Source organism: Vipera ursinii (assembly GCF_947247035.1).
Source record: "Vipera ursinii genome assembly, chromosome: 2".
Taxonomy (NCBI): domain Eukaryota; kingdom Metazoa; phylum Chordata; class Lepidosauria; order Squamata; family Viperidae; genus Vipera; species Vipera ursinii.
In genome coordinates, this window is record NC_139513.1 from 154643130 (window position 1) to 154931487 (window position 288358).

Consider the following 288358-nt stretch of genomic DNA (forward strand, 5'->3'; position numbering starts at 1 on the left):
CAGCCACACCTTACAGAGCTGTTTGACACATTTTTATATCCTATCTCCTACGCAGATTCCCCCCTCCCCTATCGCACCCAACACCCCTTCCCTAATCATCCAATAAACTATCGGGACCACCTAAAACCACTGTCCTTCCCATGTTCCAGGAAGCCCCTTTGTCCATAACCTATCTTTCACCATCTAATTTTCTATTACCACAGTCCGTCTCCTATAGTTGTTTCGATATTTCCTCTTACAATTTGTAACTTCTGCTTTTCACATTTGTACTTGTCAATACTTAGATAAAATATTAATTCTGATCTTCAGTTGGCTTCTGCTTCAACCTTTTAGACTCATTAGAAATTTCTGAATAATACTTTTATTCCTTTTACTTCTAACGACTGTGAAAGAATAGGAGTTTCCTCTGCAGGTTTTTTAACAGAGAAAGCTACTGGAGCTCAGGAGGTGTGACCCCCTAGTGTGAGAGAGCATTAGATGAGGACTGAACAGTTCTCTCTGGAAATCTGTGGAAGTTATAGATCTGTTGTCTGCCTAGAGGAAGGGAAGTATACTGCTTCTTTTCATTTGTCTCCAATTTGGATACGTAGTATAAGCTCCAATGTCTGCAATGGAAGTCAAATCTAAAGAACTCTGGATTACCCTGAAACCTTGCACCCTTCCGGGAAATTGAGACATTATAAAACCAAACTATGGTATCCAATATTTTTTGACAATGAAGATTTCAAGCATCGGTCATATTTCCCCCCTCCCTCCCCAATAATAACTAATAAGAAACTTAAAATAAAAAAGTTCCATAGATGTTCAAGAGAACAAGAGAAGCTGGTTTTTAAACCATGTTACATCCTGGTCCATTTAGTTTTGTTGCTGTTTCTCTACCTGGAGTGATAATAGTTATCTAATAAAGCTGCAAGTGCTTCAGATTTGATTCCAAAAAGGGACTTCAGAGCACAAACACAGCAACCCTTTAAAGCAGCTATGTCTTTTGCTAGAGTCCTTTACAGCTACCTGATGGTCCCAGAAAAAGAATGGCCTGTTTTAAGAACAGGTGCAATGTTGCAGATAGATACTATGTGTGTGTCCCTTTGACCTCTGAAGTACCTTTTTCAATTGGATTCAAAGTCCTGAACATTCTTCTATCCAGGATTTCAGGCAGGCTTTTTTGCTTGAAGGGGCTGTGAAGAGAACCTGAATCCTTAACCTTGTAGAATTGGTTATTACAATTTGTAAATACTTTAATTTTAGAATATGGAGCTGAAGGCTCTTGCTCAATATCCCAGGAGCAGTGTATGAAGGAAATAAGGCATTTGTGAGAATGAAGGCTTATCAATTGGTTTAATGCTGAACAGAAGGTAGCACGAAGATTTGTGATATCTCTTGGGTATGGATAACTACTGTATATAAGGGGTGCTTGTGTTGTTAGAGATGTGTTGGTTTAGGTAGTTGAGTGTACATATATTTTTCTATGTAGAGGATGCTGGGGTTTTGGTTGAGAACCCCAATGAATTGCAGTAATGTCAGGTTGCTCATATGATGCAAAGAGAACATGGATCTGAAATTAATAGAGAAATGATCGAGGTAGTTATGTCTGATAGGGAAAACGGAGAGAAAACTAGAACTTAATACTTTGAAAGAATGTTTACCAAAGATGGGAAAATGGATAGAGAAGTATTAAAATGTGTAAATATGGTGGGAAGGTCTGTTGCGAGGATTGCTGTGAGAATTAAAGGAAGCAAAAATGACTGTGCTTTGCCTATTTTGTTATATGAAAACAAGAGTTCAGTAAGTTAGGAGAAATAAAAAGGAAATTAAACCTAGTGGTACTTATAGGTGCACGTGGTAAATCAAACAGAGCGAGGAATGACTGGATGTAAATGTGAATGACCGCTATGAATGAATGAAGCCTGGAGGTGGTTTGGTCATCCATTCACGTAGGGCAAATGAATGAGAATTGAACTGCAAATCGAATATATTCTTGACTAGATCAAGAAAAGGGAAAGTTAGGATTGGATGGAGCTGATGACACTCTGAAAAAGAGAGAAGTGAGAAGTCTAAAGTATGGAAGGCAATAGACGGAGCAAGGTATGAAAGCAAGAAAATGGGTTGCCAAGATAGAAAATATGGAGAAATATAACAGATAATGTTGGCAGGAAGTAGGATTAGGGTTAGGTATTTTTCTTTTTCATAGTAAGCCTTTAATTTCTTTGTTATACTATTATTTCTTTTTATGTGCTCCATATTTCAACAGGAAATAGAGGGACAATATGGTACATATGTTTATAAAATACGTTGCCCGGGGTATACACTGAGGGTAGAGAAGGTAAAATATAGAGCACCATTATGATATCAAGATACTTAGTTCTTAAAACATAGGATTAGATTTCCTCTAGTCTCACTTACCCAGTGGTGAAAGGGTAAGTTTGGGAGAAAAAAATTGGCTATGATTAAAACACTTCTGTCCCTGAAACTTAGTGAAATTCAGCCACAATGCTGAATAACTGCCTGTTCAGAGGTGGTGTCTGTTCTGTTTTCTCTTGCAGCTATACTCCTCTCCACACCTGTTTGCTAACACCCATCCAGACCTGGACAAATTGGGGTTGATTCAATCTAATCAACTCACTTACCCAATATAAGGTGCCTCTATTATTCTGTCAGGGCATAAAAAGCTTCCTGTTTCTCATTGCCTGCATCTGCCTCTGATTACAAGGAAATTTCAAGAAGCTAAAAAACCACAGTAGGTGTCTGATAAGGTTTATCTGGTGTGACAAGTTGTAGTCCTACAAACTTCGGTTAATAGCTTGTCAAATCTTTGTTTTCAACCCTTAATTCATGCCCAGACTTTCTACAAAAGGGTGGCCCAGTTGGGGATGCTTCCTTCACCCTTCTTTAATCAGAAGTGTGAAAGGATTAAGCAGTAACAATAACAAGAAGATCAGGCTGCAAAACCTGGTGGAAAATGTAGCGTTTTTCCCCCAGAAAGATTTATTTTTCAAAGACTGCAGCCAGAAAATTGTCATGAAATAACAATTGAGAAAATAATTCCTATTCCATAGCCTTTGGGTGTGTGACTTGTTTTGTCGTTGTTGTTTTGTTTTGTTAAAAAAAGGAGGGTCCTGAGAAGTTTTGCTCCCGAGCTCAATTTAAGCTTCACCCTGGGGTTGGGAAGAGTTTATGAAACAGACTTCATTCTTTTGCTGAAGCAATGAGCCCTTTTGATCCTCATTCATTTATTTATTTTTAAAATATATACACAAAACACAGAGAAGAATCTGAAAGGCTGACCCTTGTGTCTGTAGTTTGAGGGCAATTCCCAAGAACCTTTCATTTCTTCCTGTTTTCATGCAACCCCTTCCTTCCTCCTGTTTTTAAGATTTTCACAGCCATGATAAAGGGACACATACCAAAGGATCTTGCCTGCTTGCCCAGATTGTTGGCCCCTGAATAAGATAGGGCAGACAGTTCAATAGGTTTAACATTGGAGAAATGAGAGCAAGCAGGGAAGATGTGAAAAGCAGGGTCCTGCAAATCTTAATGGAAAAGTCCTGAAGGGTATGAGTGCCCCCTTGAGGTATACGTTTATATGACACCTCCTACTTTAAGTCTTCTCTTCTGGTCACTGTTCAGTTGTTTTCCTGGCTTAACTATGGTCACCATATAGGCAACCAGGCAGCTGTAGATTTAGAATTAAATTGAGAGGGAAGGGGGATGGAAAACTTGCTTATTGCTTCCCCTTTAAACTTTTGGCCCATGAATTGTCCGGTTATTTATTCTGTGGGGAAAAACAGACATGCCACATGACGGCACCTGTCTCCTTTCCTCCTTTATATGGCAGCCCCTGGGCAGGGCTCCAGTTTCCGATCAAGATCTTCAGTTACACATTCCAATCAGGGTTACAGCTTCTGGCTGGACTGTTTCTACTAGGCAAGACGAAGCAGGTGGCATGCCAAAAATAAATGCAGCCAAGAAAGGAGGGAAGGAGCCTATACCAGCCTTCTGCAGTCATGGTTTCTCCCACAAAGTAGGCTTCAACTCCCAGAATTCCCAGAGTAGCCATAGAAATTAGGTATTCTGGGAAATGAAGTCAATACATATGATGGATATCAAGACTGGGGAAAGCTGCTGGACGCTATAGCCTCCAAAATTCCCATCCAGCAGTTATCCCTGTTAGTTGAGGATTCTGGAACTTGTAGTCCAAACACATCCAGGCAGAAGAAGATTGGTGAAGATGGCTCTAAGGATTACAGCATGCTCAAATCCAACCCACCAAAGCTAATACATAAGCTATTGAAAATCCTTTGCTTTGCGAAGCCTCATATATCAAAAGTAATAATGCCGCTTAGGGGGGGCGAAAGCCCTAATAAGCAGGCATATACATAGAATGAAGGCTATTGCTAAGCACATTGATTTGTGCTTAGATTGTAAGCCGCCCTGAGTCTTCGGAGAAGGGCGGCATATAAATGGGATTTAAAAAAAAGTATGAAGACTGTATCCAGGACTATGCATATTTTTATCACCAAAAAATCAAACTCTTTTAACAAAGCAAAAGTTTTGTAGGTGAACTTATGTCAACTTCTACATTTGTTTACTGCTTTTGCATATTTTATTTTTGGAATTAAGCATATTACAGATCCATCATATGACATTCTTGTTCAGCCTCATTTCCATTTGAGGTTTTAATAAACAATGATCAGAATTCTCAGCAGGTTGCATTCTACTCTAGACACCAAATTTTTCTGCTTGTACAGTGCATTGACTCAAACACACACACACACACACACACACACACACACACACACAGAGAGAGAGAGAGAGAGAGAGAGAGAGAGAGAGAGAGAGAGAGAGAGAGAGAGAACATTTCTTTGAAAATTCCTATAGGAGGCACAAGTCTCTGAACAGATGTTTCAAATCCATATCCAAAACACTGATTTTTTTCATCTATCCTTACTCTATTATTATGTTGTAATCCTTCAAATCCAAAGAGATAAGAAACAATATGGTATAGATATTTTGCATTAATTATAGAGTGGTAGACAGAAGTATCCTCAATTTGTATTCCTTGGTCAACTTAATTCCATCTTAGCTGTCAGTTTCCTGATTACCCACTGATGCAATTCTAAATGGCTCTAGACAGACAGCTGGAGATATATAGTCAAAAACGTTTCGTATTCTTCTACATTATTTCTTCTTTTGCTTAAAATCATCTTATTTGTGCAAACACTTCCTGTACATATATCCTAAGAAGTGCAAATTATTCCTATATCCTAACTTTTTCTTCTCTTTGTCCTTTGTCTCTGAAATCCTTGGACGAAGTAGAAATGTAACAGATACACAGCCAGCTGCCCCGAAAATAAAAATATACAGATTTCCAGTGCAGCAGGAGACTGATGGAAAACACTTTCGTTAACAGACCAGGTAGCTAGTAATACTTTGCTGTGGTAGATGCCCTGTCCTGCCTTGCCAACTCAAAAGTGAATTGTGAAGTAGTATGGAAGGAAAAGAAAAGAGATTGCTCATTAGCCTCAGATAATACCTAAATTATCTGAAATGTATTAATACTAATGACAGCTGTAGAACCCTTCTGCCTTGTTCTTTAGACTTTAACATGAAATGATCAACCATTAATCCCTAGTGTGATATTTTAGGTATATATTTAGGTCAGCAGCCCCAACCATTGTGGCTTGGCAGCCCGGCGGGAGGAGGGGGGAGAGGGGAACCGGTCCGCATGCACAGCAGGCCAGTATGCATGCATGCTGCTTGACTTGTGCGGGCCAGCATGCACATGCATGTGTGCGCAGCTCAACTTGCACAAGTTGAGCTGTGAGCTTGTGTACATGTGCCCTGGCCCACTACTCCTGCAACTCAAGCTGTGTGCATGTGCACCAGCCCATCATTCACACAGCCCGGTTCCAAATAGGCCACGGCCCGATAGTAGGGGATCCCTGATTTAGCTGACTTCCTTTTTTTTCTTCTGAGACACATTAGGAATTTTTTTGTTCTCGCTAAGCAATCTTTTCTTATTAATGAAGATATTTCAAGCTTCCCTATTGAGATGCAGTTAGTTCATGTTTCCATAAACATGGGATTATAGGAGTTTGGGTCTGCACCACCTGGGCCCAGAAGTAGCAAATCCAGAAATCCAGGTCCAAAACATTATTACTCATTTTTACAATTCTCTATTTGGAAACACATCAGGGCTGGCTCAAATTACAAGCTGTGTAGTAGCTGAATAGAGTAGACTAGCTCCCAAAACTATAACACCTAATTGTAGAGTAACAATGATGGTGGGGCTGGGTTAAAAGGAAAAAAGTTGGTACCATTTGGGCAGGAAAGCAAATTAATAAGTAGTATTTTGTGGATGCGTTAGCTTCATCTGGGAGACATTGGATGAACCATGAAATACAAGGAAAGCATAAAACAAAAGTAATGTGGCTGCAAAATCAGAAGAGAGAGAGAGAGAGAGAGAGAAATAGAAATAGAAATCAAAATCAGAAAACAAATCACACATATTAAATTGGTAGTTGTGCAGTCTGCAATAAATACAGAGGCATAGAAATCACAAGGGAAACTGCAGATATAGGGCCCTGGGATGAGAACACTAAAATGAGAAACAGGCAGCACTGCTACCTTAGCAACATCCTGCTGATTTACAGGAGATATGAAACCGCATGCAGTTATACATGCAGATACCCAAATGCATATAAAAACCAAGTATGATGTAAAGGGGGTTGATAGCAAGATTTAGGAAACATGAGCACAAATTTATTGAGCTTGACTTTTTGTGAACGCAAGTTTGAATGCGTCGGTGTACAAGGAATTCCTAGCATATGAGAATTGTGCACAAGAGCATGTACGAATTACTCTGCAAGGTATGAACAGGCAGAGTAAAACTGAGAGGATAAAGTAAAGAGCTGTAGCTATCATGAACTGAATATACATACTATTCCGGACACTAATATGCATCACTTGATAGGTATCTAGCTATAATTCCTTGGCTATTGACCATGTTGTCTTTATGATAGTCCAATTGTAATCCAAAATGCCTGGAAAGCAACCAATCCGCTGTCCTGATTTATAGGGTCTCCTGAATAATTGCCTCCAGTGATCTGAGAAAGGAGAAAAAGAGCTTTTTCTCCTGTCCCTTATGAGACAGAGTGTTCAGTAAGGCAGCTTCAAACGTTAAAAATACAACCTAATGAAACGTTGCTTTCACGTCTCCCCCTTTACTAAAGATTTGTCTGTTCCACATGAATTTTGAGTTTAGACCTCTTTCCATTTTGCATCAAAATCCTGGGAGCAAGATACAGATCAGTCAGTGGCCTTTTGATAACCAAGCAGTTTCCCCACTTTACTGAGCACCAGCTTTTAGGAATTTTGCATGCTCATATCATATAAACAAACAAAGACACGGCAGCAGAAATGCTGCTTAAAATAAGAATATGTAGCACATCAGATCTCTTTCATAACTAGAGGCAGAAGAGGATATAGAAGGGGACAATGCAAAATAATAGTGACAAAGAAGTCTGGATAGTGGATATTGCAGTACCTGGAAATGGCAGAAGAGAAGAGAAAGAACTAGAGGAAAATCACAAAATATAAAGACCTGTAAATATATGTAGAACAACTTTGGCAAAAGAAAGCAAAGATAGTAACAATAATAACAGGTGCCTTGGGCGTAATTCCAAAACATCTGGAGCACCAGTTGAATGTCATCAACATCGACAAAATCACCATCAATTGCAAAAGGCAGACATACATTGCAACAATACCCTTAATATTTTTTTAACAATTACCTCTGCCTGTCCCAGGTCCTTGGGAAAGATGCAATAGATGGACAAAAACGCAAAATGCAATCTAAACATCTGGCTACTGTGTGACCAACCCTAATTTCACAATAGAAGGAAAGTGGTGGAAGAGGACGAGAGCCAGTTTGGTGCACTGGTTAAAGCAGGGGTCTTCCAACTTGGCCCTTTTATGACTTGTGGACTTCAACTCCCAGAATTCCTTAGGCAGCGTGCCTGGCTGAAGAATTCTGGGAGTTGAAGTCCACAAGTCATAAAAGGGCCAAGTTTGAGGATCCCTGGGTTAAAGCATCAGGCTAGGTACCAGGAGGCTGTAAATTCTAGTCCCACTTTAGGCATGAAGCCAGCTGAGTGACCTTGGGCCAGTGATTCTCTTTCCACCCTAGGAAGCAGGCAAGGACAAGTTACTTCTGAAAAACCTTGCCAAGTAAAATGCAGGGACTAGTCCAGGCAGTTGCAAGGAATCAACAATAATTTGAAGGCACCAAAAAAAAAATGGAAGAGGATAACAAGAGTCATATAAGTATCAGTTCAATTTAAAAGGGAGCAGAACAATTTCATAGCCTCCCAGCAACTGACAGCAAATACAGAAACTCAGGAGTCCTTGGAGGTTTCTGAGCTTGGTTGTTTTCTTGCAGATGTTTCATTACCCAAACTAGGTAACATCATCAGTGCTACAACTGATGATGTTATCTAGTTTGGGTAATGAAATATCTGCAAAAAAACAAAAACAAAACAAGCTCAGAGGAGGCCTCATTTCAAGCCTGAGCTACCAATATTCTCCTCTATTAATCCAGAAACTCGCTGCTTTATATCAGCACAGATAGACAAGTGAGCGATAGAAAAGGGTAACAGATATTAGCAAAACATAATTGAATCTAAGCCATCCAAGTAAACTAGGAGCCAGGCTCCCCCTCTGCCAGCAAAGGGACAGTCATATCCTGAAGTAAATTCATTCACATGTTAGTTCAACCTAACAGTAACTCATTGTCAATTCGGTCAATCAGTCTGTCCAATCACTACTTTCCTTGCAGACAAGAAGTAGAGCAGCTTTGGCCGCATCCCTCCATGACACGATCATAAAGGGACAATGGCTGAGCCTGTTCTGGAATCTGCCAGCAGCAAACTGCAGAGTTCAAGAGAAGCACGGAGTCCTCTCCGGTGGCAGAAAGATATGCTTCTTGGCCTTGAATCCTGGCTCACTAATACAGGCCTTCCTCGTGTGATGTCTTAGTTCTTGGACCGCAGACCTGCAGAACGCAGCTTCCTAGCAGAGAAGCTGGTTGGCAGCTGGTAATGAACACTTAAACACTCTGGCCTTGGTTATGAAACACTTGTGAATTGCCAGAGTTGGAACTCAGATCTCCTGCAAGAAGTCCACGGGAAAGAGCCCCACTTTGCGGCCAGTGTAGACTTTGACATACCCATTCAGCTCCTCTCCTTTCTGCACCACAATCTATAAATGGATAAGAGAAGTTAGATGAGACAGAATCCCCAAGTAGATTGCCATTTTTCCAGGAAGGAGTTCTTGTAAAATTTATGTGGAGTGAAGGAGAAAGGGAGGGGTGGGGGGGTGGAAGCCACTAGTAAGTAGCACATGACCAGACGTTAGAGAAAACTTACAATTGCTAAGGGGCTGAATGTTATTTAGATGAAGTGTTAAAAAAAATGTTGGGTTTTATAACGATCGTGTACCTCACATTCCCCAGATACTCAGTATAAATCTAAGAGTGATTAGAGTGCCTTAAACTGTTCTGCTCCTAGCTCTTGCTTATGTGATAATTATCAGAAAACAAAAAACCCACTCCTCCATTTCAGAAAGAATTGGCAGGAAAAAAGAGAAGCTATTACTGCATTGTAACATTTGTTTACTTAACTTTCAAATTGTCTGCCAGAAAGCATGGGATATAAGACCAATTTGTGGGGAAATATGTGGCAATTTTCCAGTGAATGGGATCTTTCAGCTCAGGGTGGAAACATTACTAAAGTTAGCATTGTTTTGGCTGTTCAGAATAGTGTGTGTGTGTGTGTGTGTGTGGGCATTTATTTATGTCTGAATGAAATACTTCAAAGAAACGTACCTGATCCTTTTTTAAGGTAATCTGACCAATTTCTTTGTTGCCCACAAAGGACCTCATGACCTTATGCACACGTTCTCCTGCACGCACTCGGATAATGAAGTTTGGTGGAAAGTATCCAATTTTATCTCCAAGCTCCCCAATTTTCTTCCCCTAGGAGGTTCATGCATGAAGTTACTTTATGAAGAAATAACCTGCCCCCCCCAATTTCCCAATTCTATCACCATGAAATAAGACAGGAGTAACACGAGTGGGGGGGTTTTGTTCCAAAAAATCAGAGAGGAAAATTGGCAATTTGCAGTGATTCTCTCCTTCAACATATAAATACACTTTTGCTCTTTAAAAAAGGAGGAAGAGGCAAATAACGAATATTTTGGAACATTAGCTCTTGCCAACAAGATATATTTTAATTATCCTCATCCCTCAAAACTGACATCAATAACCTTGCAAGCTGCTCATTAAGCCATTTTCAGGACAGTAAGTAACTTACATGTTCTAAATGGGGGACATTGAAAAATATTGTGAGGGGAAATGAATTAATTTTTAAAAAGAAAATATTTCAAAAGGAAAAATACAAAATTAATGTTAATAATATCTTGGAATCCTTTCATGAAAATGTAGAGTTCTTAACATTGTAATTCATAACATTTTATTGACAGAGGATGGATTCATGTATTTGGTGGTGCAGTAGGCAGCCTATTGAGGGTCAGAGACTGGACTAAACATTTTTTTTAAGTGGGGGAGGGCATATGATTTAGATCAGGGGTCTTCAAACTTGGCCCTTTTATGAATTGTGGATTTCAACTCCCAGAATTCCTCAGCCAGGCTTGAAGTCCACAAGACATAATAGGGCCAAATTTGAAGACCCCTGATTTAGATAATAGTACAAAGGAGGTGGAAATAGGATCTTCTGAGGTCCCCCCCCCCCGCCCTTTGCTTGGGCACCTTCGTGATATTATTTAATTTTTAACCCTTCCCTGACTGCAGCTGCCAAAAACTAATTGTAGAGTTTCGTACAATGTTGAAGCAGGACACACCCAAACATTTGTAGCAGAGTTCCCAAACAAACTCTTTCTCCCCCCCCACTCCAACTTACCCTATTCCCAACCCTTAGGAAGAAACTACCACAGAAAGTCCTGGATTTCACATGTTTGTGTCATGATTCTATTTTTTAAAATGCTTGTTCTTAATTATGTGCTAATATACAACCCCCCTGGTCGTTAATTGGTTGCCCACCTCTCGTTTTCACTCAGTAACTGATTTTTTGGGAGGAGGGGAGCAATCCTTTTTCCGCCAAGTTTAGTTAAGTCATGCAAATGTGTCTCAAGTCACACTGAAGGAAGACTCCAGCTGGGATGCCATAGCATAGTAAAAGCTGTAACAGAGGAAATCCCAAATATTTTGCTTGTGGCTAACCACTGATATTTAAAAACCTGAGAATTTAAAGATCAAGAACTTTCTTCAGAATGAATAGGCTTAGTCCTGAAAGAGAAACTTACCCGCCACCATTCTTCATTGGAGTCATCAACAATTGCAATTTTGTCCCCAGGGCTGAAAGAGAACAAGGGCCCAAAGATGAAAATACTGTTGTGAATCAGAGCTGCTGAACAACATGAGTGCTCACCGAGATTCTGGCATTTAATCCTTTCTTTCGCAGTTCTGAATATCTGACCAAGATGGCAACCTCACCCCCACCCCTGCGATACTTCCTTGATGGTTCTACCACAAATTCATCAAGGTAATGTGGTACAAAGTCTTAGCTGAGCACCAGAACCTCCATCCAGCAGCCTGACAAACACTCTGTTCTTTTTTCTCCATCTTGCAACCATTGGTAGGATTCTATATTTATTGTTGCCTGTACCTACATTTACATACAGGGTAACCCTTTTTATTTGTCTCCCAGCCCTTTTCCACAAAACAACATAAGGAAGCTGCCATGTGAAAGCAGTTTGGCATAAGATGCAGGCACTAAATTAAGAGGGATATAGCAATGAGGGCTTTGGAATTCCTGAATAAGGAAACTTCCTTCAAGACAAATTATGTCTTGATGTTTTATTTGAGTTCTCAGCATTCTCACATTATTCTTTACATTAATGTAAAACCAGCTCAGCGAAGCTTTGAGTTCCAAATCTCTTGTTATCAATGACTTATTCAGAGACTGTCTTCATATGTTACATTTTAGCTCCATGCCCCATAGGTTACAAATTCCATATATTACTCCAGAGGTTACTCCTCGGTCTCTGAAGCCCGGAGGCTGCGCTCCCTTCTACTGACATGACTTTAACAAAATATATCAGAAACTCAGCCTAGACACTTCTGTGTTGGGATTTGTTTCTATAAAGCAGTGGTTTAACAACTGAGGTTGGTGATGTTCTAATCAATAATAACAAGACAATTTTGCTACTCACTGGAAATCCAAGTCATCCTTCTCCAAGGCTTTGAAGCGATAAAGTGCAATAAAGTAGTGAGACTGTGGGAACCCAGTTTGCTGCTTCTTACTCTGTTCAAAAGAGGAAAAAAAGTAAAGTCCATTCAAGTCAAACATGACTTTTGGTGACTGGAAGTGGCAGCTATAGCCTTCAGGAATGGATCTTGGATTTCCAGGCTAATTTGTAGCCTTGGGCTTCCCAAAAAACTTACGTATAGGTAATAACTGGGGTAATCCTGTCATGCTAGGGTCAACGATAGAAGAGAATATGTGTAGCTCAGGGTTGAACTGTGGGCTCCTTGATGCTCTCTGAGCTTTGTGATTTTCTTGCAGACGTTTCATTACCAAACTAGGTAATACTAGTTATCTAATTTGGGTAAAGCATTGACGATATTACCTAGTTTATTTTGCTCTCAGGTACTCATGTTCTTGTTCTTTAATGCTGGCAAAACACAAGCTCTTTCTATAGATATCCTCTATAAAATTAGTCTCAGGATGGGCAAGGAATCAAAACAGATTGTTCATAGGTGTATAAATAAATGTCTTTATCTGACCAGGAGTATCCAAAGTGAATTTAATCCACCTCTTGGAAAGCAGGGTACCAAGCAAGATCTTAGGGCTGACCCGTTCAAAATGTTGTTGCTATCGAACCTTACACCTCAACAGACAATAGGTCTTTCTGCGGACTGAGGCGAGGCTTTCTAATCCTTGTTATCTGGCACAAGTAGTAACAAAGCCATCCCCTTCCATTATACATTATACATAAACATGGAGGTAATCAGAGAGTAGACTTTCTGAAATCTATTCTGTTCATATGCTCAAAATGTATTGTATGTCAACTTCTTTAAGTGTAGACGGATGATTAGTGGACTCTGATTGCTGGGAATCTGAAGCCTTAGGAAAGAAAGCAAGCACCCAGGGAGTTTGTGCTTACTTGCTCAATCTCAAGAGACTGAGTTCCAACCTTGAGATTCTGACCTTGAGATAATACATATACATGAGTTGAGTGGCTTGTCTATGTACCATTTTCCTATTTTTTCCCCACCATGCAGCCCTTTCTACTAATGTGAATTGTGTAGGAACAAAGAAAATGCAGGGGGGGGAAAAACCAGCATGCGACCATTTGAATAATCAGAGCAGCAGGTGAAGAAAAGTGACTTGCAACAGCATCACAAACTTGTAGGACAGGGGCCTTCAAACTTGGCCCTTTTATGACTTGTAGACTTCAACTCCCAGAATTCCTCAGCCAGCATGCCTGCCTGAGGAATTCTGGGAGTTGAAGTCCACAAGTCATAAAAGGGCCAAGTTTGAAGGCCCCTGTTGTAGGATTTGGAGACAAGAAAGCATGTAGTCATGGTGTGCAATCTGGAAACAGGCAAGCACGTTCTCTCCCTCTTCCCCTCTCCCATGCAAGAGTAAGAGGCAAGCACCTTGTCATCCGGGGTATTCTTCTCTGCTTTCTGTCTTTCTGGATTTCCTGGAATCAAAACAAACAAGCAAGCAAACAAAATCTACATTCAGATGGGATGAAATATGGAGGAAAGCAGAATTCAGACAGGTTCCCTTCTCCCAGGGCATTGAAAATAAAATCCCACCATTTTCCTAGGTTTTTTCCCCCCTCTAGGCCTAAAAAGGAAGTTATTCATAAATTAACACCCACCCTCCATCTCTGCTTTTCCTGTATTAGTCTGCCTGGCTTTCCCTGCTCATAGCAGTCACAACTTTAGCTGTTCTTTTGTATGGGTGTGAGAGCTTGATTCATTGCATTCATTTCAGTGTTATATTTGCATTTTCTAGTTAAAATATAAAGCTTGGCCAACAGGCAGCACCTAGGTTGGGGTAGGCAACCTTGGCTCTTTTATGACTCCTGGACTTCAACTCCCAGAATTCCTGAGCCAGCCACCCTGAGGGGAAAGGGAGAGGTTTCCAAGCTGAGCAAGGCTAGCTCAGGAATTCTGGGAGTTGAAGTCCAGGAGTCATAAAAGAGCCATGGTTGCCTACCCCTGACCTAGGTGAACTTCACTCAAAAACGTAAGCAGAATCACACCTGGCTACAGTTGAGCAACATCTGGAGAGCTATCAGTTGCCTCTCCTGAGATGGCACATGGCAAAAGGTTTGAATTTGTGGGCACCAGGGTTTCCTTTCTTTTCAGCGATCTTCTTGCTTCTTTTGCACTTTGTTTATTTGAACAACATTTGCTTTACAAATATTTGGACTCTGGATCCCAAAGACAATAGATTTTCTGAAGCCTGTTAACACTTACCTCCCTCTGGTTTGTCACTTTCTGGTTTGGGGGCTTCTGTTTCTTCTTCCATCATGGCAGCCAAAGGCTAAAATGTAGGAAGGAAAATATATCAGGAAATATTTATTTGACAATATTTATATGCCACCTCAATCAATAAACTTAGGGCGGTGCACAAATTAAATACAATACTGACCAACTCCTATCCTTTACCTACACTAAACTTCAAACCTGAGACTAGATGATTGCCTAGGCCAGGGGTAGGCAACCTCGGCTCTTTTATAACTCATGGACTTCAATTCCCAGAATTCCTGACTTAGTATAGCTGACTCAGGAATTCTGGGAGTTGAAGTCCATGAGTCATAAAAGAGCCTCAGGAATTCTGGGAGTTGAAGTCCATGAGTCATAAAAGAGCCAAGGTTGCCTACCTACCCCTGGCCTAGGGGCACAGGCCTAATAGAAATGAGTGGTTTTGAACATCTTCTGAAGTCACAGAAAGGTAGAACCCAAGGTTATCTATAGAAGCAATTTATTCCATAGTGCAGAGGTACTATGGAAAAGGTCTGCCATAGGATGCACATCCTTTGTTTCTGAATACAATGATACAAGTTCAATGGTACGGTAGAAGGCAGAGTTCCCAGCGTCAAGAGATTCTGGATGGCAGATTAGTGCCTTGTAACATGAACTTAAGGAGAGGAATCATTGAATATTTTAAGTACTTTAAATGAAGGTGATGAAAATATAGCCCTCCAGATTTCACTGGGGCTAAGACTCACAACACTCCCAGCCAATATGAGTAATGGAGAGTTGTAGTCTAGATTATCTATCTGGAATGCTACATGTTGCCAATGTTAACTTTAGAATTACTTCTATCTTCATCCATTATTCCAGCTCGGATAGCCTCTTATGCACCACCCTTTTATGTTGTGATGTTTTGTCACACTGGCATCCTACATTTTTTTTGTTATCCTGCCCTTTCTTGCGCTCCTTGTTTGCCATGATGACACCTGACCGTAGGGTATCGAAGACAGGATCATTTCGGCTAGCTGTGAAATGAACACAAAAAAGTTATAAAGGTTACAAAGGTGTTTCTGAGGATGGGTGACCAAGAGTTAAAGTTCTACTGGATGGCTGACTTACCACCTGAGAGTTGTTGGGCACTGTACAACGGAGAGCTGTAAGCACGGCGGAAACCTGGAGGCTGAAGAGTAAAGATTATACACAGTCAAGAACATTGGAAAAAAGGGACCTATTTTTCTCCCAAATGATGGAGCTTGGTGACAGAGGCAGCTATTATCCTTGAAAAGAATCTCTAGCCTTAGTCTAATGCTTGTTTTATAAATAACACCATGCAGCAAACATTTTCATAAGATGCAAAAAGAATTCTTCTGCTGATTTATCAAAAATGCCAACGCTCCCAAAGCTTTGGCAATAGCCTCTAAAGCCTTTCCCAAACTTGACACTTTATTATTATAGTTTTCAGGGTGATGGAAATGGGAAGTCATTAAATGCATGGAATATTAATTCATTGTGTGTATTCAGTATAGTTTAATTTTTTTTCCCTTTTCTAGGACAAAAATTATACCTACTTCTAGTCAATTTAAGCAGAGTAGCCCTGGGTATTTTATTCTTTTAGACTTAAGAGTTGCACTTGAAAAAGATTTCTGCAATATGGAGACTACAGTATTGGGAAATCCCAAATTAGAAAGAGAAGAGCCCTGATTGCAGCTGTTTTTTTGCATTTCAATATTCAGGAATTATTGATCAGACCTGCTAAAGAGAAACTAATTGACTGGCTTCACCCACATGACCTGTGCTGTTGTTCTAAGCTAAGAGTGTCTCAGCTATGTTTGTTCTCATTTATGTCATCTGATTCACTGTGATCCCTGACTGGCTAAGGTCACAGAAAAAAATGGCACCTCAAAGCCCAAATGACTGCCTATAATACTAGGAAAAAAGGGGGTGGGAAAGCTATTTTCTGGTGGACCATTTGGTCTCCTCCAAATACGTGAAAAATGTTCATAGCTGAACGTTTAGTATAAAACTATTTATAGAGAATATGTTACTAGCAGCTTCAGCTTTTAATTATACAAAAATACTATGTAATTTGTTAGCTTACCCACTGCTCTCCTCCAGTTCAGCAGTTAGGGAATTGTGGCTTCAATCTATCAAAAGCAATGCACTGAATCTACACCAAGAATTAGAATCCATTTTTCAAAAGTATAAAGTCCATTGTAGGGCCAATAAGTGTACTTTTTCTCCCACAAGAATAATTTCCAATTGAAAAATAATGTAATCCTTATATACACTGTAATGACTGCACATTTCTACTTTTTATTCTGGCATATGGAGAAGCAATGACATACATCTATTTGAGATAGTCACTTCCAGAGATCGATATTCAGATTGTGCATTATTTTATCCGTGTAGAACAAGTGTAGCAAACTAGCTCTTAAATCAAGGTGCACTACTTAAAATTCTTGCAGCACCGTAGATCCCAGGGTTGATTTGGATCAGGTTCCAACAACAACACCGGATACAAATGCAAGAAAAAAAATGATGCAAGATAAAATTGACAGCTCTTTCATGTAATCTTTTAGAGACTTCAAGGCAAGCAGAGCTGATGAGTAAGGTTACAATGTACAAATTGATCCATTAATGCCACCACATGCAAAACTACTGCGGAGGAGAGAAGCTATGTTCTTGGCTCTTAACCAGGTTTGTTGTTTCTCACCTACAAGCAACAGAGAGGCAGTATGATATAGCAGTTAAGGTATCAGGTAAGGGACCATGAGGTCTAGTCCTGCCTTAGGCATGAAGCCAGTTGGGTGATATTGGGCCAATCCTTCTCTCTCGGCCTTAGGGAAGAAGCAAGAGCTAACCACTTCTGAAACTTTGCCAATAAAACTGCAGGGACTTCCCTAGGCAGTTGCCAGGAATCACAACAGAAACACAGACACACACTCACACACACCATAGCAGTGAGGAAACAGCAATCTGCTCCCCAGGGTCAAGTTTTGGGAATGATTTCCTGGCATATTTACCAGGCACAGCCATTGATATCAACTCTTCAGAGACTCAGTCATGTCCAGTAATAATTAGAGACTTCACAAATAGAGGATGGCTGAATAAAATGCCTTATTGCAGGTAGAGCTGCAGAACCCAGGAATCAAACCCCATGTCTAAGTGCATATCTAAATTCCAGGGTTAAATTTTAGGAGTTTCCTTCTCACTTCGTCTAGTCCACAGATTGTTGGCCATCCTTTTCACAACCTTGAGCGCTTGGAGACACAAGTTCCATGCTCAGGTAACAATTCTATCTGGCTTGAGATCTATTGGTTTCTGTCATTCCGTTTTCCTAAATACAAACTTCATGGGAAGCAACTGGCTCCGACTCAACCCAGGCAGGACAGAGTGGCTATGAGATTTTGGCCCCCTAGAGCCCCCCACCCCACCCCAGAGTACCATCTTTAACTCTGGACGGGGTGGCAATTTTCTAAACTGAATTGATGTGAAATCTGGGGGCCTCCTGGATTCATAGCTTCGGCTTGAAGAGCAGGTGGCAGCAGTGGCTAGAGGGGCTTTTGCAATGAGTTGTCCAGTGCACCAATTGTACCCTTTCCTGGATCAGGAGGCCATGCTCATAGTTACTCATGCTTTGGTCAGCTCCCAGAAACTTCCAACTGGTGCAGGACGTGGCAATGCACAGGGTGATGGGTGCCCCTCGGTTTGTCCATGAAACACCTCTGTTGCGTGAGCTTTGCTGGCTTCCAAATACTTTCTGGGTGCCAATCAAGGTGCTAGTCATCACCTTTAAAGCCCTATATGGCACAGGGCCAGATTAACTGAAAGACCGCCTTTCTCTAAACTCATCGACTTGTCTTACCAAATCAGATAAAGAGTAGGCATGCTCCTAATCCCTTCCCTTAAATATTGCCATCTGTTTCTTTTTTCTATTTTTATTATTAGTTATAATATATATATATATATATATATATATATATATATATATATATATATATATATATATATATATATATATATATATATATATATATATATATATGTTTTAAATGTTAACTATTTAGATTACCTTGCTAGGCCCCAAACATGGGGCAAATCTTTATTTCCTGTTTTCAGCCTATCTTGAAGGCTATCGAACAGGCAGTAGTCACACCGGACAATTCATATATTTGTGTAAATTACTAACAAAGAATTAAAGGGAAACTGAGATGCATTTCTGACTCCTTAGTCGTCCTCAGCCAGGGTATGGCTGGCTGAGGACGACTAAGGAGTCAGAAATGCATCTCAGTTTCCCTTTAATTCTTTGTTAGTAATTTACACACACACATTATATATATATAATTATATATATATATATATTATATATATATATATATATTATATATATATATATATACATTATATATATATATATATATATATTATATATATATATATATATATAATACGGTATTATTATTGTATTAGTATAAGTTGGATACTTTTAGATTGTTGGTAATTATGTTATAGGCGGGTTAAAGTGTATTATGTATTTGGTCATTTATGTAGTTGGTTAATGTTAGTTAGATTAGGATTATTATATATTTGTAACCCTGTAATCAGCTTTGGGAAGTGGGGAAGGGGGAGGGGGGTTTAGGGGTGGGTTGGGGATGGGATAATATTGTAACTTTTATAAAACTTTTCAATAAAAAAAATATTGCCATCTGATGGGAGCTTGGAAGTACGCCTTCTCCATGGCAGCCCCTGCCAATGGAACACTCTTACCCCTTTAATTTGGCAGGCTTCTATCCTCCTACCCCAGGGGTCTTCAAACTTGGCCCTTTTATGACTTCTGGACTTCAACTCCCAGAATGCCTCAGCCAGTGTGCCTGGCTGAGGAATTCTGGGAGTTCAAGTCCACAAGTCATAAAAGGGCCAAGTTTGAAGACCCCTGTCCTACCCTTCCGTAAAGCACTGAATACTTGATTTTTCCCACAAGCATCCTGATAAGACGAGGTGAATGAATATTGGAAATTTGACTTGGCATCATTTTTGTTTTTGTTTTTAATGCACTGAGTTCTTACAGTCTTAATATGGTTTTTTATGTTTTCATTTTTGATTGGGAATTGTCCAAAGTTTTTTATAAGATAGGTCATCATATCAGTGTTTTAAATAAATTAATTCTTTTAAGTTTCTTACTGGTAGCCATCCTATAGACTTCATGGTATAGAATAGATTTTGTTTAATCATCAAATACTGATGGACCCCAAACCAAATTAAATGGCTTTGTTTCCTCATTCCTTTAAAAAAACTCTCTTGCAATATTCTCAGTTTTGCTAATTAAAATGGATTAACCTCAGCTACATATACCTGATCCCAACCTGGATCCAATGGTAATAACACAAAAAACCCAATTTCAGCTAATTATATTCTAGCTGTGCTCACCCAGTGAGCCTGAAAAAGACAGGTTCTTGAGCATACCGCTTTTGTTACACTTTGATTAAAAAAATACTGAAGAACTCCTTCTGTTTTCAAAGCAGCATGCCTTTCTGGGGAAATAAAAAGGTTATCACCTTCTATACCTCAGTATCTTCTACATGTCTAATGGAGCAAGCAAAGAACCAAATCTGCAGGCTGCCATATCAAATCATGTTATGGATAGCAATTGGCAGAGGGCAATTACGTTCTGGGCATTGGGGCCCAGAAAAAGGCACTTACTATTTTGCCAAAGCAGCGCTGAAATTCCACGTAACTTTGGCAGTGATGATGGATGTGAGTTTTGCAGTTCTTGCATTTCAAGCCATATTTGTTGTTGACTGCAAGGAAAGAAAAGGAATCAGTGGTATTATGGAGTAAGGTGTTTGCGCACACACACACACACACACACACACACACACACACACTAGATAACACCACAGCATGTCTTCTAATTGAGCCAGACAGAAGCCATTTAAAAACACTCAAAGAAGCCATTTGTCTCCCAGATGGAGGTGAAATTACTTTCAGGAAAGTGTAGGATGAAACATCAGCATTCCCTAAATATGCTTCCTTTTGGCATTTTAAAATGTTCTGCCAAAAACCACAAGGGTAAAATTTGTGTTTGTTCAGTTCTATCAGAAATGTAGCTTGGCGAATCATTTTGGCAACAAAGGATTTCTAGGGTTTTAGCTTGAGAGGTCTTCCTGCTCCCCACCATGTCTTGGCCTCCTGGATAGAAAGGAGCCTCAACTTATAACCACAATTGAGCCCAAAATTTCTGTTGTTAAGTGAGACATTTGTTAAGTGAATTTGGCCTCATGTTACAACCTTTCTTGCCACAGTTGTTAAGAGGATCACTGCAGTTGTTAAGTTAGTGATAGGATTATTAAGTGACTCTGGCTTCCCCCACTGACTTTGCTTGTCAGAAGGTTGCAAAAGGGGATCATGTGACACTGGGGCACTGCAACCATCGTAAATATGAATCAGTTGCCAAGCTGTCTGAATTTCAATTATGTGATCATGGGGATGCTCCAACTGTCCTAAGTGTGAAAAACGTTTAGTAACTTTGAACAGTTACTAAACGAACAATTGTAAGTCAAGGATTACCTGTAGAAGGCCCACATGGTTGACCTATGGCCTGGCTTGAGCAAATAAGATCTTTCAAGTATAGTGCTATAATCCCCACCATCTCCACACAAGCTATGGATAACAAATGTTTCATACATTTATGGATTATACTATTGTTTATATCAGAGGTCCCCAATCTTTTGGGCACCAGGGACCGGTTCCGTGGAGAGGGGTTTTTCCGCGGACCAGAGGTGGGTGGTTTTGTGTGCTGCCTGCATCCCGCGGATGAGGCTTTGCTTGTTTGTCTGGAGCGGCTGCTGGCACACCGCAGCCCGGTACTGGTCCACAGACCAGGGGTTGGGAACCCCTGGTTTATACCAACCTGGGGAGTGCTGGTATAATATATTTCCATTTGTTCCTTGACTTTGATTCCTTGGATCTCTTTCCTGGCTCCTGATTCTCAGTTTCTGACTCATTTCTGACAGCCAACTTCTCTTCTACCCTGACAAACTCATTTCTCTTTTACGTGTGGCGGGGAGGACTGACATGTGATTGCCTCCATGACAAATAGTTTGGCTCTAAGATCATCAGCACTTGCTCAGCAAAAGGAAGTAGGTTTGTTATAGAGGAAAAAGCAGCCTGTGTTACTTTTTAAAATGGACTAATGGAATGCATACATCCTGACAATGTTTTGAAAGATACCTTTTTTTTTTACAAAAAGTTAAAAAAAACAGAGATATCATCAGGTGTACTTCCCCCCCCCCTTTGGCTTGGCTTGAGATGCACCTCTATGGGCAACCAACCTGGAGGTCAAGACAGTGGGTGATTAAAAAGGCCGCTGCTTTCAGAACTGAACAGCAGATAAGAATTCAGGGATGAAGTGGGGCAAATATATCATAAAGCAAGTGAACCTACTTGTGTACTTGCATCAGAAATAACGGCAGAAGTGCCTGATTGCATTGTTTGCACAAGGACATCATGATGCACCTGACATCACCTGTAACTATGGATGCCTATGAGTACATTCTGCCATTCTTTCTAGAATGTTCTCCCACCGTTCATAGTTTGCTATGAAAGAGTGCTAGGGATTTTCCGAATATCAGCATGGCTGCAAGAGATATAATTACCAACATTAAACTATTAAACAACAACCATGCACGATGCGTGTGAGCATGCACCATTCTCTGTTTCAACAGTTAGCTGATCATTTTGCCACTAGACATAAAGCACAATCTGTATCTTCTCCTCCCTCCACTTGAGTAACTGCTCCAAACTATCTGCCTGCTGGGACTATTTGCCTTTCAGTATATTCCCACCATCCCATTTTTGCGACTTTTTTTCAGGCATCATTCATGCATCTTTAATAACTGCATGGCATATAGAAACTCACGGACAATCATGCGGGCACAGACATCACAAAACTTAGGCTTCTTGAAGTAGTGATCCTTGAATTTGTGAGGTTTATCGTTAACTGGTTTTTCCGGCTCAGGTGGAGGCTCAGGCTCTTCCTCCTCCTCCTCCACTTCCTCATAGTAGTAGATGGGTCCCCCCGAATGGCTGACCAGCTCCCCGTTGGCTTGCGGCTCCTCTGTGGTAGGCTCCTCCTCCATGGGCTTGCGTTGGAAAAACTGCTTTAGCTTCTGCAACTGAGGGTCCAGGTTGGGATGGGGTAGAATGGGTGGGTGGGGCGGACAAACGGCATTCAATAGATGCCAACAAAGAACCTTGGCAACCAGTGGAGTTGGCATGCACACACACTCCCAACTTGTCTAGCCCCAAAAGGCAAGGGAGTGGAAGAGGGGTTCAGGGTGAAAACAGGGAGACAAAAACCCCAATTCCTGCTCGTGGGAGGAAAACCTCAAAGAAAATGCAAGCAAAGGTCCAGTGTAAAGATAAAGAAGAAGCAGCATTGCAACATGCATGGAGACGCCACCACAATGCTCATAAATTGCACGTAGCGGCCTTCTATTTACGTAGAAACTAATGGTTAACAAGCTGTAGGCATGTAGTGGTGTGTAGTGTAGTAGTAGTAGTCACCACCTTCCTATCCTTCTGCAAGATCCTGGAGACATGGATTCTGCCAATTGGCTGGGGAGCAAATGGGGCAGTTCCGCATTGGAGTTGGCTGCTAGATTGACGGCAGACTCCACCTCTCCCCACTTGTCCTCTGCTCTCCACCCATCCATCTTTTTCAAATATCGTATTGATGTATTTATTCTCATTGTGTCCCTTTGTCATTGTTTGCTCTGTTGGTCTATTATTTTATTTTTGCTTTGTTCACACAGCTTTTCATTTTTCTTTCTTTTTACTATGGTAAGCTGTCTAAAGTAGTCCCAAGGCGAGATATGTGGCAAATAAATTTAACAGATAAGTAAATAAATAAAAATAGTCCTAGATGGGGAACAGCATGCCATGTGGAGTTTTCCACTTGATGGCACTTCAAGCAGGACTGGCAACCAAATAAAGATTTGTAAGTTAGATATTTTTTTCAGTCAAACAATCAACTATTGATAACCTACAATATAGTTACTTTCAAGTCTTTACCTATATCACCCCAGTAAGTCATGAAAACCTTACAGAATCATTTATTGATTAAGCCACCCAATTCCTAAATGATTCTGAGTCACTCACAACTAGAACCTAACATACTAAAAAAAACACAGCTAATCAGAAGAGCAATACACAAAAATGCTCACTTTATACTCATGCTGCATATTAAGGAAGAGTTGTTGAAAACAGACTTTAACTAGAGATTTCCAGACTTGGCAGGGGTCAGACTCTTAACTTTAATGGACTATAACATTCTAGCTTTGTAATTAATTTAAGAAAACTATTCCCTGATTACAGAAATGTATTTTGTTTCCACTTTTCATTATACCTTAGCACAATCAAACTAACCTTTTACTCCCAGGCCTATGGCTTAAACTGACCCACATTGATTAATCATTGGGAGGTTGTGCTTGCTAATCTATTCTATTGGCAAAGCTTTCATAATATACTTTGAGCCTAATGCTGCATGTAGCTACACACTATCTCAACAGTTGAACTGCTAGGGAAGGGCATTTGTCACCTTTGATGAGAATGTAAAAGCTTGTTTTGCTTAACATAATCCACAGGATACACACAATGCCCATTTCACGTTAGCTATTTACATCCCACTTCCAAGATGTATATATTAATAGCGGAAGTCAACTATCCACAGCATTAATTGGTTGATCCATCAGATCATCTGGAACAATATCAGTGTCAGTAATCCATCCTCCTGCTTTGTCCACTAGACCAGGTTTTATTAGAGAGATGTCCATGACTTACATATTTTTAATGGAATACATAACACATACACGGTACAGGTAATCCTTTACTTACAACCGTTCATTTAGTGACTGTTTAAAGTTACAACGGCACTGGAAAAAAAAGTGATTTATGACCATTTTTTACACTTAAGACCATTACAGCATCCCCATGGTCATGGGATCAAAATTCAGATGCTTAGCAACTGACTCATATTTATGACCATTGCAGTGTCCCAGGGGGGTCACGTTATCCCCTTTTGCGACCTTCTGACAAACAAAGTCAACACTTGCAGTGATTTTACTTAACAACTGTGGCAAGAAATTTGTAAAAACGGGGGACAAAATATCTCGCTTAGTAACAGAAATTTTGGGCTCAGTGATGGTCGTAAGTCGAGGAGTACCTGTATAGACTGGGAAAATACTAAGAAAGGCAGACAGTCTGACTGAGGAAAGAGGGTAAGCTTCTGAATAATTATTCAGTTCATTATGTTCTGTACAGAGGCAGCGAGTCGGGGAGCTGGCTCACCCCACCTGAGAAAGCAAACTGCAGTAAGTCCTCATTGCAGCACACATTTGTACTGTGTGTACCCTTACTGTGCTACCAATCTCTAAACTATTGGTACAGTAACTTATTTCCACAAGGGCGATGGTCATCTTGACCCTGAGCACAACGATCTGTATAAGATCTGAGGCAGGAGGATGGTTTACTGGCTCAGATGTTGCTTTTACACTGAGCTGGGCAGTCAAAGCAGCAGAAAAGAGAGGATTCCTGGGAAAGGAACAAGTTGAAAATCCAAGAGTCATCAAGGAGAAAGCAATGGATGACATGCAGCCCATCTCCTAAGGTGAAGGGCTGATAATATACACCTCAGGGGAAAAGCAACAAATCATTTGCCCGCATGCATTTATTTATTCACATTCAGGGTCTCCTGAGATCCTGAGATCGGGCAATTTAATGAAATGTGGAAATTCTTGCAGCATTGATGCTCTTGCAGCAGGCTTCCGGCAACAGAGAACATACGATTACCCAACACACAACACTCTGGGCTCTATCCAGCATTTTTCAGAACAAAATATTAAGAGTATAGATTCTGTACAAAGCAAATAGCTTTCTGTATGCCTGAGTGCTGTTCCCATCTGTGCTACTCTGCAGGTTGTCCTAACTGGAATGGACGGACTTCATTCCTGTATTCTCTCTTTCAAAGTTTCCATATGGTTAAGAACTGCACCTCTTGCCAATGCTCACTTCCATTTCAGCCCTCAATTCCTCTGTCTAGGAAACTCTGGACAAACGTATTGCAAAACAAGAAGATTCAACTTTCCTCTGCTAAAAGTCTATTTCTTAGGGGAGATTTCCGGCAGTGTATGCATAGCACATTGAGCCATGCTGTGTTTAGCCGCTGAATAAATAGCAAAAGGCTGGGTTTGCAAATCTTACTAAGTCAGAAACCAACCAAATACATTTTGGTTTAGTGAAATGTATGAATTGGGTCACAGATTTGCCTTCAGCCCTTTCCACTTCAGGTCTGACTGCTTATATAACTTCAAATTCAGGTTTCCAAAGTCCTACTAATTTGATCTTCTAACTGAAGTCTGCAGGAAAAGGGCCTGTAAGTCAATCAATCAATCAGAATAGAGTTGGAAGGCCTTCTAGTCCAGGGGTAGGCAACCTTGGCTCTTTTATGACTCGTGGACTTCAACTCCCAGAATTCCTAAGCCAGCCATGCTGGCTCAGGAATCCTGGGAGTTGAAGTCCACGAGTCATAACAGAGCCAAGGTTGCCTACCCCTGTTCTAGTCCAACCCCCTGTTCAAGCAGGAGACCCTATACAAATGCCTTCAGTTCCACTCTCACCCAATATGGTCAGTGGCAATTGCCCTATACCAGGGGTAGGCAACCTTGGCTCTTTTATGACCCGTGGACTTCAACTCCCAGAATTCCTGAGCCAGACAAGTTGAAGTCCATGAGTCATAAAAGAGCCAAGGTTGCCTACTCCTGCCCTATACCGTCATAATAGCTTGTGATATTTTGAGCTTACCAACCTGTTACCAGGGAAATGACAGCTTTTACCATAACCAAAGACCCAAGGCATGTAATGAGAATGAGTTACACCAGGGGTCTTCAAACTTGGCCCTTTTATGACTTGTGGACTTCAACTCCCAGAATTCCTCAGCCAGCGTGTCTGGCTGAGGAATTCTGGGAGTTGAAGTCCACAAGTCATAAAAGGGCCAAGTTTGAAGACCCCTAAGTTACACTATCTATTCATCACAGTTATTGCTCAATGAACAGAGTGACAAAGAGAGAATCTCAGTCCCTTGTACAAATCTGACTCATCCAATTAATTCACTAGTTGGGCATTGGACAAACCATTTTTAGCTTTTACCAACCCTTACCTGAAATAAAGGTATCAGAATAATGGTCTGACTTAAAGGACTTATTTTAAGCATTGTGGGGGATGCGCATGAAACACTTTCTCAGAATTACTTATGAATATTATGGATACAGGTGTCAAATATGTGGTCTAGTGGTTAAAGTATCAGGCTAGAAAATAGGAGAGTGGGAATTCTAGTCCTGCCTGAGGCATGAAAGCTAGCTGGGCGACTTTAGGTCAGTCACTCTCTCTCAGCCCAACCCATCTCACACGGTTGTTGATGTGGGAAAAATAGGAGAAAGAGAATATTAGGTATCTTCCCCACCTTGAGTTACTTATAAAAATAATAAAGGCAAGGAAAAAAGATCTTTAAAAAAACAGAGAGAAAGGCAAAAAGTTTAGTTTGCCAAAGATACTTCTAGTAGAAGCCCACATTTTATAGACTTGACTCTTAATTATTTTCAATTCATAGTCCCGTTGTTGAATAAATGTTTTATTATTATCAATTGGGGAACAGTTCTATAAAGTGGAATATTGTTGCTCCGATTCCATTGATGCGGAATGCAGATTAAAATTACCCTGTTGCCAAAAACTGCATTGTGATGTCGCTATCTGAAATCAGGATCTTTTTTTTACAAGTATCTAAGATCTGCTATAGACCAGTGAAAGCGCTTTAAGTTATTTTGCCACTGTGAGTTTGGCATCTTAATTAAGTAAATGGACAAAACACTAAATTACTATTTAACCTAGCAAAATAAAATGTCACTGGATAGTTGGAAGACCTATCAGGATATGACTGATGGGGACAAAAGCACGAGTAACAGAAGCAGCTTTTCAATTTGGAGAAAGGCAGAGTTCGGACCTATGAGTTTAGCTGGATTAGAAGCAGTTGGTGGAGTTACACTCAATTTTAGACCTGCATCCTGACTTGCTGGGTTTCTGTTTATTATTTTAAATACAGGAGCTGAACAGGATGCACAGGTAAGAATATAAATTAATCACCAATTACAATGGGTCATAGGCTTATTTGATAATACCATAGGTTTATTAGTGGATCCGTAATCAGTTAATAGTGGCTTCATATATTACATGCCTCACTGACAAGAATCTGTGCATCCACATATAACGACTCACTTTTCTAGTGTTTGTACTTCCATGCTAATGTCCAGAACTCACAGAAAGAAATCATGCCTTTATCCAAAAGCTAGCTCATCTTTCCACATGAAATTCCTCTTAGATAAGCTTGCTAAACGTCTTTGTAATACCAAAACTTATCCATTCTCTGCAGTTTTCAGGAATTCCATGAACCTTTAAAAGATTGCAGTAATTATGCAGCTTAAATATTTTTGAATGCTTCACTGGGACAGTTATCCCCCAGTACAGAAATCTGATCTCCTTTTTGCAAAGTTCCACGATGCTGTGCAGTTTTCAATCAGGTTGCAATTTCATTCCTAGGTGTAATTTTGCCACTTAAATAGGATTTGGAAGTATGCTTCTTGAACAGCAGGTTTTCATATGTATCCACAATCCCCCCTTTTTTAAAAAAAGCAAAGGGAATCCTAAAGTTTCTACTGGCAACTTCAATTTCAAAACAATACCTGTACTTGGATTTGAAAGACCACCATATAGAAGTGGGGCAAACATTTGCTCTAGTCCTAGAGATAGGGTTAGATCTGATGAGTTACTAGATGACAATAATTTTTTGATGGCAAGAAGATTTTGAAAATGAAACCAATTATCTTGATAGGAGTGGATTTTTCCCCACTGAAGATCTTCCAGCTGGAGAGGAACTTAGGATAAAGCTTTGGCTTTATTAAATTATTTTAGGAGCCTGATAATGGGGTCTTCAAAACCTTCTTCGATTGAACTAAACTATTAATTTACCCCCATGAATGTTTTTATTTGGTACGGTGGGGTTATATCAGAGTTTGTGTTCTCATAAGCAAGGTGGTGTGGAAGAATTGTGCTTTGCATAGAAGATAAGAAAAATCCTTAGAGTGTCTGTGCTGCTACATCATTCCATTATAGATTGCTCTGTCAGGTGCCTTCCCTTTTACCTCTACTTGAAAATTATGAATGACATTATTAATGCATCATTAACAACTTCTTCTTCATAGCATATTGACCTCTGTTCAAGAAAATACATTCTCAAAAATCCCATTGGGCAAGCCTTATGCTGGACCACAGAAGAAAGAACTTTGCTAAATTTGAGGCTGGACAAGTGGGACCAATGGCAGCAACTTTAGCCTTTGGCAGAAATAATGTTAAGGTAGCTTCTCCAGTGATGAAACACAATGGATTAATTGAAAGAAATGTGTTCCTGGTGAACACCATAGATGTGGTTTAGGATAGGCCATGGGTAGGCAACCTTGGCTCTTTTACAACTCGTGGACTTCAACTCCCAGAATTCATGAGTTGTCCTGAGCTGTGCTGACTCAGGAATTCTGGGAGTTGAAGTCCACAAGTCATAAAAGAGCCAAGGTTGCCTACCCCTGGGATAGGCTATGGCCTTACTCCAAAGGATGGGATTGGTTGCAGCCATCATGGCCAAAGGCTGTCATTAAAAGGTTCTGGCATCATTGGACTTTCTGAATAGCCATATCTCTCCAGAGCAGATTTTCAACCTTGTGCCTTCCAAATATACTTAGACTACAACTTCCAGACCTCAACCAATAATTCAAAATATCCAGAGGACAGGAGGTTGGAAAAGACTCCAGAAAGACCCTATGGCTGATTGTGGAGGAATTAGGAGATAGGATTTGCACCCTTACCCTCTGAAAATAACCCATAAGACTTACCCCTTCTGGAGATTTCCCCCTTATAGACGTGGGTGAAGCTGATGGCTCAAGAATCTCTTTTTCTGTCATACTGCACACACACAAAAAGAGAACACATGCAAAGATAAAATACAAACATAGAAGAAAAGTCGGTATTTTATCTGGTTGGATTGTGATGCTAGTTCAAAGTATATATCCAATATTTTTGATATACTGGCAATAGCAGTCTATAATTCCTCACCGTGAGGAAATGAATGCTTAAATGTCAAAATTACAGGCCTGTTTGAAAATGCACATTGGATTTAAACCTAACTCAGGTTTGTCCCCAGAATGCAATTCAGCATCAACGCCTAACCATAGACCTAAAAAAACACCTATAAAAATAGTTTTGAACACATAGAGAATAGCTTTCATTCCAATAATTATTGCCCTCTTTTAACTGATACAATAGAGACGATACAGAATTCATCAGACCAAAAGGGAATTTAATAAGACGTCAAATAATAAGACATCAAATCTATATAATCATGAGCATTTTGTTGCATCATTTTAAATGCAAACGGGAATGGGAAAACAAATTACCACTGCCTATGGACAATTACTGCCTTATTAATAACATTTTCCTTTTGACAGCAGAGCAAAATGCCACCCCAGCTCAGTTATATCAATTTTATTTTTCATTATTTCAAAAGCCTTATTCCCAATACCACTTTTGAAGCTGAATGCAGAGTTACTGGATCCACACATATTTAGCCTTCCAAATAACTTCTTCACTGCATCTATTATCTATTATCTTTAATAAAGCAGTCTGCCACAGTTCTGTCCAAAATAAATGCCTTGTCTCTTAATTTTATGGAGAAGTTCTAAAGTATGAGCAATATAGGCTTATGAATGGAGAGAAAATCTTACTCTATGTTGAGTAATCAATAAGGTATTCACAAACGATTAAGGGTCATTTCCCAACTAGTGATTCATAATATTATTTAGAGTCAGTCGACCATCAACATGCCAGAATAATAGCAGCAACAATAGGCTTTGTATCATTTCATTGATAGATGACCTATTAAGATGCTATAAGTCATTACTGGGTAAGAGAATTTCAGTTCTATTCCCTTTAGGATGAAGTGACATGATCATCTCTACTTGGCCCAGGAGTATTCACTCTGACTGGTTTTCTTGTCCCCAATAGGAAATGATGGGGTGAACTAGAGATCCATTACATGCAGAATATCTGTTCTCTCCATAAGCTCCAGTTCCTCCTCTTTCACTGGAGAAATTAAGCCATTTTTGGAAAGGAAATATGTAAAAAAAAAAGATTGAGATTGGTTGGAATATCTCTGGCAGCAAATATGACAGTATCTTGTTGAGCTTTAAGAAGTTTATGATGACATAAACTTTACTGCAACTATAGCCTACTTCATTTAATGCATGGAGGATTACCTTGAGATAGGAATATAAAGGCATCCATCTGGCTGCCTTTTTATGCATGACCAGCTGTTCCCCATATTAACTTATGGCTATGAGGTTGTGTTTTTTTTAAAGAGACTTAAGATCCTGTCGTGAAACCCAATAGTTGATACACAATTTAGCAGCTATCAATTGGGAACCATTTTCCATGAATAGAATGCAGAGGGAGGATGGCAACATTTGAAATGCTGGCCTCCCTGCCTGCTACGGTACCGAGGGAAGTCATGATATGAGAATGAACATTCTTTCCAGGCTCAGCTAGCAAATTAAGGAGAGAGAAAGCTAAATCTTTTTTTTTTTCCTTAATACACTAACCAAATGTAAACTACCGAATGCTCCAAAAGCTTTCCTTTAGCCTCCAGAGCTTCTATAAAATCTAGTACAAAATTTAAATTGCTAACGAGACAAAAGGGAAGCATTATTAAAAGCACGAGGAGTTAACCATTGCAATGGTATTTAGCTAACTATGGAAATTAAATCAAACTTACTTTCCATCTTTGTATGGCCAAACACTAGAACTTTTTGGAGTCTAATTTCTGCCCAGCTTGCCACTCAAAGGCCAAGATATCTCTTGGCATGCCCCAAAAGGTCATATTTCTCTGACAAACCTTTGTGTGCACAGTGTTGGAATGCTCCTCTTTAAAAGTCAATTGCAATTCTAAATCTTCAACCTAACTCTGTTACTTGCAGAAAACAGGATCCAAACCAATCTAGTAAGCAGAGATGGGCAGTAAAATATTTTTGAAATGAAAGACTAGTTTTCAGAGCTTATTGATTCTGATTTGTTGAGATAAGTGGTTTTACTCAAATGGAAAGGGGGGCAATTTATTCAAGCGGTATTTCTCAATTTGTTTTGCAAATTAGAGCAGCCCATTCAGGCTTTCAATCCTGCAAGCCCATTGTGAAAAGTCTGACTAATTCTGGCCAGGGTTTCCTCCCCCAGAAGAACAAAAACATGTCTTGCATGTATCTAGCAAGGAATGAAGAATTCAACTTTTTGATACTTTTAGAAAAACACGAAGGACCACAGCTTAGAACAGTGGCTCCCAACCTTTTCTATGCTCCGCACCCCTAGAACGCTTCTGATGTTTTCTCGCACCCTTTACAAAAGTTCAAAATAACGGCAACGAATTATGCATACTGTATACACTATAATTTTGAAAACCCAAGTTCTCTCACCCCCTGGAATATCGTCTCGCACCCCCAGTTGGGAACCCCTGGCTTAGAGCATTGCTGGAAAGATATCCGGCAGTCTTCTTTTCTATATCAAAGTGCTGGAAGCCAACAACATCCAGAAGCTCCACCTGATGAATTGTTTGGCTGGGAATTATGGAAAGTGCAGTCCCAACATATTTGGAATGTGCCAGGTTAGAGGGAAAAAAACTGTCCTAGGCACATAGTATTTTAAGGACATAGCAACTAAAAGTCTTCAGCTTAGCTCGAATCTGGAAAGGACGTCAGTCTTTTGCGGCAGGTCAGAACAAGGGACATTGCAAGGATTACAGGAATGCTGTACTTCATCGTTGTAGGGCATAATAATCACATTTGGAAAGCCTGCCATTTTCCCTCTGGCCCTTCTTATTCCAAACTAAACCAAGGTTGAAATTACTTTTAATTTCTCTTTCATGCTTTCCCTCGGGACAACTCAGTTGTCTTTTATTTTCCAAGGTTATCTCTCCATTCCCCTAAATGAAGTGAACTTTGCTCTTCCTTTTTCCAGCCCTCCCCTTTTGGAAATTCCTCAGGGCTGACATGTAAGGGAATTCTCTGCATTGGGATCCCCTGTTCGTGTCATAGGATTCCTAAAATTTTAGAACAATCCAAGAAGCCCTACAGGACAGGTTCGCCCTAGAAGCACACAAGCACCTCAATAGGATATATGAAGTCTAGTAGTAGTGACAGGAAAATCTCCTTGGCATACAATCTGTTTCTTTCCCACACTCACTTTTCACTGTGCACAAAGACACAGGAGGAAAAAAAAAGCACTGGGCACTAGCTGTGGGTAAATAGCACCAAGCTTAGGTTTTAGCTTAAAACCCATTAGAAATAAGTGGAAACCAACTATAAAATTGAATATATATGATTCAATCAAAGTAAATGCTATATTCAAATTAGACACAGTCCTTGTCAAAACTGATTGAAGCCTGGCTTGTAAAAAAATGACTGAAATTGGTACCGCTTTCAGGCTGAGTCAGTCTTTCGAAAATCCATCACCATCGATCCTCTTTGCAAATAGGATGTTTTGTTCCAACCAAGGAACAACCTCAGAGCTTTATTTTTTCCATTTTACTATATATCAGGAGAAAAGCAAATGCAATCATTTCCTTTCACGGGATTTAGAGCAAATATTAGTTCTGTGTTGTGCTATCATACAGTGTTTGCATTCCACTGCTAAGTACAGGATGGGAAAAAGCCAAATACTATTTAGAGAATTGGCTCTTTCTTCCCCCACCCCCCAGGAAGGATGTATTTTCAGCCAATCTCTCAGGTTGTACATAGACCCCCCTAATTACCACTTATCTAGGAACTTTGCCAGTTAGTACAGATTAGTTATCACTGATTAATTATTCAGAGATGCTACTGTAAGTTCAGCTGGTAAAATGGCAGACTATGGCATGGATGAAAAAGAGATGACAATTCAAGTTACACTTTGTGAATACACGCCTATTTTAAAAATCCATTCTAAAGAGCGTTTTCTAACTAACTGCAAAAATCATAACACAAAGGACACATTTCTGTTATAGATTTATGCTGGAAATAAGTGCCATGGCTCCTTTTGCTAAGAATCTTAGGAACTGTAGTTTGATTAGATTCCTGAGAAAGCATGCTAAAACACCCTTAAATCTATAATGAAATCTCCACAAAGGACTTCCAGGATGGAGTTTATGGGATCAAGTACGGCAGCCAAAATTCAAAGATAAAGCTCTTTTATTTCCCTGCCCTACTGCTCTTCCTAAAGGCAAATATGGAAAGGAGCAATTCATTATGATTAAAGAAAATCAAAGGAAATATCAATTCTTGAAAAGCAGTTGTATCTCATACCAGACCAGAAATAAGTTATTCTGCAGTTAGTGCCAGGTAAAAATCAGATTAGATACAGCACTGAAAGAGTAGAAGCTAACTGTTTCTTGTATATCAGCTAGGAATCTCTGTGTCTTGTTTCTAGGCAATTAGAGACACATTTATTTATTTATTTATTTATTTATTTATTTATTTATTTATTTATTTATTTATTTATTATTCCAATCTATTTTGATTACCCAGGAAAAAGGAAAGGGTAATTTGTACACACTCAAGAGGTTATCTACTCTTAGTATTCCTGTAGGCCATGATTGTCTGACCTTTTGGCTTGCCTGGGCTGCATTGAATAAAGAATTGTCTTGGGCCAAATATAGAATAGAGTTAAGTTATATAAATAACAAACTTCCTTTATTTTTTTAATAATTTTTTATTATCGTCTGGGGCCACATTACTAACTGTCCAGGGCCACATGCAGTCATGGGTCACAGGCTGAATTTAGGCCTTGTCACACATCCGACTTGAAATATTTGAATTAATACTAAGGGCAAAGACCACAGAATTCCCTTCCCCCCACCCCGCCCTCTGGAAATACATCTGGCCACCTAGTTTCCCACCATATCCCAAAGGGCTATTGCTTATCAGTACCGGGAGTGAGCCCCATTATCAAACAAGGAGGGGGAAAATGCCTTTTTTTTGCTTTCCTCTGATCCTCACATTATCACCTCAACTTTTATGACAAGGTTAGGGAATGGCCAATCCCAAGCCCAGCTCATGCCTGCCATCAGCCATGTTAGTGCAGCTTCTCAGTGGGAAAACACTGGGGCTTTCCAATGCATCTCTGTACCTCCAGAATTTCTGATTGCTCCCAAATGGACAGAAAGCCGTCTGCAATGGCCTTGGCAGCCCAGCCTTTCCCCAAATTCTTATGGCTTTTGTCATGTCTTGCTGAACATCCACTCAGACATTGCCATAAGTTCCAATCAAGGGCTGTACGGAGAATGAACCTGCCTGCAGCACTGACGGTCCAAATTCTGCTCAGAATTTAGCTTCTCCCCTTTCCATTCTGGACCCGTGGTGTCCCCCACAGTAAATCGTTGCTCACATTTCAAGCTAGGAAGCAGGCCCTTTTATCTTGCCTCCTGGAAGCTGCAAAGGGCCACAGATTGAAACCTCAACCCCGTTCCTTCTCAGAATGAGACTTGTTGAGCTGGTAACAGGTGCCAAAACCTATCTCTGCAGAATTGAAACATCTGGAAAAAACAGTCTGGCAAAAATGAAGTTTTAGGCCAGAAGCTCAAATTACAAGTTACGGTATACAAGGATCCCACAATATTCCCTGGTTTACAGGCGGTCATAAAATGCCTTGCTTCTGTTGTGATACCAGCCCCTCTCCAGATCCTCTAGAATTCAGCCATTTTTGACCTCCATAAATTGGACAGATACACATACAAATACACGTCTCAAATACAGAAAGCTTAAAGAAGGAGAAACAAGAAGCCACACTTTCACGGATGGCGCTTTATTCTCTAGCTCTGCAAGTCTCAGAATAAAAAAAGATTAACTTTGTATCTCTGGAAAAAAAGAATAACTTATAAAGAATGAAACTAGAAAGGGGAGGGGAGGGGGAAATACTTACTTTCTAAAAGAAAGGGGGTACTCCTGTTAGTGGTATCTTTCCCAAACGGTCCCAAACTCAGCTCTCTTCTCCCCAACAGATCGTTTACAGATCTGCCAAAGATAAATTCAATTTTCCTTTTGGGGCTCAAGATGCAAACGCTTCGGTTGTTCCCAGCCGCAGTGACAGGGCAAGAAAGGAACGAACAGCTGCCCTCCATGGGCAGGGCTGACACAGAGAAATCTGAGCCTGAATTTGGATATGAGTTGCGGGCCAAAAACAGGGCCAAAGGAGGCAGTAGCCGATCAGATCCGCCCAGCCCTTGGAAGACCTGGAAGGGCTGAGATTTGCCCCCAAACGGCCCGGAGATGGGTTGCGTTGCCCAAGAGGAGAAACAAATTCTGACTGTTTAGTGCTGCAAAAGTTTGCACCCATCAGGATGTCTCCAGTTGAGACTTCTCATCGGTGTAGGTTGCTTGCTGAAAGTTAGATAAAACATGGGCTTGATTTTTCATCTCCCCCTCTCTGGACTGCAGAATTTCTCATACAAGCACCTAGCAGCAACATTATAACGTTATAAAATCCACCCCACTTCTCACCCCCCCACTTCCCATATCTTCTGAACTGCCCGTTTCCAAACTGGAAATAAAACCTCTTTCTTTTTTTCTTTTAGCCAAGTTGCCTCTTTAGATGTTGGATCCAAGGTGTGACAGCAGAAATCCCAGCTTCTCTTGAAAAGCAATACGATTTGGTTAGCCAATGCAGTTTCATGGATAAGTGATCGACTGGCCAAGAGGAGAGCTGGGTTCTAGTCCACCCTTGGCCACCAAAGCTCACTGGATGATTTTTGGCCAGTTATTCAGCCTTCACCTACCTCCAAGGATGCTTGTTGCGAGGGAAATGGAAATGGAAGGAAGTAGTACTTCCATTGTTTATCCAGTGGATAAGCAATAAATAAATAAATAAAAGTACAGTCAAGCTCCTTTACAGGGTTGTTGTTAAAAGAGAAAGTACTAAATACACTCCTTCAAGCTGAATAAAAGGTAGAATATAAATCGAAATCAATAAATAAAAAAGACCAGAGGACTGAGATACAATTTTTCTCCAACAAGCTTGGCCTATTGTACATGCCTGACATTTCAAGTTGTGTTCAAATCTCAGAAAATGAATGGTGTCCATAAGAAGCCTATAGCAGAAAAAGTAGTTATTCACTTCAGAGATGGACTAGCAGTCGTTGCAGCTGAAATCAAATAAATCTGGAAAGTCCTAGCTTTCGCAAGGCTGGCCTCTCAGTGGGTTCATTAATGTAACACATCAAGACTAAAGCTTATTGTTTTGTAAAGTACCACACAGATTGCTATTTACAGCACAAATGGGAGATTTAATACAATAATGGGGCAATGCTGCAAACAGTTAGCCACTTTTTTTTGCCATTTGGACGAGGGCTAATTCTCCTTTGCCAATTCCAGGATTCACACTAGTTTCAGGGAATTTCCAAACTCATAATGGTAGGAAATAGTTGGCAGTGCCAGTGAATTTTTTTTCTTTTTCTGGTCACTAAAAAAACGGACCTAACAAGGAACAAAACCTTGTTTCCCCAGCTAGAAGGTGGGGCTTAAGACTTCTTCCTGTTACTTTATTTGCATGCCACTCAGAGTCACTTTCGTGAAATCAGTGGCTATGTACCTTGTGTGAACAAACAAGCAACTATTTCTTGTTGGTACTGTTAATGTGGAGTGTTTTTCCACCCCTGCAATTAGTTGTGAGTCTCTTTCTGAAGGATCCTTGTTCTGATTTTGGCTGGATTAGTGACAGTCATAAAATACCAATAGGAATAGGTATTAGGAAAAATGAGAAGAATAGTAATACTACTATTAATGCTACCATGGTTAAATATCTTCAGGCATAGACAGTGCTGTGGGAATTATGTATTTAGCGGAGTGAAGGGATAGGGGAAAAAAACTGTGTCTAATTGTTTTGGCATGCAATGCTCTGTAGCAACATCCTGAGGGGAGAATTTAAAAGTTTATGTCCAGTATGTGAGGGGTCTGTAGGTATTTGCGCATCCCTCTGCAGTATACATGTCCTCAGTGGAAGGCAGGCTGGTTACAATTGTTTTTTTTTCTGCATAACTATCTATCCGTTGACATCTGTGCCTGTCCTGTTCGGTTGCTGTACCAAAGCAGACAGTTATAGAAGTACTAATGACAGACTCAACAATTCCTCTGCAAAACTGTATCAGCAGATCCTTGGGCAGTTTGAGTTTTCTGAGTTGACGCAGGAAGAACATTCTTTGTTATGCCTTTTTAATGACGATTCTAATGTTATTTATTTTATTTAAAATATGTATACAGCTGCCCATCTTCTAACTAACTCTGGACAACTTCCAATCAGAAATTATATAACATATAACATCATATTATAAAACTAAACACATTACAGCATTAAAACAAAAAAGAAAGACTTAGTGCTAAGACAAACTTCTAATGTGCAATTAATTCACTCTTATCCCAGTGCCTGGGGGGAAAAGCCAAATCTTCAAAACTTGCTAATGAGGGTAGAAGCCTTTCGAATTTCAGAGGACAAAGTGTTCCACAGGGCAGGAGCTGCTATGGAAAAGGCATGTTTCCCACTCTTATCAGATGTTATAATACTGCTTCTTAATTCTGCTAACAGTTCTCTGAAATTCTTTATGGTCCTTCCTGAGATGTTTCTGTCTCGTCTTTGACTTCTCCAATTGACAACTTCCACCAATTTTTCTGACATCCTGTTTGCTTTCTTCCATTTCTTGGTCTTCGGCAGTCTTTTTTCACATTTGTCCCTTTTTTATTTCATTCCACAGTTCCTTTGGTTCCTTTCAGTTAGGCTTAAGACATTAAAGGAATTCCTGATGTTCTTGAAATGGTAGGTATAAGCTCAAGATCATGTAGTGGAAACTGGCAGGCTTTTTCCTTCCTCCTGTATTTGGCTTGCAATGAAGAGTTTGTCATTTGCTCCAGAGTCGGCCTCTGACCGCATATATGCTGCTATAACAGAAGGAAGGAACTTCTACCTCTTGTACCAATGATTTAACCAAACTGATTTCTGTGTACCTTCTGATGGTGTCCATGTACATGGCATCATTTGGGTTGTTGGAAGACTATGTTGGCAACAAACAAATTCACTGGACTGACAGACATTGATAAGCCGTTTTGCTTCATTTTGGTTACCTAAGCCATACAATCCAACTACATCTTCTTCCTTAATAGTTCCAGTTTTGGCATTCCAATCTTAGATCATAAACTTGAATAAACATTCTGTTAAAAGAATGTCTATGAAGTCTTAATTTTTATTAGGTCATTTACTGCATTTTGCCCAAACACTGTCCTTGTTAGATCTTTCCTTTGAATACAACACTGCTATGATGTCTGAGTAATAAATGGCATCAAAATTGATACAAACATGAACATCCAACAACTGAAAGTTGTGCTTGACAGAGTGGCATGGAGACCGCTTGCCTATAAAGTCACCAAGAGTTGGACGTGACTGGTTAAAACAACAATAAACAGCATAATCCTCAGACTGAGTGTCCAATTTGTCCTTTTTGATTTGCCGATGCCTAAGATGTCAACATGTGGTAACCCTATTAATCTTTCATTGTGATGAACTTTCCCGTTCTTATTTCTGACATTTCATGTTTGTGTGATTCTGTCTTTGCCGCTTCAGATGTTCTTTCCCTGCATAACATCAGCAATTAGTTGCCCCCAGGACAATTAATTAAGCCATGTCACATACATCTTTAGTATCAGAAACATCCTTAGCTGTTCTTCAATAGCATTTTGAGTGTCATCCAACCTGGGGAACCCATCATCTGGCACATTGTTATTCATTTTAATTTTGTCTTTTATGTGGTTTTCTTGGTAAAATAGATTCATAGTGCTTACTCCCAAGCACTATGAAATTATGCCCTTGGTGTCACTAAAATAATTTCATCTCCATTTCCAGCATGTTCTGATATTGCTGCTGCAATGTCAATGTGCTGAAATGTAAATGCCTTGCTTTTAGTTGAGCAGGTGAGATGATCTTCAGACTTTGGGTGACCCTATCGGATGTATATGTAGTTGACATCTACCCTCAGCATTCTTCCTTCACTCTTCCCTCTGATGAATACACCTTCCATGATGAAGTAGCACAGCAGACTTGAGGGGGCCACCTTAATGAATTCACTAATAACCAAGTGAAAGAAATTCCTCATGCACTAAGATTCTGAATTGTACTGGTATTTACTAGCATACATCTAAAATTGTTGTAATTCTTACCTTTCTTGATTTTGCCCACTTGTATGGGATTTGATATTACTTTTGAGGACATGTACATTCTGAGTGCGCTGTAAATTACAACTTTTGAATGTGTTGTATACTACTAATGGCCAACTCGAAGGCTGAGTTGACGTCTTGCACCAAATCAAGGATGAACAATCCATAGGCCATTTCTGTTAAGACAACACTCCAAAGTGTCAATTCTCAAGAGAACATTTCCTCCTAATAATGTAAAGGACAAAATAAATGCACAAAACCTTTCCACTCTACCCATTTAGTCTACTAAGTTTGTACAAATGGTCAACTATTTTGGGCTCCCCCATTCTGTGTCACAAGATTCCACCTGCAAAGTCCTTTGTTACGTTTTTCAATAAGTGTTTAACCATGGCTTGTTCATTAATCCGTAATGGAACCAAACAAGTTATGTTAAAAGTTGTTTGATTATGTGTACTATATATAATTCTAAAGTTTTCTGGAATACAATACAGGTAGTCCTCAACTTATGATCACAATTGAGCCCAAAATCTATCTAGCTAAGTGAAACATTTGTTAAATGAGTTTTGCTTCATTTTATGACTTTTCTTGCCAGTCATTAAGTGAATCATTGCAGTTGTTAAGTTAGTAGCATGGCTGTTATGTGATCTTGGCTTCCCCATTGAATTTGCTTGTCAGAAAGTCACCCAAGGTGATCACATGACCCCGGGACACTGCAACCGTCATAAATATACACCAGTTACCAAGCATCTGAATTTTGATCACATGACCATGGGATGCTGAACAGTTGTAAGTGTGAAAAATGGTCAGACTTCCGGTTTTTGCATCTGCAGCACATGGCCATGTGAAAGCGGTCCTCCGCTCCCCATCGCTAGTTTCTTCCTGCTTGGGGGACCCTAGATGGGTACGAAGTTGCCCCGGAGAGATGACTGTGAAGGAGGGACACCCCGTCGATCATGAAGTGAAGGCAATTGCTTCGTTTGATCCGGGGAAAGCCCTCCGAACCCGACAGGAGAAAGGCTAGTGTGAGATCAGCATCTAGTGCAAGCTGCTTGCAGCCGAAGTCCCAGAGCACGAATCTAAACATCGGTGAACAGTGTGCTTGGAATTGGTGACAGTACTGATCTTCTTTCTTCTATCTACTACTTAAGAGCCTTGGTGGAGCAGTGGGCTAATGCCTCCTTAAGTAACACCAGCTGCCTGCAATTAGTGCAGGTTCACATCCCACCAGGCTCAAGGTTGACTCAGCCCTCCATCCTTCCGAGGTAGGTAAAATGAGGACCCAGATTGTTGGGGGCAATTAAGCTGACTTTGTAATAATGCCGCTTGAGGTGTGTGTGAAAGCCCTAATAAGCAGGCATATACATAGAATGAAGGCTACTGCTAAGCTTGTAAGCCGCCCTGAGTCTTCGGAGAAGGGCGGGATATAAATGGAATTAAATAAATAGAAATAAATAAATAAATCCTTGAAAAGATCCCCAAAGCAAGTAAACCTCCAGAAGTGAAGGGATGGGACTATATCCCCATTCCCTTACAGATGGGAGCAGCAAATTAACATAAAAGGTGGAAAGAGATATACTAAAATTTGATTTAAAATATTTCAGTCTTGACAAATCTAGGAACTAAAAAACTGTCAAGATTATACCCTAAAAAAATTCTGATGGAATTATAAAAAATATATAATAAAAATAACTTTTTGATTGAAAGAAAAACTGAAAAAAGAAATAACTCCTGACATCTAATGGAGAATCAGAGAATACAACACTAAGGACCCAGAAATTGGCAGAATGCCCAGAAAAAAAAGAAAAAGTTGTTCCTTTGAATTGCAAATAACCTTGAAGACAGCTGGGAACAGAGGAAGAGCCAGCTATAAAATTAAAAAGTGTTTGAAAGAAAAAAAACCCCAGCTGAACTGTTGCTCAAACCTAAGAACTGTTTATGGAAAGAAAGAAAAAAAAACCTTGGCTTGTTGGCTAATCTCTTAGAGGAGAATTTGCAGGAAGGATTTAAAGTGGCTTAATATACTGAATCTGTAATTTTGACTGACTGATAAATTGACTTTTGAATGAAAACATTGATGAAAGATTATTTGAAGGGGGGAGACAACATGGATATCACATATGTATCAAAAAATGACAGGGTGCCACATTCAATATTTTCTCCTGAAGGACTTAGCCTGGAAAATCAAGGGCCTCCAGAAGCAATACTTCCAGGCAAGATAAATACTTTTCCGGAGGAAATATATGTAATGTTAGGACAAATACAAATGACAATAGTTTCAAACCACGACGAAATTCGAAACAACTTTGAGGATTTAAATAAGCATATTTCCAATCTAAACCTACAATTAAAAAATACCCAGGAAATAACAGCAAAGGAACAAACAAATCAGACAGCAGATTACAAACTAGAAGAGTATGATCAAATTGATGAAATAACAAAGGAAAAGAATTACAATTTGACACAAACAGGAAAAAATCTACAAGGTTCTGATACAACAAGAAAAATGGAATTATTAGGAGAACTATTAAAGTTTGGGGGACAGAAAGAATTTATCTTTCTTACTTCATCTTTTGTATTCCCAACAACATTTATAAAAATACAGGAACTGTTGGGTAAGCGGTTTACATCAACTTGGAAAATTACTTGGCAAAAGAAGATCAGAGATAGATACAAGAGATTTGACTTGCCCTACCAGATGGACTATTACGTGAATAAACATGTTTGAATATGGCTAAAACAGAGAATTTCAAACAAAAGGGGCCTTATAACAAGAAGGATAATGAGATTTAAGTAATATAGTATGCTTTATAACATATTACAAAATGTTAAAATAGTAGGTTGATGTACCTTTTATTAATATATAAGTAAAATATAAACTGATTAAAAAGAATGTTATATATAGATACTATAAGAGAGATAAAAAGTATAGAATTTTTATAATGAATGACATAAAATATTGGGATGATGTACCTAAATAGGAAAATTAAGACAGTGAGTTGACTAATATGAAGAAATTATGACTGATAAGAATTGGATTGAATATAAGAGAATCCAAGCGAACAAAAATTATAAAAATAGGATGTATGCTGAACTAATGAGATGATGGTTATGAGAATAATATAAGCTGAAAAAAATGTTATATATATAATTATTATTCGTATAAATATAAAAAATGCCTATACCTAATCATTTATATATTGAAATTATTAAGAATTATATTTTGGCTAAGATTGAAGAAGGAAAACACAAATGGGAGAAGGGAAGATCAAAGAAATGTATTATTAATTATATTAATTATGGAATTATCAAATTTCATCATTATTGACTGTTAATTATTATTGTCCTTTTTTTTCTTGTTAAAATATAAACCAAGACAACATGCTGTACTTCAGGCACTGGAGACTGTTACAGTTAAAAACCAATAAAATATCTATAAAATGGTCATTTCACTTTTTTCACTGCTGTTGTAACTTTGAACAGTCACTAAATGAACTGTTGTTAAGTAGAGGACTATCTGTATAGTCTCCTGAACTGAACATAACCATTACAGAATTCTTTTAACCCGATACTTGATTGATACTGAAATATCATTTACCTGGAAATAAACTGCAACAGTTTTGCTTGCGTTAAGTGATGGATTCCATTCCTCCCATGAATTTTGAAAGAGAAGAAAATTATTCAGCCAAGATCTAGGTCTTTTACAATCCTACACAAAAGCTACCACACACAGAAACCAATTGAGAATCCTTATTACTGTAGCTCTTCGACGATACTGGATTTATGTACTGTAATTTCTAAACTGAGAAGATTCTGAACGTGAGGCTTGCTTGGATGTCAGTCTTGAAATTCTGTATCCTCTAATCCTAGGTATGAAATGGCGGTGGAGAACCAAAGAGCTTCAAAACAATTCTTCTTTAGCACCTCTTCACTTATTCAGCTTCCTTCCTTCACACTGAAAAATTTCATGCAATTATTAAACCACAAGCAATTTTTCGGTTTGTCAGAATAAAATTCTTTGTTAAAACAACTTTATTTCCTAATGTTTCATACTCGCCAAGAAGTTTTACATTAAAAAAAAATCCAATTCAGAGGTGTTATTAACTAATTAAGGATAACAGATTAACTCTTTAGAATGCTATTGAGAAAAAAATAACTTTTCTTCTTGCCTTTTTGTTATACAGCACCCAGTCACCTTGACATATCCTCCACCAAGGTACTGTAATCACAAATCCCATAATTCTTCCTCTGACTAGCCAGGCTGAGAATTCTGGGATTCGTAGTTCCAGCACGACTGAGTTGGAAAAGGCTTCTGGAAGGTTTTACCACTTGACCAGTGCTTCCTTTTACAGTAGGCAATTGGAAATTAGACAACATAAAAATCAGAGCTAGGATACATGTTATCATTGAAAAGGCCTGGCCGATGCCACGTTCTCCCCAATTGCATAATATTCAGGCCATTTTGCCGCTAAAATGCAAATAGCAGCAAAATAGCCTAAATATTATACAATTGGGGAGAACTTGGCATAGGTCAGGCCTTTCCAATGATAGCATGTATCATCATTCTGATTTTATAGCTTCCTTCTATAAATGGAACAGTGTTAAAATAATGGACCGTAAAAATCGATCATCTTTTAGCAGTCACCAAATTACGAAATCAAACAATAATTGTATAACTAAATATCAGAAGCAAAACATCTACAACATGTCTGGGTATTCACATTTGAAGATCATGGGAAAATTTTCTGATTAGAGTAAATTCCAACTGAAAGTAAATGATTGATGCAAATCTAAAATTGTAATTTATTGCACTGTAATGTATTTGGCTAAAATTTTCATCTAACGCTCTGGGGGCAAAATACAGTGGATATTTAAATCTAACATAACTAAAATAGGACCCAAAGGGAGTGTTGATTTAGTGCTACACAAACACACAGAAAATGAGCTTTACACACATCTCTGCTGCTGTGGGCTAAGGAGGGGTGGGGAACTAGTTTTACAAGTACCTTATTTTTTCACGTAATACAAACTAGGATTTTATATTGTAAACAACATGTAAAAACTCTATTATCTTGTTGTGTCCCTTTTGTATGCAAATTTTCTGTTTGTAATTCTTCTGAATTAAAGTGCAGTAAGGAGGAGCATAGATTCGAACTACCTGTTTCTCAGGTATCCAAGAGTTCAGTGCCAACTTATTACATTTATTTTATTATTATTTATTTAATTTGCATCCCACCTTATGATTTTTACAAATAACTCAAGGTGGCGAACATATCCAAACGCATCTTCCTTCTCTTCCTATTTTCCCCAGAACAGCAACCTTGTGAGGTGGTTTAGGCTGAGAGAGAGTGAGTTACTGGCTCAAAGTCACCCAGCTGGCTTTCATGGCTAAGGTGGGACTTGAACTCATGGTCTCCTGGTTTTCTAGCCTGGTGGCTTAACCACTAGACAAAACCGGCTGTATAACTCAAACTGGCTCTGGCTTAAGGTTATAGCTAACCTTACATTCTGCCCTCCCTTACACACCCCCCACCCCCAAAAGGTCATATACAATATTCCAGGTCTGCCTCCTAATTTTATATGCCTGGGATGGAAAAAAAATGGTCACTGCTACTTGCTTGTGATGGGTTTCCCAACATTCAGTTTGCAAAAGAGAGGTAGGCAGGAAACAGCTTTAAAGTGACAGACGATTCTTTTATATTTAAAAACCAAATAATAATATTAATAATAATAAACCCAGATTAAATAAAATGTACAGTGAATATACCCAGCCAACATCTGTATGTGCAATTAAATACGGCTCCATACCGCGGCACAACGCTGAACAAAACAATATACACGTGTTCCGGAGAAAGGGGGGGGGGGCAAAGGGGACATGTTCCTCCACACAAAAATAATATATATATAAAAAAACAGAACCTCCCCCCCCCCAACAAAACAAAAACAAAACAAATCAATGTCTCTTCTCTTCATTTTGTCCATATAAATAGCTCCAGGAAATTACCCCCTCTACCACCCAAATTAAAAAAAGGAAAAAAGAAAAAGGGGGAGGTGCATGTGGAACTAAAGGAGGCTGGTCAAGGGGCCGTGGGGGGGGAGGAGAGGCTGGAGAGGCCAGTCCAATGTGCTTGTTGCCCCCCTCCCACCCCTCTGTCTGTTCCTATTGGGAGCTGGCACGCTCCAGCACACGCAGGTCGTAGTTCTTTTTGGCCATACGCAACTTGAAGCAGTTAAAAGAGTTGTTGAGATGCAGGGATGCGTTTTGGGCTGCCAAAGGACTGGGGAAGACGGCCACGATGGTGTATAAGGCAGCGAGGTCAGAATGCCTGCCGTTCTCTGCAGTCCCATGGTTACTGTCGCCCCCGCCCCCAGGACGCCCCTGAGTTTCTTTGAGCCACTGGATTTTGGCACCAGACATGGCTAACTGGGTGAAGAGCTTGTCGGCCTCGGTACGTGTGATCCCTTCAGGCAGGTCGGTAACTTCCAAGATACGGCCCAACACTGTTGGAAGAGGCAGCCGGAGCAAAGAGGAAAGGAAGAGAAATATGGTTAGTATCCTCCTCTGGGGGCGGGGAAAAACAAACAAACAAAAAAGCAAGAGGCCGAACAAAACGAGAGGCGATTTCAGCTTTCGTTAAGTTACTAACTTTCTAGATCTCTACCTCTCCCAGGCCAACAGTGTCCCAGGACTGAATTCATTTTGTCTTTTAGAGCTTTTGCCTACTGGCCTTGGAAAGACAACCTAAGGACCATGGGAAGGTTAGTTTTAAAAGTCCCACTTTGTTGAAAGCGAAAGGGTAACTTCACCAGTTATTACCTCCTTTGAGACAATGAACACCTGTGCCTTAAGTCAAGCAAGCAAGGCGGAGGATCTCCTTTGCTACATTAGTACAGTAGAGCCTGTTTAAATGAAACACTTTTTCCCCCTCAGCGTGTAGGATGCCAAATCTCCACATATCAAATTGCTTTCGTCAGGCTTTGGTTATATCGGTGACTCAGTCCCTCAGCAACGTCTGCAAAACGCTACACCAACCCTCCCTCTTTTGGGAAACTATTCTAGCATCTCAGCCAGTTCCTCTCCATCTGTTTCATCATATTAAGACATTAGGAGGGATAACCAACTGTGGAAAAACGCAAAAATGTAATGAGGGGTTGTTGGTTTTTTTTTGCTTGTTTTGTTTGTTTTCAGAAAGGAGACAAAATCATATCAGTTCTATCTGAAGGAATGGGATCCAATGCAGAAAGTTGATTTATAATCAGATCCAGCTGGGTGCTGATTGGTACCTATTTGCCAGGACACTAAACATACCGTGAATGTGTTCTAGGCAGCCAGCTGATCGTATAGTTAGAATCGTGTGGGACAGGCAATCAGGCTTAGAGAAGATAATACTGCTAACTTCACGTACGATCCATATAAAACAACGTCAGCACTGATGCTTTCAGTTTTTATTAGCACCGTTTTGTCTATTGCCTTCAAACACTTTGACGGCAACGTTGCAAAGCAGATCGCAAATGGAAAGAGACCTATTCAAACCATCACTCATCTTAATCAGATGCAGTATGTTACGTACTGCGGCAGAGATGCCTAATCTGAGGCCAGAGAACGACCTGTGACCCCAAAATAACTTGGGTATCATTTCTGGAGACCCATCATCACCAGGTTATTATCTAATTATCCATTAAAATCCTACTTAAAAGGAAAAACGCATGAAAAACACCTGCCCTCGTCTTCAAAGACATTCTGAAACCTCCGTGAGTTGACAGGACCAAAGAGCCCGCATAAGATGGCACGTGCACCCTTAAAAAGCCCATCATCAATGTAACTGCTCTCTTCCCTCCCCCCACCCCAGAAGATCTATGTGCCAATGGCCTGATTTAATCTGGTTGTCTTTTTTTTTTTGAGATTCTCGTGGATACATTCTTGTACTCTGTGCACTGCATTCCCTTTTGGGGGGAGATTTCAGAGAGGGTTTACAAATGCAGGAAGAGGCGGGAGTGGACCGGTCAACACAGGCACTCAGATCTCTTGGGTGTATTTGGTTGCAACAGAATATTGAAATTTGCTGGCTTGAGACCTGTTGCTGGGTGACTGGCCAAATGGAGCCCTGGTAGCCTCTGTGACTCAGCATCCTTGCTGAGAGATGCCTGGTGCATGCTATTAATTATCAATCAATTACTTTATTGATTATCCCCTGGGCCATATCAAGGTGCAGAGAGTTCCAAACACACGTTAGACCAAAATGCAGTAGAAACAATTTAAAATGGAATTGGTTAAAATATAATTTAAAATAAATAAAACAAAATAAAATTCGATTTAAAATGAAATTGGGATAAAATACATTTTTAAAAAATGAAATTAGAATCAAATACAACAATTTAATATCTTCCAGATAGATAAAAATAGGATAAAATTACATTTCACTATCACGGTGCATGCTACCTTTTCAGCACCAGGCAGAGAGGTCTATAGCTTATGGGCCTCTTCATCTATCGTTCTGTTAACTGTAAATTCAATGCCGTAATAATGTTTGTAAGTATCTAATTGTGGCTTTTTGTTTTATTGTATGCTTTAATCATCGTTCTATCATTTAAATTACAAGTGTACGTAGCAAAATCTGGTTTTTGAAGGGCACTACACAAAGAATTTACAAAAACAAAAGAAAAAAACTGAAAAGAAAAATATCTTCCAAAGAATGTATTACAGGTAGCCCTTGACTTATGACAGCAATTGAGCCTCAAATTTCTGCTGCTAAGTGAGACATTTGTTAAGTGAGTTGTGCCTCATTTTACGACCTTTCTTGTCACTGTTGTTAAATTGGTAATATGGTTGTTTAGTGAAACTGGCTTCCCTATTGACTTTGCTTGTCAGAAGGTCACAAAAGATGATCACATGACCCCGGGACACTGTAACCGTCATAACTATGAATCAGTTGCTAAGCATCCAAATTTTGATCACGTGACCATGGGGATCCTGCAACAGTTATAAATATTGAAAATAGTCATAAATCATTTTTTCCAGTGCTGTTGTAGCTTCGGTCACTAAACGAACTGTTGTAAGTTGAGGACTACCTGTATTACAAAGGTAAATCACAGTGTTATAGATTAGCGGGGAAAAAGATGATGGGAAAATACTGAGATTTAAAAATATATACAGGCTATATAAATGTGACAGCTTCCTAAACAATTCTGGGGAATGCAGTTTGGGGGGGATGCTTCTAACCACTCCACTTTAAATACAATTCTGCCAATGCATTCACAAGAGAATGATTGATGCAAAACATTTGTAACATCCCTCCCCTCACCCAAAAAAACCCTTTCCTTATAGATGGTTCATTAAAAAAAATATCGTATCAAGTTGGAAATTAGTATCAGAGGATGACTGTGTGCATGTGCATCTTGATCTCTACCCAATCTATATTTATCCATATCCCTAAGTAAAAGACTCTGCTGGGAAAAGGTGACATAAACAGAAAAGGAAGTTTCCCTAAAGTCAGCTTGACATACAATGAGTCATTTTTCACAAGGGTTCTGTGCTCAGGACATTAGTCTCACAGTCCCCTGGCAGTATATCTGAATGTTGTGTGTATGGGAGCATCACACCAGTTCCAGTTTCCAGTTAGTAGGAGTGCTGGATCCTGGCAGGGAGGATTTGTTGCTAATATTACACAGGTATGTAACAAATATAGCCCCAAACAATTTTTCCATTGGAGAGTGCAAACAGAGTGGCTTAAAGGAACAGCTCTAGTTTGTTTATGGGGGCAATTTCAGCACCCATCCTCAACGATTGACATGGGAACTTTTTTTTTTGCTACTTAGACTGCCTTGCACAAATCAAATTTGCTTGCTATTTCCCAAAAATGGACAAGACTCCTGAACAGTTAGTTTCACACAGCCAACTTCCTGAAAGTCCGCATTATTACTTTTTTTTTAAAGGCATCTGCAGAGGAAAAATGAGCGGGCTGTGTCTATAAACCCCGTACTGACAACGAGAGAAAAGACAAGCGTGTAAGAGGCTGACTCTATCAGGCCTGTATTTTTTTGGAAGCTTGAAGAAATAGTGGCACTATGCTGGGAGCACTGAGGGATGCCAATGTAGTAGATTTTGCTATTTGCTGTTGCTGTCAGGCAAATCCATTAGGACTCACCCAGAAAAGGGCACCTGGGACATTGGTTGAGGTGAGAGGCCCAACCAAAATTATGAGTTCCACCGGAATGGATCAGACATCCTGCAGCACACCTCCATCTTCAGATGCAAAGTGTAGTACAGGTACTCCTTGACTTACAGCTAGAATTGAGCCCAAACTTTTTCAAGTGCCGTTGTAACTTCGAACAGCCACTATACAAACTGTTATAAGACAAGGACTACACCTCCATAAAAAAACCAGTTTACCGTTACTGAACTCAAAGGCATGATCAATCATGAGTTTGGAGTCCAAGCTCTGGTGAAAGTAAGACAACAGATCTTCACAACCAAATGGCACTAGCACCTTGGCAAGAGGACAAGCCTACATCAATTTGATCCTCTCGCGTCAAATTAAACCTGGCCAGGCTGGCTAGGAATTCCTGGAGTTGGGATGTTCTAGTTCCAGAAGGCTACTATAATGGGACTGGGGAGCTGTCACTTGCCTACATCACTTGTCCCAAGATCTGTGGATGCTGACTTGAGAGCTTGCTTCTTACTTCGGTTGCCATGCTTCATGCCTGTCTGTGCCTGTGATGGAAGAGAAAAACAGTAGTAAAGTAGATACACAAATATGCTACCCTTCACATTTTTATGCTGGAATTTATTCCAGTAGCTGGTGCTACATCCTGGAAAGTTTAATCTCACGTGTTCTATCCAATGGGCCAGTCCCAACTAGGTCTGAAAAGGAGCGATCTTGCTAAATGAAATTTAGCAGGCTTGGAACTGAACGGGGAGATTTTGCATCGTGCACACTTTGAGTCTCACTATTGAAGAAGGTGAATTTTAAAGGACAACCATGGCGTTACTGAGCAATCAACACGGTCATCAGCAATAAACAAATGCAGCCAATTACAAAGCAGATCTATGGAATGTTTTCACCTGTGTTTATTTAACATCTACATTCTGTGTTATTCACTTATTTCTTCAACACGAAGTGAGTCCTTGGAATACTGGTCCCTGTTCTGACAGAGTCAGACCTATCATGTTTTTGTTCTCTTCTAAGTACACCAGGAGTTTTAACAGCATGTGAGGGCCAGGGGAGAGAATGCTTTCACCCATTTGCCAGAACGCATACTATACTCAGCAGCCATTTCTCTTTATCTTTTGGACTAGCAGGAATAGGCAGTCACATGTCCATATTAAAATATTGGGCCGCAACTACCTAGGTGTTTTTTTTGTTTTTCTTTTCTTTTTTGTGCAATGTCTACCGGGCAATGAGGAACCCAGAACAATTCTTGGAAGCAAAGATAACAGAGGATGATTGCTTGCTGCTGCTTCCTATTTTTGAAACTGCTTCCTATTTTTGAACAGTGGAAAGAACCTTAAGAGGATTCTGTTGGGAAAAATTGGTTGATAGCAGTAGCAGCACTTAAGGCTTATATACTGCTTCACAATGCTTTACAGCATTCTAAGCAGTTTACAGATTCAGCAAATTTCCCCCCCCCCCACCAATCTGGGTCCTCATTTTACCGACCTTGGAAGGATGGAAGGCTGAGTCAACCATGAGCTGGTGAGAATCAAACTGCTGGCAGTTGGCAGAATTAGCCTGCAATACTGCATTCTAACCACCATGCGCCACCATGGCTCATCTCATGTCAAGAAGGTCTCTAGCTAATCTCTTGAAGGGAAAAAGACCCCCTCAAATTTTGACCACTCAGCTGAGAAATGCTTCCTTGAAGCCTTGAGCTCTGCCTCCTCTCACCTGGTGTGCGGTATAGCTGGACTGGTTGTGCAAGAGAGGTGGGGGGCAAATGGAGAGATTGTACTGCAGCGGCTGGCCCAGCAAGGAATAGCGCCCGTCACCTGGGGGAAAAAAGAGAGACCAAGAAAAGTTAACTGATGGCCCCTGACTCTCTTTTTGTATCATAAATAAAGACGGGGGAGGACACAGAGAGTATAATAATCAAATGTGGACAATCTTTTCTAAGTGAAATTTAGTGTTCTCATGATATTCCGGCTGTTTATAACTATGCATGTGACTGGGGACTGGCAGTGTCTGTTGGGCATATCGGTATGATCTTAATAATTCTTCTCTTCTTTAGTAAGAGGAATCTTCACCTGTCTATAAATCAACGGGCAAGTGGTTGAAAACGTACCTATTGACAGGTAAAATGCCTGTGTTCTTAGGCAAAGATTCAGCTAGAAGTATTTAAACTGCATTAATTGGAAGCTCCAAGTATATCAGAATATTGGGATTGTTTAGCATCACGGTAGAATTTATTTATTTATTTATTTATTTGTTACATTTATATACCGCCCTTTCCCTGAGGACTCAGGGCGGTTTACAGGGAATTAAAAAATCCAACATACAAAAGTTAAAAACCAAATTAAAAAAATATTAAATTGACCCTGTACTCTTAAAAACCCCAATTAAAAATTTTCTCCTCAGCTCAAAGAGCCAGGTCTTCAGGCCCCGGCGGAATGATCGGAGGTCGGGGGCAGTCCTCAGCTCCACCGGCAGCTGGTTCCAGAGGGCAGGCGCTCCCACTGAGAAGGCCCTATCCCTGGGTGTCACCCGCCGGCAATCTCTCACCGGCGGAACCCTGAGCAGACCCTCCCTGTGGGAGCGCACTGGGCGAAGGGCGTTTGATGCCGGCAGCAGGTGTTCCCTCAAATAACCCGGACCCAGGCCATGTAGGGAACTGCTCTATGGTTTTCTAAAGGTTGGGCGTTGTAATTTTCAGTGAAATTACCTTAATCAGAAACTGTAAAAGGTGCTACTGCTACTGACAAATTGGTGAATAGGATACCAAGCAAGAAGGGAAGACCAAAATTGCTCATAGGGAATTGCCCTTTATTCTAATGCAAACAGAATGACTAATCTTCATTTTGATAAATTTATTGTGATAGACTACCCACTACCTTTGTTACCTTGTGCTGGGCCCACAGGCCGGGGGAACTGCGTGAGCACCGGAAGAGGACTGAGACCTGTGCACACACTGTTGAGGCTGGTAACAGGTGATGGTGTAGGGGACTGCGTGGGGGATGTGATAGGGCTATTCAGCTGGGTGCTGCTGGCCTAGAAGCAGGGGGAGGGAAAATCAAAAGGCTAGTCACAGGCTTGCATTAGCACAACTACTGACAATCCATTTTTTTTCTCTCTCTCTCTATTCCACCGGGCCCCTTCCCCATCATCCTACCTGAGCACTGGTGTCTGGATTATAGATGTCACCAGGCTTCTGACTTCGCTGGTCTAAACTGTAGTACTTGCAGTGGTTCCATTGCACCATGGATGAATTCTGAGGAGGTTGGGGGCCATTGGGCACATTGAGTTGCATGACCACAACACCAGGCCCTGCCGGAGATACCCCTAAGAAGAGAAGGTGGGGTGGGGGAAACGATCGGATCATTATGGACATCGTGTCAAGCGTCAACCTTCCTTGGTCTCTTTTCCAGCCTCTTCTCCTTGGAGAGGATGTGGTCACGAGAGAAGCTTCACAGGAACTGATTTTTAACAGAGGCAATTCCTGGCTTATGGCACCAGGACCGCTTGAGCAAGTCAACTTTCGTACAGTTTGCCTGTCATATTTGCATATGCATAAAATGGCAGTTGCCTTTCTGTATGTATGCAAAGACTATCGAGCTTTTTTTTTGCAAGTGCTAATATGGTGGCCCGTGTTTTATGTTCCTTGTACACATGTAAACTCATGTAAATTGGCTTAACCCAGAGACTACTTGTACTAGCATTTCATCATCTTATTAATGTACGTGGCCGTTTATGTTTCAGAGAACCACATAAGCAGTAAAATAAATTAATTGAAATAAATTGCACCTCAGAAATCTTATTAAATAAATGTTAAAAGCATGTGGGGGGGGAAGAAAAGCAACAAGTTCTAAAAGGTCTAAAAGTGAGGCATAGTGTATGATTAGACACATTAAATGAAGAACACAATCATGGACAGAAATATTCTGATTTACAAGCCTTATTATTATTGCTACTATTACTTTCATTGTACCCTTTCTCCTGGAGTCCAAAGTAGAATTAAAAGCTTTCATAAAATGATGTTTTAGAAAATCATTTCATTCAGAACAATGAGCAATAAACCAGACTGGTCAACTGCCACAGACTAATCTTCCTTAACCTGGTGTGCCCCCCTCTGGTACACGCTGGGACTGCAACTCCCAACATTTTCAAAATACTAGTTAAATTTGTCGATTGCAGATTCTCAGTCATCCAGTAGAGTTGTCTGGAAGTTGAGTCATGGCAACTGGATTTCTTTTCTTTTCTTTTTGCTTGAAATGTTTCATTGCTTATCCAAGTAGCTTCTTCAGCCTGAGCAAGCTGGTTAGGGAGACCCCCATATATGTCCTCCAGGGTGGTTTCATTTCTCACCTAATCTTAATAGGCCGATAAAGAAACATTTCAAACTGGAAAACTGCCACGATTCAACTTCCAGAAGACTAATTAAACTGGAAGAGCCATAAAACATCTGAACAGTGCTAGGCTCGGAAGAGTACACAGGTAAGGTTAGACAGAAATGTGCTATGCCTGTTTTGGCTCTAGAGCTTGGGGTAGGCAACCTTGGCTCTTTTATGACTCATGGACTTAAACTCCCAGAATTCCTGAGACAGCCAGGACACCACTTTAATCAACACTCATTTCAAAGATGAGAAAAGAGGAAGAAAGACAGGGACTCAGCACTGGATATAGAAAAGTTTCTAGATCAGTCATGACAAGCCTAGGACATGCACGTTAAAGGACACACCATCACATTTTGAGTGACATGTCAGCATTCACCAACACTCAACAAATATTCTCGAAAGTATGTCCTGTTCTTTGGGCAATTTTCGGAGGCTGTGGAGGCCTTGCCGGAATGGGGGGTGCTCTCACGTGGCCTTTAGACCTTAGTGTGATAGGATTATACTCAGGCTCCAAGAGAAAAATGTGTGAGAGTGGGGCTTGCTTTGAGGCGATTTTTGGAGACTGCAGAGGCTGCGTGAGAGTGGAGTATAGGCCAGGGGTAGGCAACCTTGGCTCTTTTATGACTCGTGGTCTTCAACTGAGAATTCTGGGAGTTGAAGTCCATGAGTCATAAAAGAGCCAAGGTTGCCTACCCCTGGAGTAGGCTTTTGTCTCAAAGGTTTTTTTTCCTCAAAAGGCAATTGGACAGTTTTTTCCTTGAGGAAGAAAAAAAAACATTTCACTTCTCATCCAAGTCCAATTGCCTTTTGAATAAAACATCTTTGAGGCAACTATGACCTGGATGACTGGGAATCTCCACAGACAAATAGGCTTTGTGTGGCCTCTGGACCCTGTCAGAAATTGCCCCAAAGGACCATGCTTTCGTACAGCCTCCGAAAATTGCCAGAAGACAGCTTTCAGAGGCTGCAGAAGAGCATTTGAAAACAAAGAACAACCACCTGAAGGTAAGCAGTAGATCCTGGGGATCACACACAATTGGAGTGCATTTTTTAAAAAAATAAATGAGTGCGTAAAAATTTGTTTCTCTTTTGTTTGAGGGGTGGGTGGGTGTTTGACATGCCAATTAGGCATTTTCTGAATATTTGGACATTCTGAGCCCAAAAGCTTCCCATCACTGTTCCAGGTGATTTTGATGCAGAGTTTCTGTCTCTAGGCAGTCCTGCTCAATGAAGCTGCTTCCCAGGGCCAGAAGAATTCTAAGTACAGTACATTAAATTAAACTGGAAACTCACTTAAAAAAAGTAAAAATAATTGCCCAAGATGGGTGACGGGAGCAACTTTATCTCCCCCAGGATTCAAACTTCAGCTTCTTTTTCCAGATTCTTTAACAAGAAACAGAGGACACATATCCATTCACATGTGCAGAGAGGGTAAAGGATCTGAAATTGCCTAACTTTCAAGGCTGATTCTCATATACAAGGAAAAAAGCACACAGGGAGGAGAACAACTGGGCTTTCACAAACAGCTCTTGTTTTGTAGGCTTTGGGTAAGCTTTTGACATTGATTATCTTACTGATGGAATATAACATTCAGACTGGCCATTTGGGGCATATGGTGGATCTGCAGCTTTGGGGTCGTGAAACTGGCTCCAGCCAAGAGTGTGAAGATGCTCACTCTCTGTGTGCCTGGGAATGGGGAAAGTGCACTTGACCTAGAAACCTCATTTAACTGCAATGACTTTGAAAACATACACACACACACACACACACACACACACACACACACACACGGGAGGCAGAGAAGAAAACAGCTGGGGGTAAGGTACAGGGATAAAACCAGATGGGCCCCATTCAGCAGAGAAATTACAGCTGCTCAACAGAAGCAGAAATGATGATCTTCTCAGACCCACCCGCTTCAGTGCCACAGTGAGAAAAATGATTGCTAAGTTAAAATCTTCCTCTGCTGTCAAACACAAGGAAGATCAAAAGGACAAAATGCTACACTTAATATTAATTTACAACCCTAGGAACGATTCCGAGGTGCTGTTTCTGCTTGCTGCCAGAGACAAGACTTTACTCTTTATTTATTATTGAAAACCTGTAATTACAATTGACCTTATTAGATTTGGCAGAGGACCACGATGACCGAAAATGTCTTCTGAAAAAGACCCCACCAAGGACACAATTAATAGAGGCCCATTGTGATGCCCGCTTGGCCACCCAGGATTGTATCAGCCACTATTCAGAAAGTAAGATGAGTCTATTAAGCAGAGACTTCCGGAGCAAGGAATTAATTTTCCTTCCATCTTTGGGGTTTTATTTGAAGGAGTGCCTGTTTCCCATAGTTTGTCCCTGGCCAGTATGAGCCAACCGAATGGGAGTGTTCTAGATGGGTTCCCTCAATTAAACAATTTCAGGACCCAGGAAGCACGCCTGTGGTGACTGGAATGAGAGAGTCTTCTAGAAATGTGTATGGCTCCCTCCCTATAAAGCCCTACATGGCATGGGTCCGGATTACCTATGGCAGCACCTGCTGCCGGCGTCAACTTCCCTCCGTCCAGTGCGCTCCCACAGAGAGGGCCTCCTCAGGGTGCCTCCGATCAAAGAATGTCGATTGGTGGCCCCCAGGGGAAGGGCGTTCTCTGTGGGCGTGCCAGACCTGTGGAACCGCCTTCCGGTTGAGCTCCAGATGGCCCCCGACCTGCGCTCCTTCCGGTGTGATTTAAAAACTTATCTATTTGAACAATCTGGCCTGGTCTGATGGGTTTGGGGTTGGATTTAAATAAGTTCTTAACACATTTTTAGTACTGTATTCTTGGGCATAATTATTTAATTCTTTTAATCTCTTTTTTAACTTTTGTATTTACATTTTGATATTTATTGCCCTGTACACCGCCCTGAGTCCTTCAGGAGAAGGGCGGTATAAAAATTAAATAAATAAATAAATAAATAAATAAATAAATAAATAAATGAATGAATGAATGAATGAATGAATGAATGAATGAATGAATGAATGGTGCTCCAGAGAGCCTTAAAGACCTGGTGTTCTCCCAAGCTTGGGTAGATGTGGTTAGATGTGGTTAGATGTGCTTTACATAATCTGCATGTTTTGGTTGTCTGGACTTTCCATCTTCATTCCCTTCACCGTATTTTCATTTATCTCACTGTATTATCATCTTATTTCTTTACATTGTGAGCAGCCAACATTTGGCTTGGGGTTGGGCTCCATGGAAATAAACCAAATATTGGGGAATCCGGACGATTGTCTGAAAGCTTATCCGGGGTGCCAAATTGGTGTTAAAAAGCTTTCTAATCCTAGCTGTACTTCAAGACATCTTGATAAAATTATATTTGACTCCCAAGGGGAGCATGCTCTAAATTGAGCCTCTAGGTTACGAGATTCAAGATCTCTCCAGGCACAATATGGAGGTCAAGGTAGCTCCTTCCATTGTTGGGCCACAGGTGACTTCTATCAACCTAGCTCCAATAGGTTTTACAGGAGGCAGGTATATTGTATGCAAATCAATCACTGTCTCCCAGGTTTCCAGTTTCCATTTTTAAAGTATCCGGTCTTACCTGAATACTGTTGTTGCATCTGGGGTGGGCTGCAAGGAGAAGGGGACTGGGGCATTTGGTACTGCTCTGTACCTGGAGGCTGCAAGAAGCCAACAGAAGGGCTTAGAAAGAGAGGGAGAGAGAAAAGAGATCAATTAGAGCAGGTGACCATCATGATGGAGATAATACCGTATTTCTACTGAGAGAGGACCATTCCTAAGGCTCATTTTGCTCAGTGATTTTCACCAGTCTAACGCTATTTGGTTGATTTCAATTAAGGGGATGCTTATTCAGTGCTTCAGAAAATAGGAACAATATACACACAGCATTTCCTCTTTCTCTGGTTGCTAGTATTGGGTTTATGACAGAGGGGTCTATCAATATAGTTCAAAGTTAGCCAAGTGAAAAGAGGTAGCCAACCAATCTGCTGAGCACAAAGGCCAAGGCTAAAATTTGATCTTCAGATGATTCAACCAAGTAAATCCTGACTGGGATTTATGCTAATTCTGAGCAGCTTGTGCATTTTCAGGACACAAATACTAGCAATCTTTTAAGATTAAAGATGCTTCTAAAAAAAATCAAGGAGGGCCAGAGCAGGATGCTTTTGCTCTGTACTTAAGAGGAGCCAAAAGAGAAAGTTGGTAATCTCTGCTGCTTAAAACTAGAATTTGCTGAAATGAAAAATTGTGTACAACTACAATAAATATGCCAAAATAAATAATATTGCTTCACAGAAGCTTCCAAGCTTGATAGTTTTGTGAGAACTGTAAACAATCCTCTCCTGACCTCTTTTTAGATGGCCTTTCAGTTATAATTCATCATTGGGTTGAACTGTATACAGTACATTACTTTGGAAATTTCTTTTTAAACGGAAGTATATAGCCTACGAAAACTTCTAGTATATGCCCAAAAATTTACTCTGGCCTTGCACTTTACTGTAATTCCGGAAAATTTTTCTCTCTCTGCTTTTCTTTCTCTGTGTCCCTCTCCTTCCCTCCTCCTCCTCCTCCTCCCGCCCCCCACACTTTGCTGGACTAGAATGTGGGAGACTGTGAGTTCAAATCCTTCCTAAAGCACGGAAGTGGCCTAGTCACTCTCTCTCAACCCAAATCATTTCACGGGGGTGGTTATTGTGAGAGAAGTAGTAGGTTGGATCGTTACGTACGCAACCCCCAATTACACAAAATAAAGGCAAGGTATAAATCTGGTAAACAAATAAATAAAACCAGTTCCTTTTTTTTAAATAAAAGTCATGAACCTGAATTCTGGTAATAAAATTCTCAAACTAATTTGCATCGCCTAAAATGAGTAAAGCCCCTTCCATTAATCTAATGCATACCAAGGTGGTTTTTTGTTGGGTTTTTTTTAAAGAAATAAAAAAGGCTGATCTATCAAGGGGATTCTTTGGGGGGGGTAGAATAAAGATCCTGAACGTAAGGGGGTTAAGTAGAAATTTGGCTCCTGCTCATACCTGGTGCCATTCTGCTGGGTTGGGGGGATAACACTGTAATAGACCGGCATCCCTCCGGCCTGGAGCCCTCCTTGCACAGACTGGTTGGCTGGTACCAGCACGGGCTGCTGGAAGGGTTGATGGACTACGCCTTGAGACTCATTCGCCACCGGCACCTGCTTGGGATATTAAAAGGCAGAAAGGTTGGGAATGAAGGCGAATATACGGGTCCCAGGATAATATTGCGTGATCCAATCTGGGTCAATCACCGGGAACCAAGGTTTTGTCTTCCAAGCCTTTGGACACATGCTGGAGTCTCATCTTCCCATTCTCCCATCCCATTCTTCAGAATATAGGCTCCAGCATGACTCCAGATAAAGCTCAGACGGCAAAACCTTGGGTCCCGGCGGCCGACCCAGATTGGATCCTGCAGGAAAGAGTACATGATCTTGGAGGAAATGACAAAAGGCCTTGAAAGGAGACCTGAGTATAGACCAAGAGCAGGGGAAAATATCAGGATCCTTTCTCCTTGGGGTAGAACAGGGGTCCCCAACCCGTAGTCTGCAGACCAGTACCAAGCCACGGCATGCCAGCAACCGGTCCGCAGAAACAAGCACAGCCCCGTCTGTGGAATGCAGGTGGCACACAAAACCACACACTCTCCGGTCCGCAGAAAAACCTCTCTCCACGGAACCGGACCCTGGTGCCCAAAAGGTTGGGGACCACTGGGCTAGAAGACCTCCAAGGTCCCTCCAACTCTGTTATTCTTATTCCTCTCCAATATCAGACTCTATATAGCCTCTACATTTGTGATTTGGCAGGAATTATTCTGTGGTTGTTTTGTAAAAGAGACCTTATGGGGCAAAAGCGCACTATACTCAACATGAGACTACAAACTCATCTGCCATCCCGCTCTTCCACATTCTCTTTTTCAGGTCTTGTGAGCTCTTATTTTTTCAAGTCTTATCCGGGAACAAACTCCAATTTATGAAAACTCAGCCTATCAATGCCTTATTTGCTGCCTTAAAAATACAACTCTTCTCCAATAACTACTGCACTTCTCAGGAATCACTGACTGTAGAAATGGCAGTGAGCAAGTGAAATGAACCAGGTGAAAAAATTATGTTGGGTAGCATGGGGTTCTAAGTTGAAAACTCAGGTTTGGGGAGGCATGCATTAAAACCGAGGGCTCGGTTTTTGTTGCCCTCTGTTGCCCTTGACTGCAGTTTATTTGAATATTTCTGACCCATGCAAAATTCACTTTACAGATAGAGAAGGGCTCTCAAACAACAGTCCATTCAAACAAAAATGCTGAATCATTTGCAAACTGTGTATGCATACTTCATGTAGTTGGAGGTTGGGAAGAAGAAGCTGTTAGCCACTGGGATAGTCTCAGTGTAAGATTGTCTCTATTTACATTTGCCAGCAGCAGTGTTTTTTGTTTTATTCTTTCAGATCTGTTCTCTTTCACTCCCTAGCTCCTATTTGAAGTTACGATGGATCCCAAAAAGGATTTGAAGTTGTCCCCCCTCCCCCAGTCACATGACTGCATTTTGGGCACCCAACAACTGATCCATATTAATGACCATTTGCAGCACCCTGCAGTCATGTGACTTCAATTTACAACATTTTTGCCAGAACCCAGTGCTTGCTTCCTGTTTTCCAGCAAAATCAACCCACAGAGAACAATGGGTTCACTTTAATGACCATGGCATTTGCTTAAAGGCTGCCACAAACAAAGGTCCTAAAATTGGGTGTGGTCACATGGTAATCCATTTTACAACTGTCACAACTTATGACTGAAATTACAGGCTTAATTATGATAATAATTCGAGGATTACTTGCATTGTGAATTTTGCATGAAATAACCTACCTGAATGGGTTAGTTAAGTTTCGGATTCCTCAAAAAAAAAATTATACCAACCATGCTAAGTGTTTTACAGCTTTCCAGCGCAAAAATAAGCCCAAAAAATAAGCACACATTCAAAATGAGCAGGAGGCGTAAAGTTTAGAAAAACTATAAAATATATATAAACATGATATGTACAGTTTCATTCGGCTCTGGGGAACATCAACAACTCTTAACTTGGGAGATCAGAAGAGAGAGAAGACTAAGACATGGCCAGAGCTAGGCTGGATCGCATGCCTCACACAGCCAATGCTGCGTCTTAATCAAAAACAGTTGTCATTGGCTGGTTTGTTGCTATGGCTATTCCAGTTCATAAAACGTCTTACACAGTGACAAACTGAAGGTTTCCAAGCCATGTAGAGACTTATGTCGCATCCACTTCTTACATACCAGATCCCCAGTTCTGTAACAGCAGAATTGTGACTTCCCTTCCCCCCACTTGCCATCTTTGGCACCACTTACTTGATATGAAGGCAATGGAGTGTACTGGACCATCAGGCCTTGCATCTGACTGCCCATGTTTCCTCGTTGGCTATTCAGGAGGCTCTGGTTTTGGGGCTGCTGCACTCCCATCATGCCTTGCATCTGGCTACTCATGCTACTGCGCTGGCTGCTGAGGAGACTCTGACCCTGCGGTTGCTGCACTCCCATCATGCCTTGGTATGTCTGCTGCTGATTGGACAGGATTGGCTGTAATCCTGCATTGTAATAAGAGAGGAAAGATTATGACACCACAGCTGGGACCCAGAGGTGGGGTATCTCTGTTCTGTGTTCAAGCCAGCCAGTCAGCAATGGGGCACATTTACCCTTTCAGATGGGATGGGGAAACCCTTGGGAGTCTGCTCCTGAAATTTTTTTTCTCTCTCTCTCTCTCTCCAAATGGAAGAAGAGCTATCCTGAACATAATTTTATCTGCCTTGGCCACCTCCGTAGAAAGGTATAATATCTTCTTTTTTTCTTCTTCAGCGCCCTTCTTAAGAATATGTAGGAAAATTGACTTATGTGTGGATGGTGTGGCCAATTTTCTCTGACCGGTGAACTGCACTATTGTAATATGATTTTCAGAACTGATCAAACATTTCGGAATTTAAGCAGGTTGAAAGCCAAAGAAGCTCAGCTAATACGAGAACCAAACTGCACATTGGCTAAACGCAACAGCTGCTAACATTGCAACTGTTGTGGGCTTGCCTCCCCACTTCTCTAAAACATCTAGGACAGGGGTAGGCAACCTCGGCTCTTTTATGAATCATGGACTTCAACTCCCAGAATTCCTGAGCCAGCCAAGCTGGCTCAGGAATTCTGGGAGTTGAAGTCCATGAGTCATAAAAAAGCCTTTGCACTGCGTGGGGTCGTGACATTCTACCATTTCTCCACATCTTACTACAGCCGACATGGAGGGAAAAAACCCATGAGTTACTAACTCAGGAATGGGCACCGTAGCTCATATGTGCTACTCCCCCATCCCTCACATCTTATGATCATATTGCTAAAATACAGCAATAAACTAGTTAAATTTTTCATAGCATTTTTTCCCCAACTCACCCTTCTCACTGCTACTCAGCTCATCCCCACCCCCACCCCAAAAAGCCTGAAACGGAATCAGCCTGACTCCTTCTGCTGGCATCACCATTTTTCTGCAGCCGCCCCCTGCAATCCCTTGCAAAGTTTAAACAGCTGACAGTAGCCTTTAACCACTCAAATGTTGCCTACGGCTTGCAGAGGACTTTCTCAACATGTAGCTGCCATGTTAAGCAGGTTTTATGGAAACTTAAGCTGGTATCTTTTCTAGTCCAGCATCTATCCAGTTTTGCTAGGTTCACCCCACTGAAGACACTGTACCTGTGCCTTCTTCGCAGCAAGAGATTCAAAATTCTGCAGCAGCAGCAGCAGCTTGCCCTTATAGCCTTTAAAGCCAGCTTTCTATAGATTTCAACTCATCCGCCTAAACAGATCCCCCTTGCTTTCTCAACTCTAGTTGACTAGTTTCTCCAAATTATTGATTTTCAATAAGCGCAGCCCTTCAGAGGCTTGAGTTTTTCAAATGCATGGAAATTCCTTAGAAGGCAAGAGCTTAAGGCATATGCAACCTGCTCATGCCTTACAGCTGAGGTAAACTTGCCCTCACAAAGATCTTCAATGCCTCTAGGATTCAAGCCCTATAAATAGGATGACTTCTTTGGGTTCCAAGAAAGGGCAAGATGGCTTAGCTCTCCCTGGCAACACTGAATAAGGATCCTCTCTCTCTCTCTCCCTCTCCCTCTCCCTCTCTCTCTCTCTCTCTCTCACACACACACACACACACACAGCCTTCTCTGCATGAAGGCTGCTCATCTGGAGACTTACCAGGCTGTTGGGACTGTTGAGGCAGCTGTTGGCTACGCTGGGGGCTGTAAGCCACCGGATGCGAGAGCGGCCGGTACTGCTGGCTGGAGTTTGGGTACTGCCCAGGAGGGTAGTAAGAAACCTGAATCTGTCAGAAGGATAAAGGATGTTGTCAGAGAAGAAAAACAAAGGACAAGAGGCTTCCCGGCAAGTCCAAGACAGGGGCTTCAGCTCTCAGACAGAGGCAGTTAGCATCAAGAGGTCTTCACTGTTAGCTTTGTTAGTAAGTGTGGTTGCGTTACACGTAATGATGGCACATTACTAAGAGTGGGTCCGGAGGACAGGACAGAAAGAAAGAAAGCAAACAAGCTTCGGTGAGGGAAAGCCAGTCTCTCACTGCAACCTCCTGAAAGAAAACTCAGTCTTAACCCTGACAACAGAAACAAAGTGTTTCCACGCATACGTACAGATATTCCTCGACCTACGACCTTTAATTTGAGCCTGGCAATTACGGTTGTAAGTCATGACAGCCGTAAAGTGGGTCATCACATAACTGAATGCAATTTTATGTTTGTTTGTTTGTTTGTTTGTTTGTTCGTTCGTTCATTCATTCATTCATTCATTCATTCATTCATTCATTCATTTGCAGCAGCAGCAGAAGCCATAAAGTGAATGTAGCGGTCATAAAGTGAAGTTTGTGATGAGGGTGTTTTTCCCCCCCAGAAACCAGAAGTAAATGTGTTTCCAGACAAAATGAATAAATAATCGTAAATTGCAGTTATGTGACCACAAGGTACTGCAAAATGACTGTAAATGCAGATCAGTGCTAAGCACCCAAACTCCAGTCACAAGATTGCATGTGGGGGTGTGGGGGGTGTAGGGGAGATGTTGTAACTTTGGAACAGGTCATAAGTAGCTTTAGGGGAGGGTCTGTTGGGGGGGGGGAACAGTTGTTAGTTGAGGACTACCTGTATTCAAAAGATTATTAGCTAAATGTCAGTGGAGATTCTCAGTCATCCAGGTCATGGTTGTCCCAAAGGTGGTTTTTCAAGAGGCAACGGGACTTTCTTGTTTTTCTTCAGGTCTGAAGAAGAAGCTGAAGAAGCTTCTTGGTTGAGAAGCGAAACGTCTTTAAAGAAAAACAAGAAAGTCCATCTGGGGCTAATAACGGGACTCATTATTACTTTTTTTAAAAGTAATTTTTACTAGAGACTTTTTTTTGCAAAGTGAAAACAGTAAGATTGCATCATTGCTCCCTTCTTTTCATCTTCTACATTTTCTAATCATCAAACCCAAAGATTACAAGTTCATTGTTTTCAGGGGGGGGAAAAATCCGTAAAGGATTTGTAGTCATTGACAAATGTGGTTATGGTCTTTTCTCTGATTAAAAAGTCATTTTGGCCCTCTCTGCAAATTAGGTCCTCATCAATCATTCCTCCCTACAGGCATTTTGGAATTTTTCCATCTTTTTTGTACATAATCATCTTACTGCAGTTACTGTGTAACTATAATTATTACTTCTTCATGCTAAGCACCATTATTGCAAGATCGCATGATGCTATTTTATATTTATCTTTCAATAAAATATTAAAATGGCCCCAAATAGGACCAGATTATGTTTATTCTTGCTTGCGCTCTCACAGCTTTAGGTAAGACCACAGAATCTTGCACGGTTTTAGTGAACTCATAAGATCACATTTGATACTTCATGTTTTTAATTTCATTTTTAAAAATTATTGAAGTTTGGCAAGTGCCACCTGTAATCTGCCAAGATCTATATTGCAATCGTCAACATGGATGGCATTTTGAAAAGATACAAAAATAGTAAGCTATGGACGTAGACAGTGTAACTGGAAATGTTTAAATAGGGGTGTAATTTTCTTATCCCCTTCATGGATTACTGCCTTGTCGTGGCGAAGGGGCTTGCGTAATTCAATGAAGCTATGAGCTATGCCGTGCAGGGCCACCCAAGACGGACAGGTCATAGCAGAGAGTTCTGACAAAACGTGATCCACTGGAGAAGGAAATGGCAACCCACTCCAGTATCTTTGCCATGAAAACCCTATGGACAGTACCAAAAGGCAAAACGATATGATGCTGGAAGATGAGCCCCTCAGGTCGGAAGGCGTCCAATATGCTACTGGGGAAGAGCAGAGGGCTAGTACTAGTAGCGGCAGAAAGAATGAAGCGACTGGGCCAAAGCCGAAAGGACGCTCAGCTGTGGATGTGTCTGGTGGTGAAAGGAAAGTCCGATGCTGTAAAGATTTTTTCTCCATAGGAACCTGGAATGTAAGATCCATGAATCAAGGAAAGCTGGACGTGGTCAAACAAGAGATGACAAGACTGAACATCGACATCTTAGGTATCAGCGAACTAAAATGGACAGGAATGGGTGAATTTAATTCAGATGACCATCAGGTATACTACTGTGGGCAAGAATCCCTCAGAAGAAATGGAGTAGCCTTCATAGTCAATAAAAGAGTAGGAAAATCAATACTGGGATACAATCCTCAAAATGACAGAATGATCTCAGTTCGAATCCAAGGGAAACCATTCAATATCACAGTAGTCCAAGTCTATGCCCCAACCACCAGTGCTGAAGAGGATGAAATTGACCGGTTCTATGAAGCCCTACAGCACCTTATAGAAGTAACACCAAAAAATGATGTCCTTATCATCATGGGGGATTGGAATGCTAAAGTAGGAAGCCAAAAGATAACTGGAATAACAGGCAAGTTTGGCCTTGGAGTACAAAATGAAGCAGGGCACAGGCTGATAGAATTTTGTCAAGAGAATACGATGGTCATAGCAAACACTCTTTTCCAACAACCCAAGAGACGGCTCTACACATGGACATCACCAGACAGTCAACACAGAAATCAGATTGACTATATGCTCTGCAGCCAAAGATGGAGAAGCTCTATACAGTCGGTAAAAACAAGACCAGGAGCTGACTGTGGCTCAGACCATGAGCTTCTCCTTGCAAAGTTTAGGCTTAAACTGAAGAAAGTAGGGAAAAGCACTAGGCCACTCAGGTATGAATTAAATCATATCCCTGTTGAATATACAGTAGAGGTGACAAATAGATTTAAGGAATTAGATCTGATAGACAGAGTGCCTGAAGAACTATGGACAGAGGTTCGCGACATTGTACAACAGGTAGCAACCAAAACCATCCCAAAGAAAAAGAAATGCAAGAAAGCAAAATGGCTGTCTGAGGAAGCTTTGCAAATAGCTGAGGAAAGGAGGAAAGCGAAAGGCAAGGGAGAAAAACATAGATATGCCCAATTGAATGCAGAATTCCAGAGAATAGCTAGAAGAGATAAGAATGCCTTCTTAAATGAACAGTGCAAAGAAATAGAAGAAAACAATAGAATAGGGAGGACCAGAGATCTTTTCAAGAAAATTGGAGAGATGAAGGGAACATTCCATGCAAAAATGGGCATGATAAAGGACCAAAATGGCAGGGACCTAACAGAGGCAGAAGAGATTAAGAAGAGGTGGCAAAATTACACAGAAGAACTATACAAGAATGAGCTTAACGTCCCAGATAATCACAATGAGGTGGTCACTGACCTCGAGCCAGACATCCTAGAATGTGAAGTGAAGTGGGCCTTAGAAAAGCTGAGCAACAACAAAGCTAGTGGAGGTGACAGTATTCCAGCTGAGCTATTCAAAATCTTAAAAGACAGTGCAGTAAAAGTGCTACACTCAATTTGCCAGCAAATTTGGAAAACTCAACAGTGGCCACAGGATTGGAAAAGATCAGTTTACATTCCAATTCCAAAGAAAGGCAGTGCCAAAGAATGTTCAAACTATCGCACCATTGCACTCATTTCTCATGCTAGTAAAGTCATGCTTAAAATCCTACAAGCTAGACTTCAGCAGTATGTGGATCGAGAACTACCAGAAGTACAGGCAGGATTTCGAAGAGGCAGAGGAACTAGAGATCAAATTGCCAACATACGCTGGATCATGGAGAAAGCTAGGGAGTTCCAGAAAAACATCTACTTTTGCTTCATTGACTATGCTAAAGCCTTTGATTGTGTGGATCATAACAAACTATGGCAAGTTCTTAAAGAGATGGGAGTACCAGACCATCTTATTTGTCTCTTGAGAAACCTATATGCGGGTCAAGAAGCAACAGTGAGAACTGGACACGGAACCACTGATTGGTTTAAAATTGGGAAAGGAGTCCGGCAAGGCTGTATACTGTCGCCCTGCCTATTTAACTTATATGCAGAGCACATCATGAGAAAGGCAGGGCTAGATGAATCAAAAGTTGGAATTAAGATTGCCGGAAGAAATATCAACAACCTAAGATACGCAGATGATACCACTCTAATGGCAGAAAGTGAAGAAGAACTAAAGAGCCTCTTGTTGCGGGTGAAGAAGGAGAGTGCAAAACTTGGGTTGAAACTTAACATTAAGAAAACCAAGATCATGGCATCTGGCCCTCTCAATTCCTGGCAAATAGATGGGGAAGAAATGGAGGTAGTGACAGATTTTGTTTTCCTGGGCTCCAAGATCACTGCAGATGGGGACTGTAGCCAAGAAATTAAAAGACGCTTGCTCCTGGGAAGGAAAGCCATGGCAAATCTAGACAGCACACTAAAAAGCAGAGACATCACCCTGTCAACAAAAGTGCGTATAGTCAAGGCTATGGTCTTCCCAGTTGCAATGTATGGCAGTGAAAGTTGGACCATAAGAAAGGCTGAGCGCCAAAGAATTGAGGCCTTTGAACTGTGGTGCTGGAGAAGACTCCTGCGAGTCCCTTGGACTGCAAGGTGATCAAACCGGTCAGTCCTAGAGGAGATCAATCCTGACTGCTCTTTAGAAGGCCAGATCCTGAAGCTAAAACTCAAATACTTTGGCCACCTAATGAGAAGGAAGGACTCACTGGAGAAGAGCCTAATGCTGGGAAAGATCGAGGGCAATAGAAGAAGGGGACGACAGAGAATGAGGTGGCTGGATGGAGTCACTGAAGCAGTAGGCGTGAGCTTAAATGGACTCCAGAAGATGGTGGAAGACAGGAAGGCCTGGAGGAACGTTGTCCATAGGGTCGCGATGAGTCGGACACGACTTCGCAGCTAACAACAACAATTTTCTTATGGAGTGGCTCTGGATCTTGTTTAATGTGGCTAGCTAGGTGAAGGCTGCATCTGTTCCTCATAACTGGAAGAAGGTCACTGTTGTTCTCTTATACAAATGGAAATAATATACAATAAGGTTATAATATAGAGGGGAGGGATTGTTTCTTATGCTGGGGAAGATTATCAGTTGAATTCTGATTGAAAAGAAAGGAGAGGTTTACAGTAAGTAAAACTTGGGAAGTGCAGTGCAACTTTAAGCCCAGAAGGAGGATGTGGTCATGCTCTGGGTGGTCTCATTAGTGAAGCAATGTCAGTAGAATGCACGCTTTCTCTATAATGGTGTCTCTTTTGCAGAACAGTTTCCCTAGAAATAGGGTATGGACAGACCAAACCCTGTTGGTCTTTCAGAGGCCTGTGAAAACCTGAGTCTTCCAAGCACTGATATTAACAACAACAACAACAATAATGATGATGATGATGATGATGAAGTAGTAGTAGTAGTAGTAGTAGGAAGGGATCTTGGAGGTCATCTAGTCCAACCCCCTGCTCAGGCAGGAAACCCTATACCATTTCAGACAAGTGGCTGGCCAGTCTCTTCTTAAAAACTTCCAGTGTTGGAGCATTCACCACTTCTGGAGGTAGGTTGTTCCACTGGTTAGTTGTTCTAACTGTCAGGAAGTTTCTCCTGACAGTTACAACAATTAACCAGTGGAACAACCTGCCTCCAGAAGTGGTAAATGCTCCGACACTGGAAGTTGATATGGATGGAGTTCTGGTGCGGTTTGATGAGCTGATAATGTGATTTTAGGGGCCTCAATCAGCTTCTTTTGAACTGAACTCACTTATTTGCAGTTTGTCTTTCTTTCTTTGTCTTTCACCTCTCAAGATGGTGAATACCTAGTACTCCTTCCACCTCCATTTTCCCCACAACAACCCTGTGAAGTGCATTGGGCTAAGAGAGTGTGACTGGCCCAAAGTCACCCAGCTGGCTTTCAAGTCTCACGCAGGACTAGAACTCATGGTCTTCAGTTTCTAGCCTGGTGCTTTAAACACAAGACCAAACTGACTCTCAGTCTGAATTTTTAATTCAACATGTATGGTTATATTTTAAGGGGCGTGATGGCTCAGCGGTTAAAGACGCTGACAGTCCAGGACTTCCAGGCCTGCGCAGCAGCTCAGCAGTCAAGGGGTTCGGGACTCCGTGCCGTTCGGCTGAGTTTTTTCCTGTTGTTGTTGTCAGTTGCGAAGTCGTGTCCGACCCATCACGACCCTATGGACAACGTTCCTCCAGGCCTTCCTGTCCTCTACTATCTTCTGGAGTCCATTTAGGCCAGGGGTGTCAAACTCAATTTCATTGAGGGCCGCATCAGCATCGCGGTTGCCCTCAAGGGGCCGTGTGGGTGTGCCCTACTGGGTGGGCATGGCTAGAGTGCGTATGGCCTACTGGGTGGGCATGGCCAGCTCTACATTGTTCACATCAAGGGTGCCTATGGGGGCCTGGGCAGGAGTGGGACAGATCTGAGGGTCTCTGGCAGAAGGAGGGTCTCTGGGCCAGGGCCTAGGCAGTGGGGGCCGTTCCCTCACTGTTTCCAGGATGGCTTCATGGGTCACATGAAACCATTTTGCGGGCCGGCCTCCGGGCCTTGTGTTTGACATGTCTGATTTAGGCTCACGCCTACTGCTTCAGTGACTCCATCCAGCCACCTCATTCTCTGTCGTCCCCTTCTTCTATTGCCCTCAATCTTTCCCAGCATTAGGCTCTTCTCCAGTGAGTCCTTCCTTCTCATTAGGTGGCCAAAGTATTTGAGTTTTAGCTTCAGGATCTGGCCTTCTAAAGAGCAGTTAGGGTTGATCTCCTCTAGGACAGACCGGTTTGAATGCTTTGCGGTCCAAGGGACTTGCAGGAGTCTTCTCAGCACCATAGTTCAAAGGCCTCAATTCTTTGGTGCTCAGCCTTTCTTATGGTCCAACTTTCACAGCCATACATTGCAACTGGGAAGACCATAGCCTTGACTATACGTACTTTTGTTGTCTGCTTTTTAGTGTGCTGTCTAGATTTGCCATAGCTTTCCTCCCCAGGAGCAAGCGTCTTTTAATTTCTTGGCTGCAGTTCCCATCTGCGGTGATCTTGGAGCCCAAGAAAATAAAATCTGTCACTACCTCCAATTCTTCCCCATCTATTTGCCATGAATTGAGAGGGCCGGATGCCATGATCTTGGTTTTCTTAATGTTGAGTTTCAAGCCCACTTTTGCACTCTCCTTCTTCACCCGCATCAAGAGGCTCTTTAGTTCCTCTTCACTTTCTGCCATTAGAGTGGTATCATCTGCATATCTTAGGTTGTTATTTCTCCCGGCAATCTTAATTCCAACTTTTGATTCATCTAGCCCTGCCTTTCTCATGATGTGCTCTGCATATAAGTTAAATAAGCAGGGCGACAGAATACAGCCTTCCTGTACTCCTTTCCCAATTTTGAACCAATCCGTGGTTCCGTGTCCAGTTCTCACTGTTGCTTCTTGACCCGCATATAGGTTTCTAAAGAGACAAATAAGCGTCTGGTACTCCCATCTCTTCCAAGAACTTGCCACAGTTTGTTGTGATCCACACAATCAAATGCTTTAGCATAATCAATGAAGCAGAAGTAGATGTTTTCTGGAACTCCCTAGCTTTCTCGATGATGCAGCGTATGTTAGTAATTTGATCTCTAGTTCCTTTGCCTCTTTGAAATCCTGCCTGTACTTAATTAATTTAATTTAATTTAATAACATTTATATACCGCCCTTCTCCCTGAGGACTCAGGGCGGTTCACAGGGCAGAATAAAATACCAAATACAAACATTAAAAACAGATTAAACAGTTGCCCTAGTTAAAACAATAAGAGTACAATTCTAAAAACCCCAAGATAAAATTAAGAGACCAAAGATAAAACAACCCCACCGGTCCCCATCAGGCTAGGCCAGCTTGTACAAACAAAAACGTCTTGAGATCGCGACGAAAGGAGCGAAGATCGGGCGCCATCCGGAGCTCTACCGGTAGCTGATTCCACAGCTCCGGAGCGCCCACAGAGAAGGATCTCCCCCTGGGGGCCACCAATCGACATTCTCTGACCGGTGGCACCCTGAGGAGGCCCTCTCTGTGGGAACGCACAGGGCGCAGGGAGCTTGATGCCGGCAGCAGATGTTCCCTAAGGTACTCCGGCCCCATGCCATGGAGGGCTTTAAACACCGTTACCAGTACCTTGAATCTCACCCGGAAGACAACTGGCAACCAATGCAGCTCACGGAGCAGAGGTGTAATGTGGGAGTATCGGGAGACTCCCAACACAACTCTCGCGGCTGCATTCTGTACCAGTTGGAGCCTCCGGGTGGTCCTCAAGGGCAGCCCCATGTAGAGAGCGTTGCAGTAGTCCAGACGAGAGGACACGAGCGCATGAGTGACCGTGCACAAATCATCCCGGCTAAGATAGGGCCGCAACTGGCGCACCAGGCGAACCTGGGCGAAGGCCCCCCTAGTCACAGCTCCTATATGGTCTTCCAAAGTGAGCCATGAATCTAGGAGGACTCCCAAGTTGCGAGCCCTATCTACGGGGGGTAATAGTTCACCCCCCATAGCCAGAGGTGGAATATCCGAATAGACCCGGGATGAAGGTATGCAAAGCCACTCAGTCTTGTCGGGGTTGAGTTGAAGTCTGTTCCTCCCCATCCAGACCCGAACCGCCTCCAGGCAACGGGACATCACGTTGAGGGCATCACTGGGGTGGTTTGGGGTCGAAAAGAAAAGTTGGGTATCATCAGCGTACTGATGATACCCAACTCCAAAGCCACGAATGATCTCACCCAGCGGTTTCATATAGATGTTGAACAGGAGAGGCGAGAGGACCGACCCCTGAGGAACTCCACAAATGAGAGACCTCGCGGTCGACCTCTGCCCCCCTGCCAACACCGACTGCGAACGTCCCAGGAGATAGGAGGAGAACCACTGTAAGACTGTGCCTCCCACTCCCAGTCCCCTGAGACGCCGCAGCAAGATACCATGGTCGATGGTATCGAAAGCCGCCGAGAGGTCTAATAGGACTAGAACAGAGGAATATCCCCTGTCCCGAGCCCTCCAGAGATCATTCACCAGCGCGACCAATGCCGTCTCCGTGCTGTGCCCGGGCCTGAAACCCGATTGGTACGGGTCTAGATAATCCGCTTCATCCAGGACCAGAGGGAGCTGATGCGCCACCACACTCTCAACAACCTTCGCAAGAAAGCGAAGGTTGGAGACAGGACGAAAGTTGTTCAATACAGTTAGGTCCAAGGCAGGCTTCTTGAGGAGAGGCCTCACCACCGCCTCCTTCAAGACGGCGGGGAAGATACCCTCACTCAAAGAAGCCGATATAACTGCCTGGAACCAGCTGCGTGTCCTCTCCCGGGCTGCATAGACCAGCCAGGAAGGGCACGGGTCCAATAAACATGTGGTGGTGCTCAGCCTCCCCATGATCCTGTCCACTTCCTCCGGAGTCACAGAATCAAACTCCTCCCAGGTGATATCGACAAGACCGCCCGTGTCCTGATTGTCAGACTCTGCCCAGTCAGAGTCCAGACCGGTCCGAATCCGAGTGATTTTGTCCGACAGATGTTGGTTAAACTCCTCGGCACGGCCCTGCAAGGGATCCTCCCTCACCTCCTGATTTAGGAGGGAGCGAGTCACCCTAAACAGGGCAGCCGGGCGATTATCTGCGGACGCGATAAGGGTGGCGAAGTGGTTAGACCTCGCCTCCCTCATCGCAGCGAGATAAGACCTAATGTAGGCTCTTAGTCGCAATCGGTCGGGTTCGGATCGGCTGGACCTCCAACCGCTCTCTAGGCCCCGTCTCCGACGCTTCATCTCCCGGAGCTCCGCAGAGAACCATGGAGCTCGACGGGATCTGCACCGGGTCAGGGGCCGCAGGGGTACAACTCGGTCAAGAGCCTCAGTGGCCGTCCTTTCCCAGGCTTCCACTAAGGCATCTGCCGAGCTGTGAGCAAGGGAGGCAGGTGGGGACCCCAGCGCCGCCTGGAACCTCTGGGGATCCATTAAGCGTCTGGGGCGGTACCATTTAATTGGTTCCAAACACCCACGGCGGGGGGTGGCAAAACGGAAGACCAGCCGCAGGAGATGATGATCGGTCCATGACAGGGGCATAATAATTGGAGAGCCCCCACCAAGATCATCTAACCACCGTCCAGACAAGAAAACTAGGTCAAGGGTGTGGCCTCCTTCATGAGTCGGTCCCAAAATTACTTGCGTCAGGTCCATGGCCGTCATGGAAGCCATGAACTCCCGAGCCAACTCAGATGATCCTCCCAGCGATGGTAGGTTGAAGTCCCCCAAAACTATGAGTTTCGGGAACTCAACCACCAGCCCAGAGAGGACATCGAGCAGCTCAGGCAGGGCTGCTGATGCATGACTAGGCGAAAGGTACACCAGCAGCAAGCCCAACTGCGCACCAGGGCCGCATCTCAAAAAGAGAGACTCACACCCGACTATCTGGGGAACAGTGGCCTCCCGTGGACACAAGGTCTCCCTCATAACAACAGCCACTCCCCCACCCCTACCCTGAGCCCGAGGCCGGTGCAGCACCCGGAAACCTGGTGGGCAAAGATCAACCAGAGGAATGCCGCCCTCTGGGCCCAACCAAGTTTCCGTGATGCAAGCCAGGTCCGCCTGCTCGCCCTCGACCAAGTCACGGACGAGAGGAGCCTTGTTAGCGACCGACCTGGCATTCAAGTACACCAGCCGGAGCTCAGGAGGCTGCACATCCTCACTCCCGGGACCTCGGGGCGGAACCAGAGGGTCGGAGTGCCTCACCGCTTGTAGGCAGCGGAGAGGCCTTCCCTGAGACCGATACGGCCCTCTGTTCCTACACCTGCTGCCATTCCCTATCGTCGTGGGAATGGGTAGTCCCACGACTGGTCCTGGAGCCCCAGAAGCAGCCGACCCCCGCTCCTCCCGCCCGCGATCCGCCTCAGCACTAGCCTGAACAGAGGTAGTTGGACTGCCCCCCTCGTCCAAACAACCAGAAAAAGAACCCTCCCTCCTCCCTAACCCCCGAAAAATTTTTGACAAAAAGCAAACCAAGGACCTCTTATTAGGTTTACGTCGGAGGCCCATAACCGTGCCCAGCCATCTCTCAGGATCCCAATAAATGGGCCCTTCCTCGAGATTGTACTCGGCTGGAAAGGCGGGCCGCCTCCAGGAAGGGGGAGCACCCCTGAGGGCGAGCAAGTCCGTAGAGGAGTACCTAAGACAAGGCATAAAAGCAGTCCAGATATAGGCAGTCCATGGTCAATTAATTTAAGGAGGGACCAAACAGAGAGCAAATAGGTGTCCCGAGCCTCCACCCAGCCACTGCCACTCAGCTGGGTGCCACCCCAGGACAGGCCAACCACCGTCCTCTCACGACAGTTGGAGAGCCTATTCCTGGGGGAATGGTCCGAAACATCCATCCTGGGTACAGCATGTCCCCTAGAGCTCTCACCTCTAGGGGCAGCAGATGAAAATTCAAGCCACCCTCTCACTGTGGCCAGTACCCAGGGAACTCTGAATCCTTTGGGGACGATATGTGAATGGCAATAAACAACAGTCCGAAGGCAGGGATGAGATAGTATATCAAAGTCTGCACTACTAAATGGCCAAATCCTCCACTGCTCTGCCCTTCGAGAAGATTGAACATGGCCAGTTCTGCAGTCATTGGGGTCTTCCAAATTATCTAGTTCTTTTAGGTCCACAAATCCAATGGCACCAGCCAAAGTCACAACTGGTGCCACGGAAAGCATAGGTCTTTCAAAGGACCACTGGGCTCCACTGGGATCCACCGGAATTAACCGGCTAGCCCAGGAACCTTCGAGGCCACCAACAGCAGTGAAAATACCAGGCCATCTAGAAAGAGTAAAGCAAGCAGAGGAAGAGACAGGTTGAGTGCAGCGTCGCCGCTGAGCCGCCAAGGCCGCTGCCACCACCGGAGCGATGCTGCAGACGCCGCCGCCATTACTGCCGCCGCCAGGACGCTGATGGAACCGAGAGTAATCCAGCCCTTCCCGCCGCCGATTGAAAACGGGCCAAAAAGGCTCAGGCGGGAACGGGCAAACGGTCAGGCAGACAACCCAGCAGTCGATGGAAAGAAAGGCCTGGAGCGGCCCCGGAGCAACGCCGCTGCCGCCGCCGTCACCGCCACCATCGAGACGAGCCAAGAACGCCGCCGCCGCCACAGCCGAGGGAGACCAAGCCGACCACAGAAGCGGCCCGAACGGCCCGAAGCGCCCCCGCCGAGACCGCCAGCAGCCAGGGACCATCCGAGGACGACAGCTCCGCCACCGCCGAGGACGCCGCTGCCGAAAACCGCCGGCTGCCGAAACTACCAGGTACCGCGAAAACGGCCCGGAAAACGCCCGAGGCAGCGGGAAGGCGCCGCCACCATCCAGTCCGAGAAAGCAGCAGAGCCGGCAGCAAAACAGCAGTCCAGCAACCTTCACCCTTCAGCTGCCAAATCATTGCCCTCACTATCCCCCCAACCCAGAGGGTGTAAACACCCCTGGGGGGCTCCTAGGACGCCTATTTTCTGAGACTTGCAGAGCTCACCCTAACAGATCCGCCTGCACGTCCGCCATCTTAATCAACATATCAACATCTGGTAGTTCTCGATCCACGTACTGCTGGAGTCTAGCTTGTAGGATTTTAAGCATAACTTTACTAGCACATGAAATGAATGCAATGGTGGGAAAGTTTGAACATTCTTTGGCACTGCCTTTCTTTAGAATTGGAATGAAAACTGACCTTTTCCAATCCTGGGGCCAGTGTTGAGTTTTCCGAATTTGCTGGCAAATTAAGTGTAGCACTTTTACTGCATCGTCTTTTAAGATTTTGAATAGCTCAGCTGGAATACTGTCACCTCCACTAGCTTTGTTGTTGCTCAGATTTCCTAAGGCCCATTTCACTTCACATTCTAGGATGTCTGGCTCAAGGTCAGTGACCACCCCATCGTGGTTATCAGGGACATTAAGCTCGTTCTTGTATAGTTCTTCTGTGTAATTTTGCCACCTTAATCTCTTCTGCCTCTGTTAGGTCCCTGCCATTTTGGTCCTTTATCATGCCCATCTTTGCATGAAACATTCCCTTCATCTCTCCAATTTTCTTGAAGAGATCTCTGGTCTTCCCTATTCTATTGTTTTCTTCTATTTCTTTGCACAGTTCATTTAAGGGGGCATTCTTATCTCTTCTAGCTATTCTATGGAATTCTGCACTCAGTTGGGTGTATCTTTCTTTTTCTCCCTTGCCTTTTGCTTCCCTTCTTTCCTCAGCTATTTGCAAAGCTTCCTCAGACAGCCATTTTGCTTTCTTGCATTTCCTTTTCTTTGGGATGGATTTAGTTGCTACCTCTTGTACAATGTTGCGAACCTCCGTCCATAGTTCTTCAGGCACTCTTGTCTTATCAGTTCTAATTCCTTAAATCTATTTGTCACCTCTATTGTATATTCATCAGGGATATGATTTAGTTCATACATGAGTAGTTTAGTGTTTTTCCCTACTTTCTTCAATTTAAGCCTAAATTTTGCAACGAGAAGCTCATAGTCTGAGCCACAGTCAGCTCCTGGTCTTGTTTTTACTGACTGTATAGAGCTTCTCCATCTTTGGCTGCAGAGCACATAGTCAATCTGATTTCTATCTTGACTGTCTGGTGATGTCCATGTGCAGAGCCGTCTCTTGGGTTGTTGGTGTTAGAGATTAAACTTGATTTGGGTGACAATATTATATAATGGAGTAAAAGCACCTTTAAGGAGTTAAACGGCCTAAAGGTGTGGCTGTAATTATTCCACATAAAAGAGAGTTAGATGTTACACATAGTTGCTCTTGCTCTTGTATATGTGTTTGATGTTAGTGTTTGGATACCTCTTGTTCTCTTGTTTGCTAACTTGATATTTATTCTCTCAAGAATCAACTGCTTGCTACAGTGTATATTGTTTTTGATATTGGTAAGCAGCTTTTGTATTTTGATACTATGTTTTTATGGACTGACTTTTATGTGCATGATACTGGATTGATATTTGGACTATTTCTTACTGTGTTTCTTTTTGTTGTCTGAGTAAAAATAAGTTATAAAACTCATGTTAGTGCATTACTGTTTGCTTAAGAGTCCCAGTACAACTTCCACTGTGTATTAATAATACTCTGTTAAACAAACCATTTTTTCAACAACATATTCAACAATGGTTATGGGCCCAGATCCAGTGTGGTGCTGAGGACAGGCACAGTATTGTATTTATATTTCCTAACTGAGTTTTCAAATTCAGACAATGGCACAAGGACTATTCAATCCATTTTGCATTACCCGGCTTAATGGGTCAAACTACGTATCCTGGTCTACACAATGTAGTTTGCTATTACAAAATCAAGGTCTTTGGAAAATAGTCCATAATCCTCCTGATGTAACTGCCTGGGATCCAACTAATGAAGAGGATAACAAGAAGATTGTAGACTTCAATAAAGACAATGATAAGGCTTTATCTATCATTGGGCTAACATTAGGAGACCAACAGCTAGTCCATGTGCGTGGAGAAGAATCTGCTGCTAAATGTTGGGCTAAGTTGAAAAAGATTTTTGTTCGGGACAGTGTTGGTGCTCATATAAATCTTACCAGAAAGCTATTTAAAGCTAGACTGGAAAAGAATGGCGATATGTTAGCTCACCTTAACTTTATAAAAGCAACTTTGTTGGAACTGCAAGAAAAAGAACTTATTTTCTCAGAGCTTCACCAGGTTTACATCATTTTATCATCATTGGATGAGAGCTACGATGCCTTTGTATCGTCCTTGGAGGTTTTGTCCAAAGAAGACCTAACTGTTTCTTCAATAACTGGAAGGTTGTTGGAAGAATCAAGATGTCGTATGGAGAGAAAACAGTTGAGAGAGCCATTGCAACAAGAAATAAAGAAGACTGAATCTGCTTATATTTTAAGGAAATGCTTTAATTGTGGGTTAAAGGGACATATTGCTAAGTTTTGTCAGAATAGTAATTGTCAGAGAAAGGAAAGCCATAGAAAGAATAAAAAGCTGATTAATGTAGCTGTAGCTAATAGAACTACTAATAACCACAATTGGTGGGTGGTAGATAGTGGAGCTACACACTGTATTTCAAAAATAAAAAGGGATTTTGATAATATAAGGTCTAGTAAAAAATATATTTCTATGGCTAATGGCTGGAGAGTCAAGGTCTCTGGAGAGGGTAAGGTTTACTGTTCATTTTTAAAACAAAATTTGGAAATGCTATATGTTCCCAGATGTGATTATAATCTATTATCAGTTAAGGCATTATTGGAAGCAGGTTTTAAAGTTACTTTCCAAGAGGAGGAATGTCTTATTCAAAAGAATGAAGTGAACTTAATAGCTAAGATGAAAGACGGTTTGTTTGTAATTAGCAATGATCCTATAATAATGGCTACTACTTGTACAAATCAAAAACCACATGATGAATGTATTCATTTATTACATAGAAGATTGGGTCATGTGAATTTTAATACACTAAAAAGAACTGTAGCTTTGTCTAATGGGTTTAAGTTAAAGGCTTGTAAGAAATATCTACAGTGTAACGTATGTGGTAGAGAAAAGAGCAGGGCAGCACCAGCTAATAGGTTAGATGGATTTAAAACCACAACTCCATTAGAACTGGTATTTATGGATTTGATAGGTCCTATGAAACCCAGTTTAGGGGGTGCTTGCTACATATTAAATATTCTAGACCATTATAGCAGATATGGGTTCTGTTATCTCCTTACGTCAAAAACTGAAACTATACAAACAATATCTAATTGGCTCAAGTTTGTACAAAGGAAAACTCAGTTAAATGTAAAAACCATAATAACAGACAATGGAACTGAGTTTGTTAATAAACAGTTTAATGAGCTGTTAGTTTCAGAGGGAATAGAGCATAGACGTACAGCTCCTTATAGACCTCAGCATAATGCATTTGTTGAACGGAGGGGCCAAACATTGCAAGCTATGATTAGATCTATGATTGAAGATTCTGGTTTACCTGATAGCTTATGGGGAGAAGCAGCAAAATGTGCTAATCATATTTTAAACAATGTGGTTAGTTCAGCTACAGGTAAAATTCCTTATACCTTATGGTATAAGAGAAAACCAAATCTTAGTTATATTCACACATTTGGGACACCTGCTTGGGTACATATTCCAAGTTCAATAAGAAATAAAGGAGAACATAGAGCTAAACAATTATTTTTTGTTGGCTATGAGTTAAACCATAAGTCTTATCGGTTCTGGGAGAAAGGTACTAAAAACATTTATTGTAGTTCTAGCGCTGTTTTTCAAGAACAGTCAGGCTGGGAAAGACGACAGCCTGATCGTTTTGAGGCAGGTTTAATTTGTCAAATAGACATTGAACCTTCTAATGTTGAAGAAATAAAAATGTATCCTGAGAATGAAAGAAAGAATTGGAAAGTAGCTATGGATAAAGAAATAAAGTCTTTGCAAGATCTTAATGTTTATCAAGAGGTTAAAATACCTAAAACAGAAAAGTTAATTGGATGTAAATGGGTTTTTAAACTGAAAGAAAGTGTTACAGGAGAGGTAATACATAAAGCAAGATTAGTTGCTCAAGGATTTGCACAGAATAATAGTGATTATGATGTAGTATTTTCCCCAACATTAAGAGCTTCCACTCTTAGGGCTGCTTTAGTTTGGGCAGCAAATAAGAATTATAGTATAAAACATGTAGATATTGAAACTGCTTATTTGCATGCAACATTAAACCATGATATATATATATAAGTTCCATCAGGAATAGAAAGTAAGGTAGGGTACTGTTGGAAACTGAATAAGAGTTTGTATGGTTTAAAACAGTCAGGTTATGAGTGGAATAGATGTTTAGTAAAAGAGTTAAATAGTTTGGGATTTAAAGCTAGTATTGCAGATCCTTGTTTATTTATAAAACAGCAAAATAGTGAATTATCATTGTTATTATTATTCACTGATGATATTGCTATTATAGCAAAAGATGAAACGGAAACTGAAAGAATAATTTCAGGGTTAAAAAGAAAATTTAGAGTAAAAGATCTAGGAGCTATTAGTCATTATCTAGGGCTGGATATTGTCAGGACTAGTAAAGGATTTAAACTGTCTCAAGCTAAGAAAATTAATGGTTTGCTGAAACGTTATAATATGGAAAACTGTAAACCAGTAAAAACACCTATGGTTCAAGGTTTTGAGAGTTCAGCAGATAACAGCAATGTCTTTGATAAAAAGATATATCAATCATTAATAGGCAGCTTGATGTATTTATGTAATTGGTCAAGACCTGACATAGCATTTACAGTTAATCATTTAGCTAGATATTGTGAGAATCCTACAACCAGATGTTGGCAAGGTGCGAAAAGAGTTTTAAGATACTTGAAGCACACCATACATTATTCTTTATATCTAGAGCCAACAAAGGAATTAGAACTAAAAGCATTTGCAGATGCTAGTTTTGCATCTGATACTGTAACCAGGAAATCCACTTCAGGATTGGTTGTATTATTGGGAAACGCTTTAGTAGGATGGAGGTCTAACAGACAGAAGCATATAAGCTTATCAACAACTGAATCCGAATTTTCTTGTCTATCTTTATTATGTACTGAGCTATTGGTATGGAAACAATTATTGTTTGATATGGGTTTAAATTGTAATGAACCAATAAAAGTGTATGAAGACAATCAAGCAGCTATAAAATTAGCAACTAATGCTGCAGTGAAAACTAGATCAAAACATACGGATCTACGGTATCTAAATGTCAGACAATGTGTTAAAGATAATTTGATTAAACTGGAATATTGTGCAACTGAAGATAATATTGCTGACCAGTTTACTAAAGCTCAGGGTGCTATAAAGCATAAATCTGTTTGTGATATGTGTAATTTGAGATTGTAAAAATATATGTATAATATGCCACCCAAAAGGGGAGATTGTTAGAGATTAAACTTGATTTGGGTGACAATATTATATAATGGAGTAAAAGCACCTTTAAGGAGTTAAACGGCCTAAGGGTGTGGCTGTAATTATTCCACATAAAAGAGAGTTAGATGTTACACATAGTTGCTCTTGCTCTTGTATATGTGTTTGATGTTAGTGTTTGGATACCTCTTGTTCTCTTGTTTGCTAACTTGATATTTATTCTCTCAAGAATCAACTGCTTGCTACAGTGTATATTGTTTTTGATATTGGTAAGCAGCTTTTGTATTTTGATACTATGTTTTTATGGACTGACTTTTATGTGCATGATACTGGATTGATATTTGGACTATTTCTTACTGTGTTTCTTTTTGTTGTCTGAGTAAAAATAAGTTATAAAACTCATGTTAGTGCATTACTGTTTGCTTAAGAGTCCCAGTACAACTTCCACTGTGTATTAATAATACTCTGTTAAACAAACCATTTTTTCAACAACATATTCTAACAGTTGGAAAAGTGTTTGCTATGACCATTGTATTCTCTTGACAAAATTCTATCAGCCTGTGCCTTGCTTCATTTTGTACTCCAAGGCCAAACTTGCCTGTTATTCCACTTATCTTTTGGCTTCCTACTTTAGCATTCCAATCCCCCATGATAATAAGGACATCACTTTTTGGTATTGATGCTATAAGGTGCTATAGGGCTTCATAGAATCAGTAAATTTCATCCTCTTCAGCACCAGTGGTTGGGGCACAGACTTGGACTACTGTGATATTGAATGCTTTTCCTTGGATTCACACTGAGATTATTCTGTCATTTTGGGGATTGTATCCCAGTATTGCTTTTCCTACTCTTTTATTGATTATCAAGGGTACTCCATTTCTTCTGAGGGATTCTTGCCCACAGTAATATACCTGATGATCTGCTGAGTTAAATTCACCCATTTCTGTCCATTTTAGTTCTTCCTGTTAGGGGACCCTAAATGGGCCAGAAGCCACCCCGAAGAGGCGGTAAAGAAGGAAGTAAGTCCTGGGGACCTCTGAGAGATGGCAGTCGACCCGATTGGGCCAGGAGAAGCCTTCCAGAACCAACAGGAGAAAGGCTAGCCTAATTTCAGAGTCTAGCCCAAGCTGCAAGCAACCGAAGTCAAAAGCACTATTTTAAGCTGATTGTAAACAGCACATTTGAATCTGGGTAAGAACATCGATTTTCTCTATCCTACTTATCAACTTTCCTGAAGAAAAAAAATCCCAAGAAGCAAAAAACCTCCAAAAGTAAAGGAGGGGGATTTTTGCCCCACCCTTTTACTAACGGAAGCAGCGAATTAAAGCTTTTATGGAGGACCAAAATGTATTGAAATGAAATGAAATGACTATAAAACCTGAATTTGGATAAGTTTGAAATTACTGAATGGTTATGATTCTCATTTTAAAGGCAATTTGTTCATTTTGAAAAATAAACCAGTGCTGACATCTAATGGTGGATGAAGACTACGACAGCTATGGCTTTCATGCAGGACTTGGCAAAAACTGGAAAAAACTAATCCCTACTTGTGACCTTCAAAGCTCTAACAATAGAGAACAGCTGTGGAAAAAAAGAAAACAAACTGGGCTTCAGACAAAGTGAGACTTACAAACTTCAGGGAACAAAAGAAAAACTTTTTTGAACTTTCTGGATTACAAGTATCTATTTAACTCTGACCTCAAAGCTATTTGCAGAGAAAAGAAAATTATTGGTCATCATGAAAATCAGAGATTTATAGAAAGAATCTATCAAGAAAAATAAATACTTTTCAAGAGGAGACACATGGTAAGTTGCAACTAATTCAAATAACAATGATTTCAAACCATAAAGAAATCCAAAATAACTTTGAAAATATAAACCCATTCATCTCCAATTTAACTTTATAACAAAAAAAAAACCAGGAAACAACAGAGAAGGAACAGATAAAACAGACAACTGAATACAAATTTGAGGATAGAGACTTAAAGATGGAACCTAACAAAACAAAGAAGTATGATTTAACCCAAGTGGAAAAAATTTACAAGAAATACTGGATTTGGAAAAGACAACTTATACTTTACACCACAAAACAAATTTGAGGATAAGAAAAAAGATTGGACAAAATGGACTGCCAGGAAAAACACTAAAATTGGAGAGACAAAAAAATGATAAGAAAAGCAGAGAGGAAAAGATTTTCAACAAAAATGAATGGGCAAATGCCTCTCACAAAGATATTGTACTTGACTTACCTTTTATATCTACAGTAACACCTACAAGAATATGGAAAGATTCTTTGATTCAGCAGAACATATTAAGAAAGATACTGGGCAAAAGAAAAAGGCTAAAATTGAAAATTAAGAAAATAGACGATGGGGCCTATCAGAGAGAATATTTAAAAAAGAAACGCCTGTTCGAATATGGTTAAAGAAATAGAAAAATTTTAGATGTGAATTTTACTTTAAAAGGGAAGGGCCCCTTAAGTAACGTAGCATCTTCTTTTTCTTCTTCTTTTTTTATTTTATTTCTTGATATGAATAATATAAGAGTTGGAATGGCTTATATAAAGGAAATGCTTTAGTTATGTAAAGGTGATTGACTTTAACAAATTTACAATGGATTAAAAAATGTTTTGAGTAAGAGTTAAAAGACTAGAGGACTAGATTTATTAAATGGAATGTTTAAAGATTAAATATATTTTTAATTATGATAAAAAGAACAAAAAAACTTTGGAAATAAATATGTATTAGTGTATAGGAAATAGGGATTTTAAGTAGCACACTATCTTTTTATTTTTATTTTATTCTTATTCTTTTTTTCTTTATTTAGTCTTATTTATTCCTTAAGAAAGGTAAAGGTATTGGGTTGGCTTACATGAGAAAAAATACTTAAATATTTAAATGTAATTAACTTTGAGAAAATCTTAAACCAGTAAGAATGTTTTGAACATTGTGGGAAAAACAACTGTAAACAAGAACTGTAAACAGGATCTATGATGAGACAACCAGAATGACTAGATAGAAAAGGAGTATTATATTGATGTGATTATTATCTGTAGAAATAATAGAAAATGTTTATACTCAATTGTCATTCATTAAAACAACAATAATTCTATTAACTTAAGGTTGGTAAAAGAGAACTTTATGGGAAAAAGAGGAAATCAAGTAAAGTTGTTATGCGGATTATAGATTATAGAAATCAACTGTTAGTGAATGTTTCTTAAATGTAAACCCAGACAACACAGTTTACCAAATATTAAGGTGCTTATGTTAAAGAATTAATAAAACATATTTTTTTAAAAAAAACAAAGACGCTGATAGCCCGTGTTCGAGACCCAACTCTGCACAACTGGGTGAGCTCCCATTATTTGTCTCAGTTCTTGCCCACCTAGCAGTTCGAAAACATGCAAATGCCAAGTAGATTAATAGGTACCACTTCAGTGGGAAGGTTCCATCTTGGAACCTTTGGAAGGTTCCATCCATCAATTCAAAGATTGAATCTTTGTCATATAGCCACACTGACCACGTGACCACAGAAAATACCTTCGGACAATGCTGGCTCCCTTGGCCAAGAAACAGAGATAAGCACTGTGCCACAGAGTTGGACAAGACTGACAAGAAAACCTTTACCTTTAGCTGTATTTAATTTATGTTCAACATGCACAATTACTTGGGTAGAAGAGCAACTAAATAAATAAAGACATAAATTTTGCTCTCTATCAAGTCACGGAAATATTTGTACATTTGTTGATTTAAAGGAAGTATATCATAAAAGTAAGTAGGCATGAATTATGGAATGTTTCCAATAAGGATAGTTTTAAATGAGAGAGGAGTGGCATTCAATGGAAGTAAAGTATTCCTAAAGAATAAATACAACCAGTTCTTATCTGGCATAGGTTTATGCAACACAAATTTGCTCATACATGATTGATGAATAGGGGAATGATGTCTACATAGCAAAAATATGTTTGCTTATGCATAATTTTTCTGGGTTTCAATTCTGAGCTAGCCAGAAATGGCAGACGAATGTGGGAAGAAATGTTCAGTTAAATGCAGTGCCTTGCTGCTTTATTTATTGCCCACTCAAGTCAGTTACTATGCGTATGCTACTCTATTAGTGTCTATTGTGCTTCTCTCCTCATTTTGGGGTGTTTTTGCTGCTTAAGTGTCCTCCTCCCCTTTCCCAAAATGAGTAACCTAAAGTGCCAAAGAAATGTGCTGATGATAAGATTTCAAATAAAGAAAGAAAAAGATTTGTTTTTCAAATGAAGAAAAGATTGAGATTCTCAGGGGATTGGGAGTGGGAGGCACAGTTCTTCAGTGGTTCTCCTCCTATCTCCTGGGACGCTCGCAGTCGGTGTTGGCAGGGGGGCAGAGATCGGCCCCTAGGTCTCTCGTTTGTGGAGTTCCTCAGGGGTCGGTTCTCTCACCTCTCCTGTTCAACATCTACATGAAACCGCTGGGTGAGATCATTCGTGGTTTTGGAGTTGGGTATCATCAATATGCTGATGATACCCAACTTTTTATTTCGACCCCAAACCACCCCAGTGATGCCCTCGCTGTGATGTCCCGTTGCCTGGAGGCGGTTCGGGTCTGGATGGGGAGGAACAGACTTCAACTCAACCCTGACAAGACTGAGTGGCTGTACATTCCGGAATCCCGGGACATTCAAAATGTTCCATCCCTTTCTATGGGGGGTGAGCTGTTACCCCCCGTGGATAGGACTCGCAACTTGGGAGTCCTCCTAGATTCACGACTTACCCTGGAAGATCATGTAGTAGCCGTGACTAGGGGGGCTTTCGCCCAGGTTCGCCTGGTGCGCCAGTTGCGGCCCTATCTGGACCGGGATGCCCTGTGTACGGTCACTCATGCGCTCGTGACCTCTCGCCTAGACTACTGTAATGCTCTCTACATGGGGCTTCCCTTGAAGACCACTCGGAGGCTCCAACTGGTACAGAATGCGGCCGCGAGAGTTGTCTTGGGAGTTTCCCGGTACTCCCATGTTACACCTTTGCTCCGCGAGCTGCATTGGTTACCAGTTGTCTTCCGGGTGAGGTTCAAGGTCTTGGTTATGATCTTTAAGTCCTTACATGGCATGGGTCCGGGATACCTCGAGGACCACCTGCTGCCGGCGTCAACTCCCCTCCGCCCTGTGCGTGCCCACAGAGAGGGCCTCCTCAGGGTGCCTCCAGTCAGGGAATGTCGACTGGTGGCCCCCAGGGGGAGGGCCTTCTCTGTGGGTGCCCTGGCACTATGGAACCAACTGCCGGTTGAGCTCCGGATGGCATCGGACCTCCGATCCTTCCGTCGCGGGTTGAAGACCCATTTGTTTGAGTTAGCTGGTCTGGCCTGAAGGGGTATTGGGGTTTTTAATTGGTTTTTATTTCACTATTGTTATATTTTAATTTGGGCATGGTTTAATTTTCTTTTAATTTTTGTATACTTATTTATATATGCCCTGTGAACCGCCCTGAGTCCCTTAGGGAGAAGGGCGGTATAGAAATTAAATAAAATAAATAAATAAAATAAAATAAGTTTTGATAGGAATAAAAGAATATATGATATTATACATTCTACTGGCCCACACGAGACAAGTTTTACAGCTAATTGGAAAAAGTGCTAAGAAAGTATTAGGATAATGAAGGTGTTTGAATTCTTAAGTGCTCGGCCTCTACAATCTACTTTTCTTTCTAGCAGCCCTGCTATTTGTAGCATATTAGGGTTTCTAGGATCACAACTATTGTGACAAGGATTTTATAACGCTTAATGAATAGTTCATCACCAAACAAGGATGTGTAATGATACTTTAATGTACAGTATCTATGGCTAAGAAGTGCTTACGCTAAAATTACAGTAAAAACTGTTTATGACAAACTTACATTCAGGATGGGCTAATTAAAGACATGAACTTGACATGGATTGAGAATGTGTTTGCTTGTTTGTGCCTTTGAGTCAGTGCTGGCATCTGGCAACTGCAGTTTTCTAGGCAAGGGTTTTAGAAATGGCTTGCTCTTGCCTCCTTCCTAAAGCTGAGAAAGAGTGACTCACCCAAGGTCACCCAGCTGGCTTTGTGACTAAGATGGAACTAGAATTCAGTCTCCTGATTTTTAGCCTGGTACCTTAACAAAAAATGGGGGACAGATTATATGATGCAGTGAAAAGTAGGGATCTAAAAATTCATGTAGTAAAGAACAAAGAGAATTGAATTTGTAAGAGAAAGTAGGACAAACAAGTTGAAGTTATACATTAATAGCAAAAAAACCTAGAGCAAACAAATGAAATGTTGTCTTTCAGAGGTATGTTTACTGAAGATGGAAAAATGGGTAACAGAAATGCAAATGCTGACAGAAAAGGTAGTAGGTAGCATGTGATCTGTTGCAATGAGTGAATATTTATTTTAAAAAAGTCAAAATGGCTCTTATATAAGAGTGTCTTTGTGTCATTGTTGTATGCAAGTGAGAGGTAGGAAACATATAAGTTGAATGTAATGAGAATGGGCTACTAAAGAAACGTATGGTAAAACAAGAGGACCTAGGGGTCAAGAATGGATGGATTAATTTAACGTAGACTGAATACAATTAGTAACCGATGTGAAAGACTGGTGATGTGAGTAGTCATGTAGAAAAAACTAATGAGGATCGAATTACAAATCAGATCTAAGATCTAAGAGTGATTGGGCTGAGGGGAAGGAAAGGTCCAGGAAAAGCACAGTTGGATGGAGTTAATAAGAGGCTCAAAAAAGGAACTGGTTAAAAAGTACAAAATGTAATGTATAAAGTCATGTATAGTTGTGGCAAGGAGCGAGGATTGTCTACAAGTCTAGAAAAGTATGGAGTGATACAGTGAATGGTTTGCGGAATTTTCATCAACATAGATGTAACTGTGTTTCCTTCTCTTTTTTAAACACTTATCTTAATTCCTTTTAAGACTCCTTAAAAGGGATTCCTTCCCTTCCCCCTTCCCCTTCCCTTCCCTTAATTCCTTTTGCTTACTATTTTTACTGTTTTTGTACTTTGCATCATACTGCTATCCTAACAGGGAGCAGTATGATGGTTTAATATGTAAATTTTACTACCCTCAAGGTTTATCGTGAATTGAGAGCATACCGTTCTAATCTGTCTTATGACGATCTTACATGAATCCTCTTACGATTGCCTTGGATCAATTTGTTTGGGGAAAAAGTAGTTCTGTTATGTTCCTCTTCCATTATGTTAAGCATTTTGTGTAATAGCTTTTTAACTTTTAAACAGGTGACCCTAGTGCACATTGTCCCTTGAACATGATTCCCCCCAAACACATAGTGGTTTCTCCCAATTTTTCATTCCAGGTCAATAGGTGGAAGCTACGACTCGCCCTCTGTGCTATAATGGAATGTATACTGGTGGGCTACATACCATTCTGCTCTATCATAAGAAAACCATAGCAGAAGAGAGTCTGACTGAAGCGCTACCCCTACACCCAGTGCTGCTACTTACTTGCTGGGGAGGCTGCATATAGCTCTGGGGTTGGAGGATCTGCTGGGCGGGTGCCGTGTGCCCTGAGGCAGAGTAGTTGGAGGCAGTGATGGGCTGTCCTGGGGAAGCCATGATGAATCCTGTCTGCTGAGGATGCTGGGACATGATTGGCTGCTGGAACATGGCAGAGGATGGATCAGGTGCTTCAGTGGAACCTTGGCGGCTGAGGCTGATCTGTCCAAAAGGGTTACTGAGCTCATCAGCCTGTGGCCACACAAAGGAGAAAGAAAAATTTAAGTAGAAAAACTGGGCCCAGGAGGGTCTCCGTTAGCATGCAGAGTGCAAGCACCAACCGCCAGCACAGTGAAAACAGCATCAAGGCACCAGCAAAGCACACCAGTTAACAAGAATAAAGGTAAGGTAAAGGTTCCCCCGCACATGCGTGCTAGTCGTTTCCGACTCTAGGGGCCGGTGCTCATCTCCGTTTCAAAGCCGAAGAGCCAGCGCTTGTCCGAGGACGTCTCCATGGTCATGTGGCCGGCATAACTAGATGCCAAAGGCGCACGGAAAGCTGTTACCTTCCCACCGTAGTGGTCCCTATTTTTCTACTTGCATTTTTATGTGCTTTCGAACTGCTAGGTTGGCAGAAGCTGGGAAGAGTAACAGGTGCTCACTCTGTTACGCGGCACTCGGGATTCGACCTGCCAAACTGCTGACCTTCTGATCAACAAGCTCAGCGTCCTAACCCACTGAGCCACATGCTCTGTGTCCAACCCAGAAATGTTCAAAGAAGACTAACTGATTACTTGGGCATTCCTAAAATATGCAATACATTTTAAGCATTTGTTAAAAAAAAAAGTGGGATATCTAGATATCATCTGCCTGAGTAAGATTTTGGAAACAGCACAATCGTCTTGGTATGTTCTTTTTAAGTAGTCTCTGTGATTGTAAATTAGCACTAGGCAAGCAAAGTCAGGCTCGTGGAGTTACTATTAGCAGGAGCACTTCTGTCTTTCCTGCTGAAAATTGTGGTGAAGAAAAGCAGAGCCACCAATTTCCAGTGACAAATAACAGCATTTGTTTCTCTCTAGTTTCCCAACAAGTTTCTCTGTAAACTGCTTACTAATCTAGAAGTCCTAGTGAACTACTATTGCCGCTCAGTAATATTATCAGAGTCTGTGTTTGGGAGGGGCAGGATAGAGAGAGGAAATAGAAATGCAACTTTGGCCTCTGTTGTGCTTGTATCTCTCCAACTGATGAACAATGATTGTCTTTACAATTCTCTTATTTCTCAAGTCTTAAGATCGGCTATAGCCAGGGAAAAAGCATCAGAAAAAAAAGCTTCTTTTGAAATGGGGGTAGTGGAGCAAGATTATTCAGCCATCCCTCCTTTTAGTAGTATGAAGCTTCTGTCATACACAATCTGCCTCAGAAATGGAGCATATGAAAAACTGTTGCCTATTATAATAAGCAAAGCAAGAGAAAAGCAAAGGTCACCCGTTTTGCACAATCTCATCAGGAAGACAGGAGAAATGAGCGCCACCTGGTGACTGAAATGACCAGGTTCTAGCAAAATACAGCACAAGGAAGGTATCTCGGATACACAGGTAACTGCTTCACCATTAGCATGTCTGTCACTAAGGAGTTTGGCATCTAAGATGAAGACCTGCTAAAAAGGAACTTAATTCAGACACAGAATTGAGCAGCATCCTGTAAAGAGCCTACCCCAAGCTTCAGTTCAAATGATTCCCCAGTTTATTTTCAGGCTCTTTTCTATGTTCCTTTCAGTGCAAGATCTTGTTCCCTCCCTCCCACCCCCAGCAAACTGACTTTTGAACTTATGCCATCACATCACATCACACTTGAGAGGTGGCATTGAGGGCAGTTTCTGAATATACCCTGGGTGACAAATAAAGGTATTTATTGCAGATAGACTTGGGAAACCATTTTCAGCTTTTTACAGGGCAATCCTGCAAAGGTTAACTCATAAAACCCAAGTTAAAGCTAACATACTTTAGAAGAAGAGGAGTCTGTTCAACAGTGAGCTGAGAATCCTTGTCTCAGATGGAAAAACAAACAAACTCCCCCCACACACACACAACATCTAAACATGTTATCTTTACAGTCTCACTCATCACCTATTCCCCTATTTTTTACAACAGAAACTGGCACATAAGAAATCTACAGCTCTTTAGAGCTGGTCCCTTCATTTCTCTAACAAAAGACAGACATAGCATTCACTCTTATAATCCTATGCAGGAGCTGGGATGGAGAGGCAATGAAAAACAGGGAAAGGATGAAAAGGTGGACTCTGGTCATCTGCCATCTTGGATGTTATAGGCACTCCTCAAAAGGCAAGCAATATCCAGAGTCCGTCAGAGTTGGGCAGTTATAAGAAATTTAAATAACCAAACTCCTCTTTTTTATCAGTATAGAAAAACACAGCTGGTTTGAGAATTACACCTTACTTTCAAAGCTGTGATAGCATGGTATAGAAAATGGTTAAGTTATTTGGTACTAAGGTATCAGCGCTCAAATTCTCAACGAACCATGGAGCTCCTTGTGTAAATCCCTCCTTTCCCTGCAACCTACATCTCAAGATTACTGCTGTGGAAATAAAGTTGGGGGGGGAGATCCCATTTGTGGCACCTTGCGCTTTCAAAGGAAAGATGGGATATGCAATAGATGCAATAAAGAACGGCAATTAAAATGACCGCCACCACAATAACATCCTTTCGTAGGTAACATCTGGATCTCATCCAACAATGTAACAAGCTCATTCCTGTTGTGTTATAATATAAACAATTGCTGTACTTTGAAAATATTTTAAAGCAGTGGTCCCCAGCCTTTCTGGCTTAGTGGCTCAACGGGGTGGGGGGGATAGGGAATGGTTCTCGGTGTGGCAGACATGTGCGTGAGCGCAAGCACCCACCACTTGAACAAGTGGAGCTGCGTACACACATGCTCACTCGCCACTTGTGCAGTCTGGTTCCCGGGACCCGTCTTAAAGTAAAGCCAGAGACAGTGGTGGTAGTGTGCAATAGCGTAATAAGGTGCGGGAAAGACCTGGGGAGAACAGGCCAAGTAATGCTGCCAAGGGAACAGTGCAAATAAGAGACCACTTAAGTCTCCAGCTAGATAATTGGGCGGGCAAGAGGCTGAGAGAGATCTTTCCTAGTTTCTCATGCATTAAAGCAGACATGTCATGTGACGTCGCGCGACGTATCGGGGGTTTTTCCCCATTGCTGGCAAATGGGATGGGCGCCATTTCCTCGTGATGCGTCTGGCCCACGGGCCGGCAGTTTGACACCCCACCCCCACCCCACTCCCCGCATTCAAGGAAATGGAGAAGGGGAAGGGAATTATGCTTTCTGACTTACAAGTTTCTGTTAATATAGTTTTACAATAAAGCAGAAATAGCTCAAACGGTTGCATTTCCTGGTCTGTTCTACCTAGTAAGGCTGACAAATAGCTCAGTGCTGCGTTACAAGAGAAAAAAAAATCCCATGTATTATACTTTTATTGCCTTTAAAAGGACTCCCCAAAGCCGTTGGTAAGATCAGCTTGGGTGCATGATACACATGTGGATAAGCAAAGCAGAAATATACGCAGAGAGAAAAGACAGCAAGATATAGGGTTTTTAATACCATGTTGTACTGCTGGGGTGGAGAGACTGGCAGGAGGACTTGGGGACAGGAGCTTGGAGAGTACTGAACTGGCTGCGGAGAGGACTGCAACGCTGGGACCGGCTAAGAGATGAGCAGGAAGGGAAAAGAGAGGGGAGAAGGGGAAGAAAGAGGCATGAGAAAAGGGAGGGGAAAAAGGGGAGGAAAAAAGGTAGAAGGAGGTTAGTAACTGTATATACATACAGATAAGCAATTTAAAAGCTCCACCAGTGATTGAGTTCTTCCCTTACCCCCTCCCCATCTATTTTAAAGAGGGGAAAAAAGAGAGAGAAAGAAATGGGTGCTCTGGAAAATATTTGGTCAGAGGGAAAGGACAGGAGGAATTGCATGGTCTTGGATCTCTGGGGAAACCGAGATATATACATATGTATTTTACCCTAGCATTTCCCCGCAAGGCATATCTATATATCTATATGTGTGTCTGAGTCTGTGTCTGTCTGTCTGTCTGTCTGTGTGTGTGTGTGTGTGTGTGTGTGTGTGTTTGTGTGTGTGTGTATCCCAGCAGAAGCAAGTGTGCATACATCCAGCCAGCCTCGTAAAAAAGAATGAGCTGGACAACCAGGTCTTGAGCACACTGCAGAGTACAGGTAGCAAACTTCTCCACCTACATCTTAGACCACCTTGCCGATTCTTTGCTGAGGAAAAAAGCAGTAGTTTCAACTCCAATCGGAACAACGGTTTATCCACTTCTACATGGGAATTTTTTTACACAATCCGCAATTCTACGCTGCCCACTAGGCTGGAGCACATCCATTGAAAGCAACTCAGAATAAAGGCAAGCTTACTTATTCAAAACGCTTCCTCTGTTTTTCTCATAGTCAGAGAGCAAAAGGGGATAAATATCATTGGATGGTCTAGACTAGGGATGCAGTTAAGTAAGGGGAATAAAACGGGAGTAAATAGTTGGTAAGTTATTTTGTGGATGTATCCATAGGCTTTTAGGAAAATATCAAAAGTCTGTACATTCTAACAAGTCAGGAAAGTAAGGGCCCATCCCAACCTGGGCATCCTCCAGGTGGATGTACTTCAGTTTCCAAAACTGTCAGCACCAGCAACGCTGGCTGGAGGATTTAACAAGATGAAGTCAATACTTCCAAATATTGCTCAGGTCAGGGAAAGCTGAACCCCTCCTATAGGTTTTAAAAAATTATATTGCTTTGGGTTCTTTTTTCTACTTGGAAACATGAAGGACTAAAAACCAGAACAAAGGAAGTTCCCTTTTCACACAATAAGACACAAATACAAAATATGCTTTCTGAGAACGTGCTATTACCTGGGGTGGAACACTGGAGGTCTTTAACAAATAAAGATGACTAACTTTAACAAATAAGGGTGATGAACTGAGTCCGATTTCATCAATAAGATTATAAAGTTTAAAGATTAAAAGGCAATATTGGCTATAAGTGAAAACACATTAATATACAACTTACACTTTATGCCTCCCCATCCCATTTCTAGCTTTATATACCATATCATGCTTAATGAAGTTATTGAAAACTTGCTCACTTTATGCTTGCCTTAATATAAAATGGAATTTCCAAATGTATTATTGTTTCTTCAGTCTGATAGGAATGCTTATATCTCTTTCCCCCTTTAAAAGGAATCTAAATCCAAATGACAGAATCCTTCTGTTTTTCTAATCATAGGTTCTATTCTATATTATAGTTATGTACAAGATTATAACATAGTAAATATTTATGCATTCGTGTATTTATTTATATCCTGCCTTTATAAATAACTTAAGAGTGATGAATGTACTAATACCCCTTCCTCCTATTTTCCCACAACCCTGTGAGGGTTGGGCTAAGAGAGAATGACTGGCCCAATCTTACTCAGCTGGCTTTCATGCCCAAATACATAACATCATCTGTCTTAGTGAGTGTGGGGTTTGCTCTGTTTATATACAGTAACTTCCCCTGCAAGTGTGTGTGTGTGCGCGCGCACACGTGCGCATGTGCGTATCTGGTGTTTGTGTTTCTCTTTTCTTTGGTAGTTTTTTGATTAGTGTATAGTTTTCTACTCTTTTGTTTGCTTGATTGTTTTGTATTGTATTGTTTTCTGCTTTGTCTGGTGTTAATTCCTACTTATCTGGATGTTGGCTGCTGATGCATTCTGATATTTTGGTTTCCTTATTAGCTTTTTTACTGTCACTTTTGATTGGTGTGTAAACATGGTTTATCTCTATCTGTTTATTGATGGCTGATCTGTCAGAGCGCCAAGCTTCTAGGAATTTGCTAGTGTTTTTCGTAGGATATTCACAGCTGGTTGAGTCTGTCTATGTGTCATAAAAAATTAAGAAGCTTCCATCGTATCTTTTGAGTTGGTGGTGTTGGTGTTCATGAATGCTAGTCTTCTGCCTGTTTGTCTAACATAGTGTTGGAGTCCTTATACAAGGGGTCAGCAAACTGAAACAGTGAAAGAGCCACTCGGAACCGGTTCCCTCACAAAAGGAAAAACTGGGAGCCGCAAAAAAATGTGTGCGCATGAGCGTAACAGGGTTTGACTGAAGAGTGGAGCCAAGGCGAGATATGCACCTACCCTGCATATTTGAATTGATTGGTTGAACTTTTTTAGTCCCACTTTTTTTTTTAGGACTGCACATGGCAGAGGACTGGGAGCCGCAGGAGATGGCTGAAAGAGCTGCATGCGGCTCCGGAGCCGCGGGTTGCAGACCTGTGCCTTATACTCTTCTCTTCTTGGGCTACTGGATCATTTGGTTAACTTAAAATATTCTGAAGTGCTTTAGTTGATTTGTGTGCTATGATGATAATGTGTGGTGTAACAGTCTGTTGGTTGTTTCTGAGATGTTTTCGATGCATGAGTGTATTATCCTTTTTTTAAGTTTGTGTTGGTTGTGCATTGAGTGGTCAATTTTTTGATGAAGCTGCATGGATTCTTTTGCTAGCTGTGGTTCTAGGGATGTAAAGGGTGCTATGACCTCAACTGAAACAATGACCTCATTTTCTTCTATTATTGGGTCTTTGATTTTCTGAAGGCAGGGTAGTGGGAAGACAGAATATCTCTGTGAGAGATACAAGCTTCTTTTAAAGTTTTTAGCTGTATTGTATGTTGGAGTCCCTGGCAGTGACACAACTGGACGAAGATGTATATTGGGACTTGAGGCTTCCACAGAGGTTTGGGACGATGGGTCCACTACTTTTCATCTGACCTGTCTTGATTGGGTCATTAAGGCTTCTCTTGATCAGGCTGCCTAGTTGTCTAGTTTCTGCACTGGATTGGCGTTCACTGGGAAGCAGTAGGAGTCAAGGGGCAAAGGTCAAAGAGAGAACCATCTTCACAGTACCTGATGTATGCCTCTTTAGTAGAAGCACTCAGGGCTATGACTCCTAAGCTGGAAGAATGGCTCAAACACATTCCAGGAACAACATCAAAGCTAATAAAGGAGAATATTTGTAGCTCAGGGTTGAAATGAGGGGTCCTTGAGGCTCTCTGAGCTTGGTTGTTTTCTTGCAGATGTCTCATTACCCACATTGGTAACATCATCAGTGCACGTGCTAGCACGTGATGAGCCAAAGTGCTTTTTTCCAAAGGCAACTGGACTTTGTTTTTCCTTGAAGGCATTTTGCTTCTCATCCAAGAAGCTTCTTCAGTTCTGACTGAATGGTGGTGAATGGAAGGAGTTATATTCCTTGCAGGCATCTGGTCGTTAGGACTCTCTTTGAGAGTCATTGAGGCCACTTGGAAGTTTATCTGTGCACTCAGGTCACCTGAATAGTGCAAATGGGTATGGAACCTTCTTGGACCTGCTGAAAGGACCGTGTTGTAAACAGGAGATAGGTGGTGTCGAATCCCTCCCCTTCTGTTGAGAGAGGGCTGTTCCGTTTTAACACAGACGGCCTCCTTCACCTCTCTTTCGAACCAGTAGTCCTCTCTGTCCGGAATGTGGACTTGTGCGGAATATGGCTGTCTTCACAAGAGTGACCTTTGTCTTTCAAATGCAGATGGATTGCTGAATCTTCTCTTGATCGGTTTGTTCCTTCCATTCCTCACCATTCAGTCAGAACGGAAGAAGCTTCTTGAATTGAAAGCGAAACGTCTTCAAGGAAAAAACAAAGAAAGTCCAGTTGCCTTTGGAAAAAGCACCTTTGGGGACAACCCTGACCTGGATGACTGAGAATCTCCACAGACATTTAGCACTGATGATATTACCTAATTTGTGTAATGAAATCTCTGCAAGAAAACAACCAAACTCAGAGAGCAGCAAGGACCCCTCTCAACACCAGAGCTGTGCAAAACAACATTTAGAAGAATGTAGTGCAAGGTCTGCGCAGAAGCCTTAAATGCCAAGGCCTCTGATAGAGCACCCGAGATTCAGGAAAACACATTAACACCATTTATGGGGTAAGAAAGAAAATGTAGGATAAAATATAGTAACGGTAACTTACATCCAGTGAAAAAGAGACCTTTGGACTACAATTCTTCATCTAGAGTAGAACCAGATATGTATTCATAATTCAAATGGTCCCCACCCTATTTGCATTTTGAAGGACCTTGAAGACTTGGCTCCTCATGCAGCCTTTGGCAAGGACGACTGATGCCCCTTTCCTTTTTTTTAAATTGTTTCCCATTCGAGTTTGTTTCCTTTGCCATGTCTGTTTATTTTTTCCTTACTGGTTTTATATTTTTTCTATTGTTCCTTATTTTAAAATGTTTTGAATCACCCAGAATCGCTGGGAGCCAGGTGCCATATGCCTGTTTATCAGCATCTTCATCTGGACCAAACTATTAAGTATATACCTAGGTCCTGCAAATCATATATACCCTCCAATAAGTCATGTGTTGTTTTTGCCCAGCAAAATAAACTCAGCAGGGTGAGGTATCAGGGCAGGAGTCATCCATGATACATGATTAAACTTGACACTCTTGATCTGGTTTGAAGCTGACACACTTATCAGCACCTTTTTAGAGTAGCTGCACATGCATGTAGCTGCGTGACCTTAAGAAATGTAAGTGGTACCCAACAAGAGGCAACCAAGGAGGAAGTATGAGCACGCTCCGTAACACAAACCCATATTTTTTTTACCATGCAAGCTCAGGAAAGGAAGTGCTGGCAGATGCAGTCTGTATACCCCTGCCTGATCCGAATCACCTTTTTCCGCTTCAGACCTTATCTCCGGCACATCCCTAGTGAAGAATCTAAAGAATTAAGGCGCCCATTCTTCATATTTCTATTGATGCATCCTGAAAATTTCCTTGAGGGAGTAAGTTGAGGACATCATTCTACCCTGCATTTGACTATATCTTGTAGGATCCAATTGAGAAATAGAAAGAAAAAAACCCCGAACACGGTTTGAAGAGGGAGGTAAATGCAGAATGTGTACACCTCTGCTCTGTCCCTACCAATATAGACTCTGGAGCACTACAGTCATATCTAGAAAAATCTCCTACTCAAATGTTTGTGGGTCACCTCAAAATAAATGTGACAGGAAGCCAGGCATGTACCCACTTTTGTACTACAATCAAACCAGAAGGCGGACAGTCTAAGGAGACTAATTTGTGCACAAGGTCATGAACATTATTCAAGCTTCATATAAACATTTCTGAGTGCTCCGCTGGTTACCAACTTCCTCAGGAAGGAGCCACGAGGAAGAGCTCACCACACAGTGGTAACATTGAATAATGACTCACCTGTGATATGATGTGATTAGTCATTGCTGGCTGCTGCTGCGGTGTGGGTGGAAGTGGCTGCGGCTGCAGTTGCTGAGCGGCACATGGCAAGAGGCTTCGGCCAGGCTGCGCAGAGGAGACTTGGCTGCAGGCTTCAGGAGTACTTAGAGAGAGACCTTTATTTTTTAAAAAAATGGAGCGGGTAAGGTGTGAAAAAAGAATCTGCTTTTTTTTTCTTCCTGTAAGAAGTGCTGCCGGGGCTCAACAGTGCCTGGAAAAAAACACAGGATTCCAAACCCTAGACCAGGGGTAGGCAACCTTGGCTCTTTTATGACTCGTGGACTTCAATTCCCAGAATTCCTGAGCCAGCATGGCTCAGCTTGAAAACCTCTCCCTTTTCCCTCAGCATGGATGGCTCAGGAATTCTGGGAGTTGAAGTCCACGAGTCATAAAAGAGCCAGGGTTGCCTACCGCTGCCCTAGACTGTATGCAGAAATACATCCCTTAGTGCTCTCTGAGCTTGCTTGTTTTCTTGCAGACGTTTCATTACCCAAACTAGCTAAGATCATCCGTGCTAGTATCTCTAGCATGGATAATATTACCTAATTTGGGTAATGAAACACCTGTAAGAAAAAAAAGCAGAGCACCAAGGACCCCTCATTTCGACACTAAGCTACAAATAGTCTCCTTTATTGGTAGAAATGTGTCTGAATATACTCAATTTCTACTCAAACCTTCCTGTGATTAGTTTACCTGGTTCAGATCTGAGCTGAGATATTCTATGGATTGATGCTCAGCCTTAGCTTATCGAAACCTTTGTGAAAAGTTCACGTTGTTTTACTGATTTCTATACATTCTTCTGAGTATCTCTGATAGATCCATAGCAAGTTCATGAAGAAAAAAACAAACCTAGAATTGTGCAATATTCTATCACTGAAACATCTGTTTGGGGTGTACCAGAAATGATCTGATCATGAAACAGCCTCTTGTAAAGTTGAAATACTTCTGGTCTTTTGATCTATTGACTATAATAAATTTTATTACCACTACACTTGACATGTTGAAGATAGAATGGGATGCTCCAAGGACAGAATGTTTTAACCTTGAAATGATTAAAAATAACATCCTGCATAATCCTATTTCACACTGAAAAGACTACTGTGAATGAATCAAATCAACAAATCATATTTCACAATACAATAATATAACAAAGCAATGCTGAATGAGGACCACATTTCTAGCTTCCTTAGAAATCTTTAAAAGTATTTGGAGTTTGGGGTTTTTTTTTGAGCTTCTCTCTCTCTTTCACACACACAAACACACACACAGAGCGACAGAGAGAGAGAGAGAGAGAGAGAGAGAGAGAGAGAGAGAGAGACAGACAGACAGACAGACAGACAGACAGACAGACAGACACACGGTCTCAACTATTCCCCTACCACTATATTTAAAAACTGTTCTCTTGGTAACAATATCTTTACTTCAAAAGTAGACATTTCCAGTTAGGAAGAAATGGCTTCCAAATAAATGTAATCCAGAAGATGAAAAACAACATGTGGGCAAGCCATTCCTATGTATACAATACATTCCACTCAAAGAAGTTGGTAAAATTAGAAATATTTTATACTGAGTGCAAAGATGATGCTTTATTGGGTACTAGCCATAATTATTTTCATATATTCACACAGTTCTAGATTTGCATCAGCTTCACCTAGTATTGCACTCTGTCTCCATGTCCTTTAAAAATGTATTAACTGTATTACACACTTACTTCAAGTAGCATAGGTATTTTTAAGGCAAAAGCTCCCTGGCACCTAAGCAAGGTGCATTTTCCACCTTTTTTAACACAAAACACAAAAGCATAGCTTTAAGCCACTGGAGAACAAGGGGGAGATAAAGTAAAATATGCACCAGGATATAATTTCATGTATGTATGAAAATAATTTTTATCTGACTTCTGGTTTGCCATTGCGGCCACTGCAGACGCTAGAAGATGAGCTCCATCTTCCATGTCCAATTTTGTTCCACTTGGGGACCCTGGAAAGGGTCGAAAGTCGCCCTATAGGGGCGACAAGCAAGGAGGGGACACCCGCTTGATTGTGGGAGGGCGGCAGCCCTTCTGCTTGATCCAGGGCAGCCCTCCAAACCAAGGGAGGAAAGACTGGCCATAGCAATATGGCTCATCACTAAGCTGCAGACAGCCGAAGTCAACTTACCATCAAACACTTCTAAAGCAACGTGGATGAAACTGGGTGAGATCTGATCTTCTCTTTAAGATCTTAAGTATTTTCTTTTCCTGTAAAAGCTGCCCAAAGTATCTTTTCCCCCTCTGAGAAGAGAGGGAAGGGAATTTCTACTCCACCCTCAAAGAACAGTAGCCACTGACTACCCAGGGGAGTTAAAGCACTAAAAGAACAGTTTTAATCTAATTGGATTTATATGTTTCTGAAACTTGGGGACCAAAAGTTTTATTTTTACTGAATACTTTTGTTTTTATCTATAAAAAAAGAAATAAAACTGGAAAAAAGGATTATAAAAATTTTGGACTTAAAATTTTTTAAACAGCATTGGTGACATCGTGTGGCGAAGTTTGGTATTACAACTTGTTATTGCCTAAACAGCTTGAAGCCCCAGACTTCAGATAAAACTCTTTCAACCTTGATAGATACCACCTGTGAGAAACTCAGGTGTAAAGAGAATTTCTGGGCGGCATAATTGGCCTGCTTAAACTATGAATGTAAACCTTTACTGACTTTCAGAGCTATATGTGGGGAATTGCTTTCCTATTTCTTTATCTGCGAAACATTTATTATTACACAAGATGATGGAATACCTTGGACTATAAAATCATACTTGACAAATGACTTCTACTATAAAGACCAGCTATAATAAGTGAAATAGAGGTCCCATACCTAGTTATAAAAGTTATTTTTAATGTCTGATTTTAAAGTCCTCAACACACTATTAAAAGAATATGGATGAAGACCAGGAAAAGATCCTTTCCATGTTGAAAGCAATACATGGAACCATTCTTTCAGTTTGTGACAAAATAAGAAGCAACATAAAAGAACAAGATGCCAGCTTAGATATACAAACCCAAATTTTGACTACAACCAAAGAACTAACAATGCAGAAGATAATAGAAGAAGTGGAACAATCAAACAATAAGACAGGACAATTGACCAACAAATACAGTTAATGGAAAATCCAGAAAAGGGAGTGACAACACTGAAAATGGAAAAGATTTTCTATATAAATCAGAAGGAATTTGAGGAGAAAGAAGACAAACAGATTGAATGGAAGATAAACATATCAGGACAATCATGGGGAATTGGAATAATAGGGAGACGATTTAATGAACAAATGGGCTAGCCCAGGGATAGGCAACCTTGGCTCTTTTATGACTCATGGACTTCAACTCCCAGAATTCCTGAGCCAGCCATTCTAGGAGTTGAAGTCAATGAGTCATAAAAGAGCCAAGATTGCCTACCCCTGGGCTAGCCCTTCCAAAAAAAATGGCAACTAAATGGTCTCTCTTATTTCAAATAATATATATAATAATAGAGGGAAATCTATTTGATGATTTAAAAGCACTGACCCGGAAGGTTAGTTGGCAAAGGAAGAAAGCCAAAATAAGGCTGAAGAAAATTGGGGTTTTGATTTATTAGAGGGGATTTCATATTAGTGATTAGAGGGTTAAAGGGAGAAGATGAGATAAGAGGGATTTTGGTCATTTAATTTATAATATTTGGAAATTAGTTGAAAATAAGGATTGTATTTGTTTAATATTTAAAAATTAGATCCAAAAGAAAAAAATTATGAATATGTTTATTGATTAACTCAGACAATATATATAATGATTTTGATTTATTGAAGGGGATACTGTATTATTAATTAGATGATTTAATATTGTGGGAAATAGATAACTTTTAGAAAATAGAACAAGACTATACTCAAATAGATGTGTATTTTGAATATTAGATTCTGTTATGAATTGAGATAAGGGAAACTTTGGTTACCTAAAGCCTGGAAATTATAAATATCAAATGTTAAATTTGAATATTGATGGGAAACTAAAAATTGGGGAAAAATCAATAACAGGACATTGATTGTCTATAAAGATTGAATGTAAAAGTAATTAAGATATATATAAGCTAAAAATTTATTGATAAATGTAATAATGAAGTTTTTACTTAGTTGATATAATAAGAACTGTATTAGCTAAAATATATTAAGGGAAAAAGAGAGGAAATAGTTGATGTTGTAACTTGAGATTTGTATTAAAGATTTTTGTATGTTATTGAACTATTGATTAACCCTGCCATCACGTTGCTTTTTAAATACTTAAATGTAAAATTAGAAAACGAATAAAATATTATTAAAATAATAATAATTATTTTTATCTTCAGTGATGTTTCAATAGGTCAAATGCATTAATTCACAATACAATCACACTACAAAAAAGCAGATTCAGACCACGTTTCCCACTATATTATACATCATAAGTGACTTATTACAGGAGGCCTTCAAGTTACAATGGCAATGGGGACCAGAATTTCTGTCGCTAAGCGATGCAGTTGTAAAGCTCAATATCACCACTGCATTGCTTATCGACAGCAATCCCGGCACACCCTGTTGTCCCCATTAACCAACTCCCAAGGGCCATTAGCTGAGAACCTATCCTAATTCAAACCATTCCCGTCTTGACCCTTCCCTATCTCCACCACCACCATCCGAGCCTCAGTACTTTTAAGTTAAAGGACTTGCCTCCCCTTCAATTCCCTCCAACAACCTATTCCCCCCCTCCCCAATTGCAATCCTTCTGGCTACCCTGCACAGCACCAGAACTATGCACCTTTTGGGCTCCTTGTTGCATTGCAACTCAGGGGCTTCTTGTTGTGCCATGCTCTGGAGTGGCAAGAAGCCCCTGAACTGCACTGCAGCGCAAGGCTCCAGTTGACTCGAGAAGCCCCAGCTGCCCCTATCCAGCCCGGCATCACGGCTATCCTAGGAAACCCCAGCCACTCCAGCCCAGAGGCATGGAACAAAAGCCACAGCTACAGCCAACTTTGACACCCTAAATTCTGTGGCTCTTGCCACCCTGCACTCCACCCCCCCACCCCCACCCTTGTTGACCTTTGCTGCTGTTTGCTCCCACTGCTGATGTGGTATGACTCACCTGGTCCTTCACGAAGCAGCTGATGGCCATCTCAGGCCTTCTTCTAAAGGTCTCGCAAAAAACCTGCCACACGTAATCTTGGGAAGAAAGCCTAGTGAAGGATCAGGTTGAGCATGCTTTGCTCAGCAGTGGGAGCAAGAAAAGGACAAAGGTCAGTGTGGGCAAGAGAGCACAGGGTGGCAGGGGCTATGGAGTGGAGGGACCAAAATTGCAGAGATTTGGGGTGGGGTGGGGGGACACAGGCAGATGGAGGAATTGAAGTGCCTCTGGAGTCATAAGTTTGGGCCGGCTACCAAGTGCCCAAATTTTGATTACATGACTGTGGGGGTTCTGCAATGGCTGTAACGAAGCCTGAGTAATATGTACCATTCATTCAATGCCGCTGTAACTTTGAAATGTCACTGAATCAATGGTGGTAACTCGAGGACTACCTGTATACGTAACCTAGTTTAATCTACTGTGCTAAAATCTTAATGGCTTTTTGCAAATGTGATGCAAAACGTGAAGCTCCAGTATACAGATGGTTTACTGGGATGCAGAAAGATGCCTTGGTGTTTATTTCTTCAAGCCAGAAATGTTAACTATCTTCAATTTAATAAAACAAGGTTTTTAAATTTCTAACGCCTATCCAGGAAACCAAATAAACTTGGGATAACTACAGATCTTTCATCACCTATGAAGTGACCAGTAAATTTTCAGTTTAAAAGCCGGGGGAAATTAAGTCTCCTAGAACATTGGTTCTGCCTGCAACCAAGATATGGTAGTGCCATCCCAAATGCGATTATTAACTATCTATGACAAAGCAGTGAGGAAGCCCAAATCTAGACAGCAGGCCTCAAGGATAAAGTTGGATTCCAAATCTTATACAATCAAATGGAATATTAGCCTGTCGGAGGGGGGGAAAACAGGTGATCTGATTATTATCACCCTATTCTGTATCCCTTTCTCTGGGTTAATTCTAAGGTGAGTCCCTTTTTTTAAATCTCTGTGAAACTTAATACTCTAAACAAAATCCCCTCCCATCCGAAAACCTCTTTCTTTTCCCTGCTTCCAAAGTTCTGTTTCTGACTGTAATGGTATGACCATAATTACAGTGGCATTTGAGCAACAGTAGGCACTAACTACTTTTTACTCCCACAGACATTCTTGCAAGGACAGAATTATCATCACCACTTCCCCTGATGAATGCAAAGGATTCAGGAAATATATTACATTTATTTACTTTTTGTTAAAGCCAACAACCGACACCACGCAGATCTCAAATCCACCACACGCTGGACCTTCTTGGATATGATTGCTCTGCTTTATAATAGCACTGTATGGTACACACATTAGGAATTCACCTGTACAATCCAAGTGCTCCGGGGACCAAGCACGACTCCACTTCTTTTGTTTTGTCACAGAAAATCACTGAATAATTAAAGGGCTGATCCACATGCGATAGAGAATGTACATTTTTCCTAGGCGTTTCTGAGACTCACAGACAACTCTCTATAAGACTCATGTGGTATATGAGTCTTATGCTATTTGTGCATTGTGATTTAAACTGCACGGGAAATAAATAGTCCAAAACAACTGTGTATGAAGCTGCTTTAGTCTTCCCATTTGTTATGTGTCATATTTAGCTAACTATTCAGGTTAACCACCAAAAGATGCTGTTATGACCTCTTATGACACGACATAGCATGTTCTTACCAATAAATTACTTTCTTTCACTCTAAGTGGTCCCTATTCTACTCACATATGACATATGAAATTGAAAAAAACAACAGAACAGAACACAGTGTTAAAATAAATGGTAAATGGAAAGGTAACTCGACATTTTGCTTTATATTTTATCCATATTGCTAGTATTTGGTCTTTGGATTCCTGTTTGCCTCTTCCTATTAGAAAAGATTCTACATAAATGATAAAATGAAAATGTCAAAGTACCAGCCCCTTCCAAAAGACGGTGCTGTATTTGCTGAAAATAAGTGGTCTTAAGGAACAGTTGCTATGCAAAAAGAAATTAAAATGAAGATGATTTATGTTGCAAGAAAATTCAACCAAGCCCACCATCTAGTCTTCTTTAAAAGCATACGAAGGATTCACTTGACACAGTCTCTGGTTAAAATATTTATGTCTGAAGGACAGAGAGAAAGAGAACCGAGCTTTACTTGTTGGCGTAAGAAAACCATGAGTTTGCATGTAGTTATGCCATGTAGTTATTTACAAGAATCTACATAATTCTTCTCTTGTAAGTTTCTTAGGGGTTGCTCCTAAGGAACGAAGCATTTTTTTCACATATTTGCATACCCAACATCATCAAGAATCTGAATAATCAACCAGGGAGGGATAGCTGGACAATGACATAAATAGTTCTTTCCAGTTCTATGACTGAAAGAAACACAATCTCCTCGATTATCAATCCAGGGAGCTTGCAAATGATTTTTTTTAATCTACATCCTACTGACTGATGGGAATTGTAGTCCAAAACATCTGAGGTTTACTGGTTGAGAGGTACCCGAGGGGCCAGGAGAAAGAATTGGTAGCAGAGAAGAAGTTCTGCAGTACTAGTACCAAACAAGGGAAATGCTGGCAATGAAGAGGCTTGAAGAAAGGGGAACATAATCAGAAACAGGACCAGACTTTCAATCTCCTGAAACCCTGTTGGGTCTGAAATGCCAACCCAGACACAAAAATCTCCTTTTTGCTGCTAATTATGCACTCAAACTCCTACGTAAAGGAGTAGGCACCATCATCCAAATTGTATTTGGTATCACTCAGGTCTGTGTCTATTATGCTACGACGCCAAAATAAGTCCGGCATGAAGGGAAATCCAAGCTGTGTGATCAAAATACGGCACATCCAATACATTTAATTATACATCTTTTTGATAATAGTTTACAAAATAGTACTTTTGTGAGGGCAGAAATAACTACTTGCTTAAAGCCACCCCATGAATTTGCATTTGAGACTTCCTATCCCACAGCTCCTGCTTTCGGTCACATTCCCACACAAGGTCTTGGTGTTTTTAAGAACTTTTCATTACATAATATGTTCGTATACCAGCTGCTATGTAGCACTCCTCCACCAGTCTCTCTTCCCAGGGGAACAATGTGACAGAGAATAATGGAAGGAGGAAAGTTATTTGTGGGACAAAGATAGGCGAGCAATTAAAAGTAACCAATGGAGATACAACTAACAGACCAACATAAAAAGGAGCAGCATTTATTCTGCATTTTTATTACAGTTTTTGTACAAATGAGATAAAAGAAATAAAAATTCTGAGAATATGCATCACTAAATCACCCAGCAACACAGCCTATTTTTGGTGCTTTAGTTGTGAACCACACTTACTGCACGCCTGCCTTGATGCTTTCTTCTGTGACTTAAAAAGCTATGCACATGGTTAAAAAATTGGTGTCAAATAGCTAGATGCCAAAGGCAAAACAAAAAATGTCAGCATTCTTTGATGCAAAGACCAACTTTTCATGCATCTGCGCAACCAGATGGGTGACAGGATTTTTCTCCAACACCATGATGACTATGAAGGCAGGGGATCATGTTCGTAAACAAGTATGCTAAAAGGAAAACATGGTAAAAGAAATAAACAAAGGCATATCAGTGCCCGCCCTTGAAGTAAACAGGCTGAGTAGATGATGGTTAAATATGAGTCATCCCTAGTGCTGTAGAGAGCAACAGTGAGAGAGGAGACACAATGTTACTTAATGCCACCCTCTGTATTGACACATCCCTATTTCTGAGGGTAGAAGGATGGATTAGTACATCTGTAAATGCATCGCCCACCCCCCCCCATAAATTAAGTATGCTACATAATACTGCGGAGCGATGGATGAGAATCTTGGAAGTGCATGTTCTTTCACCTGGATGGGAAAGAAGTAACAATATGCTAACTTACCCATAGAAACAACAAGTACCAACGCAGATGCTGATGACTGTACAATAGCACTGAAGGTACTTCTCCAGGCACCACTTCTCCTTCAGAAGCGTATTTAATGTTACTAACATTTCCCAACCTGCTACCTTGCTGATGTTTCAGATTACAGGCTCGTCTCTATTACTGACATGCTAGGTAGGTGAAATCTCATTTTCTAGTCTTGTTTACCTGACCTAAGAGATGTAAAGTTCATCTTTTCAACTATTTTTCAAGAGCCACCATCATTTTGGGTTGCATATATATGGAAACTTATGATCTGTTTCTAGCTGGGAATGATTTAGAATTTTTACTGAATAACACACCAATTAAAACAGATAAGAAATCTCAGAATGAAATTACAGAATTCTGAATGCTGATTTTTTTTATCCAAGAGAACTAGATGAGGCTTATATTCTGCACATTGTTCTCATTGATGGTTATCATGTAACAGGTCTTTGTGGTTGTCTCCAGCCATCAACACTGAAGCCTGCACCAGACTGGTATGGTATGACCGATAAACAGCTCAAGGGGAAAAACGAAGACTAAGCATTATCACTGTGGGTTGCTTTTCAATCTGAACATTTTTTAAAGCTGACACAGCACTAAAAAGGGCCTTCATAAAATCCAACGTATAGGGCTCAGAAATAAAATCTCATCATGTTTAAAGCAGTTCTAATTGGATTAAAAAGACAGAAGGTATTTTGTCAATAAGGCCCAGTGTTGTAGTTGAGATCCAGACCCAGGTGATACTTAAAAGAGACTGACTTTTTCTCAACATCTCAGTCATCTTTGGAATGGGACAAAAACCTCGATAACCAGCTCGTTTCTTGTTGCCGGCTCCGTTTCTCACAGCTGACATGGCTGCTATCTAGCGCAAACGTTTCAGGGAGGTTTCTAGCTGCCTCCTCTTCAGGTCTTTTGACTTCTATGGTGTTAAGCAATGCTAATGCATGAGACGCAGGCTATGACCCGCTGGAAGGGGGACACAGAGGATTACCCCAAGATATAGTCATCACAAACTTAGAACCTCTTGTTTTACTCAAAGAAGGGCAAAGAAAGAGTTACCTGGCCTGGTAGTCCTGTTGGCGCCATTCCCTTTGCCAATGCCACCAATGCTGTCTCCTCGGGTCAAGATAGAAATGCCACTGAAGCTGCTGGCTTTGGTGACCGGAGGCCGCAGATTGCGCGTCGAGCCATCAGAGTCTGTGCTACTCCACGGCCGGGGCTCCATGGATTTCATCTCGCTCTCTGTGCTGCTCTGGCGGCTGCCCGAAGCCCGGCTGAGCCCGTCTCGGTTACCCCTGTGGCAGGGATGGCAATGGTTAATGTCACTGTGGGACCAGAAGAAGGCACAGCCTGTCTAAACATTCAAGGTGTCATGTTTTGGCACTGGAACAGCAGACAAATGAGCACAAGTAGCTACACTGAAAAGGGCCAGCTGAAAAGCTACTGGCCTTCAAACAGACTTCACCTGTAGGCCGATGGGGCTTTCACAGGCTGCCCCTGGAGGAGTAGGCAGAATGGTCAGCATCACAATGGATGGGTGACAATCTAAGTCAAAACTGCCCTGCACAGCAAGTGCTCTGACCAAAAAGGCAGGATGAGTTCAAGCAGGCCTGTGCTCTGACACCAGAATTTGGATGTCCCTCCTAACTCAGGGAGCCAGGTGTTTCCAGCAGTCAGTTTAATTTAAGCAGTGCAAGTTTTGGGGTGAGCAAACTGTGGCATGGACATCACGAAACCTTTTTGTGCTAGAGTGTGATTGGAATGTTTCCTCACGTTGCAGTTCTACCTGCAACTCGCTCCTTACAAACAACTGTCAAAAAAATACCTCAGAGCTGAAAACATAGAATCTGCACACGACATCACTAAAGAAGAGCAAGTCGGTGAGAACGGGAAGAAAGTGTGAAAATACTGGCAGTCTCAGTTCGTATGTGAGAAGGTACAAATGAAAAACAAGACTGTCCCCTAAATTCTAGGACAGCATTAGATAGGTTAATGAGAAGAAGTTTATTAAAATTACAGGGAGTTATATAACAATAAGGACAGCATAAATGCTTACGGCTCCAAAAATACAGTTTAAAAGCATTTCCCCAAGGAAAACAATTCAGAAGTAAGTGGGGAAGCGTAATCCATGTATTTAACATTGAAAGTCATCTTGGAAAACATTAATTGGCTGAAAGGACATTTATAGGTTTGGTACTGCTTGTCCAGACTGAGATTGTATTAGAATTTGCATAGCTTGAAATTGACACACATATATAGCCAACACCATGATGTATCGCAAAGCTTTACACAGGTCTTTTTGCTTCAAACCTCACGTTTACAATCCCTGGCAATAGAAGCTAATTGTTTTTAAATACCAAATGCCGATTAAATACAACTCTATCAACAAACTACTGGTACTGGCATATAGTCCTTCAGGCAGCAGGCATGCTTTAGATAAGAGTGCATTGAGAAAAAGGCCCAGTACCCAATGCTTGAAAAAGAGAAAAGGGAAGGATTTAGTGACCCGGTAGGTATAAAATGTATATCTCTTTGCAGAGATGCTCTTTAGGTGTGGCTATCTTAAATCTTTGGTCTTCAGTTTACTCCTATAATGCTTTGTTTTTAAACTGTTAAGTTTAAAAAGATTTGATCTTGTTGCACCTGAAAGAGCTTTTGAAGGATGCTCATTCAAACTGCACTGAGTTTAGAGACAAACAGTTGCATAGACACGATCTTCCTTCCTCTCTTCTTTCTCTCTAGGTGGATATCTTATTATTGAAGGTGATCAATTGCAGGATAAATTCTCCCAGCTTATTTGTACCCACAGCCTACTGAACTCCATGTGTTCAAACACGTTTCACATTAAACTTGCAGTTGAATATAACAACGGTAGCCCAGATATTTAGCTACTGCAAGGTGGCTAAGTTTCAAACTTGGGCAAGGGACTTCAGCCAGATGTAGAGATAACACTAGGCTGTCTTTCAGTCCAAAAGAAACCTCCCACCCCCCACCCCCCCAAAAAATCCATACTTGCCAAGTTGAAAAGAGTAAGCAATTCTGAGTTTTGGTATTTTGCTTTCTCAATTCCCCCATCATATGTCAAGATTGGAAATATTGGGAACAGATGGCTTTGGTTGGTCAATATTAAAATGAGTCAGACTTTGAAAAAAACGATTTCAACTACCTGAAAGGATTGAGTGGAAAAATGGACCCTAAATCTATTGTGGCAAATTGAAAAGTTAGTCTTATCATTACAGATATTGGCAATGGAGACTATTCCGATCAATCTCGGTGGAATATGTAATGTATAGATCTCTACGATATAGCCTGTACTTGCTGAACAATGGGAAGTTTTCAAACTAAGGAAGTGAGCACAGAACTTTATCACAGTGGAAAAAAATGGGGTGGGGGGAGATAGCCGTAGTCATTGCCAATGGCTTACAAATAATGTTGAGTCAGTAAGTATTTTAATTTCTCCATTATCATCAGAACAGGACAGAAAAATGCATCTATGGAAGAGATTAAACAACATACTCTATAGCAGGGGTGTCAAACTTAATTTCACTGAGGGACGCATCAGCATTGCGGTTGCCCTCAGGGGGCCGGGTGGGTGTGGCCAGGGTGGGCGTGGCCTACTGTGTGGGCATGGCTAGAGTGCGTGTGGCCTACTGGGTGGGCATGGCCAGCTCTACATCGTTCGCATCAAGGGTGCCTATGGGGACCTGCGCAGGAGTGGGACAGATCTGAGGGTCTCTGGCAGAAGGAGGGTCTATGGGCCAGGGCCAAGGCAGAGGGGGCCGTTCCCTCACTGTTTCCAGGATGGCTTCGCGGGCCACATGAAACCACTTCACGGGCCGGATCCGGCCCCCAGGCCTTGTGTTTGACATGTCTGCTCTATAGTCTATAACCTGAATTCATGTTACTGAAACTACCTTATTCTGAGATATGTAGACAACCTTGAAGCCTGCTTTGGACAGAATAAACCAGGGATTTATTTTATATAGACAGCATAGGAGGGAAAGTTGAAGGGTACTGTTGATCAGTAGTGTTCAGTCCATGATGGCTTGTCCAGAAGAACTTTCACACAGGATGTATCAAGAGACCTCACTTTTATCTTACTATCACTGCTTACTAGCCAATTCTAACTCATATTACTTCTTTATATAGGAACAGATACAAGCTTCCGAGAACAACGGCCTCCATGCTGAGTGTCCCCCAACAACTTCAAATTCTTAATCGCATTTTACCACATTAGATCTTTGGGATAATTTGTTGAAACCTAACCAGAACAAAACCACCTATAGGTCAGAAGTTCATCCGTAGACATGGCAGCTTCCTTTCATCTTGCCACATGAAAGGAAGCTGCCATGCCTACCGATGAATTTCTTATCTATAGGTGGTTTTGCTCTGGTTAGGTTTCAACAAATTATCCCAAAGATCTAATAACTGATCCTAATAAAAGTTCTGGGAAGCAGATGAGGCGGCCTCATAAGGCAACTGAGCTTTGTGGCTGTTATTAAAGGTAACAGAACCGAAGACAGATACAGATGTGGGACACAATGCCTGAGAACAAATTTCTGTATGAATCCCACTGAAGCAAGCAGCAGCTATACAAGAATAATAACTCCAGTTCAACTCTGACAGGTATAGCTTGGTCTCCAATGCTCATAATTTGCTACTTAGGCCTTGAGCAAATATTATATTTTTTTCATCACAAAGCAAAAGCACTTATATCATGCCATGCAGACTGCTCTTATTAAAGTATACCACTGCAGTCCACACAATGTACCTGCTTGTTTTCCCAGGGTAACAACAGCAACATCAATAGATGAGTTACATGCCAAAGGTAACCATGGAAAAAGAGTAACACAAGAGAGGAGTGAAGAATTCCTTGATCCTGTTCCCATTTGCACATTTACTTCAAGAAAGTAGAAAATTATTACATAAGGGTTTGGCATCACAGTTTAGGATTTGCAAGGTTCCTTTCTCTTATATTGTTAACAAGGAACTTTAGAAAAGGTCATTAGGATTTGATCTTCATTTGGTATCTTCATTATGCAAATTTATCCAATAATTATCAGTCTTTAGACTGGACATTTTTCCAAAGCTTTAGATTCTATTCAAGCTTAGGAATCATGTAGGTATTATAGTTTATAAGAAATTACAAGCAAGGTATTTCTTTGCAAAGTCAGCAGTTTCAAGTCCAATTGATTTAAAATGTCCAAATATGCTACGCGCTGTTTTTGTGGCGCTGAGCCCCCCCCCTTCGAATTAGCGGCATTTGACATCTGCCGTCTGCCGACCTGCCGGCCTCATGATGGCGCCTGGACGTCTGCCTTGCTTCTTTTCATCTGCTGCTGGCTGAGCTGATTTCATGCTGTTGCTGGCCGAGGCGACTTTGTGGATTGGGGGTTTTTCAAAACAGCTGCTGGGCGCTGCTTTTTGTGGCGCTGAGCCCCCCCTCCGGAATAGCGGCTTGTTGATTCAATCGAGCGGCGCTGAGAACTGAGAACTGCCTGCCGAACTGCAGAGCTCTATTATGGCACCGAGCGCTGCTTCGCTGTGAAGCTCGGGACGTCTGCCTGTTTTTATCTGCTTGCGGGCTGAGGTGACTTTGGGGATTGGGGGATCTTTGAAACGGCTCCTGGGCGCTACTTTTCGTGACGCTGAGCCTCCCCCCCCCCCGAGCTAGCGGCCTGTTGATCTGAATGAGCAGCGCTGACAATCCCTGCTGACCTGTTGAGCTCTGTTATGGTGTCAAGCACCGCTACAGCGCCGTGAAGCCCAGGACGCCTCACCTGCCTTCTTTCCTCTGCCTGTTCGCCATGGATACCCTCTGCTTGTCGGAGGGGCAGCGGCGACGACCCCACCGGTCGGAGATCCTTTTACGACCATCTGCTGGCTGACACCGTTTTTTGGCGGCGAGGAGCCTCCTTCTTCTCCCGGATGGTGGTTGCAGATTGTGGGCCTGGTCATCGGCCTCGGCGGACATGTTAGTGAATTCCAGGACTTAACATAGCTGCTGGGATCACCTCTCTCCGCCGTTGAAGGATGGTTTGGACTGGTGGATGGACATTGGGGAGAGAATGTTTTGTTCTCCCCCCCCCGAGACTGGCGGTGCGGGCTGGCGTTGTGAGGATCGACAGAGGCCTGGCCTGCCTGTTCCTTACTTCTTTTGTTGACAGGCAGGCACTACGGCTAGCTCCATACCTGATGGGAATTAAGATCTCCCTATGGATAATCCAGTGTGGACGGGACCGAACCGTGGTGGGAGGACGGTTTTGGACTGGTCAGCGACCACCTCACTGGTGTGGGAGACCAGTTGGGGTCGGCCTGGCTTAGGACTCCCCTTTTCTCTCTCTGCTCCAGTTAGACTCCTCAGCCGGAGTGAGAGGACGGCTGAGGTTGTCCCTTGGAATTCCATCTCAGGTGAGAGCTGAGATGGCTTTGCAGATTGAGAGATATGCCCACTGGACCTCTTCTTTTTCCATCTTTGTACCATCAACGAACAATCCTTTGGCCATATTTACAACATCGGCCCCAAGAGACTATTCGAGCGCTATATGATCCATCGTTATTCCAAAGCGGACTTGTATGCCCTTAGGGCGGTTCCTGCCTCATGGGCGCGACCTGTCGCCTGTCTCCATACTCCCCTTAATGACGGGCCCAAGCTTTTGGACTCCGAAAGGTGGTTGGGCTTGGATAGGGGCCTCGAGTTAAGACGCGTTAAGAGGCCCCTGATCAGATTTTTAGCCGGTTATTTTAAGAGGTTAGGGAGGGGGAGGGAGGGGTGGGGTGGGGAGGGAACCTGTAACCGGCACTCAGTCTGGACCTGTTAGAGGTCCTGACGGGACGGGGTCGGTGGCTGCTGGCGCTGGGAATGTGGGGGTGGGGCATCGAATCCCCACGGCGATAGGGTATGGCAGCAGGTGTTTGCGCGGAGGGTCATATCAACATCTGGGATCGCGCCCCCGCTATCTTCGAGCGGTGGCGCGCTCCGACCCTCCGGTTAGCACCCTCTTACCCGGGGATGAGGATGATCACGCCCCTGAGCTCAGGCTGGTCTATTTTAATGCTAGATCCGTAGTTAATAAAGCTCCCCTCATCCGTGATCGGATCGAGGAGGAATGTGCGGATCTAGCGTGCATCACGGAAACTTGGCTGGGCTCGGAGGGAGGGGTGCCTCTCACCGAGTTATGCCCGCCGGGTTTCCGGGTGCTGCACCAGCCACGGGCTCAGGGTAGGGGTGGTGGGGTGGCAGTGGTTATTCGGGAGACTTTGTGTCCCCGGGAGGCCACCATTGTCCAGATGGCCGGGAGTGAGTCCCTCCTCTTGAGGTGTGGTCCTCGGGTTCAGTTGGGCTTGTTGCTTACATACCTGGCGCCCAGCTGTGTGGCAACAGCCCTGCCCGAGCTGCTCAACACCCTCTCAGGGTTGGCGGTGGAGTTCCCCAGGCTTATAGTCCTGGGTGACTTCAACCTGCCTTCACTGGGAGGGTCGTCGGAGTTAGCTCGGGAGTTCATGGCTACCATGACAGCCATGGGCCTGACCCAGGTTATTGAGGGCCCGACTCATGAGGGGGGTCACACTCTCGACCTGGTGTTCCTGTCTGGACAGTGGTTGGATGATCTGGGAGGGGGTTCTCCATCCATCACCCCTCTGTCATGGTCAGATCATCACCTCCTGAGGCTGGTTTTCCGTCATGCCATCCCCCGCCGCTGGGCGGCGGAGCCGACCAGGTGGTTCCGCCCCAGGCGCCTAATGGACCCAGATCGGTTCCAGAGGGCGCTTGGGCCTATACCTATCACCCTTACCCACAGCCCAGTCGATGCCCTGGTGGAGGCCTGGGAAACGGCAGCCACCAGGGCACTCGACTGCGTTGTACCCATGCGACCCCTGACCCGACGCAGATCCTGTTGGGCCCCATGGTTCTCTGTGGAGCTCCGGGAGATGAAGCGCCGGAGACGAGGTCTAGAGAGCGGTTGGAGATCCAGCCGATCCGAATCCGACCGATTGCAGTTAAGAACCTTTATAAGGTCTTATCTTGCGGCGATAAGGACGGCGAAGTCTAACTACTTTGCCGCCCTTATCGCGTCCGCAGATAATCGCCCGGCCGCCCTGTTTAGGGTGACTCGCTCCCTCCTTAATCAGGAGGTGAGAGAGGATCCCTTGCAGGGACGAGCCGAGGAGTTTAGTCATCATCTGGTGGACAAAATCGCTCGGATCCGGACCGGCTTGGACTCTGACTGGGCAGAGTCTAATGTGGAGGAATCAGGCGGTCTTGAGCACGTTATCTGGAATGAGTTCGACCCTGTTTCCCCTGATGATGTGGACAGGATCATGGGGAGACTGAGCACCACCACCTGTTTGTTGGATCCGTGCCCCTCCTGGCTAGCTTATGCGGCTCGGGAAGGAACACGAGGCTGGTTCCATGCAGTAATAACTGCTTCCTTGAAGGAGGGTGTCTTTCCTGCCGCCTTGAAGGAGGCGGTGGTGAGACCCCTTCTCAAGAAGCCTGCTTTGGACCCGGCTGTTTTAAACAACTACCGTCCAGTCTCCAACCTTCGCTTTCTGGCGAAGGTTGTTGAGAGCGTGGTGGCGCATCAGCTCCCTCTGTTCCTGGAGGAAACTGATTATCTGGACCCGTACCAATCGGGCTTCAGGCCCGGACACAGCACGGAGACGGCATTGGTCGCGCTGGTGAATGATCTCTGGAGGGCTAGGGACAGGGGTTGCTCCTCTGTCCTGGTCCTATTAGATCTCTCAGCGGCGTTCGATACCATCGACCATGGTATCCTACTGCGGCGTCTCAGGGGGTTGGGAGTGGGAGGCACCGTTCTACGGTGGTTCTCCTCCTACCTCCAGGGCCGCTCGCAGTCGGTGTTGACAGGAGGGCAGAGATCCGCCCCGAGGTCTCTCATTTGTGGAGTTCCTCAGGGGTCGGTTCTCTCGCCTCTCCTGTTCAACATCTATATGAGGCCGCTGGGCGAAATCATTCGTGGTTTTGGGGTGGGGTATCATCAGTACGCTGATGATACCCAACTTTTTCTTTCCACCCCGAACCAACCCAGTGATGCCCTCTCCGTGATGTCCCGGTGCCTGGAGGCAGTTCGGGTCTGGATGGGGAGAAACAGGCTTCGTCTCAATCCCGCCAAGACTGAGTGGCTGTGCATATCGGCATCTCGGGTTAACCAAGTTATTCCATCCTTAATGATGGGGGGTGAGGTGTTACCCCCCGTCGATAGGGCTCGCAACTTGGGCGTCCTCCTGGATTCACGGCTCAATTTCGAAGACCATATAGGAGCCGTGACCAGGGGGGCTTTTGCTCAGGTTCGCCTGGTGCGCCAGTTGCGTCCCTATCTGGACCGAGACGCCCTATGCACAGTTACTCACGCGCTTGTGACCTCCCGTCTGGACTACTGTAACGCTCTCTACATGGGGATGCCCTTGAAGACCACTCGGAGGCTTCAACTGGTGCAGAATGCGGCCGCGCGAGTTGTAATGGGGGTTTCCCGATACTCCCATGTAACACCTCTACTCCGTGAGCTGCATTGGCTTCTGGTTGCCCTCCGGGTGAAATTCAAGGTGCTGGTTATCACCTATAAAGCCCTACATGGCCTGGGTCCGGGATATCTGAGGGAACACCTGCTGCCGGCATCAAACGCCCTTCACCCAGTGCGCTCCCACAGGGAGGGTCTGCTCAGGGTCCCGCCGGTAAGAGATTGCCGGCGGGTGACACCCAGGGATAGGGCCTTCTCGGTGGGAGCGCCTGCCCTCTGGAACCAGCTGCCGGTGGAGCTGAGAACTGCCCCCGACCTCCGATCATTCCGCCGGGGCCTGAAGACCTGGCTCTTCGAGCTCTCGGGCCCAGACTGAGGAGAAATTTTTAATTTGGGGTTCTTTTTAATTGAGTACAGGGTCAATTTAATATTTTTTTAATTTGGTTCTTAATTTTTGTATTTTGGATTTTTAATTCCCTGTAAACCGCCCTGAGTCCTCAGGGAATAGGGCGGTATATAAATATAACTAAATAAATAAATAAATAAATAAATATTTGGTGAATCTCTGTGGTATGGTACAAAGAACTCCAATTACTACTGGCGTTATAGTTGATTTTTTTCCTTCCAAATTTCAAATTACAAATCTGTCGTTTTTCCATCTGATTTTTATCATTTACGTCCTAATATTTTTACATCTATGAACATCAGTTTCTTCCCCAATAGCAGTAATGGCTGGTTTTCCAGTTGTCTGTTGGTCTGTATTTTACAACTCAAGATTCTGACATCCTCATTTTTTTTTCACACATGTGGTGCCAAGTAGCTTTTTTTTAACAGTAAAGCCATGTTTTCCACATAGATTTCAAAGTATAATTTTTGTAGCAATTTCATGGCTTTGATAATACACTCTGGGCAACTTTACTGCAGCAACTAATGAGATGATCTACATGTTCATCTTTAATGATAATAATAAGTTGGAAGGGACCTTGGAGGTCATCTAGTCCAACCCCCTGCTCAGGCAGGAAACCCTATACCATTTCAGACAAATGGCTGGCCAGTCTCTTCTTGAAAACTTCCAGTGTTGGAGCATTCACCACTTCTGGAGGCAGGTTGTTCCACCGATTAATTGTTCTAACTGTCAGGAAGTTTCTCCTTAGTTCTAGGTTGCTTCTCTCCTTGACTAGTTTCCATCTGTTGCTTCTTGTCCTGCTTTCAGGCACTTTGGAGAATAGCTTGGCTTCCTCTTCTTTGTGGCAGCCCCTGAGATATTGGAACACTGCTATCATGTCCCCCCTCACCCTTCTCTTCATTAAACTACACATACCCAATTCCAGCAACCATTCCCTATATGTTTTAGCCTCCAGTCCCCCAATCATCTTTGTTGCTCTTCTCTGTACTCTTTCTAGAGTCTCAACATCTTTTTTACATCGTGGTGACCAAAACTGGATGCAGTATTCCAGGTGTGGCCTTACCAAGGCATTGTAAAGTGGTATTAGTACTTCACGCGATCTTGATTCTATCCCTCTGTTAATGCATCCTAGCACTGTGTTGGCTTTTTTGGCAGCTGCAGCACACAGCTGGCTCATATTTAAGTGATTGTCCACTAGGACTCCGAGATCTCTCTCACAGTTACTACTATTGAGCAAGGTACCACCTATACTATACCTGTGGCATTTGATTTTTCCTGCCTAAATGTAGAACCTTACTTTTTTCACCACTGAATTTCATTTTGTTAGATAATTTAATTTAATTTAATTTATTAATATTTCTATACCGCCCTTCTCCCGGAGGACTCAGGGCGGTGTACAGGGCAAGAATAAAACACAGAAATTTACAAAAATTAAAAGATAATTAAATACATGCCCGATTAAAATACAATTGATACATAGTAAAAACCCCAATTAAAATGATAAAAAACCCCACCAATCCCCCCTCAGGCTAGGCCGGCTTGCTCGAACAAGTATGTTTTCAGATCGCGGCGAAAGGAGCGCAGATCGGGCGCCGTCCGGAGCTCAACCGGTAACTGGTTCCATAGCTCCGGGGCGCCCACAGAGAAGGATCTCCCCCTGGGGGCCACCAGACGGCATTCTCTGACCGGTGGCACCCTGAGGAGGCCCTCTCTGTGGGAACTGGCAGCAGATGTTCCCTGAGGTACTCCGGCCCCATGCCATGGAGGGCTTTGAACACCATTACTAGCACCTTGAATCTCACCCGGAAGACAACTGGCAACCAATGCAGCTCACGGAGCAGAGGAGTCACATGGGAGTATCGGGAAACTCCCAACACAACTCTCGCGGCTGCATTCTGTACCAGTTGGAGCCTCCGGGTGGTCCTCAAGGGAAGCCCCATGTAGAGAGCGTTGCAGTAGTCTAGGCGAGAGGTCACGAGCGCGTGAGTGACCGTGCATAAATCATCCCGGCTTAGATAGGGCCGCAACTGGCGCACCAGGCGAACCTGGGTAATAATTCACCCCCCATAGAAAGAGATGGAATATCCGAATAGACCCGGGATGAAGGTATGCAAAGCCACTCGGTCTTGTCGGGGTTGAGTTGAAGTCTGTTCCTCCCCATCCAGACCCGAACCGCCTCCAGGCAACGGGACATCACGTTGAGGGCATCACTGGGGTGGTTTGGGGTAGAAAGAAAAAGCTGGGTATCATCAGCGTACTGATGATACCCAACTCCAAAGCCACGAATGATCTCACCCAGCGGTTTCATATAGATGTTGAACAGGAGAGGCGAGAGGACCGACCCCTGAGGAACTCCACAAACGAGAGACCTCGCGGTCGACCTCTGCCCCCCTGTCAACACCGACTGCGAGCGTCCCTGGAGATAGGAGGAGAACCACTGAAGGACCGTGCCTCCCACTCCCAATCCCCTGAGACGCCGCAGCAGGATACCATGGTCGATGGTATCGAAAGCCGCTGAGAGGTCTAATAGGACTAGAACAGAGGAATGACCCCTGTCCCGAGCCCTCCAGAGATCATTCACCAGCGCGACCAATGCCGTCTCCGTGCTGTGCCCGGGCCTGAAACCCGATTGGTACGGGTCTAGATAATCCGCTTCATCCAGGACCAAAGGGAGCTGATGCGCCACCACACTCTCAACAACCTTCGCAAGAAAGCGAAGGTTGGAGACCGGACGAAAGTTGTTCAATACAGCTGGGTCCAAGGCAGGCTTCTTGAGGAGGGGCCTCACCACCGCCTCTTTCAAGACGGCAGGGAAGCTACCCTCACTCAAAGAAGCTGATATAACTGCAGATAGCGCCCAGTGTTCGAGTCTGTCCAGATCCTCCTGTATCTTAAGCCTATCTTCTGGAGTATTGGCTATTCCTGCCAGCTTGGTGTCATCTGCAAATTTGATCAGTTCCCCATCTATCCCCTCATCCAAATCGTTGATGAAGATGTTGAAGAGCACTGGACCCAGAACAGAGCCCTGGGGCCCCCCACTACACACTTCCTTCCATGTAGATGCAGTTCCATTGAGAACCACACGCTGAGTACGGCCTGTCAGCCAGCTACGAATCCATCTGGTGGTGATGCTATCTAACCCACATTTTTCTATCTTATCAAGTAGTAGGTTGTGATCTACTGTATCAAATGCCTTACTGAAGTCCAAGTAAATTATATCTACAGCATTCCTTTGGTTCACTAATTTTGTCACTTGGTCAAAGAATGCAATAAGATTTGTCTGGCATGATCTGTTTTGGACAAACCCCATGTTGGCTTTTAGTGATAACTTTGTTTGCATCAGGGTGTTCACTGATTTGTTGTTTGATTATCTTTTCTAGAATCTTCCCAGGTATTGATGTCAGGCTGATAGGTCTGTAATTTCCTGGATCCATTTTTTCCCTTTTTTGAAGATGGGAACTACATCAGCTCTCTTCCAGTCCTCTGGTAGTTCCCCAGTGCTCCAGGATCTTTGAAAAATATAGTTCAGTGGTTCTGAGATCACGTCTGCCAGTTCCTTGAGAACCTTGGGGTGTAATCCATCTGGTCCTGGTGATTTGAACTCATCTAGGCTGGACAGGTGCTCACTTACCATTTTCTTGCCTATCTTAACTTGCGTTTCTATTCTGTTTTTTATGGCACTGGTTTTGGTAGGTTGGACTGTTTTTTTACCTTTGATCTTACGTAGTTTGTATTTGCTGAAGTTTAAAATATGTCCAATTTTGACTTTGATGATTCATAGCCTGTTGCCATGGTGGTTCTTCTGTGCTTTTTCTTTTAAAGAATTCCAGCTTTTAGCTGTAGCCAAGACAAATATTGAAGTGATTCCCCTTCAATATCATGTATCTACTGAACATGAAGAAATTTAGATTTTCAGGCATTAGTTTTCAGTGCTTCCTTTTTGTAATCTTTTTATTTTTTATTCTTTGGGGGGGGGGAGGTTGTGCTGCTGCTGCTGTTGCTATCCTCAACCTACACTTGAGTTATTTTAATGAAGTGGCTGAAGGGAGCCACCTGAGACTGAATTTTAGCAAAATAGACCTTGTTATTGACAAGTGAATTTTTTACTGAAAAGGTTATAAATTTGTAATATATCTGTGTGTATGTGTATGTATTCTGCTTTCATTTTCATAGTTTGAAAGGTGTTTCTTCACCCAATATTATCAGTAGAAGCTCCACTGACCTTTGCCTCTTTGCTTTGGCTAGTAAGCAGACTCTAAAACTTCAAAGACTCTAAAATTATAATCATACATATTTACCCAAGCTATTTTGCAAAGGTTCTGTCCTGAGCATCAGATGATTCCAGGGCAGAGGGCCTTTTCAGTAATGGCATCCTGACAAATATCAAGCCCTGGGACTATCCCTGTCAACTTGGGGTGTCAGGAGAAGACAGCTGGGTTCCTTAAGTAAGTTACAGGAATCTGGATTGCTGGGTTTTTTAAGCCATGTAGTAGATTTTCCTAGTTTAGTTTCAAGATTTCTAAATGTGTGCTGCTTTTTGAATGCATGGCTTCGTGTCTTATTTTATATTTACTTTCTACACTTGTCCAATGTAAGCTGCTACAAATCTTTGTACTCGTGGACAACATATAGACTCTGAGATATGGATCCCACCATTGCCAAAGCACTTCTGAGCATAATAGGAGTGGTCTGTGAGAGTACAGAGAAAGTTCAAGAATCCCCCATTAGTCTGTCCCTTCACTTGTTTGAAGAAAGGACTGCTTTTATAATGCATTCCTGGATTCAAGAAAAAATACCATTGTTGACTATTATTATTGTTGTTGTTATTTTAAAAGCATAACTAAGCTATAGTGAGAGGTAGACTTAACTTTCTCCCTCTTCATTGCAAAGGTCCTTTACAAAGGATTGTTCAGCTCAACTACACGGCTGGCATATAATAACTACTCCATCCCTTTGAAGAGAAAGGTTAGAGATAGGCATAGAGCTAAAGTTCAAAGCTTAATCCCAGGCATATTCTCCATGCTGGGCTGAGAAAGACTCAGGGTCTGAACCATCAGTGAATTCCTGTGAGACACAGCCAGTGGTCTAGAGGTCTCTGAATCAATGATCTTATCTTGGTAGCTTCCTGTGCTGAGCAATATGAACTTTTATTTTGAGAGAACGAAAGACAGCTTAAAATTTGAGCCTGTGCTTTTCATGACACCCACTTCATCATATAAGGTTAAATAGAAAAAAACCCAGCTGAATTACAAGATACAAAATTACATCTTGTAGAAGCCTCAATAGATAGTGGAAGCAGCTGCATAAAGACTGGAGTGTTTCTCCCTTTTTCCATCCATTTCCACCATCCTAACTCTTTGAAGGGCTTCAACCCGAAGCTTACTTACTTGGAAGTCAGCTGCATGGGAACAGAATTTACTTCCTAAGTCAGGGGTAGGCAACCTCGGCTCTTTTATGACTCACGGACTTCAACTCCCAGAATTCCTGAGCCAGCATGGCTCAGTTTGGAAATCTCTCCCTTTCCCCTCAGCACGGCTGGCTCAGGAATTCTGGGAGTTGAAGTCCACGAGTCATAAAAGAGCCAAGGTTGCCTACCCCTGTCCTAAGCAAATGCTCTCAACCCCCACCTCCCAGCAGTGAAAAGTCTCTAAGCACCCTTTTCTATCTTATTGTGGGAGAAGAAAAAACAGAAAGTGATGTTGCAAAAGAGATGACAACTCGAAGGACTCGACAAACAGCCATGCATGGTGCGAACTTGCTCTGCAAGACAAATGTATGCAAGAAATCACACAGAGGTACCTAAAGATCTGTCGCCTTTTGTGAGAGCTAGAAGAAAAGCCTTCTTTGGCGAGTCTGTTGATTAACATCAGAGAAAAGCATTGTTATGGATTTTCAGGATCCTCGAGAAAGACTGAAGATCAGAAGGAAGCGTGCGCAAGCTTTACTCACCTGCTTTCATTCAGGAATCCATTTTGGCCCGACTAACCGTCAAGTGGAGCCGCACAATTTGAAACAGAAATGGAAAGAAATCTCATTAGACAATGATTACGGCAGGCTGAAATCGAGACGTATATGAACATCTCCGCAAAGCCCTGTCAAAACTTTTTTATGGCTATAACAATCAGGCAGAAGATCTATAATGGAAAAAAAAGCATGCTCATTGGACCTTACACAAGCTCCAGAAGAATTTGGGAGGCTAAGATGGTCATTTCGAACTCTTTATGTTCTCATCAGTTAGTCATACCCTTTATCTGAGATTCGAACCCGGGCTGATTATATATCAGGCAGTGTTTTAACCTCCTGAGCCACGGGTTCCTTCTCTCTTATATTAGCTGGAAGGCAAGGCAAATGTATGTTTAAGTATTTGTCAAGGCTTTTTGAATGATATATAAACTGCCTGATATATAATCAGCCCGGGTTCGAATCTCAGATAAAGGGTATGACTAACTGATGAGAACATAAAGAGTTCGAAATGATCATCTTAGCCTCCCAAATTCTTTATTAGCAATTTGAATAATTTGCACAAATAATGAGCTGTCATAAGTTGACTAGTTCCTGTGGATAAGCCCTGAGCCGGGCCAAAACAGGAATGAAAGAGTTAATTAGCAAGGTCCATTCAAAAAGCCTTGACAAATACTTAAACATATATATGTGTGTGTGTGTGTGTGTGTGTGTGTGTGTGTGTGTGTGTGTGTATGTATGTATGTATATATATATATATATGTATATATATGTATATGTATATACATATACATACACACAAACGTAGTCCTCAGTTTGCAAAAGATCATTTAACGACCGTTCAAAGTTACAACAGCACTGAAAAAAGGTAACTTATGACTGTTTTCCACGCTTATGACAGTTGCAGCATCCCCGTGGTCACATGATCAAAAAACAGACGTTTGGCAACTGGCTCCTTATTTAGGACATTTGTGCAGTGTCCCAGGGTCGTGAGATCACTTTTTGCAAACTCCTGACGAGCCAAGTCAATGGGGGAGCCAAGACCATGTTACTAACTTAACAACTGAAGGGATTCACCTAGCAACTGTGACAAGAAAGGTCGTAAAATGGGGCAAAACCCACTTGACAACAGACTCAGTTTGCAACAGAAATGTCGGGATCAATTGTGGCCATACGTTGAGGACTACCTATACAACTATGAAGAAATTTGGTGGAAGTCCTCTAACGGTGCCTGTGAACCCATTTTGAATTTTCAGTATTTGATTAAACACAAATCAACTTATGGATACACAGAATATTGAATATCTTCTGGGTCCCGTGAAAATGTATCCACGCTTACCTCCCGTGCAAATATGCGCTCCCTAACCCTCTGGTATTCCTCTTCTCGTTCTTCTATGGATTTGCTCCTTCGTCCATCTTGCAGTGGGATCCTAATCTAATGACAAATAGAACTTTGTTCACTCACAGCCTTACTCTGTGCCCAACCCAGCAGTAAATCTTATGCATACAATCAGCAGTTACTTTTAAGCTGGTTGAGAGCACAACACACTGCGTAGATTTTTCTGGGTAAATTAGTTTGCTTTGAAAATATTTCTAGGTTATAGCAAGCAAATTTTTTAAAGCCCTTGATCACAATACTCACGACAAACAAAAGCTAACCATTATTTTGCTTTCAATCATCATAGTTTTGCATGTATAAAACCAAGTCCCTGCAGTCCACGTAACTGGTAGTCTGCCATGCACATGACCTCACCTCTGAATTTATAACACAATATCGAAATCTAAGTATCCTGTTGCAAGCTATCCTTTTGTGTTAAAAGGAATAACAATTTAGGATGTTCCCTTCTTCGCTTTCTAGTTCATCAGAATCAAAATAACCTCACAGAATAAAAAGAGGTTCTTAACTCTCGGGTTCAACAATTGAAGCTAGACCTTACTGTTCTCTAATTCAATGAAAATATAAGACCATAAAAAGAGCCCCACTGGATCAAGTCCAGCGCCCACCTTTCCACCATTCTTCGTCACCCAGTGGCCAAGTAGGTACACTCTGGAAGCTCATAGATTGCATAGATTTTTCACTGTTATTTCATTGATCTTGGTCACTTCAGTTGATTATTTGCAAATGGTATTTAAGGGATACTGCCTGTGATTTCAGAAGTAGTAAAGAGTGGTCACTGATGTGCCAAGTAGTTGCCAGGCCCTCTAAACTGGTGAGCTACGATTCATCTCCAGTGCCCCCAAATTCCACTAATGACTACGTTGCATCTTCTATTTGTCCCGAATCCGTCCACATTTAGCTTAAATGACTCGCCCCACAGGTTCTAATGCAATAAGGAAAAGGCATGGATTGCATGTAGGTCCATACAAACTCTGGATTCTGTAACTAACACTTTGCACGTTGAGTTGAATTTGTGACTTTGCAATACATTCCAGCTCTTCTCGGAGCGCCCCATAAACCCTTTAAAAAAAAATACGATTCTGAAAACTAAATCACCAAAAGCCTCTTCACCAGCCTTCCTGCAATTTCTTAAAACTCCCAGTCAATATATCCAAATCTCTATCGCGCTACTAGGAATGACAGGTTGTTGTCCCATCGCTGCCGGAAGGCATCAGATTAGAGAAGGCTGCTTTCCATGCAAATATGATTTTGACTGAATGATATAAAGCATCTTGTGGGAACTTAACCAAGTAAAAAAAATACTGCAAACAAGCAGCGTCAGTAAGCAAGCCCAAGTGATGAAAGCCAATAAAAATGATGGCTGTGCTTCATTAATTATGGAATGCAATCACGTAAAGTTATATATCTGGCCTCTCCTACCTGATTATCATCTCGATCAATGCTGGCATCGTCTCGCTTGAGGATAAACCTCTGTGGAAAATCCGTGTTCTTCTCATCTTTGATGTGTTCAGAGAACCTCTGCTCAGGACTGCGGAAGAAGACCCAAGCCAATTTTTAGCAGATGAGATGGTGAAGCGGTCAGGATGTAAAAGAAGTAAAAGATGTATTCACATGCCCAACACATCAATGCGCCTATGAGGAGGTATTAGGGTGGAAAAAATCAGTGTTCTTCTCATCTTTGGCCAAGGGCTATCTGAACAGCATGTAACTTCTTTGAAGGTTTGCCCAGGAAATGACTTTTTTTCTTCTGATCACGGAGAATGCTGAATGTAATGAATTATATGATGAATATTCGGCCTAATGAAGTGTATACAGTCCATCTGAGTGCACGGGTGCATGGAAATGCAGAGTACACTAGGTGGATTAAAACAAGAATGTCCCCAACAAAGTGTTCAGAGGATCTCTGCTCAGGGCTGCGGGGAAGACCTAAGCCAATTTTTAACAGATGAGATGGTGAAGCAGTCAGGATACAAAGGAAGTAAAAGATTTATTCACGTGCCCAATACCCCAAAGCGCCTACGAGGAGATACTAGGTTCACAACTGGCATATGCCAGATTTCTGCCAAGCTATCCTCTCCATTCCCCAAGAGGCTTCCCTTCAGACCACTTTTGGTCTATCCTTAATACTGGTCTACCTATGCTTTCCAGATCAGCTCAAAATTTATCTAGGTAAAGCTTTATACTTGCAGCAGAATTGCAGCCAAGTTTACCAAGCTTTGTCCCAATAAGAAGCTTTGGGGAGCCTCAGAAATTGTTTGTCTCAGTGAAACCAGAGAAAATTTCCTAAATCATGTTTGGCACCGAGGTGCTATTCTGATAAAAAATAATACATAGTGGGATATACTATTCTTTTCTTTCAAGCTACGTGCACAGGAACTGGATCCTCTAGCCTAAAAATCCCACCGAAGATGCATTTTCACCTTTGTTGCTGTTGTTGCTGTTTCTGCAAAGCAACCTACCCAGCAAATCAACACAGAATCTTCTTTACTGCTTTAAATGAGGAATTTCAATTTGAAAACCTGTACAGAATTTGGAATTATTCAAAAATAACTCAAGCTGTTTCTCTATTTTTATTTTTTTTGTGGAGGTGGGGGGGGGGGAGAGGCAGAAGAGCTTGGATTCATTTCCGGTCCAACCTGTGTCAAGAGAAACTAATCCACCTTCCACACTGTGTTCTCACACTTGGCTTTTGTTCCCTGCCTCCTCCTCAGCCCTGGGGTACATATAACCTTAATGGCTGCCAAGAAAGCCCAGTGTCAAAATGGTGTCTTTTTGAAGGAATTCTAAACTTGTGGCCAGTAAATGCTGAAATTAAAAACAACAACAAAACAAAATCTCACGCTGGTAGGCCCTTCACATGGCACTTTTAAAGTGCTACCTAACATTAGTGCCAACATAATTACAGGAGCGCTCTGGGAAACTCCAGCACACCCTGTAAAAAACATAGAGGAAAAATCCATCTCCTGTGTCCTGCTCAAGAGGAAGGAAGAAAATAGGGGGAAAAGTCATAGCATTTGAGGTGCTTTTCTTCCATCAATGGGAAAAGCTACAAGAATGGGGAAAAAGGGTTGTGATGAGGAAAGGAGTGATGTGTCTTTTTGGACACGTGGGCTGTGTGTTTGATAAGACGTTTCCAAGCAACTGGAGGGCACCATGCTGCCTGTCGCAATTTTAGGAGAAGGGCAATCAGAACAGGTTGTCACAAAGAGCTTTGACTGATATATCCCACTGCTGTCATTAATCAACTAGGCAAAGCAAGGGAAGGAAAGACAAAAATAATCTCAAGGTTGCTGTAAGCAGTCTGCACAAGAAGCAGTAAATTATGATGGTCCTAATGGTATCTTATAACTTTATAATTTTAGGATTAGCTAGTTAGAAAGAGCTCTGACTATTTCAAAGAGCAACAGAAACGTTAAAGGACTAGGAAAGTAATTTATTTCCCAGTAACCCTTTCCTAGCTGAAATGCATTCTTGCCTTACATTCTTGTGTTGCCAGTCTTGTTGATAATCACGGCTTTCCCCGTTTGGTCTACGTTGTGGTCCATGCCAAAATAGGCAGCCACCCGATGTAGAAGCATTCTGTGGTATGAGGTCATTTGAGGAAACTTCTTGAACTGATTGCTGACCACAGCAAGGGCGAAGGGGAAAGAGGAGAAAGAATAAGACAATAAAAAATTAAAGCCACGAAACATTACACTGCTTCAATTAAAAGTGTCGCCTCAGAATAACTTATACTGAAGTTGTTTGCTAAAAGCAAACTAGGTACAGAACGAAAAATGCAAACTCCCAATTGGCATGCCCTTACATGAGATGCCCTAGGCCTATGAAATGAAATGAAACAAAATGTTAGCTGGAAAAGAGAGAGACTGACTCTGAACAATAACAGATTCTACAGGTGGTCCCCAATGGACATAAGCACTTTCTAAAATGTAGCCATCTGCAGAGAACATCCTGATATATGGTATAAGGGAAAAGGGCATTTAAGGAAAAGAATAACCTGTGGACATTTGTTTTTGACATCTTCAGCATCTCTTGATAAGTCTAAATCAAAACTAAACATTTTTTGTCAACACAGTCTCCTTTTCTGTTGCAGCTGAAAACCCAGCAACCAGAAAAACCTAGTACAGTGTGACAAGAACAAGAATCAGTAATTAACTTTTACCATTGAAAATGCTATTTTATTATTTTCTCGACAGACTTAGCCTGGGAAGGTCGCATTAATGGTTTCCATTTTTTTACTTGAAAACAAAACAGTAAACATATATACATATACACACACATATATATATACTGCTCAAAAAAATAAAGGGAACACTTAAACAACACAATGTACTGTACTTAATAGTAGGATGTCTTATCTTCTGTTCCCTTTATTTTTTGAGCAGTATATATATATGTGTATATATATGTATGTGTGTATGTATGTATGTATGTTTGTGTATATGTGTGTGTGTAGTGTATGTATATATATGTATATGTATATATATATATGTGTATATGTATGTGTATGTGTGTGTGTATATATATACACACACACACACACACACACATACATATATACACATACATACATACATATACACATACATACAGTTGCAAGAAAAAGTATGTGAACCCTTTGGGATTACATGGAGTTTTGCATGAACTGGCCATAAAATGCACTCTAAATGTCATGTAAGTCACAATAGAAAAACACAGTCTGCTTAAAATAATACTACACAAACATTAGCTGTTGTCATGTTTTAATTGAACATAAGATGGAAACATTCACAGTGCAGGGTGGAAAAAGTATGTGAACCCCTAGCCTAATGACTTCTCCAAGAGCTAATTGGAGCCAGGAGTGAGCCAACCTTGACTCCAACCAGTGTGATGATATTGGATGTGTTGCTGACAGCTGTCCTGCCCTTTAAAAACACACACCTGTTTTGGGTTTACTGGTCTCAAGAAGCACTGTCTGATGTGAACCATGCCTCGCAGAAAAGAGCTCTCAGAAGACCTACGATTAAGAATTGTTGACTTGCATGAAGCTGGAAAGGGTTACAAAAGTATCTCCAAAAGCCTTGATGTTCATGTGTCCACGGTAAGACAGACTGTCTACAAATGGAGAAAGTTTACCACTGTTGCTACTCTCCCTAGGCATGGTTGTCCTGTAAAAATGACTGCAAGAGCACAGCGCATAATGCTTAATGAGGTAAAGAAGAATCCTAGAGTGTCAGCTAAAGACCTACATAAATCTCTGGCACATGGTAACATTTTTGTTGACACATCTACAATAAGGAAAACATTAAACAAGAATGGAGTACATGGGAGGACACCACAGAGGAAGCCATTGCTGTCCAAAAAAAAATATTGCAGCACGTTTGAAGTTTGCAAAAGAGCACCTGGATGTTCCACAGCATTACTGGGAAAATATACTGTGGACAGATGAAACCAAAATTGAGTTGTTTGGGAAAAACACACAACACTATGTGTGGAGAAAAAAAGGCACAGCACACCAACATCAAAACCTCATCCCCACTGTAAAACATGGCGGAGGGAGCATCATGGTTTGGGGCTGCTTTGCTGCCTCAGGGTCTGGACGGATTGTTGTCATTGATGGGAAAATGAATTCCAGAGTTTATCAGGACATTTTGTAGGAAAACGTATGACCATCTGTCCGCCCACTGAAGCTCCGCAGAGGATGGGTGATACAACAGGACAATGACCCAAAGCATACAAGTAATTCAACAAAACAATGGCTTCAACAGAACAGAATATGCCTTCTGGAGTGGCCCAGTCAGAGTCCTGACCTCAACCCGATTGAAATGCTGTGGCATGACCTTAAGAGAGCGATTCACACCAGACATCCCAAGAATATTGCTACATTGAAACAATTTTGTGAAGAGGAGTGGTCCAAAATTACTCCAGATCGTTGTGCAGCTCTGATCTGCAACTACAGGAAACGTTTGGTTGAGGTTATTGCTGCCAAAGGAGGGTCAACCAGTTATTAAGTCCAAAGGTTCACATACTTTTTCCACCCTGCACTGTGAATGTTTCCATCTTATGTTCAATTAAAACATGACAACAGCTAATGTTTGTGTAGTATTATTTTAAACAGACTGTGTTTTTCTATTGTTGTGACTTATATGACATTTAGAGCGCATTTTATGGCCAATTCATGCAAAACTCCACGTAATCCCAAAGGGTTCACATACTTTTTCTTGCAACTGTATATATATATATATATATATATATAGGTACGTGGTGGCTCAGTGGGTTAGGACGCTGAGCTTGTCGATCAGAAGGTTGGCAGTTTGGCGGGTCGAATCCCGAGTGCCATGTAACAGAATGAGCGCCTGTTACTCATCCCAGCTTCTGCTAACCTAGCAGTTCGAAAGCACGTAAAAAAAATGCAAGTAGAAAAATAGGGACCACTACGGTGGGAAGGTAACAGCGTTTCGTGCGCCTTTGGCATCTAGTCATGCCGGCCACACGACCACGGAGACGTCCTCGGACAAGCGCTGACTCTTTGGCTTTGAAATGGAGATGAGCACAATGTTAATATTATATGCACATATCTCTATGTAGTAAGCCACTCAAAGTCACTTGGCATCAACGGACATATAAATACTGAGGGAAATAAACCTAAAACATGAATCATATTATAGCTCTTGCTTGAATCTTGGTATATTCTGCCCCAAACAAACAGTTGTCAGGGTAGGATAGTTGAGTGTATAAATTATTTTATTTTATGATCAGAATAATCCTGGAATTAGATTAGGCCAATTACAACGACCCAGTAACAGTGATCCCTGATAATCAAAGCTGCAAATTGATAAGTCTCCAATCAGACCTGTTCATATTACAGTACTTTTAACCTGCTGAATTTGTGATTTTCAGCTAATCCTAAGACATTGGCTGGGCATTATGTGATTACATTATATATATAACACACACACACACACACACACACACACACTGATTATAGGCCACTGAGGCTTAGCAAACATGTTTATTATAGACTTGAAGATAGCTTTATTATAAAGGGTTGGAAAGTTCTTTGACAAATAAATGAATAGCTGCACAGTCAATTGAAGATGTTTCTACCGCTGGAGAAGATAATGATAAGCCGACTTTGTTTTTATATCAACTTTTTACTACGTTGAATTCAGAGAAAACTGTACAAGCTGCAATTTGTGCAGAAGTGCTCACAGGTGTGGCAATGAGGGTACTGTGTGAAAAAGGTAAAATGCTGCCCATAAAAAAGGCATGGCTTTTGACTGCACAGAGGGTACTGCCCCTTCAGCTTGGTTGACATCCCCCTGCCCCAAGGGATGCCCTGAAATTTTGCACTGCAGCAGCTTGTGCATTCAATTATGACTGGAAGGCCCAGGCGGAAATCCCTATTTAGCTGTAATGCCTTCTGCATAATTGAGAACATTTCCAAAGATAAAAACTGGGGTGGGGGGGAAGGAGGGGAGGGAGAAGAATTTTGAAACCTATGCTAAGCTGCTTGGAGAAAGAGAAAATGAAAAAAAATAAAATACCAAAATGGCTTTATATTTTTATGCTGCTGGTTCAATTACGAACCAGAGAATTGTATAACTGGGAATAACATTTACTACATTCAGAGACATTATTATGAATCCAGATGCAGCGTTTAAAGAGTTATTTGTAAAAATACTAAACGAATAAACAAATGGAGAACACGGAAACTCCATAGTTGCTCTATATCAGTCCTTAATAGAAAAACCGGACCGGGTCGTACATGCAAATGTACTAACTTTTAATCTGTTGAGGAAAAGAAAGGAAGGAAACAGAGCGCCTGCATTTTCATCCAATGGAAGACTTTCATCTCAAGACAAGAAAGCTTGTGGTCGCTACAGTTACCCTTACTCGTAAATCAACCCACATTACTTACTTGTTATCATTAATAAATTCCAGGATCTCCTGTTCTAATTTTAGCAGCATCATCCTATCCCTGTCAAAGAAAATCGGGGAGAAGTAAAGCAAAACGTTCAGTGCAGGAAATAAAAGTCTCTTTGAAAAATCTGCAGATTTATGTCCTCCTCTTATTCTAATATTAAGCTAAAAGCTCAAGGTAATTCAACAACAAAGGCGCTGTTACCTGTTCTGCACTGACAGATGCAAAACAGGTGTAGCAAGTTAAAAGCAGTACTTTTTTGTTCAGGCAAATTCGTTTCTGCATAGAGGACTTAGAAACACTGTAACCCACAGGCTCTCATACAATTTCTATTATTAAAGAGAAACACTATATCAAAACATGGCTACTGTGAGACATTCAGTTTTGATGCTGTTTATTAATGACATAGAAGAAGCCCAGCAGAACTATTTAAGGGAGGATTTTTAGAATTATCACTGTTCTTTGGAACTGTGTAACTCATATCCATTTCCCCCTTTCTGTTCTTCCATAGTATATAAGATACGCTAGTTTACAAATGTAGCATAGTAGGATATCAATGAATCTATTTTAATAAAAGCCTGTGCTGCAAGATAATTGGCATAGCCAGTGGTTCAAGCTTTAGAGAAAGATTAAGACCAAGCTTAAAGACCCATTGGAACCATGAAGCTTACTTAATAACTCTAGGCCAGTCATGTTTTCTCTATCCAACCCACTTACACTTCTGGAGAAACCGCCAAATGTAAATGAGCAAGGAAATAAGTAGCAACACACTTGCATCATTAATGATTCAGCTTTCCATAATTTCCTAAAGCATCAGATGAATGATGTAACAAAGCTAAGATTACAGTCCAGTAACAACATGAGTAGGAAACCTGTAAACATCATGTTACGCTAAGAAAAGCGTAATGAGATTTTATTCATTATTATGTATTTCAGATAATCTACAGACAGGATCAACTTACCCTACCAAATGTTGTCCCATTACATCGGACTGCATGGCTACGCAGACGCTGGGGTAAGTTCTTGCAAATATTCTGATCTCCATTAATGGTAAATTGGTAATGGTAAAGGAAAGGAAGATACTAATGAAGTCATAGACCAGGGGTAGGCAACCTTGGCTCTTTTATGACTCGTGGACTTCAACTTCCAGAATTCCTGAGCCAGCATGGCTCAGTTTGGAAACCTCTCCCTTTCCCCTCAGCATGGCTGGCTCAGGAATTCTGGGAGTTGAAGTCCACGAGTCATAAAAGAGCCAAGGTTGCCTACCTCTGTCATAGACCAATCAGCATTAGTCTAAGAACTATTATCATGATTCCTTGGAGCACTGTTACCAAGACCCTGGCCCTTAGCCAAAGCCCAATGCCTTCCAACTCCAGATCTCACTGTTGCCGTGTCAAGCTCAAGACTTTCCAGGGCAAGATAAGCATGTAAGTGCTTGGGAGTAGCAAGACTAAGTAAACTGAGAGGACGCTCTAGTCTAAATTATATGTAATTCATGTTCTCGATACTTACATCATTCCATGATTTCAGGAGGGCATGGAAGGCTGCTTAGCTGCTCCATCCTACCCTTAGCAGACACATACCAACACAGGCATGCTAGATTTCTGGCAGCTAACACTATCCTTGGTTATATACAAGCCTCTTATTTTTAATTCTGCATGCAGTTGCAGGATCCAAAACAAGACCACTCCTGAACCTACCTTGGATTTTTCTTCAGTGTATTTACTAAAAATTCATGTAAATCTATTCCAGTGGAGTCTGTGTATTCCTGGCTGGAATCTATAACAGATAATAGAAGCAGACTCAAGAAACGACCTACTTATAGAAGAGAAAAAAGGAAAAAGGGAGGGAGGGAGGGTGGAAGGAAGGGAGGGAGGAAGGGTGGAAGGAAGGAAGGAAGGAAGGAAGGAAGGAAGGAAGGAAGGAAGGAAGGAAGGAAGGAAGGAAGGAAAGGAGGGAGGGAGGATGGATCTGGCATTCAAGCACTTTAATGCAGATAATGGAATGGACATAATTTTAGTACAATCTTTTCCATCCATTTGGATACTCAAATGTTGCACTATAATTCCCTTTTGTCAAAATACTGCTCAGAATAAGAGTAAACAATGGGAGCTATAGTCCAACTCATGTAAAGTTATAGCTGAGAGCCTATGATGTATTTTCTGACAGATATTACAAGCACTTTACTCCACACTCCAAACCTCTGCCTTTAAATTCAACTTTAAACCATTAGGATAAATTGGAGAGTTTAAATTAAATTAAAATTTTAAATTTTAAATATTTCAATATGACTATTTTCTTTACTAGTCGTTCCACCAAAATGGAAGGGCTTTCACCTTGTGTAGCTCCTAAAAGATGAATATATAAATCCAGACTACAGAAAGACAAGGGCTTATTTGATCGAAGTATGTTGTGATACATCCCTGAATTCTTGTTATAAAATATCAGCCCTTATCAATGTAATCAATGAATTTGAATATTTCTTGAGGTAGCGAAGGGGATCATTATTATCATTACTATAAAATGACATAGACCAGAAACAGAGTGATCTTGTTTTTCTTGAGAATGCAAATTGTCAAGCCTCGGTGCTTGATCTTCAAACCTCATATTAACAAAAATTACACTAATCCATCAGAAGAAGTTGTGTGGGACAAATCATCACACACCAGGTTTTTATAATGAAGTATGTTAAGTTCAGCATTATTTACAAAGTCTTTTCATCTCGGAGAGGAGAAAGCAAACTCAGATGCTGTTAGCAGTTTTTGGCTTCTTTTATTCAAATTTCTCATTTTTTTCATCCCAAATTGCAGAATTTAGAGTTGCCAGGCCGGGTGAATTGGTTGGTTAAGTAGGATCTGTGCTTTATAGGTCTACTTAACCAACCAGTTCTTACTTCTGCACACCAACGAACAATTTAAATCAAGCAACTCAGTGGAACATCAACAAACAGCATTTTTTTCCTCCAGTAGAGATATGCAACATTTCTGATCATTGAGAAATGATTACATCATCTAGATTCTGGGGGAAATGCTGTGTGCAGAGGGGCCCTGCAGAGTTTAAATATTGGAAGCAATTATTTAGTGGGCTGCAGCTCAGTGGAAGTGTGTATGTTTGCTAAGCTATGTCCGCTGGAACATGGCATTCTCCAGGATAGCAAAGTCTCATTCACATGCCTTCTCATGATTGACACATATATATAAAACTCAAGTCTTAGACCCTCTGTGTGCCGACAAAATGTGGACACGAGAATCCCCAATACTGAGTGATATATAGGATAATTGTTTCATGCAATCTGAAGATAGCTTTTCCAGTTTCGCAGATTATTTCTGCAAAAGAATGGCAGATTCTTCTCTTTTAATCCTCAGGATTATTAGTTCTTTTAAATTTGACGCCGGGGGGGGGGGGGGGAAGAAGAGAAATGTATTGCTATCTAAGCTTCGATTTACGACTATAATTGAGCCCACAATTTCTGTTGTTAAGTGAGACATCTGCTAAAAGTAACTTTTGCCTCAGTTTATGACCTTTCTCGCCACAGCTGTTAAATGAATCACTGCAGTTGGTAAGTTAGCAACCCGGGTTGTTAAGTGAATCTGGCTTCCCCACTGACTTTGCTTGTCAGAAGGTCACAAAAGGGGATCACATGATCTTGGGACACAGCAAAGGTCATAAATATGAACCAGTCGGCAGGCGTCTGAATTTTCATCACATGATCAAGGCGATGCTGCAAAAGCCGCAGCTATGAAAAACGGTCACAAGTCACATTTTTCAGTGCCGTTGTAACTTCAAATGGTCACTAAACGAACTGTTGCACGTCGAGGACTACTTGTACTTTGTTTTATTTCAGGCAAACCATTCTCTTATGCTATTTCCTATTTCAAAAGCGCACATTTTAATTAAATAAGTAGTAAGGTAATGCACAAGTCCTAAGATGCTGTTGTAATAGTGCAGTAGTTAAGAAAGAGACACAAGTGAGGTTTAAGGTACAGGTCATTTTCAAATTACAGTAGTGGCCAAAATTGTGGAAACCTTTTGGGAAAAGTGTATTTTTGAGATTTGATGGCTAATAACACCACTTTTTTGGGGGGTGGGGGGGGTAGCACCATAAAATTATAAATCAATGGAAAGATAATTTAACCAAGAATGTAATGCAACATAGTTTGTTCAATTATCTGTACTGTAGTCTATGAAAAGTTATAGCCAAATAACCAGAAAGAGGAAGCACAGCTTGCTTTGGTTGATATCAGGTAGCTTTCCTTCATCTGATTGTAGCCAATGAGCACGAGTGTTTAGAGAGCCAATCGGGTGTCATCTTGTTTTGGCAAAGAGCCAATCAGATCACAGTAGGATTCAGTTATCAATGTCATGTATTGAAGCTGAGAGGAGGACATTTGTCAGTGTGTTATATGATCGCTATCAAGTTGGTTGGGTTTTTTTGTGTCCTTTCATTTAGTGAGCTTGTAAAATGTAATAAAATTAAAGTAATGGTGCAAAGAGTTGACTGGTTGCCCAGAAAGTGATGTAAAATAGTATTATTAAGTGAACAAGGCTACAGTTACAAAGAAATGAGAAGAAAAATGGGTGGAAACTTAACCAAAGGTGGTATTTCTAACTGTACACTTTTCTCAAAAGGTTTACACAATTTTGGCCACTACTGTACTATCACGAATGGAGGCCAAAATGTCAATTGCTAAGCAAGGCAGCCCTTAAGGGAATCATGCCCCATTTCACCTTTTTTTTTGCCATGGTTGTTAAGAGAATCACTACAGCTGCTAAGTGAATCATGCAGTTGTTAAGCTAGGGGTGTCAAACTGCCGGCCCGTGGGCCGGTTTCATCATACTAAAGCTGCACCCACCCCATTGCTGGCAATGGTGAAAAAGCTCTGATATGTTGCGCAACATCACGTGACGTCGCGAGTTTAACATGTCTGTGTTAAACGAATCTGCCTTCCCCCAGTGACTTTGCCTGTCAGAATCTCCCTAGGAAGGTTGCAAATGACAATCCCAGGATGCTACAACCATCACAAATACATGCCGGGTTGCCAAGGACCCGAAGTCTGATCACATGACTGTGAGGAATGCTGCAATGGTTACAAGTGTGAAAACTGGTCATCATGAGTCACTTTTTTTTTTTGCAGTGCCACTGTTATCTTTGAACAGGCATTAGACGAGTGGTTGTAAGTCGAGGACTATCTGTACATGGAGGAAATTTGGGACAAAAGTTGTGAGAGAAATTTTTCATTTTTCACCCTTAGGAGAGAAAAAGAGGATGGAGGGATTGAACCGGGAATTTGGTATAGCTCTGTCCCTTGTGTTAGAAACTTCCTCAACTCACTGTGGAAATGGCCCAAAGAAAAAGATCTGAGGTTTCCTAAACAGACAGTTACCACTTTGCATAGGACAACTATGTGGCATGTGTATACGTACTTGTGTACATACACACACACACACACACACACACACACACACACACATGCACACGTGCACATATACAAACCCACGGATATTTATATATAATTTGCTACAGTGAAACCATAAACTTCATCGTGTACTGTACCTCTTCATTCCAATCTGGTCTTCTGCCTCTTCACTGAATCTTATCACCAGGGGAAGGTTTTTTTGTGGAAAGAAATCTAAGTGTTCTCTCATTGGCAATGGGGAATATTATCAAAGTGTGCACTTTCACACAAATCACAGTCTTTACATGCTCTTCCACATTAGGATTTTTAAAAAACGTAACAGCATTAGTCTTAAACTTTTCTAACTGTGTAAGGCTGCAATTTATTTTCTTTACTTGGTCTTCAGTGAGAGTATATAGTGCCTAATCAACACATTGTGATTTGAGCCAGACGGGGAGGCTCAGATACAGTCAAACGACTGATGATTTGGGCCCGGTTCCATCCCTCCAACCAATCTACCTCAGAGGAGTGTTGTTTAGCGGGAAAATTATGGCTATGTATTCCTTGAGGAAAGGCAGGATATGCAACTAACAAATAAACGATCAACAAATTGAATGACATCAAATATATTATGCAAGCTTCAAGGATTATTAAAACCTGTTAACTAATTCACTTTTAAGTTTTTAGGAAATGTGTCTTTATTCATCATCCAAAAGCCTGGAATTTTACAAAGAGCAGATGTGACTGGAACCTAAGATTGTCTTACCTCTAGACAACATTTTCTTGGGGGCCTTCTCTTTGTTTTTCTCTTTTTCTTCTTTTTCGGGACCATCTTTTGCAGATTTGTCATCTTCCTTGTCAGATGGGCAACTGATGTGCAAATGTATGATATCCTAATGACAGGACAAAAGCTGTATTTGCTGATGCTTTGCAATCAACAGAAGCTGGAAGCATCGTATGATCAACTTTTTGGATCTAGGAAGGAATTTTACTTTGGGTCAGGTTGGCCATCAATCACTGAAGATTCTGGCCTACCCTTCTCCATGGGGCTAAGTTCTTATCTGCGTGTGAGCTTTAAATATATATATTTAATATATATTTATATATATTAACAACCCAGTGGATTTTTCACTGATATTTTCTAAGCATAGCTGACTTGCTTGAATAATCTACACTACTGGGTTGGTAAATCACCTCTCCAGTATGTGCCACCATTCTTGATTTTGTCTTCTTATTATAGCACCCAACGCCTATAGCACCCTACCTGATCTATGGTGCTTTACTCTATATGGATGATCATAGTTTGTATCCTTTTCTGCATAGATTGCTGTTCTACAGGAAGGAGATATTCAAGTCCCCCAATGTGTAGATATTATTTGGAATCACTAGAAGATTGTAATCAGTCCAGTGGAGATTACTGATATGCCAGTGGTGTATCAATATCACTTTTAATGCATTTTAACTTGGCTATCACGTTGCCACAAGATGCTATTGGTTCAGACAAGTTTTGCTCAAGAGGTCTTACCTTAATCTATGCCAGAAGTAATTAATACTGAAAGGGATTCTTTACCCCACCGCCACACCCCCCCCAGCTGAAAAGGGTATTTACTTGGTGTTTGGCTTACTTGGGTTTCCAAAGGCCCATCCACAAAGGGACTAGAGGATTCTTCACATACAGCCAGGCTCCTCACTAATTTCAGTTTCGAATTTGACTGAAACAAATAAACACACAAAATGCTTCTGAAGTTAAGATGCAGCTGACCACAGCCTCCTTTTGATCTGTCATGGACCTGCCAGTCATCTACTAGTAATTAAGGTAGCGCTATCTATCAGAAAGATAGATTCCTTTTTTGGGGGGGAGCAGGGAGCAATACAAAGGGTGTCATCTCTATCAATAATTAGTAAGCACATCACTAAGACAAATCTCTTCTCTTAGCATCTTAGATGGGATCCCATTTTATATGACAATTTGCTGCTCCATCTGACCTCAGTTTCTACCTGAGCCTAAAGGACAAATACATGATTTGAGCTACTCAGTTGCAAATTCATTACATAATCCCCTGCCCTCCCCCAAGGTGTTGGTAATGACCTACAAAGCCCTCCATGGCATGGGTCCAGAATACCTTGGGGAGCACCTGCAGCCGGCGTCAACTTCCCTCCGCCCAGTACGCTCCCACAGAGAGGGCCTCCTCAGGGTGCCGCCGGTCAAAGAATGCCGACTGGTGGCCCCCAGGGGGAGAGCGTTCTCTGTGGGCGCACCGGACTTATGGAATCATCTTCCGGTAGAGCTCCGTATGGCGCCCGACCTCCGCTCCTTCCGGCGCGACCTTAAAACCCATCTTTTTAAGGAAGCGGGCCTGGCCTGATGGGACGGGGTGGGTTTTGTTATTATGACGTTAATTTTAAATCTGTACTATGGGCATTGTTTAATCATGTTTTAATTAATTTTAACTTTTGTATCTGTCTTTTACGTATTGCCCTGTTAACTGCCCTGAGTCTCTTGAGAGAAGGGCGGTATATAAATTAAATAAATAAATAAATAAATAAATAAATAAATAAATAAATAAATAAATAAATAAATAAATAAATAAAATGTAGCAAAAGTAAGTAATAAATAAGTAGATTCTTCCTGTCTTAATTCCAAACCTATCATTCTACAGCTGGCACCCTACATGTATTTTCAACAAGCATAGCCACTCTGGGTGGTTTGCCAGGTCCGTTGAAAAATATGCTAAAAATAAAACTTTGTCCCAGACTGCTTGTAGAATTATTTGGGGGGGGGGGTGTTGTTGGGGCAGGGAATGGTGATGCCCCACAATATTTTACATAGGTCAAGCCCACGTGGTGAAATATGGATTCTTGAGAACGTACTGTACACATTTTCATATAAATAAATGGAAATAAATTAATTTGACTCCAAGGACTACCAGTTGGAGGCCTTTACTAATGTAAGGAATGTTAAAAGCATTCAGGACAAATGCCTAAAAGAGCAAGCTTTAATTCACTAGTGATTTACTCTCAAATTATAAAAAAGTAAAACTCCTTATCAACTCTGTTTTTACAGATGTAGCAAGCTTAGATTTATTTATTTTATAATATTTGTAAGCAGCTCCACGATTTGGAGTGGAATCAGCAAAGCAAAACAAGATAAGAACTCTGGGCTGCACCAATTCAGCCTGGAGTGGCCAAAAAGTATGAATGAATTCTCCTTCACAACCAAAAAAGAGCCTTGGTGGAGCAGTGGGCTAATGCCTCCTTAAGTAACTGGGTTCGAGTCCCACCAGGCTCAGGGCTGACTCAGCCTTCCATCCTTCCGAGGTACCGTATATACTTGAGTATAAGCCGAATTTTTCAGCCCACTTTTTGGGATGAAAAATTCCACTTCGGCTTATACTCCAGTCAACAAAAAAACTTACCGAGGACTTGTGCGCGGCCGAGGCTTTGGTGCTTCCGGGAACGCGCGCACCTCTCCCAAGCCGCCGCTGTCCGGAGACCTGCCGAAGTTTGGGGAGGTTTGGGGAGGTGCGCGCGCACCTCCCCAAACCTCCCCAAACGTCGTCAGGTCTCCGGACCTCCGTGCCCTGCCTGCCTGCTTCTTTCCGCTGCGGAAAGAAGCAGGCAGGCAGGGCACGGAGGTCTGCTTCTTTCCGCAGCGGAAAGAAGCAGGCAAGCAAGGCGCGGAGGTCTGCTTCTTTCCGCTGCGGAAAGAAGCAGGCAGGCAGGGCGCGGAGGTCTGCTTCTTTCCGCTGCGGAAAGAAGCAGGCAGGCAGGGCGCGGAGGTCTGCTTCTTTCCGCTGCGGAAAGAAGCAGGCAGGCAGGGCGCGGAGGTCTGCTTCTTTCCGCTGCGGAAAGAAGCAGACCTCCGCGCCCTGCTTGCCTGCTTCTTTCCGCTGCGGAAAGAAGCAGACCTCCGTGCCCTGCCTGCCTGCTTCTTTCCGCAGCGGAAAGAAGCAGGCAGGCAGGGCACGGAGGTCCGGAGACCTGCCGACGTTTGGGGAGGTTTGGGGAGGTGCGCGCGCACCTCCCCAAACCTCCCCAAACTTCGGCAGGTCTCCGGACAGCGGCGGCTTGGGAGAGGTGTGCGCGATCCTGGAAGCACCGAAGCAAGTCCTCGGTAAGCTCCGGGCGGTCACTTGCTTCGCGTCTCCTGAGGGAAGGGGGGGCCACTGGAGCAGGCGTGTTTCCTCGCCTGCTGGGCGCCGCGATTTGCCCGGGGAACGCGCGGGCCCTGAATGGCAGCGTGGAGCGAGGAAGCGGACAGCCAGGGCTTCCCCGAGAGCCGCGGCCACACAGTGTATTCCTGTGTATTCAGGCTTGCAAAATGGCGGATCGAGCCTCTGCTGGCGGCAGAGGCTTGGAGAGCGCGGATCCAGCCTCCGCCGGCGGCGGAGGCTTGCAGAACGGCGGATCGGCTTATACTCGAGTCAACAACTTTTTCCAGTTTTTGGGGGTGAAATTGGGGGTCTCGGCTTATACTCGAGTCGGCTTATACTCAAGTATATACGGTAAGTAAAATGAGGACCCAGATTGTTGGGGGCAATAAGCTTTGTAAAAATGCTGCGGGGGGGGGGGGGGGGGAAAGCCCTAATAACAGGCATATACATAGAATGAAGGCTATTGCTAAGCAGATTGATTTGTGCTTTGGATTGTAAGCCGCCCTGAGTCTTCTGAGAAGGGCAGGATATAAATGGGATTTTTTTTAAAAAAAAGGAAAACAAAGCCCAGCATGTGGTTAACAAGCAAAATGAAAGTGAGATTGGCTTTCCTCACAGTGTGGCATTCCTCTATGTATAGGGGGGGGAGGGGAAATGGATAGGGAAAGATTCCATCAACACCCTAACTTATTGTATGCAACAGAACAACTGAGACATAGCTAAAACAAATGAGATTCTAAAGCCAGAATTAGAGCAAATTTAACAGAAGGTGGATAACTTTCAGCATGCTTTTCCAAAAACTGTCTGCTCTACAGTTGTGCTTTAGCCACAGAGGGAATAGTGGCCTGAGCCTCCCACCTTGAGATGGCTGGATAAAGTGCCTGTGAGCTACTCAAAGGACACACTGAAAAATCCTTGCGGGACCTAGGAATAAAATGCAGTAGCAGTGGCATTCTGCGCCTTGAAATCGGTTATGAACTCAAGACTGCGAAGTACTGAAGAATCTGGCACCGTTAGGAAGGCTGGGACTCGGAATTAAGGGTGGAATCAGGTTTAGCGTTGCGTCACCATCTTCTGAAGTAGGACAACATAAAGAGATGACACTGCCTGGAATCTCTTACCTTAGCTCTTTTTCTAGCATGTCCGTGATTGGATGTTCTCCTCTGTTTAAGAAAAAAAAAGATGGGAATAGGAAGAAGGCAAAAAGTTATTCTCTGCACTCTTTATACATGCTAGGAGATGAATGAATGTGTTATGGCCGGGTTTGCAGAAAAGGCCACGTTGACATGTTTGATTAAGGAGGGAACTACAACTACTTTGATAAAAGACTAGAAACACTTTATTTTTTATTATTTTTTTGCTGAAAATGGATAAAAATGAACTGATTTCACAATTTGTTAATTAAAAATATTTTTATGAGAAGAAGGGAACTATGATATGCAATATGTTAGGAAGGAGGTGATAATTGCTCTGTTTGTAACTGCTGCAAAGATTAGAAGTTGCTTCTTTAGACAACTTTCTTTTGGGGGGGTTCCCCCTTATTCTTCACTTTTCTTTTGCCTTTTTATAAACTTTTTTCTTCTTCCAAGTTTCTGTAATTTTTTAAAAATCTCAGTAAAATCTTCTTTTAATAAAAAATCATAAAAATATGAGTATGCGCTATAAAAATGTGCCTCCCAAGCATCCCCAAAGCTTAAAGAAGCAGGGGTGATAGGTATAAGTGCACTGTTGACTTGGAGAAATTATCTCTCTGTCCATAGATGAATGACAAAGGCATAGCAGTTGAAATCCAGCAAGCACAATTAACAATGGAATCAATTACCCAGAGAAATGGCAGTACTCTCCTTCACTGGATGTGCTAGACATGGTTGCAGATTTCTGGGAGTTGAAGTACACAGGATTTAAAATTGCCAGAGTTGAAAAAAACATCACATTTGCTCTTTGTCAATAAATTAAATTAGGTTTCTGCACTTGGGATGATGGACTCAGTGGACTAAATTACTATTTCATTTTTAGGATTCCTGTATTAGCTTTACTAATACAGGGACGTGGTGGCTCAGTGGGTTAGGACGCTGAGCTTGTCAATCAGAAGGTCGGCAGTTTGGCGGGTCGAATCCCAAGTGCCGCGTAACAGAGTGAGCGCCTGTTACTCGTCTCAGCTTCTGCCAGCCTAGCAGTTCGAAAGCACGTAAAAATGCAAGTAGAAAAACAGGGACCACTACGGTGGGAAGGTAACAGCGTTTCGTGCGCCTTTGGCGTCTAGTCATGCCGGCCACATGACCACGGAGACGTCCTCAGACAAGCGCTGGCTTTTCGGCTTTGAAACGGAGATGAGCACCGGCCCCTAGAGTTGGAAGTGACTAGCATGCATGTGTGGGGGAACCTTTACCTTTACCTATTAGCTTTACCCAATCTTGTGTTATCCAAGTATGACAGAATTAAAACTCCCAAAATTTTCATCCAGTAGAAATCTACATAGAGCACCAGAAGCCTGCCCTCCGCCTCTTCTTCCTTTCTTTACCATTTTGTCAAACTGTATATATACTACTAGTTTAGCATATGAAGGAGGAGGCAACTGCTTTTCAGAATTAACATGGGCACAATGCTGAACATTTAACACATTCTGTCTTCATCCAATTAATAATAAAAGACTCGGTGTCCATCGGGTTAAAAGAAATTTTTGTATTACACCAAGAAATGATGGTGGTTTCTCTACTGAACGATATACTTCCTTGCAAAGGAAAGATACTGTCAGTCCTAGGCCTGTTTCTGAAATTCTTGTAAGAGGTATAAATGTAGTAGCCAAAAGGCTTGGCATTAGTTGATTACTTCACATCACAAAATTACACAGCCTGTCATTTCCACAACACACTTACCAGAGTCTAAGAAAAACTGACTCATTTGTATGTTTAGGGAAAATCCAAAAAGATCCGATGACAGCAAATTAAACATCAACAGGGCAAACGAAGAAACAGAATGCAGTTCAAGTAAAGAAATATGTTGTGTCCAAAACAAAATTTGTATCACTTAGTTACAGGGGCTTAAAAACAGACTTCAATTCTCTTCCAGTCCCAATGCCCTTCTTCCTTCAACTTGACTTTTAATTCCCAACTTTTCTGTCCAGATTTTGCTAATCCTACACTTATACTGCTTAAAATGAAGACTATGCATGTAGCAGCAACAAAACTTGCAACTTGTATATTAAGATCGATTTCACCTTTCCCCTCCCTCAACTGCCTTTCAATGCTACTGAATTTCCAATTACAATATCCTTGTGCTGGGGCACGTCTATTAAACTGCTTTGTATAACACTGAATAGGGACGGCACTATACCAATACACCATGATTCTGAGCTTAGGAGGTTTTTTTTATTGTTTTCTTGATAGAATTCAGAAGTAGCCCATTAAGGTGGCACACACATAGGAATAAGTCTTACTAGACCCACTCAGACTTTCTTCCAAATCCTGTAGACAAGAATTAATATAAAAAAACCCTACAGACGACTCTTCTTAGGAACAAGAAGACAACACTGAATTGAAAGAATTTCATATAACCCCCACACATAGACCAAATATCACATAAAGTAAAACGGTAGCAATTTCTAACATTATTTTATTTGCATTACACTCCGGGAATGGGCGCATAACTCTACAAACAAGGTGATTTCACATATAATTAAATACTGGTGTGACCTCATGAGGACTAGCAGTAGACATGTTGAGTGTTCCATCTTCACAAAAAGCAAGTTTCCAGGCCTTGAAATCAAAAAAAGCAGGAAGAAACAGACAAGAGCTTTGCTTCCATAAATTTCTTATAATAAAGTCATCTCACCTGAAAACAAGATGCTCTCTGGAATTCTTGTATTAGAACCTTAACTTCCCTTCTAATAAACAATACTAAATAGAGCTCCTAAATTCTTATTCCTTGAATTAACAGTCCATTCTATATTGTACTGATATTTGGTGGTGGGGGTGGGGTTATATGGGGGGAGGAGAAGGGGAGGAAGAACAACTCTTTTATACAAAAAAAAAGATGAAAAAATGGCCCAAGGAAGAGTTGTTAAGAATTTAAATAGGGGTGGAATAGACAGCCAAAGTAAGAAATGGATGAATATGTGAATAAATGAAGCTGCATTCTATTTCAGATTTTGAAGATGGAGGAGGAGGTGATGTCACATTAGTACTTTGGGTTGAACTTTCAGGGATGGAAGGAAGAGGGTGAGATGTTTAAGTGAGCAGGAGATTTCTAAGGAGGAGATCATGGTAAAACTGAGATACCGTATATTCTATGGAGCTACTAATGGATTAATTTAGCAACAGCACTAAAGATAGCTGACCAAGATACGAGAAAATTAAGTCCAAGGTCTGTAGCCAGTACAACTGTGGGCTTTCATGGGCCTACTGGTTTGGCTATCTATGAGACATTATGTCCAATTACCTGAGATTCTTGCCGTACACCGCTCTCCTCCCCGTCCTTCTCAGGCTCCTCTTTGCTTGGTGACCTCGACACAAATTTGGTTTTGTTCAAAGATTCCTCCACCAATCTTTTCTCTGATTCTTTCATTATCTCCAGTGTCTCCTGTGTGGTGTTGCTGTTAGACATCTTCAGCACAGTATAGTGTTAGTGATGGATACCTGCAAGCAGGAGAAGAAGGGTTGGAATCTGTTTGTTTTTAACATACCTCTATTATTTATAACATTTCCTGTTTTTCGCCTCTTTCTTAATTGAGGCTTGCCTAAAAGAGGCTTTGTGGCTTCTTAAATCCCTCAGTATCCACAGAACATTCTTTCTATTATTGGGAGATATACTACAGATTCCAGATCAATTCATACCTGTTACAGTTGAAAAGAACATTCAAGTGTTCCTTCCCTACTCAAGTCTTTGACAAAACAGCCCCCAAATAGTTGTGCGTTTTTTTGATAGAGGAATATATTATTGGATTTTCTATTTTCCCCACAAGAATAATCCTATGAGGTGGGTTGAGCTGAGACAGGAACTGGCCCAAAGTCACCCAGCCAGCTTTCAGGCCAAGGGAGGTTTAGAATTCCCAGTCTCCTGGTTCCTAGGCCAACACCTTACCCATGACCCCAAACTGGCTCTCTTTTAATATATAGTATCTTTTTATCAAGAATATGGCTGGATGACTTGCATTCTCCTTTCCAACCCAATGTGTGCTAATCAGCCCCTTCTCACTGCCTAGATTGGTCAGTAAAAGATATCCCACAGACACACTTAGCGTGTAACAGAGTATATACAGTACGCACTATGCTAGTACGCTTGAAATATTATTTATTATTGGTATTTCTATGCTGCTCTACTCCAAAACTACTCCAAGTGACAATGCAAAGCAAAGCAAAGCAATGCACACAGGACAGTACTTCCAATTTTCCATCTGCATCATCACATAGCTAATTGGTAGATATTTTCTCCAGTATCTCTGTTAGAATTACAACGAACCTTCTTCCCTAAAGGTAAAGAGAAATAAAAGTAAAAAACAAAAAAAACACCAAAACACGTTTCCTCAAGCTTAACTAAAGGGACGTGGTGGCTCAGTGGGTTAGGACGCTGAGCTTGTCGATCAGATGGTCGGCAGTTTGGTGGGTCAAATCCCGAGTGCCGTGTAACAGAGTGAGCGCCTGTTACTCGTCCCAGCTTCTGCCAACCTAGCAGTTCGAAAGCACGTAAAAATGCAAGTAGAAAAATAGGGACCACCACGGTGGGAAGGTAACAGCGTTCCATGTGCCTTTGGCATCTAGTCATGCCAGCCACATGACCATGGAAGGCATCCTCAGACAAACGCTGGCTCTTCGGCTTTGAAACGGAGATGAGCACCGGCCCCTAGAGTCGGAAACGACTAGCACGCATGTGCGGGGGAACCTTTACCTTTACCTTTAACTAAAGGAGGAAAAAAAAAAGCTGCACATTTTGGTTTGGAAAAGCAAATGACATAAAAGAGAGTTCCACATGATCAAGCACATGATTTTAGGGAAGCAGCCACTAAATGAGTTGATACCTATACTATATAAGGACTGGATCCAGGTCTCCCCACGAATATTCTTCCTGGAGGAATTTACCACTGCATTTAAAATTACAAAAACTCTTTCATTCAAAAAACAGTTGTTGCAGACTGCAAGTACTGTAAATTCAGTACAGTCACCTTTCAGAACTAGCAGCTTCTTCTCCAAACAGGCTTCCTAGGGAACTGAATTCAGGTGGCTTTTTCTCAATTGCATTTAAGCAGCTGAAAGGAAAGCAAACCTACCCAGAAGCGCTTCCCGCTTTTTGTCAAGTTTTATTAGTGCTGCTGAGACTTCCCCGCACCCTTTGTTAACAAGCTATTTTTAACAAAATCTAATGATAGAAAAGAAAATATCATTGCTGATTTTGTGCAAGACTAGGAATGTGGCTAGTCTTGCAGAAATTCAGCTAAATAGGAATGCTGGTTTAAGTGCTGTGCCTTGCCTATGCCTTTTTAAACCTGTAGAACGCATTATTTTGTGGACTCTTGGTATCAAAACAATTTGGAACCAGAAAGCAGAAGCCCTAGAGTGTGTTCATCAACTCATTTTATTAAGCAACTGCCAAGTCTCAACAGAAAAGCAGTCAAAAGTCTACAAAGATTTATTGAATGTTGGCCGTAGGTTGGATTTACTAATATAGGCAGACTAATTCAAAGTAATTTCCCTTTAATTTGTAGTGCTGTAGAGCAACAAACATACATTATTGCTGATTTTACAGCCAGCAGCCTTGGTAATTACCCATGGGAAAGCCAGAAGTGTGATTTTCAGACAATTGTTATTAAAGTGGGGAGGAGAGAGAAGAATGTTCATTCTTACAATGTGTTAAGAAAGTAAGCTTTCATGACAAATTGGGGGAGGGATCCATGCTTTTTACAATTTTGCTCACCACGTTATTTCTACAGCATGCTGGCTGAGGAATTCTGGGAGTTGAAGTCCACAAGTCACAAAAGGGCCAAGTTTGAAGGCCCCTGTTATAGGGTAACTAACTTTCCTGCCAACATTAGGCATTTAAAAGTAAATATTAATTCATATCACGTGTGAACTGCTCCTCTCAAACCCTTTACACACGCAAGCAGATATAGGGAAATGCTCTTTTACTAAGCTATGTGGGACTTATTAACAAAACTTTCACCTGCGCTCTCCTGAATGTGATGTCTAAGTCCATCAGTGAAAAGTATACTGATTTCACTCACTTTACAGAAGTGAAAGAGGACCCAGAATAACCTGTAACATTATGATTGCTATTGGGAATGTGGCAAAAAAAAATGTGCATGAAAACCAGGTTATTTGGTTTGTCCATGTCAGAACCAAACATGTGTAAATAGCTGCAAGGGGGAAATGAAGAGGCTGGGAAGATAAGGCTGGCAGGAGAGCTGCCCTCTAGACCAGGGGTAGGCAACCTTGGCTCTTTTATGACTCGTGGACTTCAACTCCCAGAATTCCTGAGCCAGCATGGCTCAGCTTGGAAACCTCTCCCTTTTCCCTCAGCATGGTTGGCTCAGGAATTCTGGGAGTTGAAGTCCACGAGTCATAAAAGAGCCAAGGTTGCCTACCCCTGGTATAGACCATTTGGAGGAGAAAGGGAATAAAAAGCCAACAAGCAAGAGACTTTGGTTGTACCACCAAAAACTAAAACTAACATGTTATAGGGCAGGGGTAGGCAACCTTGGCCAGCGGCTCAGGAATTCTGGGAGTTGAAGTCCACGAGTCATAAACGAGCCAAGGTTGTCTACCCCTGTTCTAGGGAGAAAATGGTTTGTTCTTTGTGACCAACCTTCTCTTTGCTTTCTAGTCATTCTTTTGAAAAACATTTTCCTCCAGGGATAGTCTATTGAGAGGCACAGAATATACAGGCCTGAAATGAGACCCAAAGGTGAGTCTAAAGCAAAAGATGGAAGAAGCAGAATCCTGAGGAACTGGAACCTAAATCTGGGGAGTCCTCCCTTGACCAGGATGGAAGGAGATAAGCTTCTCTCCTTGAACTTTTAACGAAGATCAAGTTATCTCTGGAAGGAAGGTCTTCCATTCCCTTCTTCTTCCCAGAGATCTAGCAATTTTGAGCAGGGTTGCCCTAATGAGGACCCCTGGAGTTAATATGTAAAGAATGTGTTGGGTAAGGAGGACTATGTGTAGAAGGGAACAACAAACATATGCCTGCATATGCACAGCAATGCCTACTGCCTTAGGAACCAAAAAGAACTGCAGGCTCAACCATATGGTAGAAATTCTATAATGACCCGAGTTCCACTGCAAGCAGACTAGGAAAGAGAAATTAATCTGATGCTTTAAAAGCTGAGGAGATGAACATCAACATAAAGCATTGATTCAAAAGGTCAAGTTTGACTGACTTGCACACCGACCTTCAGCAGGTCTAGATTAGTGGTGAAGTTCTAGGTCAGACATGTCAAACACAAGGCCCGGGGGCTGGATCCGGCCCGCAAAGTGGTTTCATGTGGCCCGCGAAGCCATCCTGGAAACAGTGAGGGAACGGCCCCCACTGCCTTGGCCCTGGCCCAGAGACCCTTTTTCTGCCAGGGACCCTCAGATCTGTCCCACTCCTGCCCAGGCCCCCATCGGCACCCTTGATGCGAACGATGTAGAGCTGGCCACGCCCACCCAGTAGGCCATATGCACTCTAGCCACGCCCACCCAGTAGGCCACGCCCACCCTGGCCATACCCACCCGGCCCCTTGAGGGCAACCACAATGCTGATGCGGCCCTCAATGAAATTGAGTTTGACACCCCTGTTCTAGGCAATCCCAAATCAGAGCATTGCAGTCTAAGAGGCAGCAGATTTGCTGGATTTTAAAAGTCTGGAAAAAAACTATATTACATCAGAAATACATTTTAAGTTCAATAAAACAACATTGGTCTCATCAGCGGCAACTCATATACTGTGAAGTAAACAAGTGGATATGTAGATAAAAATCTATTTTTCTTTTATCCTTCTTACTAATCTATAATTCTGATGCATGAAATCTGGCATCTAGTACACCATCTGGTATCCAACAATAATTCCTATCAGTCAGTTTTAATTTAAAAAGAAACTTCCTTAGTTCTAATTATCTGAAAGCATCCAAGAAGCACTGTTACTCAAAGAATGAAGTTAATTTACACTGCTGACACTATCCTGGTGCACTTAACATATCTGCAATTTACCCATATCTGATTCTTATATAATTACTAGTTAATAAACTGTTCCAGAATAAAAAGGAACCCATTGATCAAGAATGTGCTAATTTTGCTTGATTGAATTGCCTGGATTCTTTAGATTACTGTTTGAAATGCTCCCACTAAAGTGCCAGTTTATGCACAACATTCACAATCCTCCTTTTTAAAAGGCACTTACTTCCAACATGAGAATCAAAACCAGGAATGTTATTACTTCTACATATGCATATACATGCATGCACATGCATATAATCATAATTACTGCCCTCCCACATGCATCATATACATGCATACACACACACACACACAATCACGCACGCAGAAGAAATGATCTGGCTGAGATCATTTTGGGAATAGACAGAACTAAAAAAAGTCATAAATCTCACACAGAGGTCTTTAGGCTATGCATCATGCAGTGAAGGAAACAGGTTTCTGAGTTCAACTAAGGTTCTCTCTTCATTGACAGCAGGGAAGACTAAAATCATTACCTTCACCCGTCTCACACACAGACACCCCAAAAAAGATACAGCACAGCTCAAGAAACTCATAAATGTCTTGCCAGACAGAATCACTTTGCTGTATGTAACAGTTCTTTCTCAGATTCAAACCAGATTCACAATATTTTTTTTCTTATGTGGTAACTTGAAATTTCAGATAAGGGAAAGTAAGATTTGAATAACCCAGTATAGAATGTCTCCCCCTTACCACTGCAATACCAAAACTGAAAAAAAGGGTATGTGTAACTACTGTGTTCTCCACAAACCACAACAATCCTCAGGGCTGATGAAACAGAATATGAAAGAGGTGGACCATTTGGTTCAACCACCTGAAAAGTATCTTAATACCAAGTATATGTTGTCTCTTTGTGATGTATGAAAGTCTGGATCCATGAAGCAATTAAGACCAGATCTCATTAATCTAACTCCTCCCCAGATGTCTGGGATTGCAACTTCCAGAGTAGCGCAGTTAGGGAAAGGCTGAAATATTTAAATGGAACTTCCATATTCAAAGACAGTATTTGTCTTTTGTCTCTGGTTTAAAAAAAAACTATAAACATGCCCTCATATCATGCTTAACTCTTGGTGAACATAAAAGCATTCATGCAGGTATTGAAAACACTGTGGAACTGCTACCTTTCTCAATATGTTTTTATGACATCTCAGTCTAGTCAACAGGCTGGGGATTCCCTGATCTTTCACACAATTTCAACCCTAGGCCAATTAAACTTAGATTCCAAGGCCAGATAAAATTGGCTAGGTGATGCCACATGAGACCTCTCACATGTATCTGAGGACTATTCATTCTACCTTATCTAAAAATGCCCTTAAAAATCTCAGTTTTTGTATTCCTTAAAGGGCAGGCTGGACTCACTAATTTTTTAGTGTTCTGGTTAGATAACCCAGTCTTTTCCAAATCAATGCCTTCTCGATGTAGTAAGATACACCTCTCACAGTTTCCAGTTAGGTCGGGGGAAATGGCCAAAGGATAAATGGCTTCAGAAATCACCTGAGCATAGCCTGAAGGAATGTAATTGCCATCAATTGTAACATAATTCCTGCAGGAACTGACCTAGAAGGAAAAAAAAAGGAAAATCCAAGCTATTTCTCCTCTTTAACATTAAACAAAAATCAGATTCTGAGATTACACAAATGCCAAGAGACACCCACTTACACAGGCTGATAATCAGCTAATTTTGAAAGCATGAACATGCCCACTCCAGTGACACATTTGATGGAAAATCAGTCAGCTGCCATAAAGCTTTTAAAACCAGATGATTTCCATTTGGCCATATATTACATAGTGAATTAACCTTTATTGTTTATTTATTTCCAACCTTTGGTATTTTTACAAATAACTCAAGGCTGCAAACATATCCAACACATGTTTCTCTTATTTTCCCCACAACAACAATCCTGTCAAATGAGTTGGCTGAAAGATTGTGAGTGGCCCCAGGTCACCCAGCTAGCTTTCGTGGCTAGAAAGGTGGGACTAGAACTCAGGGTCTCCTACTTTCCAGCCCAGTACCTTAGTCACTAGATCAAACAGACATAGAGCAAGTTATCTTTTTCCAGTGTTTGTCTTAAGATGTTATTCTAAAGCAAGAAGCATGTAACAATCAAAATTAATCATATCAATATAACAGTTTCATTCATTTCTCATTCTACCCTATTTCCAGATTGCTTGCAACTATTTGGAAAGTAAACAAAAGCACAGCAAGGGATAAGGGGTGCATTTGTGACAGAAAATAGTCTTACTAGTCTTCATGCATTTATAATGTTTTCCCTGACACAGATTAAACTTCAGAACACTCTGGAAAAAGTTGCCTTTTAAGGAGGAACTTCACAAACTTATCAACGGAACAGAAAGAATAAATTATCTAGCTAGCATATAAAGTTTGCTTCCCATTCAAACAGCTACTAAGGACTTCCATTTCAGAAACATCTCATTTACACTTGTAAAAGTCTGACCACTAGAAAAACAATTCTCTAAGGGTGTCAAAATCTTTCAAGAGATTGACAACCACTATTCCTGCTTCATCTTATCTTGCCACAGGTGAAGGAAAATATAATGCTTGCAGATACTGGCTTCTGTGAAGCACTTTATATACATTTACATAGATTAACCAATGTCCCTACTATCAGCAGGTACAAAAATAGTCATCAAGGACAACATCAAGCTTTATAGCATAAAATATTTTGTAACTTCATTGCAGCTTCCAGATCTGTCATTTTAACTCCCAGAATTCTCAGCAATTGCGTTCTGACTGGGGAATTCCAGGAATTGAAGTGCATATAAAAGAAAGTGCCAAGCTAATGCCTCCTTAAGTAACACCAGCTGCCTGCAATTAGTGCAGGTTCGCATCCCACCAGGCTCAAGGTTGACTCAGCCTTCCATCCTTCCGAGGTAGGTAAAATGAGGACCCAGATTGTTGGGGGCAATTAAGCTGACTTTGTAATAATGCCGCTTGGGTGTGTGCGAAAGCCCTAATAAGCAGGCATATACATAGAATGAAGGCTACTGCTAAGCTTGTAAGCCGCCCTGAGTCTTCGGAGAAGGGCGGGATATAAATGGAATTAAAATAAAATAAAATAAATTATAATCTGTACACATCTGTTGATAGGTCTATGAAAATTTTAGGAGAAACTTCAGTGCCCTAAGAGAACTTTAATCAGGATAACTAATTAAAATATTTATACAATGCATAAACCAAAAGAACTAAAATTATTGCAAAATGTTATGGGGAAAATTCAACTTAATCTCTTACTTATTGTACTAATATACCCACCCAGCAACAGCAGTTTTACATGTAAAACTGTAAAATGTAAATGTAAAGCCCTGAATAACACAGGCTGCTGATGAATATTATGTTTAGAGTTTATTAAAGGACAACCTTATAAATTATACTTGAATATTTGTGTCAAAATCACACTGATTTCCTAATTATATTAAGAGTGACTTGTTCAAAGCTGTAAAATTGCTTACTAGAGATCTACAGTAATTTAGAAAAATTAGGGTATAGAAGATTGTGACAGAGACCTAGTCTGAGAGATAGCTGACTAGCAAGTATTAGGAAGCAAACACAGGATACACCTCTAAAGATATGGGGGTGGGCTGCTGAAGTTTATTTTTCCTCATCGATTGAATGATCAAGGGACAGGGGCTGAAAACCAAAACACTCTTCAGTGTCTCAGCAATGCAAGCCAAGAATTCAAAGTAAAATTCAAAATAAGATGTCTAACCAAGGATCGGTTTCAGACTTATTCTTCAGTTCTCATACATGTGTGTGTGTGTGCATGTGCATGCATGCTGAGGGAGGGAGGGAGGGGGAGAGAGAGAACAAACTAAGGTAGACCGAGAAAGAAAGAAAGAAAGAAAGAAAGAAAGAAAGAAAGAAAGAAAGAAAGAAAGAAAGAAAGAAAGAAAGAAAGAAAGATAAAGGGAGAAATAAAAGGCCAAAGGTACAAAAAGAGGAAAGTAAATAAGAAAAAAGAACGTAGAAAAAATAGAAGACATAAAAAGATACAAAGCAGTGGCTTCCAATCTTCTTCCCAGCAGTTATAAGCAGACCTATATTTAACCTCTTTCTCTTAAAAGTTGCATCATGACTCCCTTCTACTATCTATTCTGTCTAATCAACAAAACCATAAATCGTTAAGTTCATTTTTTTCAAGCCAAAGATCCATAATTCCTCTGGCAACCGATGGAGCCAGAGGGAGATGGGGGCTGTTCCCATCTTTGGTGCTGGATGGGGTTGCACCGGCCCATACAGACCGCGTGTGCAATCTGGGAGCCCTCCTGGATTCAAAACTCCTGCTCAAGTAGCAGATGGCCGTTGTGGCTAGGAGGGCCTTGGCATAATTTCATATTGTGCACCCATTCCTGGACCAAGAGGCCCTGTTCACAGTCACCCTTGCCCTGGATACCACCCAACTGGACTATTGCAATGCACTCTATATAAATAAGAGGTTTCGTGAAGAGTCTAAAACAGCCATCCAGCCTCAGCTACAAATGGATAAGCAAATGTTTTACTGGGGTACTCTCTTCTTTCCTTTCTTCCTTCTGAGGAAGGCATTCCAGCTCGAAAAGCTAGCCCTCTTCTCTGCCTGGCCAAAACACTTGGGTCCTCACAGAATGACCATTTGTTCAGCAACCCTTCGAAGTTCGGATAGTGCTGAATGAATGGTAGTTACAACCGGTCCTCAAAGTTATGGCCATTACAATGTCTACCTGGTCACATGATCAAAATTCAAGTGCCTGCATTTAAGATCACGACATGTGCAACTCCCTCCGCCCCCTCCCCATTTCTGCTCTTTCAACCACCCTATACTCCGCCATCCTTCACTGCCTCTGCCATCGCTGCCGTCCCCTACTGACCTATTCCCTCTCTGCCTTAGTGGGAAATCGCTATAGAAGCCAGTCATATATGTTCCCCATTCACAGGATGCTGGCAGGTGTGTCAAATTAAGAAAGAAAGACTATAAGGTTTCACCCGAGTGCTTTATTAAAAGCAGGGGATGGGGGAAGAAGAAAAAACTCTTCTTTCATGAAAAGATCTCTCTTTCTGTGTGAATAAGTTAGCTACGCTTCCTTCAGGACAAACATGCATTGGAGCAAGGAGGCAGCTGGCATGATGCATTGTGGCCTGTAAGATTTGAGTAAAATGATGAGGTTCACAGGAGCTGAACAAAAGGAAAACTGGGGGTGTGGAGGGGGCGGGGGGGAGACGTGCGTTAGAAAAGGCAGCAACACCAGGCAAATAAGACAAATTACAAAGAACATAGAGAAGCTACAGCAGTAACAATCATAGAAAGGGAGAAAGGAAGCCCAGAAAAGAAATGCTAGGGTTTTATCTAGTTTGCAGGTATATAAGGGACGCGGTGGCTCAGTGGGTTAGGACACTGAGCTTGTCGATCAGAAGGTCGGCAGTTTGGCGGGTCGAATCCTGAGTGCCGCGTAGCAGAGTGAGCGCCTGTTACTCGTCCCAGCTTCTGCCAACCTAGCAGTTCGAAAGCACTTTAAAAATGCAAGTAGAAAAATAGGGACCACTACACATGACCACGGAGACGTCCTCAGACAAGCGCTGGCTCTTCAGCTTTGAAACGGAGATGAGCACCGGTCCCTAGAGTTGGAAACGACTAGCACGCATGTGCGGGGGAACCTTTACCTTTACCTTTAAGGCAAAGAGAATGAAACCTAACACTTTGAGCTAGAGAGAGATAAAAGTAATTCAGTGTCTCATTTGTCCACTGAAATCAGGGCTTGAATTATCTGGTAGGGCAGAAGGATAGTAAGAAGGGGCCTGGCTCCTTCAATCTCAAATATCCTCCCCTTTAGACCTGTTGCTTAAATATGCAGAAGGCATGTTTTCATCATGAATGGGAGCAATTGGGATGTTTCAATTTAATTAATAACTGTTCTCAATCTCCCCCCCCCACATAAACCCCTATAAACCCTTTCCCAGGACATTATTTGAGCATTTCCTGAAGCAGAGAAAGGAGGCGTCTTGAAAATACATAATTAAACAAATGTAATCAATCTATCTCACCAAGGGACTGGCTACCATTAATGGCAGCCTTCCATTCCTGCTGTCACTCAAAAAATAAAAATACCCGGGTTGACATCAGCAACAACACCCAGCCAAATATCAAGGAATCGTTTTCATAGAGGTAAAGACACTCTCAGGTTGACAGTTAAATATTACAATAATAAAAGGCTCTCTGGTTCTGAAATGTTTTATTCCGTGAGAATTTCACTTGAACCTCTTTCTGCAATGTGTCTCTTTGTGCACATAACAGATTAACAGAATAACAGTTGGAAGGGACCTCAGAGGTCTTCCAGTCCAATCCCTTGCCTAAGCAGGAAACCTGATACCATTTCAGACAAAACATGGTCCAATCTCTTTTTAAAAATCTTCAGTGTTGGAGCACTAGCAATTTCTGGAGGCTCTTTACATTTGGCAGTAGAAGTCTACCAAGTGCAAATCTCCTCAATTCCTCTAGTTTGGGTTGTCAAAGGAAACATTACCATACCATACCATTACCATACATCAAAGTCCTTAACTGATGATTTATGGACTATGGTATAGAGTTCATTTTAGAATGTCACATCTTTGAGTTTCAAATCCTTTTCACGCCGTTTCCCGTGCTTGCCATCCAGGTACAATTCCATCCAGGAAATGTACAAATGTACAAATATGGCATAAAGTCAGCCACTGTCCACTCTACTTTAAGTAAAGAACACAGTTTCCTATGCATCTATTTCTACTCCCAATATTGTAATAATTCTGCTCATCATTACATAAATTATTTGGTCATGAACAGCTCACAAACAGGCCACTCCACACTAATATTGACGAGATTGGCAGCGTATTTTTAATAAATTAATATAATAAATTTCCAGGAGACAGGAATGAAATGATGTAAAAACATTAGGTTAGGATTTATTGTTCTTTTATTATTATTCAATGCATGATTGGAAGTTTCTCTGGAGAAAGATTACTGGCCTAGCTAGCCAGATAACATTACTCTCCCAGCACAGATAACAATTTTTTAAAAATGTTCTCCAAGAAAATATTCTCCCCAAAATTTTGGACAATATAAAATGTGCTGATGTTTTTGAGAGAAGCCTAGCAGATTTATAAGGTAAGCTGCTGGATCAGCCAGCCTAGGAAAAAGCCACTACATTCTTCCTTTTATTCCAAATTAACACGGAAGTAAATAAAGATGAGAATTGGATAGGAAAATGCTACTCATTACTTGTGGTGTGTAAAGTGATATTTGGGGGGGGGGAAGGGTTCCAGACAAATCAAAGAAGACTGGCAATTAAAAATTGACTCTGACTACAAGCTGCCTTCATATGGCCTGTTGAGTCAAAAGGAATTGGCAAAAATACAGTTTTTATTTTCTTTCTAACGAAAAATAATCAGCGGTGGGAAGAGATGGCTACAGGCCAGAGCAACTCTTTTTCTGTTGCTCAAGTATTTGGTTTTGTAGCTCTGCACAAGGACTTGAGGTCGACACCACATCTTTCTGAATTAGTACCTCCTGCAAGGTTAAATGATGATGCTTTTGCTTTCTATTTATTCATTGGCCTCTGGGTCAACCAATCTGAATCATGCCACCATGGCAACAGTCTCTTATCGCTATGAGCAACAAGACTTTTTTTTTTATTTTTAAACTCTCGTCTATGTTCCTCCTAAGTTTCTTTATAAAACGAAACGTACAAAAGCAAAAAAAAAAAGTTCTTCCATATGCCTGTCGTGCAAGACACTTGGGAAGGAAACAGGGTGCCTCTTCCACACTGAGCTTAAGGGAACCTAGGGTAAAGCTGCGTGTCTGTAAGCAAGTGTACAGGGTGCTTCCAAGAACAGCAGTCTCAGCTTCTGTACTCGCGGGTGGAGGTAAAATAGAACCATGGAGGCAAAGATGCTTTGATTCAGTTGCAGATGCTTTAACCCGATGCTTCCTTCAGTCACGGTAGTCTAAAATACAGGGAAAGTGAAAAGGAAAAGGCGGCTGTTCTGTTGTTGCTCTGAGACTTTCATACAGGTCAAAATAATGGGCCTCTTTTGTTCAAAAGGTATTTTTTTAACTACTTTGTTGATGGAAGTGAGGTGCAAAAGTTGACTTCTTACTACCCGGATATGTTCGTGTGGGCTTGAATCCTGACGTTCTTCTATTCTACCATCCCCTGGTATTGCCACATCAATTATCCACACTTTATTCTTTTCAACCACCATTAAATCTGGTGTGTTGTGCTCCAAGACTTTTGTCAGTTTGTATTTAGAAATCCCACTTGGCATCTGGTAATTTTTATAGGTGCTCCAGTGAGGCAACTAGCGACTATGTTATATCACAGTTTATAATCTGTCTGTGTTATCATCTTGCATGAGATGAGATCTACTGTTTTTTCTGCTTTTTTGCACAATGTGCAATTTGAATTATTTGATGATTTTTTTTTCAATTCTGGCCTTGATTGCATTAGTTCAAATAGCTTTTTTTTTGGTAATGTTCCACTTGTAAACCATTGCCACATTCACGGTTTGTTTCCTGTACAGTTAGTAAATGCATTTTTAACTTGCATCAATGCTTGCTCTTGGCTGTTTTGTTCTTAATAAGCCAACACATGCTTTCCTTCTTCAACAGCTTGTTTGGCTTGAAATAAACTGCTGCCTCCATTTCTGTGAGGCAGGCATACTCTATCAATATCACTATGGGGGATGTCATTGCATCATGAATAGTCATGAGCTTTCTTGTTTTCTGGTCCAAACTGTTCAATGCAGCTTGTGTTCAATTAATAATTCCAGTGGAGTATTGTATAACAGGTATAATACAGATATTGAAGTTTTCAGATCATATAAAGCAGATGTGAGGTTTTGATAGGGATTTTTTTTTGCTGTTTTTGACAGCCAAGATTGTTTTCTTCAAAATCACTGTACCTTGGATAGTAGTAATGACAAATAAGAGTAATAATGAATCAAAGATGCCTCTAATGTTGACACATCCCTATTTTTCATTTCTGACCACCAATTCTCCTACTGCTTCGTTATTTTTTCTATAAACATTCTACATTCATCAAACTTCCTCTCCTCACTACCATTACTCCTTCAAGAGGATGGCATGCACATTTCTGCCCAATCATAACTGCATTAAAATCTTAGCATTCTGAATTGCTTTTATTTAATATAATCAGTTCAACGGTGAGGGTGAGAAGATACCTAAAAAGTGAACTAAGATGTTAGTTTTTGAGGCAACAGTGTACCACTTTTATATTCTTCTTCATCTCTAATTAGTAAAGTCTGCTTTCCTGTATACTGGTTGTAGTAATACTATGATTGTATAGCTTGGTTTAAAACACTAAGATGGGACTTAGCTACATTTCAGCCCAATTAAATGACAGAAATGTGTCTGCAGAGGGAGATTACTTTTAAAAACAGAGTGGGAGAAGGCATCTTAGATTAACTGCAACAACCATGAGGCAGATAGACATCTTCTTTCTAATTATCTTATTCAGGGTGAGAGAGTTATGATGAGGGGTCCAGTAAGATAAATTGTTATTATTTAAAGGTTATCTAAGAAGTATTTCTCCAAGTGCCTCCTTTACTACTCTCCTCCACTTGAACATACAAATTCTGAATCAACGCTGAATATTATCCAGATAACCTGAGAGATAGCAGCACCCTGCCTAGCTTTCCCCGAATCTCAGCAAGAGTAGAGCAAATTGCCTTTGCTTTTGTGTTCCTCTAAGTTCTGCAAAAATCCAGAAAAGGGTGAAGTCATGCTCTTATTGTATTTCACAGTAAGCCCGCCTTACTTTTACCTGGGTGTTCCCTACAGATACCAGTAAGTTGACTTCGGCTGACAAAACTGGGATCCAACCAGAAGGACAATATTGAGAATTATGTGGGATGGTTCAAACATCTGAAAGGTGCTCAGCCTGGAAGAGACTCTGCTGGGTTGTGGAGAAAGCTAGCCAGCCAAAGGAAGCTATGACCTGGGAGTCTCAAGATTCTGAGAGATTCTTTAAACCAGGGGTGTCAAACTGCCGGCCCGCGGGCCAGACGCGTCACAACAAAACCGTGCCCACCCCATTGCCGGCAATGGGAAAAAAGCTCTGATACGTCATGCGACGTCACATGACGTCGTGAGTTTGACATGTCTGCTTTAAACACTAAAACTGATGTGATACTTCAATTATTTTGCCTTTTTTACTATGTTGCTATTTTAATTCTGTATTTGTCAGTAACAATGATGGCCACAGTTTGCAGTGGTACTGATGGGATATACATTTTTAAGTAAAAATAAAGCATACAGGGTAGCTATTTCTCTTCCTCGGGGGCAACTTTCCATCATTTAAGAGCCGCAGGTTTAAATGCATTATTTCTTGGAAGAATCCATTCTCTTCTTTTCCTTCCCTTTGTTCTGAGTTACTCTAATATGTGAGCACTTAAAGATGTCTGGTATTCATTCTAAACCAGAAACCTGCTGGAATTCTAGCCGGTAAAATAATTGAATCTGGGGGAAAAAAAATAACAAATGAAAGGCACAGGGGTCTATTTATTCTAATCCATGTGTGATCATTAGCAACGTTCCATTGCTCTTCAGCAGAATTTCCTTTTAGATAGATCTGGGGTGCACAATCTTTTTCTGACTCAAGGCTACACTTGGCCTTTGAGATGCATTACTGGGGGCCACATTCCCTAAAGTGGCTGGAGACAAAACAAAGGAAGATTAAAGCTGGATTTCATTTAATTAAAATAACTCAATATCATTTGGTTACTCTTCATCCATTTAATAATTTCCTTACTGCTATCACAATACAATAGGGGTTGTGGGTTTCATGAAGCCCTGGAATAGTAGCACACTCCGGATCCAGATCCTGCTGAAACATCTTGCATCTATTGGCTAAAAGTGGAGCAGAAGAGATTTAACAACTTTACTTTGGATAGACAGTCACTTCATAGAGCAGTTGTTAAACATTTTGGAGAAAAACAAGAGGTTTCCTGACTTCCAGATGCTTCAGCACCTCAAATTAGGTCAGAAAATTAATGAAAGTTATTGTCATGATGGATTGTTCATGATTGTTTTTTCATGATATAAGTAACATGTAATAAGCTTCATTTAAGTCTTATTGAAACAACAACCAAAACCATACACTGTATCATGCTTTCACTGAACATGCTAAGTCATTTCATTGTCTTTCCACTGTCATTGGAAAAAGTATGTGAAACCCAGCTCTCTTCAGAGGAGTAAACTAGTGGATGTTCCAAATTATGAAAAAAAAAATCAATTATGTGGGGATTACACAAATGAAGAGAAGCAATTTGGTATAATACAAGGGTCTTCAACTCCCAGCGTGCCTGGCTGAGGAATTCTGGGAGTTGAAGTCCACAAGTCATAGAAGGGCCAAGTTTGAAGACCACTGATCTAAAGTGTAAGCTACAAAGTAGGAGACTATGAGTTCTAGTCCCACCTTAGGTATAACCCAGCTGGGTGATCTTAAACCAATCACTCTCTCAGCGCTAAGGAGGAGGCACTGACAAACCACTAAATCTTGCCAAGAAAACGGCACACACACACACCAAAAAAGATATATGAAAAAAAAGTTCTATCAGTCCATTGCCAAGCAGATGGTATACAAAAGGAGAAAATGCAATACCACCGTTATTCTTGGAATGGCTATCCAACGAAAGTCACCCCAACACCAAGACATACAATGCATACATGCTTAACATCATAAAGTTAGTCAGAATAATAGCAATAGATCTGTAGGCCATATTTACGTTTTCTAAGCTGGGTGTTCATGAGACAACTGTTAAGGAAAATTCTTAATAAAAATGGTCTATCTGGAAGGATACCAAAGAAGAAACAACTACTATCCCCAAAAAAACCCACAGTTGTATATCTCACTATCACCTGTACAATACAGCAGACAAGTTATCAAAACACTGTCTTGCAGAGAGCTGAACACCCCAAGATGGAATTTTTGAGGTATTTTATATTTGGAGAAAACAAAACATTAAATTTACCAGACCATCCTTCACTACAAATGTGAACCATAGTGGCGAGCCTATCATGATTTGAGGCTGCTCCCAGCTTCAAATCTAAGGTGACTTGCCATCATTAAAAGAACAATGGATTCTGGGCTACACCAGCAAATTCCACAGGAAATTCTAAGGATATAACATGACAATGATCCTCAAGGGAATGGACCACAATACCTCCAAGGAACACGTACAATTGATCTTACAAGAAATATTTAGTAGAAGTCATTGCTGACAAAGGACAGTTACGTTAAAGCTTCACACTCTTTCTAACAAAGGCAGTGAATGTTGACTGAATGTGTTCATTAAAGACATGACATTGTAACTGGGGTTGGTTTTTTTGCAGGGGGATGTCATTTATTTAACCAAAATCTCTATTATCTATAAATAAGATTTAGATAAAGTCTAGATCACACAGTAAATTGCAGTAGTTTAGGATTACAGAGTTCACAAATCTTCTTTACCACTCTAAGTTATTAAATCAAGCTGTTGTCCGCACTAAGCCTGAGGAAAGTTAGGCCTACAGAACTATAACCACCATATAAGTGATGAAAAATAAGTGGACTAAAGTGAAGCTGCCATTCTTTTGCATTGTAGAAAAACTGTCATGAGAACTAACATTTCATGGATAAAAGTTCTAGTTCAGCCTGTTCTTTACAGTGAGGGTTCTGTTGTTATCTTAGAAGAGAGCACACAAAAATATGTTGTGGTTGTTCATTCATTGTCAATAATAAACACCCTCTTGAAACTGTATTTTTTTCTTTTTAGTCATGCTAAAATTAGATGTGGTATGTCCAACAATGACTGATCAGGCCAGTTTGGGCACAGAATGTTCTCACACGTTGGACAGACATGTGAAGGCACTGCAGTTGTTACACTAGTAGCTCTGGCCTTACGTGACTTGCACTTGTGTTGTGCTTCAGCTGTGCTCCTTGCTTCATAGGCCTGATAGCTCTTATGGATGAGGCAATGCTAGTAGGGCACTTTTGTGCCATCATTTCCAGGTGGTTGTGTCTATACTGAGCAATCTCAGGGGGGGGGCTTTAGTATCTTTGAAGTGTTTCTTCTATCTTCCACACTAACTTCTTCCAACAGAATGTTCTCCAAAAAGAAGTTGCTTGGATAAGTGCTTGTCTGGCAAATGAGTGACATGATCTGTCCAATGGATCTGTGCTCTCATCAGCAATGTATGGACTGATGGTACACATGCTCTAGATAAAACTTTAATGTCTGACATTTGATCTTGCCATCTGATGCCTGTTATCCTGCAAAGTTAAGTAATGTTGAAGTGGTTGAGCTGTCTTGCCAGTCTTTGATACAGAATTCACATTGGGAACAGTAAGTACCACAGCTCTGTAGCTTAGGAGGTCTTCAAACTTGGCCCTTTTATGACTTGTGGGAGTTGAAGTCCACAAGTCATAAAAAGGCCAAGTTTGAAGACCCCTGCTGTAGACCTTCAGTTTTATTACTGATTCCTTGACATTCCCACACAGTGGGGCGCAGTCTACTAAAAGCAGAAATTGTCTCTGCTATTCCTGCAGGTTAACTTTTCCAGCAATAGTCATTGCTTAGGAGAGGATACATAATTAAAGTGCTCCACTGCCTGCAGTTTCTGCTCTTTTACTGTGATTAGGTTCTATGTATGGAGTATGAGAAGCAGGATGGTGCATGATTCTATTTTTTTTTAATGTTGATAGTAAATTCAAACTCCGTGTCACAAGTCATGGAGAATTTATCCATATTAATTTGCACCTCTGTCTCTAAGTGTCACAGGCATCAGCAAAGAGGAAGTCTCTCAGAACAGTTTCCTTCACTTTGGAGATAGGTTGGAAGTTTCATCAGGGTGAAGAGCTTCCCATCTACTCTGTATTTTGAGGCTGATTCCAGCATCACTCTCTCAGGAGGCATCTTTCAACAAGGCAAACAACATCATGCTGAACAGCGTGAGTGCAAGCACACAGCCCTGTTCAACACCACTTGTGACTGGAAAACCCTTAAAGGGTTCTCCACTGTCCAGCACCCTGATCAATATGTCAACATGCTATCATCATAAATGATAATGATAAATGATAAACATTATCACTGTATTGCCATCATTATAAAAAGGAATTCTCCACTCTCACCTGTTCTCGCTGTCAGCATAAACAAAACCAATCATATCAGACAGCCACTTCCTTACAACTACAAAGAGAAAATACAGTGGTAACCTAAGTAACGCTCTTTTATCGTTACACTGCAGTATTAGAACAAGCTCCCTATCAAGCTGTGCGGAAGAAACACTTAGCTAAGGTGTGCCAAAGTTCAGGTATCTTCATTGTAGCAGCATCCTGAATTAATCCTGAATTAATTCAGGACTAAAGAATGAAAACTCGGTGATGCCCAGATTATCATTCCAACAGTAAAGCAATTTCACTGAAGTCCAAACGTACCGACGCACCACATATTGAGTTCCCAATAGTCCGATTCTTTGGCAGCTGAAAAGATTTGAGCAACCAGTGGTTTCACAGAAATGGTTTCACACTGTCAAGAAGATATGTATTTCAGACAACTATCTGGAAGCACAGGAATAGCATCTTCTCAACTTCCTCTTTTACCACTTCTAGTGTTGAGGGAGATTCGAAGTTCTGTCTCTTGCTCTCCTGGCAGCCTCAATCGTTGTTAACTGATACGGTTGTTGTAGCGTGTCTTTTATATTGTTTCTCCATCTTCTTCTGGGCCTGCCTCATGCTCTTTGACCTTCTCCTCTTTTTGTTTATGCTTTGCATGGTGTGGAATCCCACAACATCCTCGCCAGGTGTCTTCATTTGCAGTCTTTGTATGCTGTTTAGAATGGGTTCTGTGCCAATTCTTTCTCTTGTGGTCTCCTTTCTGATTTTACGTCTTCTGCAGCTTTCCTCAAACATCTCATTTCCATGGTGACTAATTTTTGTTTATGTTTTGTTATAAGTGGCCATGTTTGGCCCTGGTAACATAGGGTGGGGATGAATATGCTTTGTATGAGATGCTTCTTTGTGCTGATCAGTACTGCTAATCAGGTACTGTTGTTCCTAGATATTTGAACTTTGGTACTGGTTTTAAGCTTGTTCCTTCTAATGCTATGTTCAGAGTATGCAGCTTTTTCCCCTGTAAGCAAGCATATAAGAATAGCACCACAAGAAAAACACACATACACAAATGTATGGGTCTGAACTGGAACTGTGCCACCATTACCAATCATATCAATCCCTAAATTTCCCTTTAGGAATAAAAAGGACAGTATGTGCAATATATGCAAAAACTATAGCCATTCAGATGAGAAGTCTGAGAAGAAATTTTTTTATTCATTATTTAATTAAGACACAGGTTTTTTTTTTTTAAAAAAAAACATCTACTCTTCCAGAGATCAGGATTATACAGAAATGCATCTTGCTTTAATTATTTCCCAAGGTTATTTGGGGGTTGGAGTGCTGACTGGGCTCTAATAAAAAGAAAAGAAATGTAATAGCCTTGACTTAAAATGTAGTTAGTTTTGCAGATCATAGCACAGGGTTTTCATCTTAGTTTTCACCCATCTCTGCTCAAACCCCTTTAGAGCAGGGGTCCCCGACCCCTGGTCCGTGGACCAGTACCGGGCCTCAGCATGCCAGCAACCGGGCTGCACAAACAAGCAAAGCCCCATCTGCAGGATGCAGGCAGCACACAAAACCGAGCCCCCTCCGGTCCGCAGAAAACCCTCTCTCCATGCAGTCCCTGGTGCCCAAAAGGTTGGGGATCTCTGCTTTAGAGGTTATACAAGGCAGAAACTGGATTGATTCTATGTTTGATGCTTTCCTAGTTTATTTTCAAGCTTTGCCAAAGGCTCATTAGAAACCTTTGTTTTTCCTTCATTTCTCCCTCTACGTATATCGATGCCCCTCCTATTTGAGGGCTGCGCCAAAACAAAGCATGGTCTTTCCCCTTTGATGACGTAAATTCATAAGACAATCCTTTCCAGTCTAGCCGTGAGAGACAGATATCAACATTTTCCAAAGAAACCCACAAATGGTTGTATGAATTCTGCCTATTTCACTGCTGCAAAGATGGAGATTAAGGAAAGATGTTCCCCTTACCCAGCACGTACCAGTTTTATATCAGCTGGCATTTCTCTTTTCTTCAAAGCTATTAAGATGCAGATGGGAACTGCCATCAGTGACGTCAAAATAGTCTCTTGGCAACGATTAAGAGGGCCATCCACCATGGGGATTTCCTGAAAATTTAGCATGAAAATTACCCACCTCCTCTGTAATGTCAAGATGTGCGACACTGCACTGGAATTCCTTTTAACCCATTCCTGCAGAAACAACCCCTCCGCTTCCTGGCACCCGTTCTCTTTGCCCAATTCCCTTATTCTTTCAAATAACAACAGTGGGAGGGGGAACATTCTGGGGTTATTATCCGCTGGTGAATACTGAACCAGCTGCTTCTTTCCAGAATTGGGGGGGGGGGGGAAATATGCCCACTCATAAAAATAGCTCTTAACTCTTTCCCACCCAAGAACGAGATGCTGCACAAAACAAAATGAGTTTGAGGGTTATATAATTTCACAGCAGCCACGTGAAATCCAATCCAGCTTTTCATTAACCCTTGCTGTCCACTGAATATGCCAAGTACTTAGCAATTAAAACAAGAAATGAACAAAATACCAAATGCGGAAGGGGGAAAAATACACAACCAAGCTAAGCTTGTGCTGAACGGCAAAGAAAGTTTCTAAGGTTATAACATACATGCCAGCTTTTAGAAAAACAGGTTGCAGAGGTGCCCATCCACACTCAAAAACAGTACAAGCTTACTTTGAATGTGCTGGGTGTGTTCACTTCTAAAACATCCAAGGCAGAGTTTCCATTTGAAAGGGACAAAGACAAAATGAAGGCAGAGACAGTTCTTAGCTGAGTTAACCAAATGCACTCAAGGGACCTTTTAATGGGAATGAGTCTTGGAATGGAGAGAAGTGTTAAGTACAGCAACAGTAATTCAGCTTCCTCCCATTCTTTCCTTCCCAGAATTTTGGAAATCCAGAGAAATAAGAACAAATCTGAAGAGAACATCCACTTGCAAAAAGTTATTTCCATTCACCTTTGACAAAACCATCCAACCAAAGCAGCTCTGCATTATTGACACCACTAGCTCTTAAGTTAACCTTCTTTGGACCCCGGTAAATGCTTCTTCAGCATTTCTATCATCTTTTTTTGATGATAAAAAAGGTACAGTTTTAGCAGACCGTTTTGGACAAAAATAGTTTGAGGATTTAACTTCCAATTAAACACCTAAGTAAACACAGCCAGAAAAGTTCTGAGGAAATCCTTCCTAGGCAATCCAGTTCACTCTAAAACAATAAATAATAAGACCATCATGACACACAGGGAAGAAAGCCAAAAATGCATCCATTTCATCCTACTGTGTTCAATGACATACAAATTTGGCTGACAGAAATCGCTCCAATTTAACAGCCGTTGCCTTTGAATCTGAACAAACGTCTATTGCAAAAATATGTACAATGTACATATTCAAAGTGCAGAAATTCAGAATTTTTTTTTTTTAAAAAAGAGAGAGAGAGATGCTCACCTCATCCTCAAAACCAAAGGAAGAATGAAAATGTGCACAAAATTTCCTCATCAGATTCCAGCAGGGAGTTTCTTCATGACACAAAAGAAAAGAGTGTGTTTATTTTTTTTTTGGGGGGGGGTGGGTAGAGATTCCCTTCTTCCCTCTAGGTGAAAGCACAGCAATAGGTCAGCAAAAGTGGTGACATGGAAGTCACCCAGCCCCTGCAAGTCTGAAGAAGGGGCTGTGTGGACGGAGAAGTCACAGAATCTGATATTCTTCATTCAGAAGACAAACCATTCACAAAATCCTCACTGAAGAGCAGGAACCCCCATCGCTGACGTATCATGATAGCCAGATAGCTGCACAATAAGATTTACAAGGACTGGTTTGTTGCAATCCGCACAAGATTTCTCTTCTATCAGCTCCCAACACACACACACACACACACACACACACACACCCCATTCCAAAATCATTAGTGACTTCATTCTAAAAATAAACTCACCCTTGATGGAAACTGCAACTCCAAGTAGGTCATCTATTTCCCCTTCTCAACAGGGATCTCATTGCCAGGATCAGGGATCGGAGAAATCATGCCAGGGGCTCATGGTTCTTGGAATTCCCCCCTCCTCACTCACCCGCCCCCTTCCGCGTCACTGCTGTGCCTGCCTTTTCAGCCCCCAGTGAAAAAAAGAAGGCTCCTCGCCACTTGCTACAGCATCTAATTACTCCTGACAAGCCATTCAGAAGGAAGCAAATCTCAGCTGCTGGAAGAGATGGCACAGAAAGCTCTGTCAATGGTAACTTCCACACACCCCCTCTCTCTCTCATTCAAAGACTTATGCAGAATCGCCTCTGCAAGGCTCAGGATAAGCACTTTAAAGACACAGCACCCTCTTTTCTGCCCTAAGAACGTCAACTGTAGAAGAACAATCAAACTAAAGGAGGGCTGTTTCTCCAGTAGAAGTTGCAATGTGCTTCCTCAGAAAGAGAAAGTTCTTGGTGCTGCTGAATTTTCAATCCCATAATTCAATTCCATAAGGATTTGTATGTAAATTTGAGTCATCTTTTATTTTGTTTACATTATTCTTCCCAAGCTCGGTAACTTCCATGTGTGGACTTATATGCTCCTAGAAATCCCCAGCCAGCCGGGTCACGGTTGAGAGTTCCAGAGATGGTCTACAATCTATAACAAGGCACGCTGGCTGAGGAATTCTGGTAATTGAAGTCCACAAGTCATAAAAGGGCCAAGTTTGAAGACCCCTGATCTATAAGATGGCTAGGTTGGAAAAGACAGGCGTACATGAATATAAACGCTTCATGCCAAGTTTCTACTCTATAACACACTTCACTGTCTTGCAAATATTCCCTCAGTCCACACTGTCCATCTTCATGATGCATATATACATGCCCATATTGCTATTCCCTGTAGCAGCAAAAAACATCATGCGAAGTACACCAAAAGAATAAGACGTGGTAAGCCAAAGAAATTAAAGATGTATCAGTATCTATTCAGGAGAGACAGAATAGACATATAAAGAGCTGGACCAAAACAAATTGGCTGCAATAAGTATAGCTAAATTGGTCTCATACATTCTAGCATTTTAAAATTGCACCAACAGTTCCGTATATGAGAGACTTCAATGTTTCAACAAATATACCAGGCAGCTGGACAGTGGTTCAAAAGTTTGCATATACAGTACGAGTAGTCCTCGACTTATGACTACAACTGGGATCAGAATATCCACTGGTAAGCAAGGTGGGTTGCTTTTCCTACAGTTCCCAAGAGAATCACTGCAGTTGTTAAGTGAATCACACCATCATTAAATGAATCCAGTTTCCCCCATTGATTTTACTAGCTAGGAATTACAAGTGACCCTGGGATGCTGCAAATACTGTAAATACATGCCAGTTGCCAAGTACCCAAGTTTTGATTACATGACTGTAGGAATGCTGCAACAATTGTGAGTGCAAGGACTGGTATATAAATAAGTTTTTCCAGTGCCACTACAACTTGGTGGCTAAACAAATAGTTGAAGATTACCTGTACTTAGAATATACCGGTACTTAGAAAGTGGATGACATAAAATGGTTCCAATTATTGCTCCTTCCTTGTTAAGCTGCATGGAGTGAGGCTTAAATGGAAGCATTTTCCAAATAAATTACCCTATGTCCCAACTGTACCACATTAATCAAAAGCAGACACAAGATATATACCTGACTTTTGCTGGCTCACAATACAGAATACTGATATGATTTTTAATCATAAGGCTAAAATTGGTGAGGTTTTCCCTACTAGGCAGATGTATCTGAAATGTAGAAGTAATTGCTACTAATGTTGGGGAGAGAGGGAAGAAGGAGATTGCTATTTTGCAAATGTGACTTTGGGGTCCCTAAGTATGTTCTAACTCTCAATATAATATAGTAAGTGACTGTGTAAACTGAGGTACATTTCAAAGACAAACAAGTGAAATAAAAATTACCAAGCAGAAAGCTTGTTGAGACTGCATGGTGGTGGTTGTTTTTTAAATGAAAAACAAAATAGTTCTCCCTCTATAAAATAGAATTCAGTTTTTAAAAAGTGTGGAATCCAGGTGTCTCATGATCTGCCTCTTTTCAAAAGAACGTGCCTGCAAACTTAGAACTTTCTATGGATTTCTGCTTTCAGCTCCTCCTCTATCTCTTTTTGGGGAATGGAGATACCGCTCTTTTTTTCAGCTATGGTACCAAAATTCTGATGCTAAGTGCAAAGGATCATTTCTCTTTGGGAGGGAGCCTGTTATAGTCTGACACTACAGACATCTGGATGTTAATGCTTGAATACTGCTCTGTTTTAGCAGAGGCAAAAGATTAAAAACCCTATGCATTTAAAAATATTCAAAGTTTCTTTGATTGGCTATAATTGATGACATTACACTTTCATTGCTGTGAAATATACTTTATGGATGTGCCTGAATCAAAACCAAGACAAAAATCTCTTAGTTAAACAAAAGAAAAATCTTATACCTTTGAAAACATGTGATCAGAATCCCTGAAAGGGTCAATCTAGTCCATGGGTAGGCAACCTTGGCTCTTTTATGACTCGTGGACTTCAAATCCCAGAATTCCTGAGCCAGCCATTTTGGAAGTTGAAGTCCACAAGTCATAAAAGAGCCATGGTGCTGGCTCAGGAATTCTGGAAATTGAAGTCCACAAGTCATAAAATAGCCAAGGTTGCCTACCTTTGATCTAGTCAAACAAATTGAATCAAATCCTTCAGAGATCCACCACATTACCTGCTATCCAAACATAAATAGGAATTCTGCATAAAATCTGAAAACTGGGTTTGGAACCGCAGGCCCGTTTTTCAAAAGCAACTGCTTATTTAAGGAGTTGAGAAAGTTTTCAGTGCTCCATATATAATAGAAAGGAAAGCCGAGTTTTGGGCCGGGAGGGGGGGAGACTATACTAAAATAAAGGAAAAGGAAAAATATACAAAGTTTTTAACAAGAGATTAAATCTTGTCCTCATAGAGCTATATTGATTAATCTTTCCACTAGGTCAATTAAAAAACCAATTTCTAGGTAAAAAGAGTGGACACATTTGACCTCCAAGGTCCCTTCCAACTACTTATTATTATTATTATTATTATTATTATTATTATTATTATTATTATTATTATTATTATTATTATTATTTCTAAGGGATTATCAAAATAAATCAATATTTATGCACAATAAATCCAAAAAGTTATTCACAGTTTGATAAGATTCCAGTTTCATTTTATAAGAACACATTAAGTCCTTTAACATTTATTTTTCTTCTCAATATCACATTAACAAATAAGAATATGAAATCAACTTCCAACTCTTTTATTTAGTGGCCTTTATTTATTTATTTATTGGAAAGTTTACTTATGTTTATTTTTAACCAATCTAGTCTAACCGAGTATTTGTATGACAACTACTGAGGCAGTAATCTTATCCTACTAAGTATGTTTTTCCTGCTATCACTCTCCTTGTGCGCAGAATAAGACAATTATATATATTCAACACAATGATTCATCAAAAATCTTAATTATGTTCTTTAAAAGGACAATGTTTTGCGGAAAGTAAATTACTTCAAACTTACTTGAAATGAAACACTTTTATAATTCAGAATTTTAAGTATCCCCAGTATTTCAGCATTCCTTTCTGAGTGTGCACATATGTACACACTTTACCGCAAAACACCTGAAACTTCCTCCTTACAGACACTCTTTCCTCTATAGCAACGTTTTTGAAACTGTGTTGTGATTCCTTAAAAATATCTATGGTTTCTCAAACGGGGTACGGTAGACCAACTTTCCTTAAAGCAAAACAAAAACTTGTAAGCCTTCTTTTGAAATATAAAGCCAGTTGCTTTCCAAAGGACGAATGGATATAAATCTATTGTGTTTCTCAAACTTTATAATTTTAAGATGTGTGGACCTCAAGCTCCCAGATTTGTGGAAATTAAAGTTCATGCATCTTAAACGTTGCCAAGATTAAAACCAAAAAACCCCACCAATCTAGATGAATTAAACCTCAATTAACCCTAACTTAAAATGCCCTCCAGTACACAATTAAAACCAGTCTGACCTGGACAAATTTAGCATGCTTCTATAATTTTTAGTTGCCCAAGAATCTGGCATTTCCACAATCTGCCTCTGCAGATTGACAACATGATATGGAATAGCTCTCCCTGATGGCTGAAAGCTAAGAGAGAGAAAATTGCTCAAAAGGGTTGTTTGGACTGAAGTACTTATTCCCAGAAATGGAAAGGGGGAAGGAAAAATCACAGCTGACAAGTATTTCTAAATGCTACAGGAAGAAAACTATATGTGATTTTAATGCATTACTATGAACTAAAATATAAATGCAGGATAATAACATTTTAGCATAGGTATATTTATTTTATGTTACTTTGAATATTATTTAGAAAAATATTGAGCCAAAACTACATGCCAAACAAATGTAGTCATCCACATCTTCACAAGGGATTCTTTTTTTATTTTTCTGTCACATACATGGATGTGGCACAGCTTATCCCTTGATTAAGGGGGAAATGTTTTGCCCTTTTAACTCAAGACAAAGGTGAGCGCCTTAAAAAAGTAGGTGACATTATTCTATAACCTCTTGGGAGTCCTGAAATTCAGGATGTACAAGGCACCTTAGGGACTTTAAATCAAAAAGTCAGCATTTCCAAGAAGCAACTAAAATCTATAGCTTTAGCTGCTCCATTTTTCAGAAAAGCTGTTCTTTTCTAATATGAATGGGGTTTCGTCAGAAACAAAGGCTCCCACAACATTAATGCATAATAATGTTTCATTACACATTAAAAGCTGTATTAGAGCAACTTTAACCAGCCACCTGAGCATGTATGAATTCCTCTCTCAACAATAAAGTTTACAATGGAACTGGTCTCTCTGCCCATAAAATGTATAGGGGCAATGCATGTACGCAGCTCCATGGCTCTCAGATCTAGTAAAGCAAGAAAAGCCACCAGCTGAACCAATTCACACCTTCTTGTTAATTCCATGTAATCCTTAAAAAAATATAATGGATAGGTGGGAAGAATTGTAAGCTGCTACATATTACAAGGGACGCGGTGGCTCAGTGGGTTAGGACGCTGAGCTTGTTGATCAGAAGTTCGGCAGTTTGGCGGGTCGAATCCTGAGTGCCGCGTAACAGAGTGAGCGCCTGTTACTTGTCCCAGCTTCTGCCAACCTAGCAGTTCGAAAGCACGTAAAAATGCAAGTAGAAAAATAGGGACCACTACGGTGGGAAGGTAACAGCGTTCTGTGCGCCTTTGGCGTCTAGTCATGCCGGCCACATGACCACGGAGACGTCCTCGGACAAGCGCTGGCTCTTTGTCTTTGAAATGGAGATGAGCACCGGCCCCTAGAGTTGGAAATGACTAGCACGCATGTGCGGAACCTTTACCTTTATATATATTACAATCATAAATGTTATTCAAATGGCAGAATTCATCCAAGAACATTCTACAATATGGTAATATTCTCAAGTTCTAGATCCCAGCTTTGAAAAATGAGGTGCCAGATTTTTGGTTCAATTGCAGGTACAAAATGTGATGTAAATATTAAAAATGCTTACGGTGGTGATAAAACTGAGGTACGGTTCAATTTAGTCCATTCTTTGACCCTGAACATCAGGAAAACTCAAATTTGAAGACAGTTTCTCCATACAAAACCCAGGATAGTCTCCATCAAATTAAAACCTTTATTGTTGTTTTCGTTTTTGTCTCAGCTATAGAAAAATAACCTCTGCTCTCATCTTTATACATTTTTCTAAGTTTGTATCAAAAAGCTCCCCTCGTGATCCACCCAATGCCTGTCCTATTAAGGCCAAATTCCTTCCATTTTACATGTTCTCTTTTCTTATTTACCGGTACTTTCTAAAAACGTAACTTTTGTAAAATTCAGCAACTGGCCATGCATTGGTTTCTAGATGGCTCTCTTGAGGAGCTAAGCAAGAAAGCGAGGCTAGTGTTAAGAAAGGCCAAGTCAACAATTTATTTTCATTTACAATTTATTTTATATTTCAAGAACACCTGGAGAAGAGGGGGGTAAAGGAAAAGCTTCTTTCACTCCCCCAGCAATTCTGAATGGTAGCGGTGACACAGAAAAAGCTTTAACCTGATTAATACGGTTATTCTGAAACTGCAACAATTCTGATCAGATACATTACGGGAGTTAAATTAAAGCCTCTACACTGCACTTAATTCTAATTAAGAATTAGTGAATTCTTCTAATTAATGAAACTTAGGGGGTTGCTTACATGTATGATAGAACTGAAGACAGAACATCTCTGAAGCTAGAATCTACCTATTCACTAAGTACTACAGGGACTGTTACAGATAAATAACAATTTTGCATGATTTTCAAAAATATGTTTCTAATCAGGCTACTGTGACATGTCATTAGGCGTGTGGGCTACACAGCAGTTTAAAGAAGGACTCAAGAAAGGATAGCATTCTGAAAAATTTGCAGAAATATAAACAAGTATATAACAAATTATAAGGTTGCAGTGCAATGAAGCTGCCCTGTAAAATCTTTGTAGCAAACTGAATTGCAGGCCAGTATTAACTGGCTGAAAGGATCAAATTAATTAATCCAATATAAGAAAATCAAGATGTAATGCCAGACACAGGTCTCATCCTAGACAATTTAGCACACATTTATACCAACAAAAAAGGCAACCTCAGAACAGAAAGTAGACACCCCCCCTCCTGGCTCCTATATCAATACATCCAGTTGAAAACTGTGACAAGAGTAATGGCACATTAAGCAACAGCAAGAAAAGAAGGCTCTGAGACCAAAGCCAAAGATCAGTAAAAGGAGAGAAATAAATTCTGAATCTTTCCTTTTGGACACTCCTGACTCGGGAAAGGAGTTTAACGCATGATGACTATATTGGGTTACAAAAGCGAACTGCCATTACCACACAAAAGTTATGAGGCTGCATAACATATATGCCATTTAGAACCCTCAAAGGAAACAAAAATGCTATTTTCAATAAATTTCCTTTCCTGTTTGCCCAGAGGTTGTTACTCTTACTCATCACAGGGAACCAGGAAAATGTCTATTTATCAACCTGTCCTACACACTGAGTCATAGTATCAGATGAAATTCATCTATCTTTGGCTATATCAAAAGGGTAACACAATGTGCTTTGAGAAGGAAAGCAATAAGTCCAGGAATTGTTTCAAAACTTCACACGCAGATTGTTCTTCAGAGCACAGCAATAATATTTTTGACCGCCTCCCTTTTTTAGTATCATTGCAAAGCACGTGCATTTCTTCTGTCATGGGGTGCTGCCTTCCCCTTAAGATTTTAGCACAACACATCCAGTCATTTTTTAGTTCTCCCCATCTCTCTAAATTGCCTGAGCATTTTAATATAGGGGCCAAGAGAGATTTTACAATCCTAATCTGCAGCCCTTGCAATGTTTATTTTCAGTCTTTGTTTAAAGGAACGACTGTGCACTTAAGGATTTCTTTTAATGGTCAAATTTATCCTCAGCAAGAACTCCGGGGCAAAGAAATGCAAGTCATTCCCTGAATGGCAATGAGAGGTTTAGACTATTCCTCATATATTACCTGGCTGGGCCATGGCTGTCATATGGAACAATTAATTTAGGCCCAGCAGGTGCATGCAGTGGAAATTGGGTCATTCGTGCTTTAGATTTATAACGAAGAGGTCTGTGTCATCAGGAAAGGGAACAGCATGCAGGTTTGCATGGTGCCAAAAGCTTTTGTCAAGCAAACCCCTGACACAGTAAGTGTGTGTGTGTGTGTGTGTATAGAAACCTATTTTCCCTGTTAATGCCTCCTCTCAATTCTATAGAGGCTACTTATTCTTAGGTAAAAGTATTGTTTTTTTCCACATAAATTCCAAAGCAGTAACAAGATATGAGGATTTGTTATTCCACATCAGACTACCGTTGCTGTCTTTTGATTCTGACACAAAACTTTTCTTCAAAGTGTCCAGCAGAGGTGGCTTTTCTTACACCCCACTATAAATGAAGAGGAACAGGGGGGGAAAAGCAGCCTAGGATTTCCCCAATGACAGTTATATTCTAACACTTGAGCCCATGCCCCCTTTACCCTGTTTTTCCTCCAGCTATTTAAAATAAATCCTGCTTTAGGATATAGCAAGTGAGATAACCAGTTTTTGTTTTGTTTCAGTCTTGGTATATTTGCTGTTTTGGGTATCTAGCAGCGTGGGAGGAGAGTGTTTTAACAGATGAAGTGGGATAAAAAATAACCTTACTATATGCTCTCATATTTTAAGGCCACTGGTTAAGAAAAGTAAGAACTCCTAAATTAGCTTAATCTTCTATTTCCTCTAAACTGGGGGGGGGAGACAGAATCACAATAAGAAGCCAGAAGGCCTGATCTAAACTGACAAAACTGCAAGGCATCAAGAAACACAGAAAGAGGAAGGACAGTTTTAAGGACAGTTGACCTGGCCCAGCACAGCCAACATTTTAGTCTTGAGCTTAGCTCAGTTCGACTAATTTGTGTTATCTTATAATGTGCGTTATGACAGTTTAATTTGCTTTCTTGTGTGATTCACCCATTGTGTGTTATAAAATATGATTTGTAGCTTAACATTATATGTGAATTTAGCTACTACAGTGAGTCAAGAAATAGTTGTACAAATTCTGATAGCGTGTCAGAGCTCAGCACAACAAACAAAAACAAGATCCAGTCTGCTTGATAGTCTTAAGCGTATCAGGAACATCACTTTTCTTTTCCATTTATGGTGGGTGCTCCAACACTGGAAATTTTTAAGAAGATATTGGACAGGCATTTGTCTGAAATGGTATAGGGTTTTCTGCCTGAGCAGGGGTTGGTCTAGAGAAGACCTCCAAGGTCCCTTCCAACTTTGTTGTCCTGTTAAGAGAGGCTAGAGCTCAATGACAAAAGACATTACTTACTGTATAAAATGTCTTGGGTTCAGTCCCTGTCTCTAAAAGTACAGCATGCCAAGATTTCTACTATTTCTATAATTTAATTAGTGAATTAACAAACAGCAGGAACATATCAGGGTAAAATACATGGAAAACAAAAGGAAATTATACAGTCATGGCCGAAATTGTTGGCACCCCAGAAATTTTTCCACAAAATCAAGTATTTCTCACATAAAGTATTGCAGGAACACATGTTTTGCTATACACAGGTTTATTCCCTTTGTGTGTATTGGAACACAACAAAAAAAGGGAGGAAAAAAAGCAAATTTGACATAATGTCAAACAAAACTCCAAAAATGGGCCGGACAACATTATTGGCACCCTTAACTTAATATTTGGTTGCACACCCTTTGGAAAAAATAACTGAAATCAGTCGCTTCCTATAACCATCAATAAGCTTCTTACACCTCTCACCCGGAATTTTGGACCACTCTTCCTTTGCAAACTGCTCCAGGTCTCTCTTATTGGAAGGGCGCCTTTTCCCAACAGCAATTTTAAGATCTCTCCACAGGTGTTCAATGGGATGCAGATCTGGACTCATTGCTGGCCACTTCAGAACTCTCCAGGGCTTTCTTGCCATCCATTTCTGGGTGCTTTTTGACGTATGTTTGGGGTCATTGTCCTGCTGGAAGACCCAAGATCTCGGACGCAAACCCAGCTTTCTGACACTGGGCTCTACAGTGCGACCCAAAATCCTTTGGTAATCCTCAAATTTCATGATGCCTTGCACACATTCAAGGCACCCAGTGCCAGAGGCAGCAAAACAACCCCAAAACATCATTGAACCTCCACCATATTTCACTGTAGGTACTGTGTTCTTTTCTTTGTAGGCCTCATTTCGTTTTCGGTAAACAGTAGAATGATGTGCTTTACCAAAAAGTTCTATCTTGGTCTCATCTGTCCACAAGACGTTTTCCCACAAGGATTTTGGCTTACTCAAGTACATTTTGGCAAACTGTAATCTTGCTTTTTTATGTCTCTGTGTCAGCAGTGGGGTCCTCCTGGGTCTCCTGCCATAGCATTTCATTTCATTTAAATGTCGATGGATAGTTCGCGCTGACACTGATGCTCCCTGAGCCTGCAGGACAGCTTGCATTCCTTTGGAACTTGTTTAGGGCTGCTTATCCACTATCCGGACTATCCTGCGTTGCAACCTTTCATCAATTTTTCTCTTCCGTCCACGACCAGGGAGATTCGCTACAGTGCCATGGGTTGCAAACTTCTTGATAATGTTGAGCACTGTGGACAAAGGCAAATCTAGATCTCTGGAGATGGACTTGTAACCTTGAGATTGTTGATATTTGTCCACAATTTTGGTTCTCATGTCCTCACACAGATCTCTTCTCCTCTTTCTGTTGTCCATGCTTAGTGTGGCACACACAGACACACAATGCAAAGACTAAGTGAACTTCTCTCCTTTTTATCTGCTTTCAGGTGTGATTTTTATATTGCCCACACCTGTTACTTGCCCCAGGTGAGTTTAAAGGAGCATCACATGCTTGAAACAATCTTGTTTACCCACAATTTTGAAAGGGTGCCAATAATTTTGTTCGGCCCATTTTTGGAGTTTTGTTTGACATTATGTCCAATTTGCTTTTTTTCCTCCCTTTTTTTGTTGTTCCAATACACAGAAAGGGAATAAACCTGTGTATAGCAAAACATGTGTTCCTGCAATACTTTTCTGTGAGAAATACTTGATTTTGTGGAAAAATTTCTGGGGTGCCAACAATTTCGGCCATGACTGTATATTTATGGGACACTGAAAAAAACTGCCAGAAAGTTTAGACATTTTTGAGCTTCTAAAAGAGTTTATAAGAAACACTGCTGGCTACTTACATGGTTCTTATTATGAATTACTGAAAACATAAAAGTCCACATTTATACAGCTGGTTGGGAATGAAATTTGGGGTCTCCTTAGAAGATGTGCAGCTGTCATTGGCAAATATATAAAACAAGGCTTCAGAAATTAGGTCACAGGCAAAAAACCCCAACACTTTGCCAGTTTAGGAGCTGACAAGCAACAACTTCTGCCCTAGATTTGGGATATTCAGTAGAGGATGAATCAGGTACATAATGCCAAAATAAAAAGTAGGAGGGAGGACTTGTTGTAGGCTTTCTGTTCAGAGCATAATTATGAGACAAATTTTTATTTTAAAATGCAAAATCCTGTCATTTGTGTCATTCAACTTTGTTGTTGTTGTTGTTGTTAGCTGCGAAGTCGTGTCCGACCCATCGCGACCCTATGGACAACATTCTTCCAGGCCTTCCTGTCTTCTACCATCTTCTGGAGTCCATTTAAGCTCACACCTACTGCTTCAGTGACTCCATCCAGCCACCTCATTCTCTGTCGTCCCCTTCTTCTATTGCCCTCGATCTTTCCCAGCATTAGGCTCTTCTCCAGTGAGTCCTTCCTTCTCATTAGGTGGCCAAAGTATTTGAGTTTTAGCTTCAGGATCTGGCCTTCTAAAGAGCAGTCAGGATTGATCTCTTCTACGACTGACCGGTTTGATCGTCTTGCAGTCCAAGGGACTCGCAGGAGTCTTCTCCAGCACCATAGTTCAAAGGCCTCAATTCTTTGGCGCTCAGCCTTTCTTATGGTCCAACTTTCACTGCCATACATTGCAACTGGGAAGACCATAGCCGTGACTATACGTACTTTTGTTGACAGGGTGATGTCTCTGCTTTTTAGTGTGCTGTCTAGATTTGCCATGGCTTTCCTCCCCAGGAGCAAGCGTCTTTTAATTTCTTGGCTACAGTCCCCATCTGCAGTGATCTTAGAGCCCAGGAAAATAAAATCTGTCACTACCTCCATTTCTTCCCCATCTATTTGCCAAGAATTGAGAGGGCCAGATGCCATGATCTTGGTTTTCTTAATGTTAAGTTTCAACCCAAGTTTTGCACTCTCCTTCTTCACCCGCAACAAGAGGCTCTTTAGTTCTTCTTCACTTTCTGCCATTAGAGTGGTATCATCTGCGTATCTTAGGTTGTTGATATTTCTTCCGGCAATCTTAATTCAAACTTTTGATTCATCTAGCCCTGCCTTTCTCATGATGTGCTCTGCATATAAGTTAAATAGGCAGGGCGACAGTATACAGCCTTGCCGGACTCCTTTCCCAATTTTGAACCAATCAGTGGTTCCGTGTCCAGTTCTCACTGTTGCTTCTTGACCCGCATATAGGTTTCTCAAGAGACAAATAAGATGGTCTGGTACTCCCATCTCTTTAAGAACTTGCCACAGTTTGTTATGATCCACACAATCAAAGGCTTTAGCATAGTCAATGAAGCAGAAGTAGATGTTTTTCTGGAACTCCCTAGCTTTCTCCATGATCCAGCGTATGTTGGCAATTTGATCTCTAGTTCCTCTGCCTCTTCGAAATCCTGCCTGTACTTCTGGTAGTTCTCGATCCACATACTGCTGAAGTCTAGCTTGTAGGATTTTAAGCATGACTTTACTAGCATGAGAAATGAGTGCAATGGTGCGATAGTTTGAACATTCTTTGGCACTGCCTTTCTTTGGAATTGGAATGTAAACTGATCTTTTCCAATCCTGTGGCCACTGTTGAGTTTTCCAAATTTGCTGGCAAATTGAGTGTAGCACTGATTTGCCCTATTGTAAGTCATTCAACTTACAATAGGGCAAATCAGCTCTTTGGCTTGCCTATTTCATTTTTCTTCCTCTCCCACCCATCTCATGCTTGCCCGGTAAGCTTTCTCTTAAACAACAATAACAAAAATCGATCCAGTGTGCTAGAAGCCAAATCAACCTGCTCAATGCCAATGGGACATTCTTCCAGCCAGAGGAGGGGACAGCCTAGTTTCATCAGTCCTCTGGCTGGCACTGGCCCAGGAACAATCCAAAGTACCACAAACCATGATATAATCTAGTCCTCTTATTGGAAGGCTTTCAGGAAGGAGTTCTCCAGTTCTGGGAGGTATTCTCCCAGATATTACAAGCTGTCATCTCTCTGAAGCAGAGACTTTGGTGTGTAGCAAAAGTCAAAATCTGAGCAACCTCAAAAGGAAATTCTGGAAATGCAGCACAGAGAGAGAGAGAGAGAGAGAGAGACAGACAGACAGACAGACAGACAGACAGACAGACAGACAGACAGAGGAGTTTGTGTATGACTCATTCTTAAGCATGAAGCATTGTTCCGTAAAGCTCATGTATGATAAACTTGTACTTGTTTCAACGTGCTCTCTTTTTTATGTTTCAGACCAATGCTTTTGGAGCAAAAGCTGAATTTTGATTCATCAGGTCAAAATTAAGTTTGGTCTCTTTGCAGCTACATGGCCTTGAAAATCTTGTTTCAGAAAGGAAATTTGCACTCCCTAACCACTGATGTGGCCAGCATTACAGCAGAAATCCCTCTTTTCACAAGACAATTGGATCCGACTAAATGCTGGCAACAGTAGCCAAACTAAATGCCTACTGAGATGAGCTAGAAGATTTTCCATCTCTTTGGTTGGAAGGTGAAATATCACCTAAACCTGACCAACTTTACTCACGCCTCACTAACCCAACGATGCAATGTGGATTTAATAAAATGTGAAATCGTGTCTAGCAAGATCTTACACTTTCTCTGAACTCATGAGATGAGAAAAAACTGTTCAGAATTAAGGAGCAATGCAACTAGCACAAATGATCTAGAAGCTGACGTGCTGCCCGCAAATCCAAATTCGGCAAAGAAACTAATTATGTGCAGATTATTATGAAACACTTATATACTCAGGAGAATTACCAGCACTCTGAAATGAAGAACTACATTTGGCTTTTTTTTAATAGACAAAGCATAGCTGCGGACAGGGTGCAAACAATACAAGTAGAATGAACAGGTGGCAATAGGTGGCAAGTCAGTAACACTATTTTCCCGTTCCAAGCTTCTTCAAACCTTGGAAGAAATATTTCTGTGGAAGAGGGGAAAGAATTCTGAAGCCTTAAGCAGTACTGAGAAATGCTTAGGTAATGAAGGGGAATGGACCATCGTTAAAAGGGGGAATGGGCTATCATTAGAGAAAAAGATATCTCAGACTAATGTTTAAATTGCATCTCACTAAACAGAATGTCTCCAGTGAAGAAGAGAGTTTAATTTCACGTATAAGGTCACCATTCAGACACAGGGCACTTTCCAAAAGGAAAAAGGCCGTCTCTGCTCTGATGGGGCTTTCAATTTAGAAAACTGACACAGTAGACCAAAGATGTATAAGCTACCACTGTACGAGGCAGAGGCTGCCTTTGCTTGGCACAGCACAACAGACAGCTGCATTCTTCAAACTTGACTCAGGTCTACATTTAATTAAAATTAAGTTAATGTAATCTATGGGCAACTAATATAATTGCTCCTTTTGAACATAATGCATTTTCATTCTGTCAAATTCAAAGTTATACTTAATGGCAAATTCTGAAGCAAAGGTTTTTCCTGTAAGCAATTGTCAAACAAGTGAAGGAAAGGAAGAGAAGAACAGGAAGCTAATTTACACATTGAGATATAAAGGATATCATATAATCAAAAATTAATTTAAACCATTATATTGCTTTGTAATAAATTCTATTTAAACAATAAAAAATAGCCGTAATTAAAAGCAAAGCCCAGGACAGAGCTTTAAAGAAAATAAATTATTGTTTAAGGTTAGTTTTACTATCCAGCAAAATAGCAACAACAAGCCAACCTTGGTTGATTTTGAAAAGTTAAGTAGGATCAGACTTGGTTAGTACTTGGCTAAAAGACTAACGGGAACCCCCAGACTGTAAGTTAAAAGGTAAATAAATATTCTGGAAGAATCTTGTTATCATTGCCAATAATAACTTTGCTCAGTGCAAAAGAGCAGGATTAAACACAAAATGACAAATTTGGTTGTGGGTGGGTAGGCAGTCACCCACCTTTCTATATATTTATGTGGCCATCTGTATGAGGCCCAGAGGCTGGCACCTTACTTTGTAGCAAGCTATCTTATTTTTTGAATCGGGGCAAGCAAGGATTGTATGGAAAATATAGCAGGCACTACACTTAACCATCCTCACAGGGAACTTTAGAGCTGTATCAGAAGCGTATAGAGAAAAGATTACATATGTCAACAAGATTTGCTAAGATGGGCCACAGTAATAAACAGATGTAAAGCAAACCCTTAACTCAGGGGTCTTCAAACGTGGCCCTTTTATGACTTGTGGACTTCAACTCCCAGAATTCCTCAGCCAGGCATGCTGGCTGAGGAATTCTGGGAGTTGAAGTCCACAAGTCATAAAAGGGCCACGTTTGAAGACCCCTGCCTTGGCTTTTGTTATCCTGTGCTAAAGTTTGAAGGACAAGGCTGGATGTGGCCCCTAGACATACCACAATCTTCTACAGCAGGGGTCCCCAACCCCTGGTCCATGGACCAGTACCAGGACGCAGCATGCTACTAACCGGTCCACACAAAAAAGCAAAGCCCCATCTGTGGGTTTCAGGCAGCACACAAAACTACACCCCCTCCGGTCCACGGAAAAACCTCTATCCGCTGAACCAGTCCCTGGTGCCCAAAACGATGGGGACCTCTGTTCTACAGGAAACATGTCTCTTCTCAGGGCAGGAAACTAGGTGTTGCCTGTTAAATAAGCTGATGTGGAACACATGCCTTAAATCTAGAATGAAGATTGTTACACTAACATAAGCACCCTTACAAAGAAAGTCGCTGTCCTCTGTTCTAGATAAACAAATCTACATACCAACCCAGCACTGGCAGAGTCATTCGTCCCACTTTTAGTTACTGGAACCAGATTCATAATCCAGTAATATTTTGTTCTCCTGCTACGTTTAATCGCTTCTCCCCCAAAACAAGAGAAACTGATCTGCACTTTGACCATTCTAAATTAGGTAAGTTCTCAGTGCCAGCCTATATTCCCTTTGCTCAGACAATAGTCTGGTTATAACACATACACTCATTGGGGGGGAGGGGAGAGGGCGCGGTGTGTGCATTATCATAGGCAGTGGCTATCTACTTCTTTCCCCTTTCCTGAAGCTGGCAGAATTTGACATGAACCAAATCTGTCAAGAGCTCAAGACAGACCTGTGGGCTCTAATGAGCAAGTAAGGTTGGGGGGGGGGGTGAAGGTGGAGGGTGAGGTGGAGATCACGCTGCTCCATTCAGCTCCAAACAATGATAAATAATTCAGGAAGAAAAATACCGCAATACAGAGTACCCAGCAGGGTTTAAAAATAGAACACAGAGAAGTCAAAAGAGGAGACAGCAAGAGTGCAAGCACCATAGAGAACAGGGATCTGTGTCAACAAATTAAAAGCTACCAGATGCTACGATCATGACAGAGTCGGCTGCCGCCAGATTGCAGCAATCACGACATCCTGTTGTCACCCAACACCCGGTGCTTTAAAAGAAAAAAAGCTCATTTGTTCTCTGGAAATGCAGCAATTCATTCTAAAACAAATACTTATTCAACAAGATGAAACATTAGCTCTTTCGCTAACGGTATAAATCCATTGCATTTCAGGATCAAATGGAAGAAAATCAGGAAATCATCATCATCATCATCAACTTGTCATGGGCATGGCTTAAGATGGGAACCATCAAGAAACAGAAGGCTTAATACTGGCTGCTCAAGAACAAGCACTACAAACTAATGCCATGAAAACGAAGATACAAAAATCTACTGACAATCCAAACTGCCGACTTTGCAACAACAAAGCTGAAACTGTTTCACATTTAATATGTGAGTGCAGCAAAATCGCACAAACTGATTACAAAGCTAGACATGACCGAGTTGCTAAACTAATCCACTGGGCATTGTGTAAAAAATACGACTTGCCTGTGTCCGAAAAGTCGTGGGAACAGAGAGTGGAAAAAGTTGTCGAGAATGAGAGGGTGAAGATCTTGTGGGACTTCTGAATACAGACAGATCGCCATTTGGAGCACAACACGCCAGATATCACAGTTGTAGAGAACTGAATCGTACAACTGATTGATATCGCTGTACCAGGAGATCCCAGAGTCAAAGAAAAAGAAGTGGGAAAAATTACGAAATACCGCGACCTGGCCATCGAAACTGCGTGATTATGGATGAAACGCGTAACAGTGATACCCATTGTCATCGGGGCACTGGGAACTATGTCCAAAAACTTTACAAAACACATCAAAAAATTGCAACTTCCTGCAATAACTCCAGCAAAGCTACAAAAAACTGCGCTACTCGGAACATCTTACATTTTAAGAAGATACCTGGTTGATACCTAGGATGCTAGCAGCAGCCCGTGTCAACCATTAGTGCCAGTTAATTTGAGTGTTCAGTTGACTGAGTTTCATGTTTTATGAAAAGTTGTTTAATAATAATAATAATAATAATAATAATAATAATAATAATAATAATTAGTAGTAGTAGTAGTAGTAGTAGTAGTAGTAGTACCAATAGTAATAGGCATCTTGGGTGCAATCCCAAAACGGGAGCACCACCTGAACACCATTGGCATTGACAAATTCGCCATTAGTCAATTGCAAAAGGCGGAATTACTAAGAACAGCTTCCATCCTGCGACGATATCTATAAAACCATCAAACATCCACATCTGCCTATCTCAGGTCCTTGGTAAGGACTCGATAGGTAGACAAAAATGCCAAATCCAGTCTGAACATATGACTGACTGTGTGAATAATAATAATAATAATAATAATAATAATAATAATGAGGAGGAGGAGGAGGAGGAGGAGATGGAAGGGATCTTAGAGGTCATTTAGTCCAACCCCCTGCTCAGACAGGAAACCCTATACCATTTCAGACAAATGGCTGTCCAGTCTTTTCTTAAAAACTTCCTGTGTTGGAGCATTCACAACTTCTGGAGGCAGGTTGTTCCACTGATCAATTGTTCTAACTATCAGGAAATTTCTCCTTAGTTCTAGGTTGCTTCTCTGTTTAATTAGGTTACCATCCGTTGCTTCTTGTCCTGACTTCAGGTGCTTTGGAGAATAGCTTGACTCCCTCTTCTTTGTGGCAGCCCCTGAGATATTGGAACACTGCTATCATGTCACCCCTCGTCCTTCTCTTCATTAGAAAACCAGACATACCTAATTTCAGCAACCAACCGTTCCTTATATGTTTTAGCCTCCAGTCCCCTAATCATCTTTGTTGCTCTTCTCTGCACTCTTTCATCTTTATCACAAAGCATACTAAAAGATGCAAGGCATCACTAATTCACTTCTAAGATATACAGTACTAATGGAAATACCAGCATTAATCAACCTATCTACCTCCTTCTATCCCAAAGTTTGAGGTTCCAAACTAGTTCTAATTTACTATCTCTGCTGTTTATTATTTATCACTAGCTGGATATTTTACTTTCAGCAATTATTGTGTCCTGTAAAACATGGAAGCACTCACACAGGACAATAGAAGGAAACACTAATTACCACAATCCTTGTTTTGTGATTTCTTTTTCAGCCCAGTGTCATTCCTAAAAATACTGCATCTCTCTACCACATATATTCCAAAATGCCCTCTCAAGGGGGGAGTACAAAGCAGACCGGCAATTCTTGCATATCATTACAGACAAATTATAGATAAACCTGAACAGAAATGCTTTAGTCATGTGTGGGATTATACAACTTAACTGTTCTTACCCTAGATGTATCTTTTATATTCAGAATTCTTTTATTAAACTTGTTATACGTTGGACTACTAATCTCAGAAGAATGCATTTGTTACAAGCAATTTGCACTAAAACAAAGGATATCTTCCTTGGATATCTATCCCAGATAGGGTCAGTTTTCACCACAATTTCCTCTCCTAGATCTAAGCAATACTGATCACTTCAAAATATGCAGACAACTGGATATTCAAAAAGGAAATTCAGCATCTGAGATGATGGCCTGGAAGACAAGGTAACTACTTTTAACAGTCTCTTATTTTATAATAATCTCTATATGTCTCCAGGGAGATAGGCCATGTCTGCAAGGTAGTTTGCAGGCTCTACTGCAAGAAAAATATACAGAGCTGTCACTGGAGCTTACTTTATTAATCAACACAATTTTATTTTGTTATCTGAATCAGCACAAAATGTATCTGTGCTTTCTTTTTAAAAAAGAAAGGCACATCACACACACAGGAAGAGAAAGAGAGGGAGAGAAGAGAACAAGAAAACCTCATTTTTGCCACCAAAGATGAATTAATGAAAACCTCAGACTGTGTTAAATTTCTCAGTAAGGGGGAGAAGAGCAAGTAATCTTACATTTAAGCTTAAGAACAAAAACCCCCCTCACATTTCCGTCTTTATCATGAAGAATACTAAAACACTACAAGGCATCACCGATTCACTTCTTATACATACAGTACTAATGGAAATCTCAGCTTTAATCAACCAAGCTACTGTTCTGATTTAATGGAGTGCCATTATCCTGTCTAGCTTTTAGCACAATTAAATCAACACTATTCCATTTTTACCTCTAAAGCATGAATATTATCACTTACTACTTAAAAATCAAAGTGACAGTCTTTAAAATGAACACTCTTGGGCGATCCAGGTTTGCTTAGTATTTGCTCTCCAGAACTCTTACCTGTTCTGTAGGCCTCGGTTCCAAATATCTTATGCCACCCCAAATCTTGAACAGAATATCACATTTGTAAAATACAAGCATATCAATATTATACCAGCTTACTTTTTTGTACCCTTTCAACTGAAAACAAAGCAATCTCAAATTCAAAGGAATGGAGGAAGAACTGCGTGAGTGAATCTACCAAAAACTTTTAAATCAAGATAGATAGATAGATAGATAGATAGATAGATAGATAGATAGATAGATAGATAGATAGATAGATAGGAGTTGAAGTCCATGAGTCATAAAAGAGCCGAGGTTGCCTACCCCTGATCTAGTCATACAACATGGTAAGCCAAAAAGCTTTAAATCACACCGCAGAGGACTATTACAATGGCAAAGAGGAACAAATGGCATGCTCCTTTTCCTCTCTGTTTTCTTGCAGGGAAAAAAATGGCTTTTCTGATATATTGATGTACATAGCATTGCTTAATAAGGCCTTGGATTTTAAAGCAAGCCTCTCAGCTTCTCCAGTCCTTCCCCATTCCCAGCTGTGTTGTTATCTTCTAATGTGGTGTGCCTGAGGAAGTTATCTCAACCACCTGTTGCTGGAAAGATTTCCTGATATTGTCTCACAGAAACTTTTGGCTGGCTGTTAGGTAAGACATATAAACAATGAGTGTAATGAAGCAGAAAGATGACTAACTGCAGCAATATACCATGCATGTTTGGAAACCTTTCTTAGGGATCAGCTGCAATAGACCATATTCCCTAGAAAACTACTGTATACCAGCCAGTATGATCTGGGGAACATTCACTCTTATTAATGATGGGTCTCCAACATCTAAAAGAACATGACATTCTGCTGTGTGTTCACATCCATCTAATGAAAGTTGCTATTCCCGGTTTGTTGTCTTGACAGTGAGTGTTTCCTACCTATCTTCTCCTTTGCAGTTAAAATTATTGCTCTTTTGCGTAGTTTAACAAACCTCTTCAGATTCTACCTCACTATGTACTTATGTTCACTGCCCACAAAGCCACAAATCTACTACTCACAGTTTGCTGGGACAAAATTAATATATGTTTGAAACTAGTATCATGCGTTTTTATGATGTTCTGTCTTTTAGACTATTCTATTTCTTACGTTTAAACTGTAATTAATCCTTTTGCTAAACTGGAAAGATCAATATAAATATTAAGAAAATCTAAACTGTTACAAAGTGTCTCCAACTATTTTATATAGCGTGTTTCTTAAAAACCATGGAGAAAATGTTATTAGTTGGAGTCAAATGTTAAATGTGATCAACAGTCAGGGTACTCTATGTATTAGAGCAATCAAAAAAGCAAAAAGGAGGGGAGGGGGAATCCAGTTAACTGATTAACAAGTATTGACTAAACACAAAACTTTTTTCAGAGAATTGCCAGCCAATTAAAAACTGTCAGGGTTTCCTGCCTGAGCAGGGGGTTGGACTAGATCAGGGCTTTTCAACTTTTTCACCCATTGTACCACTTTTAGGATATGGCAACATCCAAGTACCACCAGTCGCCTAGCAAGGTGACAAAAACTTGATGACCAAAAAAAGAAAAAAAGAAAAAAAGTGAAGTACAGCTAGTCCTCGACTTACAACAGTTCACTTAGTGACTGTTCGAAGTTACAATGGCACTGAAAAAAAGTGCCCTCCAAGCCACAGCCGAGCAAGACACTTGCCTGCCCGCCCAGCAGCACTCTTCCTCCTGTCTGAGGTTTTCATCGTTGTGAGCATTTCTGTTGAGGATTGGCAGCGGGGGTAGGGTGGGGGGGTTGTTTGGTTTTTATTCCCCCCCCCCCACTGGGTAGTTGCAGCAGGTTTTGGTCACTTCACGTGACCCTGGGACACTGTGACCATCATAAATATGAATCAGTTGCCAAGCATCTCAATGTAAATCACAAGACCCTGGAGATGCTGCAACATTCCAGCTGATCAGCGCTTCTTTTGGGCTCAGCAGAAGTGCCAGGATCAGCACCGAGCTCCAGCTGGAGCCTGGTGCTGATCCAGGCACTTCCACTGAGCCCTGACAGCCCTGCAGCTCCAGCCATCTCTCGCTCAGGCTTGTGCGGTGCTGCCACTGGTTCAGCTCGTTCCCCTCCCCCGCTACCACTTTCCTAGGATGGTTGCATACCACCTGCTAGGTGCCAATGTACCACAGGTGGTACCCGTAACACTGGTTGAAAAGCTCTGAACTAGATGACCTCCAAGGTCCCTTCCAAATTTATTATTAAACAGATTAGATAAAAATAATTTTGCATTTTACCAAACACACTAGCTGTAAGATATAGAAAATAACTGTTCATTAAAAGAACAGACAAAAAAAATATTTTCTGAAGAGCCAGAGTTTGTTTCACCAAAGCATCTGAATTCAGCCCATAGCCCAGGTTCTAACCAGCACTGCAACATGGTGACCTCTCTTCAGAGACTGACCATCTCAGATGCCTTGTCAGCTCTCGTCTTACTCTTTTCAGAAAAAATGAATAAATTTCAACTAGTGAATGATATAGCAATAAGCAATGATTATCCCTACACTGTATATTTCAGGCATAGTTGGCAGAATCCTTATTAAAAGTTTACCAGCTTCAGTTCTCTGTGGAATGTTGGGTTTATTGGACAGATTCCGTGACACTGAGCTGAGTGTCTAACTGTGAATTGAAACAGTCCATTTGTTCTCTCCCTATATCATCAAATGAAGTGTGCCCAAGCATTAGGATTTAAAGCAATGTTCCCTTCCAGAATCACACGTCACGTAAAAGGCTTGGTCAGGCATAACTAAGAATTGTCTTCCCAAACTTGGTACCCTCCAGATGTGTTTATTTCAGAATCCTTTTCCCAGGATAGTGGATGACTGGCTTGAAAAAAAATCAGAAGCTGTATGTAAAAAAATTCTCCTTCACATGACCTAGCCTCAAGCAATGCAGATTTACAGAGATGGGGTCACCTGTGTTCTACTTATTGGAAGACCAAAGTAGACTTTTCCCATGACTATATAAGTGAAATAAAAATAATCCCAAAAGTTCTTCAAAAAGCAAACACTGGGCTTCTTTTGAAGTGCTAACGGAACAAAGTGTACATGATATAAAAGCAGATTGTAAAATAATTCAAATAGCAGCAACCAGCTGCATTTAAAGTAGTGCTTGAAAGAACAGTTCAGGCACCTAGAAAAATGTGATTATTAAATTAGCAGCAGTAGACTGTGAAGTCTATTTTTTTCTAAAAAAAAAGTTATTATTATTCAACAGTACCCTTTGCTGTTAAATGGCTTCATTAATTGTTATTATTCCTTTGTGTTGCTATTTTGGTGTACCATTTTAATGGATTCCAAAAGAAAGGTGGTACAAAAACAAATGCTAATAGATAAAAGGGAGGGTCTGTGTCAACTGATCTCTTCTGGTAGAATGACTGCTGCTGCTTTCACATGAGTTGCACTTCAAAGTTGCTGGGGCAACTTGACAAGCTACTTCTATAAGCACAACAGAGATATTAGGTGCACAGTACCATCTCCAAGGGGATCTGCTCTCATCTGTAATTAAAAGTGTATAAAGGAAGCAACAGATGGAATTTTCACCTACTGCCTTAAATTACTGAAAATGGTCCTCTCTTCTATTTTCAAGCCCAGCCGTCAGCATTTTATAATGTTCAACCACACAAAACCATTGGTCCTTCATAAAAGCACTGTTTGTTTTACTCATAGGGTTCGTTTTTATTTATCAGGCTATGTGATATTTCACATGGGTAGCCTTCAATGAAAGTTTGCGACACTTGAAACACAACAATGGCTACAATTATTATATTAATATTATTAACATTTTATTGGTATTCCAGGTAGTCCTCAACTTATGACCGCAACTGGAACCTGTAATTCCACTGCTAAGAAAGGCAGTTGTTAAGTGAATCAGCCCAATTTTACATACTTTTTTTGCCACAGTTAAGCAAATCACTGCAGTTATTAGGGGAATCCAGCTTCCACCAATGACTTGGCTTGTCGGAAGCCAGCTTGGAAGGTGACAAATGGTGATCATGTGACCTTGGGACACTGTAATAGTCATAAATACATATTACTTGCCAAGCACCAAGGTTTGATCATTAGACTATGGGGATGCTGTGACAATCCTAAATGTGGGAACAGGTCAGTTTTTTTCAGTGCTGTTGTAACTTTGGGTGGTTGCTAAATTAATTGTAAGTTGAGGATTACCAGTTAAGAACAATTTCATTACTGTTTATAATTCCAGTTTCTCAAAGTCTGATACATGTGCACATGCACAAGGATCTTAAAAACACTAGGAATGACTTAATAGCATAGGTACATAAAAAAGAGGAATACGGTCTTATGTTATTAATATATCTGGAATGTTCAAAATTGTTCCGGATGATTACATTTAAATTGTTGGAGCACTAACCTTCGAAAGAGCACAGCACAATACATAAAAAATTTAATTCTGCTTGCATTTTTTGTGATAGGGATGGTACAGGGACCTCAGCGTTTTCAAATCTGAAAATCAGATGTGCTTTTAATAATGGTGCCCAGTGCCAAGACTAGCGTCAAAATGCCAAAAAGACCTAACAGAGCCACCTAATGCTACATGTGTAATTGCTTATGATGCCATCATTATTCAAAAGCTGGTAGGGCCCAAACATGTAGTGAGTATGCTTACACAGTGTTTCGACTATCTGTCTTAGGAAGAACTATTTTTTTAAAGCAGCTGCACTTTTCCATACCTGTGCAACACCATAGGTCCCAACGTCTGAAAATGATCACTAAGCACTGGATACAGATATTATAAATATTGCTGCAAAAAAGTACATAAACTGCCACACTTTCACAGATATTTTAAATTAGAAGATGGAGTTGAATACAAAAATTAAAGTTTCCTTTGTTGACTTGAGTTCAGTGTAAAAAAAAGTTTTTAATCCGAGTTTTGTGCTAGAGCAAACTTGTAAGTACGTTTCTAAAGTTATTCTGGCTTTTGGCATTGTCCTCCAACTATGTTGCCCTAATACATTGTTTTTTATGCAATATATTCAAACCAATAGCCATATAAAAGTCATAATAATTTAAAAAGCAATTTCATTTTAGCACTTGCATTGTTTTAAATGTGGATTCTATATGTGCTGTGGTGGAACTACAACTGAGAAGAGTCAAATTCAAGTCCACCCATAGCCCTGTAAAGTCACTGGGTAAGTTTGCAGCAGCAGTCGTGTCTCTCTCTCTCTCTCTCTCTCTCTCTCTCTCTCTCTCTCTCTCTCTCTCTCTCTGTGTGTGTGTGTTAGAGAGAGACAGACAGACAGACAGAGACTCTCACATTTCCATAAGATTTAATACATTTAAATGAAATGTATCAAATGAAGCATATCCAGAATTCCTCAACCAGCCATGCTGGTTTAAAACTCAGTCAGTATTTCCTCCATCTTGGGAGGGGTGGGGTGGGGTGCTTGTCTGCCATTATCAAAATGTATCTGTTTCCAATTGAATAAATTCTTTTCATCCACCAATATTAAGTACCCCTTGCAGATCAATTTATGAATATAACTAGAGAAATGAAGAAAAAGAGCCTTAGCAGCATTTTTTTATTTAATTTTTGATAATTTTTGAAATTCTTACTTGAGGTTTTTTTAAAAATTTAGATGGGGCACAAAATTCCTTTCTCTGGAAGGAATGTTCTGCCCCATCCAAATTTTAAAAAGAACCTCAAGTAAGAATTTCAAAAATTATCAAAAATTAAATAAAAAATAGTAAATCTACTAAGCAACTATTCCAGCCACTAACATAATTTTTCTTTACTGAACGCTTTTACTTCTATCTAGGCTCCGTAAACATTCTAAATAATAAAGGCAGGATATGAATTAATTAATTAATTAATTAATGATAAAACCATTCCTGGGAAGTGTTACCTCAGCACAAATACAAACACGAAGACAAAGCTAAGCAGAAAGTAGACACCATCCTGGAGAACTAAAGCAATAGAACGAAAAAGTCTCAATCATTGCTCTACAATTGGCAAATTGTACCTAGTGAACCAAAAATATTACCTAAATCTGCTGTAGTCAACAAGCAACCACACACACACACACACACACACACACACACAAACACACACACTATTATATTCTTTTGCACAGAATCCACATGGCTTGCCAATTCTAAAAGCAATGGTGTTAAAAACTCTCTCTTATTTCTCATACCTTGTATCTTAACTAGCAGTTGAAATCATTTTAATTTACTTTTCTTTTCTTTTTTTATTTAAAGTTTTACAATACATTTTATTTTTAACAAACAAAACACAACCCCACCCCACCCCCTTCCCACTCCCCAACCCTCCCCAACCTCTCCCTCCCTTCCCCCTCCCCGACTTCCCAGACTTTTCATCTACTTCAAGAAAAGCTTTCCTTTAAATACATGGTAGAGTTAACACCATGTTTTAATTAACCTAAATAATCCTTTATTTAATATTCTTACCAAGTTTATTACATTTGAACAACTCTCTAGAGGCATGCCAAACTGTTTAGGTTAGCAACAGTTCAGCAGAATGAAAACTCAGAATGCTTTCCTTGCTCACATTTTCAGATAAAATAAAATCCAGAGTGAGTAGGGAAAAAAGCTGTGGTGGTGCAGTGGTTAGAATCCAGTATTGCAGGCTAACTCTGCATTCTACTGCCAGGAGTTTGATTCAGCCTTCCATCCTTCCAAGGCCAATAAAATGAAGCCAATAAAATGAGAACCCAGTGTCACAGTAGAATTAAAACTCCCTAGGCTTTTAGGGAGAATTCACCCTGTCTTCCATTGCAGCTTGTTGAAACCTTTTCGAGGCTCCACTTTAAGACCTTCCCCTAAGAAGGAACCTGGGCCCCTCGTAGTGGCGGGTCAGACTTACTATGAAGTAAAGCGTATTCTTGAATCTAGAATTTTTAAAGGGAAATTACAGTACCTGGTACAATGGAAGTGATACTCGCTATCTGAAGCCACTTGAGTGAAATCTAGCGATGTAAAAGCCGACAGACTCATCAAAAGGTTCTATAGGAAACACCCTAACAAACCGAGAGACAGTCCCTAACATATGCTTTTGTTTACGCTACAAGATCTGTCCCTTTTCTGTAAGGGGGGCCGAATGTCAACGCTGCTAACATCAGATGTTCTTGCTTTGACAATGTATGGAGATGCAGCCCTTTTCTTTCTCACGTTTTACTCTTAGAATTAGAATTAAGATGATACTGGTGGGGGGAGGAGGAGGAATGTGATGGGAGTTAGACATAACAATATTATAATCGTGTGTGAACTCAGGGTTTTTGAAATAAGAGATGATAAGAAATGGTGGGTTGGAGAACTGGAGGGAAAGCCTGCATTTCAAACCAATTGGAGAATGTGATTTATGACTGTAAATTAGAGGAGGGAATTGTGCTTGATACTATGTGCTAAGGGGAGGGGAATTCAGATTTTGGCTTTGCTTATGATCATGCCAATGCTATGCTACTCGAATAAAGATTCTTTAAGAAAAACAATGCCTCAAAGTTCTTTGAAGAGTTTCATCTGTCGGAACCATGACACCCAGACTGTGGGGGTAAATATGCTGACTCTGTAAACCGCTTAGAGAGGGCTGTGAAGCACTACAAAGCAGTATATAAATCTAAATGCAATGCAAATGCAAAAACTGATGGGAGTGACATTTGCTCCTCTCACAGTGTGGTATCCTCTACCAATCTGCTCCCTCCCTCCCAGCTGCCAATGTCCTTGGGTTTTTTCCTTCCTCCTTCCAAACCATCTCTGCTAGGAACAAAGCAGCCTCATTCCATTCCAAGCATGAACAACTCAAAAGCAACTATTCTGTGCATGGAACATTTTTGGCACAGAATGTACTGTACAACCCCTAAGCATTGCTCTTTAAAGAGAAATCAAATACAGTAAGTTTATGGAGTTTTCACACTGTGCAGAGACTTCAATAAGAAAATATACTGTTCCAAACTGAACAATGGCAAGTAGCAATAACATATAATAAATATTGTAGCATTAATGCTGAGAAATATTTAAAATGTATTTCAAACTTAGCTTAAAAGTTAATGGACTAAGTTAAATCAATAGTATATAATGTTAAAAAGTTAACACATTTAATTATTATTAAAAGCATGTTAGGATTCCTCTAAGGGCAAAAGTACTTTAAGGCAATTTCCAAAATAAAATCCCATGCAGTAACAAAATAAGAGTATCTTTTTTAAAAAAAAAACAACCCAGTAACGACAACATCTAAGTTTAGTATTTAGCTAATACTAAAATCTAGTACCCAGTTTCAGTAAAAGCTAACTTTCAGCATATTGTCAGACTGTTCCTAACAAACTAAAATAATAAGATTCATTGGCAATAGAAGATTACTCACTCATAAAACCAGTGGGGGGAAAGACTCATCTAACCCTTCTCAAAAAATGGACAAGAATCATTACATGAGGTGAATGGTGGACATCCTGCAAAGAACTTAATTTTAAATGAGTCCAGCTGGCATAAGGTAGATATCACATGAATTGATCATATCAGCGCCCTGAATTTTCGAAGGGCCACAATCTACACCAGCTGAAGTTTCCAAATCGTCTTAAAGGCAATCCTTTATTTACCAGCTGCTCCCAATCTTTACTGAGTTCAAGTATAGAGAAAGTCATTGTCACCACCTTTAAATCAAGAGCAACCCTGCAGCTACTCTGTGGAAGCCATAGCCTGATGCTTTTGGTAAAATGTGCATTGAGTCTTTCAAAAATTATACTCTAACAAGTCCAAATCTCCTTCATAGATATGTTTAAATATATTTTGCAGGCATCAATTCCATTTTGCAAGGGTAGCCGGAGAGCCAAGAGCTCCAGTAACATACTGTTGTTACTCTTACGATATTGAAAAAGTTGGCACTAGGATTTGTATTCTTACAAGGATAAGATTGTGTAATATAATATTCATGCCTATTGTCAGTGGTTAGAGATCTCATACTGATATGGTGGTAGTTCTCCCTGCTCAGTGATACTCCAGATAGGAAATGAAATTATTTTATTCCCAATATTGAAACAAGGCTGTCTCCTGATCTGAGATAATGTGTAGAACCACTCACGCTTAAGAAATGAAAGGTAAGAAATGGATGGATAAGAGAGAAAAAATAGGCATGGAGATAAATACAATTAAATACAGTTACATGGATAGAGACCACAATACCCACTAGCTGCATTTTTTTCATTCATTCTCAGCTATTATTTCCACATAGTTCAAGTTCAAGTTTGTAACCAAACATAAAAGTTGGGGGTGTCTTCATATATTTAACTAAAATTACCATGGTTTTCTAACTTCTTTGGCATAGCAAGTGTCTCTTTTAAAAGAAAAGAGTCTTTCATGGCCCAAGTATAAAATGAGCCAAGTCTAAGCTCCCCACATCAATGTCTCATAGCAGATTTTGGATGAGCTACGTAAGAGCACCCAGATTAACCCACATTTTTTTCTCATGACCCTCCACATTTGGGCTGTGTGATCTCCTCCTCCCCAGTCTCTCACACCATGGGATTTTCTTCACCGGCTTCTGACCAGGACTTGTACATCACAGAGAATGAATTTATACAAGTTACGAGGTGTGCAGGGCTCTAAGAATATATTTCAAACATACTCCAAAGGGATGGAATAATGACTTTGCCTCTTCTAAAACAGGAGAAAGAGAAAGAATTACTGCAACAGGCTCAGTCAAGAAGAGACTCTAGAAAGAGTGCAGAGAAAAGCAACAAAGATGATTAGAGGTCTGGAGGCGAAAACATATGTAGAACGGTTGCCGGAATTGAGTATGCCTAGTTTAATGAAGAGAAGGACGAGAGGGGACATGATAGCAGTGTTGCAATATCTCAGGGGCTGCCACAAAGAAGAGGGAGTCAAGCTATTCTCCAAAGCGCCTGAAGGCAGGACATGTAGCAACGGATGGAAACTAATCAAGGAAAGAAGCAACCTAGAACTAAGGAGAAACTTCCTGACAGTTAGAACAATTAACCAGTGGAACAACCTGCCTCTAGAAGTGGTGAATGCTCCAACACTGGATGTTTTTAAGAAGAGACTGGACAGCCATTTGTCTGAAATGGTATAGGGTTTCCTGCCTGAGCAGGGGGTTGGACTAGATGACCTCCAAGGTCCCTTCCAACTTTATATTATTATTATTATTATTATTATTATTATTATTATTATTATTATTATTATTATATTATTATTATTATTATTATTATTAGTGGTGGTGGTGGCGGGTGGCTACATCAATGGTTCTAATAAAGATGAGCTATGCTCATTAAGGCCGTGAAAGTCAGCTGAGTGACTTTAGACCAGTCGCGCGCTCTCTCTCTCAAGCCCCAAACTGGATCGTCCCCCAAGGAACGATGATGTCACTGGCTAACCCTTTCAACTCGGAAGTGCCTAGCTGCTTTCAACACAACAATGACTCTTCTCAGCCCAACCCAACTCACAGGGTTGATGTTGGGCACTGAAAATAGGAGGAGGAAGGCGTGCTGGATATGTTCGCTGCCTTGAATTATTTTTAAAAATCAATAAAGGTAGGATACAAATAAATAAATAAAATAAAAATAAACAAGCCTGTCTGCAATCATGGCCTTCAGGTACAAAGTTTCATGGAAGGGACTTTAATTTCCACTGGCTTTTCCTGGGAATATTGCTGCAGTAGATCTTTTTTTGTGATGGTTGTTGTCGTCCAAGAATTTTAGATAAACTTACCCCCAAGTACGTTTCTAGTCACCAAAGGATGACCTTAACATTTCCATCCTAGATGAACAGGGCAGGTGGCTCATACAGTCAAAAGTCAAATCATTAACTGCTTTGCTCTATTTACTAAAGTCCAATGTTCCTGTATTTTCTCTGTTTCTTTGCCTGTAGCAAATGTGAATTAATAAGGGACGTGATGGCTCGGTGGGTTAGGACGCTGAGCTTGTCGATCAGAAGGTCGGGAGTTTGGTGGGTCGAATCCCGAGTACCGCGTAACAGAGTGAGCGCCTGTTATTCGTCCCAGCTTCTGCCAACCTAGCAGTTCGAAAGCATGTAAAAATGCAAGTAGAAAAATAGGGACCACTACGGTGGGAAGGCAACAGCGTTCCGTGCTCCTTTGGCGTCTAGTCATGCCGGCCACATGACCACAGAGACGTCCTCGGACAAGCGCTGGCTCTTCGGCTTTGAAACGGAGATGAGCACCGACCCCTAGAGTTGGAAACGACTAGCACGCATGTGCGGGGGAACCTTTACCTTTTTAATGTGAATTATTCAATAAAGAACTTTAACAACATACAGCTGAAGTGAGACTAAATGGGACAGGGTTTCCTCCACATGACAGAAAGACACCTTAAACCCTCTTTTTCACCTGGGAGAGTTGGATTTCACGCCTTCCCTTCCAGTTCATCTTTTCACCTCATTCAACAACCATTCTATCTTCCACCATCAAGGAATTATTTCTTTCCATATGGGTTTGGATACATCGAAATTGATTCAGGCTTCTTTCCTTTATCACTTGATTCCCAGATAAGCAGCTAATGCAAATGCTTTTGTAGTTTAGTAAGTGCTAACTTTTTCTATCACACAACCATTAAAGGTAGTTTGTTTACAAGCATGAAGTAATGTCGCTCTTGTTAACAGGGGGGGGGGAGGAGAGAGAAACAGCTTTCTTCCTAAATTAAGTCATCAAGGTAAACAAATTCCCAGGACACTTTCCAACTCACAAAGCTATCCACAGGTAATGATGATGTGGAAGAGACTATAATTTCATTCTTGGAAATGACACTCAGGGGACAATGAACAGAGTAAATTCATTTTTCCAGCAGGATTTATATATCATTTGCATTTCTTCCTACCCAATCAAATGTTGGAAAGAAATTAAGTAAAGAGAATCAAAGATTCTTATCTGTCTGCTCATCAACATGACAATTCTTCAAAACAAAACTGAACCAAATTTGGAAGGAAAGGGTGAACTGGAAAATGGTCTCAATCAGTTGGGGGCTGCAAAGAAAGATGCCTATGTTTCTCCTACAGCACCCCTCCCAGTCACTTACTCCAAAGTATAGCATATACACATACAGCCACTGCAGATAAATGGGTGGGAAGGACCTCCAGAATCCATGCATGTTTTTCCCTTTGTCTTCTATTTAGCCAATATAATGTTAAGATTCCACATTCACAGTAAGTAGAATATATGAGCAGAAGGACCTTACAAACTACTGAATCTCATGCCACCACCATTCTCTGCTCAGTGGGATTATAGGGCTGTTAAAGCTCCCTTCATCCATATAGATCAGGGGTCTTCAAACTCAGCCCTTTTATGACTTGTGGACTTCAACTCCCAGAATTCTGGGAGTTGAAGTCCACAAGTCATAAAAGGGCCAATTTTGAAGACCCCCTGATATAGATGATGTGGCACCAGCCACAAAATGTAATGGCTTTAAGAATAACTTTGAGGAAAAGGAGGAAGAGCTGCACCCAAGGCCGCAGTCAGATACAGCAAGAGAAATTTCAGCCCAAAGCAGGAATGGAATTTGAGAAAGCCTCTGAGACTTGATTCTCCCTATCTCAGACATGTCAAACACAAGGCCCGGGGGCCGGATCCGGCCCACGAAGTGGTTTCATGCGGCCCGCGAAGCCATCCTGGAAACAGTGAGGGAACGGCCCCCACTGCCTTGGCCCTGGCCCTGAGACCCTCCTTCTGCCAGAGACCCTCAGATCTGTCCCACTCCTGCCCAGGCCCCCATAGGCACCCTGGATGCCAACGATGTAGAGCTGGCCACGCCCACCCAGTAGGCCACACGCACTCTAGCCACACCCACCCAGCAGGCCACGCCTACCCAGGCCACACCCACCCGGCCCCTTGAGGGCAACCGCAATGCTGATGCGGCCCTCCATGAAATTGAGTTTGACACCCCTGCCCTATCTCCTAGATCAAGGGTGTCAAAATTGGTGGCCTGCGGACCAGATGTGTCACACACAGGCCATCCCCATCCTGACTCCACAAAGGCAAAAAATGTCACCATGCCTTGTGCAATGCGATTGAGTTTGACACCCCTTAAAGGCAAGGAAGCAGTTTGTTATTAAAAACCTATAGTAAAAAAAATAGTTTTAGCATTCATGATTTTGATGTTCAGGATTGGTCTACCTCAAACACAATCCCGGAACAGAAACATTAGAGGGGCTATAATTATCTGAGAGATCCTGTGGGTTTTTAAAGGCACCACTCCGCAGAGTGCTGGCTGTGGGACTCCGCTCACGAGATTCGCCACTGGGGATCAGATGGAACTACACTAGCCTGCTTTTATTGGCCTCTATGCAATCTCTGGGTTACAGTTCCCCAAATTAGTGGTACCAGGGAATTTCAATCTTACTTCTCTGGCACAATTTCAGAGGTGATTCCACAGTAACCATGGACCAGATGGTTATGGGGCCAACTACAATTACAGCCACACATTAGAATTGGGTTTTCTCTCAGGGAATTTGTGGTGTGATCTGGAATAGAAAGACACAACCATCAACGCCTTGCCATAGTCGGAACGCTCCCTGTTAACCCTAAGAGTTCTCATGGCGAGGAGAAAGAACCTACTTGATTGGTCCACTCAAGGCACATGACGGTGGTCCCTGTTGAACTGAAAAGGAACTTGAGATCATCCCTGTGGTTCTCGTGCATGCAGGGACCTCATTGGAGGCCCTTGTTGCTGCTTAAAATGAGGCCTTGGGTCAATTTTACAACTGTGTGGGAAGGCAGCACAGAGCTGTGGGGACCTGGTGATATGGAAAAGTAGGCGAGGGCCTGCAAGGACCCCAAGAAATGGGAATCAGAGCACAGGGTGTCTTAGTGAGGTGGGGGAGGACTTGGTAGGGCCGAGGTAGGCAGGCCTGACCCTGCTCAAGGCTTCCCCTATCCGAGGCCCTGCATGCTTTATTTAGCAACCACATCAGGAAAAGCAGGGGTTTTAAAAAAGATGATTACGTGGGCACCTTGCTTAAAGACCATCACAATCTGCAACTCGTAATAGGCAAGCTCTATTATGGTCATAACTCGAAGACTGTCTGTAATTGCTAATAATGTAAAGTGCTCGTCATCTTGCTCCATATGGGTAAGTAGGAAATGGATTGCAATTAATCAGTCTGTTCATCATTCCACTACATCTGTCAGGGCACTGGGAAAAGGGAAATGGTTTTCACAGGTTGAGAACAAAGTTTTTATCTATTTCTTCTGTCATATGGAAAACGCAGAGATTCTAAAGCCTGTGGTGGAATGGGCTGGGTGATGGTAAAAATGTCAAAAAAAATATAAATTCGGATTTGGATCGGCTAGAGAAAAATGCAAACAATTTGAACAGTTGGTTCTTCAATGGATCAATTCTTAAAATAGATCATCTGTCTAAAATGATTGGAAATCTCTTTGAAATAAAACTTGAAATAGGCTTTCAACTGGGTAATATGATTCCTTCAAAAGGTAGGAACCAGTAAGCATGACCATGTTCTAGATACATGCCGGTGCAAACAAGACAGGAAACTTCTCATAATAGCTTACCGAATCCACAGAGAGCGACAGGCAGTCCTCGACTTACAAACATAATTGAGCCCAAAATTTCTGTTGTTGAGACATTTGTTAAGTGAGTTTTGCCCCATTTTACGACTTTTCTTGCTTCAGTTGTTAAGTGAACAACTGGAAGTGTTAAGTCAGTAACTTGGTTGTTAAGTGAATCTGGCTTCCCCACTGTCAGAAAGTCACAAAAAAGTGATCAAATGACCTTGGGACACACCAACGGTCATAAATATGAACCAGATGACAAGCATCTGAATTTTGATCACGTGATCATGGAGGCGCTGCAAAGATCACAACTGTGAAAAATGTCCATAAGTCACTTTTTTCTTCAGTGCTGTTGTATCTTTGAATGTTCATTAAATGAACTTTTGTATGTCGAGAACTACCTGTATTCCTTGCCCCTCTGCCACTTTCTATTGCCACCACTCTCCTTAGTGGAGAGTTTGCTTTACTGTATTGATTTCTGCAGAGCTGAAAGTCTTTTCCACTGTTCTGGAAAGGATGACAATCTCAGATGACCGGAGCAGCCCTTCCACGTCAACAGCTTCAAATATCTTCCCGGGTTTGTTTGGGGTTTTTTGGGTTACTGATCCCCAAATACTCATCCCTTCCAACAGCGTGTCTGCTCAGATAAATTCTTCTCCTCTGTCCTCCTTAGAGATTTCACTTGCTGGCCTTCATAGAAAACGTTCTGTGTGAAAAGTGCATGGCCATCACCTTCCCTGCCGAATCTTAAGAAAAGCTAGCCTCTAGCCCACGGGCCGGCAACCCGTGGCTCCGGAGCCGCGTGCGGCTCTTTGAGCCGTCTCCTACGGCTCCCAGCCGCCCAGTGCGTGCGCACCTCTTCGAACGGGCAGTGGTGCGCGCGCACCTTTCCAAATGGAGAGTGGCACCGCCCATTCCGAGAGGTGTGCGTGCATCTTTCCGAAGGGCGGAGGTGCGCGCGCACCTCTCCAAGCCGCCGCCATCCCGTCCGGAGACTGCCACATTCACGGCAGCTGTGCAAATGGGATGGCGGCGGTTTGGAGAGTGCACGCGCACTCTCCAAACCGCCGCCATCCCGTCCGGAGACCTGCCATGTTCGTCAAACATTGACGAATACGGCAGCTGTGCAAACGGGATGGCGGCGGTTTGGAGAGTGCGCACGCACCTCTCCCAAGCCGCCACCGCCCGGAGACCTGCCGACGTTTGGGGAGGTGCGCGCGCACCTCTCGGAATGGGTAGCGGCCCCGCTTGTTGCGAAAGCTGCCGCGGCCCGTCTGCAAATTTGCAGACGGGCCGCGGCAGCTTTCGCAACAAGCGGGGCCGCTGCCCGTTCGCGCGGAGGTACGGAGACCTGCTGACGTTTGGGGAGGTTTGGGGAGGTGTGCGCGCACCTCTCGGAATGGGTAGCGGCCCCGCTTGTTGCGAAAGCTGCCGCGGCCCGTCTGCAAAGCTGCCGAAAGCGGCAGCTTTGCAAACAGGCCGTCGCCGTCGCGCAACCGGGAACCGGTTCCATCACACATAAAAAAAAGGTAACTGCGCGCGTCCGCGCATGCGCAAGAAATGTTTTTTGCGCATGCGCGTGCATGGACGCACGCACGCGGCTCCCACTTTTTTTTATGTGTGATGGAACCGGTTCCCAGTGGCTCTTTTCCTTTTTCGGGTTGCCAACCCCTGCTCTAGCCCTTTAAATTCCGCCCCCCACGAGCAAGGAAACAAGCTTGTACTTGCAGTTAAGTCCAATTAGCAAATCCTTCTGGTAAGAAGAAAAATACAACACACAACTCATCACAGCTATTTGAAGAACATCCATTCCTTTAGTAAGAAACAAGTTCAAGTGTATTTCTCCCCTCCTAAACTCTCTGGCTAAACTCCTCTGTTCCTGTTCGTTTGCTTTGCTTACTAAAGAGTTGTTAGTTGCGAAGTCGTGTCGACCCATCACAAACCCATGGACAACGTTCCTCCAGGCCTTCCTGTCCTCTACCATCTTCTGGAGTCCATTTAAACTCACGCCTACTGCTTCAGTGACTCCATCCAGCCACCTCATTCTCTGCCGTCCCCTTCTTCTATTGCCCTCAATCTTTCCCAGCATTAGGCTCTTCTCCAGTGAGTCCTTCGTTCTCATTAGGTGGCCAAAGTATTTGAGTTTCAACTTCAGGATCTGGCCTTCTAAAGAGCAGTCAGGGTTGATCTCCTCTAGGACTGACTGGTTTGATCGCCTTGCAGTCCAAGGGACTCGCAGGAGTCTTCTCCAGCACCATAGTTCAAAGACCTCAATTCTTTGGTGCTCAGCCTTTCTTATGGTCCAACTTTCACAGCCATACATTGCAACTGGGAAGACCATAGCCTTGACTATACACACTTTTGTTGGCAGGGTGATGTCTCTGCTTTTTAGTGTGCTGTCTAGACTTGCCATGGCTTTCCTCCCCAGAAGCAAGCGTCTTATTAATTTCTTGGCTGCAATCCCCATCTGCGGTGATCTGAGAATTCATCTTCACTTTTTAGGGCCTCATATAGCAGTATCATCTGGCAAATTCTTGCAGCAGAATAACCAAAAATTACAGTATATGCTTAAAAAAAACAAAACCCTAACAACCAGGAACCCTGGCTAATAGGCTGACCAGTCAGGGCAATTCATCTGTGTCCTCAGATATTCATGCACATTTAAATTATAGCATTCACGGCCAAGAAAACCAATATCCCATTCCATGAAAAATTATACTAATACATTATTCAAATTAAGCATTTTCTCTGGTGGGATATTTAATTGGTGCTTTTTTAAGCATTTAAGAATTCTTGAGGCAGCAGTGCTGTTTACAAATCGCAAAAAAAAATACATACAAGTAGTCCTCAACTTACAACCATTCATTTAATGACTGTTCAAAGTTACGATGACACTGAAAAAAGTGAGTTAAGACTTTTTCCACATTTACGACCACTGCAGCGTTCCCCATGATTAAGTGATCAAAATCCGGAGGCTTGGCAACTCGTTCATGTTTATGAACGATTGCGGTGTCTTGCTGTCATCCCTTTTGTGACCTTCTGACAAACAAAGCCAATGGGGGAAGCCAGATTCATTTAACAACTGTGTTACTAACTAACAACCTGCAGTGATTCATTTAACCCCTGTGGCAAGAAAGGTCGTAAAATGGGGCAAAATTCACTTAACAAATGTCTTCCTTAGCAACATAAATGGTGGGCTCCATTGTGGTCGTAAGTCAAGGACTACCTGGACAGCGTTCATATCAGAGAAATATCAAGAGCAAAAGACATGTTTAAAAAGATTTTAGCTTGACTTCAGGGAAACTGAAATCCAGAATTAAAACTGTATGGATCAGCACATGTACATAATTAAAAATATGCTTTTATTCCCAGTGTGTTAATGGGAATACTGTATGGATAGTTTTGATAGCATATATAACATTGCTGTGTATAAAAGGGTATCACAGACAATAGGAAATAGCAACAGCAAACTGTTTTGTAGTTTCTGTATCTACCAAGATGCATAATCTAACAAGATGCAGTAGTCGTCTGGACTACTGCAACGCTCTCTACATGGGGCTGCCCTTGAAGACCACTCGGAGGCTCCAACTGGTACAGAATGCAGCCGCGAGAGTTGTGTTGGGAGTTTCCCAACACTCCCATGTTACACCTCTGCTCCGCGAGCTGCATTGGCTTCCAGTTGTCTTCCGGGTGAGATTCAAGGTGTTGGTAATGACCTACAAAGCCCTACATGGCATGGGTCCGGAATACCTTGGGGAGCACCTGCGGCCGGTGTCACCTTCCCTCCGCCCAGTACGCTCCCACAGAGAGGGCCTCCTCAGGGTGCCACCGGTCAAAGAATGCCGACTGGTGGCCCCCAGGGGGAGGGCGTTCTCTGTGGGTGAGCCAGATTTATGGAACCATCTTCCGGTTGAGCTCCAGATGGCGCCTGACCTCCGCTCCTTCTGGCGCGATCTAAAAACTTACCTCTTCGAACAAGCTGGCCTGGCCTGATGAGATGGGGTTGGGTTTTATTAATGTGTTTTAACCTACTTTTTAATGTGTTTTAACTTATTGTAAGAGTTGTGGGCATTTTGTTTAATCTCTTTTAATTTTTGTATTTTGTCTTTTAACATGTACTGCCCTGTTCACTGCCCTGAGTCCTTCGGGAGAAGGGTGGTATACAAATAATAATAATAATAATAATAATAATAATAATAATAATAATAATAATAATAATAATAATAATAATAATAATAATAATAATAATAATAATAATAGTTATTTTGGAAAAAGCTCTTTTCTTCAAAGACAGTTGTCCATACAAATAGATGAACAGAATTTGAACTTATATCTGTATACAAAGTCTGTTACATTCTTCTGTTCTCTTGGGGGGGAAAAACCCATTGTCAAACATATAAATATATCCTAACAATAGTGCAACTGTGGAGAATTTGGCAGATTATTTGCAGTACAGACTGTAAATGATAAAATTATATTTCAGGTATTAGAAAAGTTGTCAGCATTTTACTGAACAAGACAAGAAAGGAAATTAAGATTCCCCCAATGTCCTAGTGTGAAAATCAGATTATGAAATTAAATATGTTTAAGATGTTCTCTCTCTCTTTCTAGTTGTGACAAGTTATTACTATTCAATCAACAAAACAATATAGGCATATCTTGGAAAACTAAGGCTGAGCTGAAAAAATCTCAAGTGACTAAAACTGAGTTTAACTATGAGTTATTCTAAGAATAGATAATATTTCTATTTCAGCCAATCATAAGACAATATGCCACAATCAATTGACATGCATTACAGGAACTTTATTGCTCACATTAGGCCTGTGATTGGTAAGGGCAAAGATATCAAATCATGAATAAATTGAGGTTGCATATTAAATATGCTAACGTTCTTCCATGACTGATCCATATATGAAATGTTAATATACATCAGGCTCAACTGTATCCCAAATCAGTAATACTGCCTTCAAAATTATATAAAAATGTCCTAGAAGAAAAAAAGGGGGGGAGGAGGCAGTGCCAGATGGTTTCATGAATCATTTTTAAAATGTATATCTTGTCCTTATAGAAAATTACGACCTGTTTTTTAAAAAAGTGATTTAAAATAACCTAAATCATTAATAATTGTAGTATATCATACCTGAAGGACACTCAAGGCTGCTCCAAAATATTTCTTTTATCTAACTTCTTTCAGCTATGTATTATCTCTAATGTATCACATATCATTTAGACAGTGTTTTACAAATGTTGCAAAACTTCAGGCGTTTGCTTTGAAATAAGTAGACAAATTTGGTATATTTGCTATATAACATGCAGGCTTCTTTTTTTCACCACTAACAGTGCAGAAGAATTCTTGATGCAGAATTATTTCTAGTCTGAAGCCAAGTAATATCCCTCTTAATAAAACTCAGAGTGCTCTAAAAAATCCACTTGCCCTCCTAGATTCCACTTTCTAAAGTAAAGGTAAAGGTTCCCCCGCACATGCGGGCTAGTCGTTTCCAACTCTAGGGGCCGGTGCTCATCTCCGTTTCAAAGCCGAAGAGCCAGCGCTTGTCCGAGGACGTCTCCGTGGTCATGTGGCCGGCATGACTAGATGCCAAAGGTGCACAGAACGCTGTTACCTTCCCACCGTAGTGGTCCCTATTTTTCTACTTGCATTTTTACGTGCTTTCGAACTGCTAGGTTGGCAGAAGCTGGGACGAGTAACGGGCGCTCACTCTGTTACGCGGCACTCGGGATTCAACCTGCCAAACTGCCAACCTTCTGATCGACAAGCTCAGTGTCCTAACCCACTGAGCCACCGCGTCCCTTCCACTTTCTAGAAGCAAGCAAAGTTCATGCAAACTTACATCCTATTCCTAAAATCATCCCAAGACAATCACACCATTTCCTGCCATGTTATGCCCACATCCAAGCTTCTCAAATTAACAACCTAAATATTAAATTGTCTCCTGTGTCATAGAACTGTAGAACAAACTTTGCCATTCAAGCTGTTCATCGTCTCATTATAAATGGGCATAGAATAAGAAATAGGATTAACGTTTCAGGCCATTTTATTTATATATTGGGAGGTTAGTACATCTCAATTTATCATCTCCTACTGCTTTTGTAGCACCGTGATGAAAGAAAGAAATGTTCTGCCTTGCAGTGGTGCTGGAAGAATAAATGTATTAAAAATAGTTATATATTGTGCATACACACACCATCTCTATGACAACTGAAGAATAATTCCAAGACTAATGTAAAAACTGCTGGATAAAATTAAGAATTTTGCTAAATAGGTCATGAAACCTTGCTCATTTTTGGCCTTAGGACCTGAAAAATATATAGATAAATATATACTACTGACAATGGTTCAAAGATCTTAGAAGAGGTCCATGGTTATATTTCAATTGCAAGGTGTAAGCAGAGATATAGTTTAGTTTTCTGCTGCATAACAGGCTTTTATTCCTCTCCCCCCCCCACCCCATTTCAAAGACTGCAGTTTGTGAAATAAAAGTGTGAGAGGTAGAGAAAGAGAAGACGCCGCCTCCAACTAAATAATTTCTGAGGAAAGTAACATCAGAAAAAAACAGCCTTTTCAAAAGAGCATGTCAAACCAACCTTAAAACTTTATATATATTTTTTAAAGGTTGACAAAGCAAGTGGGCTGCTTATGCCCACACTGACTGGGAAAAAAATTAATGGGAGTCATAAATGAGTCACAGGCTATGCTGTGCACACAAAACACACTCACAATGCAAAATGAAAGCTGGGCATTATCTGAAAGGATACATCAACTTGAGCCACACTAAAAAATAAAGGCACACAAGGGAATCCCAATATTCTGACACAAGAGGCAGCCTACAAATAACAGACCCATCTCCAATCCTCAAAGTTAAAAAAAAAGATCTGAAGGGTTACTGCCCAATCCATCATTTTGCTTACAAACTCAGGGAGACAATCTAAAGGCACCCTGTTCCATCCACAATATGGCTTAAGAAACAACCTAAGTATGTCACAAAGAGAACACAAGGGGTGACTTTAAAGACAGCAGATTTCCCAACTGAAAACAAGTTCAAAAAGGAAGGATTTTCCTACGCCTCTTCTCTTTGAATAGATAGTGGAATAGTCAAAAGAAGAAGGTAAGTGGCAAATGCAAATTCCAAAGCCATCTTAACATTTCTGATAAAGAAATCTACAGAAAATTCCAGAGCAATTTATCGTTGCCCAAAATACTCCTCTAATAAGAATTCAGAGATCATATTAGTTCAAAGTAAGTGATATTGAAGAAATCTATACTGTACTTACTCACTGTAAACCCTAGCACCAACATGGACTTACTTTGTATCAAAGCAGTCCTAAGAGGTAATGTAGAAAAACAGAATATTAGGCTGCTTGCTTCAACACTGAGAAAAAAAACTTTCTAGGAAATCCATCTATCTTACTCTGTGACAGCAAATGAATGCTTCAACTGATTAGTAGACAAGCATCCGAAAGGATTCATATTACAGAAAAAGCTTTAAATTAAGCATTCACCCTGGGAACACTGTATGCCACAGGAATGACTACATGAACATGATTAACAGTAAAAAAAAGTTTAAAGAAACCCAGTTTTTTTATATTAAAAAAAGTAAAACAAGGCTTCTTCACGATAATAGTTTGAGAGAAAAGTGTGGGAACCCTTTAAAACTACCATTAATATTGCAGCTTCATGATCTACAATATAAGAGCTCTATCTAACTCTTAATACAGATTAAAAACACTATACTGTGCTATGTCTTCAGTGAGTACATGAAAGCAACATTCAATGAGAAAGCAAGGAAGAGAAAGAGAAAGAGAAAAAGAGAGAGAGAGAGAGAGAGAGAGAGAGAGAGAGAGAGAGAGAGAGAGAGAAAGAAAGAAAGAAAGAAAGAAAGAAAGAAAGAAAGAAAGAAAGAAAGAAAGAAAGAAAGAAAGAAAGAAAGAAATAACTAGCTCTCTTATGGGAATAAACTGAGTCATAATATTGACATCCTCCAATCAGTTGAGACCATAATCAGGCCCTTCATTGCTTAAAAACACACACATATACATACTGGTTGTTGCCATCAGACCCTGGTGTTCCCAAATACAAATTTATGGAAATGAATTATGCCAGGATCAAAAATATCTCTGTGAACTTCAGAAAAAGAGCTTTTAATGCTGAAGAAGCTGGAAAGAACCACATACCACTAGCAAAGGCTTTGCCTTTGTATCAATTTATGGTCAGGCTGATGGTGCCCAAATGGAGAAAATGAATGCTATTGTTATTTTTCCCAACAAAAAACAGAGATTGCTAAAGCATCTTAGGCCACTCTTATGTTGGTTAGATTCATGGTGTTCTTGAATTCACCATAAGGAAAGCACACAATAAGATAGATGTGCATAGGAGGATAGCAAAGGAAAAATCTCTGCTCTCCAAAAAGTATATTATCATCTGTCTCAAGTTTGGAAAGATAACCTAGACCAGGAGTCTTCAATCTTGGCCCTTTTATGACTTGTGGACTTCAACTCCTAGAATTCCTCAGCCAGCGTGCCTGACTGAGGAATTCTGGGTGTTGAAGTCCACAAGTCATAAAAGGGCCAAGTTTGAAGACTCCTGACCTAGATGATCCCGCAGGTGGTTGGAATAATATTCTGTGGAAAGTTCAGATGGAACATTTTGTCATTAATGAGACATGCTTCATTTGGAGAAATTTAAACAATGCATTCCATTAAAAGAATTTCATTAAGCCATTAAGCATAGTGGAGGAAGTATCATGATTCAGGTCTGTTCTGAGGTGAGTCAGCTCACCATCAGTGAGGGAAAAATAGATTTTGAATTGCACCAACAAATCTTACAGGAGAATGTCAGGGTGCCCATCTGTAATCTGAAGCTGAAAAGATTGTGAGTCATGCAGTATGATGATGATCCTAAGCACACAAGTAAATCTATGACAAAATGGGTAAAAACAAAACATAAATTTCATGCTATAGAATGGCTGACTCAAGGCCCTAATTTTAATCCAATTGACTTGAAGTGAGCAGCAAGCTAGATGGCTCAAAACTAACAACTTCATAAGAGGAATATACTAAATTTCCATGCAATAGACATGAATGATCAACAGGTTCAGGGAACGTCTGATTGAAGTAATTACTGCTACAGAACATGCCACCACTTCTTGTGTCTAAAACTCAGACTTTCCTAACGAATAAAGTGACTGTTCAAATAGTTTGATAAAGACAATCTATGGGTTCCTATTTGGGTGCTGTTTGTTTAAGCAGACCCACTTTATACATCAATAAGACAAAGATGATGCTGAGATACATTACAGATCACAGCAATGCATGATAAAGAATACAGAATACATTCTGATGCCCTCCCAACTGCCATAGTTATGTAATTGCATTTACAGCACTTAGCAACTAACTCTCATTCATGGCTATTTGCAGCATCCTGAGGTCATGTAACCATAATCTACAGGTTTTTTTTCTGGAAACTGGCATTTACTTCCAATTTCCAGCACACACACAAAAAAAACACCCACTGCAGACAATGGATTCGCTTAACAATTGCTGTGGTCACTTACGGACCATGGCATCCGCTTAACGATCGCAGTGGTTCATTTGGTTTATTCAATTTCTATTTTATTCAATTCCTATAGCAATCCACAGTCACTTGGTTGAGTTAGGCAGCTATGGAAATTGAACAATTAATTAATAAGGAAATAAGCAAGAAAGTAAATAGTGACCACTGGAAAAAGGTTGTAAAATCAGAAGTGTCTGGTGCCTGCTTAACAACCGGCATATGACTGTAATTCTAAGCTCAAACATTCAGCACTTATAGCTATGAATTTTCCATCTTAAATCTTACCATTGTTTTATCTAAGTCAGGCTTCTCCCTATCTTCAAAACTGGTTCTCCGTATCAGGCTGTCCCAGAGTTTACCAACCTGCCACCCATTAATATTTTGATCGTTCAAAAGAAAGCAGTACATATCTACAAGAAATTACCAGCATTACAACATGCCCAACATTTTTGCCCCAGCCATTCCATCCACTGCTTAGCAGATCAAGAATTAATCTAACAGTCTTCCTACTTCAAATAGCAAAAGCAGCAGGAGTACGTAAATTTCAAAAACTATCACTGCAAACATTCTGTACAACTTTAGACTCTTAATAATTCAATAGCTTGAGTAACATTCTAAATGTTTTAGGCAAAAAGTCTTCCAATAAGAATCAGAGTTTGAGAACTCCCAAAGTAAGGTTTTGGTGCCTAAGTAATGAGAGGTAAACTGATGCCTTCAAGAGGGTTTGCGCTGATCTTTAGATATTAAGGATATTATATTACCAGTGTATAAAATATAGACTGTAATACATCAATAGGGTTAATATAAAGAAATGGATTTCATGATTTCTACTGATTATATTAAATATCTGGGGCTTTATATAACCCCCCAAATTTTAAATATATGCAAATAAATATGCCAAAACCTTTAGAAAATCTTCAATTAGTTGCTAATAGATAATTAAAAATCCTTTTTAAATTTGTCAGGCAACTTTAATGTTATTAAAATGAATAGTCCCTCATTTGATTTATGTGCTTAGAGGTATTTCTCTTTAATATCAATTCTGTAGTCCTCTAAATGATGTTGAACTAAAATTCCCAGCCAATGTGGATAATGTGAGAAGCAGGAACTAAAGAGCAAAATCCAGAAGACAAGCAAGATTTCTTTAAGGAGGCGGTAAGTTACACTTGTTATATATACTAAATCAATATGAATGTTGCATTGAGTACTTAATGAATTATGTGCCTTAATTAAGTAAATTGGATAACCGAGAAGAAACTAGTAGTGGCTACTTTTTTCTCCAATGATTATGGAGACTAGATACAATATTATTTTTCTTGACTTCTCTGTTAAAATGCCAGGGGATCTCAGCTCCTAAGCTTTACTTGACCTAAATTTAGCAAGGTAATGGAAACAGTGGGAAGGCATGGAAGTCATTTTAATATCTGCGCTTGTATGTTGCCAGGCAGCTAATTTCTGGGTGATTTTAAATTACTCAACCAGAAAAATGTTACTGGGATAGCGATACATTGTTGCTTATAGGATATCCAACAGGAAGTATCATCTGGCAGGTCCTTGGAGGAGAGTCTTTTCTTTTGTATGGCCCACCCTTTGCAACAGAGGCGGGGAACCATGGCCTCTTTATGACTTGAAGTGGCCGGCTCAGGAATTCTGGGAGTTGAAGTTCCCCACCCCTCCTCTGCAACATGATTCCCCCAGAGATTAGACTTGCTACTGGCTTTCTGTAAGGTTCTAAAGATTTGGTTCCCCTGCTGAGCCTGGGGCTCAAAAATTACCTATACTGGCAAAAATGGTCCTAGGAGTTAACAGTTTAGGACCGTGGTGGGGAACCTGTGGCACGCAGAGCCCTCTCTGTGGACACACACACAACTGCCCCAGTCTTAGGTCTTCAGCTGGGTTTTATAAAACCTTTTCGCTTTAAAAAAAAAAAGGTTCAATCAATCAATCAATTTCAACTTCTCGCGGGGAAAAAAAGATCTCGCAAAGTTGGAATTGATTGATTGAACTTTTTAGTCCCACCCAGTCTGCCATTACCACCGCAGCTACGCCCACCCAATGGGCCACGCTTACCCAGCACCAGACGATACATAAGAGCGTTTTGAGTTGCAGTTTGGGCACTCGGTCTCTAAAAGGTTCGCCATCACTGGTTTATGACATTTGAATGCCACCAGATTGAGGAAGGCTTCTGGTAGTACTTTAGGGCAACGAATACATTTTCTAAGTGATAGCAATTCCTTTGCTATCCTGTCTATTTTACCGAAGAGGCTAAATAGTTCTTGGAATAGCAAGTTCTTTATAAACAACACGAACCACACATGTCCCCAAGCATCTTGGTTATCTCAACAAATCCCAGTCTTGGTACTGGCTTCTCCTTTTCTTTCAGAATAGGAAAATGCCCTCCTTCTCATTTCAGTGAAGCTGTTTCACAAGAAAGGTAAGAGTAACATACCCACTTCCACCAATGACTGCAGCTTCTAATTGGCTCATGAAAATTTCCTGAACCTATTAATCCGTGAATGTTTTCAAGCCAACTGAAGTTTTTCACTTTAAGACAGATCTTGACTGATATCCTTGGTACTGAAAATCCCCTTTCCCCCAACCTCTCCCCCAGACAGCCATGGAAAGTATTCTGCACACTCTCTTGCTTTCAAATAGTGCTACTACTGCATCATGTTCTATTTCCTCAATGTAGGCACTCGCGTTCCAATCCTCACTAACACTATTAGCCTACCATCAGCATACAGCACGTTCATTAAACTGCTGCTTCCTAAAAGCAGTGGCCCATTTTTTAGCGAGGGAAATATAGTATCATTATTAAAATACCCAGTCAGCAATGGAGCTCCTTTTCAGACCAAGAAACTGGGGAAAAAATCATCTATCTTTTGTTAGTTTATTTTTAATCAATTTATACAGCAACCATCTTAACAATATTTGGGCTAGTGAACGAGAAAAAAATCAAACAAATACATACACAAAAAATTAAAATACATAGCAGCCAAGAGAAACAAACTATCATCCACATAGCCAGGAGACGGGTCCCTTGACACACTCAGAGCTCCAAGGCAGAGAGGCAGGTCTTTGGGGTCTTATGAAAAGCCAGCAGGGTTGAAGTCAACCCGGTCTCTGGAGGGAGAATGCGCGGCTGCTACGGGACAAATGGCTTGTCTTCTGGGCCTTCCTTAATCGGCCGGACTTACAGCACTGCCATCCTGCAATTTGTTCCTGGATGGAACAAACACAGATAAGCAGGAAGAGAAAGTCCCTTAAATAATTCCAGCCCCAAGCCATCAAGGGCTTCAGCATCTTGAGTTGCATCTGTAATCAAGGCTCACAAAGTAGTGGTGATATGTACACTGAATAACTGGCAAAATTAACTACCCATGCCACTGCATTCTACACTATTTGAAGCTTCTGAATGTTCTTGTATAGTCCAGACAGGGGACAACAAGGAAGTGACGGTGAACAGGGCCTCCTACTCCAAGAACAGACACAACTGATGCACAACTCAAAACTATGCCAAGGCCTTCCCAGCCACGCCTGCTTCCAATCTCATGTTCCAGTTCTGGAGGAGCCTGTCATTTGCTGCAAAATTTGTTTTGGGAAAGAGATCAACCACATGATTAAACAAACAAAAATATAATGATCTGCATTGTACGGGTTTAAACAATGCATCTTAATTATCCTTTTTAAAAGCAAAGGAGTTCAGTGAAAGGATTCATAGGTTCTAAAATTGGTAAGTAGCATAGGAAGAATTCTGTGTATGACAGTGTCACCAACTGTCTTAATAACTTGGCAGGTTCAAACTGAGATGAGTAGCTACAGATAGAAATGCAATGTGTTTAGGGTTTCAAAGAATAAAATCAACATTCCCACATCTGGAAAAGGATGCGCACAAAGTTGTTTTCCTCTGCGCATAGAGCACGTTTGCCTCAGAATTTTGGCCAGGGTATTTTCAGCCTGTCTGCAGGTTCAAAAAGCAGTTGATGATTTCACAGAGATGTTACATTGGAATGAACCCCTACAATTAAGGGGGTGGGGCACCTCTATTGATAGATGTCTCACTTAATTTCGATATGCCAAGTGAAACAAGTCAGATACAACCTTATTTAATCTTGCTGTTGTTAGATTCTTCTTTTCCCTTAAGCTACGTCTTTTTGCTAGTACAGTTTGCTTGGCTATTGTTAGCTGAATATATAACAGCTTTATCATAAAAGCTTCCAGGCAGATTCAGTGACCTGGTTTCAAACTGGTAGCTAACTTCCAAGTAAGGGCACTATGTGAAGAGAAAGACCCAGTATGGATTAATTGTTCAGATGCTTGGCTAGAGCTGGAGACACCCAGGTTCAAATACATTCTCAGCCACAGAAACTTATTAAGTGGCCTTAGTACTATATAAGATACTATTTCTCAACCCAGCCTATTTTGAGAGTTACTGTTATGGATGAAAAAAAATCGAGAACACTTCCTCAAAATTCTGGAGGAAAGGCAGGATATAAACTCAATGAATAAATAATACGTTAAGAATAACCACCTAAGTGAAAAGTTTTACATTTGGATTTCATCTTCATTTCCAAACTTGTGTGACAATTTTATAGGGACACTCTTAGTAAAGAAATGCATGAGTGAGTTGCATATAAAACAAGCAGTAGATGACATCTCAGTCTTGGGAAAGATGGAAAATGAGAAAGATGAAATGACCCCATCTTAAATTCTGTATGGTACAAGAGGTGGGTAGAGGAAAACTCTTAACAAATATTTAAAATTCTGTTACAGGATATCCTACAACAGTAGACTACCCTGGAACCAGCGTTTATATAAAGACAAGCTTGTCTACTGATAAACTTACAAGAATAGCCATGTTATGTTGTCAATTGTCATAGGCCCATACCTGTGAGTCAAAAATATCTACTGCCAGATTTAAACAGATAGGTTTCTTATTATACTAAATATTCATCAGTACATCAATGCAAGAATATCTATGTCTCACATTTAACAACTGTTTTATAAAATATTTTGTCAAGAAGGTAATCATCACTGTCTGTTACATTCACACTATTATTCCTCCACCACAACCCCAAGTGCATGTGTGTGAAAGTAAGAGAGAGACAGAGACAGAAACAGAGAAAGAACATGCATTCACTCATCTTTCTCTCAGAAATACTTCTGCATCTATCAAAGAGAACTGTCTCTGAAACTTTATTATTTCATTAGTCTTTAAGGGCACAATACTTCACTCCTTAGCAGCCGGGGAGTGCGCGCGTGCGCAGGACTGCCCTGCCAGCTCCCGCCCGACACCGGACGGCTCCGCCGATGCTGCTTCAAGAGGGAAGAGCGTGAGGCGCCTGCCAAGGCTCCCCGAGGACTCCTTAGGAGCCGGGGAGCGTGTGCGTGCACAGGACTGCCCTGCCGGCTCCTGCCCGACACCGGATGGCTCCGCCGATGCTGCTTCAAGAGGGAAGAGCGTGAGGCGCCTGCCAAGGCTCACCGAGGACTCCTTAGGAGCCGGGGAGCGCGCGCGTGCGCAGGACTGCCCTGCCGGCTCCTGCCAGATGCCAGCCTGCCCTGCTTCCTCCACAGTGAGAGGGGAGGGCGTGCCTTCTCGGGCTCACTGACTTGCAGCCAAGCCGGAGCCGAAAGGGGCTTTTCCTTCCACTCACCCTTTGGAATAGTCGCAAGAGCTCCCGGGGTCTGGCGTTTGCAAGGGGGAGGGGAAGAGGCTGAGAGGCTCTTGGGGGTGGGAAGGGAGAGTCACGATGGAGGGGGGACTGGACTAAGGAGGCTTGAAGTTGCTTTGCAAGAATGGGGGCGCTCGATTGATTTATGTACTATTTTCCGGCGTATAAGACGACTGGGCGTATAAGACGACCCCCCAACTTTTGAGATGATTTTCATGGGTTAAAAAGTCATCTTATACACCGGAAAATACGGTAGTTAGGAAGCCTGCATTGTTCAGTACCTTTAAATTGGTTTCTAAATTTGAGTATCTGTCAAGAGACAACATTTAAACTAATGGGGTGGCTTAGGATATTGTAGAGCAGACATGTCAAACACAAGGCCTGGGGGCCAGATGCAGCCTGCGAAGTGGTTTCATGTGGCCCGCGAAGCCATTCCTGGAAACAGTGAGGGAACGGCCCCCACTGCCTTGGCTCTGGCCCAGAGACCCTCCTTCTGCCAGAGACCCTCAGATTTGTCCCACTCCTGCCCAGGCCCCCCCATAGGCAACCTTGATGAGAACAATGTAGAGCTGGCCACGTCTGTTAGAGATTAAACTTGATTTGGGTGACAATATTATATAATGGAGTAAAAGCACCTTTAAGGAGTTAAACGGCCTAAGGGTGTGGCTGTAATTATTCCACATAAAAGAGAGTTAGATGTTACACATAGTTGCTCTTGTATATGTGTTTGATGTTAGTGTTTGGATACCTCTTGTTCTCTTGTTTGCTAACTTGATATTTATTCTCTCAAGAATCAACTGCTTGCTACAGTGTATATTGTTTTTGATATTGGTAAGCAGCTTTTGTATTTTGATACTATGTTTTTATGGACTGACTTTTATGTGCATGATACTGGATTGATATTTGGACTATTTCTTACTGTGTTTCTTTTTGTTGTCTGAGTAAAAATAAGTTATAAAACTCGTGTTAGTGCATTACTGTTTGCCTAAAAGTCCCAGTACAACTTCCACTGTGTATTAATAATACTCTGTTAAACAAACCATTTTTTCAACAACATATTCTAACAACGTCCACCCAGTAGGCCTTAGGCATTCTAGCCACGCCCACCCAGTAGGCCACGCCCACCCTGGCCATACTCACCCGGCCCCCTGAGGGCAACCGCAATGCTGATGCGGCCCTCAATGAAATTGAGTTTGACACCCCTGTTGTAGAGTTTATGGCAGGGGTGTCGAACTGCCAGGCCGGACGTGTCACGCCGCGCCCACCCCATTGCTGGCAATGGCAAAACACTCCCGATACATTGCGTGACGTCACGTGACATTGTGAGTTTGACGTGTCTGGTTTATGTTTTTTTCCCCTTTTCCTTTGTTTTTCACTTACTGTACTGAGGTCTAATAATGGTGAGAGAGGCAGCTATGACACCATCATTTCAAATAATGAGTTCAATAGCTCTGATTTCTGCATGTTGTCAGAATCATAACATGCTAATTGCAAATAATCTCACTATGCCATCACAGACAGGCAACTAAAATACTTATACAAATAATTGTTCCTTATACTAAATATGTGCAATCTGCTGGCACCTCTAATGCAATTTTCTACAACGATCGCAATGTTTGATAAAGAAATGCTTTTAACATTTTGAAATCACAAAGATGTTTGTGCTCAAGCAGAGTTTGCTTGCCTTCATAACTAAAAGCGGTTTTCAAGATGAATTGTGGCTTGTGCTTTGAAAAACAGGGTCTTTATAATGGAAATTCTGACACAACTCTAAATATAGCAGCACAACTGGTGGTGCTATTCTTTCAGGAGCTAAAAGCATCTGTATAAAAGAGGGTGGAGGACAGCAATGAGAAACAGCACCCAACTAGAGAATTGGTAAGGTTAGCAAGACCTCTTCTACAGGTGCAATTGCATATCTTAAGGCTTCTCACTGGAAGATGGTTTCTCATTAATTATCCTTACTATTCCTTTCTCCTGCATGCCAGTTTTGACCTTTCTGTAAAATTTGTCACGATTTCCCCCCCCCCCCCAAAGTATAGCATTGCTCTCCCAGGACATAGGACTGCAATATTTCAAAAATCCTCCAACATCACAATTGTGCTTACACTGCACTTTTCATACATAGTGACTATTCATCAAAATACAGTCCACACTGCAATTACCAGTTAGCAAGAAAACAACTATCACCACTGAAGTCATAGAAGAAAGCTGAGCAGTTAGCATTTGTTAAAAACAAACAAAAAAAACACCTTGAGACTTCCTCAAAGATAAGCATCATACTGTTTTAGCAAGCAGATCTGTATACTTCAATAAATATTTCAGTTTATTAAATGTCTCAGTACCTGGATAACCAGAACAGACTAGTGCAGCTATTCAGACTGCTTACCTGTTGACAAACAAATTAAGAATGGCTTCAAATCCTGGTTGCAAACACCCTCCTTATCAACCAGGAAAAGAAGATCATAAGAAAAGAAGAGCATGACCATTTGGCTGGTTCCCAACTGTTAATATTTTGTAAATCTCCAATCCTAAATTAATTTACATTAATACACTCTGAAAATGGCAGTTTAATTCAAATAACATATAAATCGTACAATTTTTCATTAATACAATGTGGCAAACCAGCCTATGTTTCAGGCAACTGTGAGTAGTATTTATTTATTAATCAAATTTATATGGCCACCCATCTAATAGGTTCAATCGAGATTTTCTTTTTCCAATACAGAAAAAGTAGGGAGGCAGTTGATTCCAGAACACATATTACCTACTGATGCAGGTGATACTATTGTGTGTGCACTGCATTTCAGGAAATGTTTTCATACGATGTTTCATTTATAACTTGTCCATGTCCTAGGGAAGCTGTACTGTATTCTAGAAACTACTAAACAAATTAAATGATGAAAAAAAATCATTACTGTTATTAGTTCAATAGCCACTATCCATTTCTTTACAGATAGAAATAAATTTATATTAAACGGTTCAACACATTTTTGTCCAAATCCTAATGCACACCTGTAATTTGAGTGCCATTTCCTCCAAAAGTTGTTCTCCCTCTCCGAAATTTGGGGTTTTTCAAAAAGTATATTGTCCCAATTCAATAGCACAGACACTGAATGCAGTTTCTTTACAAAAATGTTAATAGAAACTCTTTCGTGCTAATCTTTACTCAGTGAAATTCTCACACATTTCCACTAGCTGGTTTAGAAACCAGACTCAACTAAGCAGCTTTTAGTTAAGAGAAAACTGCACACTAAGCTTGGCCTTGTTTCAGATTTAACAAGTGTCTGAGAGTACAAATTAAAAAGTTTTCCAAATTCCATATAAACATAGGCAGTATATATACATAGGAAAAGAGAAACTGCAATGTTATGCAATGCACTTGACACAAAATTTTAAAAAATGCTCTATACAATATACAAGTAGTTCTGCATCTACATCTGAAATTATATTTCGTCAAGTAAATGCAAAACATCTATTTAGATCATGTTTAATCTTTAGAGCAGAGTGTATAACCTTACCTAGGCTTAGAGCTGTATCTAGCTTGTATTGTATGTCAAAGGTTGCCCTCCAGAAAGGGGGGGGGGTGGGGAGGGGTAAGAGAAAACTACTTCTGGTTTCATTTATCATTTCATACTTTTGTTTAATTAAAAAGTGATGCATTTTAATACTTTTCAGTATCTGCCATTATAATATTCTACCTTGGTAATAACACATGGAAGGAGGCTGAATCAAATGGCATCAAATGGGCCTCTGTTTTAAAGTACACTGAACCTCTTTCTAGAATTAATTATTTTATATACGGTAAGCCTTTTTATAGTTAAATCTACCAAGACCGTTGTATGCTTCGTGCATGAAAAATAGATATATTTTTCATTTAAACCGATTTTCTAATCTGAAAATTGTTCACAGTTCATTAAGCTGGAAGCAAACTTATTTCCACCAGACATCTAGAACCTGGTGGAAGAGCCACTACTGATAAATCATTTCTCCCTCTCCCTGATTCTCATGAAGCAGATTCGGGAGATGGAAAGGAAAAAAGGGGCAAGGAAAATTGCAAAATGCCACCTTAATCTATATATTGCCATTCTTGTTGATGTTTTTACAACTTTAATATTTCTAGGTTTAGGCCAGGGGGACATGGCCCTTTTATGACTTGTGGACTTCAACTCCCAGAATTCCTCAGCTAGCGTGCCTGGCTGAGGAATTCTGGGAGTTGAAGTCCACAAGTCATAAAAGGGCCAAGTTTGAAGACCCCTCGTTTAGCCCTATGTCTTGCTTGACAGTATTTATCCAGCATGTTATCTGATGGCATTATTTTCTCACTCCCAACAATCTATTTACTACTAAACTTCTGATTTCTGTAACCTTTAGCTGAATGAAACACTGCACCGTAGAGCAAAGTATTTTGAACCAAGGTAGCTCAAATGGCTAATTTGCAGAATGCATCCAAACTCCAGAACCCATCATTCCCATGGAATTATTTCTCAAATTTTATAAAACATTTTATGTCATAAACATCATTATAAAGCAGTTTATTACATAATACAAGGTGTCATAAAACATTGCCTGTGTTGATGTTTGACTGTGCTCTATAGTTCAACATCGGCTAATTTCAAGCCAGATGCATCTCTGAATATATCCCAACTTTTTCAGTAAAGGCAGTACATTAGAAGCTCTGTCACTGTTGAAGGCATTAAGGAACCTGGTAAGGAAATATCTCTGAAACTATGACCCAACGGGACACCAGTTATCTAGTTTCTAATATAACTTATTTTTTAAGGATTTAAAAGAATGACATGACCGAAATAAAACAGCCTCAATTTGGTCGTGTTAGCTTCCAAAAATATTTCTAATTTGATGCCGTCTAAATCAGGGGTAGGCAACCTCGGCTCTTTTATGACTCGTGGACTTCAAGTCCCTGGCTCAGGAATTCTGGGAGTTGAAGTCCACGAGTCTTAAAAGAGCCGAGGTTGCCTACCCCTGGTCTAAATTTTTATTTTTTTGTCCAATGTTGTCCAAATCCATAGTCTGAAGGAATCTAGTATTCTTCCATCTTTTTATTGACCAATTTTTACAACCATTGGGGGGGGACATTTATTAGTTTGCACTTGGTATTAAGACTCATGTCCTTGTTTATTCACTGCAGTGCACTGAAGTGATATTCTGCATTTCATTTTGGGTCCAGTACCTTCTGTTCAGTCAATTTTGGAACCAAGCAAAATAAAGCCCTGATTCAATTTTTTTTGTTACAAATTTTTATCTCGATGTCACTCTAACTATTGTCATTGCTTTGGTCTTCAAGTTTATGTACAATCCAGCTTTTTCACTATATGCCTTTATTTCTAGGATACGTTATTTTATATCTTAATTTTTTATCAGTAGAGTGGTATCCGCATATCTTAAATTCTTTAATGCTTCTGCTGGCAATTTCCAATTCATCTAAGTTAAGGTTCCTCAAAACTGTGATTGTGCTTAAATTGAAATGAGGATAAAATACAGCCCTACTGTACACTTTTTACAATCTTGAACCAGTTTGTGTGTCTCTAAGTTGTTCTGACAAGGCCTTCTTGGTAATTGAACAATGATTTTTATCGTCAGAATCAAATGTTCTGGAATGCCTATTTCTTTGAGATATATTTTACTTTGTCAAGACTTCAGTTAATAAGTATAAATGCGCATCATTTTCAAATTCACATATTTATGCCGTGATCCATCAAACATTTGCAGTGTCTCTTCTACTTCCACATGAACAGCCCATATACCTTGTGTATTTACAAAGTAAAATACAGTATATAAGTCAAATAAATATATAAATAGCAGCTAAATTACTTTAACTCTTGTGCTTGATAAACCTCCATCTTTTCTTGCTCTTCAATTTTGTAGTGAGTTATTAAAAATAAAAAAATCTGCAATGTACTACTGAATTCAAAGAAGCAGCAAAAGAAATGTATTCTCTTAACTATACAGAAAGGTTATGAAATTGTTAAGAAAATGCGTAGTCCTCCAGTTACGAACTGAATGGAGCCTGCCCATTCCATTCGTAACTCAAAGATGTGCGGGAGTGAATCTTGTACCTTGAACGCAATTCACTCCGTTTTCGCCCATACATTCGCTAATCGAGTGTAAAGGCAAACGCGCAGTTTGTTAACCGCACATGAGGCATCTCAGGATGGGGAAGGCCATGGAGGGCCTAGTGACGGAAGAGGCCACCAAAGCCTCCTCAACTCACTAAGATACCTGTTTCCCCCTCCCTTCCTGCCGCATCAGACTCACTTTGAAAAGATCTGTCTCCTCTCTGCTGGGGGACACTTCTGCATGCCCCCAGAGGCCAGATCCGGGTGTCAAAGGCCTTCTCCAGATCACTGCCACCTGGAAGTGAGGCTGGGAGATGCTTCTGCATGCCTCCAGAGGCCTGATCTGGGTGTCGGAGGCCTTTTCCAGACCACTGCCGCCTGGAAGTGAGGCCAGGAGATGCTTCTGCATGCCTCCAGAGGCCTGATCTGGGCATCGGAGGCTTTTTCCAGGCTGCTGCCACCCGGAAGTGAAGTCAGGGGATGCTTTTGCGTGCCTCCCAAGGCCCGTTTCCAGGCGGCAGCGGCCTGGAAATGTCCTCCGACCCCCGGATCAGGCCTCCAAAGGGCCGCATAAGCGTCCCTGGCCTCAAATCCAGGCAGCAGCAGCCTGGAAAAGATCAACGCCTGGATCAGGCCTCGGGAGGCACACAGAAGCGTCCCCCGGCTTCAGTTCCATTCTCTGTTGCAGAGAACAGAGGCCTAAAGTACCATAAGATCACATGAGATCAGTAGCATGAGATCTCACACCACTGATCTCGCGTGATAACTTGTGTTACTTTAGGCTTCCATTCTCTGTGAATGTACCGAAGGTCTGGAGCAGCCAAGAAAGCGAAAGATCTTGATCTTCACAGGGTGAGTACTGAAGACCTAGTGCCTAAAGAGACAGGGGGGGTAGGAGGGAGGGAATAACCAGGGTGAATGTTGCAGTGCCATTGCAGTCGTTCGTAAGAGTGATTGACTGCCGTGGTGCGGCAACATTTGTAATTTCGGGACTTGCTCGTAAGCATTAGGGGGTGCTTATCGCATAACTTTGAACGTTCGCTAAGGGAACATTCATAACTTGGGGATTACCTGTACTAGGCAGGGCTGCTAGGAAAAGTAAGGGGAAAAAGATCATGATTTTATAAGATGCCTGAATTTTCAATGAAGAATTCCAAAATATCATCCCTTTATGAAAATGAAATGATTTTCAAAGGTCAAAAGCTCCTTCGAGAATCTCTATTACTGGAATTCCATTCCACAACAGTTCATGTAGACCAAGCAAATAACCTAAAATTAGCTCTGCTGCCAGCTGTGTTTTGTTTTGCAGTGGTGCACGTGTTCATCTCTTCCATTTGAGAAAACAGGGCAGCCACAGATCTATGATGTTGCTTTGTGAAACGAAGTAGGCAACACATTTTCCTACAGATAGTCTGTAGAAACAATAGGCAAGCAAACAAACAAACCAGAAACAACACCATAAATTTCTAAGCAAAAATGCAATACCTCAAGGTATTTCTTCTTTTAGTCACAGATGAGAATTTTCATTAATTTCCATTAACAGAAATAGACCATATTCCTGTCTTTGGCCATGTTCTCCAACTTCTATTCTTTCTCTCCCCCGGCCTACCCCCCCAAATAAACTACAGAGCATCTCTGCTAGTTGTGTGTTCTAACTGCAAATATGCAGACAGCTGAAATAAGAATATGGGATACAATCGGGAAGAAAAAAAGGACTCTTGCACCAATGTAGACAGTTCCTTAAAGAAAAAAACAATTTCCCTATTTCAGAAATAGAAGTAAGCTGGAACAGCATCTAAATCTTCTTTAGTGCTAGCAACATCTCTAAGGGAAATGGGGGGTTTAGAAATATGAAATATAAATATACATGATAATGTCCTGAATGCAAAAGCAAGATTAGGAGATCCATGGCAGACCATAATGTACACACAATTCTGTCCTTCAGCATCTTATCCTGCTCCTTGCTGTTGCCATTCCTTATTTTCACTTATTTGTAAAATTTATTAGCCATCCATCTTGCCATATGATAACTCTGGCAAACAATCAGGACTTTGGACAACCACCAAACAGAATCTTGCTAATATGAGGAAAATGTCCTCCAGACAATCAAATATGTTGATTTGTAAATCTGATGGAGGAAGATGTGAAATTTTCTGGAAAAAATATTCTATAATTTGTTACCATTCTAATAAATTATTACTTTAGATTGGGGGACATTCTTTTTAGTAAATATGTTTTTAATTTACTACATACAGGTCTCAGAGCAAGCACCATTTGGTGAATAAGAATTTCTAATCCAAATATCAAAGAAGAGCTCTCATTGCACATGCCAAAAAACAGAATTCAATTTTACTTGTATTCTTGCTCCTCTTTCCCAAAGATAAAATGTTTTCTTTTTCTAGATCCCACTTATTTGGCTGAATGTGCTGCTGAAATTCCACTTCAGTACAATACATACTAGGATTGTGAAAGGCATTTGAAAATATTACTTTGCAAACTACATAATTATTAAAACAATTCTCTCTGAACCATTAAAGCAGCCGCATCCTTTACAAAGTGCACACAGCCATTTCAAAGTATGGTCTCCACCTATATGCATATGCATAATCGCAATGCAATTGGAGGCACAGGATTTTATCCCTAAGGTCAAAGAAATGTTCTTTGAATTTATCTTATTTTGTGGGATAAGTTAATTAATAAGTTTAGTGTCACAACAGGGCTTGAAAATAGATCTTCAATAAATTCTCCATCTCCTCTCCCATAATAAGATGACATGGACAGAAATAGAACTCAGAGTCATCACAAATTCTTAAGAGAGGTCACTGTATGTATTTTCACTCCTACAAATTTTGTTCAGTTACCTCCCTTGAAGAGCTCACATTTTCTATTTTTAGATGCTTACATGGCCCCAATACATTTATATCCTGGTACATGAAGTTTTTAACATATTCATCCCCAGAATTTTCCTGCGAGGTAGGGAAATTATTTTCTAGGTGACAATCTAACAGCTCATATTCTCTAATGCTACTCAATCCTAAATATATTTATTTAGTAATTCCCAATGATTTCCCTGAAGTATTTTCAGAATTGCACAACTGCATGTATTTACTGAAAAGCATTATTGATTACAATAGCATTTATTTTTCCAAGCAATACTTTTAGGTTTACAACCAAATCACTTTCTATATACAAACCTTTTCCTTTCACCAAGGAAATGCAATATTTCTAACACGTAGCTGTTACCGAACTCAACAAACTGCTTAAACTACTCTGCCATAATGGAGACCTGGAAAGGGCATATCTTCTGAATGGCTTTTTCTTTTCCGACACTTTTCTTGCCTGTAATGTCTTTCTGAGGAAAATCTCAGCAGATAATTATTGCATAATTCTGTCAAGAATGTTGTTTAAATTTCCAATGTTCAGTGCCAATAACAATCAATAGCTCCGAAAGTTTGATCGAAGGATTTCAGATTTCCAATCCCAAGCAATTACTTATTCCGTTCTTCCTTATCATGGACAGGACCCAGCAAGTAATACAATGTTTCTTGCAAAGTAGCTCCTTCTGAATTAAAAGAATGATCCATCTGTTTACCACCTTCCCTTGTACTTCCAAGGTGCAAGTTAATAACAAAAATGTTTTCAAGTGTCTTTCTGTAGGAGAAGAGGCTGAGCTAGAAGCGTTAAACAGGTCAAGTTTTGAGTCACTGTATTATCACAAGAGATCCAAGGCCAGCCCTCCATAAATTCTGTTGATCCTTATCTAGCGCCAATTTAGCTTTGACTGTTAGTTGACTAGATTATTGCATTACAGGTAGCAATAATAAACTCTTCTGCTTTGAACTCAAAACAAATGCTCCTGGGTTATTTGTGCCTGACACTTTCTATTGGATATTCTAATGAAGGAAGTGGTGAGCAATGTCAACCAGTAACAGCAACTGCTTCCAAGCCACAACAAAGAACTTATTATATCCCTGTTCGTTTATCCTGGGATTAAAACCAAGGCTTCAACAACAAATGTAAACATAGAACAACATTATGCAGCCATGAAAACAAGTTGTTTGACTCTCTCCATGCATCCTCAACAAGAGGATCCTCATCAGCTGCCTGCAATTAGTGCAGGTTCGCATCCCACCAGGCTCAAGGTTGACTCAGCCTTCCATCCTTCCGAGGTAGGTAAAATGAGGACCCAGATTGTTGGGGGCAATTAAGCTGACTTTGTAATAATGCCGCTGGGGTGTGTGTGTGTGAAAGCCCTAATAAGCAGGCATATACATAGAATGAAGGCTACTGCTAAGCTTGTAAGCCACCCTGAGTCTTCGGAGAAGGGCGGGATATAAATGGAATTTAAAAAAAAAACAAAAAAGAAAAAGATCTATTGTTGGTGTCTATATTCACTTGGCAGTCTAAAGTTAGTCAGGCCTATCCTACCTGAAGGCTACACCGAGGGCAACAATATCAAAAAGGAAAAGTCCAATTCATTCATAGCACATCTTTCCGAAGTAAACAACAGAGCTGCCTTTTACATTTCCACAAAGTTATTAATGGTGCCAAATAATATATTCTGTCTGCAGCCAAGAATTCAGGAGTAGTTCAGTTAAGAAAAATTCCCCAAGAGCAAATGCTCTGTACAAATGTAAATAATAGAACATGAAGCATAAGAACAATGATTATCCATAATACAATATTTTGGTTGCTTAGTTCTAAACTCCAAAAGGAGGAACAAAATAATGACGACAGAGAGAGAAAAAGAGAGGGAGGGAGACCTAATACAATAGAAATAGAAACATTAACAATAAAACAACATACCAAGGGAGTTTGATAATTACACTGGGCTTTAAAATGTTCTTCCAGTTTGATTACAATAATAAGATGAAAAGACTCATTGGGAAAAATCGGAACATCTCAACTTCCTAAAGGTGACTGAGAAAAATTGACAGTACCAAGCATCTCTCTTCCTCCACCTACTCCCCCCCAACACTTAAAGAAACACTCACCCATCACTCCATTACAATATTACATACACACGTAGGTAAGATGTATCTTTCTCAGTCCAACAATTTCTCAGTTCAACACAACCTGAGCACTAGAATATTTTTCAACTGTAAATTAATCTAGGAAACTCTTTTCCTAGAATATTACTTCAGACTTCAGGAAATACATATATCAGAACCTGCACGATGTAAGCCAGAGGTCCCCAACCTTTTGGGCACCAGGGACTGGTTCCATGGAGAAAGGTTTTTCCGTGGACCGGAGAATGTGTGGTTTTGTGTGCTGCTGCATCTCACAGATGGGGCTTTGCTTGTGTGTGCGGACCGGTTGCTGGCATGCCACAGTCCGGTACCGGTCCACGGACAGGGGGTTGGGGACCCCTGATGTAAGCAGCAGCCATGTGACAAGTGCACTGAGTTTGAGATTTTCAAAACAATGATCCAAGGAATACTGGTGCTCCGTAAGATCCATTCAGGTAGTCTATAGAAAGATTACTGAGCAACTAAGAAATATATATTCTTGGTTCTGTGCTTTATTATGATGAAGACTGATGTCCCTTTTGACCAGATTATTAAAATAGCTAACAAGGCTAAAATCTTTTGATTTTCACAATAGAAGTCATTTTTGAATATGATGGTGTTGAAGAAAAGTTAACTCAAGATGAAAAAAGGAGCTGTGGCCTCACAACTCTAAAATAGTTTCTTAAAAAGGAAGGAACATTTGCTCTAACAGCCCTTAAAAAGGTTATTTCCTCTAAAGTGCTAAGTTTGTAAGCCGCCCTGAGTCTTCGGAGAAGGGCGGGATATAAATGGAATTAAAATAAATAAATAAAAATAAAATAAAGTGGTGGCTCAAAAAACAAAAGAATGAAAGGTAGGAAAGATGTAGAGTGAGGGGGGAAAGTATTTGATCCCCTGCTGATTTTGTATATTTGCCCACTGACAAAGAAATGATCAGTCTATAATTTAAATGGTAGGTTTATTTTAACAGTGAGAGACAGAATAACAAAAAAAATCCAGAAAAACGCATTTCAAAAAAGTTATAAATTGACTTGCATTTTAATGAGTGAAAGAAGTATTTGACCCCTTCCCAAAACATGACTTAGTACCTGGTGGCAAAACCCCTGTTGGCAATCGTAGAGGTCAGACATTTCTTGTAGTTGGCCACCAGGTTTGCACACATCTCAGGAGTGATTCTGTCCCGTTTGCAGATCCTCTCCAAGTCATTAAAATTTCAGGGCTGACATTTGGCAGTTCGTACCTTTAGCTCCCTCCACAGATTTTCTATGAGATTAAGGTCTGGAGACTGGCTAGGCCATTCCAGGACCTTAATGTGCTTCTTCTTCAACCCCTCCTCTGTTGCCTTGGCCATGTGTTTGGGGTCATTGCCATGCTGGAATACCCATCCACGACCCTTTTTCAATGCCCTGCCTGAGGGAAGGAAGTTCTCGCCCAAGATCTGACCATCCATCGTCCCTTTGATGCAATGAAGTTGCCCTGTCCCCTTAGAAAAAAAACATCCCCAAAGCATAATGTTCCCACCCCCATGTTTGACGGTGGGGATGGTGTTCTTGGGGTCACAGGCAGCATTCCTCCTCCTAACATGGCGAGTTGAGTTGATGCCAAAGAGCTCGATTTTGGTCTCATCTGACAAAACTTTCACCCAGTTTTCTTCTGAATCATTCCGATGTTCATTGGCAAACTTCAGACAGGCCTGTACAGTACATGTGCTTTTTGAGCAGGGGGACCTTGTGGGCATTGCAGGATTTCAGTAATTCTCAATGTAATGTATTATCAATTGTTTTCTTGGTGAGTATGGTCCCAGCTGCCTTGAGATCATTGACAAGATCCTCCCGTGTAGTTCTGGGCTGATTCCTCACCATTCTCATGATCATTGAAACTCCATGAGGTGAGCCCCAGACCGAGAGAGATTGACAATTATTTTGTGCTTCTTCCATTTGCGAATAATCACACCGTTGTCACTTTCTCACCAAGCTGCTTGGCGATAGTCTTGTAGCCCATTCCAGCCTTGTGTAGGTCTACAATCTTGTCCCTGACATCCTTGGACAGCCCTTCGGTCTTGGCCATGGTGGAGAGTTTGGAATCTGATTGCTTCTGTGGACAGATGTCTTTTACAAAAGTAATGAGCTGAGATTAGGAACATTCCCTTTAAGAGAGTGCTCTTAATCACAGCTCCTTACCTGTATAAAAGACACCTGGGAGCCAGAAATCTTGCTGATTGATAGGGGATCGAATACTTATCTCACTCATTAAAATGCAAATCAACTTACAACTTTTTTGAAATGCGTTTTTCTGGATTTTTTGTTGTTATTCCGTCTCTCACTGTTAAAATAAACCTACCATTAAAATTATAGACTGATCATTTCTTTGTCAGTGAGCAAACGTACAAAATCAGCAGGGGATCAAATACTTTTTTCCTCACTGTATGAGCTACCAAAAATGTATATTCTGCAACTTGAAAACTCCTACTACATGTTGAAACAAAAATTACCAAATACAAAGAACCTGGAGCACCAAGCAACTTAACATAAAAGCACACTTCAAGTTACTGTTTTTTCAAGATGAGGCACATATCTAAAAAATCATGATCTGCCTTTAAGGATACTTTTTGAGGATGACCCATGTATTTTGCCTAACCAAATTACCACCATGATGCTGAAATGTGGGGTCTCTGTAGTTCAGTGCTCCTGGTAATGATACAGGCAGGAACCTGAATTGAAAAGGCCACTCTTGACAATAATGCTAAAAGGAAAGAATCGAAGCTAAGGGCACACTACAGCCGTGGTGTGAGAACAGGTCAGATGCTGCATATATGAGAAAAGCCAACCACTTAGGAGAAGAAATCTCCAAAATCAAAATTAGGCAAGTTCTGCTATAAAGAAAAAAAGTACAGAATTGGCTAAAATATTTAGATGCATTTGGATGACAGATCATGCAATTCTCAGTTCAAAAGGCACTCCTCTAGTTACTAGGGAAAAATATCAAACTTTCACATGAAGATCTGGAGCAGACATGTCAAACACAAGGCCCGGGGGCCAGATCCGGCCCGCGAAGTGGTTTCATGTGGCCCCCGAAGCCATCCTGGAAACAGTGAGGGAACGGTCCCCGCTGCCTTGGCCCTGGCCCAGAGACCCTCCTTCTGCCAGAGACCCCCAGATCTGTCCCACTCCTGCCCAGGCCCCCATAGGCACCCTTGATGCCAATGATGTAGAGCTGGCCATGCCCACCCAGTAGGCCATACGCACTCCAGCTACACCCACCCAGTAGGCCGCACCCACCCTGGCCATACCCACCCGGCCCCCTGAGAGCAACCACAATGCTGATGTGGCCCTCAATGAAATTGAGTTTGACACCCCTGATCTGGAGGAAATGATATGATCCAACCAAAGCCACAAGGAAGTCTAATTGCTGATGGAGCAAGTACTTTTAAGAAGTTCCTAATTTCACAGTGACACATAAAACTGGACACGGGAATATGACAAAGATCGACCATGGAAAAGCTGAAATTGCTGAAATAGAAATTAATCATTATAAATCTGGTATTTTAGAATAAAGTGAACTTAGTGACAGAACAGAATGGGTCACTTTAAATCAGATCCATATGATGGACTGTTTAGATCATGACACCTGATTAATGAACACAGGGGCAATGATAGGCTATAACAGGAGTTGCAAACATACAACCCATTGGCCATGTGGAATTTTCAAATAATTTATGTGGTCTGCCCAATACACTGTACACACTGAGGAGGCTACCCAGCCATGACGGAGATTAAGCACAGATTACATCTGTAGGCTATGCCAAAGAAGCACTGCTGGACAAGGAGTATCCTAGAAGTGGTAGGAACCTGGCAGCTCACTTCAGTGAGTCTTCTAGCAACCTTAGAGCAGGTACTGCTTCTAAGCCACCCAGAGTTGCCATGAGGCGAGATGGGTGACAAACAAACAAACATGATGGCTAAACTCTCCAGACTGAAAGCAGCCAAGAGGCAACATTTTGCCTGGAAAGACTGAGTGGAAGGCTGGAACAGCCCAAGGCAGGGAAGGAAAAGCTAGCTGAAGAGGAAAATAAGTCTGACCAGCCCGTCACAAAAGTCTCTTGGTCAGGAATGGGAAAAACTGCAAAAAAGCAATTTCTCTCTTGAAAAGAAGGAAGAACTCCAGGCACAGAGGAAGAATAGAAAGAATCGGGAAAATACCTGTGGCTCAGCAACGAGCCAAAAATAATAAAATAAAATATAAATACAATACAATAAAAATAAAACAAAATTTGGACAACTATGAGATTATATCATCCTGGATCTGGTTCTCTTCCTCTACAAAATATTACTATACTAGCATTCTAATTATTAAAACATATTGGCAGCTAAGCAGCCAAAGTGAAATCACTGATTTGCTACTCTAATTGATGGTAAAAGGTAATGGCTGCTTTTTCTGATTCATTAAACATTTTAATATCAGTGCATGAAAGACTTTAGTTTTGCTGCCTTTAGTCTCATTAACTAGTCTTCATGTGGTAATTGTGACAAACGCCTCTCCAAAAGGACATTGCTAAATAAATGCCTTGCTGTAACCTAATTAAAAATGGATCATATGTACTAGGATTTGTGGATATCTTGTATATGAACCTACTGCAGATATAATGGGAGTAGTCACTGAAAAAATTTATGGCATACTGTAAGAGGAGCTAAAAGCAATATCAAGGAAGGACACAGAATTATTAATGTATACCGGTAATTGAAAAATGAAAGCGGCAGGAATGAAACACCTCAAATTACCAGAAGATTTGGGATGGGTACATTGAATAGTGCAGGAGATAGATCAATGATGTTTTAGAGAATTTATTATTTGGTACCAACATTTGCATCAAGCAATTTAAACATAGTCTCAACACACAGACATCTTTGGATGCACAATGTTACCATCAAATTGACTACACAGCACAAAATCCAGTCAATTCAGTCAATTAAAACATTTTTGAGATTCAGATTATAGAGCAAATCATAAATTGCTGACATTCAATATATGGGTTAAATTTAGAAAATTAGAAAGCAGGTCAACAAGATTATACTTGGAAGAATTATGGACAAAATATAACAGCAATATAAATATACTTAATTTATGCAAAAGAGAATCTAAGAAACAATGAGAAGAGAAAAAAGATGTTGTAAAAACCAAAATGGAAAAAAAAATATAGATTAAAAGATATAACTCACTTTCAAAACAAACTATCATGATAATCAAGGAAAGCCAGAGGATGAAAGTCTTGAATAAGAAAAGCACAGGATGACAGAACACAGACTTCCAATATTAAGGGAGACAGAAGAAAACAAAGATATAAGAAGATCAGAAAAATCATAAGAAAAATTACACTTAATATACTCAAGGGCTGTTTCCATTGTTAGCTGTTCACAACAATGTAGTCACAGCTGCCAGTTCTTTAGTAGTGCTGACCTTCATACATATCAAATTCTTCCCAAGAACCTAGAAAGTTGTAGTGTATCGGCATAATATATGCGCTAGATCCAAGCAGTATACGGTCTTTTGCAATTGATGGAAATTTTGTCCATGAGCAGATTATACAAGAGCCATCTGAATTTTTTTGGTATGGTACTCAATGGGCTGATAACCACTGGGGCCATCATGGCAGGTTTGTGCCATAATCTTTCAATTTCAATTTTCAGATCTTGATACTTTGAGATATTCTTCATTTCTTGTCTTCTATTCTACTGTCACCAGTTATTGCCAAATCTATTATCTATAGTTTCTTCTTTTCAACCAGTTATATTTGGGGTGTGAGCCAAGACTTTGTTATTACGATTTGTCACACAGTCAGCCAGATGTTTAGACTGGATTAGGCATTTTAGTCCACCACCTGAGTGCTTCCCAAGGACAGGGGATAGGCAGATGTTACTATCTGATGGTGTTAAAGGTACTGTCGCAGGTAAAGCTGCCTTTTGCAATTGATTGTGATTTTGTCAATGCTGATGGTGTTGGAAGTAGTGCTCCAGATGTTTTGGGACTGTACTCAAGGTGCCTATTACTACTGGCACTATCTTTGATTATGATGGTGATGATGGTGATGATTTAGATGGCCACAATGTAACCTTGGGAAACTTAACAACAATCAAACCCATATTTTTTTTAAAATACCAACAACTTCTCCACCAAATTAAAGACTAACATATTTTAACTAGGCTCATAGCACCATCACAGCAAGTGCACATAGGCTGGACTCAACTTACATCCTAACCCAAACCTTCCCCCTGAAGGAAGAGCCAGGCTGTCAAGGCCTTCTAGAAGGCCAAAAGAGTGGGGGGCTTTTGGACTTCAGGGGAAAGGCTGTTCCATTGTGAGAGAGATCTAATACAGGTGGAAAAGAAAATAGAAAAGCTATGCAGAACTGTAATTCTTTACAAATAGATGAAAGCGTTATACATGAAAGAAACATTTGCAGAAAAAAAAGAACAATGGGTAATAGGTGAGGTATGACAGGCATCAACACATTTATCAAATAGAAAAGCATCAGAAACAGATGAACTATCCAATGAACTGTTTAAAGCTGCAGAAGAAAGCCATTAAAGTGCTAACAGCTCCTTATTAATAAATAAGGAACAAGGCTACCTCTTAGAGACTGCAAAAAAGTGGCGTGACACCAAAGCAGGGACGTACAAAAGAATGTACAAAATATTAAACTAAAGCAGTAGCTCAAGATTTTACAAAGAACAATAGTTAAACATACAGACAAAATGTCAAATAAATAGGCAGGTTTTGCAACCGGCAAAACCAATAGTTGACATAAGATAATGGATAAACTAAAGGACATAAGAAAGCTCTATTGAATATAACAAGGCTTTTGATTCATAGCTCGTACCAGAACAAAATATGTTAAGGTTAATGAGTATGCCAGATACATCTGATTATTTTTCTGAGGGATTTTTTACAACAAAAATGAAGCTATTATAAAAAAAAAAATTGCAAAACCAGATTTAGAGTAAGAAACTGAATGAACATACACAGACATAAACATGCACACATACAAACACACAAAATATATTGTCCCCATATATGTTTAACTTATATGGACATATTATAAAAACACTAGGACTGGAATATATGACAGTGACAATAACTATTTGTGATATGCAGACTATAGCACTGTTAGCTAGAAGAATAGCTAATAATGAAAGTAACAACTAGAAAGTAAAAAAAATGTAGCTTATTGCTAGATATTAAAAATGTAATTTCAACTAATATGTTTAGTCAGTTCACCAATTTTGAAAAAAAAATAAGATGCTGAATAGTTTTATTACTTTTAGCTCAAGATGAAAGGTAGAGAGCATGCTAGAGAAACAAGCAGATTAATAGGGAGAAAAGCAATAACAAGCTTAGACAAGATCATGAGACTAAGTATATTCCTATTACAACAAAAATCAGAGTAAAAGAAATGATTTTTCTAATGACAAGGCATGGCTAACACTGGATTACACTGAGAAAGGATGAGAGAAAAAAATATACACACCTTTGAATCATGGATTTGAAGATGGTTATTAAGAGTACAGAAAGATTGCAGAAAGAACCAATAATCTTTGACCAAATAAAGACTGACTGCTACCTGAAAGGTATGATCAACAAGCAGGAACTCACATGCTTTGAGCATGTGAGGTGACAAAAAAAATTCCTATGTCTGGTAAATTGAGGGAAATAGAAGAAAACAACAGACAAGGTAGATGAATGGAATCAAAGTAGGTACAAAATTGTATCCAGAAAAACCCTGCAAGTTGTACCAGAGACAAGATGAAATGGCAAATATTTCTCCATGCAGTCATCAGGAACTAAACCCAATTTACTGATACCAAACTACCATACATTTAACATTTGCTCTCAAAGGTTTTTACCAGACTTGAAACAAAAAACAGCACAGAAAATGACTGTTTTTCATTTATGACAGTCCTTCTTCACTCCATCTTTTGTGGTCGTTGAGGGGTGTTTTTTTTGCCTTGCTTTCATCACTTCTAAAAACCATTGTTTCCTTACTTCCTTATTTAAATATGCACATCTCATCCCAAAGCCTTGCAAAAACACACATATACACACATCCGTTAATGTCCATCCATAAAACAGATTAAGACAATGTATAAATTAAATCTCCCCACCTTTTATAACTAAACTCTGAATTCCAAAAGCCAGGTAAAAAGAGATAATATGCCTGCTTCCAAAATGTACAACAGGCTGAGATTCTGAGAAATTTCCTTTTGGACAGAAATCCAGGTTTGTGGAATGTTCATGCCCTTTACGATAAAGGTATCATCATCATCATCTAAGGATCTCAGTTACCACTCAGAAGATAACTATATTCATCTCTGTAAAACAGCACCAAAAGCGATCTGGAGCCCCCCCCCCCCGAAGAATCATGGGAACCCATATGGTTAAGAATATTCCTTTTAGGCAGGAATATTTTACCAAGCCCACAAATGAACTAACAGCCAAAGCCTCTTGCAAATTAAGTAAGGCCATTATTACACCCAGCAACTACGAATCCCTAACCCGAATATACTCCGGTGCTGGCAAGATACACACGTCCATGGCCTCAACAGTTCCATCCGGCCCCAAACTTAGGATTCTCAAGCCAAATGCTGAATGGCACACACGCACACACACACACACAGGACGCCGACCCTTCCTTCGGCCAGGTTCAATGGCACTACTTCTTCTTTTCTCCACCCCAGACAGAGACGGGGGCGCCGTTTCCGAAGGCCAGCCGAACTACCCGCTTCCTGCCATTCCCAAATTCAAAAGCATGTTGCAGACATCATTCCCTTCCTGGGCTTTTGACTTGTTGCACCTTCATTCTCCTTTCTCTCCCGGAGGAGACATTCTTCCTCTTCCTCTTCCTCCTCTCTCTCTCTCTCTCTCTCTCTCTCTCTCTCTCTCTCTCTCCCTTCCCCAGCATGAAAAACAAAGGGGCTGACCGTCGGCACCCCCCCTTCCCCTCTCCCCCGCCGACCCACTCCTCCCACCCGAAACGGTCCTCCCTCCCGGTATCTGAATCGGGAAGGCGACCGAAACTTTGCAAGGCGAGAGCGCGCTACTTACCTCCGGGGGAGGGAGGAAGGGAGGGGGGAGGGAGGGAGAAGGAGGGGGGAGAGCAGGGACCCCGTCCCCCCCTTCCGTCACTGGCGTGTCTTCGTGCCGCCGCTTCCCTCTTCTTCCTGCTCCCCTCCTCTTGGGCGGGGAGGAGGAGAGGTGGCGCCGGCCGAGGGACCCGCTGTCTTCCCCGCTTCCTCTGACGTGAGCGGTAGAGCGTAGGTAGAAGCCGCGGCGGGAGGAGGAAGTCCCGGGCGGCAACAAGCGCGGGCAGCTGCAGCGGGGCTGAAAGCGGCCGCCGAGAAAAGCAGAGGGGGCCGACTCGGGGCGGAGCGACGGGCCGGGCCGGTGGAGGGTTATCCCGCCGAGCCAGCCAGGCTGGAGCTCCCGCGCGTGGGACGGGAGCGTCCCAGCTGAAAGCGGAGGCGCTGGCGCAGGAGAGAGCGGGGCAGGTCGGGGGCCCGGATCCGGGCGGGCCGGCGGATGGCTGCGGGCCGGGCGACTCGCCGAGGGTCAGGTGGGGGCCGCCGAGGCGGGGAGGGCTGGAGAGAGGGAGGCGGGAAGGCCAAAAGAAAAGGAGGGGAGGGGGGAACGGGGATATTTTTTTAAAAAAAAGAGGGAAGGGGAGGAAGAAGGGAGGGAAAAGAAAAGAAAAAAAAAGAAACAGAAAAAAAGGGTGAGAAGCTGCCGGCCCCTCCCCCTGCCTGCGCGCGCGCGCGCCTCTTGCGTCACTCCCGCCCGCCCGACGCGGCGCGGTGACGTAGCCCCTTGCGCGCGTCACTCGTCGCCCTGCTCGGCGTTGCTCGAGACAACGTCGCAAGGCGACGCCTCCGCGTCCAGAGAGAGAGAGAGAGAGAGAGAGAGAGAGCCTAGGAGCGGGGAACCGTGCTGGAGTACCCCCACCATCGCCAGCCTTCTTCCCTCAAACAGCTTCCCGTCATCTAGGGCAGGGGTCGTCAAACTTGGCCCTTTTATGACTTGTGGACTTCAATTCCCAGAATTCCTCAGCCAGCATCGCTGGCTGAGGAATTCTGGGAGTTGAAGTCCACAAATCATAAAAGGGCCAAGTCTAAAGACCCCTGATCTAGGGGGTCCTGCGCATGTGTTGGCCTGCCGTTCCCGCCAATTTCCTGTTGTGATGGCCGAGGAGCGTGGGAGCCGTAGGTCCAACCTTTGAAGGACCTCCGGGTTGAGGAAGACGTTGAAAGATATTTTCTGAGGAAACGAGCCAGCCCGAGGTCTGGGAGACCGCATTGGAAGCTCCAGTGGCTGGTCTGAGGGAAATCTCAGCCTTGTGTGTGGCTTGTATTCCTGTAGCTCTTGCTACCCGCAGCTCTTCGTGTGTATCAGAGGGAAAGGAAGGTGACACCGAGCAGCTCCTTTCAGATTTAGGCTGCTACTCTTGGGCCCTTAAGACTAAGCTTCCATTGGACTTGGCTGGAAATAAACCCTTCCGAATCAGAGGTTAGATAAGCAGTTGTGCTTAAGAGGCTGAACTAGAATGAGAGTTGCACTGGATCACCTGAATATTTTTACTACAGAGTAGGCTGAAGATCCTGAAGCTAAAACTCAAATACTTTGGCCACCTAATGAGAAGGAAGGACTCACTGGAGAAGAGCCTAATGCTGGGAAAGATGGAGGGCAATAGAAGAAGGGGATGACAGAGAATGAGGTGGCTGGATGGAGTCACTGAAGCGGTAGGCGTGAGCTTAAATGGACTCCAGAAGATGGTAGAGGACAGGAAGGCCTGGAGGAACATTGTCCATAGGGTCGCGATGGGTCGTATACAACTACACAACTAATAACAACAAGGCTGAAGATGTTGCCTAGCCTGGTAACAAAACGTTCGGAAACCAACCCACGAGTTCTGAGAACAAACCTATACCCAAGCTACAGATATTCGCCGCTATTGTAGGGTATTTTGCTGCAGGGTCCTGCCCCCTACATGATTTTTGTAAAGAGTGAATTTTCGGTTTAAGATATATGTAAGAACTGCATGTAAGATGACCTTGCGGTGACTTAGATTGATGCCTCCCCCATTTTCTGGATGTTCAGCACTTTCAAAGTTTGCCTCGTCCCTTAATTTGGAAGATGAAACTACAGCACTTTCTGTGGTGTAGTTACAAAAGACAGACCAAGCTTACACAGAAATAACCCTAACACAGAAACAAAACACTGGTTGAGTTCATATAACCTGATTAACTAAATTTGGCATTTGTAACTGACCATGTGTGGACCTAGCCATATTGTTCGGTATATATTTTGTTTCGGAATTGTCCCAGAAGAAATGCCAAATATGCAGTACTGTATAGTGCACACATTGCACAGGCAGCTCCCTCATGGAAGCAAAGGCTAGGAACGTGAGGGTACCTTTAGTCATGTCAGACCACTTAGCTTCATAATAGTATTCCTTCATAATTTTACACAAGGAATATAGCCTGTCCTGGCTAAAAATGCTTGGATCTGAACTGTATACCCTACTATATTTAAAGCATATCCCTTATTTCTCTACAATTCTTCCTGGATAAATGCAGAACTATGAGAAAAATAAAAATCTTAAATACAATCAAAAGTAAATTATTTGGAAAAAAATATAAACATTAAAACAGAGCTCATTTTGAAAAGTGGAAAATCTGAAAGACAGCCCAGTCTTACTGGATTTGATATCCTAAAATGTCTTGGGAGAGCAAAATTTCAAAACAATTGTTCTCAAGAAAATAGTTCTATAAGTTGTATTGCCCTGGTCCTAGCTGTCACTTGTATTCTACTCTGATAGTAGACTCTTCACCTGATCTTAATACATGTGTTGGATGGTATTAAGGGAAGGAATATTTTTTAAGTAAAGGTAATCATTGACTTACAACAGTTCATTTAGTGACCGAAGTTACAATGGCATTGAAAAAAGTGACTTAGGACCATTTTTTCACATGAAGCATCCCCATGGTGACATGATCAAAATGCAGGTGCTTGGCAACTGACTCGTACTTTTGATGGTTGCAGCACCCCAGGATCATGTGATCAACTTTTGTGACCTGATAAGGATAGGTCAATGGAGGAGCCAGATTCACTTAACATCCATGTTACTAACTCAACAACCACAGTGATTTGCTTAACAACTAGCAAGAAAGGTAAAATGAGACAAAACTCACTTAACAAATATCTCCCTTAGCAACAGAAATTTTGGGCTCAATTGTGGTACAATCGAGGACTACCTGTATATCCCATGCTTACCATATACTTTCCAAGTGAGTGATGTTTTCTTCCCATAAGGAAAAAAAATCATTTATGCTTTGTATTGTGTTTGTTAAAAATCTGCAACAAGGTCACCTTTAACTCAAATTAAAAATTATTTGGCCCGGGCTCAAAGCATAATTACCATGAGTAAAGGTTTGGAGAAGCAGCTGAACAATAATGCGGAACAGTCATCAATGGCATGGGTGTTCCTTTTGCCCTGAAGTTTGTGTTTTATTATAATTTTTCACTCCTAAACAATCATTCTCGATGACATGGCCTACACACAGCACAATTTTCCAAAGAAACCAGCAGTATTTCTTTAACATCCAGACATCAGCCTGAAGAAATCTTTATCTGTGCTCAAATTAGCTGGTATTTATAGGAATAAAAAGGGGAAAAATGCTTCAGAGGCTACTAAGGAACTCTTCTTGGAAGTGACTCTTACTTGACATAATACGTCAGCATTCACTTTGAAACTGTCCTATCTGATCTGTCCAAAGTTAACCTGTGAAGTGATCAGGGAAGAATTGCCTTTGTGCAAGAGGCAGCTCTCCTTTTAATGCTGCTGAAAGTTGTACCATACCTGGAGATAGCAAATCACCCAGAGATGCAGAAGTTTTACCTTAAATTGAGCAAATATCCTTTCCAAGTTTCACTTTTTAAAGGAAAAGCCCAATACCAGAGTCTGAGTTGCTTTATAGGTAGCTCTGAAGAAACAGTTCAGCAGCCTTGAAAACGAGAGACACAGGATGGAAGTGGAATAATGCATGCTGTATTTCTAAGATGTGTAAAAACAGAATCGTATATGTGTTTGTGGTCTACATGGCCCCACCTACTTTTCCATGCCAGTTAATCAGCTTTCTGTGTAGAATTCATTGCTTTTTAACACATTATTTTAACAACAGAACAATTGAATGTATTTTCCTTAATATTTGCACTGCATTGAAGATAATGGGGATTTTGATCAAGATTTCCGGAAGGTGAACTTTACAGCCTTATCCAGCATGTGTGCATACAGCTCCTATAATTACAGTACAGCACAGTCGAGACAAAATCCCAACTTCTAGAAAGGCGTGTGGATGCTGCTTTTTTCGCTATTTTCTCTAATCACGGAGCCCTGAAAGGATTTCCAAGTTGTTAATATGGCTCTCCCACTGGAAAACTGGAACCACTCCACAGGTGTAAGATTACAACCTCAGTGTGCAGCATCCTACGGAGCAAGGACTTTATTGTGGCATAGGTTTTCATGGACTTTAATCCCCAAATGTTTGTACCATAAAGGAGTTACAAGATCACAAGCCTCTTAGATTAACTCCAATGTAACTTGGAACAGTCACTAACTAATGGTTGTAAATCAAGGATTACTTCTATAATCCAATGCCTGATTAGGTTGTTCCTTTATCACATATCAACAGCCATTAACAACAGACTTGCATGTCTAGCAGTGTAGAAAGAAAATATTGCAAAAAACTGGGGCTTAGGTAAAAGATTTTGTCCTCTATTCTAAGTACTGTTAAGGGATGAAATCCAGGTATGTATACAATATAATTTTCTAGAGCTAAGGTCATGCCAGGGATTGTTTAAATTTACTTCTTATGTAAGGGTCCAGCTTGTTCTTATTAAATGTTTTTTAAGTTCAGAACCACAACCACAATACAAATATTATCCACTGCCTACAAACAAAGTTCTGTGTTTTACTGAAATTACACATAGGATAAGTGAAACTAGAGGGTTAGGTCTGAGCATCACATTTGAGCAATTGAGAGTGTCAGGAGAAAATGATGCTTTTAAAAACAGAGCTATGATCTTTAAATTAATGCAGCTGTTACCAAAAAGAGGAAAAAATGGAGGTTTTTTGAGAGTGCTACTGCCTGATTGTGCTCTGTATCTACTGGTCCACCCACACACACACACACACACACACCAAGTATACAAGAATAGCTGCATCAAAGGTGCAGGAAAGGAACAGGAAACACAGAAGGAAACTGTAATTTGAGTTCTTTCCCTTCCTTGATCTCTACCTCAAGCCTGTTTCTGAGGGAGGAGAATCTAGAGAAAGAAGCTGAAACAAAGCAGCCAATAGGAGGGAATTGCCATTTCTTTTGGTATTTATAACATTAATCAAAATCTTTCAATAAAGAGTTTTTGCACTTTATGAAATGCTAATTGGACATGTTAGTATGAATGAATTCACACTAGACCTTTATAAACCAAGAACGGGTACATGCCCCCCCTTTTGCAGCCCCCAAATTGTGTTAACAAAATTCAGTGTTAAAAAGATTAGAATTGTAATATTTCTCCATTTGTTGTGTTGTTAAACCTTAACAACAGATTTTATATCTTATAATCACTGTAAACATGAGTAAAAACAACCCTTTTGTGCTGGTCTGTGACCATAATAAAGACTGAATATCTGAAGAAGCCATTTTTGTTACTTTTTTAGTCCGATCAGTCAAAAGCAAGCATGTCCTGTTCTACAATAGTCTTTCAGCAGATGCGGCCACAACTTGCCTGCTTTTTCAACCTAAGGTGCATGTGAATTGCAACTGACTTTCATACTCATAACACTTTTTTTTTGTTGAAGACCCATCTGAGGATGCTCCTTCCAGATTAATAAGGAAAAGCCAATAGACATGAACATAGTGTTTACAAAAATTAAAAAAAAAAATCCTAAGAGGACTGGAAAGTTGCTCCTTGCTTTCAATGGCTGAATCTTTTAATTGTGATTTAAAATTTTCCCACAGTATGCATTTTATTGGGGACACTGCTGAAAACATTAAGTAGAAGCTATCTACTGCCATAAAAATGAGCCTATAGCCAAGTACCTGAATATAGGAGAAATTATACTAGAAATTTCAATTTGATAGCAAACATCCTTCAGTGTGAATGCAGATCCTGATCAAACATAAGGTGCTCCTTAGAGGGGTTGAAAGTCAAGAACCATGCCCATCATGCCTCTAATGCATCCTAGATTAACTTGAAACATAATACTATTTATTTCAAAATACTATTTTCCAAAATGCACCTCTCTGAACCCTGAAGGGTGTATATGAACAAGCTTCCACAGATCTGCCTGGAATCTAGCATTTGAAGTTCTCAAGGAACAAGGAAAGGCTCAATATCAACTAGCCAAATGCAGATTATTCAATCATCCATGGCTAAACATATGGCCAAGATTATTTCCATACTAAAAATTTGTATCTTAAAGCATCACCCTGCTATTGTGAGAGCAATATTAAAACAGCAATGGCTTTATGATGCTATAAGTTGTAAAATACCAGGGCTTTTTTTTTGCCATAGAACGTTCAGAACAGAGTTCCGGCACCTTTTTGGGATGGAACCCTGTAGGGTAGGCAAGGCGGGTTGTATGACGTGTGAGTTCCAGCACCACATTCACCATGTGAACCAGGGGACACTGATAGCCCATATTGGTTCATTTGCTCTGTTTATCTCCCACCTTCACCCGAACACATAAGGTAACTAATAGCAGTGCCTCTACTGAAAATACCAAATATAAAACAAATAAAGGCAAAATATAACATAAATCACACATAACATTGTTCACATAGAAATCTGGCTAAAGAAGTGTGATCAAAAGGCAAAGATAGTAGAAGCTGCTTTAAATTTGTGCAGAAACGCTCTAGGGCATCAAGGTATTCTGTTGATTCTCCTTTTCTTTTCTGATGGTCCCAATCCAGATAGGGGCAGGGGTTGGGATATAGTTATTTTTGAGTAATGAAAAACAAACCTTCCAAAACTCTCCCAGACTGGCTCAAACAAGTACAGTTGATAGGAATTATCCAGTCAGAAAAACTGGCCTCGGGAAATCCTGGCTTGGAAGCGGAATATTGAAACTGACACATGGGTCTTAGGAACAGAGATGATTGTTTGCTTGAGAGAACATTCCAGCTGACTGCACATACTTCCCAGATACCTGCATATGGTTAGGCACAAGAAAAGACAATGCAGTCGGTCATTTGAATGGTATGGGACTTTTCTTATTTTTTCTTACCTGTTTTCCAGAACTGCTTAAATTCTGCAATTAGGGGGCTTGCTAATCTAGAACAGTATTTTTTTAAAAAATGCTTACGTGCTTATTCAAGGGCCTTTCTTCTCCAAAATGAGATTCTATATTTTTAAAGGCTTGCTCCAGAGTTAAAATCATGCTCTTTTGTAATGCAAAACATTATATGTTTAAAATCACGTACTCAAATAAAGGATTCTTTGTTAAAACCCAAAACAGTATATTATTTTCAAAATCTATCCATTATCCAAACAGAAGTTGTTAAAAAATATATTGTGAAATTGCATGCAATTCCTCATATACTTCAGAAGGGCAAAAAATGTATACAAAACCTTCCAGTAAAGTTTTTGACTTTTTGAGAGGTATTCAGGTACTATCTAGCATAGAAATGCAAAAGTTAAAAGAACTGAAAATCTTCCCAGGTGCTAATTACTTCTTGATCCAATCTACACAACTCAGAGACAACCAAAAACAGTTACTACATGGGTACTTTTCAGGTATTTATGGTAGTATTCATTTCTTGTGAATAGTTATTTCAGTAAACTGATAGGCAGAATATAACAGATAGCCAAAGAAAGAGCTAAGCAATATGTATATGGTTACACAAAAGTCAGACACTTTATCCACAGCATTGTTCTTGGTTAAGGCAAGATTGCTCCCACAGTGGCAAACACTGCTTCAGCCCCAGTCAGTTCTTGTTGTGTAGGTAGAAATGCCAGGCTAGTACTGCCACCATAACACCAGGTGGCACTGGCTGGGCATCCTGGTTGGTTAACCTGTCTGTCGGGAAATATACAACACTGGGTTGGGTGTTACCTATCTGGTGGGAAAATAGAGCAACCAGGTTGGTAGATTGCATGGGCATCAGTGGGATATAAGAGGACACCGGGGGGGGGGTTGGTTCCTCAGTTCCATCTTGTAATCAATAAAGGCATCTTATACTATGTTGACTCGTTCCTGTGTCCACGCAGTCGCCCACGCTATAACAGTGGCGACGAGGATGGGATCCCGTGAAGTGCAGTAAGTCAGTACTCCAGAAAAGCCGGACAGCGTCTGCCGCACAGAGCAGAGAGACAGCAGCGCACCGCGGGAAATTTAAAAAGCCGTCAAACAAAAGCAGTAGAATGTCGAGGCTCGGCAGCATGAGGGAATTCGATCCCCGGCACCCAGAAGAATGGGAAGATCATGTGGGGCAAGTAGAAGGATTCTTGCTAGTCAATGGCATTACTGACAACCGCAAGAAAGTGGCAGCATTATTGTCCCTCAGTGGACCGGCGGTTTACAAGGTAGCTGTGGGACTGTGCCACCCTGACGCTGTCGCTTCAGTTTCGTCCACAGAATTGAACAAAAGACTGAGCCAACACTTTATGCCAAGACGATTCGAGCTCTATTGGAGAAGGAAATTTGAGCGTAGGAACCAGTTACCGGGCGAATCCCTTACAGACTTTGTGGCAGCGGTACGAGAAGCCACATGCCAATGCAAGTTTGCTGACCTGGACGAGAGGATCCGGGACAGAGTAGTTTTAGGGCTAAGGGATGAACGATTACAAAATAAGGTGATCACGAAGCCCACCGGGCACCTTCAAGAGGTCCTGGATGACTTAATGATGCATGAGAACTCTGACCTATGAGACTCCCCCCGTAATAGCAATGGCGCACGTGGCTCTATTCACCAAGAAAGCCTTGTGGACGGTGGAGTGGGATACCTTGAATTCAAAACCGACATAGACGAAGTAACCCAAAGATTCGAGAGGTTACTAAGCAGAAATGACCGCCACGACACCACAGGAAGATAAAGGAGGTCAACAACAACAACCAGATCACTGAAGGACACAAACAACATTCGCAGAGACACGGAGCAGAAATGCGGCAGCTGTGGGGGAAACCACTCGAGAGCATTGTGCAGGTTTCGCAGTGCAAAGTGTCGTGCCTGTGGCAAGATGGGTCACATCCAGGCCATCTGCCGAAGCCGGGTCTGGGAGAGCCTCCACGATTTAGAAGCGTGGGCACCAGGTACCAAACCCTCTACGCGTCGTGACCCTTAGCTTCTTTGGCCCCAGGCACTAACCAATAACCGGGAAAGGGGGGTAGCATCCGTGGGCTGCTCTACCATAAATCAATTGCTAGGCCCTAAAGTGAGAATCGAGTTCTCTGCAAGATTGAGATCGATTTGGGGGCTTCTGTATCTATAATTTCTTGGGAAACATTGCAATTGTAGAAAAGAGTGGCCACTCGATTCACCTCAAACCCACTCCAATTCAGTTAACAGATTTCCAACAGGCCCCAATTAAATTAAAAGGCAAGGCCACCATAGAAGTTTGTTTTAAGGGATTTAAAGGCCCGCTGGAACTACTGGTAACTGAGGGCAGGAGAGCTAGTCTGATAGGGCTTAATTGGTTTGGGGCATTAGGGATCTGGTTAGGGGGAATCAATTCAATTCAACCCAAGAACCTTGAATATGTTTGCAAAAAATAGACTTATTCGATGGAACATTGGGCAAATACAAGGGCCCCCCCATTAAATTTAATTTAAACCCGGAAGTTCTCCCCATCAGAATTAAGGCCAGGAGAGTTCCATTCACTCTCAAGCACAAGATTGAGAGCGAACTGGAAAAGTTAGTAGGCCAGGGAGTGTTAGAACTGGTGGAAGGAGGGCCCTGGGAAACCCCTATTGTCACCCACCTCAAACCCAACGGGGAAATAAGGATTTGCACAGATTATAAAGCAACCCTCAACAGGGCTTCAAATCCGCATGCTTACCTGGTTCCAACGGTGAAGCATGTCCTCTCAGCTATTCAGTCAGGCGCCATCTTTGCTAAATTAGATTTAGCGCAGGCGTATCAGCAATTAACTGTAACAAAAGAAACTGCAGATGCACAAACCATTTAACCCACAAGGGGGCATTCCGAGTCAACAGACTGCAGTTTGGCATCTCAGCTGCCCCAGGTATCTTCCAAGAAGTGATGGAGAGAACTTTAAAAGGTATTCCTGGGGTTTGTCCATATTTTGATGATGTGTTAATTGCTGGAGAGGATGAGGAAACTGGCTAACAGGCTAGAAGCTGTGCTTGGAAGATTCAGGGCAGCTGGCCTGAAGCTTAAAAGGGAGAAATGCTCCATTGGTGTGGCATCCACAGAGTTCTTGGGGTATAGAATTGATGCTTAGGGCATTCACCCTACTAAAGCTAAAATTAAAGCAATTAAATTGGCTCCAGCTCCAAAAAATAAGGTAGAGTTACAAGCATTTTTGGGGTTAATTAATTTTTACCACACATTCCTGCCACATAAGGCTGCTATAGCTGGGTTTTATTACACAAAGATGGAGTTGGCCTGAGCATTCAGGATTGAATGAAAAAGGCTTGAAGCGGGGCATGGATCCCTGTTCCCCAAGCAGAAGACGTCTGGAAGGAAACAAACCATGTTCAAGCCACAGACTGGCAAGGCATATGGCTGTGGTATTTATAACTGTAATGAGCCTCACACGAAAAGTGACTAAGAACCAAAGGGCTGTATTTTTAAACAAGCTTTGACGTAAGTGTGAACAAAGAGCTATAAATCAACTTCTTTCTCCCCACTCTTCCTCCTTTTGGGCTAACAGGATGTTGGGCTATTAAGAATCCAGAGCTGCCTGGTTAGCACCAATATAAAACAATATATTTCACCGACTTTTCTACAAAGCTACAAATTGGAAACATTTAGATATGCACTGCAGTCTTGAGATCATTCTGGCAGCCAGGCAGTCAAACCTGAGCAGTGTAGTGGTTAAGGCACCAGGCTAGACACTGGGGGACGGTGAGTTCTAGTTCCGCCTTAGGCACAAAGCCAGCTGGGTAATCTTAGGCCAGTTCATCTCTCTCAGCCCTAGGAAGCAGGCTAGGGCAAATCACGTCTGAAATCTTACCAAGAAAACTGCAGGGCCTTTTCTAAAAAGTTTGCAGACATCAATATTTACTCAAAGATGTACACACGCACACACACAAACACACACAGAGTGCAGGGGTTTTGAGTGCATTAACTGCACTTCCAAAATTCTGGCTTTACTGTAGTAATGCATAAAATCTTTAACATTACTTTAAAAAGAATTAAACCATTTCTTGAAAGTTTAGAAGGGAATATTCTTTTTTCTGTTACATGAAAGATATTTCAACTTGTATAGGGTTTACACAAGGAATGAATAAGTGATGACTCCCAACAGACATTTGCTTCTTCCAAATCAATTTCCTAAATCACAAGATGTTCATATCTGTTGCCAGATGATAATTGGAAATGGTAGCTACATTTGCCATAATCTTTCTTGAGAACCCATCCTTCACCTTCAACCTTACAATAAATACATTCCCGATCCTTTTGTCACACAATATAAACTGGCCTTTTGTCGGATTTCTGTTGTATGAATTAAGCTGAGGCAGAGTTAGTTAGGACATGGATGGATGTTTATGCAGCCTATTTTTTCGGGGATCTTATGGACTATTTCACAAGAGCCAGCTCATCGTTCCTGTTTCGTGGAAAGATTTTTACTGGCCACCATTTGTCCGATCAGCATCTTCATTTAGTAGTGAGGTTCAGTCATCACAAATCAGTTTTTCCTTAGCCCTCAGTCTGGGCAGGTTTAAGATTTTGCCAATGAACCTTGTGTTAAAAATGAAGCTGGTAATTCTAGCACTTGTGTTTTACTGATCCCATTGCCAGAGTACAGCCGTAGTGGCTGTGAGAATAAGCATGGGAGACAGGAGGAAGAGCTGCAGCCTACACTGATAAAAGAAATCAGGGCCCAAAGCAGGAATGGGAATAGAAAAAAAAATAGAAAGGACCCTTCTTCTCCTCTGGAATATAAAGGTAGAGGAGTGGGGAAGTGCTTTCAGACATGGCAAGATTCTGCTACTGTAACTACTTTATCTTCAGCAAGGAATAGGTGAGACAGCAGGCTCAAGAACAACCAGTTTATTGCAGTGCGGAACTGGGCTCTTGACAGGTTCTCCGCGCTGCTATTTATACTCCAGCTGGCACGCTGGGGACCAATCAGAAACTTGCCAGTTTCCCGCGGATTGCAAGGTCCAATCCGCGGCGGCTGGTTTAGACAGCCGGAGCTGCAACATAGCCGCGCTTGCTCAGTCGCCGCAGTTTGACAGTTGACAGCTGTCAGACTGCTGCACCTGCGCGAAGCTAAGGCAGCTTTGACAGCTGTCAAAGCTGCCGTGTATTCCGGCTGGTTTACCTCATAACTAGAGAATGTATTAAACCAAACACATAAATACATAACAGTAACCTTACAATAAAGATATTATTCGAATTCTTGGTTCTGATTTCCTGGTCTGCACTATCTTGAAGAAGTGGCAATAGCAGGCAAGTTGGAAAAAAAAACTCTGCACATGATCTCGAAAACATCAGAAGAGCTGAGTGAAAATCAGATCTGAAAGGACAATTTCTATATCGGTTTGATAATGACACCTAAGGCACGATCGCAGCAAGGCTCGTGCTCATTTAAAATCAGTTCCCGAACTGGAGCAGTTGCACAACGTTGGGTGGTTTTGAGAGCTAAGCTGAAAGGGGAGCTAGTGGTTTATTTGAAAGTCAAATGCACCAGCAGAACTACGAAACCACTGGGTAGCCTCCACCCTCTACCCTAGTATCTTTAGATCTAGTTTCTGTAGTGGCAAACAGGATTCTAGTCTGGTTGCACAAAAGGCAGCAAAGCAGTTGGCAAATTGGCAAGTCTACCAGTGTATCGGTTGCATTGTTTCCATGCTACAAAATCTTTGGAAAAAATAGGCGCCTCGTTGAAATGGGGAAATAGCAACCAGAGGCATCTAAACACTGTCAAATCACTCCTATGCCAACAGCAAAGTGGTGTCTGTTGCTTCTGAAAGCTTTTCTGCCAATATCAATAACTACAAATAGCAAAGGTCTAGGGGACTATTTTGGTCAAGGCCAGACTGAAAATCCAACAAAGATCCTGCCCTCATCACGTGAAGGGCTAATTTTTAATTCCTCTGTCAAGAATGTTGTTATGTTTCTCCATCTTTGGCCATCTGATGTAGCTACCCGATCTCTGATTTTTCCAGAAAGAAAAGAGTCTGCAGCAGTGAAAGCTTCCCCTTAGCAGAGGACCAGAGGCTCAACTTGCCAAATGCCTGACAACAAAGCTGAGATAGACTCTTCTCCTTCCAAGGCCTTAGAAAGGTGCTTCTGTTTTGAGTGGACTACACTGATTGGCCAAAACCAAGTAAACACTATTACAGCTTAGCACAATGTATGAATTTAGCCAGTGAGGTTTATAAGCCATGATTTAGGGGTTAATAGTATGTGTAAATCAGTCCATAAGAACTTGCTCAGCAAACCGTAGTTAAATCAAAACACAAAAGTTCGCATGAAGTGTGAAAATAGATATTGAGTTAAAACAATGGTCTGACTGAATATGAAGTACTTTCCTATTAAATCAGTTGACTGATGGGATCTATTTCATGACCGTGCCATCATTCTGCTGAACACCTAAGTCCCACAGCACTGTCTTATGCCTAAAGATATACCCAAGTACTATTGCTGTATTGCTATTATCTTTCTCATGTTTTCATCTTTCCTACTAATTCTCCTATTAGTATCTTATGATTTATGATGGTATCTTATGATTTATGATCAATGACTTACTGCTTTGTTGTTTATCTGTACACTGAGAGCTTATGCACAAGTGACATATTCCTTGTAGGTCCAATCACACCTGGCCAATAAAGAATATTCCTATTCCTATATTACCATTTCAAAGAAAATGAAAATCAGGGCTAGAAAATAGTTGGCTTTCTCCCCCGACGGACCCTAGGCAGGATGGCAAATAGTCAGGAAAAATAGGACCTGTTGTTCAATATGATTTGAGAGCCACAGATACGTTAACATTAGTAGAAGAAAAGAGAAGAAAATGTTTGAAAATGATTCAAAAGGAAGAATAGAATAGAATAGAATAGAATAGAATAGAATAGAATAGAATAGAATAGAATAGAATAGAATAGAATAGAATAGAATAGAATAGAATAGAATAGAATAGAATAGAATAGAATAGAATAGAAGCTGGAAGGGACCTTGGAGGTTTTCTAGTCCAGCCCCCTGCTCAAGCAGGAGAACCTATACCATCTCAGACAGGTGAATGTCTAGTCTCTTCTTAAAAATCTCCAATGATGGAACAACCATGATTTCTGGAGGCAAGCTGTTCCACTGTGATTGTCCTCACTGTCAGGAAGTTTCTCCTTAATTCCAGGTTGCTTCTCTCTTTGATCAGTTTCCAACCATTGCTTCTCGTCCTTCCCTCTGGTGCTTTGGTGAACAACCTGGCCCCCTCTGCCTTGTGGCAACCCCTCAGATACTGGAATACTGCTATCATGTCTCTCCTATTTCTTCTTTTCTTTAGACTAGCCAAACCCAAGTTCCGCAGCCATTCTTTGTATGTTTTAGTCTCCAGGCCTTTGATCACCTTAGTTGCTCTTCTCTGAATTTTTTCCAAACTCTCAACATTTTTTTTTTGTGATATGGTTGTCACTGCACGTTTTTTTTTTTGTTCGTCAGAAAAGTTCATTTCTAACTGTACATTTCCCCTGTTCTCTGCACCTGTTGTGATAACTTATCTGGTAACCATAGTGAATCCCATATGACTAGCTATGTTATGGTTTCAGTCTGTTTAGTGCGCATGTCTAGAAGAAGTTCCCAGAGTTATTATCTGTATTGTTTTTCTTCACTTTGCTGTTACTGTCTGTTACGTTAGGATGTAGCCCAGCTAGCTCTGTATAATATATATTTAGTTTTTATATTTTTGTAAGTAAAAGGTATTTAGTAAGATTATGCGTCGTGTTTTTCTTGCCTTCCTGCAAGTGTAACATGCATTCTCTGAAGCACGGTCCGTCGCCCTCTACAAAGGTGATTTTTACCTTGACATTTTGGTATCGAGGATGGTTTGATTTATGTTTTTGGAGAAGCATGTTTCTGCGGCTGTTATCAGTTCGTTAGTGCTAGTGAGGCAGCGGTGATTAACTGCTGAAACATGTCAGGAAGGAAGCCACGGCTGGAAAGGAGTCTTTCTGTTGGGCATCTCCCTTCGACCTTAAGAACTCCGATAGCTTCGGCCACACGCCTTGGAGAAGACGCGCCTGCTCCTGTCCACGATGCAAGGTCAGTCACTCCTTTTTCTACTTTTCCAAGCTCCCTGGCAGCTGTTTTTGGAAATGTTCACACTCCAGGGGCTCAAGATGATTTTCAAAGGCTTGGAGTGAAACTTAAAGTCCAGCCGAAGAAAATTCCTTCTGCTCCTTCAAGCCCCAAGCAAACTATGCGAGATAGGGCTATGCAAGGCTACTGTGAACTAATTGGGGTTTTTGAAAGGCATTTGCAGCAGGCAAAGAAATATGTGTCGATGGTTCAGCAATATGAGAGGAATTATGAGCATGAACCGGCCATATTGCCACACCCACAAGGAGAAGCCATATTGCCTCCTTCTTCTTCCCCAAAGTCAAAGTCACGCCCATCATTAAGTGTCATGCAAGACGAATGGGAACCGGAGGCTCCTATGTCACATGATTATGGGCTGTCCCAAAGGACATACAGAGCCACAGTGATGCCTGAAGCAAATGTTATAGCACCATCTACTGGTGAAGCTGCATTAAGACATGAATTGGAGCTCTTACTCTCGCAATTGTCTATGGAGGAGTCTTTGCTCAGAGATACAAGATTTCTGCCGTTATCTGAGGCTCCAGTCCCTGATGGTGCTAGGATTCCTGTTACTATTGCTTCTCCTGTTAATATTGCTTCTATGCAAGCCCCTCTACCTGGCAGAGCACAGCCATATTTAACCCACATGCAATTGCCACCGGGTTCTTATATGCGAAGGCCAGTGTCATCTGCAGATTATGCTAATGCACCAGTCCCAGCGCCAGCGCCTCCTGCTGGCCAGGGTGGAATAGCAGCTCAAAGACAGTCACAGCCAGCACCAAGACTACCGGCAGCTTCAATGCAACTGCCGCATGTCCAGGCACAGACGCCACTGGTGCCCCCTGCAGGTTATGGTCGGATTGCACAACCTGCACAGCCAGTACCTCAATTGTATATTCCTCATCAAACACCTTCCATTGTACCACTGGCTGGTGATTCAAAATTAAAGAAGTCAGGACAGAATTACAGGGCATGGGTCAGTGAGGTTGGACTTTTGTTACGCAGAGAAGGTACTCACATGATGGTGTTTAATCCTCCTGCCCAGCCATGGACTCCTGACATATGGGACTTGGATAATAGAGCATGCACAACATTATTGATGTCAATGGACATTGAATTGCAGCTCACGTTTTCACAAGATGCAACTGCCCAACAAATTTGGACTCAGTTAGAGGCATGTTATCGGCCTACATCAATTGAGTCTACATGTTTACTTTTGTCTGAGTTCCATGGTTCCAGATTAAAACCTGGTGAACATATTGGAGCACATTTGACTAAAATGAAAGGTATTAGAAAAGAACTGGGTGAAAAAGGCTATCCTATTGATGATTTTCAAATGATCAGCATTATCATCAATTCTTTGAATCATGAGTGGAAAGATGCTATTTCCAAGATTAATCAAGTGCCTATTGCTCAACGCACAGTGGATCATGTATGCAGGATCTTAGCCGAAGAAGAGGCAGTTATGCAAGCTGCGCCACATTTAAGGGAACCACCTGCATCAAGAGCTTCAGCGAGGCGTGCCTTCCGTGGAAGGACCTACGTTCCAAGAATGCCAAGATGCTACATCTGCAATCGTGTGGGACATGCCACCCGGGATTGTCCCCAACGAGTTCCAGCGCCCGTCACATACCAGCCCAGAGGAACAGATTCCAGAGGAGGCAGAGGTAGAGGCGGACGACAAAGTCGTGGTCGTGGTTCCAGGCGTGATCCACAAGCTCCACTTGTCACATTGGTTGTGACCAACGATCCACAGCCTCAACCAGAGTACGACAGACGACTTCTTTGGACTTTGGACAGTGGAGCAGCATTACATGTAACCTACAGAAAAGAGCTTTACACTGAGATGCACGAGCCTGAACCTGAACTTCGTGAACTTTACTCTTTTTCCAATCATCCTGTTCAGGTCATGGGAAAAGGAACTGTCTACATTGAAGAGCTTGATGCTCTCATTCCAAATGTTTACTATGTTCCATCTGCCAGTAGTAATTTGCTTAGTCAGAGTCATTTGTCTAGGTTTTCTCATTTTCAGGTCCACCATCTTGAAAAAGCAAGTTATATAGTCAAAGATGGAGATATTGTTGCTGAAACCATGTTGATTGGTGGTGTTTATTACTTAAAACCAAAGCCTAAGCAGCAAGAGCAGGCAAGTATACAAGCTCCAAAAAGGGAAAGCACAGGCCCAGAGAGAGACGTCCCAGAGAGAGATCCTGTTGCTACTCCAAAGGTTCCTAAAAATGATAAAAATACAAAAAAGACACAGGTTGCTCACAGCAAGCCTGGGGTTCCTAATAAAAATGCTAAAGTTGAGAATTCACTAACAGGTAAACCTTTGCATTCCAGGTGTATCCATAAGTGGCACAGAAGATTGGGTCATGCCAGTTTCCGTGTACTGAAGAAGATGCCAGAGTTCGCAAGAGGTTTGGATCTAAAGGGGTGTAAGGTGTTCTTGGACTGTGCTGTCTGCAAGAAAGCCAAATCCAAGGCAGCAGCAATTCCAAAATGCGCTACACGCCTGTCAACACGCATTTTTGATTTGGTACACACTGACATAGTTGGTCCTTTTGCACCAACACTTGGTGGTAAAAGATATTTCTTGACAATCGTTGACAATTATTCTAGATATGGATATGTATATCCTATGAAAGAAAAATCTGAGACCTTTCAGATCTTTAAAGACTTTGCTAGTCTTGTCTATACCCAATTCAAGGTCAACATTGCCAGAATCCAGAGTGATCGCGGTGCTGAATTCATGTCTCAACGTTTCCAGGACTGGATGCGTAAGAATGGGATAGTACCTCAGACATCTGCTCCTTATACTCCAGCTGAAAATGGGGTGGCAGAACGCAGAAATGGGGTTTTGCAAACCATGATGCGTTGCCTCCTTGAAGATGCTAACCTCAGTCTTCCATACTGGGGTGAAGCTATCAAATATGCTAACCATATCGTCAACCGTACTTGGAGTAGCGTGATAAATCAGACCCCTTATTTCATGTTGTATGGACACAAGCCTGATCTCTCACATCTCCATATTTTTGGTTCCTATGCTATGGTGAATATTCCTTTAGCCCAAAGAAAGAAAGGGGGTCCTGCAGCAAAAAGGATGAGATTTATGGGCATTGATGATAATTCAAAATGGAGCAAATACATTGACTCTCATCATGTTATTGTGGTTTCACAATCTGCTACTTTTGAGGAAGATGCTGACTGGTCCAGGATTCATTCTAACGATCCTGGAGTTTATTTTCCTAGAGATGATGTTGCTGATGCCACGCAACCTGATGCTCAAGATGCACAGGATAATGTTCCTTCCACGAGTTCTTCTCAACCTACTGTTCCGTCTTCGCAAGCCGCCGATGTTGCTGCTGGCGACGATGATGAAGACGAGGACGACACAGAAGAAGAATGGACGGTTGGCCCGAGACGTTCCAAGAGGTCCACAAAGGGAATCCCTCCAAAACGGTATTCGTGGCAAGTAACAAAAACACCTGTACCTTTGATTTGTAATGTTACACTTCCACCTGAGAAGTTCACACAGATCAAACATCTCCCTGAATCAGAACAAGATAAATGGTTTGAGGCAATGCAGGCTGAAATGGACAGTCTAAAGAAACTTCAAGTGTTTACGCCTGCAAGCCCTCCAGCAAACAAGAAAGTTATTGGTACTCGATGGGTCTACAGGATCAAAAAGAAGCCGAATGGTGAGTCGTTGTACAAGGCCAGACTCGTAGCCCAGGGTTTTGCTCAACGTTATCCTGAGGACTATACAAATACATACTCACCCACAGTGCGGACTGAAAGTGTGAAAATTGCTTTAGCCACTGCAACTATCCTTGGCCTGGAAGTTTTTCAGTTCGACGTTGAAACGGCTTATCTTCACGCTGATCTTGATGAAGACATCTACGTCAAAGGTCCTCCAGGTTTCAGACAGCAAGAAGGGGATACCTGGTTTCTACACAAAAGTCTTTATGGTCTGAAACAGTCTGGTTTAATGTGGTACTTATGTCTTTCTGACAAACTAAATTCACTGGGCTTTATTAAGTCCGAAACAGATGAATGCGTGTTTACCAAAAGATCCGGTAATAGGTATGAGATAATTCTTGTTTATGTCGATGACATTGTTTATATTGGTCCAAATAAGCAGATGAGTGAGGTTTTTGCTAAAGCTTTACAAAAGTTTTTCACGTTGAAGTGTTTAGGGTGTATTAACACTTATTTAGGTGTTCAAATTGCCAAAACTCAGAAGGGGTTTAGTCTCACACAAGAAGAGAAGATTGAACAACTGTTACATCACTGTAACATGGAGGACGCTAAGCCTGTGAGTATACCCATGCAAACTGACTTTCACATTTTGGCACATGAACCAAGTCCTGAGTTCGAGGATCAAACACTATATCGCTCAGTCATTGGGTCGCTTCTATATATTAGTAGTTGGACTAGACCCGACATTGCACTTAGTGTTAATCTCTTATCACGACACGTAGGCAAGGCAAAACAGTTTCATTGGACATGTGTTAAAAAGTTATTGAGGTATCTAAAACACACCAAAGACATGAAGTTGTTGTTGGAACCCACACATACTGACTATGCAGAGTTATGTTGTTTTGCAGATTCAGATTGGGCGAGTGATAAGAAGTCACGGAAAAGTACATCAGGTTACATGATGTTTTTAAATGGATGTCCTGTTTACTGGCATGTGCGTAAACAGAATTTTGTTTCTTGTTCCTCTACAGAAGCTGAGTATGCTTGTGTGTCTGATGCATGCAATTCTTTAACCTGGTTTGATGCTTTGGTCACAGATATCTGGACACATCCGATTCGACCAATCACAGTAATGGAGGATAATGAATCTGTGGTTTATATTTCTGAAACACGTTTTACAGGTTCAAGGTCCAGACACATTGACATCCGATATCAAAACATAAGGCAACTGGTTAAACAAGGTTTTGTGACGTTACAGTATGTGCCTACACGTGATCAAATTGCGGACATGCTGAACAAACCACTTCCTACAGCCCAGCATGAGTATCTGCGTGAGAAGATGTGCCTTACTTGAGTCTTCACTTTGCTGACGAAAGAAGGGGAATGTCACTGCACGTTTTTTTTTTTGTTCGTCAGAAAAGTTCATTTCTAACTGTACATTTCCCCTGTTCTCTGCACCTGTTGTGATAACTTATCTGGTAACCATAGTGAATCCCATATGACTAGCTATGTTATGGTTTCAGTCTGTTTAGTGCGCATGTCTAGAAGAAGTTCCCAGAGTTATTATCTGTATTGTTTTTCTTCACTTTGCTGTTACTGTCTGTTACGTTAGGATGTAGCCCAGCTAGCTCTGTATAATATATATTTAGTTTTTATATTTTTGTAAGTAAAAGGTATTTAGTAAGATTATGCGTCGTGTTTTTCTTGCCTTCCTGCAAGTGTAACATGCATTCTCTGAAGCACGGTCCGTCGCCCTCTACAAAGGTGATTTTTACCTTGACAATGGTGACCAAAATTGGCTGCAGTATACCAGGTGTGGTCTTACTAGGGTTTTATAAAGCGATAATAAGACTTTGTGTGATCTTGATTCTATGCCTCTGTTTATACAACTCAGGATTGTATTCGCTTTTTTGGCTGCTGCTGCACACTGCTGGCTCGTAGTCAAGTGATCATCCACTAGGACTCCAAGGTCCCTCTCACAGTTGCTGTTTTTAAGCTAGGTCTCGCCCAATCTGTATTTGTACCTTTGGTTTTTCTTGCCTAGATGTAAGACTTTGCTTTTCTCCACATTGAAACTCATTTTGTTGTATAGCGCCCATTGTTCAAGTTTGTCAATATCTTTTTGGATCCTGAGTTTGTCTTCTGGGGTGTTGGCTACTCCTGTCAGTTTGGTATCATCTGCAAATTTGATGAGTTCCCCTTCAATTCCCTCATCTAAGTCATTTCTGAAGATATTGAAGAGTACTGGGCCTAAGACGGAATCTTGTGGTACCCCACTGCTTACTTCTCTCCATGTGGATGTAGTGCCATTGAGGATTACTCGTTGAGTACGGTTTGTCAGCCAGCTACAGATCCATCTGGTGGTGATGTTGTCTATTCCACCTTTTCCTAGTTTACCAAGGAGTAGGTTGTGGTCTACTTTATCATATGCCTTACTGAAATCTAAGTATACTACACCCATTACATTTCGCTGCTCTGCTAGTTTAGTCACTTTATCGAAGAATGAGATAAGATTGGTTTGGCATGATCTGTTTTTAACAAACCCATGCTGGCTACTAGTTATGACTTTGCTTCTAGTTGTCCACAGATCTGTTTTTTGATTATCTTTCTAGGATCTACCCAGGTATTGATGTTAAACTGATTGATGTGTAGTTTCCTGGGTCTGTTTTTTGTCCTTTCTTGAAGATGGAGACCACATCAGCCCTTTTCCAAACTCCAGGATTTATGAAAGATCTGCCAGCTCTTTCAGAACTCTGGGATGTAGTCTGTCGGATTCTGGTGATTTATATTCGTCAAGGTTGGATAGGTGTGTTGGGCTATAGTTTCTTTTTCTGTGAAGACAGATGCAAAGTATGAGTTAAGCAGCTCTGCTTTCTCCCTGTTGCCTGTTATTTCCTTACCATCTTCTCTCTTTAGTGGGCCTACAGTTTCCTTGACTTTTTTCTTGTTGTTAATATGTTGGAAGAAACATATTTTATTATCCTTGATTTCTGTTGCAAGTCTTTGTTCGTTCTGAGCCTTTGCTTTCCTGACTTAATCTTTGCATGTTCTGGATGTCTGCTGATAATCGGCCTTAATTATGTGCCCCTCTTTCCATTTTTTGTATTTGTCCTTTTTATCTTTTAGTTTCTTAGAGAGATCTTTGTGCAGCCATGCTGGTTCCTTCTTGGATTTCTTGTTTTTCTTTCTCAGTGGTATTGTGCTGGTCTGAGATTTTATCTTTGGTCATATGCATTTCTGCAGATATGTAGTGTTCTCTTACATATAGTGCAACTGCAAGTGTGAAAAAAACAGTCGTAAGCAGTGGTGGGATTCATCCGGTTTGCACCACTTTGGCAGAACCGGTATCTAATTTTTTGTTGCCCAGGCCCAGAATGGACTTCCAGAAGTGGCATCCACATAGAGAACCAGTTGTTCACATATTTGAATCCCATCACTGGCCATAAGTCACTTTTTTTCAGTGCTGTTGTAACTTCAAATAGTCACTAAATGAATGATTATACATCAAGGATTACCTGTATTTTTATATGGATTTTTCTAGTATACTGTGTATGTATTAGTTTCTGGGCTCAATAGGCTCTTATTTTCAGCCTCTCCCTGAAATGTGCTGTCTCTTCCCTGGGAAGTCACGAGAATCTGCCCCCCTCCTTCTCCAATTGCACTTTGCACCACATTAATAAAGAATACTGTATTAATGAAAAAGAGTGAAATTCTGCATGCGATATAATTTTTTCATTGATCATTCATGACTGGACCTTGAGGGCAAACGGACACAGAAGAAAGTGAAAGTAAAAGAAAAATTCTAAGAAGAGAAAATGTGGTTTGGCTCATTAGAAAAAAGATCTATCTCCTAAGAGAATGAATGGAAAACGGAATAAAGAAAGGAGATGTGGACATCATCACCATCATCATCATCATCATCATCATCATCATCATCAGAAGAAGAAGAAGAAGAAGAAGAAGTTGGAAGGGACCTTGGAGGTCATCTAGTCCAACCCCCTGCTCAGGCAGGAAACCCTATACCATTTCAGACAAATGGCTGTCCAGTCTCTTCTTAAAAACTTCCAGTGGTGGAGCACTCACGGCTTCTGGAGGCAGGTTGTTCCACTGATTAGTTGTTCTCACTGTCAGGAAATTTCTCCTTAGTTCTAGGTTGCTTCTCTCCTTGATTAGTTTCCATCCGTTGCTTCTTGTCCTGCCTTCAGGTGCTTTGGAGAATAGCTTGACTCCCTCTTCTTTGTGGCAGCCCCTGAGATATTGGAACACTGCTATCATGTGACCCCCCCTCGTCCTTCTCTTTGTTAAACTACACATACCCAATTCCAGCAACCATTCCCTATATGTTTTAGCCTCCAGTCCCCCAATCATCTTTGTTGCTCTTCTCTGTACCCTTTCTAGAGTCTCAGCATCTTTTTGTCACCCATCACCCTTCTCTTCGTTAAACTACACATACCCAATTCCAGCAACTGTTCCCTTGAAAAAGAGTGAGTGTCACAAAAAGTATATAGTGACCCAGATGGGAAGTATGAAAAAGGATCTGTGGTGTAAAACTGTGGTGTTTTGTTTTGAAGTGAAAGAGGCTGTGGTGAGAAAAATGCATGGAAAAGAATGTTGTTGTTTTTCTTTTAATAACCTGTAATCCCTTACATTGGCGTGGAGTCAGGGCAACTGAATGGAGCTGAGCATTTACAGGCCAGATGCCTTTCCTGACGCCTATCCAGAGTTCACAGCAGATATTTTCTCTTTGCACCTAGAGAAAGAAAAACCTGCCACTACCTAGGATCAAACTCACAGCCTCCTGATTGTGAGGCAAGAGCTCCACCTCTAAGCCATCATGGAAGAGAATGATTACTATGGAAAAAATAGGTTGAGGGAAAGATACTTGATGTCAGCCCTCCCTGTTAAACCAGATGGGAAACAACACTAGATTAAAGCACTTCTACTTTATTGTAAGAATCCTACAATGACAGAATCTTTGTTGTTGTTATTGTTTTTGTTTTGAACTTTAGCTTTGTCTTTTATTTCTCCCCTTTTCTTTTTCCTTCTTATTTTTATTTTGTTTGTGTTGATTTTTACTCTTGCTTTTAAAACTTTTAATGAAATTATAGTAAAAAAAAATACTACAGGATGTGCATAGATAGCAACTTCTTTGCTGCACAGTGCACATTTGAGTTCTTTACCTCCTATTTAAAAACTGGAAAAAGAGCAGATCCTGGCAGAGATTATACTACATAATGTACTAATTTTATAGAACAATTTTCATAAGATATTGAAAATATGAGAATGTATACTACTTACATGGTGACTTTTAGGCATGGCGTTATGAGACTGTAACTGTTAAATTAGATGTGGCATTAAATGTGGGAATTTAATTTGTTTCTCACTTTGAAATATTTCCTGCTACAGAAAAGAACTCTGAGTTTCCATCTGGATCATGATACACAAAGAATGATACAGATATTAACTATTTTCTCCATTACTGCAGTCCAGGCAAAAATCACATTTCCCTAAATTCTTACTAGTCTTAGTGTGGAGGTTGTTTGGTTTATTAATCACAAAAAGGGGTTCATTATTCAAACTGCAGCCACAGGGTGGCAAGAGTGTTGCATTAAATTGCATAATTTGGATCTGTAAATAATTGAAATCTCCTGCTACAGCAACACAGCAGATACATAGCTAGAAGCAAAAATCAGGATCTAATTATATTTTTCAGCCCAAAACCCCACAAGAACTTTGAAGAACTGAAAAAGGTGAAAGCTAAGTAATCAAGAGGGCTAAAGCAAATCATTTATGAGGAAAAATTCAATGTTCAGGCCTTTTAGGCAGAATAGGTTTCTAAAGGGAGAAAAGATTTGCTGTTCCACCTCAACAGAACAGGTAGTCCTTGATTTACAACTGTTCATTTAATGACTGTTCAAATTTACAACGTCACGGGGAAAAAAATGACTTATGTGCATTTTTCACAGAAGCTTTGCAACATCCCCACGGTCATGTGATCAAAATTCAGATGTTTGGCAATTTAATTTAATTTAATTTATTAATATTTCTATACCGCCCTTCTCCCTGAGGACTCAGGGCGGTGTACAGGGCAAGAATAAAACACAGAAATGTACAAAAATTAAAAGATAATTAAATGCATGCCCGATTAAAATACAATTAATACATAGTAAAAACCCCAATAAAAATGATAAAAAACCCCACCAATCCCCCTCATGCCAGGCCGGCTTGCTCGAACAAGTATGTTTTCAGATTGCGGCGAAAGGAGCGCAGATCGGGCGCCGTCCGGAGCTCAACCGGTAACTGGTTCCATAGCTCCGGGGCGCCCACAGAGAAGGATCTCCCCCTGGGGGCCACGAGACGGCATTCTCTGACCGGTGGCACCCTGAGGAGGCCCTCTCTGTGGGAACGCACAGGGCGCAGGGAGCTTGATGCCGGCAGCAGATGTTCCCTGAGGTACTCCGGCCCCATGCCATGGAGGGCTTTGAACACCATTACTAGCACCTTGAATCTCACCCGGAAGACAACTGGCAACCAATGCAGCTCACGGAGCAGAGGTGTCACATGGGAGTATCGGGAGACTCCCAACACAACTCTCGCGGCTGCATTCTGTACCAGCTGGAGCCTCCGGGTGGTCCTCAAGGGAATTGACTCGTATTTATGATGGTTGAAATGTCCTGGGGTTGTACGATCACCTTTTCCTGCCTTCTGACAAGCAAAGACAATGGGGAAGCCAGATTTCACTTAACCACTGGGTTACTAACTTAACGACTGTGGCAAGAAAGGTCATAAAATGGGACAAAATTCACTTAACAAATATCTCACTTAACAACAGAAATTTTGTGTTCAATTTTGGTCAAAAGGTTGAGGAATACCGGTAAAACTTTTTTTTTACAAAAACGTTAATCTCTTTTAATAAAGTGTTGCTATCAATATCATATATACTTTAAATTATTCCTATAAAAGGGATTATTTTTCCAAAGGCAGAATAATATGGTTGCTTAATGCGAAAAGAGTTTTGGTGTTTATCTGGGATATATCAGACCTATGCACAGAAATCAGAATAGTATTCTGAGAATTGGGGGAGGAAAACGGTAGCAAATGTAAGCAGTTTCTCAACTTGTTTAAAAATCTGAAATTTGACCATGGAACTACAGATGGGATTGGATAAGTGGTGTCCATGCACTTTCAGCGGTCCGTTCTGAGCCTTGCGAAAAAGGGCTAGGGCAGGGGTAGGTAACCTTGGTTCTTTTATGACTCGTGGACTTCAACTCCCAGAATTCCTGAGCCAGACATGCTGGCTCAGGAATTCTGGGAGTTGAAGTCCACGAGTCATTAAAGAACCAAGGTTGCCTACCCCTGGGCTAGGGCATCAGCCGGTTCACCAAAGTCAACAAAAAATTAGGTACCAGTTTTACCAAACCGGTGTGAACTGGATGAATCCCACCACCGCCAAAGACATTCATCCAATGGATGAATTGTATGTTATCTAGGATAAACCATGATTTGTTCCAAAACTATGGTTAAAGAAATAATGGTATAGTGGAGTGTGCTAATTGACAGCCCATCCTGAATGCTATCTCTGCTGAAGGTCAGGTCCGCTCAGTCATGCCACTCTGTTTCTCATTAGCACGTGAGTTGGGTGCGAGGCTTGCTTTCTGAGAAGTGCTGTATCGATCAGTGGCTTATGCAATATGTACAGTAAATCTCAAAATATCATACTGACCTCTGGCCTAGATTCCCTCAGATGCTCTTTGGAATAGAAGATGGAGCTCTGAGAATCCAGAAAAGGCACTGAAATGCTCTCCCCTTAAATTCAATACAGCTTAAATTTACCTGCTTGTCCGTCAAGGTAAATGCATTTCCTCTGTGGCTGTGATGCAATATATTCCAAGCAGCTTTGTGTGATATGCTGTCACTGGAAGCCCTCTCTCGTGTCCCTGAACCCCCCAAATGATTTCTTTTCAGCTTCCCAATCTCCAAGGGTGCAGTTTTGAGGTCTTGCTTGTCTGACTGTCACACACTCTCTAATCTTGAAACTCGGATGGTTCACGTTATGTGCAACATTCTGATGTAGAAGTAGGCTTAAACTTTTGAGGATCTGCTGCTCTCCAGAGGAATGAAATTAACATGGTTCTCCTTTCCATCCATCGGAAGAACCAGCGGAGCATGAAAGAAAAGATAAATTCCACAATAAAAAGATTTTTTTATCCTCACAGATTCACTAGGGCATCCTGTTTGTTTTCCATTGGGGTATGATAGCTGAAGTGTCATCACTTGCCTGTCCTTTTATGAAGAACTGTGAAGTCCCTCCTGTTGTGAAAGTACATTTTGGTCCCCAGCTTTACATCCCCAGAAACAGCATTGTAGTCCTTCCTTTTACTGTGGCTGGAGTCTCCAGGCAGGTAGAAGCAGCGTGTGACACATGCGCTGGCATCATGCCAAGGGCAATTGCTAACTATTTACATTCATAGCTCCTATTCCTGGAGTCGTGTTGCCAGCAGTCTTAGTGTGCTAAGACCTTTGATCTTAGCCCTTCAGTTGCACGAAGTTGCAGAGGTAGTTTTTCCCAGACGGTCCTGTGTTTACACATTGCCTCCACCTTTGTCCAAAACCAATTCTCCTGTTATGCCTCTCTCAGACACAATTAAATAAGCCTCCATAACAGTCAGCTGTGCCATGGCTCAGTGGATAAGATGCTGGGCTTGTCGACTGGAAAGCCAGCAGCCCAGGTTTAAGACCTGAGCATTGTGAGATGGGGTGAGCTCCAGTTCCTTGCTCCAGCTAGTGCTAACCTAGAAGTTGAAAGGCATGCAAATGAGAAATAGGTACCACTTTGACAGGAATTGTCATGCTGGCCACATGACTGCAGAAAAGACTTCAGACAGTGCTCGCTTTAACAGTGATAGCACTTAGACTTATATACCGCTTCATAGTGCTTTACAGCCCTCTCTAAGGAGTTTGCAGAATCAGCATATTGCCCCCGAACAATCTGGGTCCTCATTTTACCAATCTATCTTGGAAGGATGGAAGGCTGAGTCAACCTTGAGCTGGTGAGAATCGAACTGCCGAACTGCTGGCAGCCAGCAGTCAGCAGAAGTAGCCTGCAGTACTGCGTTCTAACCACTGCTCCACCATGGCTCTTAGCTCTTGAAATGGAGATGAACACTGCCCCCTAAAGTCAGCAACGACTAGCGGAGTAAAATCCGCAGAGACTCCTTTTTTTTTTTACCATAACAGCCAGCTCCACAAATATCAGATGGACTTCTTTCTGCCAAAATTGGTGGTGGAACCTTTTCAAGTGATGCACATCACGCCACCTCTGAGATATTCGCTTCAGAGTACAACCATAGATGATCCCAACTTTTTCCAGGCTAAAGGCCACACAGTCCTTTTAATGTCATGCCAGGGGCTTCACTCCAAAAAATGGGTGAGACCTGAACAAAAAGTACATTTGTTTTAATTTTACATCTGTATTTGATTAACATGAAATATAGCTAATCTAACCACTCTCAGGTTAAAATATCCCCCTTCTATCACAATAACAATTACAGTTCAATTGCAGGTTTTGGAGATCCTGGGGCAATATGAAACTTTAGGAAGTACTTCTCCGTGTTACAGAAAAAAACAGAAAGAAACTATAGAAGAGTTAGTTCTTTGATCAAATGGGAAAAATGCTTTATTTCATGAGTTGGTTCAAGCTGTTATCTACTATGATCACTGGATCATACAATGAAGATTAAAGCTACGGCCAAGTGTGCATACTTCCCGCCTTTAAATACACTGCATTTAAAAATAAAGAGACACCCACCTAATCAGATAATTTATTCAGTTTACCCTAATAAGAGAGCAAATGGAAACAATTGAAGCCCCTAGGAATCCCTCGCTTTCCAGCTTCCAAAATTTCCTTTTCTTTTGAGCTCTGAAACTTAGGAGCTTGTACTTTTTCTTTGATTGCCTTTCAAAATAAAAAGATAGGAGTTCGTGATTTACTCCACATTCAATCTAAAACACCCCATTTGATTTTGGTGATGATGTCATGGAACATTTCTACCCCAAACAGCAACCCAGAGCAACAGGGATGTTTGCAATTGGACACATTTGGGCATTGCCCATGCTGTATTTCCTGGTGGTTAATTGTCAAAACAACTCCTTGCAAGCAAGGTCAGTGTTCTTACCAGGCACGTGAATGCTGAGTTGATGCCAAAACCAAAACTTCCTATCTTGGTGGCTTTGGATTTAGTTAATTCTTGATCAATATTGCTGTGGAAAGGTGCAGATCCTGTTTTGTTTACTGGTTACAGCAGTCCATTTTCAGTGTTGCAGAACATAAGCAGTTTGGGAAGTCAACAGGCACAAATGAATGTGTTCTATGGCATTTATGCTAATGCAGAACCAGACAAATGCTTAGTTGACCAGCCAGGTTGTCATCTTATTACCAGATCTTTAAAAATATTGAAAGCACACATGAAAAGAGGTACCAAGAATAGGTTTTCTCATCTGGAGAGTCAGTGAATCACTGCAAATTCTAATGAAGATGTGGGCAAAGCCACATAAAATGTCATCAAAAACACATCCCTGTATTAAACCACAGACACAGTTTAACATATACCCCATTAAATTCTGCCTTACCTAAGCCATGAGGTTGTGGATTTTGCAGTTACAGCTGGCTTCCTCACTATGATCTGATACAGATGTGTTTTCCTTCTATTGGCTCAGTAGTAGGAGATGGTTAACATTTCTAAGCAAAAGTCTACCTTCAGTCTCCATCTGGAAATAAATTGCTGTGTTGTTTGTTTGCATGCACTACTGTTATATAAAACATTCTAGGTAGCTTTTACCTTTTGAAGTGATTGATCTTGGGAATTGTTTGGGATGTCACCTCTGACTCTTTCTATATTACCAGTAGTTGGAGCAATTGGTGATTGCTCCCAGCCTTATGTTGGAGGTTGTTTTTGCTGGAGGGATTTTTACTCCCAAGGATAAAATAATATCAATATAAAAAAATGAAAAGGTGACTGATCCTGCATGCTTATGTAATATTTTGCCTCCCTGCAGGTCTTGAGACCAGCTATTTTACAGGAAATCCTTTGGAAGGGATTTTTTAAAAGGCTTAGGAAAATATGCAAACTCAGTCAATAGTTTGTGCATCCTCGGCTCTCAATTCACTGTGGTTTTTTGTACTTATTCCTATTCATCTATTCCATATTTTATAACAATTTCACATGGCTAAATCAGCCATGTCTGCTATTCTTCACTCCCATTTAGTAAAAATGACAAGAGTCTGGGGTATGCTTCACTTGTTCCAGATGGAAAACATGGGACATCTGCTTGATTAAATCCAGCTGGATTACATTGTGGATTCTTCTGGATCACGATGGGAGAAAGAAGGAGAGTGTTTTGTATTTTTGTCTGACACAACTGTCTTCTCTAACTGTCTACACATCAAACATCTCTATTGCTATATTGCAAGAATAATTTTATTTATCATGGGGTGTGATGGAATAAATCTATTCATTCAAGAACTTCTTTTTGAACGCTTTATTTATTTGTTATTTGTAGCATCACTGATTGTTCCATTGATGCTTTTGTGTTAGCCTCCTTATTCTTTTTTCTATTGCAAAATACTGGCAGGTGGAAAAAGCGTAGGATAGAAAAGATAATACACCATCATGCTTCATACTTTACTACCAACATAGTAAATGTTAGGTTCTATTAAAGTCTAGTACAATAGAACACGGTGGCTCAGTGGGTTAGGATGCTGAGCTTGTCGATCTGAAGGTGGTGGGTCGAATCCCAAGTACCACGTAGCAGAGTGAGCACCTGTTACTCGTCCCAGCTTCTGCCAACCTAGCAGTTCGAAAGCACGTAAAAATGCAAGTAGAAAAATAGGGACCACTACAGTGGGAAGGTAACAGCGTTCTGTGCGCCTTTGGTGTCTAGTCATGCCGGCCACATGACCACGGAGACGTCCTCGGACAAGCGCTGGCTCTTCGGCTTTCAAACGGAGATGAGCACCGGCCCCTAGAGTCAGAACGACTAGCACGCATGTGCGGGGGAACCTTTACCTTTACCTTACAATAGAAAGGATCTTAGAGACCCACAGCAATCTTCCACTTTGGTTGTTATAAAATACTCCTTGTCCTATTAATCCAAAGCTACTGCATAGTTATTTAATTTTTATGGCATCCTTGGTGTTCTCTGAGTTGGTTGTTTGCTTGCAGATGTTTCATTGCCCAACTAGGTAACATCATCAGTGCTAGTGGGTTTGGAGTTTTCGCCCTGTTTATATACAGTAATTGGGTAATGAAATGTCTGCAAGAAAACAGCCAAGCTCAGAGAGCACTAAGGATTCCACAATTTGATCCTGAGCTACAAAGAGTCAGTTGGGCTAGCGGTTAAGGCACCAGGCTACAAACTTGGAGACTGTGAGTTCTAGTCTGGCCTTAGCCATGAAAGCCAGCTGGGTGATCGTGGGCCAGTCATTCTCTCTCAGGCCAACTCACAGGGTTGTTGTGGTGGATATGTTTGCTGCCTTATTTGCAAAAATAATAAAGATGGGATACAGATAGATGTGTTTTCTTCTAGTAAGCCATTTCCATTCATTGTTGGATTTCTTTTCTGCTAAAGAAGGGGGAAAATAGAAGAACATAGGAAGACAATCATGTCTGGACCTCCATAAAATATCAGGATCATAACATAAGAACTGGACTCAAAGCACCTAAATTGCCAGGTGTAAAGAACAGAGGAAAAGTTCCAGACTCATTTTGCAACCAGAATTATGATTCTGAAGTTAGCTTTGCCACACATTTCTTAATCTGCACCATCATGTTCCATCTATAGAACTGGAGAGGGAAGTCATGATCGAAAAATCAGGTGAGGGACCTTGACACCTGAGCAAAGCTTAGCTGATATCTCAAGGTGGCAGAACCCTGAGTAGCACAATGACGTTGCACCTGCCAGACATCACCATAAAGAATGGCCAATCATTTGGTGCTTGCAGTCCACCTTCCTTCCCTTTGTTTATCAAGGCTTTATTAGCAGCTGATAAGGGCTTTGGAGCTTCTGAAAAATGGGGGAACTGTATGAGTTCACAGGTGAATGCCAAAGCTGGGGCCATTTCTCTCTGGCCAGCTAATGAAATCTGGTACAAAGGTTGGCCACCTTGTCATTGGCAACAGGGGAAGCATACTGTATTCATCTAAAGGGCAAGGACAGCAATGGGCAGGGTGATGATGCAAATGTCATGCAGAGGGGTGCAAGATTTTCTGCTTCTGTTTTTCCTGGTGCTTATTGGAGCGGCTTGAGGCTGTTTCACTGTTTCATGTTTTAAGTCCGGTAAGCCTGTTGCAGCCTTGTACTGTCTTTTTGATATACTTTCCAGCTAAAATGGCCATGCAAGCACATACAGATCGTCCTCGACTTATGACAGTTTGATTCTATGGTGGACCCCGAAAATAGGATTTATACCTGAATTTGAAATTTTGATGTCCACCTCTCCCCCCCACCCCCAGCGTCACATGACCACATTTTGTGTGCCCGCATTTACAGGCATTTGCAGAGCCTTGTGGTCAAGTTACTGCAATTTACAATGGTTTTGTCGAAAACCAGTATTTATTTCTGGTTTCTGGTGAAAAACCACCCCATAGCGAAAATAGGTTTGCTTAATGACCGTGGTGTTCACTTGATAACTTTACAGTTGCCATGTTTGCTTAATGACTGCCCACAGAAAAGATAGTAAAATTGGACGTGGTCATGTGGTGACCCGTTTTAAGACCATCCTAACTTATGATCTAAATTGTGGGCTCAGTTACACTCATAAGTTGAGGACTCCCTATAGTGGGCTTTTGGTAATATGGATCAACTCTCTAGGGCATCACAAGAATTAAGTCATGGCACTGGATGCCCAGGTTCTCCATCCTGATATAATGAATACAGGTGATTAAAACAGCCTCCTCTCCATTGATACACCCCAAGTATACTGAATGACAACTTCCATCATTTCCAGCCAACAAAACTATTGCAGAGTAGAGGTGGCTCAAACTATTTTTCAAAGCATCAGAAGGCAAGACAAGAAACAATGGATGGAAACTAAAGAAGGAGAAAAGCAACCTGGAACTAAGGAGAAATTTCCTAATAGTGAGAACAATTAACCAGTGGAATGGCTTGCCTTCATCACTGGAAGTTTTTAAGAAGAGACTGGACAGACATTTGTCTGGAATCCTATAGGGCCTCCTACTTGAGCAGGGGGCTGAACTAGATGACCTCCAAGGTCCCTTCCAACTCTGTTATTTTGTTATGTCATTACCACATGCCATTTACAAAAATAGTGGTGATACATGTAGGATAGGGATTGGAAATGGAGACTGCAAAGCTTCTAATCAGTATAGTTTTCTGTTGATTGGATTGCACTTTAATTTAGCAGCGGGGAAAGGCTCTTAGTCTGATGTGTGAACCCAGATTATCTTCCTTTGTCCTGTGCCTGCAGTCATGCCCTTTGAATATTTTGTCTTGTACTTCAGGGTTCATTGGCATTATCTTTAGCATGCTAAATATATTCTATTTATGGCATGCTAAATGTAATGTATTCTCTGTAGTCTGGTCTCACTGGCTGAAGAAAATTCACGTTCTAGCCCTTCTGGGAAGTGGTAGATTAGCAGAATTGATCTACTAAGTCTACTAATGCTTTGGGATCAAACAGTTTGTTTTTTCCCCGCGGCTCAGTAAAAATTTCCACCAAAAGATAGCTACTTTAGAATTAACACAGAGATTTTCCTCGGCTTCTTGCAACATTGCTCCAAGCTGGATTTCAAGCCGGAAGCCTAATTCAGACCCTAACCAAAAATCCACACTAGGCCTAACATTTAAGGGGCGTGTTTTGAAAAAGACAAGAGTCTTCCGAGATGATTGATGGTTTCTAGAAGGGCAGGAGACTGGGAGGGAAGGTAGTGCCATCCCAATGAAAAGAGGTTCTTTGAAGCCACACTTGGGATTAAGCATATAAAATAAATGCAGAGGTGGAATTCCAACGTTCTTCCCCGTTTAATGGCAGCTCATAAAGGCTTTGTAGTTCCTGAAAACTGGAGGAAGAGTGGCGTTCTTCTTTAAGCACTATTTTTTTTAGGGATATACCTATCATGCATTCTATAGACATCAAAACTTGTCAAGTAGGAATATAACTACATTCATTTTATACACACACACATATACATATACATATACATATACATATACATATACATATACATATACACATACACCATATTTTTCCATGTATGACACAAACACCCAGCAAACACCCTGTTCAGAAATCAGGTGCGTCTTACAAGTGCAGCATCATATACACGGAGAAATAATGGTAACCTCCGCAGCCCAGGGCATGCCTGTGTGGGTTGCCATGCTGCCTGGTGCAGGTGTCAAGACCCTATGGGCTTGCCACTAATCAGAGGGGGGAGGGGGAGAGATTGTCAGCCTGCCGAACTTCCAGATTTGCCGGCTCAGCTGTTCGGCGCTCTGCTGAACAACTGATTGGCGAGGGAGAAACTCACATGCCAGAGCGTCTTATACAAGGGTGCGTCTTATAGATGGAAAAATATGGTATACGCACATACACACGTATACACATACATACATACACACACGCAGCGCTTCTTGTGCACATAATGTTATTCATCTTTTATAATAGTCCTTTTATTTGCTCCCAAAGGTACTGTTTACCATGAAGTGCACCACAGTAAGATTTTTTTAAAAAAGGGCTCATGCACAACCCTCTTTTCCTATGAATTCCTCTTCTGTCAAGTTTCCCCCCCTCCCTGCTCTCAGTGTTATGGCATTTCAGCAGCCCCATCTGGAGCAAAGGGCACTCGCACCTCCCTCCACATCCTCGCTGTTTGGGGCTCAGTATTTCCTTTCCCCAGGCACCCATTCCCACTCATTTGCTAAAGTCTGGCTCTCTCCCCAGCTGGATAAAACCTCCCTCCAGGCACCAGAAGGCAGCCAGCCAATCACAGAGGGACAAAGGGCAGGACCAAGGCTGCCAGAATGACAAATGCCGAGGCTGACACCTGGGAAAATCCAGTTGTCGAGCTGAGATCTCTTAAGGTAGAGTCCTCCTCTTCTGGCAACACCAGCAGGTCCTGAAAGTCTCAGAGGGGCTGGAGCTGATTGTCTTCTCCTGGTTCTGGGCAGGCTGCCAAGCACACCTGGATGCAGCAGCGGCACAATTCATGAGTTCCAGGCCCTGCCACTAGACTTCCTAACAGCATAATTCTTGACTGCATCTTGCTACTTGGTTGGTTCATGGCTTCCATTTACAGCCTCCAAGGAAGCTGGACTCCTCTAGCTGCACTGACTTTACTGTGGACTTCTTTGGCTTGGGTTGAAGGAAAGCCAGGGTGTCCTTCCTGCAGGATGCCTCCGCTGGAAGCCAGTGCCGAGAAAGCCTTCCTGATTGAAGTAGCCAAGCAGCAGATACTCCAGAAACTGAACCTGAGCGAGAGGCCCAACATCACCCACCCTGTGCCACGTGTGGCGGTGGCCAACGCCCTGCGGCGGCTACACATGGGCAAAGGCTGGACAGATGGGACGGGGCACTTCTCCAGCTGGGAAAAGGCAGAGTCGGATGAGCAGGGCTACGAGATCATTAGTTTTGCAGAGACAGGTGAGTGCCCGTCGGTCTTCCAAAGGTGTAGGCCAAGGGCCAAATACGCTAAACCAGAGAGCTGGGATCGTCTGTGTTTATGTTCCTCTGCTCCATAATTGCTCCATATAAAAGTGCGCTTGGAGAGGAAAGGCTACAAATTACTCCTGACATCTATCCCATTGTTTAGGTTAGAGCCTGACTATGTGCTGGAATACATCAGTTGCAAAAGGGGGAAAAAGTAAGGTGTGTTTGGGGTGTACGGATCAACAGGAACAAATTGCACTCTTCTCATCTGATCTAGCTTCCTGTGGCATCCCAGATCTACACAGAGACCACTTCCTCACGCAATGAACTGCATGTTTGTGTTGTCAGAAATATGTGCACTTGGCATTGTCATAACTTTATCCAAACCTGCTGAATCTTTCAAATGTGCTAGATCAGAAGTTTTCAAATTTTTTGAACCCTTAGAACCTGTAAGTTAAAAAAAAATGAGAAAAAAAATCCCAGTATCCCTGATCAAGGGATAATGTTCTAGTGATTAAAAAAAGAGATTGTATTCAAGTGAACTTTTTCCCCCTTAGTCTCTCATGAAACTTTATCATGTTGAAAGACTGCAGTTCCAATTTACCTGTTCCAGCGCAGCCATTGGGTTGGGAAATGTTACATTACCATTGCAGGTTTTGCCATAGTGAAAAAAAACAGAGAAGAAGCTAAAAACCAAGTGATCAGGAACACCAGGAGGACAAAACAATCAATTCTGTCCCCTCACAGTCATTGAGGATTCTATCATATTGACTTACTATCTTTTTTTTAAAAAATGTCTCTTTCCTGAAGCTCTATTTTTGGTTTGCTTAAAATGCAACCTGAGATGAAATAATGGGATGCAGGTGGTAAAAAGGATAAAGTCTAAGGGTTGCTTTCTTAAATTTATATAAACCAATGTCTTTGAGAGCCAACAGGCAGATTTAGAAGAAGGTTGCCCATCATTTTCTCTTCCTCCATATAGAAAGCAGGTAGTTGCAGGGATATTCTACACAGTTGTGTAGACATCGTACTGGATTACTTTTTCATGTATATGCAATTACTTCATTCAGTGATGGATTTTTATATCAATGTCTGATGGAACTGTATGGTGAACAGGTTCAATATGTACATGACCATCTCATACTGGGCAAGCTTTACTATCAAGCTTTTGAGCACATTATTGTAAGGTTGTTTACAATTTAGGACCCATATTTTGTGATGTACAGACTAGTCACATCAAAGATATATCTAAAGTACCGGTAGGCCTAATATATATTTAGTGCTGTTCAGAGAGTGAGTGAAATTATCTTTTTTTTTTTTGCATTTATTTGCAAACTCATGACTTTGAACACTGAAATAGTGCTGTTGTGATTGTGATTATTACTACTACCGCAATTGCTATCAGGGCTGCTTGGACTGAGTACCTCGATTTCAAATTCAGAGCTAAAGAAGGAGCTGAGCTAAGAAACTCACTGAATGTTCCTTGGACAAATCCATGGACTCAGTCTAACAAGCTGCACTGGTCATCCCCTCCTGGTGGTGGAATTCTTGGCAAGCATGGTTTTAGAGGAATGATGATGATGATGATGATGATGTTGGAAGGACCTTGGAGGTCATCTAGTCCAGCCTCCTGCTCAAGCAGGAAACCCTATACCATTTCAGAGAAATGGCTGTCCAGTCTCTCCTTAAAAACTTACAGTGTTGGAGCATTCACAACTTCTGGAGGCAGGTTGTTCCACTCATTAATTGTCCTCACTACCAGGAAATTTCTCCTTAGTTCTGAGGTTGCTTCTCTCTTTGGTTACTTTCCATCCATTGCTTCTTGTCCTGCCTTCAGGTGCTTTGGATTAATATACGTGGGGCTAAATGCAAATGTAGCAAATAAGTAAGGACCAAAACAACCCTCATTCACCCCTTAGAACAGGGGTCTTCAAATTTGGCCCTTTTATGACTTGTGGACTTCAACTCCCAGAATTCCTTAGACAGGCACGCTGGCTCAGGAATACTGGGAGTTGAAGTCCACAAGTCATAAAAGGGCCAAGAGCCTTAGAAGAACTTGGGCTCTGGTTTGGGGCTGGCAGCTTAGAGGCTGATACTTATTTTTGCCTTAACTCTTTTCTCCTCTGCAGAGCCTTCAGGCCTCCTTCAATTCCAGCTCACCCCTACAAAAGGCCAAGCCATGCACGTCCTGAAGGCCCAGCTGTGGATGCACCTTAGGGCGCACCAAAACATCACAATACAGATCTATGTCGCAGGACAGCCACAAGTGGTGCTGGGACAGCAGCAGCTGGGAAGCCAGGGGAGGAGTGGCTGGCACTCTTTGTCCCTGATGCCAGCTTTGCAGAACTTCTTCGAGCACGAAGGCAAAACTTTACGCTTGGAGTTGCAGTGCGAAGGCTGCCATTCCAACATTGTGTCTTTGATGACAACCAGTAGCAACTCTCATCAGCCGTTCCTGGTGGTGAAAGCAAAGATAAAAGAAACTGGCCACTGGGTCACCAAGCGTAGCCTGAGCTGTGACCAGAACTCAGATCTGTGCTGTCGAAAAGACTACTATGTAAATTTTCGGGACATTGGTTGGAATGACTGGATCTTCAAGCCAGAGGGCTATCAGATAAATTATTGCATGGGTGAATGCCCCATGCACCTGGCAGGTGTGCCTGGGGTGGCAGCTTCCTTCCACACTACTGTCTTTAATTTGGTCAAAGCCAACAACATCCCCATTGCGGGCCATTCCTGCTGTGTCCCCACACAACGACGAGCCCTTTCTCTGCTGTACTTTGACCCCAATAGCAACCTCATCAAGACAGACATTCCTGACATGGTTGTCGATGCTTGCGGCTGCAGCTAAAAATGGGATGGTAAGCAGAGAGAAAACCCAAAAAAGGACAGTGAGTAGGAAATGGGTTACCTCCTTTCTGCTTCCCTTTGGACTCTCATGAGCATCCAAGAACTCTGAGCCAAACTGAAGGGGTGGTATTATCATATGGACTCTTTTCAAAAGAGCAACCGTGTTTGTTTTTTCAGAGAAAAGATGTTACACTGAGATGTAAACGAGCCTGTTTTCTTACCATTGTATAAAGTATAATGTAGTGCTATGCAGGGCTGCTACTAGGCCTCTAACCTCAGAACCCTGTATTTGTCTTCCTTTCTGAAGTTGCTACTTGATAGACCCTCCGAGCTGTTTCCCTACCTCCTCCCACCCTGTTCCCAGTAGCTTCATTCACCTCTCTTTTCCCAATCCTGTTCTGTGGGCAGAAGAGTCCAACAGAAATGGCTCTGGAATGTATAGGGTTTTGCATACAGGGGTGTACATAGGCTTGCCTCTGATGCCCTCAGCATGTCAAGATACAATGGGAGAGCAGGAGACACAGGCAAGAGCTTGAATCACACACATCTTCTCAAGCCTTACTAGTTGCCCCTAAAGGCAGATCTTATGGTGCATTTAAAAGTTCTCTTTGTTGCTCATCATCATGGTGTTCCTCTCAATCCAAGGCTCCGCATGGACTGGGCCAAGTTTACTTGGGAACTCTTTCACTGGATGGGCAGAAAAAGAAGGAAACCAGGAAGAGCTGCCCAGATCCGTACCCAAAGGACTCTAAATGTTTTTTTGACTTTTGTACTGTGTGTGAGATTTATTGGATTTCTGTTAATGTATCTATATTATTTTATTTTATTTGGAATGGCATTAGTAGCAAAGCAAGTTTCAATAAAATAAAATAAAATAACAATTCAGTGTATTCTGAGAAATGTGTGGAACGCTGGCAGATAGGTACCCTGAGCAAAAGTGGACTTCAAAAGCAGATGCTCTCCTTTACAAGACTCCATCCTTAGAATTCAACCACAGCTTCGCTTTTGTTCCCTTTCCTCCTGCTTGCTACTCACAGGTCTGTCCATCTCCCATCTCCTGCTGCGCCAAACTTTGTCACTAAGCCAGTTCTCCACTGTCTATACATTTAGCAAAATTCCTGACTCTAAATTCTGAGCTTTCCTGCAGTGGTGGGATTCAAATATGTGAACAACCGGTTCTCTGTGTGGATGATGCTTCTGGAAAGTCCATTCTGGGCCTGGGCAACCAAAAATTAGCTACAAGTTCTGCCAAAGTGGTGCGAACTGGCTGAAGCCCACCACTGCTTTCCTGTCACTCCACCATGAACTTTCATCACAATGAAAACTGTCCTTGAGGTCAAACTTGGCCTATCCACTAAAGTGATACTCTCACTGACAAATTGCAGTGAAGTATGTGGGGCTTAGGCCTGTGCAGAGAGCCAGAAAGATCCAAAAAGGGAGGGAGGGAGGGAGGGAGGGAGGGAGGGAGGGAGGAAGGAAGGAAGGAAGGAAGGAAGGAAGGAAGGAAGGAAGGAAGGAAGGAAGGAAGGAAGGAAGGAAGGAAGGAAGGGCAGCCCTAGTCTGCATCAACAGAGTATAATGTTAACTGTTTCTAGTCAGCAATCATCAGACTTTACCTTGTCCTTTCATTTTAGGAAGCACATTAACTAACTAGAGCCCGCAGCTAGAGGAAAGCTAGCAAAATAATAAAGGAAAACTGGAAGGAAAAACTTGTGAATAACACTGTAAAGGTTAAACCTGGAGAAGAGAAGACTGAATAAGACATGATCATTGTCTGAATAGTTATCAAGTAGAAAATGGGCCAGATTTGTTCAGAATTGTTCCAGAAGACAAAGCACGTTTAAGTTACCAGGAAGTTAGTTTGAGTAGGACATTAGGAAGAATTCCCATAATGGTAAGAGCTGATGGATGGATGGATGGATGGATAGATGGATAGATGGATGGATGGATGAATGGATGGTTGGATGGAAAGAAGGATGACTGTTCTAGCTGCTTTAATAGTGAATTCCTGCAGTGGGCAAGGGGTAGGACTACATAATCCCTAAAATCCTTTTCTATCCTTAGCTTTTATGTTTTTATGAAAAAACAGGACTACTTCTGGCCCAGATGAGTTTTCTGCTGCTTCAGCCAACACAGGGTTTCCAACAACCATATTTGAGTGAGGGGCACCATTTTGTCTCCCTTTTAACCAGAGTGAATGATCACAGGCATCGAGGAAGGGTACACGCTGAAGCAGCAGAAAAGCATCAAGGCTCCTTGCAAATCACCATCCCCTCTACCACATTGGTGACACATCACTTGGGGCAACTTGCAAGTTGCCTAGACATCCGTCCTAGATTCACTTGCCATCTACAGCCACCCAACAATAAACAAGATGTCAACTTGCTGGGAAGTATATGGAAATTTCAGAGGAAATCTCTTGTTTCAAGCAAATATGTCCCAACAATGTCCACAATAAGCCATAAACGTTTCCTTTCACCCAAACAAATGAATATCTAGAGATCTTCCTAGTTCATCTGACAGGTACTCTTTCTGAATGGTTCCAGGGATGTCTAAGAAATGGTTTGCATTTACAATCAAAAGAAAAGCTGTGCAGGGCATAATAAACACAATTTTGTTCTATTGCTCTGTGAAAGAAGGGCTGCTCAAAGTCCAGTGTTGCATGGCAGCTCAGAGGTCCACGATCATCTCTCAAGCAAAGTTGGTTCCCCTCTCTCGTGGCCATGGATCCGTTGCTTGGCAAAGTACAGCACAGAGAGCAAAGGGCAGCTTTCATCAGCCAGGACTCTTTGTGCACTATCTACTGCTCTGGTCACTCTGTGCATGAGCAGATCACACTGTGATCTGTTTCCTGGATCAGGAAGGCTCAGACAGAGCCTGATACTCCCATCAGAGGCTTACCTCTACTTGCAATGTGCAGGTCCCTTTTGAGTCCCCAATGGCTTATTAATTCACAAGTTCAAAAGACAACTCAAGCCTAGCAAAAAGCTAACCTTTCTAACCCTCCTCCCCAAAACAAGTGGGATATTCCATAACTAGAAGCCTGTCCAACTGAAACTGTTGCTGTTGCATAATGCTTATTAATGAATAATGGCATACACATCTGACAGAATGCTGGGCTGAAAGAATTGGGCTGGTCACTGCTAAGTGCCCTGCCATCATGTTGAGCATTCTCTAGTGCCTAAATATTATGGTCAGAGAGCACGTCTAGTTCCCCATTTTTTAAAAAAATGTTTTTGGCTGTTATTGCTATGAGGCCGTGATGCTTGATAGAGTTATTTATACAAAGAAAGTGTTCTCCTGGACAAGGTTCAATCCTAGTGGAGATGAAGTACTCCCCTTGGGGTGTGAATATACACTTTTGAGACTTAGTATGAGGCCCTCTCAATTCCTGGCAAATAGATGGGGAAGAAATGGAGGTAGTGACAAATTTTATTTTCCTGGGCTCCAAGATCACTGCAGATGGGGACTGTAGCCAAGAAATTAAAAGACGCTTGCTCCTGGGGAGGAAAACCATGGCAAATCTAGACAGCACACTAAAAAGCAGAGACATCACCCTGTCAACAAAAGTGCGTATAGTCAAGGCTATGGTCTTCCCAGTTGCAATGTATGGCAGTGAAAGTTGGACCATAAGAAAGGCTGAGCACCAAAGAATTGAGGCCTTTGAACTGTGGTGCTGGAGAAGACTCCTGCAAGTCCCTTGGACTGCAAGGCGAACAAACCGGTCAGTCCTAGAGGAGATCAACCCTGACTGCTCTTTAGAAGGCCAGATCCTGAAGCTAAAACTCAAGTACTTTGGCCACCTAATGAGAAGGAAGGAGTCACTGGAGAAGAGCCTAATGCTGGGAGAGATCGAGGGCAATAGAAGAAGGGGACAACAGAGAATGAGGTGGCTGGATGGAGTCACTGAAGCAGTAGGCATGAGCTTAAATGGACTCCAGAAGATGGTAGAGGACAGGAAGGCCTGGAGGAATGTTGTCCATAGGGTCGCGATGGGTCGGACACGACTTCGCAGCTAACAACAACAACATGAGGTATATGCTGGTATAGTTGCAATTTAGAAATGCTGGGAGTTGGATGCTGTAGAAAGTTAATAAATAAATAAGCACTTGACAGTGATTGGATTGATACAACAAGTTAACTCAATCTATAGGCTAACTAGTGTGTATAAATTCAGCCACCATGCTTTATGCTTAAGAATGGTCTCCTCAAGTATAATGTTTGAATCCAGTTCAATTTCTTGTGCTCAAAGCTTTGGGCTTAAACTCATAGGAAAAATGTAGGTAGAGTTGTAACTGAACATTTATCATTCAGTTCAGGCTGCTAATAATTTGCTTATTAGTAATTGCACTCAAATCATAACATATTACTCTATCATTTTTGTGTATTGCCCATTAGATTTGCATGAAGATAATTCAAGTTTGTCTTAAAGGAGAGAGTTCTCTGTTTATTGAACTGTATTCATTGGGCATAACTGCTTTAGATAAGGAATCATTTTGCTCAGGTTCATCACCCAGGGTGTTATGTATTCAAATGTTTATTAACGTTACATTAAGAATATACATAAACCAGCAGGGCTGAGGTAAAAGCTGCAGCAGCTTTGGACAGCTGTCAAAAGCTGCCAGACAGAACTACGCAGGCGCCCACCGTCTGACAGCTCTCGGCTGTCAGAATCACCTGGCAACAGCATGCGCTACCGATGACAGACCCGAGCTGTCAAAACCAGCCGGCTCTGATTGGCGAAGCAGACGGCGCGGGAAACTGGCTCAGCCCTGATTGCTCAAACGATGACAGCTGCTAGTATAAATAAGAGCGATGTTCTCTGTTGTTTTGCCTGGTTCCTAATAAAGTTAAGTTTGCTTAACTTTGCTGTCCTGCCTGCTCTTTTAAAGCACTGGCGACGAGGATGGGATGCCTGCTTGCGTAGCTGAAGTCACCGCCTAAGGGGAGAAGAGATTTTTTCCCTTAGTCAGAGCTTGTCACTCACTGAAGTCACTAAGGGAAGCCTAGCTTCCACACAATGCAAGCAGCAGCACCCACGACCGGACAGCATGACGAACCATGGCCATATTCACGAGTTCAACACTCGCCACCCAGAATGCTGGGAATCACATCTAGGCCAGGTAGAAGGGTACCTGGTGGTAAAGAAGATCACCGACGATCGGGCTAAAGCAGCCGCCCTCCTGTGGCTCAGCGGGCCCGCCGTCTACGATGCCGCTGTGGGACTCTTCAGTCCAGAACCCATCGCAACAATCTCCTATGCAGAACTCACCGAGGGGCTGAGTAAACACTTCATGCCTACGAAGTCAGAGCTTTTCTGGAGGGTGAATTTCGCCCGACGAGTGCAACTTCCTGACGAGCCCGCTAATGACTTTATAACCCGGGTCAGACACACTGCACGGCGGTGTCGGTTCCCAGATTTAGAGGACCGAATCCGGGACCAAATCGTCATCGGGCTTAAAGATGAGTGCCTGAGGAGGAAGCTGATCGCCAAACCCGCTCTGATGCTGGCTGAAGTGGCCATGGAAGTCATCGCCTACGAAGACAGCCACGGTGACAACCAACGTTCCCCTGATAGCGGGCCCAGTGGGTCCGTGCACCAGGAGGACGGCATCTTCAGCGGGCCAGAGGACGACGACATCTCCATGGACATCGATGCCGTGCAGCGGCGGTTCGAGAGGCTCAGGCTTCAGCACAACAACCGAGGGGGCCCTTCCAACAACAAGAGCACTAGCTACCAGCCTAACAGAGCTAAATGTGCCAGCTGCGGCGGAAGCCACCCGAGAGCATCATGCCGGTTCCGCAGTGCCAAGTGCCATGGATGCAGAAAAACAGGTCACCTCAAAGCTGTGTGCCGTAGCTGGAGCTGAGAAAACCTACATGAATTGGAGGTGACGTCTGCAGGTACGAACCGACCCACACCCAGGGACAGGCATAAATCCAAACCCCTAGTGCAAAATGTAAAGGGAAAAGTGAGAGAGCATACGGTCCACAGCACCCTTAAGCCCAAAGTCAAGGTGGATGTTCTAATTCACGGAATCCCCTGCGAGATGGAAGTGGACTCTGGGTCCTCCGTCTCTCTCATTTCTTGGCAAACTTACAGGGACATTTGTAATCGCAGCCGGCAACAGCCTGCCTTACGCCCCACTAAACTCCGCCTAGTGGATTTTCAAAAAACGCCCATTAAACTCCGGGGAAAGGCCTCAGTCCCAACGGAGTTTAGACAATTTAAGGGACCCCTTACTATACTAGTTACCCAGGAAAACAGGATCAGCCTGCTAGGGCTGGACTGGTTCGAGGCACTAGGGATAGCGTTGACAGGCGTCAACGCCACTCAGCTGTCAAACTTAGAATCCGTCTGCCTTCAATTCGCGGACCTTTTTGACAGCTCACTGGGAAAATACACAGGACCCCCAGTATCACTAAAACTGAACCCTAATGTAATGCCCATCAGAATCAAGGCTAGGAGAGTTCCCTTCGCCTTGAGCGAAAAAATAGAAAACGAACTAGATCGGCTAGTTACTTTGGGAGTTTTAGAACCAGTTGAAGGGGCCGAATGGGAAACACCCATAGTGACCCCAATCAAGCCCAATGTTCTGAACCAGCCAACTACCGGCCTTGTAATAAGGCAAACCCCTGTTCAAACAGTAGAGACTGGAGAGGGTCTGAGGCTGCAAAGCGTCTGCCAAGATTTATTACTCAATTAACAGAACAAGAAACAAAAACACTGGAACTTGAATCCTCAAGCGGAAGGGTTGCTTTCAGCAACCAGCCCTTCCCCAAACACTCCTTTTATTTAGAGTTCAGGGCGTGGCCTCCCTCTGCCTCCTCCCGAGGAGACCCGCAGCCTTTCTCTGCTTGGTCCTGCTCGACTGCCTCCTGCGTCGGGCGTCCTTGAACAGGGCCAGCTGTGGGTCATCATCCTCCACACTATCGGGCTCACGCAGCTGAGAAGAGGGCCCCGGCTGGGAGCTCTGCCAAGCCTCCAAGCCATCATCAGCCAGTTCGTCTCCCTCCTCCCCCTCATCTGAGTCATCCGATACATCTGCGCTGGCTGCCGGACCCACAGGCTGGCCCTGAGTCACAACACCCAATGGTCAAATCAGATTATGTGCTGATTATAAAGCGACCCTGAACCGCGCATTAAACGCCCATGCCTACCCGGTCCCGGCTGTCAAAGACATCCTTGCGGCCATTAAGTCAGGCGCCATTTTCGCTAAGTTAGACTTGGCGCAGGCATATTTACAGCTGCCTGTCACCCCTGACACCGCCTTAGCACAGACAATTGTCACGCACAAGGGAGCGTTCAAAATGAACCGCCTTCAATTCGGCATCTCCGCAGCCCCAGGGATCTTCCAAGAAATCATGGAAAAAACACTAAAAGGGATCCCTGGGGTCTGACCATATTTTGATGACATCCTAATTGCGGGGGAATCAGAAAATGACTTAGCGGACAAACTAACAAATGTGCTCCATAGGTTCAGGAAGGCTGGCCTCAAATTAAGAAGAGACAAATGCTCTATAGGGGTACCCTCAACGGAGTTCCTAGGGTTTAAAATTGATGCAAAGGGAATTCACCCCACTGAATCTAAAATAAAAGCCATCAAAACAGCGCCCATCCCAAAGAATAAACAGGAACTGCAAGCCTTTCTAGGGTTAGTTAATTTCTACCATACCTTCCTGCCTCATAAAGCCTCAATCGCTGAACCCCTCCACAGGTTATTAGACAAAGGCAAACCCTGGGTTTGGTCTCCTCAGCACGACGAAAGTTTTAAACTTTTAAAAAACTTATTGACTAGCAACGCTACGGTGGCACTGTTCAACGACAAGCTACCCTTATGTTTGGCATGTGATGCCTCTCCCTACGGCATTGGAGCAGTCCTGAGCCACTTAACTAAGGAGGGAACACAAACCCCTATAGCGTTCTATTCCAGAACGTTGTCAAAACCTGAGCGCAATTACGCTCAAATAGATAAAGAGGCTTTAGCCATAGTAGCTAGCGTAAAAAAGTTTCATGACTACCTCTATGGTCGCCAATTTACCATTTTTACGGATCATAAGCCCCTATTAGGAATTTTTACAGTAAACAAACAGACACCCCAAATATTATCCCCCCGCATCCTCAGATGGTCCACCTTTTTGTCAGCCTATTCATTCACTTTGGAATACAAACCAGGGAAAAGCATGGGTCATACAGATGGGCTTAGCAGACTTCCCCTACCAGTAATTGACCCAGACCCTGCACCAGCTGGAAAGATCCTAGCTATATCCGAACTGCCAGAATGCCCATTATCAGTCAGGGACATTTCTGCAGCCACAGCTGCGGACAAAATCCTGGGCAGAGTCTTAGGCTACGTCACTTCAGGCTGGCAATCCACACCCCCAGACCCAGAATTCCAACCTTACATTCTGAAACAAAAAGAATTATCCTCCCATCAGGGATGTTTATTATGGGGCAGCAGGGTAATAATACCCGAAAAACACAGATTAAAAGTCTTGGAAAGCCTCCACGAAGGTCACCCGGGCACGGTCAAGATGAAAGCTTTGGCCAGAAGCTACGTCTGGTGGCCCGGCCTCGACAGGCAAATAGAATCACATGTGGCTGGGTGTTATCCCTGCCAACTTGTCAGAGCAGCTCAGCCCCAAGCTCCCATACACAGATGGGAAACAACCAAGACACCCTGGTCACGCGTCCACTTAGACTTTGCAGGGCCATTCCAGGGACAAATGTTCCTAATAGATAGTTATTCTAGGTGGCTAGAGGTGGCCCCAGTTACGAGCACAACCTCTGCAGCCACAATACAAGTTTTAAGGGGGTTGTTTGCCACACATGGGCTTCCGGATGTTTTAGTCTCCGATAACGGCCCCCAATTTACTTCCCACGAATTCCAGAGTTTCACAACGGCGAACTCTATTAGGCACACCACCACGGCCCTGTTTCACCCCTGGCTGAGGTGATGGTGAAATCAACCAAACAGGCACTGCGGAAAATCATCACCGGCAACTGGCACCGCAGACTTGCTCAATTCCTTTTATCACAACACACCACCCCCTGCACAACTACTGGGAAGTCTCCAGCAGAACTACGCTGGGGCAAACGACTGACTACCAGACTGGACCGTTTACATCCTGACAGATGCCCACCTGACCCAGACTTCCCCTCCGGTACAGAACTCTCAGCACTGGCCAAGCTGTCTGGGCTAGAAACTACGGAGGCAGCAATAAGTGGACACAGGGGGTCGTCATAGAACAAACAGGTCCCCTATCTTACGTCATTGACACAGGGAACAATTCCCACATCCGCAGACACATTGATCAATTACGGCAACGCAGCCCGCAAAATATGAGGGAAAGGGGGAACTTTGAAATGCAGTCAGAACCACCGCCGCAAACACCCGCACACCAAAACCCCCCCGAACAAATGGCATCACAACAAAACCCCGCACAGAATGACTTCCTCCCACAAAGGAACTCTGAAACAAGGGAGCCAAGCCCCCTGCCACCCGAGCCAGATCCCAATACACTTGGAGAAAAGGAACAAACTGAAGAAACAATCCCCTGGCGCTCCGAAAGACTAAAAAGACCCCCCCGCCTATTTGGAAGACTTCGAATGGGGTAACCCAAAAAAGAAACAATTTGGAAAACGTCAACTTAATCAGAGGGAGGGGTAAGGGGTGTTATGTATTCAAATGTTTATTAATGTTACATTAAGAATATACATAAACCAGCAGGGCTGAGGTAAAAGTCGCGGCAGCTTTTGACAGCTGTCAAAAGCTGCCGGACAGAACTACACAGGCGCCCACCGTCTGACAGCTCTCGGCTGTCAGAATCACCTGGCAACAGCACGCGCTACCGATGACAGCTCCGAGCTGTCAAAACCAGCCGGCTCTGATTGGTGAAGCAGACGGCGTGGGAAACCGGCTCAGCCCTGATTGGTCAAACGATGACAGCTGCTAGTATAAATAAGAGCGATGTTCTCTGTTGTTTTGCCTGGTTCCTAATAAAGTTAAGTTTGCTTAACTTTGCTGTCCTGCCTGCTCTTTTAAAGCACAGGGCTTGACAAAATTTTGCAGATGGAGATTCAGCAGACATTGAAAAAAACAACGATGGTGATGTAATATGTTTATACCACTTCCTGTAAAAAAGCACATCAAAGCTATTCTCAACTGAAACACAAAAACAGCATAAAAATTTAGGTAATAAAATGAACAGGGGGGGAAACCCATCCATTTAATAATCATTCAGAAAAGACCTGCATGGAAAAAAAAGGTTTTCAACATCCATCTAAAACAGGGGTGTCAAACTCAATTTCATTGAGGGCCGCATCAGCATTGCGGTTGCCCTCAAGGGCAAAAGCCCTACATGGCATGGGTGTGTGTGCTGGGTGTGTGTGCTGGGTGGGCGTGGCTAGAGTGCGTATGGCCTACTGGGTGGGCGTGGTCAGCTCTACATCGTTTGCATCAAGGGTGCCTATGGGGGCCTGGGCAGGAGTGGGACAGATCTGAGGGTCTCTGGCAGAAGGAGGGTCTCTGGGCCAGGGCCAAGGCAGTGGGGGCCGTTCCCTCATTGTTTCCAGGATGG

At 41.5% G+C, this 288358-nt stretch overlaps 3 protein-coding genes across 20 annotated transcripts; 1 reads left to right on the plus strand and 2 right to left on the minus strand.

Moving 5' to 3' along the window:
* Positions 1-4395: 4395 nt before the first annotated feature.
* Positions 4396-35808, minus strand: STAC3 (SH3 and cysteine rich domain 3). 6 transcript variants are annotated; one of them, XM_083355738.1, is made up of 12 exons: positions 35663-35808; positions 29560-29629; positions 22488-22710; positions 20270-20367; positions 15689-15749; positions 15503-15594; positions 14570-14636; positions 13736-13782; positions 12286-12377; positions 11377-11428; positions 9881-10030; positions 4398-9255 (listed from the first exon to the last, which is right to left on the minus strand). In XM_083355738.1, the coding sequence occupies exons 2-12, from the start codon at positions 29626-29628 to the stop codon at positions 9157-9159; spliced, it is 1050 nt and encodes a 349-aa protein (XP_083211864.1). In that variant the 5' UTR covers position 29629; positions 35663-35808; the 3' UTR covers positions 4398-9156. The 6 variants fall into 6 exon arrangements, 5 of the variants coding, with proteins under 5 accessions (XP_083211866.1, XP_083211864.1, XP_083211867.1 ...); XM_083355741.1 differs by having other exon boundaries at positions 22488-22743; XM_083355739.1 differs by lacking the exon at positions 35663-35808 and adding an exon at positions 33182-33292.
* Positions 35809-45606: 9798 nt separating this feature from the next.
* Positions 45607-241888, minus strand: R3HDM2 (R3H domain containing 2). Of its 13 annotated transcripts, XM_083356184.1 has the most exons (26): positions 239129-241888; positions 153040-153102; positions 146780-146976; positions 143464-143505; positions 139814-139900; positions 138955-139081; positions 134493-134571; positions 132790-132849; positions 128370-128510; positions 126309-126417; positions 124830-124925; positions 123479-123510; positions 123329-123382; positions 108701-108936; positions 98559-98713; positions 92871-92972; positions 89245-89487; positions 63736-63862; positions 61855-62090; positions 59505-59662; positions 58055-58155; positions 53257-53426; positions 52979-53135; positions 51819-51919; positions 50560-50644; positions 45607-46434 (listed from the first exon to the last, which is right to left on the minus strand). In XM_083356184.1, the coding sequence occupies exons 3-26, from the start codon at positions 146942-146944 to the stop codon at positions 46094-46096; spliced, it is 3204 nt and encodes a 1067-aa protein (XP_083212310.1). In that variant the 5' UTR covers positions 146945-146976; positions 153040-153102; positions 239129-241888; the 3' UTR covers positions 45607-46093. The 13 variants fall into 13 exon arrangements, with proteins under 13 accessions (XP_083212310.1, XP_083212305.1, XP_083212312.1 ...); XM_083356179.1 differs by lacking the exon at positions 153040-153102; XM_083356186.1 differs by lacking the exon at positions 153040-153102 and having other exon boundaries at positions 59505-59659; positions 239129-241887.
* A 32672-nt stretch (positions 241889-274560) lies between these two features.
* LOC310633542 (inhibin beta E chain-like) lies at positions 274561-277900 on the plus strand (the record flags this gene model as incomplete). Its single annotated transcript, XM_083351282.1, has 2 exons — positions 274561-274921; positions 277057-277900. The coding sequence occupies 2 exons, from the start codon at positions 274561-274563 to the stop codon at positions 277776-277778; spliced, it is 1083 nt and encodes a 360-aa protein (XP_083207408.1). The 3' UTR covers positions 277779-277900.
* Positions 277901-288358: the final 10458 nt, after the last annotated feature.

Excerpts from the sequence above, each read along its gene's own strand:
- STAC3 (XM_083355737.1), bottom strand. The coding sequence starts at position 22,845 with ATGCCAACTCCACTGGTTGCCAAGGTTCTTTGTTGGCATCTATTGAAT. Across the intron at positions 14,637-15,502 it reads GGCAGGATAACAAAAAAAAT|CCTTTGGCTGCCATGATGGA; the intron begins GTAGGATGCCAG and ends CCTACATTTTAG. Across the intron at positions 11,429-12,285 it reads AAGGATGACTTGGATTTCCA|CCCTGGGGACAAAATTGCAA; the intron begins GTGAGTAGCAAA and ends GTTCTCTTTCAG.
- R3HDM2 (XM_083356179.1), bottom strand. The coding sequence starts at position 146,944 with ATGTCTAACAGCAACACCACACAGGAGACACTGGAGATAATGAAAGAA. Across the intron at positions 126,418-128,369 it reads AAGACTGGCAACACAAGAAT|TCCTGAGCAGAGGTTCTCTG; the intron begins GTAAGGCAAGAA and ends CTTCTTCCGCAG. Across the intron at positions 50,645-51,818 it reads CCAGCTATACCGCACACCAG|GCACAGACAGGCATGAAGCA; the intron begins GTGAGAGGAGGC and ends CTTCCATCACAG.